This window comes from Oryctolagus cuniculus, chromosome 2 (genome assembly GCF_051225735.1).
Source record: "Oryctolagus cuniculus isolate XC-2025 breed Fujian yellow rabbit chromosome 2, ASM5122573v1, whole genome shotgun sequence".
In the NCBI taxonomy this organism is placed as follows: domain Eukaryota; kingdom Metazoa; phylum Chordata; class Mammalia; order Lagomorpha; family Leporidae; genus Oryctolagus; species Oryctolagus cuniculus.
The window spans coordinates 176,662,970-176,918,719 of record NC_142868.1 but is presented as its reverse complement, the minus strand read 5'-3'; the positions used below and the strand labels follow the sequence as shown (position 1 = coordinate 176,918,719).

The 255,750-nt window shown below is 51.5% G+C and overlaps 1 protein-coding gene, 1 long non-coding RNA gene and 1 pseudogene across 6 annotated transcripts; 2 read left to right on the top strand and 1 right to left on the bottom strand.

Moving 5' to 3' along the window:
• Window positions 1-16,012: 16,012 nt before the first annotated feature.
• Window positions 16,013-17,246, top strand: LOC100344640 (histone H3-like; annotated as a pseudogene).
• A 30,396-nt stretch (window positions 17,247-47,642) lies between these two features.
• GALNT14 (polypeptide N-acetylgalactosaminyltransferase 14) lies at window positions 47,643-251,665 on the bottom strand. 4 transcript variants are annotated; one of them, XM_070069718.2, is made up of 16 exons: window positions 251,196-251,662; window positions 246,290-246,385; window positions 122,501-122,670; window positions 95,349-95,447; window positions 88,580-88,647; window positions 86,418-86,483; window positions 86,186-86,307; window positions 78,774-78,861; window positions 77,528-77,612; window positions 76,130-76,233; window positions 64,174-64,300; window positions 62,338-62,430; window positions 58,666-58,749; window positions 58,233-58,377; window positions 49,060-49,179; window positions 47,643-48,189 (listed from the first exon to the last, which is right to left on the bottom strand). In XM_070069718.2, exons 1-16 carry the CDS (start codon window positions 251,319-251,321, stop codon window positions 48,031-48,033), a joined length of 1,752 nt encoding a protein of 583 aa, XP_069925819.1. In that variant the 5' UTR covers window positions 251,322-251,662; the 3' UTR covers window positions 47,643-48,030. The 4 variants fall into 4 exon arrangements, with proteins under 4 accessions (XP_069925819.1, XP_002709979.1, XP_089183905.1 ...); XM_002709933.6 differs by lacking the exon at window positions 246,290-246,385 and having other exon boundaries at window positions 251,196-251,661; XM_089327778.1 differs by lacking the exons at window positions 47,643-48,189; window positions 49,060-49,179 and adding an exon at window positions 52,548-54,455 and having other exon boundaries at window positions 251,196-251,665.
• On the top strand, window positions 89,730-97,436 carry LOC149128155 (uncharacterized). Of its 2 annotated transcripts, none has more exons than XR_016230502.1 (3): window positions 89,730-90,434; window positions 91,107-91,321; window positions 96,220-97,436. It is a non-coding gene; the product is annotated as an uncharacterized LOC149128155 (long non-coding RNA). The 2 variants fall into 2 exon arrangements; XR_016230501.1 differs by lacking the exon at window positions 89,730-90,434 and adding an exon at window positions 90,585-90,684.
• Window positions 251,666-255,750: the final 4,085 nt, after the last annotated feature.

Sequence of the window (255,750 nt, the reverse complement as noted above, 5' to 3'; positions counted from 1 at the left end):
CAATTGCCCCGTAGTTTTTCATAGCTAGACTACAACTCCATTTCAAAATGATCTGTAAATTTTTCTTGGCCAGCTGAAGCTCTGTTTTCTCTTTCTGATATTACAGCGCGTGGATGTATGTGTGTATGTGTGTGTGTGTGCAGAGTGTAAGTGGTGATTTTCTGTTTCCATTTAGCTTAAGTCATCAGTGATAACTTTAACTTGGCAGTTTCATCAGGGCTCTTTCTAAATGTGCTGACATTTCAATTAAATGTCAGTGGCATCATTCTGTTTACCAGCTGGAAGATTTGTAATGGGGAATGTTGGTAGTGCCAGAGACTTGAGAGTTCCATTTGGTAAAATGCCAGCCAGCGTTGTTTGTCTGTAACACACCCTGAGGGTCCTGTGCCTGGGAATTCTGACAGACTGATTGGCTCTTCAAGATGTCCCTGCTTTTCTAGGTGTGGGATTTTCAAATAGCCCTCTGTACTCAAATGCAGGTGCTTTGAAGGTTAGGCTATTTCTTTAATTCTTTGGTTTAGAACTTGGACTAAGGCTTTTCTGTCCTCACAGTGTGTGTATGCGTTAGATTTTTAATTGGGAGCAGACAAAGAAAGTAGCTATTCATATCATAGACTGTGAAGCTGAACTGCCTAGGATTGAACCCCCGCTCTGCTACTCACTAGTCTGCTGTGAGACTTTGGGGCACCTATCTGGGTCTCTGGGCCTCCAATTCTTCACCCAGGAATAATATCTCATTGAGTTCCAATGCTTAAATGAGTCAATATGTTTAAAGCAGTGCTAAAATATTATTGTCCAATATTAAGATAATACAACCAAAACAGCGATAGGTCAGATGCTGAAGCTGCCACAAAAAATGCAACTGTCATCCATGCCACTGACTCCATCTTTTTGTCAAAAGTCTCATTTGTGTCATTGATAGAGACTATAAAATTTCCTACGCATTAGAAATTACTTCTAGAAATACATCAAAAGTACCATGCATCTGTTTATTATACATTGAGGGCCAACTGAACTTTTATTTAAGGGCAAAATATTCTGCTGCTTAAAAATGTTGAAAACCACTGTTCAAAGATACTTCCCCTAATTCTCAGGAGCTTAAAAGCCAGCTCCCAGCTGTGGTGTCCCTGGAGGACAAATTCTGGGTCGAGTGTTTAACCAGAGAGCTCAAGTCACTCTACCCTGGTTTTATTAGAGGTCCAGTCGAATCCAACAACTGAGAAAGGATTGGGTGACAATAATCTCCTGTGGAAGTAGGAGCTGTCTTGTTTCTTGACCAGGGCTGGAAATCATCTTCTCAATGGTTGCTCGAAGCACAGTTAACTCCCCAGATATAGATGCTATCATGGTCATTGCTGCTAGTCCCAGTTTTATTCTTCTTCTTCTTTATTCTCTGGCAGAAGCCAGAGATACACCAGGACTCCAGGAGAAGCCCATGGCAGGCTCCTGCCTCTCCACTCCTGCCACCTTGTGGACACCTTGCTGCAAATCAGTTTGATTCAAGTTAAGGACTGGGCTGATGGGCAGCAAGTGCAAACAGAGCACTGGTCCACCTGGTCTACCAGTTTGCCATAGTGATGCTTCCCTTACTCTCCTATGTTTGCAAGGAAGCACTAAGAGGTGTGTTCCCTCAACCAAGAAGCATTGGGAAGACACGATACTGGGGATGCTACCAGCTACCAATTGTCTCCCACATAGCACTACCCAGTAAATAGAATCCTCCCCATTTCACAGATGGGCACAGCAAAGTCCCAGTGACTCAGCTGGGCTTCACATGAACACTTTCTGCCTGCAAATCTGTTATTTTTTTTATTCCACCAACTACCATTAGAGACTGCTTCAAGGCAGGGAGGGTAAATACTAGAAACTTTGCTTTATAAACTAATGCAAAGCCTAATGAATCTGCAGCATCATGAGCTTGCCCGGGAAGCCTCAGGGAGAGGGAGTCAGTTCTCCTTCAGCTAGTCCCACTGTGGGGAGACAAATGGCCCCGCGTCATGGGGTCCTGCTTTCACTGTAGTGGCTTCAGATGAATCCACAGAAGTGTTTTATTCCTCTCATTTCAGCTACAGCTGACCACGGAAGTTGCTTGCCAGTTTTCAAGACAGGTATATTTCTGTAATAAACTTCTTTGTGTTTAATGCCAAAGTATCTTTGCTGGTATACAGGGACATTGTGTTTTATCACGGAAAGAATAAAACGCTCATGTCTGAAAAATACAGAAGGAAGACCACACGTTGGAGTCCTCAGAAACCCTCCTTAACTGAGTGGTTGTTGGGGGTGGGGCTGGGGCTCAGGGAAGGTTGGCACCAACTGTGGACAGACATGAATTTCAAGTGAAGACATTTTTCTGTTTTCCTGTTGTTTAAACAGGATGGGAAGGTGGGCTCTGCACGCCGGGTGTGGGATTGCAGATGTAAGAGCAGAGCACAGAACTGAGTGAAGCAGAGACACGAGGCAGCTGCTGCAGGGTCTGCGGACCTCCAGGTCTCCTTTTCATTGTCCATGAAGTAAATTTACTCTGAGTGCAGAAGAAGAGCCCCAGCTTCAGAGCCCGAGAGACCTTGGGGTAAATTCTAACTCAGCTACTTCTCCATCTGTAAAATGGATTTCACCTGCCCCTCGGAGGATGGTGGGGACTGCAACTGTGGACAGACGAAGCTCCGAGGGTTGGCACAGCGTGGATATGCAGTACCCATCGATTTTATGGCCCAGAGACTGACTAAGCTCGCTTCCAGCTCAGAGGCGCCATGCTTCTCTTATGTGATGGGAAAACAGTTTGGAAAAATGAGAGCCTACAAATTAAATCACTGGTTAATGGATTAATGGTTTAATCTATTAAAAGAAACTCTCCTGGCAAGAACACAAAGGAAAATAATAGTTATTAAAGATCCGAACATTTCACCAAGAAAAATGATGCTGACTAGAAAGGTGGTTTTCTTTTCTATTTCTATTTTTGGGTTTTTTTCCGATTTAATTCACATCACTCTGTGCTCTCCAGGCCTTATGGGTCAGTTTCTCCCAGTTCCCAGGGGAGGAATGGAATGACATGAGAAATATACCTTGAAATTCCTGGATGATAAAAAAGGATTAAAAATCAATAGTCTTTCTGCTTCAACTCTTTCAATTTGATTTTCATCTCCTTTGTAGAAAGCAGCACAGCAACTGAGGGCTGAGGATGCATTCGGGGGACCCAGTGTGTTTGGCCAAGGGATATGAGAAAGTATGTCCACTATCATCTCTGACCACAAACTTCCTCTGCATTGATGTGTTGTCAGAGGCCTTGGGAAATGGACAATGTTAGAGCTAGGCTCTCCAATATGGCAGCCACTAGCCACAAGAATGCAAACTGTAGCTTTTCAGGGCCGCTGTTGTACTGCCGTATTAAGCTGCCTCCTGCAATGCCAGCATCCCATATTGGAGTACTGGTTCCAGACCAGGCTGCTCTGCTTTTGGTCCAGCTCCCTGCCAATGCACCTGGGGAAGAAGCAGAAGATGGCCCAAGTGCTTGTGCCCCTACTACACAGGTGGGAGACGAGGATGGAGCTTTGGGCTCCTGGCTTTGGCCTGGCCCAGCCCCAGCTGCTGCAGCCTTTGGGGAGTGAATCAGTAGATGAAATATCTCTCTCTCTCATTCTCGCTCTCTCCACTCCCCCACCTCTCTCTTTGTCACTTGGTTTTTCAGATAAATTTTACAAGTCTTTAGCACCTCATTCACACTGGCCCCAGTGGTTTTGGAGGTTTTGGAGACCTTCATCATTGCAGATAGTTCTCTGGGACAGCTCCATGCTAGCAATTAATTTCCTGGCCTAGAATTTGAGTCTCCAAGGATTGGTGAGCACAGAGGGATACTAAAGGCTTGTCCCCAAACCATACTGGGAAGCACGAGATAGCCCCAAGTCTGCCAGAACTCCTGTGTACCTTTGTCCATCAACTAAGGTTCGGAGGCCTTGGTTTCCTCATCTTTACGAGCATTCAGTCTTTCAGCTCATTAGTTTTGCATGTCTGCTGAGCTTAGGCTTGCTACACTGCAAGCAACACAGACAGGTTCTGCCAGCATCACACAGCAGGGATTGGAACACACCAGTGTGTCACAGAGCTGCCAGCAAGACCCACCCAGACACACACAGTGAGTGCGGTCCACCAGGCCTTGCACACAGAAGGTGCTAAATGTGTTCACCGAGCTGTCAGAGGCTGCAGGAGCTAAGGAGCTGCTTCCAGGGGCCTCTCGGGATCCCCTTCACACTTTGCTGGGCCTTTCTATGTCTTCACAAGATGAAATGGCTTAGAGGGAAAACAGAGCATGGGTACGGAGACTGTGTGTCCAGGTACTGAGCTGGAAGCATACCCGGGAGATGTGACCCTAACCCCAGGCCTTCTCCTGCTTTCCCACCCCTGTCTAGGGAGGAGGAAGCAGATGAAGGAACCAATGGAGAGAAGCATCCACAAGTGCTTCCACTCAGCTCACTTGAGCCTGGAGTGTCTGTTCTGGAAGGAGGAGCTGGACCAACTGCCTCTACCTTTTGTCATGACCCTACAGCATCTTAACCACACTATCATTGTCTTCCTGGAGGATGTAGGGCAGGAGGTAGCCGTAGCAGGTGAAACTGAGGCAGCATGGAAAACCCACCCAAAGTCAGAGTCCTTGGGCCACCTGCAAGGGTCAGCATGGCCCATGAGGACCACACTTTAGATGCTGGGGCCAGTCGGGCTTTTCTTGCCCATATTCATGCTATTTCTGTCTTGATTAGTTGTACATCCACATGAGGACAAAGGCTTGCAACCCTGTGCTTCTAGAGCAGGATTCTAGCAAGAGCAGGACTCTGGCTAGAGCAGAGGAGCCTGGGCTCTCATGTCAGCCTTCCATCATCTAAGCTATGAGATCTCAGGCAAGAAAGCCAACCTCTAGGTTCATACATCAATAGACAGCCATGGTCCCTATCTTGTGTCTGTGCCTTTCAACAAGCATCAAAATTGGAAAGCTAAAGTCAAAGTGCTTGCACAGATTGAAGCCCAGGAGAAAGCACTGATGTTCTGTGGTGAACAGGCTTGCTCTAGACAAAGGAGATAAACTCAGGCAACATCCGAGAAGGAATCTATGGTTTCAGCACCACAGAGAAGAAGCAAAGTGCCAGGACAGGTTCTCAAGCCCTTTCTCTCTTGCTAATCCAAGGCCTGCTCCCGTGCCCTGGCTTCCTTCCCAAACCTTCTGTAACCACAAAATCTCAGGAACAGTCAGGCCTCCACCTCCACCTGCAACTGAATCCCTCAAGGCAGCCTCTCTGTGCATAGAATTCATAGCTTGTCTGTGGACACCACTGAAGGTCAAGTGCCCACTAGGCCCTAAGTCTACCCATTCTATCTTTGGGCAATTCTAGTCATTATCACAGAAGGAGGCAAAGGTTTCTTTTTGAGTCCTATTGTTCCTGACTGCATGGAAGACTGGGGTAAGGAGGATTCTGAGGCTGGGCCCAGGTTCAGTCAAGATTGATTGACAGCCATGCCTGCTGTGGGTATCCAAAGGAGCAGCTATAGAATGAGTACAGCATTGTCTGCCCTCTGAAAACTCTTGCTTCCCTGAATCAAATCTGCTCCCACCTGTTGGTCCTTGTGTTTCCCTGTATTGAACTTGGATGTTGGTCTTGCCAAGTGTGGACACTGTTTTCTTCCTCCCTGACAGAGCTCATGCTGCTCTGGAGTCCTCTACCATTGTTCCTTGTGAAATTTTAGCAGGAGCTGATCTACACCACTTCCAGATTGGGTTAGCGTAAGTCTCAATCGCCATAGCAATCCCAGCTTCTTTTTCTTCTCTTTCTTTTTTGACAGGCAGAGTTAGACAGTGAGAGAGAGAGACAGAGAGAAAGGTCTTCCTTCCGTTGGTTCACCCCCCAAATGGCTGCTAGGGCTGGTGCTATGCCGATCCGAAGCCAGGAGCCAGGTGCTTCCTCCTGGTCTCCCATGTGGGTGCAGGGGCCCAAGCACTTGGGCCATCCTCCACTGGCTTCCCGGGCCACAGCAGAGAGCTGGACTGGAAGAGGAGCAACCAGGACTAGAACCTGGTGCCCATATGGGATGCCAGCACCGCAGGTGGAGGATTAATCAAGTGAGCCACAGCGCCGGCCCCTAGAGTAACCAATTTAGAATAAAGTCAATGCTATGCATAGCAGAGTGGAAGAACAGAAAGAGTCTAAAGTAGATCACTGGGCCACTGATTCATCCATCTATCTCTGGGCCTCCGGTTATAAAAGTAGCCAAGTGCCCCAGCTATTTAAAGCAACCAGCATAGAGTTTTCTGTTGTCTGCACTAACTGATTCATTCCCCTTGAGCCGTGCTGATGTCCAAACAGATAAATCATCTGGACCACCCTCTGCTCTGATGTTTTCCGTCCTCCAGATTCAACTTCTTTGCTTCCTCTAACCATTTCTCATAGGAAATGGCAGGCAGAAATCCAATACTTTGGAGACTAATTTTGAGTACATTTAGGCTTACTTTAAATTATTTCATAACACTGATAATAGTCTCTTTTCCACATCTGGACATCTGGTGTAGTCAGTAGAAAAGTCAGCATCAAATGCAACCTCTGCCCCCCTGGCCTCCTGCCATTGCTCCAGGGACACTGCAGGCATCCGCTGTTTGCTTGGGGCTTCTCTTTCTCAGCTTAGTGGAAGCAGCTTCGGCCCAGCTGCCTCTTTTTCTAGCTTCTGGGTAAATAACTCATGTTCTCGTCACTGCGCGTCACAGATAGAGAGTTTTCAGTGGGGTTCAATGTAATTGCTATCATCTATCACTTTAATAGCCTAATGAAGGTGAGATGTAATTAGAAAAGGGTGTCAGTGGAATATGGAGTTTGTTTTACAATTATCTATACAGCCGGGGAGACCATCAGCACAGAACATTGCCTTTTAAAAGCCCAGAAACACGTGGCATAAATGTTCAGCACTGAGTTAAAGGACCGTCGTCAAATTCCACTCTGCTTCCTTTTTGCTCCCTTGAATATTGACGCATGTTTGTTCGCATTGGGCAATAGTTGGGCTCCAAAAAACGCTGCAGGAAAACCATGTTTTATCAGTCCAATGCTCATTTCCTATTGTCTTACAGTAACACTGCAGACGTCTCTTGATGTCACTTGAGTGTTTCTGGCTGTCCCCTTCTTTGATGAATGGTTCCTGATGTCTGAACAAACATGATAACCACCCCAGAGTTGCTAGTGAAAGGATCCTTTTGGTGGGCCACCATTCCTTGTTTTCAAGTGAAGAATTTTTCCTTGAGGCTTGTAATTCTATTTTTATTGTTTTGAGAGGCAGAGAGAGAAAGCACACCAATCTGCTAGTTCACCCCTCAAATGACAGCAATGGCTAGGGCTCAGCCAGCCCAAAGCCAGGAGCCAGGACCTCAATCCAGGTGTCCTATACAAGTGGCAGGAACTCAATTACTGGGGCGGTCACTTCAGCCTCCCAGGGTCTGCACTAACAGGAAGTTACGGTCAGGAGTTAGAACCCAAGTGCTTGGATATGGGATGTGGTGCCCCTAATGGCATCTTACCTGCTAGGCCAAATGCCTGACCCAGTTGTTTTTAAAATTGTAGCAAACCATGTATAGTACAAAATTAATCAGTTTAACCATGCAATTCAGTAGCATTCAGTACAATAATAATGTTCTGTAACCACCCCTACCATTCATTTCTAGAACTTTCTATCATGCCAAAGCAGTATCTAGGAACTAAACAGCAATTTTCAGCTCTTCCCCTCATGCTCTGAAGCTCCATTCTACATTCTGTGTCTGTGAATTTGGCTGCTCTAGGTGGTAGTCTTCACATAAGTGGAATCAGACAATATTTGTCCTTTGTGTCTGGTATACTTCATATAATGTCTTCAAGATTCATCCATGCTATAGCATAAGTCAGAACTTCCCTCCTTTTCAAGGCTGAATAATATTCCATCATATGTATTCACTACTTTTTATTTATCTGCTCATCCATTGGTAAACACTTGGATTGCTCCTCCCTTTTTATTGTGAATAATGCTGCTATGAACATGGGCATACAGATAACTGCTTGAGTCCCTTGTTTTATCCTTTTGCAGAGGCAGAATAATTGGATCATACAGTGACTCTGTAGGGAAATTTTTAAGGAACCCCAAACCTTTACACAGGGCAGTGCCACTGTAGATGCTTACCAGCAGGGCCTGCCACCTCTAGTTTCTCCACACCCTTCAGAAACACCTGTTAATTTCCAGGTTTTTTTACAACAGCCATCCTAGGGAAAATGAAACTGCATTTCACTGTGGTTGTGATTGGCATGTCCCCCTGGGTTTTAAGTACCCAAGACCCCAGCTAGAGAGCTCCTGTTCCAGTATCCCGTGGTAGCAAGGGCTATAGGAACAGGCCTGAATCTGGTGGGTAGGAGCACCCTAGAGCCTCAGCCACCCCTGCTGTGAGTCAGGGATCGTCACTTCTAGGTAAGTGACAAGTTAAAGGAGCAGACTGTACTCTAGTTTAGACAGGATTAGAGGGTCTTAAACTTGGGAATAAACGGACGTAGCCTTCATCACTATCTTGCAATATTGGGTCAATAATTTAGTCTCAGCACATTTCAGGATTTTTTTAAAAAAAGATTTGTTTACTTATTTGAGAGGCAGAGTCACATACAGAGAGGGAGAGACAGAGAGATAGGTTTTCTATCTGCTGGTTCACTCCCCAAGTGGCCGCAATGGCTGGAGGTGGGTGGATCTGTTGCTAGGAGCCAGGAGCTTCCTCTGAGTCTCCTGTGTGAGTTCAGGGGCCCAACCACCTGGGCCAACTTCCACTGCTTTCCCAGGCCATTAGCAGGTAGCTGGATTGGAAGTGCAGCAGCTGGGACTTGAACCAGCATTCCATTGCAGACAGAGGCTCAACCTACTAAGCCACAGTGCCAGCCCCAGATTTCAGTTTTTTCTTCTATAAAATGGGTACATGCGCTGTTGAGGATTTTATGAAGTTTTAAAAACACACCCTTGAGAAAAGACACTTCCTTTAATAAATGGTGCTGGGAAAACTGGATCTGAATATTAAATGATTGAATTAAGGAGCTCCCACCCAATACAAAAACCACCTCAAAATGGATCAAAGATCTAAATGGAAGATCTGAAACCATGAAATTGTTAGAAGAAAACACAGGAGAAATACTTCAAGCATTGGCATAAGCAACAACTTTTTTGGATAAGGCCAAAAATGCATAAGCAACAAAAGCAAAAATAGACAAGTGGGATTGCATCAAATTAAGAAGCTTCTGCACAGTAAGGAATCAACAGAGCAAAGAGACAACCAACCGAATGGAAGAAAATATTTGCAAGTTACACAACTGACCAAGGGTTAATTCTCAGAATATATCAGAAACTCAGAAAATTCCAAAACAAAATAACAATGAATCCAGTTAAGAAATAGGCAAAGGATCTGAATAGACATTTCTCAGAAAAGAAATACAAATGGCCAAGTAATACTTGAAAAAGTGTTCAGTATCATTAGCCGTCAGTAAATAAAAATCCAAACCAAAGTAAGATAAGATCTCACTCCAGTTAGAATGGCTATTTTCAAAAAGACAAAAAAAGAGAAGCCCACAAAAAATAAAAAACCAATACTGGCAAGGGTGTGGAGAAAAAGGAAACCTTATTCACTGTTGAAGGGAATGCAAATTAGTACAGCCATTATGCAGCACAGTATAGAAGTTCCTCAAAACACTCAAACTAGACCTACCACATGACCCAGCTATCTCACCTCTGGGCATATATTCCAGGGAAATTAAAGGAGCATGTGAAAGAGATACCTGCAGTCCATGTTGACTGCAGCATTATTCACAATAGCCAACACATGGAATCAACCTAGGTCTCCATAGCTGGCTGAATGGATACAGAAAATGTAAATATACACAATGGAAGATTGCTGAACCATAAACAGGAGTGGGTAGAACTGGAGATCATTATGTTAAATGACATAAGACAAATACCACATGATCTCTCTCATACGTTTGGTTGAAACATAAAATAATGATTTATTTTATGGGCCAGGAAGGGAGGCTAGAGAAGTTGAGGGGTTTAATAACGTTCCCCAGAACACAGTATAGTGAAGGCAACGGGTCCTGCTGCTGCACAGCACGGAGAGGTGACTATAGCTCATGATGATGAGTTACAGTCTGCAGAGAAACTGGAACAGGGGAGCTGGTAGGCTCCAGAAACATAATAAAGACAAAAAACAGAAAGGCTGGATGTCTGGTATGGTCAGTTTAAGCTATGTATGTATTGAAATTTTGCATTGCACCTCTTAAAAGTGTGCATGTGTTACATGTTAATCCAAAGTTAACAGCATATAGTAATAATAGGATGATGATATGGAGGCACCTGGCCAAGTTCACACTTCAGACCCTCGATAAGTAGGAGCTAAATACAGAGTTGCTCATGATTGCAACTTGGCTTCTCTTGGCTCAGATTGTCCAACCGTGAACCTCGTAAACTCCTGGAGGAGTAGTAAAGTCATATGTTCCTCTTGAGTCCTCAGAACCTCATACAGCCTTGGCCATAGAGGACTCTCTACTATTGAATAGACTGTGCTTTACAATCCAGAATCTGAAGAAGTAAAGCAACAGAAAGAAGGCCAGACTCTAGTCAGGAAGACTGAGGGGAGATCCATGAGGCAGACAGCCTAAACCACACCAACAAAGTCCCCAAGACCTAAACACAAGCAGCAACAACGTACGAGTATGGAGAACTCCACGGTCCACACAGCATCTTGTTACACACAGCTGATCATTTCTAATCATTCCCAAACATCCAAAATCCCAAATACTCCAAAATCGGAAACTTTCTGAGCCCAAACATGATGCTGTATATAGAAAATCCAGCACAGTGAAACTTGGTTTCCTACACAAACCTACTTAAAATATTACCTTCAGGCTATTTGTATAAGGAACATATGAAACAAATGAAGTTGTGCTTAGGCTTGGGTCGCCTTCCCAAGGTATCTCGTTATGTCTGTGCAAATATTTCTAAATCTGGAAACACTTCTGGTGCCCCAAACAATTCAGCAAAGGGATATTGTGCCTGCATTATCTCCAGCAACTCTGTGAGAAAGGCACCAGTATCATTCTGATTTGCAAGAGCAAATCGAGGCTTAGGGAGGTCTGAGAAATTGCCTGGGGTCCAGAATTCAGGGAGCTGAGGCCTGGACTTGAACCTGGGTCTTCTGTTGCCAGGTCCTGGGCTACTCTGCGGACAGCTCACTCTAAGCTCTCTGACTCAAACTCATTCCAGATTCTGGTCTGCGGAATTCTAGTCTATGGGGAGGATGACAAGCATTGGAGACCAAGAGGTACATTAGTCTTTTTTTTTATCCCTCATTAACACCCGGAACTTCACTTTCATTAATGCATGAAGGTCTGCTGACATGGAAATGTGGCTCCTCCCTGGTGTCCTATCCTCCACTCTCACCCATTCATTCAACACACAATTGTCAGAAGGAAAGTTTGGGCCAGTTTCTCTGGCTCTTCTCTGGAACAAGCACCTTGCATAGTCACCTTCTCTTATCTGCAAGGCCTCCCCCACTGACTTGGGTTGGAAGTGGTTTATCCCACAGGAAGAAATCAACAGCCGGCAGCCCGCTGGATGGCTGACCTTATTTAGGAGATATTGTCAGTGGGAAGAACACTGCCACCAGATAACGATCACTTGCTGCTAGATAAATGCCAGGGCTCGTCTCCTGATGCATGTTGTGCAGAAAATAACAATTATTCACTGTAGTTTTGTTGGACTGCTGTGGCTGCTCACGCTGGCTGAGAGGCATGGGCACTCTTTTGGGATCTGAGTTGCTGAGGACTGGGAGCACCCTCAGTGTAACACTAAGTGCCCAGAGCCAGGGGCAGGAGATGCTAAGTAGGCATGGATGAGCGAAAGAAGAGGCACTGTCTCCCAATCTGCTGTGGGACTCTGGGGTGCCTTCTTAACTGGACAGCACTTGCACTATTACAGTTGTCACCTGCAATGGCAATCAGTTTAAGAGTTTGGAAAATACTTGAAGCCGACAACAAGAGGTCAAATGGGATTTCCACACTAGGAAAGAGCCTACAGCAGTTCTGTTTTCCGGGCAAGGCTGGCAGCAGGAGCAGGAGAATCAGAAGAGGGATTGGGGCTGAGGCCAGAGTTCCCCAGGTGTGCGATACTGCCAACAACGTAACCCTCATGGTAAGTCTGAGCCAGTTTTCCTTTCTGAGCAAAGCTGGATTGGGAGTCCTGTGGCTCTAGATTCAAATGCCAGCTTGGGTGCTTAGTAGCTGGGATAGCAGAATAATCCTGTTGAGTTTCAATGTGCTGGTTGGGGGACATATGATAGTCTATGGACATATGACTCTGTCCACACTGGGGTGCCAGCAATGTCCTCTAGCTGGCTTCCTGCTAGCGCTGTGTCTCCAGTCACAGCCACAGAAGGCTGCTAAAACACCAGTCAGATTATGACACCTGGGTGCTTCAATCAACCACGGCTCGCATTTCCTGGAGAGTAAAAGTCAAAGTTGACCACAGGCTACAGGTCCTACCCGGGCCAGGTGCCCAGTCCCCTCTCTGACCTCCTCTCCTCCTACTCTGCTTACTCCACTTGGCCTCCGGCCTGCCCAGCCCTGGCTAAGCGTCTTTGCACAGGCTGTTCCCTCCGCCTGGCTCCCTCTCTGCCCACATATTTGACCAACCCCTCACTCATCTCCCTCCAGTGTTTGCTCAACTGTTTCCTTCTTCACAGAGTCAACCCTCACCATCCTTGTGCAAATTGCAGGCTGAAGCCCCTCTGGCCCTCCCAACTCCCCCTACATCACTGCTTTCCTTAGCACATACTGCCCTCACTGTACTGGAGACCAGCTCTTCCCAACTTACAGTGCATGTACCGCCTGTGTTCCCTCAGCTGATGCCACCAGGGCAGGAACTTTGTCAGTTTCAGTCAATTCTGACTGAATTGATTTGGATACAATTCTGTATCCCAAGCCCCTAGCAAACTGCATGGTACACATTTTGGGAGCCCACATTCAAAAAAATAAAGCTCTCTTTGGAAAATAAGAGAAAAAAAAAAGAAAACTCACTTATAATATTGCTTTACAATATAACTACCCAAGTTTAGGTATAGTCCAAAATTTGGTATGAATCCTTTAGGCTCTATCTATCTATTCACTCCCCATATGGTTGCAATGTCCAGGGCTGGGCCAGACTGAAGCAGCCTGAGAACTTTTGCCATCTTCTGCTGTTTTCACAGGTACATTAGAAGGGGGCTGGACCCAAAGTGGAGCAGCCAGGACTTGAACCGGCACCCATATGGGATGTCAGTGTCACAGGTGGTAGTTTCACCCACTGCACCATGACACGGACCCCAGATCATTAATTTTAAACCTATATTCTTTTCTGCAGCAAATACTTCTGGCAATAGTTTCCTTCTAACTACTGCTTTAGTCACATCACATAAATTGTCATACATTGTAGTTTTATTCTTATTTTTTGAAAGATTTTCTAATTTTCCTTGTAATTTCTTCATTGACCCATAACTTTAGAAATATATTGTTTCATTTATAAATATTTAAAGCTTTCTTGCATATCATAATGAATCTCTGACTTAATTCTATCGTTATCAGAGAATATACCCTGAAAACGTACCATCTTTCAAAATGTATTGGCTTTTATTTTGTGGCCCAGCAAGTTTTATCTGGGTGACTATCCTGTATACACTTGAAGAGAATATATATTTTGTGGTTGTTGAGTGCGATGTTCTATAAATGTCAATTAGAACAATGTGGCTGATAGTGCTGTTTATCTGTTCTGTCTTCTTGCTGATCTTTGTCTCAGTATCTATCACTTACTAAAAGGGGTTCAATTGAATTTTTCATTTCTCCCTTTAATTTTGAACTGCTATATTGTTGCCTCATATACTTTGAAGGTCAGTACTTAGATACATACATATTTAAGGTTGTTACATCTTCCTGATCAATCCTTTTATCATTATGAAATGTAATATTCTTTATTCTAAACTCTACTTTGTGTAGTTGTATAGGGCCACTTCAACTTTTCTTGATTATTGTTTACATACTGTATTCTTTCCTGGACTCTCACTTTCAAGTTGTCTGTTTCTTTATGTTTAAAATATGTCTTTTGGTGAGTTGCATGTAATTGGGTATTGGTTTTTTTTTTTTAATCAACTCTTAAAACTTCTTCCTTTTAATTTCAGTGTTAAACCATACAACTTTAATCATTAATCTTACTGAATACTACCATATTAGTATTTACCTACTGTTGAGTCAATCTGTGTTTTTTAAAAATTTCTTCTTTTGAGTTGGTTAAATATTTCTTGCTATTTCATTTTAATTTCTCTGTTGATTTTCAGTTTTGTCCCATATTAATTTTTTAGAGATTACAATATGAATCCTTGATTTACCAGAGATATTACAGTAAATATCATGCCATTTTCACTAGAACATAAGAACTTTGCAACAATGGTTTCACCGAGTCCTCTTTCTCATCCTCTGGCTACAATCATCACATGGTATCCTTGTGCTAATAAAACCCTTGGATTGTATCTTCTTTGCCTTAATTAGTTACATGTCTTTTAGAAGCAACAAGAAAGAAAAAGTCATTGCGCATCAATTAGCTTCGAATCTCTGGGCTCTCTCCTTTCTGCAGTCAAGTTTCCCTCCGGAGGCAGCTTCCTTTAGCCCCTGCTTTCCCCTTTCTTACATGGAATGGTGGTTAATGATCCATCCCCAGTTCCACTGGCCTGAAACCAGCTTTAACTCTCCTTAATTTTGATGGCTATTTCTCCTGGTGGGGAATTTGGGTTTGATATTTTACCTTGCAGCACTTTATCTTCTGGGCTCCATCCTAATATTGTTTCCTTTATGGAATATCTTTCTGCTCTGATTGCTTTCAGGTTTTTTTTTTTAAGTTTTCAGCAATTTTATTATAATATGATTAGATGTATTTCTTTTTTTCTCCTCTATATTTAGTCTGCTTGAGATTTACTGAGCAGTGTGGATCTGTAAATTTGTTTTAATCAAATTTGGGAAATACTCAGCTGTTATTTGATAAAATAGATCTTTGTGCACCATTCTATTTCTGCGCTCTGTTTTCACAGATTACGTTCTATATATTTCAATGCTTGATACTGTCCTATAGATTTCTTTTTTTAAGAAAATGTTACTTGGGGACTGGTGCTGTGGTATAGTGGGTAAAGTTGCTGCCTGTGGCACTGGCATTATGTATGGGCGTGAGTTCAAGTCCCAGCTGCTCCACTTCTGATCCAGCTCCCTACTAAGGAGCCTGGGAAAGCAGCAGAAGCCTGGGCCCTGCACCCACCTGGGAGACCCAGAAGAAGCTCCCGGTTCCTGGTTTAGGATTGGCAAAGCTCCTGCCCTTGAGGCCAATTTGGAGAGTGAACTGGTGGATCATCTCTATCTCTATATATATAACTCTGCCTTTCAAATAAATAAATCTTTAAGAATATATTACTTGAAAGAGAGTCAAAGAGAGAGATACAGAGATACAGCAGTACAGAGAGATCTCACATCTGCTGATTCACCCCTCCAATGCCTCCATGAGCTGGGCCTGGGTCAGGCTGAAGGCAGAAGCTGGAAACTCAAGCCAGGTCTCCCACATGAGTGAAAGGGACTGAACTACTTCAGCCATCAGCTGTGGGTTATGCATCAGCAAGAAGCTGGAATTAGGAGCAGAGGCAGGACTTGAATCCAGACCCTCTGATCTAGTACACGTGTACATTTAATCTTTTTTTTTGTCATCTCCAACTTTCTATTAAGCCCAGCCAATGAGTTTTTGACTTTAATAATTATGTTTCTTCATTTTGGATATTCCATGTACTTCTTTCTTCCATGCTCTTATAATCTCTGCTGAAGTTACCAACCTTTTCATTTATTATCTGTATATTTTCTTTTATGACCTTGTATAGATGTCTAAGAACTTATCAGTTCTCTTTCCACTCTTCTAACAGTTGGGATCAGTTTCTGTTGGCCGCTTTTTCTATTGACCATACGTCACAATTCCTGTTTCTTCACCTGTAATACTCTGGTTGTATACCAGATATTGTGGATGACATGTTGTAGAAAGTCTAATTTGTTGTCTTGCATTCTAGATTATTGAATTTTGCTACAGCAGTTAACTAGGCTAGATTCAAATGTCAATCTCTGTCTTTCCAGAAGTGGATATCAGCACTTTTTAAACCACGGAATATGCTCCACATGTGTACAATTCAGGGATAATTAAAAATGTACAGGAGACAGTGTCGGCGCGCCAGTGAGCGAGGTCGCAGGTGAGGGAGCATGGCCCGCAAGAAGCAGACCACGCGCAAGTCGACGGGCGGCAAGGCGCTCCGCAAGCAGCTGGCCACCAAGGCAGCCCGCAAGAGCGCGCCGGCCTCGGGAGGCGTCAAGATGCCGCACCGCTACTGGCTGGGCACCGTGGCGCGGCGCGAGATCCGGTGCTACCAGAAGTCGACTGAGCTGCTGATCTGCAAGCTGCCGTTCCAGCGGCTGTGCACGAGATCGCGCAGGACTTCAAGACGGACCTGCGCTTCTAGAGCTCGGCCGTCATGGCGTTGCAGGAGGCGAGCGAGGCCTACCTGGTGGGCCTGTTCGAGGACACGAACCTGTGCGCCATCCTCGCCAAGCGCGTCACCATCATGCCCAAGGACATCCAGCTGGGCCGCCGCATCCGCGGAGAGCGGGCTTAAGCAGCGCACTCTCGTCTCCGGTTTCCATCCTGGGCACAAAGGCTCTTTTCAGAGCCAAGACAAAAAAAATGTACAAGGATTTGTTGGGTCTCCACCCCTTGCTGCATCCCCCTTTCCAGGATTTCGCTCCTTGACTTCCATCTGATTTGGAAGGTCTAGAATCTGATGTTTGACCCCACAAGCTTGGGCGGGTTGTGGCCGGCTGAGTGACAGCCTCCTGTATTTTGTAGATCCAGTTAGGTGTGCTGTGGAGATGCTACTGGTGAAAAGCAGTATACATGGGGTGGTGCCAGTTCGAGTCCCGGCTGCTCCACTTCTGATCCAGCTCTCTGCTGTGGCCTGGGAAAGCAGTAGAGGATGGCCCAAGCCCTCGGGCCCCTGCACCCACGTGGGAGACACGGAGCAATTTCCTGGCTTTGGATCAGCTCAGCTCCAGCCGTTGTGGCCATCTGGGGAGTGAACCAGAGGATGGAAGACTTCTGTCTCTCTCTCTCTCTCTCTCTCTCTCTCTCTCTCTGCCTCTGCCTTCCTGTAACTGTAACTCTGCCTTTCAAATAAATAAATAAATCTTAAAAAAAAGAAAAGCAATATACATGGGAATCTCATCAGCACTATTTTCTTCTCCCAAAGATTAGTTCCTCCAGTTTCCAGCTGCTTCTAATCACTTTCAGTGCCTTAAAGTGTTTTTTTTTTTTTTGTTAGTTTCACCAGCATTTACCATTCTCCCTGCAGAATGGTTGTCTATAACAAGCTACCCAACCACTACTGCAAGCAAATAACATGGACATTTTTTTTCTCTTGTCAATGGCCTGTTGCAACTCCTCCACTCTTTGTCTATGCTTTTTGCATATGCATCTCTTCTTGTGAACTGACAAACTGTCCCATTTCTACATCTGCTCTGATCATGACCTATCTGAAACAGCTGATGACATATTTCTACTTCACACTTGAAACAAGGGGCAGTTCAAGAGAACATTTACAAATGGAACAGGGACAAATGTTTACACGGAGTTCAAGGTCACTTTCAGGTGCTATCCACCTACACAGCATTGTGTGAGCCTCTGGATTTTGAACTCAAAGCATCCTCACTGCTGGCTACACATAACCCAGCTAGCTCTGTTCCCAGGCCAATTTACCTAGGCTATTTTTCCTACTGCAATGTTCTACTCATAGTTTTAGCCCGAAAAGACTTTACTCACCACGGTGCATCCAGAGCACAGACCACCTAGCAGGGGGTCAGGAGGCCAGGTTTTAACCCAGGCTCCTCCACATCAGAGTTTCTCCAGCTTTAGAGCAGGCACAAGGAAAACATTGCCTGGCTAGGATGACGGAAGTGAAAATGCCTAGCGCAGTAGGTGGCACACAGGAAAGATCTCAACAAAATGGATTTTTTTTAAGGTTTTTCTTGAATTTCAATGAATCCTGAAGTGGAGACCAGAGGTAAAAGATGCTTGGCTGCAGCCCCTGCAGATGGTACTGGGAGAAGCAAAGGGAGGGAGGGGGCATTTGCTGTCCTGCTCAGACACTTAGCCGAGCAAAGGGAGTGGGGCACTTGGGAGTGGCTGCCTCTGGCCACTAGGGTTGCTATTGTTCTCCTTAGCACTAAGAAGTAGTTACTGCATCAACCAACATTTGCTTCTAAACTTCAAGCACCCTGTCGTGCAGAAACACTCTGGAAGCGGAAAGCAAATACGCGCGAGCTGTGTAGCGCAACACAACCAGTAAGGGAGGACTTGGGTTCGACCTCTCGCCCGTCCCACCCCTGATCCACAGCACTTTCATGCACACAGATGTACCTAAGAGAAAACGTGGTTTGCAAGAAGAGCTCGAGAAATGCCGACACCTGACTCTGAAGCTAGCTTTCTTTACAGGTACCTTCCGATGGGCCACGCCGCGACGGAACACAGCACTCCGGAGGGCAATCTTAGCCACGAGGCTGCTGGGCTTCTCTGTGCCCAGGTTGTGTTGTTGCAGGTGGGGCTGGTGCCCGGGGTGCTGGGAAGTAATTCCACAGAGGCCCACAACCCAGTGCATCTGCCCCCCTTCCCACCTTCCCCAGCTGTCTGACCTGTACGGCTCTGAAGAAGGCTGTGTGGGACGGGGTAAGTCAGAGCCGGGAAACAACTGGTGGTGGTGAGGTCAGAGTGGGCACAGAGCACCAAAGAGCACAGCAAATCCGGCGCCCCGGGGAACGTGGCAGCCTGGCGTGCACAGGTGTCCTGCCCTGGGCTAGTCCACGTGCCATGGGGATTGGATGGGCTCCAAGATACCACCTATTCCTCTTGAGTGGAGATCAGATAGTGCTGCTTCATGGACCAGAAGGAGCCCACAAACACGTGTTTGCTCAGGTAAAGAAAAACAAGTTACGGGCCAGCAGTGGGGCGCAGCGGGTTAAGCTGCTGCTTGCATCCCATATCAGAGTTCTGATCCGAGTCCCAGCTGCTCTGCTTCTGATCCAGCTCCTTGCTAATGCACCTAGGAAAGCAGCAGAAGATGGCCCAAATGTTTGGACCTCTGCGACCCATGTCGGAGGCCTGGATGGAGTTTCAGGCTCCTGGCTTCAGTCTAACCCAGACCTGGCTGTTGGAGTCACTTGGAGAGACCCCCAGCAGATAGAGGACCTTGTTCCCTGCCCCCCCCTCTCCCCCGCTCCCCATCAAATAAATAAATAGTCTTTTTTACATAGAAAAAAACAAGTTGGAGCCAGAGATCACACTGAGAATTTTCCCAAACACTCAAAGTGGGTAATGACCGTGTCCCTGGGGTCTAATGACAGCCTGTACATTAGGACACATTACATCTGAAATCTCTGAAGGACACAAAAACAGGCGCAAGACAAACCTGACCTGCTGACCAAAATTGAAAATGAAAAACCCACAGATGAGGAAGGGAGTAATTCTCTCTCTTTCTCTCTCCAGCAATATTCTCCACTGGGTTCCATTAAGCATGAGCTTCCCTATTGCCATTAAAATATTATTTGATTTGCAAAATTTTAATTAGATCTAACTTTTGCAGAACACATCTAATGAGAACCCGGCTCTGCCGGTTGGATGTCAGTTTCAATTTTGCCCATGTATGCGAGCATTCATGTTAGCCAGGCATCATGCTGGGTGCAAGGAGGTAGAGACTAAGACTCGGGCCTGAGCCCAGGAGGCCGAGGGCACCGCTACCCAAAACACGTAACACAGATGCACACACACACACACAGCACTCCAAGGAGGCCCAGAACAGAGCCGTGAGTCCCCTGGTGGCGACGGTGAGCCTGTGAATCCTTCCTGGAAGAGGTGACCCCTGTGCAGGAGTTCCATGCCATCATTCCATCACAGCTACACATGGGCACATTCCACATGTCAAACACTGAGTTAGGGTCTGCAGAACCATGAGGTGACAGGCAAGGGCCCTGCCCCCAGGGGCTTTCATCCCAGCCGGAGAGATAACAAGCATACAAGACAGCCCCGTGAGATGTGTTGTGGAAGATCCCAGAGGGCGGAGTGGCTGCCAGCCTATGGGAAGACCTGTCTGAAATCCAGTAGGGGGGTGCGGGGAGTGTCCTGGGAAGGCGCATTCAGGATGAGACTTGAACAGTGAGAAAAATCTCTTAGGAAACCCTCTGCTGGAAGCTCCAGAAAGGAGAGCAGTGTGGCTGGAGGGGGCTGGGCAACAGGAGAGGCTGCCTTTGTGTGGGGAAGGAGGAGTTTCCGCCCTGGAAGGGTTTTAGGCTTAGAGAGAGGTGCAGGCCCTCGAACAAGCTCAGCCCTTCCCATGCCATCAGGGGCAACTCTTGTGATCTGCCTCCCCTGAAAACCATGACATTTTGTTCATGAGCTTTTGCGTTAGTGTGAATTTTTCACAGTAGTGCATCGAAGTATATTTCTCTGTGTTACCGAGTCCTTTGGCACCTCTAATATTTTGAGCCTGACGCAAGCGCTTCCACTGCTGCCCCCACACCCTCACCCCAGCTCTGCCTGGCAGGCCCTGCCCCTCTCCCTCCAGCACTTGCTTCCAGGGTAGGGACTGCAGGTCCAGGACTTGAAGCATCTCCCCTGCACCCCTAACCCTGTGCCTGGTGTCTCGTCACATGGCTCTGCCCGGCCGTCTTTATGCCTCATGGCTACAGAGCAGCAGGGATCCACAGCCGTCTCCAGAGATCGGTGACCACGGAGGGCTCAGAGCAGAGTGAGCACACAGACTCTCAAGAGCTCTGGCGCCAAGCCCTGCTCTGTGGCCACACACATTCTGGCTGAAATGCCCCTGGTTCCCACCAGGGGGCAGCAGTCTTAAAGCTGGCTTTGCTCTCCACCTGCAAGAGACCAAGAAAGGGCAGAGAACCACGCCACATTCAAATAAAGCTGACTTCGATGGCTTCCTGCAAAATAACTGGCCTTCTCCTGATGCTGGGCTGAGGACGAAGTTGCTATGATCCAGGAGCCTCTGTGGACGGGTCAGGTGCAGCAGCCCAGGCCTCGTGGGAGGAGCCCCTGGCTGGGTTGGGGCACTTGGGGTCTCTGTCTAGCCTCCAGGGAGCCATTTACCACCTCTGAGCCTCTTTGATAAAATGCCCCTAGATGCTTCCTAATTCTCCAGCTCAACATGCTGGCACATAGTACACCTTGGTACATCTTGGTCAAACAAGGAGCCAGAGTTCTAAAAGGCAGCAGTGGTGAAGTGAAGCCCTCTGCCAAGGGCGGGGGGGCAGCCACACTTTGGGGGCTCCTTAAATCGCCCTTCACTAATCAATCCTTGCCTTCCAGCCCCTGCCTTCTCAACTGGATTTATTCTAGTGAATAAACTCTCCCTGCCATCAGAGGCTGCATCTGAGAGTTGCTCATTGTTCTTGAGCATCTTTGAATAATGTTTCAAATCTATTCAATGCACTGGAGGGAAAGCAGAATTTACAGAAGATGGATTCCACGCACAACAGAGCTATGCCTGGGACTGCTTGCGGTTTTAAACAATGGCTTCTTAAGTACTATCTCATCTTCGAGTGCAAAGGATGCGTGTTTGCTCAGACCCTTCAAGCTCTTGCTATGTTGGCAGATGACCCCTCGGCAGGGAGTTTCACGCCCTCCTCCTGTCCCCGTCCCGTCTGCACGACGACGTGGCACCACGAAGGCCTCTCCTGCAGTTTGCTCCTGCCCAGCTGCTGCGGTTATTCCTCGGAGTCTCCTTCTTTCCACCCAGGCTGCTCCGCGTTTTTCCCATCTCAGTTTCTTTTCTGTGCCCATGTCCTCTCCTTGTCCCCTACACACCATGGTTCCCCAGATACCTTCCCTCTTCCAGGATGCACCGGCTGGATGCTGTCCTTCCCAGCTTTCCTCTCCAGCTCTCACCTCTTTCTCAGGCTCCATGTTCAACGTCCCAAGCTGCCCACCCACTCAGCTCTCACACGCCCGTGAACTTGCACTCTGTGGCTTGGGGCTGCTTCTCGGCTGCGCCACCTCCCCATCCCCCATCCGAATGCACGCCCTCCTCTGGGGAGGCGTCTCCCCACACGCCCACTGCACCTCACACTGCCTAGGCAGGGGGCGTGCGATTAGAGCCACCATCCAGGTCCAGGGGTGGCAGGAGGTGACAAGAAACCCTGCCTTAGTTTTTCATCTACCACTCAGTTGGAAGCAGAAAGCGAGTTTTTAGATCCAGTTTCAGAATTAATTAATTAATTAATTAAAAATGTTTTACTCAGGGAAATGTCAGATATGCAGAGCACAGTCCCACGTCACTTAATGGTAGCAGTACACTCCAAGGAACGCTCAGCTCACAATCTGGTCCTTGTGCCAACATCATAGAGGGCCCTCACACAGACAGTGACAACACAGGGCACCAGAATCCCACGGGATCCCCCGCCACACGGATGAACCATCTGCACTGACCATGCCGTCACTGTGCAGGGCGCGTCTGACGACCCCCAGGGACTCCTCCCCCGCTCCAGCAGTTCCTAACCACTGCCAGTCTTCTTTCCTGCTCTACGCCATGCAATGCCCCTCTCGCACCTGGGTTACTCTGAAGCTAATTGAAACAGAGACCTTGGGTTTTTAGTGAGTGGAAGGCCTGAGACACAGCCCTCTGTGGAGTCCAGCCTCCGGGCTGAGCTCTGTCTCTCCCCACTCTGCTCTTTCTGGCAGCCCTTGGGGTGGGCTCCATAAGGGACCTCAGCCAGTGGCTGAATGGGGCTCCAGAGCCTGCCTCTCCAACGGGGCCAGGTTCCCATCTCCGCCCTCACCCCACCTCTGCACACCCTAAATCATCCTCCACCGGGAGGAGCTGGGGCAGTTGGCAAAGCTCCGCCCACCAAAGCACTCCCCAAAACAGACCGCCTCCCCATCTGGGTGCCCAATCAGAGGACCCAGTGGAACAAGAAGCCACAGCATAGCAAAAGGCAGGAAGACCCAACCTTGAGAGTTAAAGTTGCAAACACACAGCACACCCAGGGGCCTGCTGGAGGAGTCCAGCAGTGCAGTCTGGGGCAGCCACAAGAGCACCTGGCCACAGGTGCAGAGCGAGGGCGCCTTGCTGTGTCCCAGGCTGCAGCTGGGCTCAAGATGGGTGTCAGGCCAGAAACTGCAGGGAGCCGTGCATCCATGTAGGGCCTCCGTGTAGCCTCTCCTTGTAATCATACACACTGGCAGGGCTCTGGGCCCAAGATGCAAATTTGCATATTGCTTTACATAAGTCAGCATATGGAGTTCGCTCACCCCTAACACCAAGAAAGGGAAATTGAATTCAATTAGATTAATTAGTGCAACTGATTGCAAATTGTTTTCCCACCTAATATTTAGGGTGCTGCACGCAGGAAATACCAAATAGATTTTGTAATTGGAGACGGGGGAAGATGGGAGTGAGGTGGGGGGTGGGCAGTCCAACCAGGTTTCCTGGAGAGGAATCCGGGGGGGACAGAGGGAGTGGAGGAGGGCGCTCACGCATTTCCATGAGACCTGTTAGTCTCTCTTCCCAAAGCCACATCCCAGGAAATCCTGGACAGAAGCTGGTCTACCTGGAAGGTTCTTAGATACAGGACCATCCTCTGGCCTGGGTCTCTTCCAAGGCTCCATATTCAATTTTGCAAGGCCAGCATTGTAGCACAGCAAGTAAAGCCATTGCCAGGACACCAGCATCCCATATAGGCACTGGTTCAGGTCCCGGCTGTTCCACTTCCTATCCAGCTCCCTGCTAATATGCCTGGGAAAAAGCAGCAGAAGATGGCTCAAGTGCTGGGGCCCCCTACCACCCATGTGGGAGACCTGGATGAAGCTCCTGGCTCCTGGCTTTGGGCTGGCCCAGCCCTGGGTGTTGCAGCCATTTGGGGAGTGAACTAGCAGATGGAAGATCTCTCCTTCCCTCTCCCTCTCCCTCTCTTTCTCTCCCTCTCTTTCTCTCTCTTTCTCTCTCTCTCTCTCTCTCTCTCTCTTTCTCTTTCTCTCTGTCTCTCCCTCTATATATGATTCTTTCAAATAAATATTTTAAAAAATTAAAATTCTCAATTTTGCATTGACAATTTCTAATTATATCTAAATAATTTCTAACTTCTGCCTAAGATTCTGGGCCTGTCGCTCCCATCACTCCCTCTTCACACTGACCCTCCTTCTTTCCTCCCTTGCTTTGTCTCTGAGAATTCAGGCTTGGAGAAAAAGGGCTGAGAGGTCCAGGGGCAGGTGCTGAGGGCAGCTCTGCCTTCATTAGCTCTGCAGGTCCCAGGAGCACAGGCCTGGTCGTGTCCCAGCTGAGCAGCCCTGATGCCAGTCAGGTGCACATTAGAAGCCTGGAGCTTAGATGCCATGGTCAGGAGTTCACAACTGTCACTGGTCACGGCTCTGCCCTGGGCCAGAGTCTCCCTGATAAGCTGCGAGTCCCGGCCCCACCCCCTGGTCCTGCAGTCTCACCTAGTGTCCTTTGCTGACCTAACATGACAGCCGCCTGTCCTTGTCCCAGCCTGGCCCTGGTTCTCCACCCTTCCTGGGTGGCTCATGTCCTAGAAGTCCCTGCAGGCCCAAGACTGCAGAGGATGAGGGTGCTCCCAAGTTGGGTAGGGGGCCTAGGCCTCCACCCCGCTTCTCTCACCCGCTTTCTGCACTGCACGGGCTTTTTGCGGGATGGCCCACAGCTGATGGCCCGGGGACTCCCGCTGGCTCTGCAGGATCCTAAAGACTCTCCTGCCTGCTGGAAGCAGCCATTCACTCCTCTGCCTCTTCACTCAGCAAGCACATGTCAGGCCGGGGCTGCTGTGAGATGATTCAGAGCTGGGCCCTCGGAGCCGAGGCAGGGAGCTCAGACAGGTCCAGTGACAACCGTCACCCAGACAGAATACAGGAGCTCTCCAGAGAGGCCCACACAGGACCTGGGTGCTTCAGGGGAGACTTGGAGGAGGAGGGGCCAGCTGGCCCATTCCAGACAGGGGGAGAGGGCAGCAGGCAGGGAGGGGCCAGGGGTGAGAGCAGAAACATGGGGTGGGGGCAGTCCAAGGCCTCTGGTTTCTTTTCATAGATTCCTCTCCTGCCCTGCCTTACTCCCAGGTGATGGGGAACAGAGCAGTGGGACAACCACAGCTCGCTGGCCCCCAAGGTTGCTTCTGTCCACCTGGGCTGAGGCTAGGCGGGTTGCAGGCTCAACCCCTAGACCTTGCTGGCATCTGGGGTTCCCCTCACTCGGGCCTTCCTTGGGCTTTCTGAATTGCCTCCCTGGACTCGCTCAGGCAAAGGCCTGCTCCACATAATGATCAGCACAGGCCTGACATTGCTAAACGACCGCCTCCTTCTAATAAGCCCCATGCTGGGGGGTGCAGCTGGAGACACAATAATCGCTCTTCCCCGGCTTGCTCAAACCCTAGTCAGGATTCTAAAAGACACATGAATCAGAGATGGCAGCCTGTAACAAAAGCTTTACCTCCAGCTGTTTTGCTCATTTTCTAAACAACAACAGAACGTTCCCTCCTTCTCTGCCCCTCCCACGTATTCCTCCGTGTTTGAGATTCATTATCAGCCAAATGCATTGGTCTAAGTCTCCAGGCTAACATAACGACTTGAGAGAAGGAGGCCAGAATGGCCAGAACCACAGGCAGCCACGCTGGGTTTCAGGACCCACGGAAGCCATGCGGGGGTCTCAGGACCCACAGAAGCCATGCGGGGTCTCAGGATCAACAGATGTCACCCTGAGTCTCAGGACCCACGGAAGCCACATGGGGGTCTCAGGACCCATGGAAACCACATGGGGGTCTCAGGATCAACAGATGTCACCCTGAGTCTCAGGACCCACGGAAGCCACGCTGGGTCTCAGGACCCACAGAAGCCACATGGGGGTCTCAGGACCCACGGAAGCCACGCTGGGTCTCAGACAGAAGCCATGCTGGGTCTCAGGATCACTTGCTTTTCCTTCTCCTTGACCTCACATGCAGCAGCTTCTGGTAACTTCCCCACTGGAAAAGGGGTCCCAGGCTCCTCTCTGCCCAGCTGGGCACAGTCTGCCTCCTGTGCAGGCTCCGACTCTGCCCTCTTCAGGAACCCCAGCCCTTCACGCTGCAGTAGCCCCTGATCCCTCTTCTGCTGAGCAGCCGTGCTGCTGCCCTGTCCCATAGACTCAGTCCCACATCATCCACGCCTCTGTGAAGCAGCTGCCTCAGTCCCTACCTGATGCCTTGGTTACCCTCAAGTTCTTTTCAGTTTTTAGACTGAAGTGAAATTCACATAACACAAAATCCCCCACTGTAAGGGGAATAATTTAGTGGCCCCTATGACATTCGTCACATCGTCCAGCCACCACCTCCATCTCATTCCCACACATGTCATCACTACAAAACACAGCTCAGTCCTTTCCACCTCCCCTCCTCCCCGGCCCTGGCACTCACCCATCTGCTCTCTTCTCCATGGATTTGCCTGCTCCAGGTATTTCCCAGCATTGCAATCACACATTTTGTGAGCAGCTGCTTCTGCTTATCACAGGCTCCTTCTTTACGTCTAAATAGTATTCCAGCGTATGGACGTACCACATCTGCTCTCCTGTTCATCCATGGGTAGAGGTGGGGGCTGCTTCCACTTTGGGCTACTGTGAATTGCAATGCTGTGAATACGCATGTGCATGTACGTAGGTTTAACTTACTCTCTTTAATTCTTTTGTGTCTATTCCTTGGAGTGGAATTACTGAGTCAAATGATAACACGAAGCTCCGCTTTCTGAGAAACCACCAACGTGTTTCCCATGGCAGCTGAACAATTCAACATGCCTCTAATTCCTCAACATTGTAGCTCCCACTTCTTTTTTTCAGCTAGAATTCGGCTTACCAATGTTCTGGTGAGCGGTATCTCACTACAGTTCTCACGTGTGTCCTCTAGTGGCTAAAGATGCTGAGCATCTTTCCATGTGCTTCTTGACCATTAGCATAGCTTCTTTGCAGAAACATCTATTTCATTCTGCCTGTTTTAAAATTGGATTGTCTGTCATTGAGTTGTGAGAGTTCTTTATATATTCTGGATACTATCAGATAGATGATTTGCAAATATTTTCTCCCATTCTGCCTTTTCAGTTTCTTGACAGTGTCCTTTGCTGCAGGCAAGTTTTTCTAACTTTGTTAAGTCCAGTTCCTCTCTTTCTTTCTTGTTGCCCATGCATGTGGTGTGTAAGGCACCTCAGCTGTAGGTCCAGCCTGGGCCCTGCAGCCTGCTGGCTCCTCCTCCGACGCTGGCCCTGCTGAGTGTTTCTTGTGCTTCATGGCCTTTTGGTGTGGGACACCTTTCCACCCTGTGTCAGCCACACAATGGCTCCATGACTTGTCTGGATCCTTCTTGCCCTGGATTGGGAACCACTGGAAAGCACCTCCTCTCTTCATCCAGCTCCAGCCCTATCCCTGCTATATTTTAACCAAAGATTTCTCTCTCCCAAGATTCGAGGTATCCTGCTACTGTACCAGGCCATTCCACGAGTATCTTATGGCAAAAACACAGGGTCATCCAGAAGTACAGGTGCTATGGACTTGGCCTTTGTAACTGGAGACCAAATCCCTGCTCTGCCACTTATCATGTGGGTGGCCGCGGGGAGCTGTTTACCATTTTGTGCCTCAGTTTCCTCATCTGTGAAAGAGGGATAATCATCGTATCTACTTAACAGGGTTGAAATGGCAATGAAGTGAGTAAGCATGCAGAAAGGGTTAAGAAGAATGGACAATACATGGTAAAAGCTCCCTGAATGCTCTTACTAACAACATCTAAAAATACCACCGACCCCTGGGAAGGGTGTTACAACCAAAACAAGTTTAGCATGGATGAGCTCATTTTCCTAGGTCCAGGCTTGGAAGTGGGGGTGGTGATGGTGGTGTTACACACTACACAAACGGAGAGCAATAAACCTGCTCTTGCTGATAGCTATAGGCAAGAAAATGGGCTCAAGAGAGGAGAGGAAGAGGAGGGTGCAGGGCCCAAAACCAACTGTGCTGGTTGCAAAGTCCTGTTGGTGCCTCCCAGGTTAGATAATACACAACAAATTTAGTTGCATGATCCCTGTGACCCAATGAAAGAGGCAGAACATAGGAATCTTATTTTGCTGAATTGTCCTGAGGTTTTTTTTTTTTTTTTTTTTTTTTTTTGACAGGCAGAGTGGACAGTGAGAGAGAGAGACAGAGAGAAAGGTCTTCCTTTGTCGTTGGTTCACCCTCCAATGGCCGCCGTGGCCGGCGCACTGTGCCTATCAAAAGGCAGGAGCCAGGTGCTTCTCCTGGTCTCCCATGGGGTGCAGAGCCCAAGCACTTGGGCCATCCTCCACTGCACTCCCTGGCCACAGCAGAGAGCTGGCCTGGAAGAGTGGCAACCAGGACAGAATCCGGTGCCCCGACTGGGACTAGACCCTGGTGTGCCGGCACCGCAAAGCAGAGGATTAGCCTACTGAGCCACAGCGCCAGCCTTTGTTTTGTTTTTCACCCTTGGTTTGCATGCTGTTGACTTCTGGGAGAATGCTGCTATCTCCTGATATCATCACTTACAGATTTGTGTCCTGGGGCCAGAATCCTGAAGACCCCTCAGAGTGGACTGCACAGAAGCCTATCCGGAGGATCCTTCCCTGTCCCTGTATCCCCTCCCACCTCGGTCCCTGCCTCTGTCCTTTTCAGAGTTGCAGATGATTCATTCCCAGGAGGGCGGCTGGCCACCAGGATTTATTGTCTGTCTGAATAGGCTCTGTGCAGCACGACCCAAATAAAGGGGAAAAATAGAGCTGTCTCAGCAAAATGCGCTGAATCAGAATTAACAAGAAAATCATGTAACTAATGATCAGAAATTAAAATGTACTCAGGAGCTGTGGTGTTTAACTGAACAGCAGGGCTGCAGGGTGTTACTGCGCAGGATAATGGAACTGGGAATAGTTCATCTTCCAATTGCCATGGGGACCAAGAAGACAGTTCACAAGCTGGACGAGGTGGGAGGTGGCCCCCCAGGCTTCTTTCTGCACCCCAGATCCTGCTTCTCTCATCAGAATGTCTTCCCTTTCCGTAGTACCTGAGGCTAACAATGCACGTCTCATTAGATTCTCACCACAGGTGAAACAGCTCCACCCCACTTCTCTCCATTTTACACAGAAGAATACTAAGGTGCAGGGAGATTAAGAGCTACCGTGAATGAAACATTTACCATATCTGGCCACTCTTCTTAACCCTTTCTGCATGTTAACCCACTTCCTTGCCATTTCAGCCCTACAAAGTAGATATGATAATTATCCCCCTTTTACAGGGGAAGAAACTGAGGCAGGAAGAGGTTCAACCTAAGTGGCAGAATGGAAATTGGGTCTCTAGTTCCCAAGTCCATCCAAAGTGGTAGCTCTTGATCTGGGATGCAGGTATCTGACTCATTGGAATTTCTACACAGTCGTCTTTGTAAATAATAATCTGCAATTTAATTTTTCTGTAAACCCAAATTTTGCTGCACTGTGGACTTACAGGGCCGTGCACAGCAACAAGCTGGCAAATGCTGAAGACTGAAGTGCAGAAAATGGTTGCTTTCCATATTTTAAATGTTAAAAATAGCTTTCATTAGAACAAAAGTCAAATATTTTCTTGCTTGCCTAACTGTAAAAGCACTTAACAAGTTCTACAAAATAATTCAGATCTGGGGCTGCATCGAACCATAAGTATTTTTAGTCTCGTAGCAAACGTCTCAGAAAGCATTGGCGAATCAAAAGCAAGGTGTGGAAGCAAAAGAGCCAGCAGCCCGGCCATGCCACCTTGCCTCTCAGCCGGCTCTCCTGGGCACCACATCATCAATATCACGACTGGCTACACTTCACCTACCAGAGTGACACCGCCAGCCAGGAAGGAGCCTGCCCGTCTCTATGCAGAGGGGGAGACACAGGATGATTCGATCTGAGTTTCATTTGCAGATGTCTCCCTGGGAAGACAGCGAGAAAACGAGGGGGCGGCCCTCCCAGGGGGGAGAGCTGCATTCCTCACTTTCAGGGAAGCAGTGGGAATGAGCAGACAGGAGGAAAACGAAACCTGCCAGCAGACTGTTGGGGGGGGGGGGGTGCTTCCTTAGTCCTTGCTCATCTTGAGATCTTGCAAACACCCATTCTCCTCTGCACCTCATTCCCCACATCTCTAAAACGGGGATAAGCATGCCTCCTTGGGAGGGTTGTTGAAAAGCCTTAAATAAATATACGGACATGAACACATGCTATGCTTATCCTATCATAGTGATGCAATGGTTAGATATCTGATTATTAGTAGGACTAGTAATAGCAGTAGCTTTATAGTAATAGCAGGAAGCATTTGGTAAGCAGTTCCTACATTTGACTTGCCGTCCTCTATGAATATGCAACAATACTCTTCCACTAAAACCCGACTGAAATCCTATGTCACTGAAATCCCCCTGAGATGCCAGTCTGCAGTGTCCGCTTCCCCCACACTGCTCCTTGTCGGTATCTCTTGCGGGACCGAATGTTGTTCCACCTGCCAGCATCTTTTCTGCTTATTGGACAGACCTAGGATACAGGCAGCACCAGGATGCTCCCAACAGAGTGGGGGTCAAATATCAAAACTCGAGAGCATGGTGGAGGGGGTCCAGGTATGATAAGCCTTGCTAAGGGCAGGTAAGCCCCCCCAAGTCAGACAGAGACAGGAGCCAGTGTGAGGATGGGAAAGATCAGGCTGGGAGCACCATGAACAGCGACAAGTTCAAGGTCTGGGGTTTGGGCTCCACCCAGCCAGGGCAATGGGTTGGCAGAGGTCCAAATGGGCAGGTACTTGGCACCAGGAGCATGTGGCCTAGGATATCAGAGACCCAAATACAGGCACTAGGCACGGGAGGCCTAGGTAGGTCATCAGAATTAGTTAGAGGATTTCCTCAAATGCATATTCCCAGGTTCCAGCCACTGAGTTTCTGCGAGGGAGGCGAGGTCGTGGGGTCTCCTGCTCTGTGAGTGCATGCACTTGCTGGCGATGGCTGAAGAAGGCCCTGGGATAGCAGCAGCCTTGAAACTCTGAGACCCCCTGAGGACTGGCCATGAGGCAGGAGGCCTTCAAGGCACACCAACCAGAGGCTCCGGAAGTGAATGCAAGATAAGCAGCACGGCGTGAAGACACATTTTAAACAGAAAGGCAAGCAACACCTTTCTTCAGGCTCAAGAAACCAAGGTCAGCTTAGATTAAAAAAAAAAAAAAAAACTCCCTGAAGAAAAGGGCTCATAAGACCCCAGCTTTGTCCTCAGATCTGATCTCAGAGAGCCACAGAGAACAGCAATGTCCTAGTGAGACAGCCCAGCTCGTGTGACCCGTAAGGATTTGACATTTCCAGGTGACTTCCCCCTATGCTGAAAGAGGAGCCAGAGCCTCAACCTAAGACGCCCTCCCCCACACGCCCCCCGAGAGACTGGGCTGAGAGCAGCCCACTGTGAGGACGGCAGGGCGGAGGACTTCCATGTATCAAGTGGATTTATTTCTTCTCCTTCACCAAAATGTGCTTGCTGAAATGTGGTCACTTCAGCTCTCTCCCCCAGCCCTACGCCCAGAAAGTCAAACCTGGCGTAAATCTCCCAGGAGACCAAGAGACTCTTCTGGAGAGAAACAAGGGAAATAGGGAGCAAGCCCCTGTGAGGCTGCACTGTTGGGATCCCCCGACCTAAAGGCCAGGTCACCTCTGATCACCCTGAGGTTCAGCTCACCAGATGCATGCCCTGTCCAGCCGGGCAGAATTTGCAGCTGTCTCAGAGTCATTTTTTTTTTTTTTTTGGACAGGCAGAGTTAGACAGTGAGAGAGAGAGACAGAGAGAAAGGTCTTCCTTTTCTGTTGGTTCACCCCCAAATGGCCGCTACGGCAGGCGCGCTGCGCTGATCCGAAGCCAGGAGCCAGGTGCCTCCTCCTGGTCTCCCATGCAGGTGCAGGGCCCAAGCACTTGGGCCATCCTCCACTGCACTCCCTGGGCCACAGCAGAGAGCTGGACTGGAAGAGGGGCAACCGGGACAGAATCCGGTGCCGCAACTGGGACTAGAACCTGGGGTGCCGGCACTGCAGGCGAAGGATTAGCCAAGTGAGCTGCGGCGCTGGCCTCAGAGTCTCACTCTTAAATAGACATTTGCAGCCATACGCGACTAGAAATTTGAGGAAAGCTTTCAACTCAAAAGAGAACAAAGCAGACAAACACGTTGAGAGAGAGCGAGCGCCTACTGGAAAGGTTTGACACAGCAGTTCAGCTGCTGTTAGGAACACCTGCATCTCATGTATTAGAGTGCCTGAGTGTGAGTCCCAGCTCCACTTCCAATTCCAGCTTCATACTAATGGGCACCATAAGAGGTGGAAGTAGGTGATGGCCAAAGTATTTGGGTCCCTGTAGGAGACCTGTGTGGGAGAAGACAGAATTGCAATTGTTTGTCTATAGCCTCAGATGACTTCCTTACTTGTACATAGGAGGCATTCACTAAGTGTTGATTTGAGCAAATATAGAAGGATTTGGAAAGATGTTTTACAATGGAAGCAAGAACGTCTGTGATTTGGGTACTCAGCATTCTAGACTTTTCTACCATTCCATCATTGAAATGCAGAATTCAAAGCAGTACAGTTGGGCTTCTGAAATTAGAAAGTTGATGGAGACGAGGCAGACATCATTAAACTTCTTCACACAGGCGTGGCTGGTTTGTAAGGCAGAACTCCCAGCAGATTCAGGGACTGCATCTTCAAGTCATGCTCTCAAAATTGTTGCTTCCAATCTAGAATCTGCACTGCTTCCTGTGGGTGGAACGCACGCCTGAGTCCACCTCGCTGGCTGTTATTCTGAAGCTGTCATGGGCTTATTGTCCCAAACCCACCTGTGCAGGGGAAGGTGGTCAGTGGCCGTCACTGTGCACTCTTGGCCCACCTCCTGACCATTCAGCTCTGCTCAGAGAGGTGGCTAACCCTGAGTGCAGTGGGGAACTTCCTGCTGACTGCTCCCTCCAGGTAGCTTCTGAATGCCCTAAGGTTCCTGTTGCACTTGTACTGTAAAAGTCCCCAGGGCAGCAGCTTAGAAGCACCTGATTGTCCATTAACAAAGGCTAAATGTGAGAGCTTTTCATCTTGCTTCATTATCCCACAGGAAGAATTCTTGGCAGTTAAAATGAACTACAGCCTCTCCCTCCCCAGGTCAGTGCTCACTGGTGCAGGCTCTAGACCTTCCCCGGCATCATGCAGAGACCTGCACCCCAGAGACACAGACTTGTGTCAGTCTGCACCATTGTCAGCCTCACACAGGCCTAGTGTGCACCTCCAACGCTGCGCAGGGCCTTGTGCTAGAAGCCCCTGGTGTGTTCCAGCTTAGTGTCAACCTGGGATGCCGAGGACCTTCCTCTACCATCCCTCCATCCCTCTCCCAACCTTAGGCAGACAACAGAAGCTAAGATTTCAGCTGCAGGGGAGTAGGGTGGGGAATGAGCTCAGGGCTTTGCCTTGAAGCTCAGTGCCAGCCTTGCTAATGTGAGATTGAGCACGGTTAGAGACCAAGGTCACTATCCCCAGGCCCATCCTTGCATACATTGCCTTGAGACCTGCTTTGGAATCAGGTGGAGACCTCCACCCTGGTAGGACAAGTGAGTGCTTTGGCCTGCACCGCCCCTAGTCAAGTGCAAGCTTTGCACACACCCGCAGGGCACCATGGCTGCCAGACTCAGGTGCAACCCAGCTTAGTGTCAGTTTGGGTAGCCAAGCAACTGCCTTCACCACTCTTCCCCTACCATGCACAGACAGCAAGGAACAAGAGTCCAGCAACTGGGGAGCAGGACACCAAAGCATATGCGACTGTGTTTCTAAACCTGTAAAACCACCCCTGGGCTGATATTAACAGGCCCTGTCCCCCAGCTAATGCCTGCAAACAGCACCTCTAGACCTGTCCCGGTACTAAGTGGAGACCCACAGCCGCAATCAAGCAGACTTATATCCTGGCTAGCAACACTGTGCTTGGCTCTACTGCCCTTGGGCTACAAATCTACCTTGTAGCAGGCATCCCATAGAAAAACGGGCCTTGGCCATACCCTGCACTGGACTGGTCTAGATGGGCTCTCCTATGATCTAGCATCACAGCACAGGGGGCTATAGGACCATCCACTCCATTCATCTCCTAATAATGCCAGGCAGCATCACAGAAGGAGAGTACTTGTCTACTTGGGCTGGAGGGAGTCAAGGTGGTAGCCAAGGCAGTGCACAGAAACCTGGGGCTGGCTCCGTGGAAACCTGCACATCCCTGCTGACCTTTGGGCAGCACCGCTGGGATCCCAGTCACATCCCTGGCACTGCAAGTATCTGAGACTCTGGGCTGGTGTTCCCACAGTCCCATGCACAGTGGACTGAGGGCTGCCAACGCTGCAGCACCAGACTCCGTTCTGCAGGCTTTTGCTAACATCACACAACCCTGCTAGGACTGCAAGGAACACCCCTACCCACACTGACACAGATGGCCGTGGAAGCACAGCGAGACTACATGACAGCATTCAATGGCAACTACAGCTGAAATAGCCCACCGCACTAACACCCAAGTGGAAGACCTGGAAGAAGCTCCTGACTCCTGGCTTCTGATTAGCTCAGCTCGGACCATTGCAGCCATTTGGAGAGTGAACCAGTGGATGGAAGAGTTTCTCTGTGTCTCTCCCTCTCTCATTCTGCAACTCTACCTCTCAAATAAATAAATAATTTAAAAAAAAAAACAAAGAGTATTCAATATAAACAGAAGATATTTTTAATGTTAAAACTAAATGATTATGGAAGCCTTTTGAGTTCACAGCCTCCAATCTTATTTAGACAAGGTCATAGTCAAAGGGGAAGTTCTCTCCTCCCTTCAGAGAAAGGTACCTCCTTCTTGATGGTTCTCACTCGCAGAGATCTTTCATTTAGTTTTTTTTTTTTTTTTTTTTTTTGCACGAGTGTCTTGGCTTTCCAGAGCCTAGGGTGATTACTGATGCCATAAACAAGAGTGTCAATTTGTTAAATCAACAACAGGAGTCACTGTGCACTTACTCCTCATGTAGGATCTCTGCCCTTAATGTGTTGCACAATGTGAATTAATGCTATAACTAGTACTCAAACAGTATTTTACACTTTGTGTTTCTGTGTGGGTGCAAACTGTTGAAATCTTTACTTAATATATACTAAATTGATCTTCTGTATATAAAGATAATTGAAAATGAATCTTGATGTGAATGGAATGGGAGAGGGAGCGGGAGATGGGAGGGTTGTAGGTTGGAGGGAAGTTATAGGGGGAAAAAGCCACTGTAATCCATAAGCTGTACTTTGTAAATTTATATTTATTAAATAAAAGTTTAAAAAAACTAAATGACTACTTACCAATAATAACCTTGAAAATAAATTAACTAAATTCTCAAGTTAAAATGTACAGACTGGTTGAATGGATAAAAACCAAGATCCAATGATATGCTGCCTACAAGAAACTCACTTCACCTATAAAAACTCATACAGAAGGAAAGTCAATGTATATTTCTTCTATATCTAGTTTGTTTAGGGTTTTTACTATGAAGGGATACTTAGTAATGAGACTGAACTGGTAATAAAATGTTTCCCAATAAAGAAACACTCAGGATCAGGTGGCTTCACTGTTGAATTTTACCAAACGTTTAAGAACTAACATCAATTCTTCTCACACTATTCCATAAAATTCAAAGGGAGGGAATCCTGCCAAACTCATTTTTTACAAAGCTAACATTACCTTAATTCCAAAACGAAACAAGGACAAAACAACAAAGAAAACCATATACCAATATCCCTGTTGAACACCAATACAAAGATTTTTAACAAAATACTAGTGAATCAAATCCAACAACATATCAAGGAGCATATTCACCATAACCAAGTGAATTTATCCAAGGGATACCAGCATCGATGAACACATGCAAATCAATAAATGTAATGTATGACATAAACAGAATGAAGGATGAAGATCACACAATCTCTATTTATTCATTCATTTATTTATTATTATTTTGACAGGTAGAGTTATAGACAGAGAGAAAGGTCTTCCTTCTGCTGGTTCATTCCCCCAAATGGCCGCTATGGCCAGTGCTGCGCCGATCCAAAGCCAGGAGCCAGGTGCTTCTTCCTGGCCTCCCGTGTGGGTGCAGGGGCCCAAGAACTTGGGCCATCCTCCACTGCCCTCCTGGGCCACAGCAGAGAGCTGGACTGGAAGAGGAGCAGCCAGGACTAGAACCCGGTGCACATCTGGGATGCTGGCACCATAGGCGGAGGATTAACCAAGTGAGCCATGGCACTGGCCCCACAATCTCTCTTTAGATGCAGAACATTCAATAAAACTCAACACCCTTACTCAACACAGTAGATGACAAGGATGTGAAAGACTCAAAAATTACAAAACACCAATGAAAGAAATTGAAGAAGAGACCAAAAAAAAATGGAAAGACTTCCCATGTTCGCGGACTGAAAGAATTAATATCACTATAATGTCCATACTACCCCAAATTACAGATTCAACACATCCACATTAAAATACCAATGCCAGTCTTCAAAGAACTAGGAAAAACAACCCTAAAATTCAGATGGAAACACACAAGCACCTAAGTAGCCAAAGCGATCTTGAACAAGAAGGAAGAAACTGAAGACATCACAATACCTGATTTCAAGACACATTACAGAGCTATTGTCACCAAAACATGGTACAGACATAAAAAATGGCACAGACCAGTGGAACAGAATAGAAACACACGAAATTAATCCTTGCCTCTACAGCCAACTTATTCTTAACAAAGTTGCCAAAAACATACACTGCAGAGAGGGTAGTCTCTTCAATACATGATGCTGGGAAAACTGGATATCCTTATGCAGGAGACAGACACAAGATCCTCCCCTAATCTCTTACTCTATATAAAAATCAACTCAAAATTGAGCAAAGATCTAAATGTAAGAACTAAAAATACAAAAATACTAGAAGAAAACTTGGGCAAAATACTTCAAGACATCATCAGGATGAGTAGGGGTTATTTGGATGAGACTCCAAAAGCACAGACAGCAAAAACAAAAAAATAAGTGCATGGGATCATGTAAAACTAAGAGGCTTCTTCACAGTAAAGGAAACCTCAACAGTGGGAAGAGGCAACTGCGGAATGGGAGAAAATATTTACAAACTATCCATCTAACAAAGGATTAATATCCAGAATATGCAAGGAACTAAAAAAACTCAAAACCAAAATAACAACCAATCCACTTAAGAAATGGACAAAGGATCTTAGAAGAAATACACATGACCCACAGATACTTGAAAAAAACCGCTCAATGTAACTAACCTTCAGGGAAACTGTAAAGTTGCATCACCTCAGTCAAGTCAGAACAACAGCTATCAAAAAGACAAGACATCACAAATGATGGCAAGGATGTGGAAAAAGGGAGCCATCATGCATGGATGGTGGGAATGCAGGTACAGCCATCATGGAGAACAGTACAGAGACTTCTCAGAAAACTCAACACAGATCCACCACACAGGAAATGAAGTTACCATAAGAGATGTCTGCACTCTCATCCTGACCAGTGTGTTCACTGAAACATACTCACAAGAGCCAACACATGGAATCAACCGAAGTGTCCACAGATGGATGAGAACATAAAGAAAACGCAGCATATGCACACACAATGGAATATTATTCAGCAAGAAAAGGAATGAAATAGTGACATATGCAACCACATTGGTGGAACTGGAGGGCATCGTGTTAAGTGAAATAAGCCACACACAGAAAGACAAATACCACCTGCTCTGTCTCATATGTGGAGGCTTAAACAAACAGTCCATCTGAACTTGGTGATTCCCAGAGGCTGGTAAGGGTGGGGAGAAAGGGGAGAGAAGGAGGTTGGATAATGGGCATTAAAACAGAGTCAGGTGGCAGACACAGATTCTAGCATTCTCTAGCACAGTGAGGTGACTGTAGTTCACAAAAATGTGTTATATACTGTACAAAGAACTGGGAGAGAAAACCTAGTAGGCTCCAGACAGGCAGCAAAGGAAATGGGGAAGAAAAAGAAGCGATGGCCTCTTTGTGTCATTCAATTTATAAGGACTTATATTGGATGGAGAAATTCTTTTGGTCCAGCTGGTTAGACATGGGAGCATATTCATGACCAGCTTAATGTGGGAAATCTGGTTTGGTCCCTTGTGGTGGTTCATTGCCACAGGCACCCTTTGAGAGCCAGACCCTAGCAGATACCATGTGGCTTCTATCCTTTGAGGAGTGCCCATGCACAGGTGGGTTGGAACAGAGGCAGAGGGAGTACAGGTAATGAGGGCTGAGACAGGTTATGCCAAGGGTGCTGTGAGGACACAGAAGGATGTGGAGACATAGGACACCAAGAGGACCTGGACGGGACCCCAAAATCTCTGCACCCCTCCTGCTGGGGGCCAGAAAGCACTTCCTTGAGGAGAGCTCAGCCTTCCTTTAGTCCCCTGTTCTTCTCCATCCTCAAAACAAATAGACTGAGGTTCATCAAGAAAATGCCTCCTGATATTACAGCGAGGACTAAAGATAGCACATGGGGAGAAGCACCCAGGGGTCCCTGGCTCTGGAATTCTGCTCTCTCTCCCTGTGGTCCTCTCAACCTCACACTCAGCCACCCTCTTGTCTACAACTCTCCCTTTTCTATGTCCCTATACTCACAAGACCCCATAATGACAGTGAGGCCACCAAACCCACTTGCCTTCCCTCTTTCCCTTGCTTCTCTTGAAAATGCAACCCTGTTCTCTCCTGTGCTTGTTGCCCTTGAAAGCAAGGACAGGTAGCCAGCTCCTGGCATCCTGCCTTCCATCTAACAGGTGCCTAGTAAATATTTATTGCTTGGCGATTTCCGTATCCATTTGGGGGGCTGAGTTGCCATGCACTTTGGGAGGCTCGGCCACTGAGAAGAGGCACACTGCTCTGCTATTTTTCACTTGGGCAACCTTGACCAGCTATTTAACTTCTCTGAGGCTCAAGTTCCTCATCTGGAAAATCACGGTGCTAATGTCTACCCCAGAGGAATGTTGTTTGAATTAAATGAAATAGTCAGCCAGGAGCCCAGTTGTACAGCTTGGCGCCTTCAGAAACACTCACTGGATATTACCTCCTTTCTCCCTTCCCTGCTAACCAATGGCCTACTGGTGGACCCATCTGAGGAGGGTCATAGCTAACCAGTAGCTAAAGATGTAGAACGACTTGATTTCTAAAGTCAGATTCAATTTCTAAGTTTTCTACCAAGGACTTGACTTTGCAGCATTTTGTCTCTGCTGAGAACATGAGATTTCATGTAAGAAGCCATGGAGCCTCGTGGTTATGAATCCAGAAGTCGGAAGAAAGGCTGCCTGCACTTGAATCTCACTTCCACTACAAGCTGTATGACTTCGGGCAAGTTGCTTCACCTTGACCCTCAGTGTGCTCATTTGTAAGATGGAGATAACAAGAGGAGTTGTAGCATCTACTTCCTCTTTCCAGGAGAATTGGCTCAATTCTTTGCAGCTCTTACAACGTGCTGGTCATGGACACTGTTACATGTAAGTGGTTGCTGTTCTGTTATTCCTCTCCTGTGTGTCCATCATGTTTAATAATTACAAAGTTAAGCCTCTAATCAGATATACAAACGCATGGTGCTGTACAGGCATTCACTCAGCGAGCCCAGGAGGGGCAACGTGGCAGGAAGGCCATTCTCCTGCCCACCCCAGCTTCTCTCCCTGTCTTCTCCTGCACCACCCACACTCACAACCACCATGCTCTGAACCTCTCCATTCTGATACAGTTCAGACTCTAACAAACTCTGCCTTAGTCCCTGCTCCCCAGTCTTCCTGCTCTCACACTCCGGTCAATACCACTCCTTTGCTCTTCATCCTGCAGTGGCTCACAACTCCTCATCCAATTACGTTCAGAATGCTCTACCTGGTATTCAAGGGCCCCTTTCTGTCCTCTCATGACCTTTGCCCTCATCCACACCTCTGACATCGAAGCCTGGCCAGCCCGACAAAGGCTTGTCCCTTCAACTTCCGAGCCGTTCCCCAAGCTAGACCCATGTAGGATAGGTCCCTGCCTTCGTTTGTGTGAAACGTCACTCACGGGTCAAGTTCATCCCACATGGTCTCCTTCCTTCCTTGACCCCCAGATGCTTTCTAGGGACTCTTTGCTGACCCAGGGTTTTGTCTGAGCCCTCAGGGTTCTTCGCATCCTCTCCCCTTGCTCAGGACAAGAGCCCTGTGAAGTGCTCAGCCAACCCAGGGCTCCTACCCCCAATTTGGTGAGATAGGTCAGACCCCAGGCCTTGGGCAGGTTACCCCGCAGGGAAAGCAGGTGTACCCAAGCTGGACACAGTGCTCCAGCAGCATCCAGGGGTAGCTGGCAAGGTGCAAGGGGCAGAAAAAAGAGGCAGAATTCAGGCACAAAAGCCAAACTCATGTGTCAGCCCAGAAGTCTCCCATGGCGGGTAGGCAGCAGAGCTGGAGATACTGCTAGGGTGCTGGGGAAAGCAGGAGGGAGCCTGGGGGTGTGGGCCTGGTTTACCACGTGCCTCAGAGCCCCTTCCTCGCTCATCTCCATTCTCTCCTGCGGCACCTCTCATGCCATGCATACCTTCACTTCCCCACGGGGCTCAGCATAAAGGAAGCAGAGGCCTCATTCAGAGAAACAGGTGGGGAAGGGACCCGAAGAGTGTAGGGGGAGGCACCAGGTAGGGAAGAGACAGAGGAATGTGTGCCACCACAGGCCACTGCCACCAGGGGCCCAATTCCCTAACCCCACTGCTCTCTGCCGTTAACTCCCTCCTGGGATCCGAGCCTCCTCCATGCCCCATGTTCTGGGCAACCCCACACAGGAGCTGCAGGCCCCCATCTGACCTTTAAGAGCCCTCTCAGGATTGAGGGGTATGTGCTGTGTCCCCCGAGACTCATATGGAGAAATCCTAGGCCCGCGCCGCGGCTCACTAGGCTAATCCTCCGCCTTGCGGCGCCGGCACACCGGGTTCTAGTCCCGGTCAGGGAGCCGGATTCTGTCCCGGCTGCCCCTCTTCCAGGCCAGCTCTCTGCTGTGGCCAGGGAGTGCAGTGGAGGATGGCCCCAATACTTGGGCCCTGCACCCCATGGGAGACCAGGAGAAGCACCTGGCTCCTGCCTTCGGATCAGCGAGGTGCACCGGCCGCAGCGCGCTGGCCACGGCGGCCATTGGAGGGTGAACCAACGGCAAAGGAAGACCTTTCTCTCTGTGTCTCTCTCTCACCGTCCACTCTGCCTGTCAAAAAAAAAAAAAAAAAAAGAAATCCTGCACCCCAATGTGAGGTCGTTTGAGACTGAGGGCGGGACACTCAGGAGTGTGATTGGCATCCTTCTAAAAGGCACCCTGTGTGCTCTGTCACCCTGGTCCTGCCAGGCGAGCACACAGGGAGAAGGTGGCCACCTGGGTCCTCACCAGGCGCAAACATGTGGGTGCTTTGATCTTGGACTTCTCAGCCCTCCGCAATGTGAGACAAACATTCTTTAAGCCACCCAGTCTGTGGCATGCTTGTTACAGCATCCCAGACAGACTAGGACCAGAATCAGCCCTCAACACTCACAGGCCCTGGCCTCTGCCCTGAGACTTGAGGTTTAATCCCCACAGCAGACGAGAAGGACGGCAAATGTTCTGGAGGACAGAACACACACCTGGCCTCGCTGCGAAGTTCACACAAATGATGCCATTTAATCTCACAATGAAATGATGAGGCAGACATGAGGGTTGGTCTCCCTTTACAGAGGAGAAAATTGAGTTCAGAGAGGTTAAGTAATTTGCCCCTAGTCACCCAGCTAAGAACCGAAGAACCAGGACTTGTGCCTACATCATCGGCTGGCAGAGTCCATGGGACGGACTTCTGTGTTTCAGGGGAGCATGCTGGTCAGAGCTGGAGGGGAGGTCAGGCTCATGGGCAGGGGCAGGGCTTTCCTTTAGGTCAGGGTAGGAGAGCTGTGGATGCTACCAGATGAGGGGGAGGGGCTGGCAGAGGAGGCAGCATGATGGCAGAGGTGGCAGGTAGCCATGGAGGGACTCCTGGGAGAGAAAGAGATCACTCCAGATGGCTTCAAACTCCTCCACTGTTAGTAATGAGGTCTTCAAAAAGCTCATGGAAAATGCATATCGTGCAAAATTCTTCTGCATAAAAATAATCCTTTAATTCCATTTTCCCTGAATGCTTTGAAGTCCCCTTATTTTTTCAGTAAAAGGTAGGGGAGGGATTTGGGCCCTGGAGGAAAGGAAGAGTTGGCTTTGCTGTGGGGACAGGCTCCAGTTATCTATTGAAGTTGCAGGGCAGAAATAAAGGGCCCCACTGAAGTCATCAATAAGAATAGATTCTGTCTCTCAGTTGACTCCTATTTAGCCCATGGGCACAGCTCACCCACACTCATGGCTAAAGGCCCCTCCAGGACAGATGAAGGCAGGGACCCACTTCCTTCCTTTCCTCTGTCCCAGGGACAAGTGTTGCCTCCCCAGCAGGGCTACTTTGTCTTCCTGGGAAGGAAGGTACAGCACTTCTGCACCTCATCAGCTTGCCCCGCACAACCCAGCACAGCCCTTCACCGTGGCATCGTGGGTGGCCAGGTGGGCTGTGCTCTCAGACGCTGGACTTTTCAGAGAACCATCCCCAGAGGCGCTGCCCACTCCATGCTGTGTCTGGACAGTGAGTTACTGCAGCCTCTTATCTTCAGCAGCAGGTGGAGGTGTCCTGGCTCCTGGGCTGCTCCTTCCTGCAGAGCGAAGCCAGGTAATATTTACTGGCTCAAATGAATAAGGTAACCAGTCCTGTCACAGCACAGAGGATGCGTCTCTCACCCGAGCTTTTTTCTTTCTTTCTTCATTATGTTTGTAATTTTGTTTTATTATTTCCCATTGGAAAGCTGTGAAATGAAAATGATGCAATCTACTGCTGTGAAATAATGTCGTGCTCGAGTCCTTTTCCAATAAGCCCTGAGGTTTGCACTGTGACGGCTTCATTAAATTAGGCGGCTCCATGGCAAATGGAAAAGCGCTCAGAGCTTTGGAGTTGGCTAATCCGAGTTGGGCTGCCAGAGAGCATTGGCCAGGAGGGAGCTCAGACGGTTGGCTCTGCAGGGGGTTGGGGGAAGAGGCTTCTGTCTACCTTGAGGGACCTGCCAGAGGCTCTCCATCTGGGCAGTTGCCAGATCTCTCATAGAACACACATACACCTTTACAGGGTCATCAGGCGCTGTCCATGGTGCTAACAGAATGGACGTATTGAGGCAGGATGGCAGCTCAGCATGTGGAAACAGGGGAAGCAAGGCACTTCATCCCACCTTGGGTGAGCTACAGTGGTGGGTGGCTACAACTTGAACTCTGCTCCTGAAGTTAAACTGCCAAGCGCAGCAGTATCAAGGTGAAACTGTCCTTGAAAGCCAGCAGCACTCGGGTCACCAGATGCTAGGGAACATGCCTGAGACTTCTGCAGAAGAGATACACGGGTCCACACCCTCTGATCTATCACCACCCACCCCAGAGTTTATGAGAACAGATTCTGTCTTGCCAGGCTTCACTGCAGTATTAAAGATTTCCATTGCTGATAGCTCTTTCCAGTTAGCATTTTCAGTATTAAACTTTGTCATTATCACGTAAAATATTCATGATCCCTAAATCGATGTGTGTTGTAACGAGATTTTATTGTTATAAGTTTGTCTTCTCAGTCTTCCGTTTCTGTCTTAGCTGTCTTTTTAAAACTCTAATGTCTGATAACTAGCCAGGAGGTAATTAGGAAGTGGTACCATAGAATCACAGGCTTATTCTCGCACTCATTCACAGAAATTTATTGAGTGTCTACAATAAGATACGGTCCAATGGCCAGTGGGAAAGACAGTGGTGACAGCTAATTACAGCACTAAGGAATTTTGTCTGAGCTGACAGAGGAAGCCCCCTCCCCTGCACATATATAAATATTAGATAAGGCAATTTGACATCATGCCTATATTTGAAAGCAATGGGGGATGGTTTCCAAATTTCAAAGATAGGTGGGAATTCAAAGCCAGAGTAGGGAGAAAGAGATGAAGGGTGCATGAACAGTCCAGTTAAACTCCATGCACCACCATCTGGGAAGCAGTGATGGCATGAAAACTACTAAAATTTGAGGTGGAAATAAGCAATTGGTGAAAGATCAAAATCTGAGCTTATGCCAAGAATGGAGATGGCGGGTCCACAGTCTCATCTCTGTGTGAAAACCACCTACAGAGAGATCAATGTAGAAACTGGCTTGCAATCAATGCAATTCCAAAGAACCCTAGCAGAGCAAATGAAAACTGAAGGATGCCTCCACAACAGTGTATTGGAGAAACCCAGAGGAAAAATCTTCTACTCAAGTTGAACTCATGGGGAGAAATCACTAAGCATGTCAGGGAAAAAAATGCCAAGAGAGTAAGTCTCAGACTGAACACAGCACTGGGCTTGACATCAGGCCAAGCTCAGATTCACCCAGAAGCTCCTACTCTTCCCCATTCTTCCAAAACTATTTCACCTCCAACCCTAACCCAGACACCAGCTAGGCAGAAGCTCCTGCCTCACTCTTGATCCACATGGGATTGGGTCTAGGACACAGTCTTTCCCTCTCCCCACTGCAGACACCCGAACCCACAGGTGCTTGGGTTCCTTATATAAAACAGCACAGTAGGGGCCAGCGTGGTGCAGTGGGTTAAGCAGTAGCCTGCATTGCCGGCATCGCGTGTAAGGGCCAGTTTGAGTTCCAGTTGCTTCACTTCCAATCCAGTACCCTGTGAAGTATGTGGGAAGGCAGCAGATGATGGCCCAAGTACTTGTGTCCCTTGCCACCATGTGGGAAACCTGAGCAGAATCCTATGTTCCTGGATTTGACCTGGTAGTGCCCAATTGTCATGGCCACTGGGGAGTGAGTCAGTGGATGGAAGCTCTCTCTCTGGTGTGTGTGTTTGTGTGTGTGTGTGAACATTGAACACACATACCACACCATTGAGATACTCAGAACTCTGTGTTATTTGCACCAGCCAGGTGAGAGGATTCTGTCACTCTAGGCCAACTCCTTACTTCGTGGTATGATAGGAGACTGTGTTAGGAAGAGATTTTCCAAGCATGATTTGAGGTCTGAATCTTGTGAGTCCTTAAGATCATCAGAATAGGTCTCTCTCTCTCTCTCTCTTTCTCTCTCTCTGTGTGTGTGTGCGTCTCGGTTCTCATAGGCTGGTGTCATGGGGCAAACTTTCACTTTCACTCACAGCTACCAATGACCGACTAAGTGAGCTATTCCAGGATACTAAAATTTGGCCCTCAGACTCAATGATCAGAGTTGACTGAGGACTCTAATTCAGTATCCACCAAAAGACCTGACAGTCAGCCGGGGCCTGGCCATACCAGTTCTGCCATGCAGGTGCAGATATTGGGTCCCCTGGACTACAATGGGTCACTGTCAGCTTTGTCTTGAATTGGTGGAGGTTGGAATTGCTTCTATGCTTGCTTTTCAATCACCAGTTCCTCTTACCTCGGCTGCATCATCACCAGGATCATGGATAGAGGTGGCCACGTGGGTACAGTGACCCTTATTTGCATCATCAGTTTCCCACTAAGGGGGCCTCAAGACATCTGCTGTGAGCTCACCTGAGAGCCACCCACCTCTCTACTGGCAGACTCCCCTCCATGCTCCTCTTCATTATTATCCCAAGCTCTTCTGCTGATCTCAGGAAGGTCAGTGGGAGAGTTAAGCATCAGCTTTCTGCCACATCAAAGGAGGTTGAGATAAGACCAGGGGTGGGGAGCAGAGGCCTTCATTCCTGTTTGCCATTCCCTTGGGTGTCTGAGCCAGCTCCCAAGGCCCCCTGCTGGCCATGACCTCATAGGGATAGTAAAATCTGCATACGTTGCTTCACCTTGGGCAAGAAATTATTCTCCCATCATCCATTCAGACAAACCTCCACTGAGAACCTGGTGTGCCCAGCTAAGTGCTGGGGCTAAAGAAAGGCAAGAGACACCTTTCTTGTCCCAGGGAACTCAACTACAGAGGGTAACAAGCAGACAGGTAAGGACGACACCAGGCTCCGCTTTCACCGATCCCAGCACAGCTCCTGCTCCACCTGCTTAGGGGAACAGTTTCTGGCAAAAGCTCCTATTCTCTTTCTTCCCTGCCAAGTTGGTTTGAACCCCGTGCACATAGAGCCCAAGGAGCCACCAGTATGTCTTCTACTGATGGCTTGATCTGGCCTTGTCTCCTTTTCCCAGTGCAGAGTGAAGTGAACCTGATAAAACAGCCAAGTCCCAGGTACCAGGAGCAAATCAACAAGCACACACAGCCCCCAGCGGAGATTCTGAGTCTGTCTACACTCGGCTCTTTACTCCCTGAATCTACAGTGGTCAGTAGTCAAGGGGTTTACACCAATGAGCTTGAACCTCTTCCCATCACTGAAGGACTTTCAGGATGAGGGGACAGACACTTGCTTAGAATGCAGAAGTTACAATGGAGGGTGGATTCTAAGATGGCTCCCACTGAGCCCTGCCTCCTGGCGCGTGCTCTTTCACTCTCCCTCATAGAAGCCTCTTCCAAGTCTGAGCTGGACCTGGTGACAGTTCCTGCCAAACAGAATTGGCGGAAGTGCTGCCAAATGAGATTCAGTTGTCAAAGAGTGGGGCTTTCATCCTGCTGATAGCGCTTGCCTTCTTGGCTTGCTCTGCTGGAGACGCCACGTGGCCAGGGCCTGAGGGCATCTCTGGCCAATAGCTCCTGCCAGCAGCACTGGCTGAGTGCGGAAGAGACCCACATCCCCGGCAGCACCTTGACTGGTCCTGGTAAGGTGCCCCGAGCAGAGGACCCAGCCAGGCCTGACCCACAGAGGCTGTGAGCTAAGAAAGCCGTGTTGCTTCAAGCTGCCAAGTGTTGGCCTAATTCATTATGTAGCAATAAATATGGAAGAGTGAACTTACCTTGGTAGAGAACATGTGGGCTTACCTGGGAACTTCTCCATGACATATGTGGTTTCTTCTAGGAGATGGGCAACCACCCTAACCAATTCCCAGAGCACATCCATAAATGGGGACTTGTGAGCCTAAGAAACTCACATGCTAACGGCCACAGGGCACAGGCCCATAAGGGCCCACTGAGGCCGTCTAGGGTTGCTTTAACCCAGAAGGGGCATTGGAACCAGCTGAGGAGCCCAGACCCTCCCTGGATCCTCTGTCTCAGATCTCCACTGAGGAACTTGGAAAGAATTTCCCCGAGTGAGAAGTGTCTTGTCTGTAAAAACCACTGATCTGGTCCTATGTTGACACAACAGGAAAAGGTGCACCACAGAACGTATGAGTCTTCCCGAGCTCACCCAGCTAGGCTGTGGCAGCCACAACAGGGGCACAGGACACCCACCTCGCTGTCCTCAAGGCACCCCACCCCTACCCCGACCCTACCACAATGGCGAAGCTGCTTAGCCCCCAGCCAGGGGCAGAACACACAGCCTAAGAGACACCCAGAGACAACTTCGAAAAGTAACTTTATTTGTTTTGAAAACAACCTCCAGCTCAGTCCTTGCCTGGTGACAGGGAAGGCTTTCTCTCTTTTGGAAGAAAGGGAGCCATGAACACTTCCCATTGCATCCGTCTCCAGGGACCAGGCAGAGGAACACGGGGCCAGGAACTCCATGCCCCCGGGAATGTATGAGATTGTCTTGGAGCCCCCTGGCCTCCGAGCTCCTCCTCCATCCTCCCTGAGACAGCCGCACCTGTCCTGGGGGGCTCTGCCTCCGCCTCCCAGTCCAGGGCGTGGGCAGCAGTCAGGGGCTGCCTGCAGCCTGGTTTCCAGTTTGCTGTGGCCAGGGGAAAGTGCCAACCTCACAGGCCACGCTGGCCCCGGGCAAGGGAGCTCAAGAGCTCACTATGTCCCAGTGCTGGCTCATGAGTGAAGATTCACACGGGTTGATGACAACCTCTGTGCCGGCCTCCGTGCTGTCCCCAAACATGTCCGTGTCGAGGCAGAGGTGGGACGCCATGTGCTCGATGTGGGAGCCTGACTTGGTCCATTGCTGAGGAGACAGAGAGGGGAAGGGATGAGCCAGGGGGGCCTGGGCTGGGGCCATGCGGGGTCCTATCTGTAACGTTGGGAGTGGTAGTGCCATCAGAAAGCTGGACAGTGACTCAAGTTCAAGGTCTCAGGAGGGAAAAAAGGGAACGAGGGTGCAGCTAACTGCTCTGCCAGGGACTGCACTTGTTTAATTGGGTTAAAAAAAACTTAAAAGTAAAATAAGGGCTTGCTAGGAAATCTTATGCGGCAATGGCTTTGCAAGTCACGGGCCAGACAATGTGAAGCGAGACAGTCGCAGGTGCATGCAGGGAGGGGCCACGCTCTGCAAGGTTATAGAGGGCAGGGGCAGGGGAGCGATGGCAGGCGGGGCCTCACGCACTGTTTCCCACACTTCATCTCACACGACAAGGACAGAGCAGACAGAAGTGCATGGAGAACCACCCCAACCACGTGCTGAGCTGTCTCAGTCCATCACTCTCAACAGCTACCTCATGCCCTAAGCATCACCAACCGCGTTTCAGAGGGGAAGAAAAGGAAAGTCAGAGAGGTCCAGGAACCTGCCGTGGGGCACACAACCAGTGGGTCACGAAACAGGCATCTGAGTTTCAGTCCCTGACCCCAGCATACAGCGGGCAGGACACCATGTGCAGCCAGCTCTGGGCTGCTGGAGAAATCGGGCACACCGGCATCTGAGCACAAGGAACCTGGGGCCACACTGCCAGTGGCTGCTCTCTCCTCCCTCTCCTGACTGTGAGGCCCTCTGTCTTCTGGTCCCTTCCTCCTCTAATGGCTTTTCGCTTTTCTTGCACCTGAGATGTGACCTACCACAGGTACTTGTGTCCCAAGCCCCGGGGACCTACTGAGCACTCACCTGTTTCTCATCCCCATTCTTGCAAACGGCAAGGATTACAGGGGCGCCAGGGAACAGAGTGACGACTGACAGGCACAGCTCCTCCTGGATGATCTGCTGTGTGTAGGTAAAGGCCCAGACCTGGGGAGAGAGTGGGGAGGTGAGATCCACAGCCTGGGATGGGAGGAACAGGCAGGTGCACCCTGGCTCCAGGAACCCCCACCTGCAGGCTGCCGCTCAGTCTAGGTGTGATGATCAGTGTGGCTTGGTGAAAAGCACTGGGGCCCTAGCAGGCATGGACCAGTAACACAGTCACCATGGGAAATGCCACTCAAGCGCCTGAGACCCAGAGGTCATAGCCCACCAGGTGTGCCAGGCTTTGGTCACAAAGGCGGCTCCTGATCTGGGCTTTGGGAGGAGCCTCATCATCAGGCCAGCCAAGCACATGGGCCCCAGCATGTGTCTGTCTGTCCCCACACTTGATGCTGCAAGCTGCTACCTGGCATCTCCTCCCCAGCTGTCTTCAGAGCATTCCCTCTTCTTTCAAACCAAATCAAAGTCAGAGTCATGAGAACACAAGTGTGATGACAAGAGCAGGATGGAGGCAGGGTCCTGAGGGCAAAGATGGAGGAACAGTAGATGGGGGGAACGTGGCCACGAGAAAGCAAATGATTCCCAGAGTGCGCTTGCCTTCCCCAGGCCCCTGATCTCCCACGGGGAGAGAAGCCGAGAAACCAGATGGAGGGGCCAAGCTCTGATGATGGAAAAGGGGCGTCGGGAGAGTCCTCGCCAGCACGGGGGTGCAGGTGCATCGCCTCCACCCCCGGCCCCAGTACCAGGGTTCCCAGCACAGCCTCTGCTCACCAGGCCTGAGTGCTCCTCACTTCTCAAGTGAGTGCCAGCCTAACAGCTGTTAACAACAAACCACAGAGAGCCTTGTTCCCAGTAATAAAGTTGGGGACATATACCTTTGGCCTTCATTGGGGGCCAATGACAATTCCCACACTGAGGCCCCTGTCATAGGACCAAGAGTCCCCAAAACAAGACATGGGGTGCCTCGGCCCTGGGGTCCCACCTTGACCTCCACGATCAGCTGAGCGCCGTTCACGCCTCTCTGATTCTTCTTCCCCTCCTGCCCACTGGCTCAGGTCCTCTGCTGCCCTGACTGCCTGGCTTACCCAAGCTGGCCTGGCCTGCTGGACAACAATCCCAGTTCAGGCCCTTCCTCTGCCCGGCTCCCTTGCATGGGGCCACCAGCCCAGTAGGAGTGCTGGCCCCTAAGGATGGCTCAAGCCCCAGGGTTTTCCTGTCCCTTTTCAAACTGCTGGTGTTGGGGGAAGACCCAGAGCAGAAAAGTCTCCCTGGGGAGTCTCCGGGGAAGGAGACAAAGATGGATCAAGTCTGACCACCACTGAGTTCCTGCAGCCAGAAGAAGGGTCCGTGGACGTTCTTTCCACTATTTTACTTCTACACTGGCCTTGTGAGCATCACTCCACACAGACCTTTCACCTTCCCAGGATAAGAGAGGGGAAGCCGTCTGCACCCCCAGGGCTGACGCGGTAACCATGACACTGTACTAACAGCTAACACCTGCCCTGACAGGTCTAGGCAGATGAATGTGATCTTCTTACAAATCCCACCAAGCAGGTATCAGCATTACCTCCTTTTTACAGACCATGACACTGAGGCTCAAAGAGGTTACCCAAGGTCATGTACCAGCAGGTACCACACCAACTCTCTCCAGCAGTTCTGCTACTGCTGGGGGTGGCAGGGTCCCCGCTGCTTCCGGGGCTTCTTTCAGCAAGGGTAATCACAGGAGAAGATGCCTGGCCCTGAGGGTCCTCTTGAAGGTTGTAAATATTAAAACTATGCATCAGCTCGGCTGCAACAGGACAGGACAGGGCCTCTGAGACAGTCTCCTTCATGGGCAGTTTGCAAAAGAAAAGGCATGCAAAGGCCATAGTCACCCTCAACTTACCCTTTGTCAGGGTCTGGGTGGGACAGGCCACTCTCTGGCCTGCCTGGGAACGTTACCAGATGTCACTCTCTGACATCTCTGGAAATTGGGCTATGAGTGTGAGTGGAGGCCCCCATACCAAGGGTTCCACGTCAGGCCACAGGGTCACACCCAACAATGCTGGCTTCTGTGTGATCCCTGGAAACCCCAGCCTGCATAGCCAGGCTCAGTCATGCCCCTCTAAATGGTCCCCCTGGGACCCAGGGGTGTGTACTAGGGACTCAGTCTACTCAGGGAGGATAGAACCAGGGATGAGATTGACACAGGCCCTGAAGTGAGGCCCTAGCTATCTGGGTGTGATATAGAAGAGGGACTGGGCCCTGGGTATGGCTCCATGGTACTCCTAGAGCTGAGAGGGGCAGGAGGAGAGGAAGGGAGAGAGGGGAAGGGGAGGGGGAGACAGAGTGAAAGGGAGTGGGGGGAAGGGATAATGGGGAGGGGGAGTCGGCCCAAGGTCAAGTCCAAGGGCAAGCCTGGCAGAGACATTCTTGCAGGCCCATGGCATAAAAAGTGACCCCAAATGAGGGAAGACAACACAGTTCATCTTTCCCGTGCCCTTACGTGACCACACAGCCTGCAGGGAACCACACATGAGCATCAAGAAAGTAAGTTTGCCTTTGCCACGACACCGTGAGTTGTGTTTGCTGAGTTAAAAGCATGGCTTGAGCACAGTTTCTGAAAGCCCATTTTGGCATTTCATCTTTTTTATTAATATCCAAGGGGCCTCCGAAACTGGCAGTGGGGGATGGGAGGAATGCCTCCTGGAAGGAGCCCCTGAGGCTCCCTGCTGTGCTGGGGGTGGGGGGCTGGGGTTGGAGGGATCCTTGGGGCTGAGCCTCACTGTTTCTCAGAGAAGGCTGCTTTATGGCCACCTCTGCAGAGAAGAGGGAGGGGGAGCAGCAGCAGACAGGGGCCAGTGGAGGGGGAGACAAACAAGCAGCAGTGTCCTAAGTCCTATCCTGCCCCCGTCAGAACTCCCACAACAGCCCACAATGAAGAGATTTATTAGACGACTCAGAAATCAGGAACCGACAGGCAGAACCGGCCTGACCAGTGAATGCTGGGCCCTCTCCTGACCACTCCATCTGGGGAACTGGCCACAGCATAGCCCATGACGGATGTCCCTCCCCACCCCCAAGTGACACTCACAGGGGTCCCTGTGGAAGGTAACCCAGGGTCTGGTAGGGCAGAGGAAGGTCCCTGATGAGTAAACCCAGGCAGGGCAGCCCCAAGGCCACCTGTACTAGGGGATGCCCCTGGAGAAGGCCAGTGCTGCTGGGCCAGGAGTGTCCTTCTCCCCAGCCACTGCCCATGTGGCCTTGGATGCAGAAACAGAGAGGAAAGCCGCGCCAAAGGGAACAGAAAGAGGCAGGCGTGAGGATGAGTCAGGGGCCCAGGCAGGGCTACTGGCCTTGCAATGGCCCAGCCCCCTCCACTGATAAGCAGGAAGAAATCTCAGCTGGGCTGACTTCGCCTTCAGCCAGCCCGTTACATCGGGGTGTGGAGGTGTGACTGGCACCTAGAAGGTGGGGCCGGGGAGGCTGCCAAGCATCCTATGACACACAGGATGGGCCCCACCACGAAGGAGGGTCTGGTCCTAAATCCAACAGTGTCAGGTGAGAAGCCCCAGCTGTGTCCTAGAGCTCTGGAGTTGGTGGATGTGCACCTGAGCCCTGCCCTGGCATCTCTCGGGCTCGACCTGGGTGGAGTCCTGGTAAGACCTGCTCTGTCCAGTGGCAGGGGGATAACAGACAGTTAGTCCAGAGCCTGGCCCTGGCTCAGACTGAAGCGCTCCATGTACTTCTAGGACACGTGGCAAGGAGAAGCGGTTGGGCAGAGCGAGAGAAATGTCAGCCCGTGGAGAGAAGTTGGGTGCTGTGTTTTCAGCAAGCCAGAGGCTGTGTCATGTGCTGATGCTGCCAGGTTTCAGGCTCAAAGATTCTTCTGTGTGGGGGAACAGTGAGTGAAGGTGACAAGGCAGCAGCGCTGGTATTGTGTTAGTTAGGGACTCTAGCAAGCATCGGGCCTGGTTCCAGGTGCCTCAAATCCACTGTCCACTTAATGCTCATGGCAACCCTGGGAGGAGGGTACTGTTCCATGGAAGCAGGGGGTCCCAGGTCAATGGCAGCACTGGGCAAAGCCAGGAACAAACCCCAGCAAGATGGGACTCGAGTCGAGAGCACTCAGGGCCAATAGTTGGCCCCAGAACTCTTCTGCTCATCCATGGAGCAAGCCACAGAGCTGTCGGGAGGGAACGAGCCTGGGTTCAACCAAACCATCTGCCCACCACCCTCTGACACATCTATGTCATTGAAGGATCAACCTCATGATGGTCTTAGACCCTGACCACAACCCAGCTGCATCGAGTGGCTGTGCGGGTGCTGCCTCAGCAGCTGTGTGGATCCAGACCTCAGCCTCTCCCCGCTGGACGCCTCTGAGCAGAGGTGGCTGGGTGGCCTGCCAGGCCCCAAGGTTGGGACCTTCACTGCACTCACTTTTGGGGTCTTTATTTCTGGCTGCTCCTGTCCTTTCCTCTCACATTGCGAGAGTTCAGTAACCTATGTTGGGATGGAAACCCCACACCCGATACATTCTTTGTGGGTCATGCAATGGGGCTCTGGGGTGACGGCCAGGGTGGGTCTGAAACCCTGGCTCACTTGCTTATCAATGTCGGGAACTTGGGTAGGTGACCCAAGCCTCTGCATCTCAGCTCCCCCAGGTGCAAAATGGAGATACTATGGGTGCCAACCTCACAGGGTCACTGACAGGAATAAATGGGCCGACACACATGTGCCAAGACTGGGCCTCTGTTTAGCAAACACCAATGACTGAGGATGGCGACTGGGGGCAGCCACCAAGGTGCAAGACAGTAGCCCTTCAGACCTTCCTTGGGCAAACCGCCTAGGAGTGTCCATTGTGAGGGTTCCATGCCCAGGCTGTGCCGAGAAGGCACAGGGAGGAAGGTGCTACCAGGCTGGCAGCCTGTCCCTCTGCAGACTCAGATCACACAGCCAGTGGAGGAGGTGCGAGTGAGAGTCCAGGGTTGGGGAAGAATTGTCATTGTCATTCCACCTTCCGGGGCCAGGCTGTTGCCTGCACTCCTGCCCCATGAGCCAGCAGCCTAAACTGCTGGGGACACGACACAGCGGAGGCACACAAGAAGATTCTTGTAGTCAGTGCTCTCCCTCCACACCCCTGCCCGTTCCTTATATCGGGTGGAACTAAATTGTTGCACCGGCCTTCCCTTGACCTCTCACAAATATTTTCCTAGAGAATCCAATAACGTGAAGAGGAAACTTGTTGATCTGGTGACTTCTTGGGCTTCACATGTGTACAAAAGGATGCTGCATTTCTCCCGGGTTTCACCCCGAGCATCAGTTGGCTGACATCAGTGTCAGAGCTGGGGAACGAAACAACCTCCTTATAACAATGAGCACAGCAGTGCCTCAGGCTCACACCTACAGAGGGAGCGGCCAGCTGGAGGCAGGGCGCATGCTCCAGGTCCCATCTCCCAGGCCCAGCACCCTACGAGCCCCGTGCGGATGGTCATCTCCCCTGGATCCAGCACCCTACGAGCCCCGTGCTGATGGTCATCTCTCCCGGGTCCAGCACCCTACGAGCACCGCGCTGATTTTTCATTTCTCCTGGGTCCAGCACCCTACAAGCCCCGTGCCAATGGTCATCTCTCCTGGATCCAGCACCCTACGAGCTCCGGGCCGATGGTCACTTCGGGCCTGTGTGGATCTCATCTCTAGACCATCTAGAGGGGCGTGACTACACTTGGATGTACAGGCTGGGGGTTCGTGGTGTGGGGCAGAGCTGCTTGCAGGCACAGGCGGGAGGCCAGCGCTGCCGTGTGTGTCCCTGTGGCCCGGGGCAGAGTCCATGGCACGTGGGCTGGAGTATGGGATGATCAGTGGGAACTGCTGCCACAGCCTAAGCCAACGGTGCCCAACACGGAGGTCTTGGCCCCAGAGGGAGTGTTGGGAGACATCTTTGGTTGTATGAGGTGTGGGAGGAGGCGGCAGGTGCTCCAGGTGTCCTCACATTCTTCCACCAATGCCCACAGATGTCAGGAGGGGATGGACTACCCTCCGGCCTGCCCGACCCTAGACCCTGACACAGGCGCTGCCTCTGGGAGCTGCCCACGCAGGACCCGGTCTCATCGGCTCTCTCCCGTCAAGATGGAGCTGAGCTATGCCCCTAATATTTGCAACCTCAAAGGGAAATCTCGGGGACAGGGGTCTTCTCCCATGATTCCACCTAAGAGAGCCCCAGAACCAGCCAGCATCCTGCAAGCATCCGCAACAGCAGAGTGTATCCAAGGGCGGGCAGGCTTTCCAAACTTGTCTTCATCACTTACAGGTAAGTGAAACCTCTTTGAGCCTTGGTTTCACCACCTGTAAGATGGGCGTGATAGTACTACCTGCCTCATGGGGCTCTGCTGTCACTTCCCTGATAGGACCTTCAAGACAGAACAGGGGCAGAGGGCTGCATGGTGTTGTGTGTGTGTATGGGGGGTGGATGTGACTCCCTCTGGCCCAGCCAGGAGGCAGGTGGAACAGAGAGGACACAGTGGGGAGGTGGTGAGTGGAGCAGGGTTAAGAGGAGAGACCTCTGTCATCACCTACTGTTAGCCAAAGCTGTGGGGAGGCAGATAGACATGGACGAAGGCAGAGGGGACACTGGAAGAAGGGGGTGCGCGAGGCAGTGCTGCAGGGGGCGTCCCACACACACACGACTCGGAGACCACTAGAGCCCAAGGCTCCTTCCTCCCACTTCCTCAGGCAGCCAAAGACAGCAAGAGCCTGAAAAGCCCACGCATCGCTGGGCACAGGCCACGCCGACTCCTGTCCCAGGAAAGCAGGGAGACAGCACATGGCTGTTGGGATCCCCACGGGCACTGTTCACACATGGACTCAGAAAGCAGGATGAGAGTCATCAACCACAACACTTCACAAAACGCCACTCGAGCCAGGTGCACCTGGGACAAAATCCACACCTGGGCTACCTTCCCTTTTCCCTGGCCTGCTACAGCCCAGAGAGGATTCCTGGAAAGCTACAGCAAGCCAGAGCCAGGCGGCCTGGATTGTGGTGGTGGACAATGGGGAGCCATGGAAGGTTGGGAGCAGTGCTTTGGAGATGACATGCAAAACAGAGGCTGAGAGGCGGGGGCTGAGAGGCAGGGGCTGGAGCATGGGAGGATCAGCTGGGAACTGCTGCCACAGCCTAAGCCAATGGTGCCCAACACAGAGGTCCTGGCCCCAGAAGGAGCGTTGGGAGACATCTTTGGTTGTACGAGGTGTGGGAGGAGGCGGCAGGTGCTCCAGGTGTCCATGGGCAGAGGCCACGGTGCTGCTGGACAGCCCACAAGATGCAGGGCAGCCCCACAGCAAAGAAGCACCTGGCCCCACGTGCCCTCAGTGCTGAAGCTGAGGAACACGGATCAGACAAGAGGCGAACACAGCCAGGGCCTGCAAACAGCTCTTTCGAGGACGGATGAGACGGGACTTGCAAAGATGGGAGCGCAAGCCTAGAGGAGGTGGTCACATGGAGGGAACAGGTGGGCTGTTGGGGGGTGAGGGGTTCGCTGCTGTCCAACCGGCACCCGCAGCCATCTGTGCAGGTGAACCACGGAGAGTCTGCCTGAGAGAGTGCCCAGGTGGGCAACGCGGCTGCACACCAGGGACCACCCAGCTCTGTCAGGGAAGGAAGACTTCCCTGTTCCTCGTGTGTGAGCCGATGCCATCTAGGGGTGCTCCAGCAGCACCCCAGAGGAAGCTCCGCCCAGGACTGAGCTGCCATCACTGTGTCACTCACTCATTTGCACCTGCCTCAGGCCCAGTGAGGCCTGCTGCCTAGCCTTTCATCTCCAATCCGCACAGCTGGCAGAGAAGTGTTTGTTGAATGACTGACTGACTGAGTTGTGGATGGATGAAGATACAAAGTTGATGAATCAATGAACAGAGGAGGGGCCGTCGTTGTGGCACAGCAGGTCAAGACGCAACCTCTGATGCTAGCATCCCATCTGGGTGCCGGTTCAAGTCCCAGCTGCTCCACTTCTAATCCTGCTCCGTGTTAATGTACCTGGGAAGGCAACAGAAGATGGCCCAAGTACGTGGGCCCTGCCAGCCACGTGGGAGACCTGAATGGAGTTCTAGGCTCCTGGCTTCATCCTGGGCCAGCCCTGGCAGTTGTGGCCACCTGGGGAATGAACCAAAGGATGGAAGCTCTCTCCTCTGTGTCTGTCTCTCTCCCTTCCTCCTTCTCTCTCTCCCTTTCTCCCACTTCCCTCCCTCCCTCCTCCCCTTCCTTCCTCTCTCTGGCTCTCTGTAACTTTGCTTTTCAAATAAATAAAATAAATCTTAAAAAGAAAGAGATTATCAAAGCGAGAAGCATGGAGAAAGTCTCCAGGAGACCGTTCACAGGGAAAAGAACTGCAAACCGAGGACCTTGGCAAGCAGCCACCACAGGGGACGAGAGTGACGGAAAGAACCAGAATGCAGGGGAATGGGGGCCAGGGAGCCACGGGAGCCAGGAGGAGATCACACGATGGACGTGCTGCAGTGCGTTCAGCAGGCCAAGGCTCCAGAGGTGGAGGCGAGCTGTGAATTTGTCAGTGACCTTGGCAAGAGCAGTTCTGGCCTCAAACCAGAGAGCACGTGGTGGGGGGTGGAGTGGGGGGAGCCCCTGTGGGTGGGTCCAGGAGAGTCTTCTGAGAAGGTTCACAATGGTGCTGTGGACTTGGGGGAAGCAGGAGAGGTCTAGGCAGAGCCAGGGACCTCTGGGGGAGGGGGCATGGGGCGGCACGATGACCCTGCCCTGAGCTGGGGCTGCAGATGCTGGTGGTCTGGTCGGCCCTGGGAGGCCCACAGGGTAGGCCTTTGGACCCCGGGGCAGTACTGCCCAGCGCAGGCATCTCTTCCCTTGCACGTCACGCTGGTGGGAGGTGGCTGTGCCACCAGCCCTGCCTGACCCAGCCCACACTGTTACTGCCACCAAGGACAGCTCATTCCCCTGCTGCTGACTGAATGCACAGTTCTTATGCCCCCCTTTGGAGGAATTCTGAGAACGCAGAAGCCTAGGCGCAGGTGGGCTCCCTCCTGCTGACCTGGGGTCATGAGGCACGTGAGGGCACATAGAGCAGGCGACACAGACGGGCTCACGGCTACAGTACCTGGGCCTTGCTTTCCTCGCCTTTAAACTTGACACAGGGCCTCAGCTTCAAGTTTGGGCTCCCTTGGTTGTTCTGCTTCTGAGACGCCAAGCACTTGTGCCTCTGCCGGATACTGCCCTTCAGGATGGAGGAATCCTTGGGGATCCTGGAGGGAAGGGGCGGGCGGTGCTGTGTGAATGGCAGGGCCCAGGGTCCACGGGGGTGGGCAGAGCCAGGGGTCAGTGAGCCTATGCTTTTGGGCTGCAACCTGGGGCTCAGACCTGGTAGCTGAGAAACCACCACCAGCTACATGCCACCCATCCTGTCCCGGCTTCAGTACAATCCATCCTGTCTGGCATCAGGGATGAGGAGGCCTCCGCAGACTGCCATGCAAAGCCTTCTCCCTGTGCCACGCTGTCCTTGCAGCCAGCAGAGGCTCCAGCAGGGGGCGTACCTGAGCTCCGGGTAGACATTCTCCAGGTACCACTTGAAGTCCTGGCATTGCAGGTTGGCCCTCAGCATCACTCTGCTCCGTATGCTGGGGGGGAGGGAAGGGAGACAAAGCAAGGCTGTCAGAGGCTGGGGAGAGAGAACACAAGGCACCACCCACACCCACACGTCTCCTCCATGTCTCTCCAGCGGGTGCTGGGAAAACGGACCAGGAGGAGATTCCCATGGCTCCAGGCAGAGCTACGGAAACCCTCAGTGGAACCTCACAGCACTATAGCAAAGACATCAAGGGCTGAAAATGGACTTTGGGAGTGTTTTTAACTTTTCATTAAAAGCAAAGTGGCGAGAACACTTGCTGTGTGGTTAATAATTCACCATCGGGGCTCTGGGTGGGCCTCCTCCCAGTCTCTCTGCAGCTGATAAACTGTGGCCCAGGCCCCAGCCTCAGAGCGCTCTTCTTCAGCTGGCTGGGGGCATGGGTGGGATTTGTTCTGCAAAGATCATCCCCAGGACAGCTGGCATGTGTCAGGCCGTGTGCCCTGGATGGGAGGCGCTGCAAAGCTTCCAGACGGTGGGAGAAGGCAATGGAACAAACCATCCCAGCCCCCCTGGGCCACAGAGGGGTCCATGTGGGCTGTGGGACACCGGGGGGGGGGTGTCCTTGCATGTTGGGAGCAGGGCGCTTCACATGGTAATGGTCACACTGGCATCTGGAAGGAGGGGCACACATCAATCTTGACAAACCAGGGGGCAGGCGGGGCAGGGGCACAGGGGAGCAAACCAAGATCAGCAGGAAATGAGAGAAGTTGTGCCTGGAGAGCTGCACTTGGAATCCCACAGTAGATGTGGTGGGCAGGGGTAGGGGAGAGGGGAAAGGGCCTGGCAGAGCAGGGACACAGACTGTACAGACCCTCAGGGGTCCCGAGGCACAGTGATGGAATGGATGTGTTCTGAGCAGAGCGCCACCTAGTGGGAATGGTGGGATGGGTCAGAGCTGGGCTCAGGGGGCAGGGCCCTGTGGCTGTGGAAACCCCAGTGCTGCTCAAACGGGGAAGTGGGAGTAGGAAAAGACCCTGTCATGCTCTCCACGTCCCACCACCTGTACCTAAGCAACAGCGCCCACCTTGCCATTCCCAGGCAGGCAGAGGGAACTGGCCCTGCCTCCTCTCCCCCAGTCTCACTTCCTCCTGCCAGGGTGCCCCTCCCTCAGCCCCACCCCCAGGGTGGCTCCAGGGCTTGCAGCCAGCACCAGCCACACCCCCTCAGACTATGTGCTCCCCAGGGCCAGGGAGGAGGGCAGCTTTCTACGAGGCCAAATGGTCAGCATCAGGATGCTTGGTGCACGGTGAGTCGGTGTCACAGGACAGTGACTGCACGGGGCAGGGAGAGGAGAGTGAGCAGGAGGAGTCAAGCTGACATCCAGTTTCTGACCTGGGCAATGGGGTGCAAGGTGGTGGGGAATGTGGGATAAGAAGCAGGGTTAGGAGCAGGCTCCATGAGTTCTGTTTGGGACTCGTTGAGATGGAAGCTCCTGGAGGACATCCAGGTGGGGGTGGTCAGCTGATTCCTGAACATAAGTCCTGGAACTCAGAGGAAGAGGTCCAGGTTAGAAACTGAGATGTTTCTATGCCAGCAGCACAGAGGTGGCCTCGAGTGCTGGGGAGGACATGTGGTGAGCAGAGGGCCTCTAACAGACCACCCTGTGAGGACTGGAAGAGGAGACCGAGCCCCCAGACAGGACCCCAAAGGTGGAGCCTGGCAGGGGAAGGAAAGCCAGGGGCAGGGGCTCAGCAGAAAGGAAAAGTGAGGGAGGCATCACCTCTTCATGCTCATGGGGACAGCTGGGGGTGCCAGGGAGTCATAGCTGGGCCAGGCTGGGGCAGTTGCTGCTCACAGAATGATGCAGCAGACAAGAGATGGGGTCGGGGGGGGGGGTACCTGGGGGACTACGTGCTCATGCTCCTCTGCACAAGACAATCACCAGGGCGAGGGTCTCTTACAAATTCTACAGCCCCAGCCAGTGCCCGGAGCAGGTCAGTGAACTCCCTGGGGGAAGGGCGAGGACGCTCCCCCAGAGGTTCTAGAAGCTGACCAGCCGGGGGACCTTCTCGCACCAGCGTCACATCACCTGGGAGCTTATTAGCAACACAGACCTCTGGAGTCAGAGTCTGCATTTTGACAGGATCCCCGGGAGAGCCGTGTGTACATTAAAGTTTGAGAAGCCCCGCGCCAGGAGGAGATGAATCCAGGCAGCAGGAACTCAATAAAATGCTGATTTATGAATGAGCGCAGGATTGAATGGCGCATCTGGAGTACAGGTGGAGGGCTGGCCTGGCACACAGCAAGCACAGCCTGTCCTGGGAGACCAGGGACCAAGAAGGATGGCGCAGATGCAGCAGTGGACCTACCGGGCAGGTTGGCGCCTGCTTCATCGGAAGGCTGGGGCTGGGGTGGACTGGGGTGGGTAGCAAGGCCAGGGGGTGCCCCGAGGAGGCTGATGGCCACGGGGCACTGGAAGTGGCACTACCTGGTATTTCCAGTACTGAACAGCAGCCTGCGTGCAGGAGAGGAAGAGGTGCAAAGTCAGGTTTGTCCAGGGCTGAGAAGCCTTTGTGGGGAGAGGAGAGGGTGTTAATAGATGGAAAAAGAGGTGGAGGATCTGGAGAGAGCTCTGCTTTCAAGCAAGAGAGTGGGATCCCAGCTGGAGAGGGACAAGGGGGATGGAAGGAGGGAAGGGGTTTGGGGTGGGCCTGGCCAGTGGGCCAGAGGATCTGACTGACAAGGGATGAGAGGCAAGGCCCCGAGTGGGGCTGCAGGGATGGGGTGGGCTTAGGCTCTCCAAGGTGAAATCATTTTGGTTCTAATTTAAGCCTCCCACACAGGGATGGCCTCAACCTATGACGCTTAAGCTGCAAAAAAAATTTTTTAAAAATCTGCTCAACAGCCTCTGTATCACAAGCAGTGAGCGACATTGGTATGACAGAAAGCCCCCCAAAGAAACATAAATGATCCTGCACCTGCAAACTCAACCTCTATTTTTTATTAACTCCAAACAGCTCTAGGGTATGGAGTGCCAGGTCATCTAGTTTAGGAATCAAAAAGGTACGGTTTGAGTGTGCACCTGCCTCTTGCAAAACTGTGCAATCTGGGGCAAGGACCTCTACCTGTAGACGCCTCAGCCTCCTTATCAAACAGGGGGAATTGGTCCCATTTCTGAGTCTGAGGAGGAGGAATGAGGTGCCTTCTGCAAAGGTATCTCCTTCTCAGTAATCACTCCTCTCCCCATCTTCTTACCCCCGGAAACCCAAGCAGAGCCATCCTGGGGAGAACCACAGGAGGAGGGGGCTTGGGCAGGGGTGACTGAGAGCAGGGGAAGGGACCCTGCACCGAGGGGCTCAGGCTGCCTCACTCACACCCCATCTTTCTGTACGAAGCTGGAAAGTGAGTACACTGGACACAGCACAGCTCAGAGTGCCTACAGAGCTGGCAGCCCCTGTTGCCAGAAATTTCTACAAGAGTGGCAAGAAGACCTGCACACAGAAGTGGGCTGGAGTGCTAAGGGGCTCAGAAGAAGAAGAGATGGCCGTAGCTCAGGGCCAGTAGCTCAGACCCTCAGCCTACAGCCTGGGTGCCTTTCAGTCTCCCCGCCCCACTGAACCCCAGGACGGACACTCACTTGCCAAAGGGCCTCTCCAGGGCGAAGGGCCGGGCGGCATAGTAGTACTGTTTGTAGTCATCCATCCACACTTCCGCCGTCCGCTTGGTGTTCCTGGGCGAGGCAGACGAAGGAGCTGTCGGCAAGGAACCGTGGCCCTTCCAGCTCCAACACACACGACTGCTTTGGGCCAGTGACACCACTGCTCCAAGGATGCCGAGTGCAGCCAGGACCCACTCTGGCTTCCAAACGGGCTTTCTCCCCCGAGACACAGGATGCTTTGAATAACAAACCTTTCCCCAGAAGGCACAGACAAGAGAAATCACGCCAGAAACTGGCAGGAGATAAGAACCAGGTGAGGTGGGCACATCCCTTGGCTGCCAGCAACCCTGCGTGCAAGGCAGCGCCTGTGCGACCACCTGCTTTTCACCCCGCTGGGGCTCCTGCCCTGTCTTCTCAGGCGCTAAGGTTCCAGCTCTCCAGGTGGAAAATCAGCACACGCATGGTCTCCCCGCAGGCTGTGCAATTAGCTCGGCACAGGTGTACAGGATTAAGTAATCAAGCCATCTCTTCCAGACCTTTGGCCAGCTCTGAGTTGTTTTAATCAAGCATTGGCTCTGAGTCTGACCCCAAAGGTTAAAGAAAAGGAGACAGACACTGAGAATGTCATCCTTGAGCAGTCAGGGGCTCAGAGGTGCTGGGAAGGGCCCCTGAGCAATGAGAAAAGGTACTGGAACACAAGCAGGGGGTTGGGGCCCCAGCAGCAGCAGCACCTGGAAGGCCCATGGACGTGCACTTGGGCTCTAACTACAAGGGGCTGCTCTTGCAGATTCTAGATCTGTTTTGGAGCAGGGGTGTTCCCTGGAGCTGTGTGGTGAGCCCTCCCAAGCAGCAGGGCTGAAATGACAGAGGCACAGGCAGCCTGGTTTGTGGGCAGGGGAGGCAGCTCACAGGGCCTCACACTGATCTCACCATCAGCAAACTGGATCCCGCTGAGCGGATCTGGGCCACGTCTCTCTACCCACCAAAGGTCCATGAGTGGCAGTCTCCAAGATCACAAGTGTCTGGAGCCCCAGGCAGGCACGCGGCTCCAGCACAGCCACTGCCCCCAGCTTACCTTTACTTTCTGAAACCCGGGGAGCTAAGGCAGCCCTGCTTTGTTTCCCCACGGCTCCCTGCCCTGCTGATTTTCGGACCACACAGCAGAGGAAAAAGGCAGAGGTGAGGGGCCAGGAGGAGGAGGAGCGAGCTATCAGACAATGAGAGGATCAGGGAGAGGGAGAGGAGCTGCGGGGAAAGGAGATGCAAAGGAGAAAGGGATGGGCATGAATGGTTTTGGAAGGAGAAGAGAAAAAGTGGAGAGAGCTCAAGGGAAGGAGAAAGGGACACAAAGGGCGGGAGGGGACAGGCAGTTGCATGCCCTTGGTCACTGAGTCCTGGCTATCTGGGGCTATCTGCAGGTAGGAGAGCAGACCAAGGCCTCAGCACCTGTCCTGGCCTGCATCCCTCTGGGGCACTGGGCACTTGGGTAAAAACGACCACTCCTCCCCAACTTTCACAGCTGCTGGAGCCCGGCCCTGCAGGATGGCATCTACCAGGAACTCCATACACCCTTGGTCAGTGTGGAACCCCCTGAGGCCTCGGGGTGGGGGGCACTGAGGAAGCCTTGGCCTTAGCCCTAATGCTGGGCACGTCAACATGGACTCCCCGACCCAGGCAGAGTCTAGTGAGCAGAAGCGCAGCTCCCGTGCATCCAAACACTTGGGCCACCTCACTGAGCACCAGGGATGGCTGTGAGCCCGGGCCATGGCCACCTTGCTGCAGTCCACGCAGGCCGAGCCCCTGGCGTGCACTTACTTTATGTACGTGTTGGTGTTTCCATTGGGGAACGCATACGGGTGCTTCTTCCGGAAGACATGCCCCACTCGGCTGCACGGGATGATCTCCAGGCTGCCCCTGCACATCCACACTCGGAAGGAGATTTCTGCAAGACAGCCACGCCCCTGCTGTTACTTCCCACTCCTGCCCCACCTGCTTGGAGGCACCAGGCGCCAGGGAGCCCCTTGCTCCAGGCCCAGGGTGCACTGGCTGAGATGTCACATAGACAGAATGTGGGTGCCAAGGCTGGATGGCCTCAGTGTCTCTGTAAGTAAAATGGGCCGTTCCTAACACCTTGGAGGGTAATGTAGGCAGGGGGTGGGGGCCAGGAGAGGCAGTGTCCTGGGATGATCTGGCCTGGAAAAGGGAAGCCTTGGGGGCAAGAAGAGAGTTGCTTGTGAACATGCTGAAAATTCCAGCGTGGAAGATGGATTAGACACATTCCCTACAACCCCAGAGGGTTAGAACCAGGACGGATGAGGAAGGAATTTCATCTGACAGCAGAAGAAAACTTTCAAAACTGTCTGGGCCCAGATGCTGGTCCTACACCATGCGACAGGCTAGCAAACTACATGGCGAGGATGCAACCATGGCCAGCCAAGGGGGACGTGTCGCTCCCCCTCTTCGTGGAGGAACGACACAGGACCCTGCGCTGTTCTTTTGTCTGCTCGGCCCTCCCCGGGTTTGCTGCTGGTTCTTCCCAGGTTGGCTACCAACCCTTCCACCTCCGTGGAAGGGCGGTTCCCCCTGGCCACTTTCCCCACTTCCGCAGGGGAGCGGCACACCGCCGGCTGGCTCTCTCGGGGGCTGCACAGGTGTTCCTTCAGATAGATGTTCCTGGTGCATGTCATCTCTCTCCTCCTTTATAGTCCTCTTCCACCAATCCCAACTCTGCTACCCACACGCCGAGTACGCTGCTCTCCTCCAATCAGGAGCAGGTCCTGCAGTTTATTGGTTGAACTGGAGGCAGCTGTGTAGAAGCTGTTTCCTCCTCTCCCAGCGCCATATTGTGGGAGAGCAGATGCATAGAATAAGTCTTAATTCCAGTAACAGTCTAGTCCGAGTTGCTCCCCACAGGATGGGGGAGAACTCACCACTGTTCAGAACTGCCTGCACCTGGCGTTATTACAAAGCAGAATGACTTCAGACCATTTTCTTACAGCTTTTAAATTCCCTACAGATGATGTACCGCCCTCCTGACTGCACCAAGGTGCACACCCCCTCCCTTCCCTCTCCCTCCTGGGTGGACCACTGGTGGGAAAGGCAGCTTCCGACCTGTGGGTGTCCCTGCCTGGCCCATGCCTGTCAAGGCAAGTGCAAGCATGAAGACAGCTGGCGCATGCGAAGTCACAGGGGTGGTGGCCTCCGTGCGGGCATGTGGAGGCAGAGCAGGTGTCCACGGGCAGATGAGGAGGATGTGGGTACTCCAGGGCCTGCCCTACACCTGTCAGCACTCATCTGCTGTCCCTTCCACCTCCTGCTCTCCCTCTCCAAGCTCCAAGCCTGTGCCTAGGCTCGGCTTCTTCAGAGCGACCCTCAGCTACTCTCACTCACCTGTCCTCAGCCACCCTTGCCCTCCCCCTCTGCCCCTTTCCCTGTCTCCCTGCAAAAGCTGCTCAGTCGCTGGCCTGGGCTCTTTCTCCCCCCACTCCCCTCACTCCATCACTCCCATGCACCTGCTGCAGGTCCTTCCCAGCAAGCTCAGGTTCCCCTCAGAGTGGGGGCCTCGGGGACTGGAGCAGGAAGAAAGGACTTCTCTCACAGCGGCAGCAAAATGATGGCCAGAAGGGAAAGAAAAGAGAAGGGCCTGGCTTTGGGCTCAATAGGCCGGAGTCTGCAGTGACCTATTGGCTGCAGCCCTGGAAACCCGCTTCAGCTCCTTGAGGCTCGATGCCCCGTATGTCAAACACAGATCATAAAAATACACCACAGGACTGCTGTCAGCACCAAACGCCATGGACTTTTGAGAAAGATGGTGCAAGCCCTAAGTGGGAAGGGAATCCGAAGCGGGCATCGAGACACACTCTGCAGCCAGTGTACAACCACGGACCCCAGAGTGCAGCCCCCTCCGTGCCCTGGTGACTTCTTAACAATCCACAGCTCCTTTCTTCCCATCGTCTGCTCTACCTCCGGAGACACTTGGAATCTGTGGATGTAACATTTGAGACTCTAACTCTGTAAGGTCCCTGGAGTGGAGGGAATAGGCCCTCAGTCATGTGTTTGCATGAGTCACTGAGCAAGGAGTGGTTCGGCCAACTCCCCCCCTACACACTCACTCTCTCTCTCTCTCTCAGCAGTCAGCACCTGGCACCCCTCCCCACCAACACACACACCACTCCCAGCAGTGAGCACCTAGAGAGAGACCTGAGGGGAGGGACTTGGAAGAGGGCCCTCTGCAGGGACTGCAAACAGGATCCATTCTCCCACCCAAAAGGGAGCACCCTCACCCCCCGACACCGGAGATGGAGGCCTTGCTTCCCAGATACAACATACAACCTGCATACTGCGGGCCAGCTTCTTTCCAAAGACATGCCTGCCTTTCAGCCACAGTCTTTTTCTTTCCAGGTATTCAAAGGAGACACAGCTTCACCTGCTCATTTGCAAGGCAAATTCCCCAGACCCGGGACTCCGCCCTCCTCTCCACCCTCTGCAAGCCATTTCTGTCCCTGGGCTCCCCTGGCCCAGCCATTTGCTTCTGTCTGGGTCCGTGGACCTCTCACCTCCGCCACAATCACATCCAGGACCCGACTTGCGCAGCGCCGTCCCCTGGCCCCAGTTCCCTTCGCCTTCCTTCTGCTCCTGCTTCACCCCGAGGTTCTGCCTCTGTCCTCCTGCCACGGCTTCCTCCTTAGGCCCCAGAGTTCACTCCCTGCTGAGGACTCACATCCACCCTAGCAGCCCAGCTCTCCCCAGATGTCGTCCACTCCTTTCAGCCTCAACCCACGGCCCGCGGTAGCCCTGCTGCCTCTCCTCCACTGAATCCATCCTTCCTCCTCCTCATTCTTCTGTGTCTGCTGCTTTAGCGCAGAACTTGAGACTATGGCCAGTTCTGCCAGCGTTAGGCATGGGTGGGAAGCACCCCTGCACTGACCCCCCCAGGCCCAGCATTGTTCAGTTCTTGCTCAGGTGTTAACTTATTAACCCTCCTAACTGCCCTGCTCAGGGGTTACTGAGGTTCTCCCCCGCCCACCCCGGTAGCCAGCAGCTGGGAACCCATGCTCATCTCTCCACCACAAAAGGCACGCTTTTGCTCTGACACCACCCAGCCTCAACAGCCAGCACCTCCTGCTGCCCAGCGCAGCTACAGATACCAATACAGACGTCAAGGCACTCACGGATGAACAAGAGTGACCCACTCTGCCCAGCTGTCACATTTCCACCTTGTCAACTCACTCACCCCACCCTGAAAAACACCCGTCTTAGTTCTCCTGCAGGCCACCCGCTGCAGCCCAAACACACCTGCGGCCTGTGACGAGCTGGAGGTTCCCTCCTCCGGTTCCAGATGTTCATACAGATGTTATGGAGGCACGTGGCTGGACAATGGCTGTCACACGGCTGCCAGAGCCCAGGGGGCAGGCTGGGGGCGCAGGGTAGAGTTCTCCAATTAGGGGGAAGATTCATAGGTGCTAACACCCAGGACACAGAGTACAGCCCTGACATCAGCAGAATAATCACTTTCTCCCAGGTCCGCGAGCCCAGCCTGGCGGTTCACAGGCATGTGCTAAAAGCCTGCATGGGAATCCTGATCCATGGGCTCATGCAGAAGGGGCCATTACAAGGCAGGTGGGAGGCGGCGGGCCTTCCAGGTACAGCCGGAGCCCCGCACTCCAAGGCTGCAGCCCCTGCAGAGCCATCACCTCTGCAGAGAAGGAGCTGAAGATTCTGGGTGAGGAGCCCACAGGGGGTTTCCCGCGGAGTCTGTGCCTGCACACTGTTCCTGAGGATGAACATCAGGCACACCCAAAGCCACTCTGAATTCCAGGCAGGGAGACGTGTGGGTATCCCCCTGTGGAGGCACTGCAACCTTCTTGGGATCTTCAAATTTCACATTACCATTTGAGAGCACGCAACCCTCCCACCCTCCATTCCCAGCTCTTGCCTTCCAGCTCCGCATCAGCCCACCGGTGTTTGGGACCGGCCCTCTTAAGGCCCCTGCCCTTCATCAGACCTGGCAAGCCCATGGCCAGTGCACAGCAACTCAGGCCTAGGGGCAGCCTTTTCCTTGGGAAGCAAACCACAGCAACTCCTATACCACTACTCTTCCCTGATGGCAAAGGCTCCAGCTCCACCTGACAGCCTGGTGCCTGAACAAAGGCAGAGGGCCACATTCCACATGCGGACTGCTCTGTGCCCTGGACTCTGCTTCGGATGCAGCTTCCAAAGAGGGGACTTCAAAAAATTCAATAAGAAAAACAGAATTAGGGGCTGGCACTGTAGCACAGCAGGTAAAGGCATCACCTACAGTGCCGGCATCCCATATGGGCTGCTCTACTTCCTATCCAGCTCTCTGCTGTGGCCTGGGAAAGCAGAAGAAGTTGGCCCAATTCCTTGGGCCCCTGCACCCACATGAGAGACCAGGAAGAAGCTCCTGGCTCCTGGCTTTGGATCAGCATAGCTGCAGCCATTGCAGCCATTTAGAGGAATGAACCAGCAGAAGGAAGACCTCTTTCTTTCTCTGTAACTCTGTCTTTCAAATAAATAAATAAATAAATCTTTAAAAAATGAAATTAAAACGTAAGTTCATTTGGGAGCAAAACCGTATTGTGAAATTCATGCACAGTTTTTTCCTCTAGATACATGTTCCATGAACCTTCTGCAGCTCCCTCAGGCCTGGTATGTGGCATGTGTATTGTACATGCAGCAGTGTTATCCATTCTATCTCTGGCCAAGTTCAAGCTATTGAGAACAGAGGACAGAGGACGGTGGTGGGCAACAAGTCATAGACACTCACCTGGCTGCTGCCTGCTGTCATTCCTAGGTCCTCACATACGTACGTGCAACAAGGATTTTACCTTCCCCTTCCTAGTTCCCACTGGGCCTGTGTGCAAACTCTGTTACTATTCTTTCCTAGGTGCATAAACCTGAGTAGCGATTATCTTATCGGCCTAACAGAGTCAGTCTTGAAGTTGTGAGTGACGCTGTGTCGCGCCAACATCTGGAACACTCCAGGCTGGGTCTGTTGACAAGCCTTAGCCATAGGCATGGCCTGGTCACCAGTGGACACATGACTTCAAGTGCAGGGTGGCAGTTAGATGCCCTGTGAGAAATGAGCAGCCAATGTCCAGTGGGACTCAGCTGAGTCGGGGAGCTTGGGGCGGCTGGAAAGGATGACCTCGAGGTGTGGGGAGCAACTCGGACTAGACTAAGTTACTGGAATTAAGACTTATTCTATGCATCTGCTCTCCCACAATATGGCGCTGGGAGAGGAGAAAACAGCTTCTACCCAGCTGCCTCTCACCAACTTGACAAACTGTAGGACCTGCTCCTGATTGGAGGAGAGCAGCGTACTCGGCGTGTGGGCAGCCGAGTTGGGATTGGCGGAAGAGGACTATAAAGGAGGAGAGAGACAACATGCACCAGGAACATCTAAGGGGAACATCTATCTGAAGGAACACCTGTGCAGCCCCCGAGAGAGCCGGCCGGCGGTGTGCCGCTCCCCCGTGGAAGTGGGGAATGTGGCAGGGGGAACCGCCCTTCCACGGAGGTGGAAGGGACGGCAGCCAACCCGGGAAGAACCAGCAGCAAACCTGGGGAGGGCCGAGCAGACCAAAGAACAGCGCAGGGTCCTGTGTCGTTCCTCCGCGAAGAGGGGGAGCGACATCGAGGGACCTTGCCTGGGCTTGGAGGCTGTGCAGAGGGGCTCAGATGAGGCCCAGAGCTGTGGGCGGCTTCAGCTTATTCTCCTCCATCTGGGGAAGGGAAGACTTTTTGGCAGACTTGGCTGCTTCTAGGATGGGGCCATCTCCCTAACGCTGAGCCCCTAAGCACGGACGGGGTGAGGCCAAATGAGAAAGTGTGGGGGCTAAGCTATCCCAGCAGGTCAGACACAGTTGTCCTTGTACAAATGCTGCTCACATGTTGCCTAAAGGAGAAGGCAGCCAGCTCTGGTGCATCATCTAACTGATAGATACAACTGTCCTGTGACATGTATGAATCAGTGGTGGGTGGGTGTGGGTAGGGGTGGGTGGTCCCACCCTTCAGGGCTGAAATCCAAGGGCAGCAGGCTTGGGTTGCTTTCTGGAGGCTCTGAGGAAGAATCCATTTTCAGGCTTTGGCAGAACTCGGTTCCTTGGGGTTACTGGACTGAGGCTCCCTCCTCTTTGCTGGCTGTTGGCCTGGGGCCTCTCAGCTGCCTCCATGCCGCTCCCTCCACCTCCAAAACAGCAAAGGCTCAGGCTTCCCAACCTTCTGACTTCCCCTTCCTTCTGCCTCTGGCTGAGAAAGCTCACTGGCTGTAAGGGCTTGCTTGACTATGCTGGATGGGCTTGGCTAATTCTGTGTAGTCTTTTAACTTCAAATCACATCTGCAAAGTCCCTCCTACCACACACACACACCCCTCAAGCCTGGCCTAGCCTGGTGCCCCAGACTGCACGCTGCGGGTGGTGGGTGGTTGTGATTTCTCTCTGAGCCCCACCTCATCTCTCTCCTTCCATCACTGTCTGTGCACCTGCTGTGCATTGGAAATCCCCCATGCTAAATTCAGGAATCCCATATTCTCCTTTCCTGCATGTGCCAAGGCCTCCATGCATCCTCATATCCCCACCACCTACACACACACACACACACACACACACGTACACACTTCTTACTGGGTAACAGAATCCTTCTCTCTCTAAAGACCAAAAGCTAAAACTGAGATGCAGTTCAAAGTAAGTAGCTAGATTACATGTATCCGGTGTTAGGTAAATTGGAGTTTAAGCATCCAATTTTAATGCAAATTAACTTCTGAAAAAAAATAGTCTAAGAGAAGAGCCATGTTTCTCTACAGCCTGCTCACACGCTGAACTGTGGATGTAATTAGCACCACTACTGAGCTCATCTTAGAAATACTATAAGGAAATGATCTCACCAGGGTCAGGGGTGTGAGTGTGTGAGTGTGTGTGAGTGTGTGTGTGCGTGTGTGTCTATTAAGGCCTGGCATGGCTTTCACATGACCACTGCAGCCAATCCTTCAGCAGCTGCTTCTAACAAATAAACAAGAAGGGGCAGGGCGAGGGCAGCATGGGACTGAGCCTGGTATGGTTGCCCTGGCCAACAATCTTGTGTACTGTGTTTTTGTTTAAGAGACAGACAGGGAAAGAGGGGAGAAGAAAGAGGGGAGACGGAGGTCCTTTCACCCTATCTACTGGTTCGCTTTCCAAAGGCTAGGGCTGGGCTAGTCTGGAGCCAAGAACCAGGAACTCAGTCTGGGTTTCCACATGAGTGGCAGGGACCCAACTACTTGAGGCATCACTTGCTGCCTCCCAGTGTCTGTATCAGCAGGAATTTGGGCCCAGGAGTGGAGAAGAACTGGAATAGGAGCCCAGGCACTTCGACCTAAGGTATGGGAATCCCATCTGGCCTCTTAGCCACTAGGGCAAGCACCTGTGTGTAAAAATACACACACGTCTAGAACACCCAGAAATTGTACCTCTCAGGAAGGGAATGATGCCTCCACCTGCTGTTACTATTATTAATCTCAAGTTTAATGGGAACCCTTAAACGTGGTCCCATTTAATGCAATGGCACCTGCTGTAAACAGAGCCTCACATAAGGTTGGTCCTCCGTACCCATGGATTCTGCATCCTGGGAGTCAACCAAGTTTGCATGGAAATAATACCCCATTCATGTAGCACTTAGATAGTATCGTAAGTAATCTAGTGATGATTTAGAGGACACGGGAGGATGCAAATGCTACACCATCTCACATAAGGGACTGGAACAGCTGCAGCGTTGCTCTATGTGGGGGTCCTGGACCCGATCCTCTGTGTATAGCAACAGCCTGACTTCCCAGCCTGACTCCCTTTCCTGTTCAGTCTCTTGCTTTTGGAACAGGCGTTTGGCAAGCAGTTTCTCCTGTTCTGGGCCCCCAAGAATAAGACATTGCCTGACTGCAGTGCCTCTAAGGAGCAGGAGGTAGGGCAGGCCAGCAGGCACTGACAGGTTACAAATACAGAAGAGGGCTCAGTGCAATGTGGGAGAAGGGGCACAGAGCGAGGGAGAGGCGGGCAGGTGGGAGACTAGAAGGCGTCCCAGTCCCAGAGCTGCCCTCGCCCTGGGATCAGCACAAGGCATGGAAGTGGGGTGCAGCCTTGCTGAGGGTGGGCACATCTGGGAAGGGTGGCAGGCCCCGTCAGTACACCTGCACTGAAGGCTAGAGGCAGGACCCCAGGAAGCAGGAAGGGGGGACCCAGCTGAGGACTGGGCCTCCTGCCTAGGACAGGAGGGGGGCACTGTGGACCCAGGCTGAGGAGGGGTGGGGAGGCGGTGTTTCAGGTGGGCCTCTTGGGCAGCAATAGCAGTGGGGGTGGCAGCCTTGATGGGGTAGACTGCTTAGGAGGGAGTTGGAGGGGACGGAGAAAAGGTGATGGGTGTGAGTGACAGCAAGGGGACATCTTCAGGACTTCGTGATGTAAGGGGCAGCGAGACCCCACTGTTGCACCCCAGGACCTGGATTTCTGCACCAACAGGCAGCTTCCTTCACTGCTCAGCACTGTCTGTCCCTTGCAGTTGAAACGTCGCTCACATACCCCCAGCACACCCGTGATCATCACAAGGGACTTCTTTCCAATTCCCCCCTTCACCTGCTCAGGAGCCCCAGGGTCCATCCCAACCCACAGAGGAGACGCTGTCCGTGGGACAGATGCATCCACCGCGGGAAAGCCACTGAATCTTCTGGTATGAACAACGCTTAAGAAACGCAAATTCGGAAACAGCTTTGTAAGGGCTGTGTCGTGGCTATAACGCCACAGGAGGCTGGGATGGGAGAAAAGGGAGCGCTCCCTGGGAGAGCTGCCTACCAGGCTTCCTCGTGGTTTGAAACACTTTGGGGGCCGGCGCCATGGCTCAATAGGCTAATCCTCCACCTGCGGTGCCAGCACACCGGGTTCTAGTCCTGGTAAGGGCTCTGTATTCTGTCTTGGTTGCCCCTCTTCCAGGCCAGCTCTCTGCTGTGGCTCAGGAGTGCAGTGGAGGATGGCCCAAGTGCTTGGGCCCTGCACCCCATGGGAGACCAGGAGGAAGCACCTGGCTCCTGGCTTCGGATCAGCGCAGTACGCCGGCCACAGTGGCCATTGGAGGGTGAACCAATGGTAAAGGAAGACCTTTCTCTCTGTCTCTCTCTCTCTCACTGTCCACTCTGCCTGTCAAAAAAAAAAAAAAAAAAACTTTGGGATGGACCGTGAGATGTCCTTCCCGTCCTGCCCCAGCACCTAGTCCCAGCTTTTCTGTTCAAATCAGCGCTTGTCCCAGCAAAGGACTTGGAAGCACCAGAGGCAGGATAGCTACTTGACGTGAGCAGCTGTGTGTGACCCCCGCTCTAAGGGAAAGCTACTGGTGGGCCGGGCCAGAGAGCTCCGTGGTTGCGGCTAACACGCTGCCTTGGCTCAAATGGGATCACTACGTGGAGGCACGAGCAGGCAGAATGAGCCCCGACTGACGGACGCTGCAGGAAGTCAGCCTTTAACTTAAAGAATGCCCTAACAATTCCACAAAAATGCTCTCAATGGCTAAAGTTTAAAAATAAAAATAAGAATAAATTTTAAAAATGGCTGTGTGTGTCAGTATTGCTGCAAACACAGTTTTGTCAAACTTTGTTTCGTCTTTGTCCAACCAATGGTTAAGAATGATATACTACCCTAGTTTTCTTGATCAGCGATTATTTTAAAATTTACATATGAGTAAAATGCACATCTTTTCATTTGATTATTGTTTATAGCCCTTGCCTATATTCCTGCTGAACTACGGTCTTTTTCCTTTTTACTGGTTGAATTCTTTATTTAGTGGACCATTGAGCCTTTGACTATAATGTAAATTAAAAATATTATCTCAAAAACTAAAAAGAGAGAGACACAAAAGGAGGGAGGGAAGCATCATTATATTCTTAGAATCTTGTCTATGAACCACATTCAATCTGTTCTCTGTATTATTTTATATCACATTAGCATGAAAATTGTGTTATAGTAACTAACACACATTTGCTGTGACCCTTAGAATCTAATGTATTAATACATTCCTTCAAACTTTTTTTTTTTAAATACACACACAAAAATACATTATCTCTCACACACACACAAGTTCTCAACAGGTGCATTGCTGAACTGTGAAATGGTGAGTGCATTTATCTGGGCATGGACTGGATGACAGCTGTCCATCAAAAGTGCTGCACAGAGGATCCAGCAGCTGGCCCAGAGACAGCCTGGGACTCGCTACTGGCCAGGGGGTGCCGTGATCACCAGGGCATATGTGGGCTCTGTCCAGCAAGAGAACTCCTTGTCCCATGGAGACTGCAAAGGTTTATCTGGCTCTGGGTCTAGCTGTGCTGGTGCAGGCAGACACAGGCTGGAACCCCACACCAAGGGCCTCTGTCATGTCCAGTGAGGCCCCTGGGGACGGACTCCTGGGGCAGGAACTTGGTGTGACGAGTGGGTGCTGGGGTTTCTGTTTGGTTTGCTGAACTTCCAGTCTGGGCAGAACTTTTCTGATGAATTTCTCTACAAGGCCCACTTTGGGTGAACAGATGCTGTGGGTCAGGCCAGAAGTCATAAATTTCCAGGAAATAATTCTTAGTGATTGAGGAAGAAGCCATAAAGCACGCTGGAGACAGGGAGAGGAGGAAATGCTGGCAGCGCCAGTGCCCAGGACCACAGCCCAGTGCCCATAGGAGCCCTGAGCGTCACTGTGTTGGCCCATCCAGGGTGCAGGGAGCCCACTTTGCACACGTTCCCTGGTGCCCGGGGAAGGGGAGTCCTTGGCACCACAGGACCCTCCCTCTTACTCCACTGTGATCTATTCACTCCAAAACGCACTACTATGGGTCTCCCACATGGCAGTCACTACACGTGCAAAGCCCTGAGGACAGCCAAGAACAACACAGACCACGCTCTCTGCCCTAGTGCAGCCTACACTCTGGGGCTCTCTGAGGTCCCCCTGCCGACAGGAGACCAGGCCTGACCACGCCCAGCACGCAGGGTCAGGCTTTTATGTACTCACTTCAATAGACTCACACGGCAACCCCCAGGAGGAGGGTTACCATTCCAAAGTGACACTTTCCCACATAAAGGGGAGGAGGGTCACTTAGTGTCACCAGCTTTCCGATGCTGCTGTTTGACCTCAGCCCTTTGCCATGGTGGCCAGACTCAGCCACCTGCTGACCTGGCTGGGGCCCCAGGAAGCAGCCTCTCTGCCTCACTGGAAGAAAAGGGCAAGATCCACCAGGGTTTCCGCAGCAATTAACCCAGACTCTGCTCGCTACCCCAGGGCTCGCTGTGCTGCCTATGGCAACCCAGGGATGCCAGTGCAGGTTACAGCTGCCTCTCACCTTCCCCTGCCTCAGTCTCTCTGCAGCCTCCTTCCAGACCCAAACCTCAAAGTCTGATACTCCTGGTTCAATCACACCTGCTCCAGCCCCCCAGGTTTGGAGCTCCTCCTTGGTCTCCCTGGCTTCTGCAGCTGGCCCCAACCCCCTGCCCTGCCCCTAACAGTGTGTCTGGGCACACTCCCCAGGGCCTCAGCCCCATGCAGCCCCATGCAGAAGCTGCCTTGGCTAACCCCAGCAACAACTGCCACTGCTCGGGAGCCCCACCCAACCCTCCCCCAAAGGAGTGACTCACTCACCCCCTCCCAGGCACCTGTGACTCTCCAGCAGCTCTCTATGGGGGCCAAGGACACAGCCCTTCCCTGGCCTGCAGGGCACATCAAGAGGTCTAGGCCAGGACACACAGGACTGGGACTCACCGAAGTTCTCACCACCCCAGATGTCCATGTCTGTGTCGTACTTCCCCAGGTAATCGAACCAGGCTTTGTCGATCACAAAGAGCCCTCCAGCTATGACCGGGGTCCTTGCATTTGGAAGGAAGGGAGGGAAGGAGGGAAGAGAGAGTGAGAGGAAGGGAGGGAGCAATGGATCCATTAGAGGAGGGAGACCACTCTGAAACCCCACTGCCCTGGAACCCAGACCTCAGGGTCATTTCCCTCCTGTTTCTGCCCCTCTTCAGAGAGGCCAGCACACTTTATAGCGACCTAAGACAAAACCCTGCTCCAGGGTGTTTGCTTTGATTATAAACCTCACCTTGCAGATGGGCAAACTCACTCACCATCACACCTCCCATGGGGGCCGAGACTTGCTCAGAACCCACTTGTTCTTGGGGCCTGCAGAGTCTCCCCAGCCCCCAGCCCCACCAGCCTCTGCCCTGGGTCCTGTCATAGCCCCTCTGGATCTCACTCTGACTTAAGGGAGTTCAACAATGATGGAGCATGCTCTCCATGGCAGGCACCAGAGACAAGGATGCCCTTGAACCATTATGGGCATCCCAGAGTCCCAGGACAGATACAGCTCGGGCCAGCGGCCTTCTCATCTAGGTTTCTAGGGTACTTTTCATCTTCCTGCCACTCCTCCCTCAGCCCCACCCCCATCCCTGGAGGAAAGACGCGCTTTAGCTTGGAGATTCCCAAGGGGCCTGGGGTGTTCACCTCCCAGCTTGAGATAGGACATCTCCCCACTGAGGACCACTATGCTCTCTATGCTACACCAGGCCTCAGTTGGGCCTGGACCCAGGCCACAGCTCGCTGTCACACACTGTGAGTCACAGTGAGAGAGTGGATGAGGACAAGGCCATCCAGAGCACGATGGCCCAGGGTTCATGCCACAGGCATGTTCTCCCACAGAGGACAGCAGATGTGCTTAATACATAGCAGTGGCCATGCCTGCGACAGCACCGGCAGTGTCCACTCAACCTTTCTGGGCTGAATCCTGCCAGCCAAGACCCAGGGGCTCCTGGCCCCAAAGGACTGTCATTTCCTTCACCAGAGGCCCAAAGGGGACCCTCTTGGACGTCCAGCATTAGCAGGAAGCACAAGAACATCATGGAATGTTGTGACAGCAGACAAGTTGGGTTGTCTACGCCTCAGCTCAAGTCTCTACTAGGCCCCCAGCCACTTAGACAAAAGTCTCCAAGAGGGCAGAAACCTCCTAAGATAAGAGCAGGAGTGGAGATGACCTAGCACAGGGCTCTGTTCCTCTCTGCCCGATCCGTGGAGCTCCAAATGTGAGATGCGTCCTGTGCCACGTGACGGCAGGGAGCATCAAGGGACGCACCTGCCCACCTCACCCGTGTTCCGGCCCCTCCTCCTTACCGAATGGGCTCAGTGGGGTCCAGGCGCCGCGCCTTCTGCTCTGGGGACAGCTGCTCCCAGTGGAAGTGGAGGCTCCAGTCAAATCCTGTAACACAGCATCCCGGTTGATTTGCTTTCTCAAAGTGCCCATAAAACTTGCTCCTTCTGCACCTTTTCTAGAACCAGGTCCTGGGAAAGCTGCCTCCCCAGGGACTGCAGGTGACCCCTGGGCTGATAGCAGCAGGGAGCAGAAGTTCCCTTCTTCAGCTTCCTTCTCTTTCCCTGCTGCCTCCTTGCTGGGTGGCCTTTGAGAATGAGAGGCAAAGGGTGCGGGACCCCGACACAGCGGCTGGACAATTATGGAGCGGCCCCTGGCCCTAAGCCCCAGGAAGGCATAAGCAGGAGGGCTGGGATAGGCCTCCAGTTTACCTGCCTCTCCAAGGGGCCTGGGGGAGCAACACTGGGCCCTGAGCAGAGAGCTGTGGTTGATCTCCATGGGAGGATGGAGCCCGATGCCGAGGGGGCAGAAACAGTTGGCCCCACATAACCAGGGGAATCCTTATTTGTATTACATTCTCAGGCCTTGGTGAGCCCAATCTAGAACTGGAGCTTCGAGAGCTGCCCTTGGAGCGGGGAGGGGTATGCTCAACCCCTCACTCATGTCCACTGGCAAGGGCCAAGCTGGAGTGAATTACGTAACAGGTGAGTGGTGTGACATCGGCACCTCCAGCAGAACAAGACATTTTGCAAAAGCTTAGATTTCTTCTGCCTGCAGGTGTGAGAACCTTAACTTGGCCCTTGGACTGGGTCACCACTGCAGCCTGGTGCTTGGGCCATGGACGATTCACATGCCCCAAACAACAAACACAAGACGCCACTGCTGATCCATCCTCTTTATGAGGACTTCACCGACCTCACGACCTTTGAGTTAAATTAGCCAGGGAAGCCCTCCCACCTCCTACCTCCTCCTAAACTTTGGTTGGCCTGGAGTTGGGGGGTGGGTGTGGTTCACAGCTACAGGGGTTTCCCATCAGTCCCAAATGAGGCTCAGGTCCCAGAAAAGCCCAGAACCCTTTGGAGCCAAGCAGAGATCTGCCTAAGAATGGGCAGCTTTCTCCCCGTAATGGCAAATATGGCCCCAAGAAAACACAGGGCTGGAAGTTCCAGAAAAAGCACTCAGAGTTTTTCTCACTCCCCTCCCTCCCCAGTGACTAAGAGGGAGAGCAAGTGCTTCCTGGGAAGAAGAGGGGGTGTGAGCCCCACTCACCGCCTCTGAGCTCCGAGGCCGACTCGATGTAGTTGAAGGTGTCCAGGTTGATGATGTCGATCACGGGGCACACCACCCGCGTGTAGTCCTGGAACAGAGTGGGCCCTGGCTCAGCTGGGATGCGGAGCCTGCAGGGGACCCAGGGAGCATGCCAGGGCCTTGTCCTGGAGGTGCAGAGATGGCCTCTGTGGCCCTGACCAGGCCCCTTCATCTCTGGCTCTGAATGCTGTCACTGCTAACAGGGGCATGTGGTGCTGGGACTTCTCGGGTTCCAGTGTCCCAGGTGCTAGCGGCCTGGCCTGGCCTGCTGGGGGCAACTCAGCACCGTGGCCATCCAACAGTTGGTGGGGTTACAGTGGCCACAGGTGGGGGCTGTTGCACACCCAGGAAGGGGAATAGAGGAGAGGGTTCAGACACCAGTGGGGCTCCAGGAGGCCGAGGAGGCTGTCAGCTGGGATGGTGACCCCAGCCTGCAGGCCCAGAAGCACAGCCACACACCCACAGTGGGAACCTCTGAGAGCATCCAGACCCACGGTTCCTGCGCAAGCTGACAAGGGGCAGCTCTGGAGAGCTCTAACGTCAGCTGCCCGCTGTGGACAGATGCACCGGTACCTCCAGCCCGACATCCTTCCTCACTTCCAACTTCGGATCCAACACGCCATTTGCCAACTCCTCGTGGATTTCACTCAGCCCTACAAATGGTGGCTGCATCATCTTCTCCCCAAATACGCTCCTTCCCCTGAGTTCCTTATTTAACAGCTCACCACATGCCCCCCCACCCCCCATCAAGCCCCAGCATTAAATTCAGAAACTCCACCCTGCCCATCAAACGGATCTGGCTCTGCTGGTTCCAACTCTAAGAGCCCTTTCCAATCCATCCTGCCTCTTCTGGGGCACTGCAATGGATCCATCAAACCCACCCCATCCTCTTCTCTTTTCATCCGACATGGAGCTGCCACAGCTGTCTTTCCAACACCTCAAAATGGCCCTGCCACTCAGCTGCTAAAAACTCCAACTGCCTCTAAGAAAAGGAACAAATAAACTTGGCACAGCAGCCCCAAACCTTCAGAAACAGGCTCGTTCCACACAGGAGTGAGAACATGCAGTCTCTGTTCCAGCAGAGCAGCCAGTCCCAGAGGCTGGGATAGCAAGAGGGGAGGGAGGACAGAGCGAGGTTGGATAGCGGGTCCCAGAATAGCTAGAACGGATGAATGCGCCCAAGCCTTCCACGGCTCACACAGTAGGCCGCACGCAGTCCCCAACACTCTATTATATGTTTCCAAATAGCTAGAAGAGAGGATTGCGAATGCACCCAACACAAAGACATGACAAATGCTTCAGATGATGGATGTGCTAATTGCCCCGACTTGATCATTACACATTGTATGCCTGTATTGAAAGATCACACAATACCCACCAATATGCACAATCACCACACGCCGATTAAAAAAGCCAGCCCCAAACAGGCCTGCATGTACCTTTTCCAACACTTGCTGCTTCCTCCAGGCCACCCTGGCTAAATCAAAATCATCCAGGGAACATTCTCAAAATATGTAAACCAGTCACCAGTTCTTGGGGGCCAGCAAGCAATTGCACAACCCCCCCCCCTTCTTTTTTCAAATTTTCTAACCCTGGGTGAGCACCTTGCACTTGGCATGTGATAGAGAAAATCTGGCTGCCCCTGGTACTACTAATGAAATGGGAACCCAGAGACTCTTCGAGAGCCCCGTGGGAGTCCAGCAGCCAGGCCAGATGGCTCTTCTGTCCTCGGCACCAACCACCTGCTGGCCACATGGGCAGGCACCTCTGCTTCTCCTTGAAGCCACTCCATTTCCTGCTTCAGTCTCTCCCCCTAAATGAGGCTGCCTTCTTCTTGTAAGCTCGATTCACCGTGTGCTGATTTTTAGTTCACAGACGTACTGTGGCCCTCAGCCTCCCACATGTGACTCATTCTGACAGTCACAGTGCCTCTGAAGACCAACCGAGCCGCAAGGAAAGCAATGCTCATTTCCAATGCATCGCTCCTGCCGCCGAGACGTCACAGATGCTTCATTCGCTGTCAGCCCTGCACCTGCCCAGCTGCCGCAGCTCCTCTGAGGGTCCTCCCGGGCTGCTGTCATGGTGTGTCTGTGCGTAGATACACACTGCAGGCACACACACACACACACAAACCCAGGACTGTTCTCGTCCCTTGAATTATGATTTGTCCTCAGAAACTCAGAGGCCTCTTCTTCGGGGAGACTTGTGGTCTTTGCTTTGCCCTCGTGTGCTGAGCCGGGGGCTCCTGTGGTGGCACCAGGTCCTTTGTGGACCCTGCACAGCTGCTGGGAGGTAATCCATAGGCCCTTGGAAGGCCTGAAAGTGTCCTTGCTTACGTGGGAGCCTTGGCCTTCACTGGAGGGTGGAGTCAACTCAACTTGACCTCTAGAGGGCCATGGAGACCATGAGGGTGGTCAGCCCTGTCCGTGCGACCAGCCTCCAATAACTGGTGATACCACCGTGTGCTGCTGTATACACACCCTTGCTACAAGCAAGCGCTATTCACACCACACCACCGAGAGAGACAGAGGGAGAGGGAGAGAGAGAGAGAAGGAGAGACTGCCAACTGGCGCCCATGACTCTCCGCAGGCTCCCTTCCCACTGCAGACTTGCATCTGCATCCTCCCTCTGTACTAACTGTAACCACGCCTGTAACAGCTGGGCTGCAGTCAGAGCTTCAGCAAATGACTGAACCTGGGGGTGGGCTCAGGGACGCAATCCCCCCCCCCTTTTTTTTTTTAATCTTTCCTCCATTTAAAAACTGAAAAACAAAATAACCTGCTGACCGTTTACCTCAGTGCAGACTTCCCCAGAGAGCACCCACAGGCACTGCCCCCAGGGCTATTGTCCTTCTGCTAGTCCTGTCACAACTTAGTGGTGGCATCTGCCCAGCTGGGAGTCACGGACACCAGACAATCGGCGAGGGCCCTTTGGGGTTAAGTGCTGTGTGGCACCTTGACCTTGAAAGGGAGATACAGGAGAGTTTATGCATGAGCCATTGAAGCCAGGACAGGACCTCTCTGAGCCACCTGGGGGTTGGTTTTTGTTCCATTTTGTATCCCCCAGTCTCGCCCAGCAGGCTTTAATCCGGCATTGGGTAAAATAGAACATCTGTTAACTCGCTCTGAGGATGCTGTGTTGACGCTGGCAACAGACACGAGAGTCAACTGTGGCTGAACTGGAGACTCAGGCACTGAGGGACTCCCAGTCCTGCACTGCAGCACTCCCAGCACCTGCCTGCAGGTATTGAAGGATGCATCTTTACCGCCAGCGCCACACTTAGGCTCAAGGAGCAGCAGGTGGCGCTCTGTTAGGGTCTCCCACATACATGGGTGGCAGGGGCTCAGATACTTGGGCCATCCTCCTCTGCTGCTCCTCCCAGGTCATAAGCAGGGAGCCGGATGAGAAGTGGAGCTCTTGAACCAGAGCTCTGACAAGGGCTTGCCAGTGTTGCTGTGGCTTAACCCCTGCGCCGCAGCGCTGGCCTCAGATCTGCCTTTTGAGTGGGGCTCCTGTGAGGAACAAGGACAGCAGGTACGTAGGTAGGTAGGCATTGAAGAATATGTAAGCTATTATTTTTACAAATTTACTAAAAGCTACAGGGATTGAGATTTCCAAACTCTTTTTCTTACTAGAGAAATATATAGATGCGGAAGGGAAAAAAAAGAGAAACCTATGTTGAAAAAAATGGCAATGCTTGTTTCAAGTATCATCCTGTAACTGGAGGAAGAGAAGACAAATCGGGGAAGCTTTCAACGTGGGAAACACCAGCTGAGGACAGCTCATGACGGCTCAAGCCCGGCCTCTCTTATCTCTTGCTATTTCTGAAAATCCCCAATTCCAATTACAGCTTAACATTTCCATTTCCACTCACAAGATCACATCATGCCGGACTCGGAGACAAGACATGTACAAAGACATGCAGAAACACAAGCTGGCACGTGCTCACGGTCCCCACCCCAAGAGGCTTGTGTCCCTGAGCGACCAGCCCACATCAGCCCAAGAGTTGGGGTCTCCATACAGGCCTCTGCAGCCCTGGGGTAAGTCTGAATAATCTCTGTGCTATGGAGTCTCTGGCTCAGACAGTGGTGAGGACCGAGGAGCTAAGCGTAGGAGGCTGAGCTCTGTCTTGGGGCCAAACGACTCCCAGAAGAGGAGCTCACACGAGGAAGGCAGACAGGTGTGGGCAGACTTGCACTGGGGACGGAGGAGATGAAGGCTTCACCTCACCAGCAGGCCAGGCTGGCTATGGATGCAGAAATGACAGCCTTTTTCAGGAGACTGAGATGGACGAGGAGTGACTGGGAAGGAAGCGGCTTTGCAGGTTCATTAAGGCTGTCTAAAGAGCCAGGCTCACTCAGCACACCTCCCAGGAATCAACTCTGTTTCTCTGTGGGGGGGGGGGGTCCCCAACATGATGAACATGAATGGCCATATGACCTGGCAACAACACTGCTTGATGCACACACCAAAGTTTGCGAAGCAGATACTCAAACTGGAACTTGTACATGAATCCCTATAGCAGGGTTGTCACAATAGCAAAAAAAGGGAAACCTGTAGGGACAACCTACATGTCCATCAATGGATAGATAAGTAAACCAAACAGGAACGTTGTTTGGCCAAGAAAAGGAATACTAATACCTGCCATGCTGTAGATGAAGCTAAAAAAAGTATGCCAAGTGAAGGAAGCCAGGGTCAGAGGCCACATGTCAGACCATTTCTACAAAACACAGAGAAGAGGCAAATCTGTGTCACAGGAGCAGATGAGCGGCTGCCGGCGAGGGAACAGGAAGGGGAATGAGAGACGGCTGCTAACGGGTACGGGGGCTCCTCTTGGGGAAAAGAACTGTTTCACGAGGAGACTGTGGTGAGGGTTACGCAGCCCTGTGCACAGATGAAAGTCTTTGGATTGCCCCCTCAGATGGCTCCAATGGCACACCGGGTTAAGTTCCTTTTATAATACACATACACACGAAGTTAGTCTAAGGGCCGGCACTGCTGGGGCTGAGTGCACTGCCCCGGTGGTTGCCCCCAGAGAGGCCTGGTGTGGTCATGGGGTCAGATCTGAGCTCTGGCCGCCCCCTGGCCTGGCAGCCCCCAACATCACGAACCTCAGCTCCTGGTGCCTGGCCAGCAACCTGGGGGCCTGGAGGTGGGGTGGGCACTGAACTGTGCCTGGGACAGTGGGAGAAGAGCTGCCTGTCCATCAGGGTACACAGCAACACACCTGCCATTGTGGTCCTGGGGCAAATTGCCCTGGAAACACGGCTCAGCAAATGTCCACGACAATGACATAAAAAGGCATTTTTTGCAAAGAGCAAAAGAGCCGCAGTGGTAAGGTGTGTGGACGGAGCGCATCTTCCCACCGCAGCATGCTGGCACTGTTTGCATTCCACTCCTCTGTGTTTTCCACCATGTCTGCGATGGCCTTGCCTCCACAGTCAGGGACGACTTCAGTGACAGAGAAGACAGGGCCCAGCCTCCTCTGTCCCCTGCACCCCCACCAAAAGGTCTGCCATCACACCCATCCGTGATCCCAGCGAGCAGGGAGCACCTTGTCTCTTCTGTGTAAGGTCCTGGCTGCCTCCAATGCCGCCGCCCTCTGCCCAGCTAAAGATTCCCGCTTCTTTCATATGGCTTCTGATTCTGCCACCTCCTCCACCTCTCGCTGCTGTCTGCCCCCTCCCCCCACCACCACCTAGGATTTCTGTTTAATCCAGGCAGGGTGGTGGCTGCACATCTGCTGGCACTGGGGCAGTCCCGACTCGCGGGACTGCTCAGCCGAGGTGTTCAGTGAATGCCTGAGAGTGAACGGTGGGGCAGGGAGGGAACCTACTTTCCTCCCTGTTCCAGCTTTATCGCCTTCCCGTTGCAAATGGTTGCTTCTGGTTATTTATAAACACTGAGCACCTACTCTTTATCAGGCAGAGTGGCCACCTGTTAGAGGACATAAAGAACCAAACCTGGAGGGGAAAATGGGAAGCCAAGAGAGCAATTACCAATGGGAGTGATCCTAGCTGGCCGTGCAGTCAGGAAAGGCTTCCTGGAGGAGGGGAGACTTGGGAGATGCCCTAAAGAGGAGGGGCTTTGTGGAGAGGAGGGGAGAGCATCAGGGGCAGGAAGGGCCTGGCGGGGCATGTACAGGGGTAAGGCGCAGCCAGCTTTGTTAGAGTGTTGGGTTAGGGAGCCAGCCGGGGCTGTGGCCCTGAGCACAGTGGGAGGGCACAACAGAAGTTCCGTTGGCAATGGGCGCAGCCCTTCCACTGATGGTCTGCTCAGAACTGTTTCTCCAGGCATCTGCCAGCCAGGACCTCCTTAGAGATGGGGGTTTCCTAAACAATGAAAAGTGAGTGAGCCCCCTCTCCCCTACCTTGGGGAAAATGGTCACTGCCGGGCTCCCATGTCTCGGCCCCCATGTAAGCACCCTGTGAACGCACCCATCCTGGAAGGAGCTCCCAGTGGCCTTCCAAGCCGCTCACGCACTGGGTTCTCTCGTGCTCCCGAGCTGTCACCGTCACACAGGAAGGGAAACTACCATGAGGAGTGAGCAGGAAATAATAACCCCAGCTCCAGGAAGATGCCGTGGTGGCGAGGCCTAACGAATATCAGACCAAGTTCAAGAATTCTCTGGAGACTGCTGTGAAATGGGCATGTTAGAAACACCTGACTCCTACTTCCCAGACCCGTGTAGAAGTCCCCAGCTCGGGAAGACTGGCTGGCAGAGCAAGTGCTAGTCGCTGGCGCTGGCATCTGCAACCTGCTGTCACTCTACAGATCAGAAAGGGAGCAGCTGCGGAATATACAGTGGTAGTGAGAAAGTTGAATGATTTGTCCCTTTCCAGGGGAGACACCGTGACACGCAGAGAAGTGATGTGCAGAATTCCAGAGTAACTTCAGGGTAAACAGAGGCTCGCGCTCTGGGTCTCTCAGCACCCACCCTGCCTGCTTAGCCTGGGGGCTTTTGGGTGAGTCACGTGTGGGTGGAAGACATAGGCACACAGGAACTGGGTGATGAAGCCTGGTTAATCCCACAGCCTCCTTCCTGTCAAAGACACTCGTGAGGATCCCCTTTCTGGAACCTTCTGCTGCCCGGTGGAAACAGACCCGAGCAGCTCTTGCTTGTCACTTGCAGGCCTGCTGTGGGTGACAGCTGAGGTTCAACAGACACTTGCAGGCGCTGCTCCACCACTGACTGCCCGCTGACCATGGGCAGGCCTCAGCACCTTAGCTCCTTCATCTACAAAATGGGCACAGTAATCTGTCCCACCCACCCCCTCCAAAGACTTGGGGGAGCGTATGTCATGTCAGGAGTGTGAGAGGCTTGGAAGAAAGTGGGGGTAGGAAGTCCTGTTCTGCTCCTCGGCCTCACTCACCTCTTTGACCCTGTGCAACAGGGGCTGGAGCCAGTCCTTGTTCACCTCACAGTGGCTGTCCAGGAAAGTCAGGGTGGCACCCTGGGCGATATCAGCGCCCCGGATCCGGGACCGGACCAGACCTGCAGCCAGGGGCAGGTGACCAAGCAAGTCACGATGCAACGAGGCCGCCCAGCACCACCCCTTACCCCCTGCTGGCCCCAAGCCCCCGGACACCCACAGCCAGGCTCACCTTGCCGCTCATTGTTGCGTAAGCATTTCACCTTGGGCAACTTGATGAGCTGGTTGCAGTCATCAGCTGTGAAGACAGGGGGTGACAGCTCAGTGCGCTGCGGGGACGCGACTGTGGCGTGCTGCGTGGTCAGAAGGCAGCCCTGCCCCAGCTCCCCATGTCCAACAACCAAGCCCGGGCCCCACACCTAGGTGTTCCTGGGCTGTGGATGGAGCTGACGGGTCCCTGCTATTGCCACACATGGCAACCCCGTTAGGCAGGATGGCCTCAACCAGGCTTCTTCAGCGGAACGGGACAGTACGCAGTGGGACTTGAATATTGTCTGAAACCATTCTGGGTGGGAAATCTTGGTTTGGTTACCTGGGGACACTTCTCCTTGGCTGTGGGCCATTAAAAGCATGAGACCAGAGTCCAGTTCCCCTGGGTGGGATGGTGACCAGTGCTGGGAGGCCAGGAACAGATGAGATGGACTTTGGACTTTGTGAAGTGACCTGCCCAGGATGTCTTCATTACACAGGCAGGGTCAGCCTCTACCCTTTGGGGCGAGAGACCCCGGCTGGGCACTTGCTCTGCGTGTTGTGTCCCCCAGGCTGCCTGTTGCTGCATCGCTTCTTGAGCCAGCCAGGACCTTGGGCCTGGTCTGGCCTCTACCTGGGCCTCCACTTTGGTTTCACTTTCTTTAGTCTGTCAACCTTCTCGGCTTGGCTCTGGACTCCTGAGAGGAACAGAAGAGACGCATGCAGGCTTCCTTGAGGCATGCACTGTTCTAAGTGCTCCTGATGTGTTAACACAGCTAATCCTTACGTAAGTCATATAGATATTAGCATCTCCACTTGAGAGACAAGGATTTGCTCAGGGCACGCAGCCAGGATGGAAGCCTTAAGTCTAGGATTTGAACCTTAGTAGACTGGCCCCTGAGTCTACACTCTAACCACTAGGCTTTTCTGCTTCTCCGGGAGTCCAGTTGCAGTCCCTGCTGCCTTGATGTCAGGCTACCCAAGCTAGTGTCTCCCTACCGCCCAGACCTTCCTTGCTGGGGAAGGGAGAGTAGAGTATCGAGTCCTAGAACTCAGGGTCGGCTCTGACTACCTAGGGCCTCATGCACAACCCCCCGGTTCTGAGGATGCACGTTACACTTGAGACATGAGTGTGCTAGTGAGAATGGCCTCTGGTCTCCCAAGACTTTGTGCTGTCCCTGGTGGCTACCCTGTTTCTCCAGGTACAACACCCAGAGATGTGATTCCACCAGGATGTGGTTCCCGGCATGCAGCTGCACTCAGGCTCTCAGAGGAGGAGGTGGGACACCACCAACACTTGGACCCTGACAGTGCCACTGTTGAGTGCCGTGCCTTTCAGACTCAACACACGGACATCTGGACACCTCCCTGTGCTTTCTATGGGGAAAGCGGATCTGGGGTGTGGATATGACTGGCACCCAGGTGCTTTGCCAGTCCAGGGGCATGTGAAGTAGGAAATGGTGATGAACAGTGGGTGTGAAGGTTGGGGGCTGCTCGCTGTGTCATGGTCAGGTAATAAGATGTCCCATGGGAGATTCCCCAAGACAAGGCCTGCCCAGGTCTCCCAGGGGAATAACAGGGAGCGGGCACAGCAGCCTCAGTTCAGACTGGCAGAGAAACGCAGCACGCAAACCACAAGTGTCTAGTGATGGGCATTGCTTCTGGGCTTGGGGCCCAGCGTTGATTCATTGAAGGGCTGGTGTCTCTTCTCATGTCTAGGAATCAAGTTAAAGGACAGGAACACAAGGTATGCAGCCACACAAGAATGCACACATGTTCACACATATGATGTTTACATGCACGCATGCATGTATGTACAGACATGCGTACATACCCACAACATCCCCATGTGAATACACTGTCATCAACATGCAAATACACATGCACTCCCATGTGGACATGTGCTTGCACACACGTGCTTGCACTCCCTGACATACACTCACATCAACCCAAAACAAACAAAATCTACTAAATGTAGCTGGTTCGGTCCTCAAAGGCTCACAGCTGGAGGAGCCTCAAGTGTAAGGTCGTCCTCCTTCCTGAGGCCTAGCGTGAACGCTCACGGTCCTCCACACCCAGGGGACCAGCGGCGTCCCCTCTGCCTGTTCCCCAGGGCCTCGGGAGCCAGTGGGAGATGTTACTCACGGTCACTGCTGAAGTCATCCACTAGAATGATCTCCTGGATCAGGTGCATAGGGGTGCGGTTCAATATGCTGCAAGAAGGAGAGAGTCATTATGACTCCTCACGGCAAAATGCACAAATTAGCCCGAGGCTTAAATACACCTCGTTGCATCTGAGAAATGAAAACTCACAGCCACCCAGGGGCTGGTGCAGTCACACTGCTGGTCTGTCTTGTGTGTCTTAGACAATGCCACCCTCCTCCGCTCATCCACCTAGACAGAAGTCCAGGGGACACCTTCCACACCCCGTCCGTCTCCCAGAAACCCCGCATCTAATCAGCAAAAAGATGGGCTGGCTCTGTTAGACAATGTTGCTCCAAGCACTCTGGCCCTTTGTGCCTCCCACCCAGCTGAGCCTCTTCTTTCTGGCTCACGGCAGCAGCCCCGAACAGGTCTAGCATCCGGACCTTTGCAGTCTGGCTCCTGAGTCCATGCCGTAAGCACCAGGCTCTTCTGTGTCGACCCGAGCCCAGGAGCATTCCCTCTGCCTCAGTGCCAGGCCACCCCTCAGCAAGGCCTGGGCCCAGGCTGTCTTCCTTGTGGCCTCCAGGCTTTGGTTTCTGATACACAGATCTGAAAGTGTGACTCTCCTCACTAGCGCAGACAGACAAACGGACACACGTCCCACGGCAGCTGCTTACTCTCTGTACCCCAAGTCAGCTGCATGCCACTGGAGTCACCGCCTCCCATGCCTGCTGCTATTATCTGAGCCTTTTCTGCTACTGCTTGCAGTGCCCACAAGGACCAGTTCCAACGGCCCTTCTCTCCAACAGCGCCCCATCTACTTCGTGGCAATTGCTGCCTTCTCTGGGACCCTCAGGCACTTTGCCTCCTACACTTCCTAGACTTCTCTCGCTTCCAGACCCGGTTGTCCCCTCCACATGGCAATGTCCAGAACTCAGTATTCCCTGGAGGGACACTGGGTGCACAGCTACTCTGTGCTCAGCAGCTACTTACTTCTAGCTCTGTAATCGCAGGCAAGTTCCTTTACTGCTTGGTGCAGCAATCTGTCCTCATCTAGAAAATGTGGATAACAGCATCACCCTCTTCCCGGGGCTGAGAGAATTAACGGAGGAAACGCACCCGAAGCATTCTGCACAGCACATGGCAGCGACTGCAATGATTCTGTGCATTACAGGTGATTTTTAAAATTGGACTTTACTGACCCCAGTGCCGTGGATCCCTGGCCAAAGGGCATGAGCTGGGGTCCAGGATCCCAGATCACATGTCTCATAAACACCCCCCAAACTCAGGAGCTGTTCAGAAACATTTCCAGGTCACCCCAACCACAGTGGGACACCAAGAGCCCGGCCAGTGTGGGAGAGGGGGTTCAGAAGAGGTGCAGGTAGGAGCACGGGGACACCCTTCTGAGCCCTGTGTCCTCCTAACCCTCTCTTTCCAAGCGGGTTACAACTCTCCTGGAAGAGCACTTTGCCTGGAGCTACCTTTATTTAGGAAGCCTTAATTCTCACCATGGCAACTGGTATAAGGTGGAGGGAGGAACCCCAGCCAAGAGCCCGGAGCCACTGCCACTGCCTGTGGGGAGCTGGGGGACCAAGAGGGCACAGAGGCTGCAGCCTCCACCAGACCAAGGTGGGAGGAGATGACTCATATGACTGTCCCAAAGAAAACAGCAAACCCAGGCACCAGCCCTCCAACCAGGGAGGGCGGGGGGAGGAGGAGGCAGGAGAGAAGGAAAGCCTGCGGGAAGAATAACCTCTAATGAGGTTTGATTACACCCGAGCTTCTGCATTCGATCCCCCCCAAATCCCCGCCGGCTCTTTGAAATTCAAGAGTTCTCTTCTGTGAACATCAAAAGGTAAATCGTGCGCAGCTCTGCGCTGGCTGAACTGAGAGATGATTAGCGAATAAAAAATGTCCAGGATTTAAAGCAGAAAGAAAGAAAGAAAAAAATCGTCAGCAGTAAGTGCTAATTAGACCATTTCCTGGTAACACCTGGCTTGTTTTTGCTCCTCTAATCAGAGCAATTGAGGCGATGGCAGGGTCTCCTCGACAGTGGCTTGGGGCTGGGTGTGCGCTCTGGGCTGCCGGGGTGACCCAAGAAGATGGTGAGGCACCTGCCCCGCCCAGGAGGTCCTCCAGGGCCCTCCCTGTGCACTCCCACTCTCATTCCCACCACCTGAACCCGGCTGCTCCAGCCCTTGTTTGCTCCCCTCCACCTGGGATCCAGCACTCGCTCCCCTGGCACAGGAGGACCACACTCTGCCAGGAGTCATTTCACAGCTGAGTCTCCTGCACACAGCCCACCTTCCCCGCCAGAGGGGCAGTCGCACCTGCCAGCAGAGCTGCCACCTTCTGCCTTCTCACTGTGGGGTCTGCACGGAGCCCCCAGGAGAGGCAGCAGGGCCCCACCACGGAGGAGCCTTGGGATCCTGCGGGAGGCCCCGCTCTGCTCCCAGCCTCCCTTTCCTTCTGTAATTACATTTTCCTCGTAAAGGCGGGCGATATTAATACTTGACCTACTTCACAGGCTTTTGTGTGGATGAAATGAGGAAATGTGTTTGAAATTGCTTTGTGAACTCTGCGGCGCTATAGGCAGGCCGGTTGTATCAACGCTCCAAAAATACCTGCTAAATGAAGACCTGAGGCCACCTGACAGCTGAGCGTCGCTGCTCTGGAGTGCCACCGACTTGGGTTCAAGTGCAGCACCTGCGCAGCCGCCATGCCCCGGCTGGGAGAACCTTGGTGAGCATTCAACCTCCGGCACCATGGCTCCCTTGGCTGCGTGCAAGGAGCTCAGCACTGTGCCTGGCGCACAGCAGCAGCACTGTGGGCGTGGGCGTGGGCATGACTCGTATGTTGAACAGCAACAGGCATGCGCTTCCAGCGCTGTGTCTCAGAGTGAGGCCCCAGAGCTGGCAGCCCCTGGCAGTGCTACCTGAGGACCTGGCAGAGAACAAGTTCCTGCACCTGCTGCGGACTTCGGAGTTAGAATCCCTGGGGAAGGGGCTCAAGAAACCGTGTCCTAACAAACCCTCCGGGAGAGTCTGGTACCTGCTCTCGCTGGAGAGCCAGTGTTTAAGACGATGCTGTCTGCTCTCACTGGAGAGCCAGTGTCTTAGATGCCGCTGTTTGTCAGGGCTGAAGGCTCTTGGATACAGCTGAGGTCACCCAGGCAGGTGCCCAGCGCTGAGGGAAGCCCCAAGAGCAAGGCGACTGCCCTGGCTCCCTGTACACAGCACTCGCAGTAATGCCGGCCAACACGGGCCTGTCTTCCAGGCCCAAATTCATCAGGGTTTCGCTCTCTCTGTCCTTCCCTCCACCACCCACCCCATCAAGACTTTGTCTGGCTTGGACGGCCATACCCAAGCCTTCCCAGGCCCTTGCTCCCTGGTTCCCTCAAGAGCTTTGGGGGCCAGAGAGGTGGGGGGAGCCTTCCATTGCCAGCTCAGCTCCCCCAGCATCTCTCCCTGACAAGAGCCTGGTGGCAAAGCAACCCACCGTTCAGGGAGTTTCTGAAGACAGGTGCCATAGAGACCCTGTCCTCTATGATAGAAAGACCTGAAGTGTGTCTCCCACCTTCCCCTCTCACTGGCTACTGATGTGTTGTAGGGCAGGTTAGGGAGGGACTGGAGTTAGAGAGTCTTAAGGTATGGAAATTTCTAGAAGTTTCTTCCCTGCCTTCCTCCCCAGGTCACCTCTACCCAGCCTCCTGATGATGTTAGCACCTGCTTGTTCACAGTTCCTGCAAGGCGGGACCCAAGGGCACTGGCTCTCTGGGCTAAGTGGTGTGGCCCTCCATGGGTCTTAGGGTGCCAGGGGAATGAGGGGCGAAGAGACCTCAGGGACAGCCCTCCACCAGGCCAGTGGACAGAGGGGCTGTGGCTGGACCCCAGGGATGTCAGGAGAACTCCAAGGCCAGGCTCCTCTGTTCCCCACACGCACTCCCCACCTGCCAGGTTCAGATGAAGTGAGAGAAGGTGTGTGTTCTGTGGGCCATAAAACCATGGTAAGGGGGCGTCTTAGTGTTACTAAGTGCACTAGTACATTGTAAGTGTACTCATTACCCCGTGTACGGAGATGGAGGAGCAGCAGGGAGAGAAGGAGAAGTATGTCCGAGGCACCATTAGGCTCAGTGTTGGGAGGCTTGGGGGTGTGGGAGCCCCCGTATTATAGTCTCATGCCCCTAGAAGGCCCACCACACCCCTTAGCAAAAAGTCTACTGTGGAAAATGTTGACAGAACTTAAAAACACAAAAGGTATTCTTGTCACTGTTTCTGTAGATATGGCCAGTCACCTGCCCAAGGTCACACAGTTAGGAAGTGGCAGGGCAGGGACTGGACCCAGGCCCTTTGATTGCAATAGCAGTGTCTGCTGTACCCTACGGCCTCACTTCACCAGCAGTGCAGACACAGAGATGGTGGCCATCAACCAGTGCTTTCTCTGGACCAGGCACAGTTTGTGGTCCGTTAGCTAAATTAACCCCTAGCAAGCCTATCCCTAAGTTTGATTAGCATGCCCATGACCTTGATTAAGAAACTGAGCCATGGGGAGGCTAGTAAGAGGGGAATCAGATTAAAGGCAGCCCAGTGAAGAATGCATCTGGGGAAAATGCATCAAGGGCTATAGTGGGGATGTGCAGAGGGGGGCCCTGAGGAAGCCCCTGTAGGCTCAGTGTGTGCATGCACGCATGTGCATGTGTGCTTGTGTGCATTTCTACATGTATGCATGCATGTGTGTGCCTGTATGTGCAGATGCATGTGTGCATACATGTGTGTGAATGTGCGTGTGTGCATGTGTTATCTGTTTGTGTGTTGGGAGTGCAGGCGCCTGGCATCAGAGAACTTCTTGAAGGACCAGGAGAGGCCAGCCTGGAACGTAAGGAGCCCGTCTCAGACACGAATGGTGTCCTCATAGAAACACTGGGTGGACATGTGCAGATGTGACCTGTGGGGCAGCACACTACCACGGGGAAGACAGTCTGTGGCTTTTGTTGCTCCATCCATCCACCCTGGTGCCCAAGCAGACGCTGAAGGTGCCAGGGCTGAGGCCTGACACCTCAGAACCAGACACTTGCTATGCCGCGTGCCTGCTCAGCCCACAAACTCCGTCCTCCCCGCCCTGCCCTGCTCCAGAGGAGCCTCAGGTAGACCAAAACCTCTCCTTCTCCCTGCTCCCACACCAGACGCAGGCTGGCTCACAGACCAGCAAGTCCCACAGTGACACCTGACAGCGACTTGGCTCATTTTCTTGTCAAGGGTTGCTGCCTTGTCAGGAAATCAGACGAGCCAGGCGGCCCATGGGTGAATGCAGAGGCCAGGGTGGGGCCGGTGGCTGGTGGTGGGAGCCAGTGCATCAGTCGCCAAGGGCATCTGGGCGGCATTCACAGCTGCCTCCTGGGACAGGCGGCAGCACCAGGCTGCCACCCAAGGGTCAGGGCAGGTCCCTGTGTCACTCAGAGCCATGCTCACCCTGCTTTGTACACCAGCACCAATAGTGCTGGGTGGAGCTGAGGCTCCGGTGCCTTCTCTCAGGGAGGGTCTACTGCTGCACTGAACTCCTGGCACCTGGAACTTTCCACAGCCCCGCCCGTGCAGGGGTGCGAAGGCGGGGGTGGCAGTGTGGCTGGCTTGATGGAAATGACAAGGGGTTTGGCCAGGCTTGGGACACTCACTTTGGCCCTTGTTTAACTGACTTTCGCTCTGTGGTGCAGGGGGGCCTGGCAGATTGGGATGGGCACTTAACCAGGCTGTGAGTCACAGGGACACAAGGGGGCTGTGGTTCCTTCCCTGACTCTGCTGGAGGGCATGGCTTTGTGCACGTCTGGCTCTAACACCTTCTCTGGGATGTTGGCCCTGGTCCTGCCCTGCACAGGCTGCTGAGAAGGAGGGGCTCTAAGGTCAGAGGCCAAGGGTCAGCACCCTGCTTCTCTACCACCAGCCACAGGGCTGCATGGTTTAGTGTCTCCCAAGTCTTGGTTTCCCCAGCAATGGCCTTCCCCCTTCTGCAGCTGCACACAGGGCACACAAGCAGGCAGGGCTCTTGCTGGCTGTGCCTGCTGCCCTCCACTACACAGATGCTGCCGGAGATGTGACAAGGGCCAGGAAGCTGGCATGGACGCAGGGAGAGGAAGGGGCACAGCATGGGCGGAGGGGAGACCAAATGACCAGGACCCACGGAGAGGCTGGGCTGAGCCCCTGTGTCCTGGGGGCACCTCTGCTGGTGACAGGTGACTGTGTGAATCAAAAACTGCCATGCAGACCACAAGCCACACAGAGCAAGGATACAGCCCAGACCAGGCGCTGAGGCTGTGCAGGCTGGAAGCCAAATGGTAGTGAGCACCCTGGGCCGCTGCAGTCTCTATTACCATCGTCCATGGCAGGTGCAGAGGAAGGTGCCAGGCCCGAGTTGGAATCCCAGCATCATGCCGCCATGAGGTGGCTTCCCTGTCACCTGTGACAAGGAGCACACGGGCGCCAGAGGCAGCTGAGCACCGTGGCAGAGGGCAAGGGCTCAGGGCCAGTCCTCTGTTCACACTCTGTGCACTTCCACAAGTTACTGCAAACACTGGCCCCTGTCTTCCTCCCTGTAAAACAGGGCCATAGCCTCTCTCGCATGAATGCAAAGGGTGGCCAAGTGGACACATGTGCTGTGTTCAATGGTGCCCAGCACACGGCAGAAGTGTCTGTGACATTCTGATGGCCGGGCCTGGCGCCCGGTGAGCATACCCCGCACTGAGCCCTGGGCTCGGCTAGCGAGGACCCTGCCTTACCTGCGGACGGTCCTGAGCAGGGTGGAGCGGGCCTCGTTGTGAAAGGTGATGATGATGCTGGTGGGTGGGAGGTCCTTGCAATACACCAGCAGTGCGCATCTGTGGGAGGAGAGGCAGAAGGCCAGTGAGACCTCGGCAGGCAGAACGGCTCTAAAAGGCTGGCTCCACGGCCATCCTGGTGGCCCCCAGCGTGGACAGATGCTTAGCACTGGGCAAGACTCGGGCCCCCCTCACTCTGAGAGGGGCTGGGAGCTCCATGAATAACTGAAGCTGAATTTTTCACCACTTTGGGGGAACACGGGCTCGGAGGCACGTTAAGTTGATAAACAGACTGAATGTGGCGTTTATCGCCTGAGTGCAAAGTGGCTTCTGGGAGCTGCATAAACCCAGCACCACGTCTTGGGCTGTGCCCCCTGGTCTGAGCCCTTCTAGCCCCTCTGCCCATGCCACAGTTCAGGGGAAGCTCCCAGCCGGCAGGGGCCTCATCCTGAGTGCAATGACCCCCAGCCCCTGGCCACATACACACACACACACCCACACCCAAAGACACGAGAACCCGAATGCCTCAGTGGAAGCAATCAAACCCCCGTCTTGAAAAACCATTCATTTCCAACGTGTCCAGGATCACTTTGCATGACAATTACATCTGGGGTAATTTCAATTTAATACCTCGCTGCAAGTGAAAATTGTAGCCTGCAGCCCCCAAATTACTATAATAATGGAAATGAACCCGCCGAGCGAGGCTGGCGCCACCAGGGGCGATCGCTGGGTAAATGCTTCCTCCTGTTCCTTGCTGTTCCGGGGCTTGTCCAATTACGCAGGGAGGGCAACATTAAAAGAGGAAGTAAATAACAGATGGTTGGGGGGGCAGACATTGGCTCCCCCCTCCCATTTCTTTCCAGGCCTGGAGCTTTTCATTTGGGGTCCAGAGACCCAGCGTCCCCCTGGGAGAGTGGTTCAGAGCCATCACTGGATCCTCAGACAAGTGTGGGGCCCTCAGTCGGAGGCCGAAGTCCTGACATCCCTCCCGGGTAACCTGACCCCCGTTTCTAGGAGCAGACACTGCTGGCACCTGGGACAGGAGCCAAGGAGAGGAGACGGCGGACAAGAGAAGTCCTGACCCGCAGGCCTGCCCGTCCTCAGCCCAGCCACCTAGCCCGCCCTCCCCTGCCCTGTCCCTGTGGCCTGGGTCAGGTGGTCCTCCTCCGGCCTCAGGGTTGCTTCACCGGCCTCCTGCCTTTCCTGCTGCCGGTCCTGTCCTGCCCACCACACAGCTCTGCTAAGTCTTCCTCTGACTTGAAGGCCTCCCTCCAGTGGTTCCTGATGCACGAAGTTCAAAGCCCCTGCCACAGCCATTGCAACTTTTCACAACCAGTCTCACATGCGGCCCCAACTCAGCCAATGCTCACACCATCCCCTCTGCTTGACCCATGTCCTTCCTCCTTCTCCACTTGAGGAGCTCCTCTACATACCTCAAAACCCAGAGCAAATGACCCCTCTGCCCAGAAGGTGTTGGTCTGCCCTTTGTGCTCCCGTAATTCTGCACACATCTCTTTTCTAGCACATCCTGTGACAGTGTCTCCCCACTTGACTGTGAGATCCTCTAGGGAAGGGCCCAAGGCTTTGTCCATCTCTGCATCCCTAAGTCAGGATTTAAGTGTAGTTGATACCCCTTGAAAAGCAGTAAGAGAATCAGGAAATGCAATTCCAGGGCAGCCAAAGACGTAGCCTGTCCTGGTTCCTGGGGGGATGGCAGCCACCCTCCCATGTGACTTCCAAGGACTCCCACGGATAGGTCCTCCTGTCTTCTCTCGTCCCCTCCCTTGCGGATCAGGGCAGCCAGGCCCTCAACAGCACCCAGAGACCGCAGCTTCCAGGTGAAGTCACAAAAGTACCGGGGGCTCAGTTGGCCGCCATGCCGGGGGGCCACTCGTGTAGCACTTGAGTGGACAGGCATCTTCGTGGAAAGGAACCGTGGCCACAGTCCCACGGCCAGCACCAGCTCCCCAGCCACAGAAATGAGCCAGCTCAGAAGTGGGTGTAGCAGACCCAGCCAGGCTGTGGCAGCCATCCAACGGCTGCTCAGCGAGGGACCCTAAGTCCAAACCTCCAGCCCCGGCAGCCCCTGCGCCCCGGCTTGCTGAGCCACAGTGACTCCTACTGTTGGGAGCCACTCTGTTCAATTGTGGGTGACCCGTCATGCGTTAGGTGATGGTTCTACAGAGGGAAGGAAAGTGCCGTGAAACCATCTCCGGGGAGAGGGACCTCGGGCTTGCTTCTCTCTGGACACAGCCCTGAGTTCAGAGCTGTGGCGGGGAGGAAAGCAGGGGGCGGGTGGAAGGGAGACTGGGGGCCCTTGGTTGGCAGGTTTGCAGGGCTCCTGACATCATGAGAACGGACATGGGGTGGCCCAAGAGAGAGGGAGGCAGTGGGAGGATTGTCAGTGCCACGAAGAATGGGCTGGCTGTTGGGGAGCCCGTGGGTACCCACACGCCTCTTTCAGAGGAAGTTAAGATGCCAGGGAGCTCAGTAGAATGTTCTGGTCTCCTGCAGAGCCAGGGCAGAAGACCGTCCGTGCACAGCCACACAGAAGGCACCCCTGCTAGGACTGGGATGCATCCAGGGGCTGGGTGCTAGCTTCTCCCAGCTGCCACGGGCCCTGGCCTCCTGGGCTCAGGTTCTGGGCACTGCCTTGGAGCTAACTTCCCTCCCCACTTTCCAGAAGGCAGTGGGACGACCCCAAAGCCCAGCATTGCTGATGTAAGTTGTCCATAGACAAGGAGTTGTTTTCTGCTTACACAGCCTTTCCTGTCTTAAAGGATGCCAGCCAGGGAGGCAGGTGAACGGACACACAATGACACAGCAGCACATGTGTGCACACACACAGAGTTTAGTAGGGCCATTACTCTGCCCGGAGTGGTGCAAGAGGCTTCCTGGAGGAGGTGGGGCTGGAACTCATGGGTGAGGTGGAGACAGGGACACAGAGGATGGGTACAGAAGCCCACAGGGCCTGGCCTGGGAGTTCTGGACACCTCCCATCAGGGTGAGACCTCGGGCAGGTCACTTGTGTGTCCAGGCTGCTGCGTGCTGGTCTGTGAAATGGGGGACAGAGCCCCCGGCTCTCCTGCTACCAGCTCCCGAGCAGCGGGATGGGCAGGCGGCATTCAGCCGGCCCAGGCAATTTGAACAGAATGCGGTCAGTGCCCATTCGCTGCTGGGGCTCAGCTCCATCACTGGGCCTCTGACTTGACTGTGTCCAGCCTTGTTTTCTCTCCTGCAAAAGCGAGCTAACAGAAGGGGAAAGTGCTTTTCCTAGATCATCACTACGTTAGGCAAGAGCAGCTGCTTGACCGACCATATTAGGATTGTCCACATCGGTCTAAATCTGCAGAGGACTCTGCCGGATGGGGGGAGCCTGGTCTGGCATGGGCTGGAAAGGGGTCTTTGGGGAGGAATAGTTCATCCCTGCGCCACCAGGGGGCAAGGGGCAATGGGAGCCCGGGGGAGGGGAGAGGTCAGAGGATGCAGCGGTGCAAGGGAAGGGAAGCTGGGCTCTGATGCTGTGTGCCCTTAGGCATGTGGCTTACCTTCTCTGAGCCTTCCTCCCAAGCTTGTGACACCACAGATAATGCACACAGCACACCCAGGGCTTAAACGGCAGCTGGAATCACTGGCACGACTGGAGAGCACTCGTCCCTAGAATCACAAGCTCCCAGTTTAGGGAAGGAAGGGACCTTGGAGATGAGCCTGTTCAACCCCCTGCACTGGGCAGGCGTGGGTTGTTTTGTCCCTGGTCTCTGAGCTCCTCCAGCCCCCTAGGACTGGACTGGCAGGAAGCTGTGAGCTCCTCCAGTGTGTACAAGCCAGGGGAGGGATAGGGTTGGGTGCCACCAACCTCACCAGCTCACAGGACTTCACGGGGCCTTCCTCCACAGAGAGCCAGGACTGACCCCCTGTCTCCTTCAGCTCTCTCAACAGCCAATGAGAACCCCCACTCCACAGATGAGGGAAACTGAGGCTCAGAATCGTGCTGAGTGGGATGAGGGGAACCTGTGTCCTGTGACTCCTAACCCAGTGCTTGTCCCTGTCATCCCTGCAGTCAATTCGCTGTGGCTTCAGGCACCCAGACCTCTGAACCCAGGGCAACAGTCGCCTGCCCTCCAAGCCCCAGGAAAGGCCAATGGGCAGAAGGCCTTCGAAAAGTCCTCACCACCGGCTGCTGAGAGGCGTGTGGGCTCCGACAGTGGCTGTCTGTGAAAGCCACAGGGACGAGACCCTGCAGGGGCATGAGGGCTGGCACCGGTGGGCAGATGGGAAACCTCATTGATAATTTATTAAAAATGCAGAGGTTTGACTGGTGGGGAGAGCCGGCAAGCAGCAGAGCGTGGTGCAGGGGTGGGGATGTGAGAGCCTCCAGGGGAGCAGCAGGGAGGGCAGGGCCTTGGCCACGTGGGGAATCAGTCTCGGGCAGGCCGGTGGCTGCTGTCCCAGGGCTGCAGCATTTCCTGGCTTCTGACCCTCCTGTCTCTTCCTTTTCTTTTTTCAAAGACAGGCTCAACCTAGACTTTGGGTTTCTCCCAGGGAGGGTGGAGCTCATAGCAAGCTTTGGGAACAATCAACCCCTCAGGGGTTCAGGGTCACTTCCAGGCCAGGGAGGTATGCAGAGAGGTGGAGCAGACCTTCTTCCCTCCCCTCACAGGCAGCCTCCTGCCCAGCCCTTGGCCCTGAATGTGGACGGCACAGGCACATCAGAAACCCGCTCAGTGACAGGGCTGTCAGCTATCGCAGGTCGCAGGGATGGGCGCCATGCTTCCTGCATCATCCCTCAGCGCATCCGACACTGCAGCGGCCTGGAAAAGGGCAGGGTGGGGAGCATCATGGTTGCCCCCAGGGAGCATCACGGTCACCCCCAGGTTTTCAAAGAGCTATAGGGGCCTGATGGGGCCAGGGCCAGGGCCCTCCAACTCACTCTGGGCACAAGGCATCCCCCTTGCAGCATGGAAAAAAAGACAGTGGTCGTAACTGCTGGATGTTCAGGGTTTTGCATTCTGTAGTCTAAAACTGGAAGGGAGAGATGCCCAGAGGGAAGCGCACTTGTTCGCAGGATGTTGGTGTAAAGGGAAGCCGCCCCAGCCCCTCCACAGCTGGCCATGGCTCCCAGTCTTGAATGGCAGGGACGGGGAAAAGTCATGCAAATGTGCAGCCTGATGCAGCGGACATCAGACAGGCCTGGTGTGGGATGCTGCGGGTGGACCCCAGGTTGCTAGGGAGCGTGGCAGTCACCCCCCTGCTGCCCTGGTTTGTGGTGCTGACACTACCCACCCCATGGAACATGTTGCATCTACTGTCTAGGGGACCCTTGGTGCCAGGTGCAGTACAGAGCACCCCCCCCCCCAACATACACACATTTAAATTTCATTTCATTTGAAAGACAGAAATAGAGAGAGATTATCCGGTGGCTGGTTCACTCCCCAGATGCCTGCAAGAGCTAGGCCGGGGCCAGGCTGAAGCCAGGAGCCCAGAGGTCAATCCTGGTCTCCCACATGGCGGGCAGGGATGCTGAGTAGCTGAGCCACCTGCTGCTACCTCTCGGGATGCACATTAGCAGGAAGCTGCCCGTAGAGCAAGGGTGGGAAGCAGGCACTCTGATGCGGAACGTGGCATCTTAACCCCTGTGCCCAAGGCCTGCCCTGCACCTCACCTATTAAATACTCACAGTCACCCTGCGAGGTGGCTGCTATTTGATGGATCTATTAATGAGGAGATTGAGGATGGAGGCGCAGAAAGGCTAAGTAGCTCACTCCAGCTAGCAAAGGGGATCTGAGCCCAGAGACGCTGGCTGCCAGAGTCCTGTCACGTGCTGTCCCCATGCCAGGCTCTTGCCCTGGTTCCTCAGGTCTCTCCTGTACCCTGGCACAGGGAGCACACCCAGGTACCCACCCTCGAATTGCCACCCCAAGAAGCAGTTTCTGCTGAGTGCTCAAAACCAGTCCTCACAGCGACTGCCAGGGTGGGCGGGACAGGCTGTACTCTTGGGTGAACGCAGGAGGAAGTGAGACCGCTGGCTGGGCTGCAGGGGCTCCCACATTGCTGTCCATCGAGCAAGAGAGAGTGGGTGCACCTGCGACCTCCAAAGGCCCTGGCGGGTGGGGCGGGGGATCAGGAACTGCTGTTCCTGAACAGAAAGCTATGCTGCGCTCCTTCCAGTTCCTGCAGTTCCCATGCACACTGTGGAGGTCAGGCCCAGGCAGAAAAAGCAATGGGTTGTCTTCTCCCACGTTCCACTGCCTCAAACTCCATGGCCACAAAGGCCAAGGGAAATACAGGCTTAAGACAGAAAGGGGGAGTGGGACTGACTTCCTGGAGAGAGCGCTCTGTCCCTAAGAAAGTGGCAACATGTGGGTCCAGAGTGCAGGTGCACACCCTTCTCCATCCCTGTCACTCATTCTTGCTATGCCCTATAGCCCCAGTGAGACTTCAGGAGCAATACTGTCATCTCACCTCCCTTCCTCACCACCAACACCGCACAAAACTGACATGTGTGACAAAGAAAGGATGAGCGTGGAAAAGTCTTTGCCCAGGGACTTTTCCAGAACGTTGGCTCTTTCAGGACAGGGGGCAGTGAACGTGCTACATACAGGCTTTTAGAACCATCAATTTTGTTTTTGGAGATGAGATCATGAAATGCATCCCCAAGTCTGCTCAAGGTAAGGAAGCCTTCCCTCAGCTGGGAGGAAAGGAAAGATCAACAAACAAAATCGTGCAATGCCACAGCTGTGGCTGGCCCCTGGGTTCAAGATCAACTCTCCAGAAGAGAAAGACACAAGCAATATAAAATGCACAACAACTGTAAAATCAGACACTCCTTTTAATCTCATTTCATGGGAGACACTGGCACACTGGAAGGCATGAAATTTTTATTTCATGTCAATTTCACTGTGATTTCACATGCAGATTAATTTGTCCATCCACATCAACACGCACTGCTCCCAGTTCTGGCCTCGACAGCCACCCTTGGTCGGTGTTTATAGAAACCCTGCATCTCACAAAACACACTTAAAATAATGGTGAGATCTGCTGTTCGATTGCACTGCCACATTTTGAATTGTTGAACGTGGTATTAAATTCCAGTATCCTAGAGAGAGGAGAGGGCTGGAGCAGAGAGGTGAAGTGATTAGAAGCTTGGCCAGCTTGGTGGGCAGCTTCAGAGAGGGACCCCACCCCTGCTCCCTGTATAACCTTCTTCAGTGTGGGCTGGACCTGATGACCAGCATCTAAACAGCAGAATCCAGCTAACACAATGGGCTGTCACTTGTGCCTGGGCTACCAGATACTGCGACTCCTGACCACTGGGCCTGCAGGCATTGGTGGAGCCGGCTGCCACGCTGGAAAGCCTATGTATCAGGAGACCGAATCCCGCCTGCCAGGCACCACGTGAGCAACCCCAGAGGTGGCTGCAGCCTCAGCTGATGCATTGAGAGCTGCCTGTCAGGGACCCTGAGGTGCAGGACCCCCCCCCCCCAAGCCACACCAGGACTCCTGACCCACAGAGGTCGTGAGATGATAAATGCTGTTTTCCCCTGGGGTGGCTTGCTCTATAACAACGGCAGATACCCTTGGCTGCTCCAAACTACACAGGTCCACCGGGGCTTCTCATTCCTCTGGGTCAAAGGCAAATCCCCTTGGGTATGTGGTGGAAAAACCAAGCAAGCCGCTCCCGATTCCTCCCAGGCAGTGGCCCAGAGTTCCCCCTGGGACCCTTGTTCAGGATGCTAGGCAAGGGGGTGCCAACATCCACAGGGACATTCTTCTGTAGCGCCTTCGGGGCTGTCCCATTTGCTACAAGTGCAACTCCTTTAAGGGTTCTCAGCACGAAGCACAGTACACAGGAAACTGCTTGGGTGACGATTCTCTCACTTCTCCCAGGGATGGCACACACCCTTCCACGTGCATAGGACAGCAGTTCATGCACTGCACACAATGGATGCCTTGGCCTTTAGGGAATCATTCTCCTGCAGAAGCCCAGTTAAGAAAAGCTGTCGGGGCTGGCGCTGTGGTGTAGTTGCCTAAGTCTCCACCTGCGGCACCGGCATCCCATATGGGCACTGGTTCATATCCCGGCTGCTCCTCTTCCAATCCGGCTCTCTGCTATGGCCTAGGAAAGCAGTGGAAGATAGCCCAAGTGCTTGGGTTGCTGCACCCATGTGGGAGACCAGAAGAAGCTCCTGGCTCCTGGCTTCCTATCAGCCCAGCTCTGGCCATTGCGGTCATTTATGGAGTGAATCAGCAGACGGAAGACATTTCTCTCTGTCTCTCCCTCTCTCTATAACTGTACTTCTCCAATAAATAAAGAAAATCTTAAAACAAACAAAAAGGCTGTCCTGGACTGTCACTCAGACAACCCTCCATTCCATAAGCACACAGCCATTTTGCCAGGGGACTTGGTCTCTGGTGAGCCTGTTTAGGGCAACACATGCATGCCCTTGTGCAGACACACTGCCTTATTCTTGACTGAGCCTCTCCATCAGGGTCTGTGGTCTTCTTGCTCCTTGGAGGATCTTCCTGGATTTCTTAACCATCTGCTTCCAGCAGCACCAGTTTCTAGGAAAACCTCCACCTTGAGAATTCTAGGGCACTTCCTCTGTCTGATTAATTGCAGACTGCAGATGGGAATGACAGTCCCAAAAATCAGTTCGGCAGGTGCACTCTGGGCAATGTCAGAAAGCCCCACAAGGTCCTTCCTGAAAAACTGGGAGGCAGGGACTCTTTGGTATAAGAGGCCGTGTTGTTTGCACTTCCCTCAAGGCTCAGTCTCTGTCTCTGCTTTGAGGTACCAGCCGCTCAAAGTGCTTTCTCTCTTCTGCTCTAAGCCAATTCCTCGTAGTTGCAATGCCAGATGGGAAGGCTAAAGACTGCCTAGTGAAGTCCCTGTGAGTCCCTGGACAGCATTTCCAGGAGGTGTCCATGCATGCTCCCTGAATGTAGTATTCCAGGGTCAAAGAAGTTTGGCAAATGAGAAATATTAGATCAGCACTGGGTTACCTTTTACTGGTGATTCACCATTACCCAGGAACATGAGAAAGTTCTGAGAGTTGCACCAGCCTACTGTTTGCCCAACTTCAACCTCAAAACCCGCCCCATCCCCACTCTTGTAATTTTCTCCTTTTTCCTATCACACAATGCTTCACACATAACAAGAATGCAAATGTTTTCTAGATAAAACCATGCATACTTCTATTGTAATATGCTTTGTTCATGAACTTTGTGAAGATTCCTAGCGGGCATGAATTTCAAAAAATGCTCACACCAAAATAAGTGTATCTTTGAACTCCATTTCCATGACTGTTATGAAGCATCCTTGTATTTAGCAAAGCATGCCACATAATGCCCTACCAGGAGAGATTTTCTGGGACACTGTTTCAGAAGACACTGCCTCAAGCCTTCCTTTGAGGCCCAGACAGAGAACAGGCCTGCCCAAGGTCACTCTCTAGTGCAGTGCTAAGACCTCCCAAACCTGCTCAGCTTCCTTCAGGCACCCAGGCTTGGCAGGCCCCCACGACGTGGCACAGAGAGGCCCAGGCCCCCCAGTCCACAAGGGTTATTGGTCACCTCTGCCTTCAAGTGCTATTTTCTCACTATCTTCCCCAGAAGCCTTCCCCCGAGGTCCCCATTACTTCTCTATGCTGCTGAACTGAACCTAATGGAAATGTTTTGGTCTGTATCTCACTCGTCACCGAGAGTCACACATGTCATAAGTGCTCGGTCCTCTGCCCTGGGCTTTGGTGAGGTGACCCTGGCTTGGCTGTCCTCTGTGTAAGCTGTTTCCTCTTGGCTTTTCTTTGCCATCTCACATCTTCAATTCTGTTGTTCCCCCCAATTTCTCTCCTAGGCCTTTCTCTTCTCAGTGTTCCTTCTCTTTGGATTATCTCACTTTCTCCAAGAGCACAGTGCCCTGTGGGTTTGCTAATGACTCCAGCCCTAATCCCCATGGATTTCTTCTCTTGGATGGGACATGAATAACTTCACCCCCCTCTGCCTCCCACAGCTCGGCCAAGCCTGCTGACCCTTCTGTATTCTCCACTGGCCATGAACCCCGGCCCAGGAGACTCTAATCCCTCCTCCCACTCCTTCACACCCAATCTAATTCAACCTGCTCCCGTCAGCGCGCCTTCCTTATCACTGCATCTGGCTGTTTCTCCCCGTTCCTGTGGTGCCTTTTCTAAATGACTGCAGCAACTTCCTAGCTGGCTTTATCCCTTTCCAATCTATTCTGTATGCTGCAGATAGGATGATCTTCCCAAAACTGCATTTTTTTAAGACTTCTTTATCTGAAAGTCAGAATAACCGGGGGAGGAGGGGCGGAGAGACGGAGATCTTCTCCCACGGCTTCACGCCTCAGATGACTGCAAGAGCCAGGGCTTGGTGAGGCTGAAGCCAAGAGTCAGGAACTTCATCTTGCTCTCCCACATGGGTGGTGGGGGCCCAAGCATTTTGGGCTGTTCTCTGATGCCTTGTCAGGTGCATTAGCAGGAAGCTGGACTGGAAGCAGAGCAGCCAGGACTTGAACTAGCACTCTGCTATGGGATCCTAGTATCACAGAAACAGTGCAACTTGCTGTGCCACAATGCCAACTCATCTCCAAACTGCATCTCTAACACCTTCCGGTGTTGCCTAACTACCAGAGAGTCAAGCTGATGCTTCTCAGGTGGCTCACATGCTCAGTGGCCTGGGCTTAGCGATCCTCCTGACCCCGGCCTGCTGCACCGCCAAAGTTCCAGTCACCTGCTGCCTGACCTGCTCGTTGTCCCCTCTGCACCTCTGTGAATGCCACCGCTCTTCTGCTTGTCTCAAAGGCCCTTTCCTCTCTTCCAAGGCGTGGCTATTTTACCCTCTTCCAATCTGTGCTTGGGAGTTGCTGCCCCTGGGAAGTACCCATTTCCTGAGGCTTTTCCAATGTGCCTCCCTAGGGCGTTGTGCTCACCCCATCACTGTAATTAATAAGAATCATAGAATGCTGGTGCCATGGCTCACTAGGCTAATCCTCTGCCTTGCGGCGCCAGCACACCGGGTTCTAGTCCCGGTCGGGGTGCCGAATTCTGTCCTGGTTGCCCCTCTTCCAGGCCAGCTCTCTGCTGTGGCCCGGGAGTGCAGTGGAGGATGGCCCAAGTGCTTGGGCCCTGCACCCCATGGGAGACCAGGATAAGTACCTGGCTCCTGCCATTGGATCAGCGCGGTGCACTGGCCGCAGTGCGCCAGCCGCGGCGGCCATTGGAGGGTGAACCAACAGCAAAGGAAGACCTTTCTCTCTGTCTCTCTCTCTCACTGTCCACTCAGCCTGTCAAAAAAAAAAAAAAAAAAAAACAGAAGAATCATAGAATTAACTTTTCTGTCTCCTCCAGTGACTGCTGCTGCAAGGAAGGCAGGGACTTACTGGCAGCCCTTATGTTAGTACCTATGGTGACCATACGGAGCAGACATAGAGCAAGTGTCTGAAAAGTGTGTGGATGGACAGAGCATGAGTGGACTAAGAAGCTGGGAGGCATCCGTGGGGATCAAGGGCAGAGTAGAAAATGTCCTTTGCCAAACTAGGGGTGACACCAGCACAGGAGAGCTGCACAGCAGTAAGCTGAGCCAGGGTCAAGGTCAAGAATGCAAAGAAGAGCAAACATACTTGTCAGCAAAACCAAGAAGAGACCGGAAGCAGGCAAAACAGGGACACCAGGGCTCAGATGGACCTGCAAGAACATCTGCAATGGCCTCTGGTGTCTCTGGACAGCTCTGAAGCTTCTTGTGTTGCACTGGAAACAGTCAGCAGTGTTCAAAAGGCCAGGATGCTGTTCTTGTTCATCTAAATTCCAGGAACGATAAGTGAGGTTCCATCCCATGAGAGGGGAGAGACTGAACCCTGTGACAGACCAGGACGGCACCACGCTTCCCTCCGACAGGCCCTGTCTGGTCTGGGGGCCCCCGGCCACGCGCAGCTATTGAGCACTGGATATGTGTCTAGCCTGAATGCAGAAGTGCAGTGAATATAAAACACGCGCAAGATTTCAGAGACTTCTTACGAAATGCTCCTTTGTTTTGACATTGATTAGATGTCGAGATGAAAATATTTGGATGTACTAGAGTAAATAAAATTTATTAGTAAAGTTCATTTCACTTGCTTTTTATTTTTTTTTAAGTGACTCCTAGAAAATTTTAAATTCTATACGGGACTCACATCTGTTTCTCTTGGACATTTTGTCCTACATTATTCCCGAACTTTAATTTGTAGAGAACCCAATTTAAAACGTCAACATGCGTGCCAGATAATTAGTCTCCAGATGATGACTCTTCTGGATGAGCAAAATAAAATGAAAACCTATGGAGACCATTATTAAGCTCACAACATTTTATTTTGGGGGAAGGAATGTATTTTTTTAAATTCCATTATGTGCTATCATCATTTCAAAAAAGAAAGCAGAAAAGGCCAGAATAATTAATAGCCATTTATATGTAAAATTCAGCATTAACGAGATCTCCCTCACCATCTACCCCAGCTTCATGGAGCAGCCCTGCACTGGCATCTGGAAGCACAGTAAAAGTTTGCTCCACTAAGTTCGGACGAGCCTGTGTCTGGTCGTCATCGGCAGACAACATGAATTACCCATCACGGAAGTCAAGACAGTTCCTGTTCTGTGTTCTGGAACCAGCAGAAACACCTCTGTTCTTGGGGCTGCAGATGCCAATGGGTCAGGATGTTTTTCCACTCTCTGGCCCTAATTCCTCACCTGGGGCGCCTATGCTGCCCGTGCAGATGGGTGCAATCTAGACCTGGAACACCCCTCTGCTGTGGAGAATGCTGACGCTGCCAGCTGCATTTGGACCTCCTAGAAATGACCACTAATGTGCCGTCTTCCAGACTCCCTTTGCTTTGCCAAGCATCTAATGTTGGTCTCCTATGTTGACCAGCTCCATCCAAGCGGGTGGGAGGCCGAGGCTCCGCAGAAAGCATGGGAAACGAGCTCCGTTGCAGGGAGCACTCTGGAGGCTGCAAAGAGGCTCCTGTTAGGATGTTGCCAGGACCTGTGTTAACTGGTCTGACAGCACGGGGATGGCAGGCGTGTGTGTGTGTGTGTGTGTGCGCATGTGTGTGCATGTATACGTGTGCAAAGGGAGCATTCTCAATGAGCAAATGCAGACTCTCCCCGGGACTGAAAAGTGTGGGGGAGAGCCAAGAACGAACTCTGCAATTGTTTGCTGAAAACGATTCTTCTGTGTCTGGCACCAGCGCTCCTTTGTGTCTTATTTTAGCCCTGCTTGAATCACATTATACAACAGCAGTAACGGAGAATACTTATTGAATCCTCACTGTCTCAGGTATTCTTCCCAGAGCTTTAAGTCTGCACAATAACTCTTGCAGGTCCGTGCTCCGGTTCCTCTTCTTCCATTGTAGTCGGCGGCGCCTGCACAGTCATAGTCAGTGAGCAGCCGACACGAAGCCTGACTGTCTGGCTCCTGGTTCTGTGCTTGCACCAGCCCCTCTGAATCGTCTGGACACACTGCTCCTTCAGCCTCATTTCTCCCCATCTTCTATCTTGAAGGCTATGTGCTGGAAGGTTCTGGAAAGTTCTGGAAAGCTGGAGATCACAGGCCTGGGCTGCTCTTCATCTGCTGAGGAATGGCGTTTCCTCTTGATAGTTCCTGGCACCTTTGCATTCAACTTCTCGGATTTTCCTGCTAAAGGCTAAGAGGAGAGTTATTCCCTCCTTTTATCTAAGGAGGGAGACTTCCTCGATCCACGCAGCTGTAGGGAGACCTGCAGTCCAGTGTGTCCAGTGTTGAGTGCCCTCCACACACTGGGCCTGGGAATGGGCTGCTCGGGTGCCCCGTGCCCAACACTTGTCTCCAGGAATGCACAATGGTGTGACCCGTGGAGTGTCAGAGGGGAGAAGTAAACAGCCAAGGCTTTGCACCTGCCAGCACTTCCACACCCAGTCAGTCCTGCCTCCAAATCTGCCTCTCTCGCCTTCTTTTGCTTTCACGAAATCTGACCCTCGCCCAGGGTCTGCCATGCTACAACAGCTTCCTGATGGTACTTCCTGCCTTCCAACAAACATCCCCTTTCCAAGCTCTTCCCACCACACTGCTTTACCCAGATACTCCCGAAGGTGAGGCAGCCCACGTCATATTAACTCTGCAGGCTAGCCTGCCGCCTCACTGCCCTTCCAGGAGGCCCCTGACCTGTGGCGCTCAGTCCATTGCCCTCCTTGGCCATGCCCTGTGTCATGACCTCCACATACCTCGCCACACTGCCGCCCTGCCTTCTGGGGTTGCCTAACTTGTAACTGCTGTGCAGGGCATGAGCTCCAGTCTCTCCCTGCACTACACATCCTGGGAGCCGCCTGGGGCTGCCGCTCCCCCTCGACACAGCTGTCCATCCTCCCAGCTTGCCTGCTGGTTTCTAGCACCCAGGGCCGCCTTCCTACTTCTTTCTATTCCTGTGGGCAAGTTACTCAGCCTGCTCGAGTCAATTTCCCCATCTGTAAAAGCAGGATAACAGGAAAGTTGCGAGCTTAACCGAGTGTACATATTTAAGGTGCCTACCACGGCAGGGGAATGGCATGATCAATACGTGTTTGCCGATTACAGTACCGATTTATGAGCCAACACGAGAAGTCTTTGTGGAGTGAAGGTGGTTTTAGATTTTCTGGGATTTGATTTCCTCCCTCTCTTCTGAGGATTCATTCCTGCTCCCGCACTCCCGGACTCTGACGTTCTCAGTAGGTTGTTCAAGGATGAATCTGACGAGGTGCTCTTTGGTCCAGGGTCGCTCAACTGAGTCTGATGAACAGTCTGGGACTCTGATACTGGGCTCAGGAGGGAGACGGGATGGAAGTTGATGCTTGTAACTTGGGCGGCAGGTGCTGCTCGGAGCTGGTAGTGTGTGCAGCAGGTGCCAACCTCAGCCCTGGGGGCAGGACAGCTCCCAGGGAGCAGCCTCCCCACCCAGATTCCTGAAGGGTGGAAAAAGCACCCAGAGCAGAGCCGAGCAGCGGCGATGAGCAGGCACCAACCCTCCCGGCACAGTGGGGAACGAGCCCTGGCTGCCTGGGGGAGCAGTGGGAGGCCAGAAGGGGCTGTGAGCCGCAGCACGTGGAGCGTGTCAGACTTGGGAAGCTCTCCATGGTGGAGGCGTGGGTTTGGAGGTGGTATGGGCCAGAGCCAGACAGGAGGGCATCCGGGCTGCTGTAGTCACTCGGAACAGAAGGGACAGCAGCGGGGCTTGGCAACAAACATGGGGAGGGGGGAAGATTTCTAGGAAGCAGGCTCCACCAAATGGAGAGAGAGTAAAAGAGGGGAGGGGAGGGGAGAGGAGGGGAAGGGAGGGGAAGGGAGAGGAGGGGAGGGGAGGGGAGAGGACTCCACAGGAGCTCAGCCTAAGGGTGGGACCTGGCCAAGGAAGCAGCAGATGAGAGCAAGAGGGGCCCCACTATCTTGAGGGAGGCTCAGTGACATCAGAGAGGAATAAACAGGGTGTCCTGCGATGGTTTGAGGACAGGGAAGGAGGGGAACAGATCCATTGATTGCAGCTGGGGGGCTGTTGTGAGGGCCAGACAAAGGTGGGAGCAGGGAGGCTATGATAAAGCTGCAATCACGGTAAGAGCCTCCTGGCATGGCCCCGGGAGGGTTGGACAGAGAGATCTCAGCCCTGGTCAGTGCGGGGACACCCACACTGCTGAGCCATCCCAGCTCCTGGCAGAGCCCTGCCTCCATCACATCACACACACTCACACACCACACACACACACACACACACACACACCCTTGGCTGGCTTTCCAGCTGCCTGGGGCCTCACGCGGCTCCGCTGTGCCAACCCACTGTCTGTCACCACGGGGTCCCTTGCCACAGCTTCTCCCACCCACAGCTGTCATCTCCTCTCCTGCTCTTTTCATCTCCCGTCAAACACATCTTGTGCTTGCTGGCCCCCAGCCCTGCATCACTCCCTCGTGCTGGCCTTGGCCTCTCTCCGCGGTATCTTTCAAGTACAAATCTCAGCAGACACGGCGTCGCGATTGCCTCATTGCTCATTTTGCTTTCCGGTTTTGACGTCCAGGCAAGTAGAACACTCAGTGCAGGGAGCCAAGGTGGAAGCTGGGAGCTAGCTAAGGGCCGTGCTGCTTCTCAGCTCAGCTACATGGCACCCTGGCTCACAGGTGGGGCATGGCCGCCGAGCCAGGACCTCCACCCTCATCCAGGTCACCCTCTTCTCCACCTCTGGACTTGTCCCACCCTGCCCTGCCTTCTGGACCTGCTTTTGCCCATAGCCATGGAGCAGTAGGGAGATCCTAGGGCTTGCAGTGACTGCTGGCCCTGATGCTGGTGCTCAATCGACCACTCCCAGCCACAGTGGACAAGCAGTCCCTAGGTGTTCCCTAAAGCCTCGGCTCTTGGTGTGAATTACCTCACCCCATTCTGGGTACCATCATCGCTTCCATTTTACAGATGAAGAAGCTGAGTCTCGGCGAGTTGCAGTAACTACTCCAAGAACCAGCTAGTAAGAGGAGGAGCTATTTCATCTCAAAGCCCAGAGGTCTGGGAGACCTAGCCCTGCCACTCAGTCCACCAACTTACCTTTCTTGGGCTTCCTTCTCTGTTCAAATTGGCAATGACCCCACCACCCACAGAGCTATAGAGGATGCAAGAAGAAAGATGGGGAAAGCACTCAGTGAAGTTTTGTGTAAACACAAGGCATGAACGGTCTTAGGCTAAGGACCTACTGCACAGCTCATCCCTGTACTTGGGAATCGCCTCAGGTCCCCGGCCCCTGCCCTGAGCATCCTCACAGTTCCCAAGCCAGTTCCACCAGCCCTGTTTTCTCTGGCATGAGAGAGAAATGTGCATGACATCATGGGAGCCAGTGGTTCTTGGGAGGGCTGGGAGCAGATGGCTATGAAACATGACAGCATCCTGGGTTTCAAAGGGAAGGCGTCTGCAAAGTCCACTTCACTATCCTAGGCAGGGCCCACTGGCTGCAGACAGGCTGCCGTGGGCATGAGGTGTCAACTCCAGGAGCAAGCAGCTCTGTGCCTGTGTTAGAGTCAGTTGGCCAGATCCCTGGGGCTTTCAGGTAAGTGGAGTCATGTCAGACAGGCCTGCACTTGTGTCTCGAGTTGGGAGGGGTCCAGGGACCTCCACCACGGAAGGCACGGGGGAGGGAGGAGAAGGCATGTGCGGGGCCATGATACAAAGGTCAGCTCTAATGGCTCTGCAGGGCCCTGGAGTCTCGTTACAGAGGGAAGTGTGTGAGGGTCTGGGGGCTGGAGAAGAGACTACAGAGGAGGGGATGGCATTTCTGCAAATAGCTCCCGCCTGATTCCCCTCCACATCCGCGCCTGCAGTTCTCACTGGCAGAGGTCTTTTCAAACCGGCAGACAGCGCTAGACGTGACCCTAACCGTCTCTGACTTCCTGCCCTCATCCGACAGACTCCATGAACTCAAGGGACGGCAGGGCAGCATCTGAGAAAGGGCCCAGATCTCCTCAAGCTCAGCCCGGTGATTTTTTTCCCTCTTTTTTTTTTTTTTTTTTTTTTTTTATTACAGAGCCTCAGAATGTTGGGCAGAATGCCAAAAAGCAAAGTCAAGGAAGATGCAGGTGGCCAAGGAGGGTCTAAGAACCAGGCTCTGCGCTTAGTTTGGGCAAAGGCCATAAACAGATGAAGAGAGAAAGGGCAAAATGGAGACCAAATTGGGCAATGAGACAGCCAAAGGTCCTCAAGTTCATTGATTAGCAGGAAGAAGTGCAACTACATCACAGTCATATATCACTGTTCAGCCTCCACAGAGGCCAGCAGGTGACTGACCATGAAGACAGAGCAGCTGGAACTCTCATGTGCTGCGGGCGGGACTGGAGTGGACAGTTCTACAACCACCTTGACCGCATCTCCCAGAGCAGCTCGGGACAGACCTTCCCGAAACATAGATACATCCACCAAAAGGCAAGTATGAGATGAACCCTAAAAACTCTATTCATAGGAGCCCCCAAACTGGGAGAGCCCCAAATGAGCAATGAACAGAACAGATACAAGCAGACTCCAAAATGTTCATGGAAAAATGGAATTTTAGTGCAAACCACTTCAAAAATTCATGCATAGTTTGGTTCCGTGACATATTTTCCATTAACTTTTAGAAGATCTCTTATGGACACACTGTAATATATTCATGCAAAGGAAAGTTATACAGAAATTAGAATAAGTAAACTATCTCACAAATGTGGTTGAATTTCACACGCCTGATTTTAAGGGAAACCAGGCAAAGAGGACACAGTGTGTAATTTCATTTATATCAAATTCAGAAATAAGCAACATTAATCCATGGCAATTGAAGCCAGGATAGCAGTACTCATGAGGAGGTGTCAACTGCGTAGAGCCTAAGGTAGCTTCTGGAAAACTGATAATGTACTTTTTAAGTATATATTCATCTACTTATTTGCTTGTTTTTATCTGAAAGACAGAGAGAGAGAGAGAGAGAGAGAGAGAGAGAGATCAAGTGAGAGCTATCTTCCATTTGCTAGTTCACTCTCCAAATGCCAGCAACAGCTGTGGCTGGGCCAGGCCAAAGACAGGAGCCCAGAGCTCAATCCTGGTCTCCATGGGTGGAAGGACCCCAGGCACGGGGGAGATCATCTGCTGCCTCCCAGGATGTGTGTTAGCAGGAAGCCAGGATCAGAAGTGGAGCCTGAACTCTAACCCAAGGGCTCTGCAGTGGATGCAGGCATCCCAGGTGGCACCCTAACCCCTGTGCGATGCCCAACCCTTCTCTCCTAATCCAGGTGTTTGATATGTGAACGTGGGTGTGTTCCTTTTTGAAAAACCCTTCAAGCTATACACGCAGCAAGCATGTACTTCTCTGTATGTGTGTTACACTTCAATAAACTGCATTAAGAGAAGATAAAGAGATTTTTGTCTTGGGGCAGATTTTGGTCTTGTGGGAAGAATTCAAAAGCCACCAGACTCAGGGCCAAAGTTGTGGCATGGTGGGTTGAGCTGCTGCCTGCAGCATCAACATTCCATAGGGTGCCGGTTGGAGTCCTAGCTGCCTGCTAATGTGTCTGGAAAAGCAGTGGAAGATGGCCCAAGGATTTGGGCCCCTACACCCATGTGGGAGACCTGGGAGAAGCTCCTGGCTCCTGACTTCAGTCCAGCCCAACTGGGGAGTGAACCAGTGGATGGAAGATCTCTCTCTCTCTCTATTCTCTTTCTCTCTTCCTCCTTCCCTCCCTCTTCTCTCTCTCTGTAACTCTGCCTTTTGATATAAAATAAATAAATCTTAAAAAAAAAAAGCTACCAGACTGGAGGAACTTAATACAGTCCATGAGATAAGCAAGAGACACAGCCAAACTCAGCAATGCTGTCTTCTCCACCCGACACGTGTTTCCCCTGGCCTACAGAAAACTGGCCAGAATGCACAGTGAGAAACCAGGGACTCCTCAGTCCCTATCCTCTGTCCTTTAAAAGGGCATCCCTTAAACCGATTAAAAAATAAGTCAGAGGAGAGAACCGATACCACACTCTGCTCGTTGTCACTGAGACCCTGGGCCTACAGGCCCAGGCTCCTGTGTAAGGCTGGCTTCAGGGAACGTGCCCCTCGGGCAGGGACCCACAGGGACAGATGCATCAGAGAACTTCAGAGAGGGCATCGGAAAAAGAAAAGATATTCTTTAATTTGATGCAAAAAACTTCAAAATCCCCACATAGCTTTTCTCAAGATGCATTTCCCATGGGTGTTTTGAAGGCCTAAGGATGGGTGTTTCCTTCTGTTCCACCTTCAACTTGGAACGTCTGCCATCTGTGGATCACAAAATCCTAAGTGTGGCTCCCAACTGCAACCCAAATGCCATTGCCTCCAAAGAGCCTCCGCCTCCCAGCATGTGTAAATTCCCTCTCCTGCACAGGCCAGCCTGAAGCTGTTCTATCTTTCTCACAGAACAGCTCCAACTTCTGAGCTTTGCTATGAGACTAGGTCAGGAACAGCCACACCCAACCCAGGGACAGGCCAGGAGAAGGGCAGACAAGGGCAGACAGTCTGTGCATGGGATCCAGAGCTGAGGTGATGGCATGAGTGCAATCTACTCTGGAGCACTGGGAATCTGTCCAATGTCCATCTCACCCACTAGACCATGTCGGGTATTGGGGAGTAGGGACTAATTCCTCTCTCAGAATCCAGCGTGTGCTAAATGCGTAATAGATGTGTTGTGTGAATGGGTGAGCAAGGGAATGAGCGAATGAGATGCACAGTGCAAGGTCAAGGTTGGTGGCGATTCACCAGCAAACAAAGCCTGAGCAGAGTAGCAAAGGCAGCATGTCCAGGTGAATCCTCGGCGGCGGCAGCCACAGTTGTTGACAGGCTCCCGTTTGAGGGTGAACGAGAGACCTCCTCGAAACTCAAAGGAAGAGCCTACAGCCTCAGTTTTCAAGGAGCCAGAGCACTAGAAATACAGAGGATCCTGGCCCACAGGCACCTGCTGGTCCAGCCCCCGTGGCCTTTCTCCTCTTCTCACCTGGCAAAAACCCACCCATCCCAAGGCCTGGTAGATAGAACTACAGACTGCTGCCCAAGGGTCATGGACACAGTTCTGCCACTTCTAGGATGTTCTGAAACTCTCCCTGCTGCTCTCTTCCTCCCCCAGGGCCCCCCTGAAATTCCGAGACACTCCAGAGTGAAGCACAGTCAGAGCCACTGTCAACACACTTGCTCCCTGTGTTGAACAACGGTGCACAGGAGAGACCTGGGTATACCGGATGGAGACAGCTTCATTGCCAAAGCTAAGTGTCCGTGATAGGTTTCTCCCTCCCCTCCCCTTGGCCTTGATGTGGAATTGCTAATGCTGTGTTGAGCTGATGGAATAGCCTTGACTCCGAGGGAATATGAACATTTTTTTGTGCTTCGCCGTTCCAGCAGTAAAGATTTTTATCCTATTACTGCTAAGTGATGAGTACAAGGAGAGAAATGATGATGGTCTTTGGCAGCCATTCCAACCGAGTAAATACACAGAGGAAGAGACGCGTGCAGAGACTGGGCCGCTGCCCCTTCATTTCCCAGGATGAAAAGCAGCAGAGGAAAAATGGCTTCCTGGTGAGATGTGTCCAAGTGTGGAATTCTCCCTCCAGGCAGGCGATGGACGCCCCACTGTGAACCAGTTAGCACCGCACTGGACAAAGGCCGGGACAGTGTGCCAAGGGAAGCAATCAGAGCCAGCCAGGCCAGGGGCAGGTGACCTAATGAGGCTTCCCCAGCCCTCATTCCTCGCTGCCCACAGCCCACGGGCTCAGTCCACCTGGCCACCTGCTCCCCAGCAATCAAAGCAACCCCATAAGAGGTATTGCTAGGCAACAGCAAAAACATACACTGGCTTTATCAAAGTACCTCCCTCCCACCCCCAGCTTGAGGGCTAGGTCTTCATTTGATGGCCTCTGGTCTGCCAAAGGTTCTGTGTGCAACTTGGATGATGGCGGATCCAGCTGCTGTCCCCAGAACGTGGTGTGGGATGACTGAGAAATGAGCTCCAGGACAGCTTCTCAGACCCGCCCCAGCTGCAGGCCACCTCGGCCTCCCACTGAAGGCGTCATGGATGGCACACACCTCTCCACCCCTGATGCATGGAGCCTTGCGACCACACAGGACCTTGGCAGCAACCTGGAAAGGGAGGCGCTTGTGCTGCTAACAGAGCCATCGGCCACAGCGGGGTAAGTGGGACCCAGGATGCCCCACTGTTTTGTTGAACTGAGTAGGGATGGGGGCAGGTGCACACACACCTGTGTATGTATCTGGAAGCCCAGGCAAATGCACGGTTCTACAGTTGTATGGCCACTCATAGGACCATAGGGCTCCCAGCTTACCTAGTTCGACCCCCATATTTTAGAGGTGAGGAGAAATGGGTAGGATGTGCCAGAGGTCACTGCTGGTCCCCCCCACCCCACTCCTCTCTTCTTGGCCTGTGCTGGGGACGAGGGACTGCACCACAGCAGCAGACACAGGCACACCTGAAAGCCCAAAGAAGCCGCCTTCAACCTCAAGATGCTGAAAATCTCATCAAGTAGCTCTAAGGGGTAGGGTGAGCCTGCCAGGGTTGGCAGTCCCACAGTGTGGCCAATCGGGTATCCACTGGAAGCAAAGAAACATATATAGCAAACCCAGCTGGGTGTAGCCTCACTCTCGCAGACCCGGCTCAGGCTATTCCCCTGCTCCAGACTAACTGGACTGCCTCCCAAGGACTGTGGACTCCCTGGAGCAAAGACCAAGAGAGAAACAGTCCCCCTGCTCTATTCCACATAGCAGGCTCTCCGCCTTCCTTAACCACCTCTCGCCACACTGTGACACGCGTGGAAGGGGCTCCCATGGCCAGCCTCTTGGCGATTCTGTCGGCACAGCAGCCACTGCTGAAAACTTCCACATCCTCTTCTGTCTCCCCCCTCCACTGCCTCCCCCAGCCCATCATGTGGCGCCTTCAGATTCCTAAGCCGCTCACCCCAACACCCCCTCTCCGCGGCACTTGCTCTAATGCTCAGCTAATAGTTCCCTGTTTCAGACGCTGTCCAAACGCATCCTATAAATCAGAATCCAATTACCGTGGTAAGAAAATTGGAAGCAAATTTAATAAGCTCAGGCCCCTCCTACATGCTGTTCCCTCACTCTTCTCTTTCCAGTAATGAGAACTCTTTAAGGGAAAAAGCCCTTTTCCGTGAACTCTGAGTCTGTTTCTAAGTCCTCACACAAGTCCCCTGGGGACTGAATGGTGAGAGAAGGGGGCTTCTTTTAGCTCCTCTTTCTCTGCCTACAGGAAGGGCTGGCAATGGAGAGTGGCCAAGCATCTTCCCAGTCATACTCTCCCTTTCATGGGTTCAACCAACAGTTACTGGCTTCCTGTCTCCCACCAAGCACTGCAGTAGGTGCTCAAATGCTACTCACCCTGGAGGGCAATGACATCCTAACGAGTAGAACCTAAGCTGCAAGGCATGATGGGAACACAAAGGTGACCTAGAGGGAACAAAGCCTATATCACTCAGGTTGGGTGCCACAAAGGAGCCAGGAGTCCCGGGTGAGCCAGCGACTTTGGGGTCAGGAGTGGCTTTTTGGTAGAAGTGGTGCTGATAGCCAGAAAGATGTCAGGACACGGATCCTGTAACTGAAGCAACTGGGAGAAGAGGGAGGGAACTGGTGTGGGGGTGGGGGACCAAAATCCCCACAGGGCCTGAGATAGGAGCCATGTCAAAGGGACAGAGAGAGGGCTGCAGCATGTGGGCAGGATTGTGGCCTTACCTCAGAGCCTCCAAGTCTCTACTCATACCCTGAGCCTTTTGGATGGGACAACCCATGGACTTCATCCGGTCCACAAGGGCCAGCTGACCACTGTGGTTGCCAAACTTGAGCCAGGGTCAGAACCCTGTGTTGTGCTTACTGAGACCTGGACTGCTAGGCTCTACCCTCCAGAGTTTCTGAGGCATTGGTTCTGCAGGAGACCCACGAATCTGTGTTTCTGGCAAATTCCCCCAGTGATGCTGAGGCTGCTGGCTGCTGCTTTGGGAAACTACACTCTGAGCACCATTCTTCTAAGCTGAACCACAGATCCATGGCATCTGCAGTGCCTAGGAGCTTATCAGAAATGCAGAATCTCAGGCTCCATCCCAAACCTACTGAACTGGTTCATCACAAGACCCTCAGATGACCCTGTTCGCTTGCCTAGAAAGTGTGAGAAGCATTTACATAGAGCAGTGTCCTCAGCCCTAGTTGCTCATTCGAATTGCTTGAAGGGTTTGGCAAAGAGATGCTTCAGGGAGCAGGAGTGAGGGCACTAGGAAGCTTTTTTTTTTTTTTTTTTTTTTTTTTAAGATCCCCAAGTGATTCTTATGAAAGTCCTAGATTGACAACCACTAAGGTCAATGCTCCTAACACTCCACACTCAAAAGACTGATTCTACCTACTCCCATTTCTCTGGCCTTGAACCTGACCTTGACATTCCCCTCTGTTCTTTGAACCACCGCCTCACAGGTCCAGCAAACTTAGTGACCTTCCCTGGGACTGGGGACACCAGCGCCCCTAGCTCTGGGGCCTTGGCTGCATCTCCTGCCTGGGCATCTTCAGTTTCCCAGTAGAACCCTGAATTTCCCTCCAAGCCCCGCAGCTTCACTTTGAACTTGCCCTGTGATAACAGCACAGCTAAAATGCTTTGAAAACTTACCACAGACTAGGTAAATGGCTGTTGTGTTTAGGACTCCCCAGACTTATGCAGATGTTTAATCCCCAAGTCCTCTGTTAAAGGTTAATGGATTAACATCAGTGGATTGAGGGTGCAGACTTGGGCTTGCCCTCGGAAGGGAGTTCTTGAGCGTGACTCCCACCTCTCTCTGCTTCTTGGTTCACCATGGCACCATTTCTCCACACCCACCCACCACTGCCAGGCTCCAGCAAATGCATACCTATGTTCTGTTTGATCCTTACAGAAGCAGAATTAGGTAGGATCATGGTTATTTTTCCAAAGAGGAAACTAAGCTCCAAAGAAGCTACTAAGCAGCACATCCAGGGCTGGACACAGGGGAGTCTGACCCGAGTCCATCTGCCTCTGCTGCACTCTGTTGATGCAGAAGGCTGGGCCCTGTCCTGCAGCCAGTGAAGGGGTTGATAAAGTGTGCTTACATTCTGCTTTTGAGAATGTAGGTAAAAAGCAGGGCTGGGGTTACAGCAGTGGCCCCAACTGCAATTTTATCCCTCAGAGGACATCGAGCAGTGGCTAGGGACATTTTTGGTTGTCTCAATTTTGTGGAGGTACTTTGGAAAATAGAGGCTAGAGATGTGGCTAAGCATCCTACAATGCACTTGACACCTGCAACCAAAATTCTAGAATGTCGGTTGCTGCTGATGATACTCCCAGAGCTACTGGAGGTCACCCAGTAGAGTAGCCTCAGCTGATCAGAGCAGAGGCAAGTGTCACAGTAGGATGAAGTTGGGATACAGCAGGGAGACTATGGGGCTTGGCTGGTGACCCCCAACATCACAGCCATGGTCTCGCTAAGAAGCAAGAGCAGGAAGTAGGAGATTGTACAGGCAGAAGGTCACCACCCAGTGGGGCCAGCTGATGAGCAGACAAATGGCTTTGCTGGCAGTGTCACGGCAGGGGTGACCCTGGCAAGGGCTCAGCACTCCACTCACAGTGCCAGACTGTGGGCTTTGTGTACTCTGGGTGTTCAACACCCTGAAGACAGCTGCTGGTCCCATGCAATTACCCTTATTCAGTCCCTGGCCTGCCCTACTGCTGCTTGTTCAGCGTAAGCTCCATTCATTCTGAAATTCTCTGAGGAACACACTCCCAGCCCTGCAGGGCCAGGTGGGGAGACACACTCTCCCTTTCTGTCTTCCCAAAGGGTGTCCACAGTCCCTCAAAATCATCTCTTCCCTTCTTGCTGCAAGCAAGCAGATCACACTCCTCTAACAGAAGGTACCCACTGGGTCAGAAGTGGAGCCGGGACCTGGGCTCCTGGGGGGACAGGCTCAGTTCCTCATCTGCTCCCAGCACACATGCCCAGCCCTTGCAAAACATTTGTTCCTGCCTCTCAGATCACCGAAGAGCAGGAGTGCCGGTGCCAGTGCCTGCTCAGGGCACTCCTTGGTGCCTGCTTCCTGCAGGTGGGGGCGGTCACAGGTGCCTCTCTGAGGGCTCCACCAAGAGGCACCAGCAACCTCCCTTTGACCCTCAGGAGGCCCTTGGCACCTGGACTCAGACCAGGGGAGGGACCACCTGTCCGAGACTCACGGGGCTACTAAGCCTCCTGTTGCCTCACTCTTCCTCATTCTCCTATATGTAGTTTCTGCCCAGGGAAATACAATAGCCTAATATTTAAATGCAATTCTGTCAGTTGCCAAGGAGCAAGATAAGTGCTGAGGAATTAAAATAGGAATAACACAAGACTAAGGCTTTAGGAAGCTTTGGGGTCAGCAGAAAGGAGGAGGATTGGTCCATGTCCTGAGTCCCCAGATGCAGGGAGCAGCAGCAGCTGCTGCTAAGAAAATATTTCCTGGGTCCCTCCAGAGGAAGAAGCAAAATAGCCCCCAGTTCACCCTCCTTGATGGAAGGAGGGGAAATCAAGACGGCAGCTCCGTCAGGGATGCTGGTGATGACGGGCGGCCTGGGTCCCCACCTTGGGAGACACGCTGTAGAAGGCAAGGGCTCTGAGTAGTGCAAACCAGTTGGGGAAACTATGCCCACTGGCCAGCCTTCCCACGGCACTGACTTAAGAACCCTGGCGTCATCAGCCTCATAACTCATGAAAATTTGTAGTCCCCTGCCCAGAAGCCCCCGTTTCTACAAAGCAAGTGCCCACAGGCTCAGACACAGAAAGCCCAGAAGCTAAGGTATTGCCACGGCACCTTCATCAATCACTGCCCTTGAGCCCTCCTACCTCGGCACGTCTAACGGCTGCCTGGGGCCTATGCAAGGCCGATTTTCTACTGCAGACAGGAAACACTGCCACACTGGTCTTTGGCACCTTTGGGGTTTGGAGGAGCCACGGTCTGGACTGACCTGCTTATTCAGGCCTTACCAGCAAGCACAAGGGAAGGGTTCACAGTGCGGTGCAGTGTCGTCACAAGGCCTCTTTTTGCTGGGAAATATTCTCATGGGATGTGGCCTGCCCAAGGGGGTGGCAGGACAGAGTTGGAGCGAATAGGTCCCTGGGCAGGCAGATAAGCAGTGGAAGCAATGGTGAGGGAAGAGGTCCCCTGGGCTTCTCCCCTGACAAAATGCACATGGGCTGTGATAGGAAGCCTCTCTCCTGGAGTCACAGGAGACCACCAGCCTGACTTTCCTGAGGTCCGTCCATCCAGCCCTCCCTACTTGGAAGGTCAGGGCCAGCCATGGGGAACTGCTGGAGGAAAACAGGTCTTTATGATGCGAGGTCACAGCAAGGTGTCATCCAGGCTGACCGCAGGGAAAGGGGCAGGTGCAGGTGCAAGAGGCCTCTTGGGTGGGATGGGAGGAGGGACAACTGTCACATCACAATCCCTTTGTGTCCAACTGGCGCCGAGTGGCTGGCCCGCCCCAGTTCTTGGCACAGGCACAGAGCCTGCCTCTAAATCAAGCCAATCTCGGTGATAGGGGTGGTGGGGAGAAGGAGGTACCTGTTATGGCGAGTGTCCGGGACAACACGGTTGCTGGGGATCCGCTCGCTCTCCCGCTGGTTGAAAGCATGCAGCTTATAGGGGTCGTCACCAACGCGCCACTTTTTGGCATTCAGGTACCGCCGTTCATCAAACTGGTCCCACAGGTCATCCCAGTCACCATCTGAAGGCTGTGGGACATGAATGGGAAGTGTGTGAGAACGGCTCCCTGCCCTCCAGGGAGCTCCTACCAGCCCCCAGCTGCACAGACGAGTCTGGCGCTGCGAGGGACAGAGGCTGGACGTTAATAAACACCGTCAGCAACAGTAACACAGAGAAGGGCAACCATGTCGACAGGCACCCCTGACAGCACCAGGGACCAGGCTCGACTCCAGGGCCTCAGGCCATCCTCAGAGCAATGCTACAAGGAGTGCTCCTGCTCCCACCATGCAGACCAGAAAACGGCCTCAACAGGCAAGTGTCTGGCCCACAATCCCACAAGGGGGAAGCGGCAGGGCTGGGACTTGAATGCTTGCTCACCAACCCCAGATGCCACCTCTTGGAACTCCTGGTGTTAAAATGCTGGCCTGGTGGCTGGCACAGCAGGGACGCAAGGACTGTAATTGGCCTCACCTGTTGTGGGAAGGGCAGTGGCCAGGAGCAGGACGGCCGTTGGCAACAGTGCACCTGCTGCCCTTGTCCTTTCTTCCTCCTACCCAAGAACCTGCAACCATTATTAAGAAACATCACTGGGGGGCAGCCATTGTGGAGCAGCTGGTAAAGCCACTGCCTGCAGTGCTTGCATTTCATCTGGGCACCGGTTTATGTCCAGGCTGCTGCACTTCTGGTCCAGCTCCCTGCTAACGTGCCTGGTAAAGCAGTAGAGGGTGGCCCGAGTGCTTGGGCCCCTGTACCTGCATGGAAGACCTGGAGGAAGCTTCTGGCTCCTGGCTTCAGCCTGGCCCAGCCCTGGCCATGACAGCCATTTGGGGAGTGAACCAGCAGATGGAAAATCAATCTCTCTCTCTGTCTCTCCACCTCTCTCAGTAGCCCTAACTTGCAGATAAATAAATAAATCTTTTAAAAAAAAATAGCATCACTGGTGAGCCAGCAGAATCTGGGACCCCCACTGCACACAGAGATAGTGCTTGAGGATGTATAAGGTCACTTCTGTCTCCCTGCTCTTGTTTCAACCTCACCAAACCCCTCTGCACTGCATAGGGCAGAAAGGGTTCCAGAAAGGACAGTGGCTTATCTGAGGCCACACAGCTAGAAGGAGGCAGAGCGCAAAGCAAAGCTGAAAATCTCGGGCTGCCTTCCCTGCTAGAGCCCAGACTGTGCAGCCCGCCCAGCCCACAGCTGTCCTGCAGCCAACAGCGGTGCTCTGTGCGGCCAGCGGGCGGTTTGGGCTCACAGCCTGGGCAAGCTGGACGCTTACTTCCAGCAGCCACTGCCCAGTGGGTGTTAGCACTCTTCCTCCTAGGGGAAAGCTGATCTGTGTGCAAAACAGCTCAGACCTTTCAGGTCCATCTAAGACACTGCATCTCAAGGAAGAATTTGCTGATGGGGTCCCGACCTGGGACTTGAGGGCTGGTGTCCTGGGTCCGGCACTGTCACCGAGAATGGGATGCTCATTCATGTCACTGACCCCGACTGTCTCAAGTGTCTCCAGCCAGCTGGGTAAGAGGAGAGCCGAGAGCTGTCCACCCCATCACACCACATCCAAGCAGGATGCACCTTCTGTATCTAGGAGGCGCAGGGCAGGTGCAGCAGTTGGTGGTACAGGAGCTCAGGCCACGTGGCAGCAAAGAGTGGCCGAGCGGCTGACATGCTCATCTCAGGCACGGCGGCGATCTTATCCAGTAATTGATCTCTCTCTCTCTCTCTCTCTCTCTCTCTCTGTTATCTCTTTTTGAAATAGCATTCTCCTGCTAATAGCACAAAATGAAGCTTTGGGAAACAGTGATTTTTATCCAATAATTGATTTTATTAATGCTCTTGATATTGCTGCTGCTACAGATCGTGCTAGGGGGAATTAGGGTGGGGGCGTGAAACCACCAGCCTGTGCCATGCCGTGTCGCAACCTGACAGCTGTCATTTCAAGTGCAACATCACCCCAGGGCGGCCCTGGCATCCCAGCCTTGAGGGAGGGGTCGGGGAACTGTCTCCCACTGGCTCCTTTCCAATCCAGTCTATTGCAGTTCTCTAAATAAGTTGTGAGCCGCACTGAGCCCCTCCTGAGTGCTGCAGGAGAGATGTGGAGACTGAAGACCCTGCCCCTAGGGCCTGTAACAGAGCAGAGGGATTGGTGTGGGGAGGTGAGCTCCATCACACAGGCTCCACAACAGAGTTGTGACAGCACAGGAGAGAGAGGGAAAAGGGGGGCCACTGCATGGAGGAGGAGTCAAATGAGTTGATCTTGAAGGATGAGAAGGGATTTGACTTTGTCTGAGATGGGAGGTGGGGGCAAGAGTGCAGTGGAAAGCCAGAGAAAATGCAGTAATTAATCAAGGCTCTCTGGAGACACGGGATGAATGGGATGTCTGTGCATGTGTAAGTTTATATAGGAAGAAATTCATTATAAGGAAGTGCTCACATGGTGACAGAGGCTGACAGATCCCCAGATCCCAAGAGCTCATGGTTATGATGGAGACCCAGAAGAGCCGATGATTCAGTCCGAGTTCAAAGGCAGAAAAGAACCAATGTCCCAGCTCAAAGGCAGCCAGGCAGCAGTTCCCTCCTAGCTTTATGTCTCAGACTTTGATGGGATCTGGGTGGACCCACCTATGTGAGAGAGGGCAACCCTCAACACAGATCACTGAGCTCCCTGGAGTCGAATGTAAACCTTAGAAACATCTACACACACACACACACACACACACACACTCACACTGCACAATGCTTGACCAAATGAATGTTGGTGCACTCCACGACACAGTCGAGTTGATGTGTGAAATTAACCATTACAGTTAGAGAGGCCCGCAGAGAAGAGTCTATCCAGGGAATGACTAGCTCAGGAATCGGGAGCCAAAAGGTGGATGGCTAAGAAAAAAGCCATTGTAATCCATGAACTGTACTTTGAAAATTATATTTACTAAATAAAAGTTAAAAAAAAAAAGAAAACACAAGTGAAAGAAAACTCTGGAATGCAGCTGGGTCTGCATGATACAGGTCCCAGGGACTGCATCTCTGGCCACACAGGTAGGAAGGAGCAGGGGGAAGAGAATTGCCACCAAGAGAGCAGTGTGGGAAGTAACCTCAATAATCCACTCGGAGGGAAGGGAGCCTGCACTGGGCCCTGCGGGGCTCTGCAGGTTTGTTTCCATCCATCGGATGGAAAAGCAGGTGGAGAGGCAGCAGGCACCCACTACACACAGGGCTGAGGAGGGGGATGTAACCACTCTCTATCCACACCAAACAGAGGCACAGGGCCAGGTGGGTAAGAGGCCAGCACTGGCTCAGCCTGGCCATCTCCACCCCCCAGGGCAGCTCAGCATCTGCAGCGTGCTGGCAAGGCCTGCCCTCTAGGAGATGGGGCTGTGAGAGCCCAGACAGGGTCCCAGCACCCAGAATCGGGAGCAGCAGCCTGGCTGGCGACAGAAATCGGGTGAGCAGTCAGCAACAGGTGCTTCTGGGGGCGGGGCGGGGAGGGGAGGGACTGGAGGGTGTGGTAGAGCTCAGCAGAGCTCATTCAGAGTTGGCCCTCAAACAGACCAAGGCGCAGCCTGTGCTGGGAGCTGGGCTTTCCACAATGATGTACAACTGTCTGGCATAATGTGAAGGTGTGTTTACAATAACCAGTGTGCTTCCCCTTGCATGTATCCTGCTGTACAGGGGAAAATCTCTTAGGCAAGGGGCTTGCCTAGACCTCCAGCCTGTAAGTGATGAAACCATGCTGCTTTAATTCCCCCAATGCCACAGACAGACCCAGCAAGAGGCTCTCCTCTGCTGGGAGTCAGTGGGCATAGAAAGGGCTCCCTCCCCCAGGAAACCCACAGAGAACCCATGCCAGGTCGGGGAATGGGACAAGGAGCATGCCCTGTTCTGATCACAGAAAGGGCCCGGGCCTCCCAGGGCTTTCAACGTGCCACTGGCCTCATCTGGTTTTCCCGGTTGGAATCAAGAGTTGGCTTCAGAGCTGGCCAATCCTTGAGTCTGCATCTAGCCTCTGAGGCCGTGGACGGGTGGGAGGTGGGGGCTACCTGTCCTGGCCATGCAGCTGCAAGACACTGGCCTCTCCCCACGATGCTGCACAGGGTTAGGGTAGGACCTTGGCCCTGTGCTTTGGAGCCTCTGCTTCCTGAATTGCACGAATGTCCAGGCAGGCTTCTGGACATCACCCTCACCTTCACGCCCCTCCCTCTGGGAAATGACAGTGAATACCTGGGCCCCCCAAAGGCTCCACCCCCAAACTGTGCTCGCTCCTGAGCAGCCTCACCTTGGCCCCTGGCCCCTCAGGCAAGGCCCAGCTCCACTTTCTGACCATAGCTGATTCGGGAGACAGGGACCATGATTCAAAATGCAAGGTGGAAGCCACCCACAGAAACCCCAAGACGTAATCTTTTAATCAGAAAATGTCTCGTGAAGTCTGCCAACTCCCTGGCCAAGATCGTAGCTTAAATAAGCTCAACAGCACATCCCTTAAGTTGCTTCACTTCTTTCCTCCCACCCGACTGCCAGGAGAAATCGCAAATCCCTTTCTGGGCCCAGCATCGCCTATCCTCCTTTCAAGCTGGGGATTTGGCTCTGAAGTCACACCGTCCACCTCCCTTCAGTGAGCCTTGGGAGCTGCCTCCACTTGCCACTCCCGGTTTTGTCCCCCTCCCTTCTCCCCCAGCTTTGTTCTACAACTACTCTGTTATGGTCCTAATTCCCTTCTTTTTCACCTTTAGAACAGAAAGCTTGCTCTCTCTTGGCAAAGCTTCTACCCTACCCTGTCTGATCATTAATAGAACTCCCCCAACTCACCCCATAGCAAAACAGCCAACACCAAGGGGAGAGGGGTGCATCTCACATATCTACACGGAAATCTCCACAATAACAGACACTAGCAGCACCACTCTGAGTACCAGGCTCAGTGCCACACAGCTCCTACAAAAATGAAGCAGCAGGGAGAGGCCGGCACAGACATCAGCACAGGGCAGAACTTTCGCTGTACCCAGAGCACAGCTGTGAGGCTTGTAAGCCCTTCCAGGGTTTCCTTCCTTTTCCTTCCTTCTTTTCCCTTCCTTCCTTCCTTCCTTCCTTTCTTCCTTTCTTTCTCTTTCTCTCTTTCTCTCTTTCTTTCTCTTTCTTTCTTTTCTTCCTCCCCAAAGCAGGCGAGGCTCATCTGGCTGGTTGGAGGTGCATCTGTATTACTGGTGGGCGGGACCCTGTGGGGAAGGCCATGGTCTGCACAGTCCGCTGCTTTTCCCCTGCCCAGGTGGAGCAGGGTGTCCCCCTTCACTTGTGCCTGCATAGGAGGCACCTGTCAGGTGTGTCTTCTGGAAGCAAGCCTCCCATCTCAGGCAGGCGGCTATCTGGCCATGGGGATTTGGGGTTACTCCACCCTTGCCCACTAGAGGCACCCCTGAGTGTGCTGGCCCTCAATCTGGATTGAAAGTGGGGAACTTCAGCCTCAGGCAATCCAACTTTCTCCAGCTCTGCTTTTACCAAAAATCCTTGCCTTAGGGGTTAGAGGACACCTGTGTGTCACCTACAGTAATGAAATGAATTCAATTCATACGTGTTTTCCATTTGCCTGCTGCTCTCCTTTATGTCCCTGTACTGGTCTGGGTTGTCCAGGGACAACAGAACCAATTGGGGCATGTGTGTGTACACAGATGGGTGGGGAGAGGTGGGCGGAACAGAGGAGTTGATTGACTAGGGAACTGGTTCATGCATCTATGAAGGTGCAAGTCCAATATTCACAGGGTGGGCTCCAAGTTGGAGACCCTGGAAGACTTGCAATCCAGGTCCAAATGCACTCTCTGCCTGGGCCCCTGCCACCCACGCAGGAGACCCAGCCCTGGTTGTTGTGACTATCTGGGGAGTGAACAAGCAAATGGAATCTCTATTTCTGCCTCTGCCTCTGTCTCTGTCTCCCTCTCTCTCTGTAACTCTGGCTTTCAAATAAATCAACCTTTAAAAAGCATGTGTGTGGGTTGGTGCCGCGGCTCAATAGGCTAATCCTCCGCCTTGCGGCGCCGGCAGCCCAGGTTCTAGTCCCGGTCGGGGTGCCGGATTCTGTCCCGGTTGCCCCTCTTCTAGGCCAGCTCTCTGCTATGGCCCAGGAGTGCAGTGGAGGATGGTCCAAGTGCTTGGGCCCTGCACCCGCATGGGAGACCAGGAGAAGCACCTGGCTCCTGGCTTCAGATCAGCGCCATGCGCCAGCCGCAGTGCGCCGGCTGCAGCAGCCATTGGAGGGTGAACCAACAGCAAAAGGAAGACCTTTCTATCTCTCTCTCTCACACTGTCCACTCTGCCTGTCAAAAAATTTAAAAAAAAGCATGTGTGCACACACACACATACACAAAAGTATCTGCTCATGCCTATACCTTTCTATTATCCAGCCAACTCTGGGGTGACCTTATTTTTCCAAGGACCAGCCAAGAGAGGAGGTAGGGACATCACCCCATGTGACTCTACTACTACTAATAGAAGTGCTACCTACGGGAATGGGCTGAGGAAAAAAAAAAAAAAACCTCTCTTGGTAGCAGACCTGCCCACCACGTGCAGGACAAGCTCAAAGAGAGACAGACTGGCTGTTGGCCGCCTGGGCTCATGACAAAGGAAAGAACTGGAAGTTCCTTTTCCCTCACCCAGGGACAGCACATCAATTATGGATTATTAGATAAGATCTTCATTTTAATATTTCCTCCATGTATTATCACCCCTTCCTCGCACTGGGATTCTGTCTTGGGAGTTATTTAACTGATGTGCAGAAATCTAAATTTAATTTATTATGATCTAACTCACTTTAGAAGCCAAATTACCCTGCACTGGAGAAGGATCAAGTCAATATCCCACTTGGCTTTCTATTTATCTTCAGCAGAGTTTTCTCTCCTTCTCTTTAGTATTCATTTTATCTCGGGTGCTGGTAATAAATTTAAATTTTCCTCCGAATTAGGCAATTGCTCCTCCAATGTTGTAGTTTAATGGTGAGTATTAATTATAGGAGAGTCGCCTCTTAAAGGGTTTGATAGATAGAATGGACATATAATAGAGGAGGAAAGGGCTATTTCTCAGACCGAATGAGGTAGCATATAATTCAGCAGAGATAAGTTTACTCACCCCTTCACCAGCTAGGTGCCTAGAAGATGGATCTATTGGGAGCTGCTCCCAGTGGTGTGTGACTTGGAGCTCTGGGGGGCTGCCAGCTAGGACACCCAGCCCAGGCAATTTTCTAATGCCGGCCCCTTTTCCATGTGCTTCTGGTCTCCTTAATCTCTGACAACGAGAGACACCACTGTCTACTCTCCCATTCCCACACTGTCCCCGTTATGCAATCACCATCCCCACCCCAGTTATACACCACAGGCAAATACAGCTTGGGGGAGTAGCTTCCAAAGCAAGAAAACTTCCAATAATTATTATAATTGCCTGAAAATTCCAACTGTGAAATATAATATGATTAGCTGAATGGACAGAAGCCCAGTTTTTGTTTCTGAAACAGGCAAGAATAAAAAAAAAAAAACTCGCACAATTTGGACCTTATATGGAGATTAATTTGTGTGCTAATTATCATGAGAGGGAGGTGCCAATGAAACTGAAGTCAGCATAACTGGGGACAAGGCCCAGCTCCCGAGTACACGCCACAATGCCTGAGCACTTTCCTATCAGCACCCTGTAAATTCTGCCACCAAAGACCAAAGTCAGAACTCCTTAATGGAGACTGGTATCCTGAGTCACTCGCCATTGGCTGGAGGACAGTCCCCAGTTGCTAGTGCCCATGAGAGGGCTGGCCCTGTCCACTTCACTTCTGTCTACACCACCCTCTCTGTGTGTTCCAAGACTGTGGCAGCAACCCCGGCTCGGGACACAAGAAGCCTTTGTCTCTTCCAGCTCTGGTACTCAGAGAGCAGAAGGTCACGGCAGAGGAAGCCAGAAACCCACATGGGGCACAGGAGAAAAAGGCTGTGGTAGACCAGATGGCAGCGTGGGAGGCCAGCTGATACTGGAGGAGAGTGTGCATCAGGTGCAGGAATCAGCATGCAGGAGATACCAAGGGGAGTAGCTCAGGAACAGCGGCCCCGACTGGACAGAGGTGGGCACTGAAACATGCTGTCTGTGTGCAGGTCACCTCAGCAGCCTCAGGTTTGGGGGGGGTGGGGCGGTGATCCTGCAGCCACTTCCAAAGCCAGGGGTGTGTGTGTGGCTGGGCGGGGAGACAGGGGTTCGAATTCTCCCAGGATGGCCCAACCATTAGGACCGAGTGAACTCTGGCAAGACAGAGCTGGGGCCTCAACACAAGAGATGCACTCCTCTGAAAACTACTTCTCGAAGGAAAAACAATAAAAGAAAATATTTGGGTTTTGCAGTGAGAGAAGCATTCTCCATCCAGAAGTCAAGAGTACGCTCCCCTCCTTAGCTTGCTGTCCAGGGCCAGGAAACATCTGAGCCATCATCACAAAGCTCCTTAGCAGCAAGCAATAGCGAGGAGGCGAAGCAATTTTCAAGGGGGCCTATCAAGCCACCCGTATCTAGCAGGGGTCACAGATGAGCAGGGCTAGGGTCACAGAGAACAGAAACATGAGCGAGAACAGTCGCCCAGGAGGGACCGCACCACACCTGCCTGTGTGTGACACAAAACACGTCCACGAGACTGCTCGGGGGCTGCAGGCCATCACACAGTGACCCCTGAGACAGGAAGGGAATAAAAGGGAAAGAGCAAAGAAAGCCAAAGGAGAGAAAACCCAATGAATGGAAAAGTGAGCACTCGGGAGACCTCTGTCTTCCACCCAGCGGCCCCTTGTTCATTTCAGCCCGATTTCTCCAGGACACACGTGCAGCCACCACAGTGTGTGGTGGGGCGGAGGCGATGCATGGAGGCAGGCAGCTGAGCCCCAGGGTGACCTGGCCTGGCTTTCCTGCAGCGTGGCTCTGCTCAGCACATCCCTCAACCTCCATTTCTTCCTCTGTCCCAAGGGCAGTGCTAATCTCGCCCTCACCCAGTGTCTCACCCGGAATCAGATCTCAGAAATGAGCTAAGACATGAAAAATTGCTCGCAAAACATGATGCATATGTAACACACGATGATCCTCAACGTGGCTTGGCTGTCCTCACTGTGATTGTTTTGGGGGACTGCGTGCTGGCCGAGGCAAGGTGCAATTTATAGCAGGACAGTGTATGCTGGGCTGCTTCTTCCTGCCTTCCCTGGGGCATCCACGGTCCGCAGGGCATCTGACCTCACTGTCCAGCCTCAGGAAGTGGCCGTCATCCACATCCATGCCAGTGCGTCCTGGACTCCGTAGGTCTTTCCTACCCCAATGCTCCCTCTCAAGTGCGGGCGTGAATAAGCCATGCAAACGGTAAGATAAGAACAGGACTTAAAGAAGAGCAATGCACAGGTTACTATCAGCTTCAAGGGCTACAAATGAAGCTGTCTGCTAATTCCCTCTTGATGCAGGTGGAGGTGGGGCTGGGCCAGCACAGGAGCTATGCTGGATGATCCAGCGGAGAGACTCGGGCAGGATCAGGAGCTAGAACTTGCCTAAGATTCCAAGACTCCCAGGGAGCCAGAGGAACCTGGACTCAACACTACCTGTGGACTTCTGAACCCGTCTCCTCCTCCTCCTCTGGACTTATGGGTCCCAAGGGGTCGCCTCCTAGGGCTGGCGTGCCCAGTCCAAATGCTGACGTCACAGGGAATGTGCTCAGCCAGGTTTTCAGCCTTCTCCAGTCTCCCCTAGGTCTTCTCAGGTGACAACGACCTTGGGAGGAATCGAGGCGAGAAGCCGCAGTGGGAGAGCTTGCAAAGATTGCAGATTCTCACACCGTACACACGATCGCCCCCCACAGCACCAACAGCAAGCAACTGCTAATTCTGCAGCAGTTCCTGCTTGCAAGCCCTGGCCTAGAAATGGCCCTCCTTCAACCCTGAGCAAAGCTGAGGCAGCTGCTATCACTGGTCCCACTTTTTTGAACAACTAAAATGACCGGGCCAAGATCACCTCGCAAGTAAACGGAGGTGCTGGGATTACCCCAAGCAGGAGGACTCCATGCACTGCCTTGGCCTGGACCTGCCCTGGCAGGGGGCCACCCACACGGTGGCATGCCAGCCCAGTCCTTGCCTAGAGACAAAGGGAGGAAGAGTGGGGAGGCACGGAATGGAAACTTAGTTCTGTGCTCCCTGCCAAGATTATCCCTGAAACACCTCCCCTAACCCCCTGCAAAAAAGGTGCTAACCTGGAACTGGCTCGAGAGAGTTTCAGAGTCAAGTGTCCAGGAAGCACTGCCACTCATCTCCCAAAGGCGACATTAGCTAGGAGCCTCCAGCTCTCAACTGAGCAGAATTCGTTCCTCTGGCTCTGCGCCTCCCCCAGATACTGCATACAGCAAGGGCCCAGAGCTTAGCGCATTTTCTGTCTGCTCTGTAAATAAGGTGACATCCAGATACCCTCCGGCTCTCTCAAAACTAGGTCAGCCGCTGAATGTGTAGGTGTGGGTTTGCAACCAGTGACTTTGAAAGGACTCCATCTCCTGGGACTCCAGGGGGCTGCTGGCTGGAAGGGGCTATTTTTATATTAAAAGTAGCCAGGAGTTCCCAGATGTCCATGCCTGCTGAATGTGAAGGGGGCAGGGGGAGTGACACACGCCTCAACCAAGGGCAGACTTGGTGCTGCAGGTAATCGCAAGTGATAACGGCAATGGGCTGAAACACTGAGAAAGCCCATGAACCTGTCCTAGACACTGGCTACCTCCAATGCAACAGGGCCTCGCCCAGGGCCCCTTCAGGCCACTGTCCAAGAGGGATTAATGACAAACTTGCTTCTGTAAACAACAGCTGCAGGGCCACTTCCCTCCCCTTGCGAAGCACCAATAATTGCTCCCTGACATTTCCCATTCATCAGAGCCCCCTTCTGCCGGTCCCCACTGAGCATCTGAGGGGTGTTAAGTGGGAGAGTGACAGTTACAACGTCTCCCCCACCCCAGTTCAACTCCTTTTCCTCCAGTGGCCTTCTCTTTGCTTTTGCAGAATTAGGCGTACTCTTGCTTTAATCAAATCCGGGGCTTTGTGGGACCCAGATTTGCAATTCAGATGCATGGGGAAGAGATTAATCACTTCGCCTGAGCTGTTTGGGTTTATGTTTTACTTTATAAAAGTACTCACTACAACATTCCTTTCAGTAATCCATTTCCTTAGTGCATTAAAATTAGATTCCAGAGACCAAGATGTTTCAGCCTGGGAACAGCTCTTCCAGGGCAACTTTCTGGGAAATGAGGTTAAAGCCTCCAAAAGCCCTGGCACACACCACTCCTCTTAGCCCCTCTGCTCACCTGGGTCCCCACGCTGGACTCCCAGGAGCTAGGACCCAAAGCCCTGTGGCCCACAACCTCTGGGTGGGACATTTCCCTCCTGCAGCGCTGTTAGGCTGTGAGAGTGACCACTCGTCCTAGGTTCCATCTCTTCTTCCCCAGAGGAAGAAGTCAATGGCAACACAATGCCCACAGCCCTCTGGCTGTTTTCAGTATCCTTGGTTCCCTTCCATTTCCCAGGGACCAGCTTCCCTCCAAGGCGTCTCCTTGTTCTTCACTGAGTGGCTCCATGCTGGGCCCCTCCTCCAGGCAGTCCTGGGCCCTATCTAAGTGCCTCTGCCAGCACTTCATAAAGCAGTAAGGCTTTCCAGGCAGAAAAGACAGCTACATGTTCTAGTCTGCCTGGAAACAGGGGCTGGGAACACAGGCAGCCGACTGGAGGTGCGTAGAAAAAGTAGGTCATTAGTGGTAAAGACTACAATTTTCGAGTGGTTGTTAATGCTCTGTTTATATGGATTTCTTCAAATGTGACATTTTAATGGCATCATAATTGTGTGATTACAGTGCAGTCGACGCTGCTCAGGGAGGGAGAGCGACAGGGACGCCAGCCACCTGCTGGGAGAGGCAGTTCCCTGCACGAGTGGCCAAGGGGACCATTTCGGCACCAGCTCAGGCCAGGATACCTGTGCAGTGTGAGAATGGCTCGGCAGAGGGCCCTCGGCTCAACAGGGGCCATCGGCTCCCCAGCAACCTGCACCTGACCTAGCCCTGGGACAAAATCCACACCCTGGGCTGCAGGAGGGGAGGCGACGGCAGTCACACCAATAACAGCCGTGCTGTCACTCATTTCATTCCCTCCCTTCATGGGTGCCTGTGCATGTGTGTGTGCATTTGTGCATTTATTCCTTATTTCTAGAGTTCTCACTGTAGTCTGAAGGCCACAGATATTTAGGAGAAAGAGAAAAAATGCAGAAGGGGGAGGGTGACACAGGATCTCCTATTATTAGGGACCTCTAAGGCCAGCACCGAGCCATGATTTGGCCTCTTGGCAACACCAGCCCCCCTGGCGCTCTCATCTCCTCCACTGCTGGGCTTCTCCACTTATTCTGTCTCCTTTGCTGGCTCCTCCCCTCCCAGGGTTTCTGAAAGCTGGACTTGCTCCTGGAACTAACCCTGGCCTCGCCTCCAGTCTTGTCCCCAGTCAGCCAGGGGTGACATCTTCTACTACTGTGGCTGTAAAACCTTCTAAAGGTGGAGGGATCCAAGCCTGTTTTTCTAGTCCAGATCTATGTTCTGTGCTCTTGGATCTCTATTAATGCCTGCTTGACAGGCCTACGTGTGTATCTCATACGCACCTCACCTGAACGGGTTCCCCGTGGAACTCTGCCCGTCACAAGTGCACCTGCTCCAGGCTTTCCGGCCAGCCACACAGCTGTTCACACCAGGAATCAGTCACCCTTGGCACTGCTTTTGCCTTCACTCTCAACTCCTTCACCTTCACCCTGATCAACTGGGCCCTACACACACCGAACCCATCGCCACATCCTGCTGATTCCACCTCTAAAACGCCTCCATCTGACTGCTCCCCTCTTCCATCTCTGCGACCACATCCGGCCACCACAGACTTGACTCCAGAAGGCTGCGAGAGGCATCAGCCGCACCTATACTCTTGCCCCTCTAATTCATTTCCAAAGCTACTTCTTAAAATTGACAGATGAGACCCTCTCTCCCATTCTGGTTCCAAAGCCCATCAGGAGCTCCCACTGCACTCAGAATGATGTCCTTGCTCCACGCTGTGGCCCCAAGGCCCTGCCTGCCCCAGACCTACCAAGTCCTCAGCCCCTCTCCACCCTCCTAGTTCCCTCTGCTCTGGCCACACCGGCCTCTCTTCTGTGTGTAAAACAGGGCAAGCTCTGTGCCATCTTGGGCCTCCAGGCCTGCTGGGCTCTCTGCCTGAAATAACCCTCATCTGACCTGCTCCTACTCATCTGTCAGGTGTCAGACTTGGCACTACGTCTTTAAGAAGGTCTCCCGTGAATGATCCAGGCTGACTCCAGTCCCTCCTTCTGTGTACCTTCCCCAGAGGACTGGGAGTCACAGCCCATGCAGGAACTTCCCCAGCCAGGCATGGCCTCCCTGAGAGCAGTGACCACATCTGCCTCACCCACTGCCGTTAAGGTCGGCACCATTCCTGGCACCTGGCAGCCCCCAAATGTTTGTTGACAAAGTGGCCCAATAGACATTAATGTCTTTTGAAGAGTCCCAAGATTTGGATACAATCATGCCTACATCATGTACAAGCACAGAGGCTAGGAGGGGATTAGTTTAAATACCTAAACATGGCCAGCAAGGAAGTGGCAGGACAGGGGAGCAGGACTATCCACCTACAAAGAACTTGCGATGGTCCTGGCTCTCCAGCAAGGGGCTGGTCCCTTGGGGAGAGAGGAGTAGAGGGGAGGCAAGTCCTGTCCTGGGCCTACAGGGATGGAGCAGGCTAAGACAGCAGAGCACAAAGGGAGGAGGGTGGGAGAGGGACAGTGGGTGGCCTGCAGGGCTGGGGCTGAGTCTCTCTTCAAGTTGTTGCCTCTGTGACCATGGGCAGGTGATGTAACCTATCTCTTTCAATCGATAAAACCTCAGTTGTCTAGTTTGTAAAACTGCGAGACTGGTTTGCAGATCTAATGTATTCATATGAGGACAGCACTGAACACTGTGTCACACATGCCATTCCTTACAACTTAATTTGTTAACAAAGCAAAGGCACCGAGGAATGTGCACAGGGCAGGCAGGTGAGCTCCCTAGGGAGGCAGTGAGGCGTCCCAGGAGGGGCAGCAGATCTGACTCCCAGAACTAGCCCTCGCTACCCAGCTTCCTTGGCTGAGTCACTCTTGCTAACGGGGTCCCTGAATATTTTCCCTGCATATCCTGAATTCTAAGCAGTTTCAAGGCTATATGACCCCTTTTTCCAATGTGATAGAAGCCATGGTCCTTTTCCTAAAATAAACATATGTGCAGACACAGACACAAAATTCTAGCTACAGTGTCAAGGACCTAGGACCACCAAGAAGCCATGGCAGGGGGCGGGGAAGGGGTGGCACCTGGCAGTCACGTTCAGCATAGAGGAGAGGGCACCTCTCTGAGAGAGGGCATATCCACCTGGCAGCAAAGAAATCAACGCCATCCTCCCCACTGCCCCATGGAGGGGTGAAGCTGGTTCCCCGACTCTGCCAGCCTCTGTCTACGCCATGCTGAACACAGTAATGAGGCATGCTGTGTACAGGGACTCCATAATTGGTCCCAGCTCTGTTTTTTTTTTTTCTTTAAAAACCAACAACCTTGAGATGTGTTCTCTGGATGGGCTGCCCCGGGCCTGGCTGCCACCTGGGCGGCCCTAGAACACATCCAGGGGTCCACGCCCAGGGAGAAGCTGCTGCCTGCAGCCACAGGCATTTGAGATGGGGCAGCAGGGGAAGAGGGTGGTGGACATCAGCCTACACAGGAGCCTCCCTGCTCCCTGGTGCCCCAACTCCCAGGACAGAAGACGGTCCCCTTGTCCTCTTCACAGGGTTGATCAAAAGATACATGCTAGGGCCTTGTGTCCATAGCCCTGTATTTAATTTTGTGCTTTGCTGCTGGAATAACCTTTCTAAGATGCCATTGGATCTCATCCAAAAATAGAGGCCAAGTTCCTTACCAGGACCTGCAAGTCCTCCCCTGGACTTTTGGCCTTACCCCAGTTCCCACACACCAGTTCCCTTAAATGAAACTGTCACCGCCATCACTAGAGGCAAGCCAGGCAACTCTGGTCCCTACAATCACCAGGGTCCCCCCTCCCCTCCATGTCACGCACTTATCATACCTGCCTGTTGGGAGGCCGTCTTCCCCAAACCGCACATGGGAAGTGGGAGTGTGGGCTTTTGCTCTGAATCCAGAGCGCTGGGTAGAGGCTGGGCATCTTCATGAAGGGCACTCTCAGCCTCAGGCCAGCTCTCCCTCTCCATGCTCCCCCAGCCAAGAAAGTCAGGCAGATACCGAATGCCCAGCCCTCAAATTGAGCCTTGAGGAGGAAACGAGCAGGCTCAGACAAAAAACTAAAATGGAGCATGGCATGAAAACCACAAAAACACCACCACGCACAGAAATCAAATGAAAACCACAGTCTGAAAGCAAACAGCCAGAGGAACAGCAGAAACACCTGAGACAGGCTGATTCATGGGGCAGGGTAACCGAAGAACGTGAACTTCATCAAACAAGAGCTGAAGAGGAGATGACAGAGCGACGAAACAAAGAATTGCAAAGCTGAGAACCACACGGAACATTTATAGAGCCAACAGCTCAATGTAGAGAACTCCCAGAAGCAGAGCACACAGAGCAGGAAGCCTAACTACTGATACCAACCCGGCTCTGCCACTCATGAGCGGAGGGACCTTGGGCAAGTCACGTGACTGAAGAAGAGAAAGACTGAAGGCATTAGAGCAACGAGAGGAGGGAGCAGTGTCCAGAAACAGCAACGGTGACCCCACATCTGGCAAACGGCGACCCTGAAGTAGACAAACAGATGGAACAAAGTGGTATTCAGCTTACAAAATGAATGAGCAAGAACTGAAATCTGTCAGTCCAAAGAGCAAGCCACCTGCTGTGGAAAATGGATACAAAGCTATTGACGGGAGGGCAACTCCTGACGTACGAACTGAACGTCAAAATTTGAGAAAGAACTCATCAAGCACCTGGGCAGAACTAACAAGTCACAAGGGCCAAAGCCTGGCAGGCCTCAATGTCCCCCACGGCAACCTTCAGCGTTCGAGGACAAGGACGTAGTCCCCACCAGGGTTCAAGCCAAGGGTAACCCGAGAGCATTCTCCCTGGCTGGCTTCTGTCCAAACACAGATGGCGAGAGACGGGCATTCCTACCACCCAAAGCCCAGGGGTTCCAGCACCTGTGAGCCCATTCTGAAGCAATGGGCCAGCTGACAACATCTGATCAAGGAAGAGACGGTGCAGACTGAAACACCAGGAGTGGAGGATAAGAACCAGTACAGCACTCAATCTAGTTAATCATGGGAATAAAACTAAACAGCTCTGGGAGTACTCATGAAACATCATGAATACATTATGCAGTCTGACAGCCTAAAAATAATGGTTTTCAGCTTCGATCCCCCTAAGTGTTCATGAAAGCTACTACGGAGTAAAAGTGGATAAGCCTCTTTTCACAATACCTGGCCTCTGAAACCAGCCTACCACTTACTATTTATATGATTTGGAATATGCTACTTAACCTACAGAAGCCTCAGTCCCCACACCTGTAAAATGGGGAGAATCACACCTTTCCCACAGGGTTTAAGGGTTCAATGAAAACACGGCGTGTAAAAAGCAGCGGCTTGCACACAGTAACTGTGCAGGTGAAGGTGGCCAAAGGCAAGGCTGAAAATGAGGGTGGAAGTGAGTACCTCCCTGCCCCCACTGCCCAGAAGAGGCAAAGGGAGGAACACGGCTCAGGGCCTGGGTCTGGGTGCTGGTGGGAGACTCTGGGCTTCCCGAAGGGCCCTATCCCAACGATGTTCTAGGTCCGAGCATGGGGAAGCCTTTCCCACAGGGAGGCGTCGGGCCCCAGTTTCCAACCAGGCAGAGACAGCTGCAGATTGAATGGCAGGCAGACAGGACAGGGGTGGGCACCTTTCCCTGAAGGCCGGATGCAGGGTCTCTGTGGCCCCTCCTGGGACCCAGCACGTGGCCGGCAGGCTGTGTTCTAGGCCCATCTCAGACCCCTTAACGTACCCTCAGGCAAGTCACTTTCACTCTTCGTCCCTTTCCTCATCAGCAAAGTCAGACGGCCAGCAGCGTTGATCTCTGAGGCCCCTCCCACCCTGCCTTGTCTCCAGGGGACAGAGTTCTAACTTGGCTGTGCCTCAACTCAGGTCTCTGCCGCCATCATTAATTCAGCAAGCACAGCAAAGCAAAGGAGAAAGGGGACGGGGATACGAACTAGAAGTGGGAGTTAGCAGGTGAGGGGATGCGAAAAGGAGGCAGAGAAGGGAAAAAAGCTACGGCAGAGCCAACCTGTTCCGCAGCCTTGAAGGGACCTCAGTGCTCCCGCTGACCGAGACCTGAGCATCAGCTGCCTCCCACCTGTGCTGGCCACCTTAACTCAATGCCTGGTCAGAGCACTGCACGACGAAGGCATGCCACTTTCTAAAAAGGGCCCAGGCAAGGCTGAGTCTATCCATCCTGAAATCAGTGAGCCAAGATACTTAGCAAGGAGGGGTGGGGAAAGCCATGATTTTATAACAGTAGAGACGTGTGGCAGGCACTACCCTGCACAAGAGACCATGGTTAACATCACCAGTGATAAAGCACCTCGCTCTCGCATAGCCCCTGAAATGATGGCGAGAAAGGCTCAACAGCCCATCTGTAGAATTTTCACCAAAAACACATAACTTCAAAGTAACCAGGTGAAAACATCAGACAAATCCAATTGAGAGAAATTCTACAGAACTGACTGGGGCTCTTCAAAGAGTCCAGGCTGTGAAAGACATGGAAAGATGGGAAAATAGTCACAGACAGGAAGAGACCATGGCCATGTAATGTGGCACCATGGACTAGGGATCCGCCCACCACAGAAGCCACCTAGACCCGGTGCAGGTGGAGGGGCTGGGGGATCCAGAACGGGCAGTGCAGAAGGCAGCTGATGAGACTTGGCCACCACCTCAGCCACCAGCCGGGCAGCAGCAGCAGGAGTTGGTTCTACCAGCCCTCCTCTCCCAACCCACCAGGGCTACCATCACAAAATACCGGCCACCAGGGGGCTCCAACAACAGAAATTGGTTTTCTCCCAGTCCTGGAGGCTGGAAGTCCACCATCAGTGCATCAGCAGGGATGGTTTCCACTGAGGCCGCTGTCCTGGGCTCACTGTGTCCTCACGTGCCCTCTTCTCCCTCTGCAAGTCCCTGTGCTCCTTATCCCTTCTCCTTGTAAGGACTCCAATCAGATCCAGCCATATTGCTACGTACAGCCACACTAGGGGTTAGAGCTTCAATACGGATGGGGGGAGGGGTGGAGGTGGTTACAACTCAGTCCTCAACACGTTGCCTTACAGATGTTCCCAGAAACTCCACATCTGGCAGGAGAACAGACTGTTCGGGGTGGGGGGTGCACCATGGGTGCTATTGCTGCCCCACAGACCCCTCCCACTGAAGCTGACACCCACCCCTCAGCTGCTGGGAGTGTGGGCTGTTGACCTCTCACAGGGCCTCTTCCATGGACACCTGTACTGCTCTGGCCTGCACCTGCCTCTCCTGGGAGGTGACAGCCTCAAACCTACGGGTTGACCAGGGCCAACGGCTGAGCAATCTCCATTGTAGCCCTCTCCTTGGGACCTGCCCTAAGCTGATCTCCAGCCAAGGCCACATCCTTGCATAGCGTCTTCCTCTGCCCTGTCATTGCTTCCTTCTGTGCAGTTCTCCCAGGAGGACTCTCCTTAAATCGCACTCACAGGGCCCTGCAGCTATGGACTCTGACCTGAGACACACAGCACTACCTGTCGATCTTGGCACAGTGCCTGGCCTACACTAGCTGCTGGTCACGACAACGGGCCGGGCTCTGTGCTGCGTGCGCTACGCTCAGCATCCTCTGGATCCTCAGAGCAGCCCTGCGATGTGAATCCCATGATTGGAGCGAGATGTGACAGCCTTCTAATTTGAACCCCAGACTGTCTGGCCCCACACTCACTCTGTTAATGAACCAGTTCCATCCCCACATGTTCTCAAGGGCTCCTGAGACTCTAATCACCCTCCCTGCCCACGCTCTCAGCGGATGTGACCTGGCCCAGAAGGTCTGCCGCAGTGACCGCGGCTGCCCAGCCCTGCCTACCATCTCCTTTCACCCGACTCAGGGCACACACTGCCGAGCAGTGCCAGCAATCTGGATTCTCCTAACTCCTCCACTCCCTCAATGACGGTAGAATTTCCAGTAAATAATGCATGTAACACAGTATCCATTTGTATAAATATTTAAATTTCCTACGGAGAAATTCTAAGATTTTATTTTTATCTACAGGGGTCTTAGTGCTGGTATGCCAGGTGCTATTCCAAGATTTACAGGCAGTGCTGTGTGTCTCAGGGCTAAAGACTGGAATCTTCTGTCCCAGGTATTGAGCCAGAGGCGAGCGAGAGAGGACAGAGCCAATCACGCTCTCTGTGCCCTTGGAGGGGCTCATCTGGCCCACCCTGCCCAAACCTCACAGTCCATAGAGAGCAAAAGGCCTGCCCGGCCCTGCCCCTCTCACCCACGGTGCCACCGGCGTGGCTGCTCAGGGCACAATGGGACGGCTGTGGAAGAGGGCACTTGATGAAATTAAAAGGCAACCAATTTAAAAGAGATTAAGCAGGGAAAAGGGGATTTAATGATCAGCTTTTGCCACTGTGAACTAACTGAACCCACTGGCATGGAGACTAATGGCTTAATATGTTGTTCAACAAGGGGGAGCCGTCTGCGTGAGTAACAAGAGCACCCGCAGTGACAACGGCAGGGGGAGAATTACCCTCGCTGCAGGCCCGCGGCCTCGGGGGCTCCCCTCCCCCCGCAGCGCCCGACCCAGGTCAGGGTCCACACTCCACCGCCTCCCAGCCCCAGGAGGGGCCATGTCCACAAGAGGAAAGGGGTATGAGAGGAAGAACACATTGCAGGCAGGCAGATGCTGAACAGACAGAGATGGATAAACGACCATCTATGAGTCACTCCTGCTCAAGAGTCCAGAACGGGTGGGCACCTTTCTTCCCCCTCTTTTCTGTAAAGGCATTTGACAAATGACATCTGGAGCAATGGGGCTTCTGCAGGAGACGGACAGCAGTGAGTCAGTAGGGTGAAGCTTTAGGCGGAGTGGCTAAGTGGCTGCTTGGGATGCACCTGCCCCATGTCGGTGTGCCTGGGATCTGTGGCTCGAGTACTTGGGTTCCCAACACCCACTGGGGACACCCAGATGGAGTTCTAGGCTCCCAGCTTCAGCCTGGTCCAGCCCCAGCTGGTGCAGGTGATTAGGAAATTGAGAATCAGAGGATGGACGAGATCTCTCTCTCTTTCTCTATCCCTCAGCCTTTCAAATAAATAAAATACATTTTTAATAGAAGAAGGGAGCCAGCAAGGAAATTGGTGCATATCTTGGAGATGTGAGTGCACAATTCCGGGGATGGTGACGATAAAAAGGCTCAAGCACTTTTACTCAGCACACAGGCCGCATCCTCAGGAGTTCTCAGTGTGGCCTGCAGGCCCTGTGGCCCCCTGCTTAGCCCAGCCCTGTGGGGCACAAAGAGACTCCCCCGTGAGCGGATGAGCGACCCCAGGTCCCCCCAGGAAAGCCGGAAGCAGGGTCAGGCTTCTCTCGGCAGCACGTGGAATGCTTTATGGGACATCATTTCCCAACACCCCCAGAACAACTCCAAGATCTCGGAGAGATTACGTACATCTCCATGGCTTCCAATGTGGGCATCCCAAACCACCACCCTGCCTCCTAGCAGTGGGGACTGATGCCCCAAGGCCAGGGACCCACTGAGGGAGGGCAGAGCCACCAGGCCTTCACTAAGCCCTGGGCTGGAACTCCACCCCAACGTGACAAAGTAGAGACTTGGCTTACACTCCAGCTGGGGCTGCAGATGTGCTGATACCAGAGTCTGTTCTGAATAGGTTTTGCTGGAACCTTCCCTTGGAAAGACCCCTTCCTTTGGAACGGCTGAGCACCTGACATCAGCCTCCCTCATCTGTCGGGGGACCTGGGTCACTCCTGCACTCTGAGAAGCTCCCTGTGCCCTGGAGTGCCTGGGTTAGGCAGGAGGACCCGGTGCGGGGCTGAGGGTAGGGGCCCACCACTTCCCACACAGCCCAGGCCTGCTCTCAAGGAGCCTGCAGGCCACAAGGAAAGGTTACGGGGGTCCTGCCAGGGCCAGCCCAGAGGACACAGAAGTTTCTTGCAGAGGCCCTTTCCCAGGTGAGCCTGGAGCTTCCTGAGAATGGCAGCTGGGGGCAGAGGAAAGAGCACAGCGTTCCAGTCCCAGCGATCTTTCTAAAGAAGCAGGGGGGTCCTGAGCAGCCCCAGAGCCCCCCAATAAGACACTCAGACATGAAACCAGGGTTGGGCGTGGTGGAACTTCCAGGTGACCCCTGAGATCACACGAGGATGGTCTTGTCCCCCCGGGGAAGCTGCTTCATTCGGTACACTTTGGCTTTCATGCCAGGTCGTCCTGCTCTTCAGGAAGGGGGCACTTGTGCCGCTGGAGAGCAATCTACCTCCCCTCTGTCCTAGTCTACCTCTCAGATCCCGCACATCCTGTAGCTCGCAGTGAGCACCTCGGATGGGGCGGTCCCCACCTGCTACGGTGGAATCCAGCCAGCTCACCCCTGCTCTTGGTGAGCCAGCCCCAGCCGCTCTCGGGTGAATACAGCGTGCGGGAGAAATCGGCTTTCCAGCAGCTTGCACATTTCTGAAAAGCCAATTACATGCTTATTACTCTTCTCCAGGCATGAAACCCACATTGCACGTGGCCAGCCCCCATCCCCAGCACACGCTGCCTTATCTCGGCCGTGCGGTCTCTTCCACCAGCCGCTGCTGTCAGAAATGTAGAGCCAGGCTCTTAATCACCTGCCGATGGGCCTGGAGGGAAGGCAGCAGTGCAAATGGCCAGCCTAGAGCCAAGAGGGGACTCACGCACGAGCTGGAAAAGCCAGGCAGTGCTACACAGATGGGCCATTTTGGAAGCGAGGAAGGGACACTCCGAGGGTCACGTGGACCTGGGGTCACCAAGGGCAGAGAGGAGGCCTGGGGTCTTCCCCCTCACACCTGTGGGCTACATCCAGCTGGCCACCTGTCCTTATGCATCAAGTGCATGAAAACACTGCCACGCCCATTGGCTCACACACTGTATAAGCTACGTTCTCCCTACACGAGCAGAGCTGCCGAGACCATCTGGCCCAAGCTGCCTAAAACATCGACTGTCAGGACTTTCAGAAGATACGTTTGCTGACCCTGGTGTGGCAGAAAAAGCACTGGAGCTGCAGGCTGCCAGGCCGCAGGTTGGAAGTGAACGTGTTCCCCAGCCCACCTCAGCTGGGTGGCCTTGGGTAGGTGCCTTTACTTTTCCAGGAATCAGTGTTCGTCATCTGTAGAATGAGGGTCCGGTGTGTGTCTGACTGGCCTGTTGCCGTGATCTGTAACAGTGAGATGAATTGTGAGTGCAGCGAAGGCCTCAGTAAGTACACAGGCAGGAGAGTCAGCCTTTCTGCCACGGGGTCTGGAAGACATCTTTGCACCCGAGTCTTTCTTTTCTGAATGAGCAAGGACAAGCTCAGCCACACTGCAGGTGATTCACAAACATGGTGATGAACGCTCCAGTGAGGGACAGAGAGGGGAGCACAGGAAGGAGGCAGGAAGAGCTGGCCGTTGGCACCGACTTCATCTTCCAGGGGGAATATTGACAGGTAAGCGAAGCAAAGCTGCTTCCGTTTTAGGCATGGCAATACCATAGACCAGATGTAGCCATGAAGCTCCCAACGAGTCCCCTCAATAGATCGTAGATCAGTAGATCATAGATCAATACATAGTAGAATAGTGGGCCCCATCTCAATACATGGCACAGGGATCAGCCTTCCCTCGTGCTGGGTATTATGGACTCTGATCTAATACTCAGTCCTGCAAGTTGTGGAGTGAGGGCTTTTTTATTTTTTCAACACCATATCTTCCCCAGAGTCAGAACAGCATCGCACACAGGACTCCAGCTGCCATCTAATGCTTCCACAAAAGGGCGGACTTCCCACTTAGCAAACGCATATGTAGGAGCTAAGACAGTGCTTCAGGGCTCCAAGATGGCTGGGTGGAGTGCAATGCCACTGTGAGGAGCACAGAGCTTCCCGGGGGAAGAAGAGGGACAAGCAGAGCTAATGAGGATCTTTGGGGCCCCCTTAGGCAATTCTAAATTTGAAAAATATGCAACATGGAAGCACGACTTATGAGCATGCTGACATGGGTGGAGGCTTTCTATAGCCTTTCTGATGACAAAAATTTTATCAGGTAAGTTCACGAGAACTGAATTCATTCTCCCACTCCCTGTCCATGGGTGACCCTGCTCTGCTATTACCACTGGTGGGCAGAGGACTCAGGACTGATGGTCAGTGCTCAGGAGGGCCCAAACAAAGGGGGCAGCAGTCAAGAGGAGCTCCTCTGCTGTGGGGCTGCTATGCAGGGTAGGGCAGGGCAGGGCGGGGCAGGGCAAGGCAGGGCAGAGAAGCCCTGAGGAGCAGGGAACCACAGAGATGTGGGAGAATGTCTTTCAAGTTAGCTAACGGTCTGGCCAACAGAGCTACAGAGAGAAAACACCAAGGCCTATCTGAGGGAATGATGAATATTTACATTTTGTCTGGAGTAAAGGCTCTCATGCTAATAAGTTAGGTTAAACCAGAGCATGGACAGCCTGGAGTACCGATTTGCCTGTCTGGAGGTCGGTCCCTCTTGCCTCTGCACGGAATTCTTTCCTAGAGACATATCTGTCTTCTTTCTCATCTACCTTCCAGTTCCCCCTCTGCCAGATCACCCCCATTACCCCAGACCCAGTCTACTTCCCGTCTCTGAAACACTCTCCCCTGTCCCCAGACGTCTCTGATGATCATTCCCTCCCCATCCCGCCATCGGAGAAGCAGCAGCCTGTTTCCACTCTCTCCCCCTTTCCTTGCTCTGCCCCAATCCCCTGGGATCTTACTCCGATAACTCCACTGGCACCATTCTCCAGGTGGCCCTGATGCCACGTGAAGATGGCCCCTGAGGTTCCTGTGCCCATCACTGATTAGAAGCAGAGGCTGTTCCAACACTCACAATGGGGCATCATCCTCCCTCTGCCTCCAAATGACAGGGGACCACGGACCAGCCTTTTCCAACCTGCACTTCAGTTCCCTCCCAGGCCTGGCTCATCTCCAGGGTTTCTTCCATGCTGCCACAGGGGTCATCTCCAACATGCTCACACACAGAGAGAGCCTGCACAGACGTGTATATGAATGCGTGCTTGAGGACATAAGGGGCGCAGCTAGGATTCGAACCCAGGACCCAGCACTCCAAGTCTGGAGTCTTTTCTTCCCCCATCTTCTCGGGGCTGCCTGCTCTTCGAGGGTAACTCAAGGTAGCACGTGTGTACATCTCACATCTCAACCAGCACTTGACATGGCACATACACCCACAAGGGTGAAAAAGACCAACATTCTATGAAACGAAGTTTCACTTCTTACAGTGCTTTCTCCTATCCCACACCTTTAAAAGGTACAATTCACTAATGCTGCAATCCACCTGCCTGGCACTGCATCCAGGCCTGCTGAAAGACAGGATATACAGGCTGTCATCAGGGCATTAAACAGTGCCCTGGCCTCAGTAGTAGCTTCTCCTACCTTGAGAAGCCAAGGGGCCTGTCAGAGACAAAACCTTGCACCTCCAGGGTCTTAGATCCCAGTGAAGAAGACTCCTGTCTGACACCAGCCAATCTCGACAACTTTCAGAAGAGCCCTGGTATGTGGAGACCAGCGGCTTCATACCACTTGCCCTACGCACTCCTTGTGGGCTTGGTATGCAGAATCCACCAACCCATCATTTGTGTTTCCATCTGTCACCACATTTCATGGCCACACCCTACACAGTAGAAATCTGACTTAATCCACAGTCACTACAGTGGACTCATGGTGTGCTGTATATGTGCACACATGTGCACATGGGCCTGCACAGTGGGGGTTGGGAGAGGGGTGGGGCTACAGCGGCAGCAGCATCCTTATCAGGTAACAGTTGGCTTAGTCCATTGTTGATGAGCATACGCAGTGAGGTGCATGGTGCACGTTGACTATGCTCCTAAACCCCAACCCTACATTGAATGCTGAATGTTCCTGATAAAAACTCTTCAGCCTTCAGCATGGAGTGGTTCTCCCCTTCTCCCTGCTCCTCAGGGCCAGAAGCCAGACCTCCTCACCACAAGGCCTCCTGGGTGTGAGAGTAACTGACCTCTCTGAGAGGAGAAGGTTATTACCCCTTCTCTTTATCAGCCAGCATCAACCTTGCCAAGGGCTCCCTGGGCATTCCTACATCTCGATTTTCTAAGATGCTAAGGACCCTCCACCCCTGGGGCCCCACAGGCTGCAGCTGCTACCTGGCCCAGGTCTCCCTCCTCCACCCCTGGGGCCCCACAGGCTGCAGCTGCTACCTGGCCTAGATCTTCCTCCTCCACCCCCGGGGCCCCACAAGCTGCAGCTGCTACCTGGCCCAGGTCTCCCTGTTCCACCCCTGGGGCCCCACAGGCTGCAGCTGCTACCTGGCCCAGGTCTCCCCTCTCTCTTCCCCCACCCCTAAGTTCACACGGAGCCAGCTCAGTGCTCAACAAGACGGAGCCCCCCGTTCCGCCCTGCTGGGAAGACGGCATGGATGCTCAGGGCTTCCGAGCAAGTGCCCTCAGCCAGGCCTCGCTGGCAGGGCCCTCTCCATCCCATGGGACCACGGCTATCTGCCCTTCTCCACCACACGCTCCCCCACATAATAGTCTGTGTCAGAAGCACCGCGCCTTTATTATAAATATGCAAAGCTTGGGAGGCAGCAGGCCAGGGGGGAGATAAAACACCGGGGATTATTTATGACCCTCCAACTCCCACGCTGGGGCTTTATTTGCTTAATGAATGGCTGGGGCCAGCCATCAGCTCAGGGATTTATTTGTCACTGGGAGCAGAAGACACTAGGATGTGGAGATGTAAAAATGACAAATTCTCCAACTCAGCCGAGCTGCTATTTCATTGCCACATATCTCGTGGGGAAGGGAAGGTGAGGAGGGGGGAGGGATGGTGCACATGCTAAGCTACAACAGAGGGGGTAGCTCCAAGTAGAGGGATAGGGCCCGTTAAGAACCCACAACCACAGAATGCACTCTTTCCAGAATGCAAGGCCAGGGATGAGGGCTCTTAGTAGCAGGCGTTTCTCAAAAGCCATAGCCCACCCTGAGCCACAGATGATGAAAATGTCCCATTTAACACTCGACAAACAATCTCACAAGTCTGGGAAGAAGGGGGAAGGGGAGGAACAGGAGGCTTGGGTTGGAGTTTCTGCTGAAAAATTCACCAGCTGTGTGATCCCAAGCAAGTGGCTCCATGCCTCCTGAGCAGTTTTGTGAAAGCAAGGGTTAGATAAGCTCCATGGCCCTTATTCAAGGTTGAGGGGTACAAAGAACCCAAGGCAGGAATGGCCAGCCTGCCCATTCCCACGGATCCTGTGCTCCCAGGTTCACTGTCACAGACAACACTGCAACACCTGTGCAACCAGCATCATCTCCACAGCCTCCACCCCCAGCCCCCTCACACTGACTGCCTTCCCCACCTGCATCCGACCACCTGGTGCCCCCCAGAGCCAACCTCACATGAGATGCAGCAGCCCTCTATGTCCTCTCCGTGAAGCCTCCTAGACAGCGAGTGGCACTTGTCTATTTGAGTCTTTCTCTGCTTCACATCCTTTGGTAACAAAACCCTTGAGTCTTAGCTGGGCACCGCCACCCAGCACATGACTGTATTTTCCCACTGCCTTGCATGCAGATAGAACCACCTAGCTAACAGGTGAGTGGCCGTTCTGCGTCCAACACACAGGTCACAACCTTGAAGCTGAACACTGAGCTCCACTCCCTCCTTCCCCATCTCCTGGGATGCTGATGGCCGATCTCAAGCATGTAGACAAGGTCACCTCTCTAAGGCACAGAGGAACAGCAATCCCCGATTCTCTGTATGGCTTCACATTGCACAGTGCCACTCACCCTGGACCACATTTGGAGAAGTGCAGCTTCTATCTCAGTTGAATCGCTATAAACTCTGATACCTTTGTTACAACGGCTTAACCTATGTCCTAACTAATTTGCCTGCTACTGTCCTTTGGGAAAAGCAAGGCCTTCTCTGCTCTGTGCACATGGTCTCTAGGATAGCATTTGCATATTATAAGAAATGTTTGCTTATTGCTTTTACATCTTCAAGACTGTGGGAAGCTAGACAACAGAGCTTGTGTCTTCTTCACTCTGATATCCCTACAGCCTAAAGATAACGTATGTAATAGACACTCACACTCTAGTAAGTGAATGAATAAATTCCCAAACACACTCTTCCATGTCTTCTTCAGGAGTCCCCACTGTGGCAGGACTGGATCAGGAATCTCCTTTGCCTGAAACAGCCTGACCAGTTTGAGTTTTCACAACAACACAAGAGGGAGCAGTGGGGCCTCCAGTACTTAACTGACTTGTGAGGATGGAGCCAATAAGCTTTGTGGGAGCTGCTGCCATTCCTTATGTCAGAAGTACAGGCTGCCATGCAGTCTGTCCCCTCCCCTCATCTCCCAGAACCCAGGCACCAGGCTGAGCACTAGGGATGGACAGAAGAGAAAATCAAAGGATCTGTATCCAAAACCACTCTAGGTATGGTAAACAGAAGTAATTTAATAGAGGTACTTAGAGGTTATAGAGTTGTTGAACAGGGGGCCGGCACTGTGGTGTAGCGGGGTAAAGCTGCCGCCTGCAGCGCCGGCATCCCAAATGGGCGCCAGTTCGAGTCCCAATTGTTCCACTTCTGATCCAGCTCTCTGCTATGGCCTGGGAAAGCAGTAGAAGACGGCCCTAGTCCTTGGGCCCCCACACCTGAGTGGGAAGTCCTGAAAGAAACTCCTGGATCCTGGCTTTGAATCAGCCCAGCTCCAGCTGTTGGGGCCATTTGGGAAGTGAACCAACAAATGGGAGACCTCTCTCTCCACCTCTACCTCTCTGCCTCTCTGTGACTCTGTCTTTCAAATAAGTAAATAAATAGATCTTTAAAAGGCTAAAGGGACAAACGTTAAGAAAGTCACTACTAGAGTTTAGGAAGTCAGAAACTAGAGGAATTGCAAGAGATTGTCACCAATGGTCTCAGACGCCTGCAGCACAGATGTGGGGACACTTCTGTCACTGCTCACAGGATACCCAGGAGCACCAGTGAAACCTCCTGTCTGCATCTGCTGAAGCCCGTGGGCCTCACACAGAGCTGCAGGGGCAGCCATGGCTTCCACTTCCCCTGCTTGCCAGACCCCAGGCACAGGCTGCTCCCTGGTAGATCCTTAACAGCAAGGGATTCTGAGAAAGGCTTGCAGGCTTCCAGCCCCTGCAGCACAGGGGAGAGTCGGGCAGGACCGAAACGGTGCTGAGCACCAGGAATCAATCCCTGTCAAGACCTGGACTGAGGCAGCGTTTAAGGTGCAGGTCGTGGGCAACCCCTTCTCTGGAGGTACCCATTTGTGCTTTGTACTGGAGACTGAAGGAGCCTGACAACCCCACTTTGAGGCCAGAAAGCCACTAATAGTTCAGCACCATGAGAAAGCACATGTCTACACATGTGAGCATTCACACACACACACCCCCTACACCAGCTAGCCCCAACTGTACAATCCTGATATGAGAATGGAGTTTCTCGGTGCTTAGAGAATGTTTATTTTATTTATTTATTTTTAGAGGGAGAGGGAGAGATCCCAGCCAGATGCCCAACGCAGGGCTGGGCCAGGACTGAAGCTGAAGTCAGGAGCTGGGAACTCGAACCAGGTCTCCCCTTGTGGGTGGCAAGAGCCCTATCACTCAAGCTGTCACTGCTGTCTCTAGGATCTGCGTTAGCAAGAAGCAGGAGTCAGGAGCCCGAGCCGAGACCCATACCCCAGCACCCCAATATGGGATGCCCATGTCTTAACAAACATCTAAACCTCCAGTTAACATCTGTCCTATGTGCTCAGAGAATTTAACATCATACTGTAAGTTTTCTCCTCTACACTGCAGACACCATGAGCTCACTTAAGGCTGGGTCTCTGCACAGCCGTAGGGATCTCGTCAGCTGAGCCTAGCATATAGGCAGCCTCAGGGACTGAAGAGCAAGCCTCGTTTCCCTCTGCCTTAACATGGCTTCTAGCGGGTGCTGAAAAACCTGAGTTATGAAAGCACATGAATTAGGTGCATTTTAGAGGTCCCTGCACCATCATTTTCAGACAATCACTATTAGATAGGAATCTAACATCACAGATTGGCCAGCAGGAAGCGAGACTCAGTGCAGTGGTTAAAGCACAGTCTGGGTCTAGTTGACCTTTGTATTAGCCAGCAAACTCTTTGGTCCTGTTAGCTCAGGATCTATCTCACCACCATAAGTAAGAGGGGGAGAAACAAAGGGCCTTGAACGCTTCACCTAAGCCTTCAGAAGAGCTACCCCGCCCTGAGAATTGGAATGTGGCTCCAATGCAGGGGCTTGGCTCAGCATTCTGACTTTGAGGGAGAGGGCGATGTCAGGGTGGTGGGGCGGGGAGGGGGGACAGAGGCTTGCACTTCCTCCTCCATGGTGGAAGGATGGACACGCACGGCCTGGACACGTGCCTCTCTCTATTAAAAGTCTCCCTGGGTTGCCCCTCAGGCACTCAGCTGGGCTACGCCCTGCTCCCTCCTGCTGCCCCTCTGGGACTCCTTGTGGCTGCCACATTGACCCGCAGGGACCTTCCTTCACATGGAGAGAGGTCTATTTGTCCTGATCGAAGGCAATGATGAACCTGCCACGGGGTGTTGAGAGGAATTCCCCAGGGCAGACTCTCCTGGGGACAGAAGGAGTGCTTGAGGCCTATGGTGGTGAAACCAGCTCTCAGAGGTGGAGGACCACTGGGGATTCCAGGCCAAAGTGCTATCCTGCAAACAAGTGATTTTTCTCAGAAAGCCCTCTGTGGCCACGGTGCCTGGGGAACCAGAGTGGGGGCTGGTTGAACACTCAGTTGCTCAAAGACACGGACTTCTCAGAATGCCCATCCCTACCTGATCCCAAGGTTGGAAAGGAGAACGATGAGGGGGGTTGGGGGATGGGGCAGGAGGAATCTGTGGCCCAAGCTGGGGACTCCAACTGTGGCTGAACCACAACAGAGGCAGCACAACTTTCATTTCCAGGCTGCAAGAAACAGATGAAGAAACAGGGTAGGTGGCCTCCACTTCTGCTGCTTTTACTTTCCCATCCAAGGTCAGCCATTCTAAGAAGCGTCCTGAGGCTGAGACGTGACTAAAGCAGCCCAGAGGACGCGCCCACGAACAAGTGCACCAGTGCCTCTGTTCCCTTCCTGCAGGGGGTGCTGCTGAGAACATTCCTTCACACCCATCCCCCCTTTCTCTGCCCAGGAAGCCCTCGTCAGGACAGCTGGTGGCACCGGCCTGTGATCAAGGCCGACCTGGCAGAGGGGTATGAGGAGGGGAAGATGCGTCATGCCCTTGGGAGAAACAGTGGAACTGTGGGGAAGGAGCTGGGAAGGCTGCGTCCCCTTGCGCTGAGCCTGGGGAATGCCCAGATCAGTCAGCTCCCAGTGCATGTCTGAGCTGGGAGGGAGCCGGACTCATACCCCAGCACTAGCTCAGAGCCATGCTGTGACCCGTGAACACTCTAGGGACAGGAGACATACGGGGCTACTCTGCACCCACCATGCCGAGAAGGTGAGACAGCCGTCGAAGAATCAGGTCTCCCAAATGATGTCAGCAGGCTCCAGCTGGCCACTGCTCCGAATGCCCAGGCTCCAGTTACCCAGAAACAACCGAGCCCTTAAAGCTTTGCAGTACTTGTAATTGGCCAAATGTCTCCCTCCCACCTCCCTGTCTGTGTGTTGTGATTCATCCTGGTGAGACCCAAAGCAGCAGACTCAGGAACTAGATGGCGTCACCTCTCCTCCCCGGTGGCTTCCCGCACGGTCCTAGCACATCTACCCACAGCAGGACCAAAGCAGAGTTTCTATTTAAAAGTAAGGAACCATGGACTCTCAATGCAAGACCCTGAAACTTGTCCCCTGTCTGCCTTCCAGGGTCAACCGCTGGGCAGTCAACACTGTTGCCTGTTTTCACCTCCTTGTGGTTCCCCAGCTCAGTTCTCATAAGGCTGTTTTTACTTCCTTCGATTTCAAAACAAATGGCTGCAGGTTTTTTCATAGACGCCTCCTCATCCTCAGACGTTCTGTCTTCTTTCACATCTCGGCGCTGTTGGTGACCCGCAACTCCATGAACTCCCTGTCCTGGTTCCTTCCTGCCCTGCCCACCTCCGCCCCCAACCATTCTGATTACCTGATTATCTGAGTCCTTGCCCACGCCACCCCCAGGCCCTCTGCAGTCTCCTCTGCTCTCCCTGAGATCGGCAGATGACGCCCAAATGTTGGTTCTGGCACTGCTTTGACTCTAGAAATCCATCCCACATTTCCAAATGCTACCCAACATCTCCACTTGGATGTTGGCACCATGGAAAACACACATCAGAAACCGACCTCATTATCACAAGAGCGTGGGTTTGAGAGTTCACAGCTGGCGTTTATGCCTTTTTAATACACATGATTCCAGTGAAATCATAGCAAAATCCTGCAACGTAGGCCAGGCAAGCACTGCTACTCTCACTCCATCGGTGAGGGAACTTAGGGCTCAGGGGAACTGCCTAAGAGCAAAGAGCAGTAAATCATGGAGCCAGGACTAAACTGTTTTCTCCTTTCCTACTTCTCAGACCAAGATCCAACCATCAGCTCCCGGGACACATGCTTTCTTTTCTCATCCCTTAGAGACCGATCCTGACCAGCTACTGACACCACACTGCTCTGGGCTCTGTCCCTAGGTGCCTGGATTCTCAGGGTGACCTCTTGTATCATTTCACTGACTTTATTCTTTAGCCATGTATTACGTATCTGGAACACGGTCACCAAAGCAAGCCTTTAAAATACTTGTTGTATTTGGTTATTCCTCCAGGAGAAAGTTTCAACACCTGCTCCCAGCCCATACTTTGAAGCAAAATGAAGCCCAGCCTGAGAGCCCTTCGCAGAACGGTGCCGCTCACTCTCCCTTGCAGCTTTGCCGCCAGTCCTCCTGCGCTGATTGTGGTTATTCCCGTCATTGACTTTGGACCTCTTCCAGTCTTTTGATTGGCTTTTATTTTGTGCTCGATTTCCTTCTGCTATAATCTTTCTTAATTTCCTTCTTTCTAAATTTTTTGAGGTTTATTTTGCTTGTCATCTTCTAATTTCTTAGGTGGAAATTTAGATTATTAAGATCTGTGTTTTTGGACTAATGCACACACAGCCATAAATTTCCCTTTAAGCAACACTTTAGCTGCATCTCGTAAGTTTTGGTATGTGGTGTTTTCACTTTTATTCATCTCCAAGTACTTATTCCCCTTGTGATTTCTTCTTTAACTCATTAGTCAGGTGTGTGTTCTTTAATTTCTACATATTTGTGTATTTCCCAAAAATCCTTTGTTACTGATTTCTAATTTCACTCCATTGTGGTTGAAGAATCTACTCTGTATTATTTCCATTTTCTTAAATGTGTTAAGATTGTACAGTGGCTTGATATCTGGCCTATCCTGGAGAATGCTCCCTGTGCACTTAAGAAGATGTGCATTCTTGGTTTTGCTCTTGGTTTCTATATGCACTTGTCAGGTAGGTTGTTCTATAAGGCATCTATTAGGCCGAGTTAGTTTATAGAGTTGTTTACTCTTCCATCTCCTTGTTCATTTTCTACCTAGTTCTGTACAGTATTGAACGTGGGGTATTAAGGTCAGTTTCCTGGGACCAGTGCTGTGGCATAGCGGGTAAAGCCGCCACCTGGGATGCTGGCATCCCACATGGGGTCTGGTTTGTGTCCCAGCTGCTCCACTTCAGATCCAGCTAATGGCCTGGGAACAGTAGCAGAGGACGGCCCAAATAAATAAAATAAGCAAAATAAAGCAATGAGTCAAAATAGACAGACAAAATGGGCTCTTTACACCGTCTCATGGGAGATGAAGAATCTCCTGGCTTCTATCTGACCCAGCCCTGGCCATTGCAGTCATTTGGGGAATGAACCAGTGGATGGAAGTTCTCTTTCTCTGTCTCTCCCTCTCTCTTTGTAACTCTTTCAAATAAATAAATCTTTTTTAAAAGATTTTATTTATTTATTTGAGTGGTAGAGTTACAGACAGTGAGAGGGAGAGACAGAGAGAAAGGTCTCCCTTCTATTGGTTCACTCCCCAAATGGCCACAACGGCTGGAGCTGGGCCGATCCAAAGCCAGGAGCTTCTTCCTGGTCTCTCATGCGGGTACAGGGGCCCAAGTACTTGGGCCATCTTCTATTGTTTTCCCAGGCCATAGTAAAGAGCTGGATTGGAAGTGAAGCAGCCAGGACTAGAACCGGCGCCCATATGGGATGCCGGGCCACAGGCGGAGGATTAACCTACTGCGCCATGGTGCTGGCCCCTCAAATAAATAAACCTTAAAAGTCAGTATCTCTTACTATCGAGTTGTCTGGATTTTCCCCCTGTGATTTTTCTGTCTTTTGGCTTCACATATTCTGTTGCTATGTTATACTTGTTGTGTCTTCCTGGAAGACTGGCCTTTTAACCATTATAAAATTTTACTCTTTAGATCTAATCAAAATTTTGAATTAAAATCTATTTTGTTTGATATTAGTATAGCTCTCTTTTAGTATGTACATGGTATACATTTAAGCAAACTTTTCTCCCAATCCATTTGTGTTTTGATCTAAATTGTGCCTCTTGTAGAGAGCATAGAGTTAGATATTTTTTAAATCCATTTTGCCAGTCTCTGATTCTTTATTGGTTATTTAGTCCATTTATATTTATACAATTAGTGGTGAGGTAGGGTTTATGTCTTCTCTTTTGCTCTTGGTTTCTATATATTTTATGGTTTATATATGCTATTCTCATTACTGACTTCTGCTAAATTAATGTTTTCTGGTGTACCGTTTTTATTCCTTTGTTGTTATTTTTGAGTTACTGTTTTAGTAGTTTTGCTGAATATTACAATTAATGTCTTAATTCCTAACATTCTAGTCTGGATTAATAGCAGATTTCTTTCTATAGTATACAAAAACTGTACTCTAATATGTCTCTGTTCTCTTCCCCCTACTTGGTGTAGGGAATTGATATACAAATTATATTTTAATGCATTTTAAACTTATCAACACAATTTTATAACTTTTGCTTTACATAAATCAGACAGCAAAAGAACAAAATTACAAACAAAATATATTTATATTATCTTTTATGCTTTTTACTGCTTCACATAGATTTGAATTATTGGCTAGTGTTCTTTCATTCCTACTTACAAAACTCTCTTTAGTATCTCTTGGAGGGCAGGTCTTCTAAAACAATTTCTTTGAGTTCTCATATATCTGAGGACGTTTTTGAAGGACAGTTTTTATTAAATATAAAATTCTTCATTAACAATCCTTTTCCTTCCACACTTTAAATATAATATAATACTACTGGTCTCCAAAGTTTCCAACGAGAAGACAGAGATTAATCTTGTTGAGAATCTCTTGTATGTGATATAGCTCTCTTTTTTAAGGATTTATTTATTTATTTGAAAAGCAGCATTACAGAGAAAGGGGGAGACAGAACTATAGAGAGATATTCCATCCGCTGGTTCACTTCCCAAATTGCCACAACGGCCAGGGATGGGCCAGGCTGAAGCCAGGAGCCTGGAACTCCAGTCGGGTCTCCCACCTAGGTAGCAGGGGCCTAACCACTTGTGCCATCTTCCACTGCTTCCCCAGGTGCATTTTCAGGGAGCTGGATCAGAAGTGGAGCAGCTGGGATTTGAACCTATACTCATACGGGATACCAGTGTCTCAGGTGGTGGCTTAACCTGCTGTGCCACAAAGCCAGCCCCTGTGATTAAAATCTCTTGCTGCTTGCAAGATTCTCTTTGTCTCTGCCTTTAGACCGTTTGACCACGATGTGTCTAGGTGCAGTGCTCTGAGTTTATCCTGCTTAGTGTCTGTTGGGCTTCTTGAGTGTGTAGGTTATTGTTTTGCATATATTTAGGAGTGTTGGAATAGTTTTCGTTCTTCAACCTCTTTCTCCTCTTCTTTGGCTCCCATTACGCCTCTGCTGGTTCACGTTATGGAACCCACAGGTTTCTGCTCTATTTTGACTCATTGCTTTATTCATCATGTTCCTGAGACGGAACAATTGCAGTTGACCTATTTTTGAATCTCAAATCTGGACTTCTTTACGAACAATCTCTGTTGACTCCATTTTTTTTTTCTTTTACCACCTTTGGGACTTTAAAATATTCACAGAAAATGAAACTAAAAGTTTATTTGGTGTAAAATATTTTTTAAATCCATGCATACATTGGATTTTCAAAAAATTCACAGAAAGTGTATATTATTGAAAAATCACACATAGATTTCAAAAAGTTTTGCTCTAAGATAAATTCACCTTTGAATTCCAATTTTCCACAAACAAGCTAAAATACCCTTAGGACACATTTTACTGTGCATTTGCATTTCTCATGAGCTTTTCTGTTGCTGTTGCAAACTGAATATCTGATTTATTTTAAAAGATTTATTTTATTTATTTGAAAAGCAGAGGGAGGGAGGGAGAGAGATTGTCCATTTACTGGTTCACTACCTAAACAGTAAGAGTGGCCAGGGCTGGGCCAGGTTGAAATCAGAAACCAGGAACTCCATCCAGGTCTGTCATGTGAGTGACAGGGACCCAAGTACTTGGCTACCCTCCACTGCCTCCCCAGGTGCACTAGCAGGAGCTGGATTGGAGGCAGAGCAGCCAGGACTGCAATAGGCACTTCTACGGGATGCTGGTGGCACTGTAAGCAGCAGTTTAACCCACAGCACCACCACACTGGCCCCAGTGAACATTGTAAATAATATAGTACAGAACATCATAAATAAAATAGTATGGAAACCTTCCCCAGGGTTGTTGCTACCTCTGTTTATACCCTAATGACTTTTCTTGGACTAACGCTATGGAATTTGTATTCTTCACCAATGCAGCCAGTAAAGTCTTGACTGAACAGAGATTTTTACTTGAATGCTTTGATCCGTTAAGTCTCCCAGCCTCTGCTGATGGGCTGTGTGTGTGTCAGGACAGGCCTCGGACAGTCCCACTGCTTAGAACTCTGCCTCATTCTTCATTTCTTGTTTGCATAGAGCCAAGAAGGCAGCAGATATGAGAGACGGGGGCCTTCTCAGGTCTTTCCTGGGTACACACACAGGCCCGCACGTGTGCATGGCTCTGTAGATTCTTGAGAATATTCCAGAGTGTTTCAAAGCTCCCAAGAACACCTCCTCCAGGTTTTCCCTTGTAATAGTCCGGTCAATCTCTTATTTGTCCCAACTGGTATCACTGCCTCATGCAGCAGTGATGTTAAACACTCACCATGAATTGTTTTGGGTAAAGGCCATGGTTGCAGGGGTCTCTGCACTGAATCTGGTCAAATAAAGAGAAGCCCTGAGAATGGGCATTTCCTGGGTGTTGCTTGACAGGCCACATGGTGATAAGTCTCTGGACTTGGCATTTTGTGGAGGGGAAGGGGCTGGGGGGTGGGGGGCTTCAGCTTTAATCTGCTTTTTCTAGGGGCCAGCAGACTGCTGACTTTCATGACTACTATGGTTGTAAGGCTGTTGGTTTTCCAGAATGCTACAGAGCTGGAGACAGTTCATGGGAATGGATGGGGCCAGTTAAAATGTCACAAAGCTCACTTCTTCCTAAGACTCAGCCACTTTTCTTCTCAGATTGTGTCAAGTCTTTTGTTAATTTTGAGAGTTTTCAAAAAGTTGATTTTGACTTTTTTTTTGAAACCAGTGTTCTCATTGTGTTCATGGAGTAGTGGCTTTCTTACAGGGAACACCTCCAAGGTGTTGTTGGCCACTCTCCACTGCTTCCCCAGGTGCACTAGCAGGGAGCTGGATTGGAGGCAGAGCAGCCAGGACTGCAATAGGCACTCCTACGGGATGCTGGTGGCACTGTAAGCAGCAGTTTAACCCACAGCACCACCACACTGGCCCCAGTGAACATTGTAAATAACATAGTACGGAACTAGTCCGCCAAGGTGACGGACTTCTGAATACGCTCTGCTGTTTGTGACGACAGCAGTCTCTGGGTGGACTTTCCCTCCCCAGACTGCTTCTCCCCAGCTGCTAGGACCTGTGACAGCAAAGCTCAATGCCGCATGTCCTGAGCTCTCTCGGTCTGCAGCAAGCCACACACGAGTACCACTGAGGGACATACACCCTCATCCTACACAGTAAAGGACTTGCCCAAGCTCTCACAGCCAGAAAAGACTCCTCCAGGACATGAATCCCCCTTCCACTTCCCAATCCCCACACATACTCCTCTACACCACACAACCTCCTGTGGCCCCTCAGTAACCACCCACAGTCCTGTATCCTCACCGGGAGCACAACACGCTCTTCCTCACATGTCCCCTAAACCACGGACAGAACCTCGGGCTCACTTTCCTACACCTGTCATCTGTAGAGGGGAAGCGAGGGGCTGGCACTGTGGCACAGGGTATAAAACTGCCACCTGCGATGCCAGCATCCCATATGGGCGCCAGTTCGAGTCCCGGCTGCTCCACTTCCAAACCAGCTCTCTGCTAATCTGCCTGAGAAAGCAGTGGGAAATTCTGCCCAAGTACCTGGGCTCCTGTCACCCATGTGGAGACCCAGAAGAAGCTCCTGGCTTCCTCCTGACCCAGCTTTGGTCATTGTAACCATTTGAAGAAAAAATCAGCAGAAGAAAGATCTCTCTCTCTCTTTCCCACTCTCCCTCTTCCTCCCGCCCTCCTTCTCTGTGTGTGTGTGTGTGTGTGTGTGTATGTGTAACTCTGCCTTTCAAATAAATAAGTACAATCTTTAAAAAGAGGAGGAAATAGAGGGATCCCCTTAGACTCTTTTCTCATGTATCTCAACATGATTCCTGAAACATAGGAGAGCAACTTCAAAGATAAGGTTATAGATATGAAAATTTTAAATATAAACATGTTAATTTCACAGTGATTACTTTTGTATCTGTTAAATGACACGGACCATGCATGGCACTGGTGATTCGATAAAGAATGTGGAGTCCCTGTGCCCAGCTGGAGTTCAGTAGGAGTAGACAATGACCAAGGCCATCAACAGTCCCCTGAGGATCAGAGCCCACTAGCCCAGCCTGGCTGTGCACTTCTGTCACTGAGGTTATGATCTTGAGTAGATGTTTACTTCAGGCTTTGTTCTGCTTAGGCTATGGTGCAGCAGTGGTTATCAGCAAAGTCTGGCCACATTTAGATGTTTTGAACGGGTAATAAAATGTAGTACAAGGAGGGGCCAATGTCTGTGGCCACAGCTTCTATGTGCATGTGCACAAACAACCTGCATAAGAGGTCATCAGTGGTGTAGCAGGTAAAGCTACCACCTGTAGTGCCAGTACCCCATATGGGCACTGGTTCAAGTCCCAGCTGCTCTACTTCTGATCCAGCTCCCTGCTATGGATTGGGAAAGCAGAAGGTGGCCCAAGTCTTTGGGCCCCTGCACCTGTGTGGGAGACCTGAAGGAAGCTCCTGGTTCCTGGCTTCAGATCAGCTCAGCTTGGGCCATGTGGCCACTTGGGGAGTGAACCAGCAGAAGGAAGACACACACACTCTCTCTCTCTCTCTCTCTCTCTCTCTCTCTCTGCCTCTCTGTAACTCAGCCTTTCAAATAAATAAATAAATCTTAAAAAAAAAAAAAGAAAAGGTCATCAAGAGGCACAAGCTACAAGAAGCAGAGAGCTGATACAATGCTCTTAGGGGTTTTGTAAAAGATGCATTGCTCCATATCCATTGTATAACGACTCATATGAGAAGTTTATTTCAGAACCGAGTAATAGAACAAATTCTGATTCCCTTGAGAAGTGGGTCAAAGAGTTATAAAGCAGGGCCAGTGTCTGGCACAGCAGCTTAAGTCTCCACCCGGGACGCCTACATCCTGTATCCAGATGTATGGTTCAAATCCCAGGCTCTCCACTTCTGATCCAGTTTCTTGCTAAGGTACAGCTTGGAAGGCAGCAGATGATGGCTCAAGTACTCGAATCTCTGCCACCCATACGGGAGACTTGGATGGCATTCTGGGCTCCTGGCTTTGGTCTGGCCCAGTCCTGGCTGTTGTGGGCATTTGGGAAGTGAACCATTGGGTGGAAAATCTCTCCATCTGTCTCTCTGTTTTTGAAATAAATGAAACTAAGTAAATGAAAATTCAGGCAAAAGTTATAAGAGTATACATCCCTTTCCCTTTTGGCTACCAGGAAAGCTGAGGACCAAATGTAAAACTTAACTATAACAATCATAACTATTGGAAGTTTGGGTTTTTCCCCTCCTGGTCTTGAATATCAATTTCTATATTTACTTGGTCTTACATTTATTTTTCTATCACTATACTGTCATGAATTTATGACAAGCACTTTGTTGACTTGTATGACCAAAAAAATAATCATTCAGATAGCAATGTTTTGATGTCTTTGTTTTGGTAATACTTCCTGGTCTCACCTTGAGATCCTTGTGTCTCCTTGCCTCAGAAGTGAGGACCCTTAGTAACAGCAATGGTGACAAGCCTCACTTCCTCATCACCAGTTTGTACCAGCAGGGGTAAGAAGCCCCGGTTCTGTCTGCAGAGGTCTCTCTAATGTGGCTAAAAGCAGTAGAGCCTGAACCCTCAGAAGACAGCTTCAACCAGGCCTGGAGGGACAGTGACCAACTCAGGGAGGGGAGAGGTTTGGAGAATGCTCCCTGAAACTGAGGAGGGGCTCAGGAGGTACTGCAAGAGGCAGAGGCTGGGGCTCTTCTCACAGTGCTCTGAGACTATGGGGCTATCTAAGAGGAGACCCCATGCTCCCAGCCTGAGCTCTCAAGCTCTGCTAACTCGGGAACAGGAAAGCCACTGCATACAGACCACACGGGCTAGGAGGTGACCAAACCAAAGAGCCCTTCCCTAGCTCTTCCCAGTGGGTAAGAAGCCTGAAGCTTTGGTATAATACCTGGGAGCAGGGGTGGGGGAATGGAGGGGGATGCTCTCTCCAAAGACAGATTGAATTTCCTGCCGGCTCAGCAGGTAGAAGCTTGGCACCGATTAAATTTGATTTAGAGAAAAAACGAAATGCGACATTTCTTGTGCCCACTGTTGTGGCCTGAAATTCATGCCTGCCTTGTGGGATATAAATAAATGAATGAATAAATAAGCAAAGCAGAGGCCGAGGTGGCGGGGATGAAATCCCAGTGTGCTGCGCATCCACCGGCAGGGTCCTGGCAGCTTGAACACTCGAGGCTACAGGAGAAGGCAGTATGAGCACAGTGCACGTTGTCTGCAGGGACTCTCCCTGAAAGGGGTGAGGGGAGAAAGCCCAAGGCTGCGCCACACCTCACAAGGCTTCTGCTTCGGCATCGCATGCGTCAGCAACAGGACATTAATAAGAAGGCAGCCAAACAATCACCCAGCGTATTTCTACTAGGCACTCACTACACACACTATAAAACAAAAAGATAAAGCTGAGGAATAAGACAGCACCCAACAGGCAAGAAATAAGACAGGGTGGTGAGGAGGACATGAGGGGGGAGAGGCGAAGATGCCACAGGATGTCTTGCATCTTGCATTCCAGCACGTATGGAATGAAAGGATTTGCACAAGTGTGTGACAGTCCATTTTCTGTTGCTGTAACAGAACACCTGAGCCAGGGAACAAACCTATGTAAGCTCACAGTTGTGGAGGCTGAGAAACCCAAGGGCTTGGTGCTGACCACTGCTCAGCTTCCAGGGAGGGCCTTGTGCTGATTCAACTCATGGCAGAAGCTGGAACAGCAAGCAAACCTAATCAGGTTCCATAAGAGCGAGATGTCACTACCAGAAGAATTAACCCAGCTCCTTGAGAAAGGCATTAATATCACTTTACAACCTGATTACCCCTCCAAGGCCCCATTTCCCAATACCACACCTTTGAGGAATTTGGGTTCCAACACAAACTTGCAAAGGACATACTGCAACCAGAGAGAGCAACGAGCTATGGAAGAGGTGATTTCACCCTAAAGAAACAGAAGGCGTCCAAAAGGATGGGGTGGGTGGGCTGATTGGGCTGGTGTTTGGAAGCGAGAGAGGACTTGAGCAGAAGGAGGTGATCTTAGGACCACTGCACAGCAGAAGGGATGCAGGTGTGGGCTTCCACCTGCTCACGCTCATGGCAGTTAGGGGTAAGGTTTCATCATGGATGTGCCTCCTAGGGTGAGAGGATGAACGCGTAAGTGGTGGTGAGGAGCCCAGAGATGTATGCACTGGTCACAGGCAGGGTGATGCACACCACACTCAAGCATTGCGACTGGGAGCAGGGTGATAAGGAGAAAAGAGATCTTTGGGCAGAGCCGGGTCATGGGAAGAGTGATGTTTTCCAAGGCTTCCTCGAATCACTCAGTGTGGGATGAGACCTCAGAGAAGATGGATAAAGTAATTACAGGGAGACAAATGACCTCCACTCCAATGTCCTGGGCGTGAACTGTATCAGAGGCAGAGAGTCACAGAACGAATGTGGGAGACGCGACAGAGTTCACTGATAGGAAGTAGAAAGGGGCGGAGGGAGGAGGAAGAGGACAGAGATCGCAATTCTGAGGTTTCAGGCCAGGGTGAAGCGGGAAGTAGACAAGGAAGAGGATTTAGTGGGAAGAGGATGCAGCGAGGCTGAGATCCCAGCGGGCCACTGGACAAAATGCATATCGGGTCCCCCATGCACAGACATGTATGATCTAAGTGAGCACTCTGCTTTAAACATTAAAACCCAATCCTTCAAAACAGGTAAATTAATGGCAATCCATCAGCATCTAACAAAAGGATTCGTCACCTTACAAAAGCATTAATGATAGGGTACTTAAATTGTTAGCTCCCTTGGTGAATATAAAATAGGCTTTAATATTTTTTAAAAGGTGACTTACACCTCTCTTTTCAAAAACTCATCTATTGTGTTAAGTAAAGCATAGCTATGTATGAATATGGAATGAACTGGGAGACTTGAGCCAGGTAAAATTAATCAAGGTAGATGTCATGAAGGAGGTGATGAATCTTAAACAGAATATTGAAGGGTGGTATCTGAATGGGTAAAGAAAAAATATTAAAGGCTTAAAACAGTGTGGGGTCTGTGGTCTCAGTGAGACGAGTTGCCTCCCTCTCTTCTTCCAATGCAGGCATAGAACCAGTGCAACTGGGTAGGAGGCGGGGAATCCAGCTCTACCCACAGCCTGCCCATCTCGGTTGAGATGGACCTGTCAGTTGAGATGGAAATCCTTGGGGTACCCCTTACTCCCTTCCTGTTTTCCATATTCCGTATCCAGTCCATCAAGAAAGCTCACTGACCCCTGCCTCTAAACAGCTCGTGTATCTGCCTCTCCTCACCACATCCGTTGCTGCAACTGCCTTAATCCAGGCCTGAGTTATTTTAATAGGTGCCTGATAGGTCTCCTTGCTTCCCTCTGCCATCTGTTTACAAGACAACAGCTAGAATGGCCCTCTTTAAGACAAGTAGATCATGCCATCCCTCTCCGGAAAACCCTCTGACGGTTTCCCATTTCTTTCTGGACCTAAGCCAAAGTATATTTATACAAGACCCTACTGGAGAGGGCCCTGATGGTCTGCCTCACCTCCTCTCCCACTTCTCCTCTTTACCCCCATCCCAGTCTACCCCACTGCAGCTACACCTGCCTCTGGCTATTCTTCAGGCACTCAAAGCACCCCTCCTTGGAGCCTTTGCTCTTTACTCTGCCTTCAGCACAGTTCCCCAAGTCCCTTGCCTCCTTCAAGTCTTTGCTCCAATCTCACTTTCTCATTCTCACCTCACGTAACACTAATGGGGCAACCTGCCACCTGCCCCTCCTCAACCCCCGTTCTGACTCATTTTCTTTTTTTACACAGCATTCACTTCCTTCTCACTTACTTTATCAATTATGCTTGCAATTTACTGGCTCTCTTTCCCAGCTGAAATAAAAGATAGTAGGATGGGTTCCACAATAGATGTGGGAATTAGTCAATGAATGTAGACCAAACCAAGTGAAAAACACTGGTGCTCCACTGGCATACAACGATATTAGATCACAACATCCCAATGGTGTAACCACTGTTCAGCTTATATAAGCACATGGGAGGGGAAATCACAACCCAACAACTCCAGCCAAAAATATTGCCCAGCAGACAGGAGGCAAGGCACCCAGCCCCTGCAGGAGCTATGGTCTGGGGTCTTCCACGTTACCAGGAGGAGATGGATCAGGTGATTGTGTGTGTGTGCTTTTCCATATATTACCATGTTTACACGCCATATATATGTAACAGAACACCTGAACCTAAACACATACACATTGAAAGCCTACTAGGTACTAGGTCCTGTGCATATAAAGATGTGCTCCCTCCCCCACAGTCCAGAAAAACTGATCTGCAACCACAGAATCATAACACAATACAACAGCAGCTGTCCCTACAAGGCACAATGCAACCAAGACACAGTGGCAATGAAGTCAGGGTGGGAGGGTGGTGGAGGACAAAGAGTCACAAGGAAATGGCCCTGTTTGGTTATCAGGTGCCTCCCTGATAACCAGGGAAACCAGCACCAGAGGATCCACTCTGTGTGCTACTGCCAAGTTTACTGACCGCCAACTTCCTGCACAAGTAATTGATAACAATGGGGCAAAAGACTAGCAACTTATTATTAGACTCTTTAATCATCTGAAGATCATTTTTTCCCTGTAATTGTTTCTTTATGTTCCCATTAGTAAACCTTTTAAAGCCACAAGTGGTTGTGAAAAGACAGGCTTTTTGTCCTGACACAGAGTTCCGAGAAATATTTGGAAGGACTCGGCAGTAAAATAACATACCGCTCATTTCATCCAGCTGCTATGCTTACAAACTCAAACCACAGCCCTCTTAAAACAAACACACTGGACGGAGCTTTCTCTTCCCCGAAAACCCAAGAGTTCACATTCAAAGCCAGCAACGTTTCCTCTTACACTGGCGATAAGCATCATTTACTAACAACGCCATCATCTTCATGGAGACATTGATGCATTCAGTGTTCTTCTGTGCCTAGGGTGTAACGCAGAGCAAGATAAACAGATGGGCAATCTCTCCACTCCAGGTGCTTGTACTTCAGTGCTCCACATTAGCCATGTGCAAACCAGAAATGATGATTCTAGAAACTGCAGACGGACCACACCCCATGCAAGAGCACTTGGGTAAGTCAGAAGGACAGGGCATCAGATCCGTCACTGGAAATTCAGATCAGATATGCTCACAGGAAGGCTGTGAGAAGTCTTCATGTGGGGCTTCCAGATAGAAGAGAGAGAGGCAGATGCAGGAGCCACACGTATGCTCTAAAGAGGCACGATGGTGTTGTCCAGGGACAGCGTCAGCTACAAGGTGCAAGCAAGGATGGGACTTCCGGAGGGTCCGAGCAGCAACCAGGATCTGGGTGTTCAGGAGGATGAGGAAATTGGCTCAAACCTTGCCCTTTCAAGGCTTAGCCCCGGAGAACCTGGTGTCCCTACATCAAGGGGCCAGCTGCGGTTTAACAGCACAAATGTGCCAAGCCGAGCCCAGACATGCTAACAGCAGATACACTGCTCTCCACACCCCACACACCGAGCCACACAGGGGCGCTCACATCCCATTAACCAAGGCCAAACACCTTCCCTTCTTCTTTCCTTGGACGAAGGCAAGGATGGACCCAAGGAGGAACTTCTGTGATCCCACTCCCACTGTGATAAGAGGCTTCTACCTGGCCATGTCTCTCTTTTCCCCGTGGTTATCAGGGGGCTCACACAGGATCCTTAGAGATGGGTTTATCTGCCCTTATATTCCCACCCTTCTTTCCGTAGGGCTCTCGCTCTGTAGGATCATCCTTTTATTATTGCTGCCCATGCCACTCTTATCCTTTGTAGAACAAAGAAGAGAACAATAATTACAACAAAACAAAGACAATACCAAAGTTTTATTGAGCAAGTTAACTTGTGAAAAGTCACTGGGCTAATGGTGTTTCATGGATTATCACACTTAATCCAATCAGATTCCAGTGAGGTAGGTGCTACCGTTAACCATATTTTATCCATGAAAAAGAAAAAAAATGAGAGTGAATTTGAAATAGTGTCCAAGCACCAGGAGTGTTTGGTCTAAGCACACTGACTCTGCAGCCTGTTTTCTTAGTGCCAAGACACTTACGCGTGTTCAGGCATACAATACTGCGTAGGGCATGGGTTGCAACAGTGCTGTATCATAGTTAATGAGTGAGGAGGGGAACATGTGACAGCTGTCCAGCTTCTGAACAACACTCTAGAGTACATGTGGACTTTGGTCCATGGGCAGGAGCTATCTGGGACCTCCAGACTTCATTTTCCTCTGATCAAATCTATGTCCTCTGGTTCTCTATGCCACCACCCTTCTTCCCTGCCCAGCTCACTCACTCCTTTATGTCACCCATTTCAAGCCCACAGACCTCTCTTTTCACGATATTTTCACATCCACAGCTCATTTGGTCTTTGAAATGTTTCTACAAGGGAGCCGAGAAACCAAAATCCCTGTTACAAAAGGGAGAAAGTAGGCCACCAAGAGGTTGAGCCCTTCGCCTGGACTCAGATGCCAGCAAGTGGCCGGGCTACAAAAGGAACCAGCAGTTTCTGCTCCCTCGTGTGGAGCTCAGTCTCACAGCGTGGACCACCGTCCCAGGGATGCTGAAGAACACAGGTGGCACCACGCCAGTGATGGGCTGGGACGATATGAACACCTCCAGGGAAGCAGAGCAGGGCTGACCGCAGAAGACTGGGCTGGGGAGCTGCTGAGATGGGGGCCAGGAGGCCTCCCCATGTAGCCCTCTGCACTGGCCGATCAGACCCCAGTGAGGCAAGATGGAAGCACAGTGGTAAAGCCTGACATGAGATCAGTGAGCAGGCCACATGGCAGGCCTTTCTGTGCAGCGTCACTCCCCGAAGAGATCCTCAGTCATACCCAGCCCAAGACACAGCCCTATCCTCCTCACGCTAGTCCCTGTCTTACTACTTTACTGTAGGACAAGGCACCTTGGCACCCTGGATTCCCCACCACAGCCCTTGGCTGGGCTCTGAAGAGCTTCAGAATCACGTCTTCCTGAGGACTCTGCACTCTGAGGTCTGACGGACAGTACAGGCATCATGTCCTACCTCTGTGCAACTAAAAACAGGGGCCAGGGCATGTCCAAGGTGCTCCCTACCCTCCCAAATCCAGCTGTGTGCTAAGATGATCCAAGAGAGCTTATCCTTTTCTTTCTCTCTTTTTTTAAATTAAGTTATTTATTTGAAAGGCAGAGGTGGGGAGAGAGAGAGAGAGAGGTCTTCCATCCATTGGTTCATTCCCCCAAATGACCGCAACAGCCATAGCTGGGCTAATCTGAAGCCAGGAGCCAGGAGCTTCTTCTGGGTCTCCCATGTGGGTGCAGGGACCCAAGGAGTTGGGCCATCTTCCACTGCTTTCCCAGGCATATTAGTAGGGAGCTGTACTAGAAGTGGAACAGCCGGGACTCAAACCAGAGCCCATATGGGATACGGGTGCTGCAGGCTGGAACTTTAACCCACTGTGCCACAGCACCAGCTTCCCAAGAGAACTTTTTCAAAATGCAGATACCTGGGCCATACCCCAGATGAACTGACTTACAAACTCTGCAAGCAGGCCCTGGAATCTGCATGTCCACCTGCTCTGCTGACAAGTCCCCTGCCCTCAGGGGGACAAGGCTGTGTTGGAGTCTATTTCTCAGCCATGACCAGAAAGAGGACAGCACTGCCAGAGCCAGGGCGCGCTGCCAAAGCTGCCCCCCACCTTCATCTCCAGGCTCATTTTCAGCACCAGTACCCGTCGTCTCTGGGAAATGCTGACTCACAGCCATGCGCCAGCCCCTGGGGGGCTCCAGCTTAGGTGGATTTAGAACATTTTAATCCAGAGCACACTCAAGAGCCAGCTCCCTGGGAGAAATGCTCCAGACATGAGGGCCATGACACCAGCTGTCCCAGGCCCAGAGGTGGCTGTGCACAGCCAGGACAACTTCATCACGACCAAGCAGGGGCCCAGGTGGATGTGTCGCCCACACCATGAGGAGGTGGATGGCAGGAAGCCCACTTTGGTCTTTTCTCTTGTTTTTTCTTGCTTTCTGTCAGAAATCTTAGACTTGGGGTCCTGCTGGCCCTATGGCTTTGAGCGAAGGGACATACAAATGCACCTTTTCCAACCTCTTCTTTCCATGAGGACCCTGACAGAGGAGGCTGGCAAATGGAACACAGAGATCTCTAGTGTTTTATTATCTGATGCCATAATGGGAACTCAACTGCAAACCCCAACTTGAAGGTCGAAGATTGCAGGAGACAGCTACCTGGAGGTTAAAATAGAGAGCGCCAGAGACGCCCAGGCCCCAGGACAGTCCCCAACCCCACACCTGCTTCACCTGCTTGTGGGGAGCAGCCCGGACTGGACTGAGTTACTGGAATTAAGACTTATTCTATGCATCTGCTCTCCCACAGTATGGCGCTGGGAGAGAAGTAAACAGCTTCCGCACAGCTGCCTCCAGTTCAACCAATAAACTGTAGGACTTGCTCCTGATTGGAGAGCAGTGTACTCGACATGTGGGCAGCCGAGTTAGGATTGGCGGAGGAGGACTATAAAGGAGGAGAGAGACGGCATGCACCAGGAACATCTAAGGGGAACATCTAGCTGAAGGAACACCTGTGCAGCCCCCGAGAAGAGCCGGCCGGCGGTGTGCCGCTCCCCTGCGGAAGTGGGGAATGTGGCCAGGGGGAACTGCCCTTCCACGGAGGTGGAAGGGATAGTAGCCAACCCGGGAAGAACCAGCAGCAAACCCGGGGAGGGCCGAGCAGACGAAAGAACAGCGCAGGGTCCAGTGTCGTTCCTCCACGAAGAGGGGGAGCGACACTGCTCATCTTCTGTCAGGTCTCGGGGCCTTGCCCAAAGCTTGACCTGCTCATCCCACCAGCAGCCCTTCACTGCCAAGCGGCCCCCACCTCCCCTCTGTGGCACAGCGAGCTAAGATGTCACCTGCAATGCTGGCATCCCATGTGGGAGCACTGGTTTGAGTTCCAGCTGCTCCACTTCCAATCCAGCTCCCTGCTAATGCACCTGGGAAGGCAGTGGAGAATGGTCCAAGTGCTTGGGCCCCTGCTACCCATGGAGACCTGGATGGGAGTGAACTAGCAAATGCAAGATTGATCAATCCATCTATCTATCTCTTGCTCTTCCCCCACCCAAATAAATAAATCTTACAAAAGAGTTGGTCCCCTAGGCCGTAGACCTACCTCCTTCCTCCCCTTCCTTTGTTCCTCCAATCCCTAGAGCCAAACCCCTTTTAAGAAGAAAAAAGAAATTTCCTTTTCTTTCCTTTCCAATCCTTCCAGTTCCCATAGTGTCCACTGGGCCCAGGTACTTCTTAATGGTGCAATACATATGTCCCCTTGCTTGCTTTGCAGTTCCTGTTTGCTCCGTTCTGGCTGTCTCCCACTTTAGGTCACCTGTCTTGGATCCCCTCTGCAAGGTGAGGGCTGTGCCTTCCTTCAGCTTGTGGTATGGCATCACAGGCAAACTTGCACTTATTAAATGCTCAGAGTGGGAATGACCGTTGCTCAAGACTACCCAGAATGCTGACCTGAGGCTCCTCACCCATCACTAAAGTCCAGTCAAGGGCTCCTGAAGCTCCAAGCAGGAGCTGAGTTGGCTTGGCACCTTGGTTGCTGGGTTACCAGGGGACAGGCAGGTGCACAGCTGTGGGGCCGGAATGCTGTGGAACCACTTGGGCAGCACACTCTCCAGCCCTGGAGCAAGGAGAAGCTCAGAACTCAGGATGTGTGAGAGGCTGGGGGAGAAGGGGAGACTGAGGCAGAGAAGAGGGAGAGAATCCCAGGACAGAGCAGGAAGGGGCAAAGCAGACAGTGTCCTTCTTAGAGGTGCTTAGAGCCACAGCCGGAGCTAGAAGGAGGAGACCAGGCGCCAGGCCTGGGGTCTACAAACTCCACTTCCCCTTCATTGGGGATGTGCTTCGACTGCCTGCAGTGGTCCCCTTCTGAGTCCACATCAAACTTTGCTACAATGCACAGCTCATCGATGGCAGCAAAACCATTGACAGCAGCCTTTAATGCCTTGGTTTAAATAATAAACATTTTTTTTCTTTCACTCTTCTGTGAAATGAACCATGTAGAGGAGCAAGGTATGGGAAGGTGTGGGACCCAGAGGTGGGGGAGGTGGAGCCAGAGGGGCAGGAGGCAGGTGCAGAGGGATGCAACGCGGCTGTGTGTTCCCAGACCCTCCAGCCACAGCAGCAGTCCTGTCTCACTGTCTCTGGGCCATGAATTAAGCACCAGCCTTCTCCTAAGGGTGACAGGCCGTGTTGACAGCTCACTGGGCCTCCAATAGGGAGGAGACATCACAGACCCAGGATGTGGTCCATGGCACTGAGGCGGAAACCCCCAAAGACTACAGGTAGAAAGAGGCAGGCAGAGGTTAAAAAGGCCAAGGGGAGAATTATTTGGGAATGAGAGTTGCAGGAGGACATTAAGAAGACAGCGCTAAGCAGGAACCCAGAAAGGTCCCTAGTGAGTGCGAGGCTGAGGGAACCTCGCTCCAGAAACCAGCCCACCCCAAGAAGCAGATCCCTTCTGGAATGTTCTAGATACGGGCCAGTGTTACAAGTCCTTAAGCAGAAACCATCCAAGCTCTGGGGCCTTTCCCTAAACCTGAAGAGTCAGCAAGCAGTCGGCTTGTTACTTTCCTTAACTAATGCCTTTCCATTTCCTGCCGGGTAAACAACTCAATTCCATTAGATGCTGTAAAATATTTACCAGGCGGCAGCTGCCTCCTTCCCAGCATGCAGAGGGGCTGGGCTTCCGAGCAAAGATCAGCCGCCCTCACCAGGAGTGCCCGGTCAGTGACTGTTCAACCGATGGGAGGCTTAAGGAGGGCGAGGAGGGCCAGAGAACTCAGGAGGCAAGCGAGTGGGCACAGGCGGCAGAGAGATGGAGTGTGCCTGGAGAGCCCAGGAGCGTGCTGAAGGGGACGCGGGAGCCTGGAACAGAAATGTGGCCCTGATGGGCAAAGGAGTCAAGTCCAGACAAAGCCTGGAGCCTGGTGCGCAGGGACACACCTGTGTCGGTTCCTCACCCGTGACCAGTGCCACAGAGACGGAAGGCGAAACTGCCAGGGGCCTTGAGGCCTCTCTGTATCACCTGCAACTTCTCTGTACGTCTAAAGTTGTCCTAAACTACGAAGCTCACTTTTTTATTTTTTAAATCTTTATTTATTTATTTGAAAGACAAACAAGAGAGAGAGAGAGAAGGAGAGACAGACAGAGAGAGAGAGAGAGAGAGAGAGGGATGCTTCATCTGCTGGTACACTGACCAAATAGCCACAATGGCCAGGGCGGGGCTAGGTTGAAGCTAGGGACCTGGAACTCTATCCGGATCTCCCACACAGGTAGGTGGCAGGGGACCAACATCTTGGGCCACCTTCCGCTGCCTTTCCAGGTACATGAGCTGGAAGCTGCATCAGAAACAGAGCAGCTGGGACCTGGACCAGTGTTCTGATACAGGATACTAGCATTGCAAGCAGCAACTTAACATGCTGCACCCCAACACTGGCTCCAGAAAGCTTAGTTTTTAAGTGAACAAGCAGCTTTCTGGAGGAGAGGAGCTGGGGGCAGCCCAGAGCCCAAGGGGACCCACCCTGCATGGGACCTCTCCCCAGAGGGAGCAAGCAGGCCACAGGGGAGAGGGAAAGAGGGCATCACTCCCACAGGGGTGCCAGGACATGGACAGGGCAGGGGCAAGGAGAGGCCACACAACCTTCACGACAGCGCCTTCAGGAGAGAAAGGGAAAGAGGTGAGGGAATGATGAGGACACGCTGGGTCGGGGGCGGGGCAGGGGAGACCCTTGGACCTGTCCAAGCCTCACGAGACTTCTGTCTCGGAACACACATGGTCACACTTTCCCATGGCTATCTGCTCCTCCAAGATCACAGCAGTTCCTAGCTGTCAGGGAGGAGCGGATTGTGTACAGGCAAGTGTGATGGCGAATTTAATGTGTCAGCTGGGCCAGGCTTCCGTGCTCAGTTGTCTGGGTGAATGCCCATCCAGACAGTGCTGGGAAGGTCTTTTTTAGAATAACTTAGTGTTTAAATGAAATCTGTAGACTTCTGAGTCAAGCATGTGACCTTCCGTTTGGGGGGGGGGGGGGCGTTGTCCAATCAGCTGAAGGCCTTAAGAGCAAAGACTGAGGTTCTCAGAGGAACAATTTTGCCCCACACCTGCCACATAGGAACCTGCAAGTTTCCAGCCTGCCAGGTCTACTCTGAGCTTTTCAAACTCACAGCTGCCACATCAGCCTTGACCTGAACTTCCAGCCTGCCTGCCTGCTCTCAGAACTCCCAGACCCTCCAGCCTCCACGGCTATAGGAGCCAAAGCCTTAAAAACAAATCTCTCTGGCTCTCCTACTTGTTCTGCTTCTTGGAAGAACTCTGGGTGATGCAGAGGTCAAGAAAATCAGGGGTCGGAGGGCCCCTTCTGCCTGGGCCTCCCTGTTGCCATGGCCTCTGAGGGTTTATGCACGGGGACACCGTCCACCAGCGCTGTCACCGCTTCAGCGCTCAGTCACTGAAATAGAGACTTCATATTGATTGTCTTCAGAGCATGGCTTTCCCTGTAGCTGAAAGTGACAGTAAGTGACAAAGATTTCAGAACCGCCTTCATGGACATTTGCCTCACCACTTCTCATTTCAACTCCCAAATCACAACCTGTCACCCAACTCCCCACCCCCGTCCCAGGCCCTGAGCCAACAGACTTGCCTTAGGGACGAGCACGGCTGTGCCACCTGCCAGGGGAGCTGCATGGAACACAACCACCAAACCAGAACAGGCTGCCAGCCCTGTCCTCCACACCCTTGGTGTCCAAGAAGGGACTCTGCATCCCTGACACTGTCCAGGGCCTGTGGGCTCTAAGCTGGCCCAGGAGACGGGCAACCTCAGCTGCAGCCACACACACACAGTGGCTGCTCTGCTGTGCCCCCACGAGTAGAGGCCCTTCACCAAGGGAAGCATTCGTGTCCCTTCCGACTGGATGGATGACAGCTCAGGGCTCATGTTCCAGGCTTCACTGGAAGACACTGGGGCATGAGGAGCTGGGCACTAGCCAGTGGCTGATGCCACCTGCACTGTGGACTTCATCTCCAGGCTAAGGGTTAGCCAAGAGCAGAGCTTGCATTCAGTGGAGGCCTGGTCCCTGGCAGACGTCAGGGGCTTCCTTCTCTTGCTTGGCCAAGGCACTCCCTCCTCCCACTGCGCACCAGCCCTGCCACCCCAGCTCCTGCCCCAGCTCCACTGATGGCCCAGTGGCTCAGAAGAGGCAGACAAGAGGCACCAGCCTCCATCAGCCTCCGTAGCAGAGGATGGGACACGAAGCAGATGTTTTAAAAGCTGGGGCCTGTTTGGGCGCTTCTGCCTTTTGCCTCCAAATTAGGATTGCCATATTTAGCAAAGAAAAATATACGGCACCCAATTAAATTTGAATTTCAGATCAACTACAAAGGATTTCATGCAATATTTGGGACATGTAATAAAAAAATCATTGCTTGTTTCTCTGAAATTCCTATTCAGCTGGGTGTCTTTCTGGGCCCTGGCATGCCCGCTTCAACGGAGGTGAGCTCAGAGGGCTCCAGAGGTGGGCCCTGCTACTCGCCAGCCTCAGGGCACCCAGTCCCAGGTTCCCGGAGCTAGAACCACTCACTCAGCTCAGGCCAACCCGAAATGGAGGCAGGAAGGGTTTACCCTGCTCCAGACCCACACCAAGGCAGAGCCCCTGGGCTCCCACCTGGCCCTCATTGGCCCCCAGGCCCTGATCTTGCATTCCTCTCCTTGCACCTGTTCTGGGATCCACTAGGAACCCCTTTGAGGCCCGGGGGCCTGCCTGATAATCCCAGGCCCTCTGCCTGTTCTTGCAGTCAGTGCCTACCCCTGCTCCCAGCATAATGGGCCCGGCACCCTTGGGCCCGGCACCCTGACTGCCCTGGTCACTGGTAGCTGGTCACTGCGTCTTGGGTACCACCTGCCTCTCAGGTGGATCAGCGACTCGTGATGACCAGAGCCCTGAGCCCTGCACGCGGTGCATGTACAATGCAGCTGGGTGTGCCCTCCCAGGCAGGGACACTGCTCAAACCTGTCCTTCCCCCACCCTCCCTGCCCTGCTCTCCTGTCCTGCCCGTCACCAACTCTGAGAGCCATGGGTCAGATCTTAGCCAAGTCTGGTTCCTGAGTGAGACCACCCTTCCAAACGAAGCCCACAAAAATGCTACTAGGGACCACGATGGCACACCAGAAATACCATCACTTCCCCGGAGGCATCTGGACACTTGCGACCTGTCTTTTCACTGCTGAGAAGGCATATTCTGCTTCCATTTCCAGCCTTCCCCATGGACACTGCTGCTTCCCAGTAGCTCAAAGTCCAAAAGCAATTACGCTCTGATTAGACGGGCTTCTTAACAGCCCCGGCACCTCTGCTTTCCACAAGACACACACCAGGGAATTGAAGATTTGCCGAGAACTACTTCTTCTCTTCTCACGCCGGTCCTTACAGCCCAGAGTTTAAGGAACTAACAAATCCAATCACAGCCTGGGAGACCCCTGCAGCCTTCTCTGACCCGTCCCTGACCCTCCTTTGAGCTCTGTTATTGTTTGGTAAGAACCAAACCACCGTGTGGTCATGCAAAGCCCACAACAAGTGCAGGCCAGCACCATTCATTCATTCCTCATTCACTCACTCTTCCACTCACTGAATTAGCTGCAGGCCTCCTCCAGGCCGGGTATGGCTCAGCGAGGCCCACCACGTATTAACTCTGGAAGCCGGGGACAGCCCAACAGTGCCCCTGCCTGCAAGGAGCTCAGTATTCTGGGAGAGAGACAAACTGACTGCTCCAAAGAAGTGTAACAAATGCTTCCGCCGCCCAGGGTGAGCTGCCTGCTCCACAACCATCCTGATATTCCTTAATGGCTTGGGATGAGACTGAAGTCACATTTGCATCCGGGGACCGACAGTGACCATTCTGTCAACAGCACCACAGACAACCCCAGCATGGCTGGCTCCTCGTTACAGCGTGATCTTGAATGCTGAGACGCTCTCCCCGATGGCCTGATCTGAAGCGGCCCTGTCACTCCCCAACCCGTCATCCTATTTTACTGTCATTTCGGCATCTATCAACACCAGCCCTTCCTCGTCTGTTCATCTGTCCTCTGCTTCAGGCAGATTCTTATTCGTCTCCCCCAGCGTGCACTCCAGCCCCCAGCACGGTGTCTGCCCCACCCACAAGTGAATGGGCAGGTGGAGCCACCACCTGCGGCTCCCACCTCCCCCGCCCTTGAACGTCACCACAGGGCACGGCCAGCTGCTTTCCATGCAACCCGAAGCCTAGAGCCTTCACTTGTGTGCCACCCTCGATACAGCCGCACAGCCTCATGCTGGAATGATACCAATTCAGCGCTACTGGTTCCCGTGCTGATGAAAAAATTTCCAATCAGTAAATGCAGTTTGGTTATTAAAAGTGAGAAAACAGAAGCGTCAGGACATCGGAGCTATTTACTTAGTGGATGAACGTCTTTCAAGACGGGACACTGTGGAACAAAACATGCAGCGTGAAGGAATTCCCATGGGAGACGCAAGGCTGAGCGACTGGGAATATGTACCCACTTCCTGGGAGGCTAGACTGAGGCTCGAGGCCAGACAGAGCGACAAGCAGGCAACCCGAGCCAGAGTGTAACGTACCCCACTGAATTGTCTCTGCAGGGGAAGATGAGACCGAGCTATGCAAATATTGCTCATAAAGGCAATCACACTCCGGAAATGGAGTGATTGAAATAAGAGCTGAAATTATTATTCGCAGCACAGATACCGTGTATCTTCAGGCTCGCTGCTATCAAACAGATCATCCATATAACACTGGCAACCTAATGAAAATTGGAGACGTGGAAACCTACCAGCAAGGCACCGGCATACTGCTTTATACTCAGTCTAATATTTTATATTTTATATATATATAAGTGACAGGAGGCGCTGACCTTTGAATAGCCCTTAGACTGAATGGAAGGCACTGAAGAAAATCCCAGGCTTGTCATCTTCAGTTGATCAAATGGCTGGTGTTGGGAATGCAAAACTTCAGGTCACATAGGACAGCCCAGGTCAGCTGCAGGAGGCCGAAGGGGCCATGGGACAGGCATCTGATTGCTGAGCCCTGGAGTGTCCCATGTTCCTGCAGTCACCCAAGCACAGGGCTGGGGCCTCCCGGGAGAAGAGGGCCCTGAGCAGCCTCCCTGCAAAGCCGGCAGCCCGGCCAGAACCTGGCATGGAGCACCAGAGCAGCCCCGGAGAGGGGACGGAACAGCGGGTCTGTTGCCTGCCCTGCCTCCCAGGAGAGCAGGGACGGACCCTCCTCATGGGGGCACTCTCTGCTTTGTCTTATGAGAGGCAGGCCCAATGCAGAGGGCAGCAGGAGCCACGGGCCCAGCCTGAATACAAGATTCCTAGGCACCCTGGGCGGGAGCAAGAAGAGACCTGGACTGTGTGAAAGGCAACGGCTCTCCTTGCTCACGTCCTTTCGGTCCAGCGGGAGCATGGTTTGGTTTCTAAATGAGATGCGCTATTGAAAAGCCAGCTACGGTTCTGAACGCTGGGTCCAGCTGAAAGCCCCAGGGGCACAGGCGATCTGGAGCAGGCGTGCTGCTTCTCAAACTTCAGTGCACACTCAAGTCACCGAAGCAGCTCATAAAATGCAGACTCCCAGGCCCTGCTCCCCAAATCCCAGCCTAGCTGATCTGAGGGTCTCAGTATTACTAAGCTTGCCACGTGGTCACTACACAGTCATACACTGCCATAGGCTAAGCGCTGGTTTCCATGTGTTAGAGGCACGGGCAGGCGATCTTAGGGTGGATGTTCCTGCCCAGCCTCCTCCTGGTGGCTATAGCTCCTATCAGGGCCTGGGCCAGGCCCACAGGTGGCTTCCTGTTCCAAGAGCACCATTCCCTGCCCTGCCCCAACTGATTCCTGCTGTGCTTGGTCCCTAGGGGATTCCCTTACCTATACATCTTTTTTTTTTTTAATTTATTTGAAAGTCAGAGTGGCAGAGAGAGACAGAGAGATAAAGAGATTGTCCATGTACTGCTGGTTCACTCCCCAAATGGCTGCAATGGTCAGGGCTGAGCCAGGTCAAAGCCAGGAGCCAGAAGTTTCATCCGGGTCTCCCACGTGGGTGGCCCAAGCACTTGGGCCATCTTCTGCTGCTTTTTCAGGCACATTTGCAGGGAGCTGGATCAGAAGCAGAGCTGGAACCGGTGCTCTCGGATATGGGATGCTGGTGTTACAGGTGCTGGCTTAACCATTGTACCACTATGCCCAGCCCCTGCCTGCAGATCTTCAAAAATTCCCCTCACGGTGCAGGTGTTTGGCTCAGCGTTTGAAGTGCTGGTTGGGACACCTGCATCCCATATGGCAGTCCCTGGGTTCAGGCCCTGGTTCCACTCCTGATCCCAGCTTCCTCTAAGGCAGGAAGTGATGGTTCAAATACTTGAGTCCCGGCCACCCAAATGGGGGCTCAGATTGCGTTCTGGACTCCTGGCTACAGCTCAACCCTGGCTGTGACGGGCATTTGGCGGGTAAACCAGCAGACAAAAGCTCTCTCTCCCTCCCTCCCCCCCTCCCTCCCCCCTTTCATATAAATAAATAAATATATTTTTAAAAAGCCCCTCACACAATCCTGTCCACCTCGTCCACTGCACGAGCCAGCTGTGTCGTGCCAGGGTCTGTACTTACACACCTGCTGTCTAGATATGTGACCTCTATGGGCCTCTGGCTGTGACAGTAAGCAGCACAGGGTGCTCGGCAGAGGGTGCAGCAGGGCCCTGGCCCAGGGGGCCCTCAGGGAGTCAGCTTGCAGCGCAGACCCGCAGGCTGGCTGTGGTCTGAGGGCAGCTCACACACTGCAGCTTATTCTGGATGGGCAGACCTGGTAGCTGTCCTGAGCAGGAGGGCCATGGGCACTCCAGGAGAGGCCTGCAGGTGGCGCAGAGGCCCCAGGCCCTTCCCTCTGCCAGTGGCCATGCCCCAGGAGAAAGGAACTCAGGCTGGGCCAAAGGGAGCACAGGGGAGCCGGGGGGCACATGGGGAAGTCCCCCCACTACTAAGTCCCCATTCCCACACAAGGTCCCGTTTGCTCTCCCCAGCAGTTATGATGTGGGCTTTAGGACGCTGCGTATGGTTTTGAATGAGACAATGTTCAGAAATACGAACAGACTTGTCCGAAGCCAGACACCTACAACATTACCCAATTCAGGTCTAGTTCTCAAGTTTTCTAATCAATGCCTTCAATTCTTTCCTAACAGAACAGATGCCGGCATCCCATATCAGAGCATCAGTTTTGCTTCCACTCCAGTCCCCTGCTAAATCTTTAAAACAAATTAACAGAGGGGTCAGCACTATGGTATAGCAGGTTAAGCCACCTTCAGAAGACGGCCCAAGTGCTTGGGCTCCTGCACCCACATGGGAGACCCAGATGGAGCTCCTGGCTCCTGGCTTCATCCCGGCCCAGCCCTGGCTATGTCAGCCATTTGGGGAGTAAAGCAGAGGAGGGAAGACCTTTCTCTCTCTCTCTCTCTCTCTCTCTCTCTCTCTCTCTCTCTCTCCCTCTCTTCTACTCTCTCCCTCCCTTCCTCCCTCTCTCAGTCTGTAACTTTGACTTTCAGATAAATAAATAAATAAACCTTTGGGGACACATCTTCATAACCTTGGTTTTAAACAGGAAAGCAAGGTAGCCCTGCACCTGTGTGCTCTTTACCCCTCCAGCATTTACAAAAAAGAGCAATGTTCAGTTCTCCTTGGATTGAAAATAGACATCACAGCCCATTTCTATTCTGAATACAGTCTAATGCTCCATGTAGATACCCTTAAATGTTATTTGTCCTGGATAAATACTATTACAGATTCAATTTAATCAATGATTTATTGATAACGTCTGCTGGGGCCGATGCTGTGGCAAAGCTGGTAAAGCTGCTGCCTGCAACGCCAGCATCCCAGATGGGCGCTGGTTTGAGTCCCAGCTGCTCCACTTCTGATCCAGCTCCTTACTAATGGCCTGGCAAAGGCAGCAGAGGACAGCCCAAGTGCTTGGGCCCCTGTTACCCATGTGGGAAACCTGGAAGAAGCTCTTGGCTCCTGGCTTTGGCCTGGCCCAATCCTGGCTGTTGCATCCATGTAAGGAGTTGAACCAGCAGGCAGATCATGCACTCTGTCTCTCCCTCTCCCTCTCTCCCTCTCTAACTCTATCAAATAAATAAATCTTTAAAAAAAAATAATGTCTGCTATGATCTCAATGTCTGTGCAACCTCCCAAAATTCATATGAAGAAATGCTAAAGTCCACAGTGATGGTATCAGGAGGTGTGGCCGTCGGGAGGTGATCAGGTTACATGACAGAGGCCTAAGGTCCCCAAGAGACCAGCCAGGGGGACAAGGCAGGAAGATTCTGCTTAAGAGCCAGCCAGGGTACCTCACCAGATACCAGCTCTACCTGGATCTTCACTTTCCGGTCTCCAGAGGTGTGAGAAAGAAATATCTTCGTGTCTAAGTTACACTGCTCATGGCACTTTGCTAGAACAGTCCGGAAGGGCTCTGACAAGGCTGAGCCGTCTCTCCCGGACCCTTCCCACAGGAATTCCCGACTCTCCCTGGGTGCTCAGAGCTGACCCCGTTCCGAGCCCTCCCTACCCCAGCTCTGAGAAGCTTCATGGTCATCGATTCCTGGGGGCACCCAGGAGGAAAGCAGACATCAGGCCCTGAACTTCACGAGTGAGGAGACCAGAGGCTGAAGGGCCTAACGGCTGGCCCCAGGGTGAGGAAGAAACTGCTTTCCAGCCAGGATGGAAACCAAAGAGGTCCCAGAGGGCTTTGTCTGCCAGGCTGGGCAGACCCTACCCCAACTCTCAGCTTTCCAGATAGCCTTCCTCTGCCCTCCGGGAACAGGTCACTCCAGCGCCCACTTTGCCAGCAATCCACACGACACCCCTGGGCTCCTGCCTGCTCCCCGCCCAGGGCCTCCTCCAGAGGCAGCCCTGCTCGGCCTCCACAGGGCCAGCCGACACGGGCCCCACGGGTGAAAGGCTTTCAGTGGAGAAACGGGACTGAGTCCACACTCCAGGGCTGTAACAGGGGAAAGCAAATGCATTCCATGTAAATTGAATCAGCCTCCACAGAGCACAGGGAATCTGTTCATAAACCATTTGCTGACCATTAACTACAGTCCTGCTATTAAATGCTGTTAATAGCAGCTCCTCAGAACTCGGCCTCGCCAGGCTCGCTGCACTCCTAATGGGTGAGTGGCTGTCAACGTGGCAGCCGGGGCCCAGCCACAGCATAGCCGGGGTGACATGCTTAAATCAAACAGCTCTGCCAATCAGTTCCGGTGCTTGGGGCCCAGTGGGTCACCTGTCTCCTAGGGAAGCTGGGGGGGTGGGGAGGAAGGGGGCTTGGAGACAGCCAATCCTGCCGAACCACCCGGCTCTGTTTGGCCTTGCCAGTCCTCCCTTCCCCAGGGCCAGCAGGGTGATGGGCTTCTGCTGGCACAGGACTCACGGGGGCTGCTTTGGGAACTGTAGACATTCTTCCCAGGGGGCTGGAAAGAGAAGCAGACTTCCTTGGGCTCTTCCTTCTGGATTTTTCTTCACCATCCTCCTGTGTTGATCAAGCAATCTCAGATTGCTCCTCCTCATCCACAGCCACACAGCCAGCCACACCCATGTACCAGGCCTCTGTCCTGAGCTCCAGACTCCCTGGCAGATGTCCAACTTGGGGCTCCATAGACCCTACAAGCTCATTGCATCTACAACTTCACCTCTAACCTACACCCAACACGCTTCCTCCACTGCACCCCAGTCTCAACAGTAAGCTCCCTTCCCCACCATGTTTCTCAAACTAGAAACGTAGCCTCTTCCATAATTTCTCTTCCTCAACCACCACATCCAGTGATGGGTTTATTCATTCTATTTATTTTTTTATTTTATTTTTTTATTTTTTGACAGGCAGAGTGGACAGTAAGAGAGAGAGACAGAGAGAAAGGTCTTCCTTTGCCATTGGTTCACCCTCCAATGGCCGCCGTGGCCAGCGCACTGCGCTGATCCGATGGCAGGAGCCAGGTACTTATCCTGGTCTCCCATGGGTTGCAGGGCCCAAGCACTTGGGCCACCCTCCACTGCACTCCCGGGCCACAGCAGAGAGCTGGCCTGGAAGAAGGGCAACTGGGACAGAATCCAGCGCCCCGACCAGGACTAGAGCCCGGTGTGCCAGCACCGCTAGGCGGAGGATTAGCCTAGTGAGCCGCAGCCGGCCTAGGGTTTATTCATTCTATTATTTCATTCTATTTCAAAAAATCCCCAGCATCCACCACCTCTCTCTCCCAGAGAGAGAGAGAAAGAGAGAACCCCCATCCACAGTCCACTCCCTAAATGCCACCAAGTACTTGAGCCATTGTGAGCCCCCTCCCAGATGCACATCAGCAGGAAGCTGGAATCAGAAACAGAGCAAGGATTCCAACCCCAGCACACTAACATGGGATATGAGCATCTTGACCAGCATCTAAACTGCTGTGTCCAACACCTGTCCTACCTCTCCCATTTCAAGTGAAATCTCTCATCTTGGTATAGGCGCCCATCATTACTCCTGCGAAGGTTGAGTTCCCATTCTCCCCACTCCAACATTCATTCTCTATAGGACCAGCAAGGTCATGTTCTTAAAACAAGGCAGTGACCATACGTGTCCCCTTCTGGAAACAAACTCTTCGTCCAGGAGTGGCCTTTCCCACTTGGGCCCCAAACTCTCTGGACATATCACCCCAGTTAATTTCCCCTATAAACCTGATATTCCATGAACCCCAGTCGACTGTTCAACCTTAAGAAAATAGGCAGGGGCTGGCATTGTGACATAGCAGGTTAAGTTGCCACCTGCAAGGCCAGCATCCCATATAGGTGCTGGTTCTAGTCCCAGCTGCTCCACTTCTGATCCAGCTCCCTGCTAATGCTCCTGCAAAAGCAGTGGAAGATGGCCCAAGTTCTTGAGCCCATTCACCCATACGGGAGACCTAGATGAAATTTTTGGCTCCTGCCTTTGGTCTGGTTCAGCTTCAGCCATTGCAACTATTTGAGGAGTCAGCAAATGAAAGCTCGCTCTCTCTCGCTCTCTCTCTCTCTCTCTGCCAAATAAATAAATATATTAAAAAAATAAAACAGGCACAGTAATGTCTGCAAGTGTCTGCCCATGCTATTCCTCTGTCTAGAATGTTCGTCCTTCATTCCTATCCTTTAAGACTGGTTTCCCGCCCTTTACAAAGTCAAGTCCTCATACCCTAGGCTACACCTGCCTCTTTTCTGAGTACTCTTCACTGTACCTTTTGAACCTGTCTTCTGCCCCCACAAGACAATGCTGCGATGAGTGGTCCCTGAAGACAGGGTCACAGCTTACATGCACCCATCCCCCAGCATTTGAATACAGCACCTCAAACAAATGACTTCAGTAAGTTCTTAAAAATGCATTGAATTCCTGCCTGGTGGTACAAGAAGAATGATTTTGCCTGGATGGAATAGCTTTGAGAAGGCAACGCCACAGGAGGGAACTTCCAAAACGCAGTTTTCATTCTCATTCCCTCCCTGGCGGGCAGGCTCCCCTTACGGATGGCAAGAGAGGAGGAAGATGGCAAGTTCCAGGGCAGGCTCCACGTGGACTCAGAACGGATGTCAGGAGCCGACTGCAGGTAGTGGCTCTCTCCCCCAGAAAAAAACACTTGTGGTTGATGGGAATGAAGATTGAAACTCTACTGGGTGCAATCTGCTGTTATGCTCCTACTGTGTGCAAGCACCAAATCAAATGTAATGGAAGGGATCTGCCCCTTTGGCTAGGGCTGGCTCCCTGGAGAGCCCTTGTTATGGGGACACAACAGAGAGGAGAATCGTGTAAGATGGGAAATTTCCAGAGCACTGGATCCAGATAACAACCTCTGGGGTCCATTACTCCAGGGCTTTCCATTCCAAACTTACCCAAGATGCCTGGATGCTGTGCCGATGCCCAGAGGGGACTGAAGGATAGGGTCTCTGTACTTTGACCCCATGGTGAACCCTGCCCTCCAAGTCACAGGAGCTCAATGTTTATCTGATGCACTTCTAGCAACTAAGCTGAAGTGTAAGGATTCCCCTGGGGGAAGAGGTTTGAAAATTAACATCTACTCTAATCCCCTCAGTTTATTCAATTAGCCTTTGGAATAGGAGAGAGTGAATGTTTACATGTCAAAATCTATGGCACAAAGGATGCTGATTTCTGTGTGACAGGCAGAATTGAGGGATCCTGTGGAGATATAACCACACTTGGAGTCTTTTTTTTTTTTTTAAGTTTTATTTATTTATTTATTTGACAGGTAGAGTAACAGCAAGAGAAAGAGAGAAAGGTCTTCCTTCAGTTGGTTCACCTCCCCAATGGCCGCCGCGGCCGGCACTGTGCTGATCCGAAGCCAGGAGCCAGGCACTTCCTTCTGGTCTCCCATGCGGGTGCAGGGGCCCAAGCACTTGGGCCATCCTCCACTGCCCTCCCAGGCCACAGCAGAGAGCTGGACTGGAAGAGGAGCAACCGGGACTAGAACCAGCGCCCATATGGGATGCCGGTGCCGCAGGTGGAGAATTAGCCAAGTGAGCCACAGCACCAGGCCCACACTTGGAGTCTTAAACCAGCCAGAGCTCATGTGTCCAATACAGAACCCACTAGCGCATCTCAGAAATGGCTCTGCTCTCAACATATGTGGTGTGGGAAGGTAAGGGAGACCAGGGGAAAAGCACTGAATGTATTTTTTTTTTTTTGACAGGCAGAGTGGACAGTGAGAAAGAGAGACAGGGAGAAAGGTCTTCCTTTACCGTTGGTTCACTCTCCAATGGCCGTTGCGGCCAGCACGTAGCGGCCAGCACACCACGCTGATCCGATGGCAGGAGCCAGGTGCTTCTCCTGGTTTCCCATGGGGTGCAGGGCCCAAGCACTTGGGCCATCCTCCACTGCACTCCCTGGCCACAGCAGAGAGCTGGCCTGGAAGAGGAGCAACCGGGACAGGACCGGCGCCCCAACAAGGACTAGAACCCGGGGTGCTGGCACCGCAGGTGGAGGATTAGCCTACTGAGCCACGGCGCCAGCCACTGAATGTATTTTTAAGACCACAGAGCCAGGTCCTCTCCTGGGGATAGCTTTTCCTTTGTGGGTATCAATCTCCAGAATAAACGGGGGTGAGAAGGGAGAGAGTGGTAAAAAACCATTAGTGCACCCAAAGTGATTTGTCTCCTCTTTGGCTGCAGGCTGATCAAGCACTCACACTTGCAGGCTGGCTGAGCCTCTCGTGGGGAGATGTGGAGTGGGGGAGACAGGGGAGGGCCAGGAGCAAGCCCCAGCCGGAGCGCTCCCTCCCAGAGAAGCCTGAAGACCTCCTGATGCTGAGCTCCCACGGAATATGTGGTCCACGCTCCTCCTTGATGGTCTGCTTGTCTATTTCAGCTATACGCAGATGCTTTGGGTCCTCAGGGTCTCCAGACCAGAGAAGAGGTTTGAGGATCCACACCTGCCCTTCCTCCAGGAAAGATGGGAAAAGCCTTGGTGTGGGTCAACACAAACTCCTCCCCACTGTGTGCACTTGGGCAAGTCATCAACGGTCCCTGAGCTCCATGTTCTGCCTAACGTGGAGAAGACGCTTCTCAGGACAGTGGTAAGAATTAAGGCGAATTTGATGCCATAGGTAAAACCCACAGCTCCCTGCCTGGCAGCTATGAACACACAAGGCTCAGCAGCCAGCAGCACAGTGATGGAGCAGGATTGGAAGGAAGACCCTGGGGTGAACCAAGGCTGCCAACACCTCCCAGCCCCATCACCATGACAATGGTCCCTCGGGTCTGGGATGCACATACACTGCTCACCATGGCTCACCATACCCTACTCAAAGAATCATGTGTGAGTTGATATCCAAGTGGTACCAGTGAGCTGTTGGGGAAGACCACAACACTCTGCTACAAACCCCCACTGCACGTCCAGGAGGCACAAAGAGGCAGGCAGCAGGCAGGAGGCAGACCTGGGTTTGCGTTCCAGCTTCAACACTAGCATGCCCTAGAATTTACTAAACGGACCCCACAGGCCATTGTAACATTGAGTCGGCAGGAAGGACAAGAGCACAGGCCTCCAAGTCAGGATGCAAACCCCTGTGTGACCTACAACAAGTGGCTCCAGTTCTCTGAGTTCTACCAGAGGGATGTTGCTCAGAGGACAGGTGAGATAAGAGGCAGAGTGGCCAGCCCGGGGCAGGGTGCACGCATGGCAGAGCCCAGGAGCCTGCTTCCTTTTCCAGGAGGCCCCTGGAAGGCTCCCTCCTGCACGTGCCCACTGGTGGACACTCTGCATCAGCTCAGCCATGGGAAGCCAGGGCGCCATCCTGGAGGGAGACGGAGGAAGGGTATGCAGCACACACCCTAGCTAGAAAGCACCCAGGAGCCTGTCTGAAGCCACTGGCAAGGGGCTGGGTGTTGGGGTGCGGGCCTCGCTGGCTTGTGAGAGAGAAACCAGGAGCTTCTCTGTGCTCCTGGGTGGAGCAAGCGGGAGCGGGGCATGCAGGGGAGCTGTTCGTGAGAGCTCCCGTGTGCAGAAATGCTGACAGAGTCTGCCACTACTGCATCACCCCCAGTCCCAGCGGAACGATAACCCACTGCAAATATTGGCTTCTGTGCAGAGCCGGCGCAGTGGTGTGGGGCTGTGGCAGCCAGCTCACCCTCCGCCTGTTCCCGTGGTGTCACACGGCGCCGGCCTGTCAGTCCAGGCTGCTGTCCAGGAACCAAAAAGGAGAAATTTGATCACAGCCAGCAGCTGTCTGGGCTGCGGAAGAGCCAATTCCCACACACCTGCCCACCTCACCTGCTTCACCTGTGTCCTGCCCAGCCCCTCCCCCACCTGCCAGAGTGAGTGCTCTTTCTCTTACCCCCAACAGTCCTGGATTCCCTCCATGACCTTACTGCCTGCTGTCACCTCTGCTGGTCCCTGACCCTCTCAGTCACCAGGCCTCCTGGCCTCTGTCTCCTCATTTGTCACACAGGACAGTCCCTTCAGTGCAAAGGTTTCGTGCTGAGCAGCGGCAGAGCAGCAGGACCCTCTGGCCTTCCAATCACACCGTGAGGGCAGGGGCCCTCCCTGACACCCCACAGACACCCCTGGGAAGCCAGGAGCACCAGGTAAGGGTGGAGACACAGGGATCAGTGGGAAACTGGACTGTCTTCCCCACATCCCCAGGACCCACGGACAACAAGCTTCACTGGGAGATGACTCCTCAGAGCCCGGCTGGGGACAGGCAGACCCCACGCTGGCTCAGGAAAGTAGGCATGCAGATGACTCAACATGCTGGGAAACCGGGTAGAGTCTCCAGTCTGTCACCCAGGTTGCTATCCAGTCTGAGACGGGGTACCTGGAACATAGGAGAAAGTGGGGGTCTGAGCTGGCTTGTGCAATAAGACTGTTTATGTGGGTGCACATGGGGCTCTGTCTTCACGGCCCCTAGCTCACGTAAGCTTATTAAGGCTTCATGACCACTGCACGCCTCTCCTCATCTCTCAGACAAGGACCAAGGTCCACACAGGTGCTCGGTGGCTTGTTCAGTGTCACCCAGTGGCAGAGGCAAATGAGGCCGTCTGACCACGCACAGAAGTGGCTGCAGCCATGATCCATGGCCCAGGGCAGAGGCAGGCAGGAAGACCGTGGGTGCAGCCTCACAATTCTGGAGTCAGCATCTCCTCCCTGCGTGTCCTGACTCTCTGCTCCCCCTCCAAAATGCAGCTCAGGAGCCTCCACTCTCCGCTGCCTCAAGACAGATCCTTATCTCAGCCCCAAGCCATGCCCAGAAAGGACCTCCCAGTCACGCCAGTCAGGACCCTGGGACCTGGCCCAGCAGGTGCCACGTCTGGCTGCTTCTGAGGAAAGAGGAAGCCATGCCAAGAGAAAAGGTCTGTGCCTAAGGGCAAACTCACAAAAGGCTCAGAGAGAAGACAGAGGCAATTTTCCTGAACAGAGTGGTCTTGGGAACAGCAGGCCTCCAGGTGCTGAAGATGAAGCAGGGTCATTCACGACCAAGTGAAACACCCCAGGTGTCCATCAGCTGGTGACGGGGTAACCAACATCATGGAAGTCGGTTTGCCAACAGGAAGGGTGGATGGCCGATACATGCTACAACAAGGGTGAACCTTCAACTCATTATGCCGAGTGAAGGAAGCCAGACACAACAGGGGGGCATACGGTGCGGTTATTTATAGGAAATACCCAGAATAGGCAAATTTATGGAGACATCCATAGTAAATCAGTGGTTGCCTGGAGCTGGTGGGAAGCAGGCACCAGGAGCAAGTGCTAATGGGTGTGGGGTTTCTTCAGGGGTGACGAAGCTTCCAAGATTAGATTATGGTGACAGATGCACAACCCCATGAGTACACTGAAACCACTGATCTGAACATTTTATATGCTTACTCAATTTTTCTTCTCTTTCAAAGGCAGAGAGAGAGAGAGAGAGAGAGAGAGAGAGAGAATCTTCCCTCTACTGGTTCACTTTCCAAAGGCCCACAACAGTCAGTACTGAGCCAGGCTAAAGCCAGGGCCCAGGAACTCCAGCCAAGTCTCCCAGGTAGGTGACAGGGACCCAGGAATTCGAGCCATCACCTGCTGCCTCCCAGGATGCATATTAGCAGGAAGCTGGATCAGAAGCAGACTCAAACCAGGCACTCCCATATACAAGTCATATCTCAATAAAGCTATTTAAATGGAAATAAGACCTTCATATTCCTTTTATTTTCTTCTTGGAAAGAGACATGGAGAAAGTCACTATTTCAGAAATAGCATTACAATCCGCATTGCAATTTACCACAAGGCCACACAAGGAAGGTGGCAGCACCCATGTTTATCAAGGTGTGCTTGCTACAGACAGGTTGGACTGCCTGAACCTGCCCTCCAACCATCACACTCATCATGCACTGCATCCCACTTACATACTGGGCTCTTCACTTATATTTCCCACCCACAACTCCCCCCATTTGTTTATTTCCTTGAAAGGCAAAGAGATGGAGAAAGATCTTCCATCTGCTGGTTCACTCCCCAAAGGCCCACAGCAATCAAGGCTGGGCCTGGAAGATGCCAAAGCCAGGAACTCAACCCAGGTCTTCCTCGTGGATGGTAGAGACCGAACCACTTGAGCCATCACCTGCTGCCTCCCTCAGAGTGCATCAGCAGGAAGCTGGAATTGGAAGCAAAGCCGAGACTCAAACCCAGGCACTCTGAAAGACAACGGTTGTGGGTGTTCCAAGGAGCATCTTAACTCCTGGGCCAAATGCCTGCCCCATCTCCTCATTTTACCAATGGGGAAGGGAGTCTACGAGAAGTTAAATACCTGGCCTGGGGACCGGCAGCCGGTGGGTCTGAACCCAGGTGGGCCACCTCCAAAGCCTTCCCTCATATCACTGAGCCTGACAGAGCTCACTTGAGGCCACCCAGGTTTTCATACCCCTCTCTGGAACACCAGGGCCCCCTCTGCCTGCAGACCCTGTGTACAGCGGGGAAAGCTGCATCTGCCACAGGAAGATGTCTTTTTCTTCCCGAGTGGCCTTGGCCATCGATGAGATGGATTTCCTTTTAAATGACTGTCCACTGCTGTGTGTGATAGCTCCTTGGTTTTATCTAATCCTGCTCAGTTCCTGTTACTGCTGTCATTTGTCTCCCCAACCCAGATGGGGTGACAGACTGTCTCACTCAGTGAGAAGCAGGCACCTTGACAGGAGGCAAAGAAATGCATTGAGGCTGGCTCATGCCAGGGTGACGAGAAGGAACACGGCTTCATCCACTAGCGGCAAAGCCATCATCTTCCTTCTGTCCACTGATACCACCTCTCTGTGCCTCCCTGGAGCATCCACCAAGTTCCTCTGGGTGCAAGGAGACAAAGCAGAAAGCCATCATCTGAGAGAACTCCCAGGAACCCTTGCCACCCTGTGGCAGGACGCACAGTCGAATCCCATGGCCAAGGACTTCCTCTCAGACTCACCAGCGGCTGCTCCGCCATCCACTCAGCCACCAAGGACCTGTCACAGAGCCACCAAGGACCCAGCTCTCTTGCAGCGTCTTGGAAGGAGCCCATTAACAGACCCTTGGCACCAGTTCAGATGTTGTAGAAGGGACCCTGAGGTTGCAGTGTTCCTTCTGGAAGGAACTTGGAAATGGCAACAGCACCCAGGCCTCACCCAGGTGTACCCCCCTCACTCCGTCTTCAGAAACAGAGCTGCCGACAGAGCCCCAGGAGAGTCCCAGTCCTGAGGGCCCTCTTCTCCCACCTGCTCCTCTTATACTGAACTCAGACAAGCTTGCAGTTGGGCTCTGACAGCCTTGTGACCCATCCACTTCAAACCAGCCTGAAGGCTGCTCCACTGTGGCTTCCTGGTGTGCTGGTGGGGAGGCAGCTGACAGCCGCCAGCCAGGGCAGCCAACGGGAGCCAGGGCAGCCAACGGGAGCCAGGGCACACTGTGAGTCACACCTCCCTGCTCGAATTTGAAATCCTACCTTCTGAGGTCTCAGGTGTTTGGGTTTTTCCCCAGGTGCATTCGGATTCCAGTCTGTAGGCAAATGTCCAAATCATTGAGATGGTGGCACAGCCCGAGATCCTTTGTCCAGTTGCACAACTGCAAACCTGGAAGTCTGTGGAAGGGATGCAGAGGCCTGTCCTCGGGCATGTATGCCCTGCTTGCAGGAGTGGGAAGGGTCATGCGTCTTCCTTAGCACAAAGGTATCTGGGCCTCCTTGGACTTGGACAAAATGAAAGTAGAACGAAAGTCCACCAAGGATGTGCCAATCCAGAGTCTGAGCTCTTGGGGCCGACACTGTGGAGTGGCAGGTAAATCAGCAGCCTGTGGAGCCGGCATCCCATATGGGCACTGGTTCAAGTCCCAGCTCCTCCACTTCCAATCCAGCTCCCTGCTAATGTGCCTGGGAAAGCAGAAGAAGACAGCCCAAGTGCTTGAACCCCTGCACCCTCGTGGGAGACCTGGGAGAAGCTCCTGGCTCCTGACTCAGCCTGCCCCAGCCCTGGCAGTTGTAGCATCTAGGGAATGAACCAGCAGATGGAAGATTTCTCTCTGTCTCTAGTCTCTGCCTCTCTCACTTTCTCTCTTTTTCTGCAACTCTGCCTTTCAAATAAATTTAAAAATCCATAAAAAAAAAGCAGTGTGTTCTCCCCGGCCTTGACCTTTTCAATTGTTTCATGAGCAAAGTCCCAAGGACACTGGCACATCTAGAGGACAAATGGAGAGCCAGTGGCTCTGAGGAGAGCAACTGGGAGGTGATGTCAAGGGTGGGCAGAGAGGTTCATTCAGAAGCTGATGTCAAATGACATCATCTTCAGTTCAGTCCTCCGCCCTCCTTCCTCTGCCCACCAAGGCAACCCAACCTACAGGAGGCCAGAGCCTGCCTCTCCTGTTTTACTGCATTGTCAGGCTCACCAGGCCACAGGAATCTGCCCCACACAGCTTCCAGCTGCTTCTGGCCCCTCCTCCTTGTCTGCCTTGCTCCCTCCTTGCTTCCTTTCTGAATTCTGAGCACTCTCTGTTCCTTCAGACCCTGCAGTGAGTTTCCTGGCTCTGGGCAAGACACACTACAGGATTTATGGCACCCTGTGCAAAGTGAAAAGGCAAGCTCCCTGTTGAAGCATCACTGGGCATTGCAAGAGGTGACAGCAGGGCCTGAAACCAAGAGCAGGGCCCTGTGCATCAGTGTGGCCGCACCTGGGAGGCTGCAGGTGCTGACTTCACAGCCACTGGGAGCCGGTGACCAAGGGGCATGGAGGCTACAGTGCAGGGACCACCCATGCATGGGAGAGAGGGGAGGGGGTGGGGAGGGGCCGGGAAGGGAAATGTGACAGAGCCCCATGGAAGAACACAGAGAGCCTGGGCAGACAGGAGCATGTCGGGATGGAAGAGCAAAGGTGTAGTCTCAGCGTCTGCTGTGGAGCACAAGAGGGGACACAGAGGTCTGGGGCAAGGCTCAGGCGGGAAGAGGCAAGTTCCCCTCTGTGCTGGCTCCTCCCTCCACCGGGTTTGGCTCTCACACCCACAGAAACGCACACAGAGAGGTCAAGTTCGTTCACCCTGCTGCTCCTCCCTCTTTGCTCTTTTGTGTGTGTTCCGGTGCTTCCTTCTTGGGACTTCTGGTCTCTCTGCTCCCTGTGCTCCTCTGCCCTCCTCCTAGCTTTCTCTCACGCTCTTTCCTTCTCAAACTTCTCAAAGTTAGGCAAACCTAACTTTGGTTTGCCTGGGAGACGCTGCCTTGCTGTTTCTCCCTTCCTGTACTTACAGCCTCACAAACTGAGACATGCACAAACGGGAACTGCAGGAGTACATCTGGGCCCACCTCACGTCTACACACCTGCTGTGTGCGTCACTGCAGCAGGCCCCCTATGCTCAGCAGGGAGGAGAGATATGCCTACTAGGATGCCGTGCAGAGAGGGGCCCCACTAGGGAGCCAGGCTACCAGCCGCCTGACCCTGTGCTTCTGCTGTGACCTCAAGGGACCTCTGTTTACCTGAGTCTTCTTTCAGCCCTACATTGAGGGCTTTGGCTCTCAAACAGCTGAGTGTTGGGTACACCAATGGAGATGCTTATAAGGGGAAAAAATGTTTAAGAGAAATACCAGGAGCCACATGGCACGGGCAATCTTTGGAGGCAAAACTCTGCCCCCAGTTGCTTGAGTGATGGCAGCAGGTGTTTAAGGGCCTCTGATCTGAAATCAAACAGTGCAGGCTCCAACAGTAACTGGCTGTACGATCTTGGGCAAGATAGGCAGCCACTGCATGCTCCGAGGTCCTGGGCTACAAAGCAGGACTATTAATAGGACTCACTCCATGGGGTTCTTAGCAGGTCTGCCTAATAGAAATAACTTGGCCCAGGGCCTGGCGGAGTCTATGCGTTCACAATACGTTAGTTATAAACCCAAGACTGAAATGCATATAAACGTATCTGGCATGCTGACTGCATGCAGGGATCGTTCTAAGACACAGTGGACACAAGAACAACTCTGCAGGATGTCTCCTGGGGAGACGTCTCTGGGCTCTGGGGCAGAGTGGACTCTAGAGTGTACACGGCCCTGTGCAAACTGAAAATGCAAGCCCCTCGCTCAGAAGTCATTCAGTGTTTCAAGAGGCTGTGGCAAGGCGGGAAACCAAGAGCCAGGCCCTGTGCAGATCCAGGGCCTACAGGGGAAGCGGCAGCAGCACCGGGGGAGGAGGCAGAGGAAGGTGTCTCTGAGCAGTGAAGGAAGCACCGAGCCACGCAGCTTCCGGCTGGCAAACACCTGCAGATCCGAGACAATTCATGCTCTGAGTTCAAGGACAAGCCAAGGCCAGCAGGGCTGGGGTGGATGTAGCAAAGGACGGTAGGAGGAGATAAGGTCAGGAGGGAGGGAGACGCTAGCCAGTGTGTGGTCTTAGAGGCGCTGGGGAAGACTGTGCCTTCTGTTCCGAGGTGACAAAAAGCCGCTGGGGGGTTGGGGGATTGTGTGCTGTGGTTTGATCCGACTCACATCACAACGCCTCATCAGCTCCTTTATAGGCCAGAGGACCACAGGGAGACCAGTTAGAGACCTGTGCATTATTTGTGTCCCCGTCTTTGGGTTTTATATCACTACCAGGTACCTGTGAATTCGGGACCTGGAAGAGGTCAATGTGTATAAAGAATGACCCACAGGGTGCAGGGCAGGTAGGTAACAGAGGGCTGGAGGTCCCTGCAAAGGGCAACATAGGCCGAGAGATCTGTAACTGACGGTACCAAGCTGACCGTCAGCCTGCAGGGTCAGCCCTGACGAAGCTCTGGCCGTGTGACCTTGGATACGTCACTTGACCTCCAATCCTTAGCTTCCAAATCTATAAAATGGAGCTAACAAGGGGCCAGTCACTATGAACACGAGTGCTGGTATCTTTGCAGTATCCTCCAAGGCCGCTCCCATGCAAAGATGGTTCGCACAGCTTGGAGCTCCCTGCCAACAGAAGCTGCTCCTAAAAGGCTTGTGGGCACTGGGGATGCTGGAGGGTGGGGGTAGTGGTGGTAGGCATAACCACTGGGTTGCTTTTGGAGAACCCATGTTTAGACAGAGAAGGAGCTCAGAGAAAGCCTTAGCCAGACCGGGAGACAATCTGAAACAATTTCTGGGCCCAGCAGACCCCGGGGGTTTCCTGTCTGACAGGGAGTGTGTGCCACAGCTACACAGCGCAGTGCTTCCGAGAAACAGAGAGGGCAGTCCACGCTGGCCCGTGCTCAAGCCCAGAGTGACAGCATGTTTACAAGAGCCATTAGGGGCTGCTGCTTCTCATACACTTTCAGGATGATTTACTCCACCAGGACTGGCAGGCTGCTCCTTTGCCTTTCACTGTTGAATTGATTATTGAATCACAAATATTCCATTTGAATAACATGATTTCACTTCAAGGCAGGCAGGAAGTTCAGAGCTCTGGGTAAGGAGAGCCCTCCCCTGCCCCGCTGGGTTCTGCCACTCGGGCAGGTTCTACAGGCACATTCTTGTGTTATACAGAGAAATCTCTCTGAAGCAGCCTGCAAACAACTCCTAACACCAAGAGAGCTGCAAACACAGATCTTCTTCTGAGTTCTGGGCCAGGAATTCCTCGAGCCTAACACAGTGCCTCACACTCATGTCAATACACGACTCTGAATGAATGAATGAATGAATGAATCCACCAATGCATCTGGTTGGCCGGAAGCCGTCTTAACTCAAACAGACTCAGCTCTGGAATCCATCGTGTACAAAGGAGAGCTGGAAGAACTGGAGAAGAGAGTTGAGTGTGGGGAGGCAGGGGCCTGATGCTGCTGCCCACAGATAATTACTGAGTGCTCGCTGCGGCTCAGTCCTGTGCAGGAAGGAAGGGAACACTTTCCTCTACCCTCTAAGGCCTCAGTAACTAAGTCTGTGAAGTAAACAGACAGTAGACAGATTAGCAGGAGGAAAAAATACACGAATGGATTACGTGCACAGGTGCATCATGGGTAAGAAAAGCAAAGATGCACCAACCCAGTGAGATCCAGAACCTCAGTACCCTCTTCAGGTGAGAGCAGGGGAGATGCACGTGGTGGAGAGGGAGTGAATTGGTGGTAGCCTGAGTTGGCTTGCAGAAGGAGAGGGGTATTCTGGGACAAAGCCTGTCTGGGTGTGGCATCAGCCTCCAGTGCCCTGTCCTGTGATTCTGTTCATCTTTCCTGGCTGATGATGTGGGCACTGAGGATGCTGGAGGGTGGGGGTAGTGGTGGTAGGCATAACCACTGGGTTGCTTTTGGAGAACCCATGTTTAGACAGAGAAGGAGCTCAGAGAAAGCCTTAGCCAGAACATCCACTATTAAAGTAATCAGAGTGCAAAAGCATCAGGCTTTGGAGCAGCTCCTCCCAAACTCCTTCAGTGCAGAGCAACCCCTCCACCAAGCCTCCGAGGCCTATTTTCTTAAGCACATTTTCTATATGAGAAAAACGGACTGGGAGAAGCTCAAAGATTGCTCCGAAGCATGCAACTCCCAAGGGAAAGGCCAGGAGGCAAAGCCACACCCCGTGCACAGCTCTGCACTCCACAGCCAACTTTGCTTTTGTGAATGACCTGTCTCCGCTTCTCCTCTGGAGAGCCCCTTCCTGCAAGAGGCCCAGGAATCAGCAACAGGAGCAGAGGAGATGACCTCTGTAGGATGAGGTCCCTGACTTCTCTGTGGAATGAAGACTAAACATGGCTGCAAACACAGCAGGAGGGCTACATGGGGATGTGTGTCTCATACACACATACACAGCCTCCAAAAAACGTACCATCTATTTGGGAAAAGAGGAAAATATGCATGATGCAATAATACTGTCTTACTTACTGAGACAGTGAAAACATATAGATAGGGAACTATGTAATTTGTCACACGAAGAGGCAACACCTGCTCTGGGACAGGTGTGAATGAACTCTAGCAAAGATGAATTCGATGCATGGTCACCGTGGCCAGTCACGAGCCCCAAGGTTACGTGTACTCAGCTTTCAAGTGTCCGATGTCAGGACTGACAGCAGAGGCTCTGGGGAGAGATCACGGAGCACTGTTGCCACTTGAATCAGTACAGGGTGAGCAGCCCCGATGGGAAACTTGAGATCAGAAATGCTCCTAAATCTAGAACATTCTGTGCACTGATGTGACGTCACAGTGACAAATCTCACACCACAAAACACTGCTTCACGTGCACAGTTATGGAAACTGTTGCACAAAATTCCTTCGGTTCATGTGCATAAGGCATATATGAAGTGTAAATGAGTTCTGTGTTCAGATTTGGGTCTGATCTCCAAACCTCACAATGTATAAGAAAATATTCTAAAAGCTGAGAAGACCAGAAATGTAAAAACTGCATATGGAAAACTCAAGCTTGCGCGGTCACAGTCCTAATAATGACTACAGCTTCTGTGCATCAGATACCACAGAAAACGTGCAAAGCTGTTCCAAACGTCATCTCACTGGAGCTCTCAATGCTACCAGGTGGGCATTATTAGACCCATTGTACAGATGAGTAAAGCAGGTACCAAGAGTTTAGGGGCTAAGTGACAATCTCAAGGCCACAAAAAGCTGTCTCCCTATTCAAGCTCTGCCCTTCGCTCCCCTTCAGTTATCTCTGCGATTATTCTCTCCTCTCTCTAAATATGTCTTTCCCCATCTCTATTCCCATTACAAACCTCCAAAGATGCTAACCTTGTCTGGTAAGAGTTCCCTTGCAAGGCAAATGAAAGCCCATGTTGCCAAATGAGACTTAAAATAAGACTGAAACAGTTATGCCATCAAGAATGAGTTTGAAAATACCCACGAAATCCCCTCTCCGAGTGCCCAGAATTCTTCACTTCTCCTTTATCAGCCTGGAACTAAACTGCCTTGTCCCTGAGCTCCCCCAAAATACATACCTTTCTCACTCAATTCATCACTTCTGCATTTTGTGCCCTGCTTAGCAAAGCAGTTGCATCTCTTCTGTTTTTCCATCAGACCCCATACCAGGGTACTTCAAACAGTTCATGGAAAAATGAAATTAAAAGATAACTTCATTCTGGTGCCAAAAACGTTGAAATTTATGCACAACACATTCTCCATGAACTCTGTGAAGACCCCTCGCATAACTTCTCTGGTGCAGTCCAGGTGAACAGGCTCTCTTGGGCCAGCCAACTGCACCTGCTCCCAACTGCACCAGACTGGCTCCACGGGGTGACGTGTCCAGGGTTATAAATGGAGGTGAGGAGACCAATCCCAAGGAAGGGAGACACCAGGGCAGGCCCTGGGGCTGGAACAGCTTGAAGAAAACAGCTCAATGTGGGAGTCAAGGCCACTGCCATTTGCCAGAGGTGAAAATGCAGGAGAAAAATGCAGGAGGCAGCAGTGGCATGGAGGAGAGGCTGGCACCAGGGGAGACGGGGCTGGAGAACAGCCCAGGACCAATTAGGCTGGCTAGTCCGCAGGGGCAGCAGCTGAAGTCACTGGGCTCAGCGCCGACAGTGAGAGTTCAGCTCATTAGGAGGAGAAAGAGGGAATGGCAATGGTCCTCCTGGGCCACTTTCAGAGTCAAGGCAAGGCTTTGAAAACGTTAGGCAGGCTTGGTAACCTGAGACCATCATGAGTTCACCTGGTCAGGCCACCCCATCCTCATCAGCCCTTCCCCTTAATAAAGGAACACAGGGAGGCCAGTGTCATGGCTCACTTGGTTAATCCTCAGCCTACAGCACGAGCATCCCATATGAGCACCGGGTTCTAGTCCCAGTTGCTCCTCTTCCAGTCCAGCTCTCTGCTGTGGCCTGGGAGTGCAGTGGAGGATGGCCCAGGTGCTTGGGGCCCTGCACCCGTGTGGGAGACCAGGAAGAACCACCTGGCTCCTGACTTCAGATCAGCGCAATGCTGGCCGTGGTGTCCATTAGGGGAGTGAACCAATGGAAGGAAGACCTTTTTCTCTGTCCCTCTCTCTCACTGTCTATAACTCTACCTGTCAAATAAAAAAAAAAAAAAAGAACACATTTTGATAAGAAAATCCCACCATCTGAAAGGTTACCAGAAATTTGCATCCCCAGTTAACACCCAGTAAGTGGCTCTAGAATAAAGACTGAATCTCTCACCAAAGCCATCCTGGGTGGAGTCCGCCCACTAAGGGTTCCTCTTCCCCACCTGCCAGACCCCAGTCTATCAGTCCCAGTCACACCACACTGAGCCAGGCTGACGGACACCATCCCAAGGCTAGTCCCATGAGATTGCAGGACACAGGCGACTCCTGGGTCCTGGGGTCAGACAGCCCTCTCAGGACACAGCAGGGCAGATGCTCAGAAGCTGGACAGTGCTGTGAGACCCCAGGCTGGAAAGCAGACAAGCAGCCAGCATCAGGGACCCGTACCTGCAGGTGAGACAGAAGCGAGGGGGCAGACCTGGGGCCGGCAGCTCCCAGGCACTGGAGGGCAGGGCCAAGCAGGGGCTACAAAGTCAGGGCCCTTGGAAAGCCCCTCGGATGTGCCTCATCTCAGGCACTGTCATTCCATGGCTTTGGGGGAAGGGCAGGGAGCTACAACAGGGCAGTAGAATGGAGTTCAGAGTAGAACGGGTGAGCCCAGAGGCCAGCTGTGGACTATCTACAATTCTAGAAAACGTAAAGAAATAAGCCATGATATTTGGATCAGGTGACCACACCTTTGGGATGCTAGCTTGTCTGAACCAAGTGCCAGAGCCCAGATTCAATGACGGGATGAAGGAATACCAAGAGATCCTCCTCCATCTAAGAGGCTATGCATCTGGAGATAAAGGCTTTGGGGTGAGGTTCCCATGGGCCAGTAAAGTAGTCATGGAGGGGCCCCCAGCATCAAACAGGTCCCCTATTCTGGGCACTGAGGAATTCATATCCCTCAGCCCACATCACAGCTACTCCCTCTGGTGGTCACCCCAGAGACCGGGCACCCCTGGTGCTCCCAGGGAAGACCTGCGCTGGCCTCCAGCAGCCCTGGGTTTGGCCTAGACACGTGTCAGGATGCCCACTCAAAGGAACACAGTGACACAAGATAACACAGTGCACGGGCATAATCAGAGTGGACTTTTTAACTTAACTTTTTTTAATGGAACAGGATACGGAAAACAAAATACGCAGTGAAAACATTAACTCGATTCTGACCAGTCACTTAAGAAGTGGACTGTATTCCTCCACACTTAAGGATCAACATGGGAAACCGAAGAAAATGCTTTGTCTTGAAGACCAGGGAGGGGCCGGCACCGCGGCTCACTAGGCTAATCTTCCACCTGCGGTGCCGGCACACCGGGTTCTAGTCCTGGTCGGAGCGCAGGATTCTGTCCCGGTTGCCCCTCTTCCAGTCCAGCTCTCTGCTGTGGCCAGGGAGTGCAGTGGAGGATGGCCCAAGTCCCTGGGCCCTGCACCCACATGGGAGACCAAGAGAAGCACCTGGCTCCTGCCATCGGATCAGTGCGGTGCGCCGGCTGCGTGCGCTGGCCGTGGCAGCCATTGGAGGGTGAACCAACGGCAAAGGAAGACCTTTCTCTCTGGAGAACAGGTAACCAGGTCTCCTGTGTTTTATGTTTGAATTTCAAGTAGACAATTTTTTTAGTATAAGTATGTCCCAAAAGGCACAGGGGATATACTTATACTACAAAGATACTATTCAAATGTAACTGGCATCCCTGCCAAAGAACCATGCTGAGTCTAACGCAGCTCCGTAACAGTCCCACCAAGTTGAGCTGCAGATGAACCATGGTCAGCTGCTTATAACTGGAGAACAGTTTCAAGAGCTGATTACTTCGTAGAGAGGAAGATGAAGTGGAGAAATTACCCAAATACAGGAATGATTTATTGCAGAAACACCCAGTTCTGAGGGTCCTAGAGGATGGAGTTTGGGTTTCTCATCCCAAGCTTTGGGACCTATGCAAGTCACTTGATTTTTGCATTAAAGATGTGTTCTTTCCTATCATTATGATTCTATTCGGTTAGAATTACACGAAGAAGGTGAAACAATGGAATTTATGTCCAAGTCCTAGGGGAAAAAAATAACTAGGGAGCACCTGTTTCTGCTTGAAAGATGCAAGTCCTCGATTTTTTTTTTTTTTTTTTTTTTTTTTGGCAGAGACTACAGGAGGGTACTTCAAAAAGTTGTGGAAAATGGAATGAAAAATAAAATGCATTTTATTGCAAAAATTTTGGAATCCATGCGTAATTGTTTCATACTATGCATTTCCCATGAAACTGCTTTAAAGATTTATTTATTTGAGAGGCAGAGTTGCAGACAGACAGAGAGAGAGAGAAAGAGAGAGATCTTCCATCTGCCGGGTCACTCCTCAAATGGCTGTAACAGCCAGGTCAGATGGGCTGATCCAAAGCCAGGATCTTCTTCCAGGTCTCCCACATGGGGGCGGGGACTCGAGCACTTCAGTCATCTTCCACTACCTTCTCAAGTACATTAGTAGTAGAGAGTTGGATCAGAAGAGGAGCAGCCGGGAGATACCGGCACCGCAGGCGGGGGCTTAACCTGCTACACCACAGTGCCAGCACTCCCATGAAATTTTTTGAAAGCCCCCTGTGCATGTTCTAAAAGATAAAATCATATGGATGAAGCCAGAAGCAGGCTCAGGAAAACCAGCGAGAAATCCACAAACTCAAATACGTACTTTGGGCCTCTCGAGATACAAGAGGTCCCGCCCAAGTATGCTGAGGTTGATCTGGTGGGAGAGAAGCCTGGCTTCCCATAACTTAGCTGTATCTAAGGCTAGATCAGATTCTAAAGGTTTTGTTGTGAAAATACTCTCTGAAAATAAAATCCCAGCGCGGAGAATTTGTCTCCGATATGGTAAAGTGCAATTAATCACAGAAGATGCTGATAAGGCTTCATGAAGGTCACATCAATAGCTGGCAGGAAGTCAAGTACAAGGATTCGCAACAATGATGAAGACAAAGATCAAGTTTGCAATTACAGCTATTTCTTCTCCACACACAGCTAGAGTGTTTTCCAGGCAAGAGTAATTTGGTCTAAACTTAAAACTCACTGGGGAACCGTAAAAGTAGTTTCTACTTCCTACAAGAGTAGAAAAGCTTGTCTTCCTTTTCTAACATGTAAATAAGCAGAGAACAAAGGTAAAGACTGGGTTAATTCCCAAATAGAATCTTGACAAGTGTTTTGGGTTGGATCTGCCTGAAACAGTTTAATTTATCTCAGCAAAAACACATTTTTACATTTACAGCAAAAAATAGTTAAACATTCAAAAAGTGCACATGCTTATTTTGTTGGGAAAATTATACACATTTGTTTGATTAGCTTTGGTAAATAAAATAACCAAGTCATCACTCAAGACTCAGACGTGGCTGCAAAAACTGATTCAATGAAATGTCAAAATAAATCACCGCTTAAAAATGCATGGTATGTAACTTCTAAAAATGAAAACCACATCTATCTCTGTCAGAGTTGTGAAGGCTGTGCATTAAAATTATATCAAAAATGAATGCATTTTTGAAGAGAAAGTATTGATTTAATCGACTCTTCCTGACTAGTGATTCAAATCATGATCTGAATCGATTTGGTTTTAATCAAGCCCACCCTACCCAAAACTCATTTACACGTTGCCTTTGGACTGCAAGATGGTTTTCTCAGTGGACTGTCTGTCTTCCTCGTTATAGGATGCTCAGTCTGATGTGGAGAGCCAGGTCCCCAGTGTCACATCCACAGGATAGAAAGTAAAAGCTCCTACAAACTTAGACCACTTGCAGTAACCCCTGTCAGGCCAACCAGGCACCGACTACGATTAACAAGAGGCTGAGCAAAGGTCCCAGGGAAGCCAGGACCTGGGATCAGGTGCTGTACTAGACGGTCAGGAGACTGCCAACCAGCTGGGCAGCAGAGAAGAGAAGCTTCCCACTGACGGATAAAGCCCAACAAAGGGAGCACTAGGCCCCAGGCAGCAGGCAGGGGTCAGGGCAGCCTCTTGGGATTCAGAGAGCTGAGCCTCACTGGAAGGAGTTCAAGGGCAACCCTCCAGGCTCTTGCAGAATTCTGAGCTGGAAGAGGTCGGCAACAAGGCTGGCCTCAGTCGCCAGGGGCTGTGACAGTCAGCAGGTCTCAGTCATAGGAGTGGATGAAAGTCAAGGACCGGGATGAGACAGAGCTTTGGAGGAGATCGGTTTCTGGAACCAAAGAATTAGCGTAGAACCAACAGGAGGCTGACCTGAGGCTGAAAACATGAGTTAAGAGTTCAGGGAAATAAGAGAGTACTTAAAAAGTACTTGGAAAAGCACAATCAAAAGCTAAGTCTATTTTGATGCAAACAATTGAATTCCCTGCATAGGGTTTTTTTTTTTTTCATACATTTTTCTCCATGTAAATCCCCTGTAGAATTATTTGAGGGCTGGATCAAGTGAACTAAGGTAACCTCTAAATCTCAGCTTCCTAAAGGGTCTCAGCTGTCTCACAAGGATTTTAAGTGGGTGGCATAAGCTTTGGCATACAGAAAGTGTTCAATATTAGCTATTGGTGATGAGGAGGGAGGAGAGGAAGAGGAAGGAGAAGAATTAATGATCACGACACCCCCTGCTAGGGTAACCAATTGTGCAGTCTCCCAAGGATGGAAAGGTTTCCCATGATGTGAGATACTCAGTGCTACAACCACAAAGATCCAGGATAACTGACTGTTCTGTCCCTACCTTGTGCCCACAAAGCATGATCACAAAGCATGGGGCAGGAAGAACCTTCAGGGATTTAAATGCCTTTCACTCTGGAGATCAGACACAGGGAGGGGCTGAGAGTCAAGAACCACATCTCCTTGAGGGTAAAGCTGATTTTTCTCATCATGGTCTGGCTTTACCCTTCAAGGCACCTGGGGAAGAGAAGGCAGGGAATCAATGATCATTAACAAGCTGCCTGGTCTAATCATTTCCTCCCGTCAGTTTCAGTTAAGTACAACAGAGCAGAGTGGGTGCTGTGGGGTACAGGGTAAAGTTGCCGCCTGCAGTGCTGGCATCCCATAGAGGCTGAATCCCGGCTGCTCCACTTCTGATCCAGCTCCCTGCTGTTGTGCCTGGGAAGGCAGCAGAGGACAGCCCAAGTGCTTGGGTCCCTGCACCCATGTGGGAAACCCGGATGAAGCTCCTGGCTTTGGCCTAACCCAGCCCTGGCTATTGCGGCCATTTGGGGAGGGAGTGAACCAGTGGATGTCAGAGATCTATCTCTTTGCCTCTGCTTCTCTCTCTCTCTCTCTCTCTCTCTCTCTCTCTGTAACTTTGCCTTTCAAATAAATATTTCTTAAAAATAAAAATAAAAATTTTAAAAAATAGTTACAGTTAAAAAAATAACAAAAAGACAACAGAACAAGGGCTCAGGGAAAGGTGGCGAGGAAGCAGTGTGCCCTTCCTGGGATTGCTGAGTTCCAAACAATGTCCCCGGACTTCAGCCAGTACCCCACTGCCCAATTCCACCAACATCGTACCTCAACAAGTCGGGAGGTGGGGCTGGGTTGAACCTACCACCCCCTGGCCATGTCTCCACGGGCAGGCCTGGGTGCCTCGCTAGGCATTGCCATCAGAGAGCCATGACTGAGTGGGCAGGCCCTGCTCCCCTCAAACCCAGGGTAACAATTCCACAGCTGGAGGTTGGCAAACAGCAGACTAGATGATGTCCATGGGCCTTTGCAAAGATTTACCAAGCACCTGCTAGGAAGGGCACATTCTAGTTAACGAAACAGATAAAATCCAAGAGAACAAACAAAAGAATGACTAGTTACAGTAACTGGTAAAAACCAAAGACTGACATAGACAATGAGGCAGCCTGGGGAATGCAGTCCCTCTTAGAGAGAATGGTCCAGGAGACTTCTCTGGGGTGGTGACATTTGGCCACATGACCTGGAAGACGATAAGGGACCTGTCATGAGAAGGGGGTGGGTAGGGAGAAGAGGGCAAAAAGCCTCCCAGGCTGAAGAAGCCATGTTCACAATGGCTGGAAGGCAGGTGCCAGGGTGGTCTGTGCAAGGATGTTGAAGGCTGAGGATGAAGACACAGAGGGAACAGACCACAGAGGGGGAGACAGCAATTCCCTCTGAATGCATCTCATTTGCAGAGCATGTGTGACATCCAAATGACCCAGCTGAATGTTAGAGGAGGCTAAAATTCAGAGTAACGGTTCCAGACATGCACACTTAGGAGTCACCGATAGAGAGGAGATTTCTCAGACTCTTTGAAAGCAAGGGCATCTGGAGGCAGGAGAGCAGAGAAGAGGATCTCTGCACCAAGTCCTCAGAAACATGACTCCTGGGGCATTCTGCTAGAGTGGCCCAAATACAGAACTGCTGGGACAGAAGCCAATGGAGTGAGAAGAAGAGATGGGGGGAGAAACTGGGGCATGATGTGTAGGAAACCCCTTCTAGAAGTCTGGCTGCCCCAAGAAAGAAAAAAAAAGCGAGAGCTGAAGATGGAAATACATAGGTTATTGTTCAGCACATGCTCACTCTCTCCCTCAACTCCACAGGAAAAGTGTATTTCCCACCCACTGAAGGTGAGCTGGGCCGGGTGACTTGCTTTGGTTCATGGAATGGTCCTGCCTTTCTTTACGAGAAGAACACATCTTAGGTAGCTTCTGGGTGAAGGAGGATAAGTGAAAAATGGCCCACGGCCAGAACATAACCCACAGCCTGAAGACCAGCTTAGATCTGTGGCACCCCAGCCAGTTCTCATGCATGTGAGCAAAAACCAAACGCTTGGGGCAGGCATTTGGTAAAGCAGTTAAGACATCACTTAGGACACCCACATCCCATATCCAAGTGCCTGGGTTGGAGCCCCAGCTCTGTTTGCAATTCCAACTTCTGGTAATGTGTATCCTGGGAGGCAACAAGTAATGGCTCAAGTACATGGGTCCCTACCATCCCGGCTTCTGAGTTCCCGGCTTCTGGCCCAGGCCTGACTGTTGCTGACATTTGGGGATCAAACTAGTGAACAGAAGATATTCTCTCTCTCTCTCTCTCTCTCTCTCTCTCTCCCTCCCTCCCTCCCTCTCTGCCTTTCAAACAAAATAAACAAGCGGTTGTTTTATGCCATTGAGATGCTGTGGTTATTACGCAGCATTACTGGGATTAGTGACTGATACAAGGGGAAATACATAGTCAGGATTATTTTCAGGACAGGGGAGGTAGCTTTGGAAGGACCACAGCCCTGAGAAGAGCAAGAGAAGATAAAATTCCAAGGACAAGGAAGGGGCTGACTTTAGATCAGAGGGAAGGTGTGACCTTCTTCCTGATCCCTAGGAAAAGGCAGGCGCAGATGCAGAAGGTTTAAAGGTTTCATAGGGAAAAGAACAGAGCTCAGGTGAGGACTCAGATTTCTCAAAGAAGAAGCAAGACAGCTCATCAATGAAGAGTGTGTCTTAGTACGGTGGGGAGCTAACTCGCTGCCTGCTGCTTGCCTTCCCTTAAGTGTCTAATTTTCTCTGCTGATTTAAATTCTAGGCCCCCCTCTCCCTGAAAGTCTCTGCTAACTTCCTGACCTACCAAGACCTCCTTTTCCCATAGCATTTATCATCTCTTCCCCGGTGCAACACCTGCTTAGCACTTACCACTGCCTAACCCAGGAGTGAAGTATCCTGTCCTTTCTCTGGGCCTTAGTTTGATGAGACACGGGGGGCTGGTCCTTGGCTTCTTTTGATTGCCCCACTATACCAGTGGCAGTAATGGTCACACTGGGGAGGCTTAACAATCACTTGTTAACTGGCTTAAGAAGAAAATAGATTTTTCTGCCACTATTTCCTCTTATAGAATAGGTGACCTGGGCCAAAACAAACCATGCTGGACCAGCTGTTATGAGTTAGCCACCAGAACTGCTGCTTTGGGAGAAAGACATGCTTTCTGGGTTGAGATAACTTTCCTTTCTTCATTCCTTACACCGACTCTGCTGAACCCTGATCAATTTTCTTTTCTTAACTGCTTCAAAAATTCTTTCATCCACCCTGTCTTGGACACACTGACATCTTCCCTGGCAAAGCACAGGGTTATTTTCCAGATGTTCTTTTATGTTATTGCTCAAAGGGTTTTCTGTTTTATTTTTAATGAAACAAAAAGTGCCCGGACTGACAGGTTATGCTGGGGAGCCTGTATTTCATGCAACGGATCCCAGAAATAACAAGCAGGCTGCACGCTCGCTCCATCCCCACTACACAGATCTTATTTATGTCTATGAGAATGCAGCAGATGCATGCTCCCAAGGGCCTTGCTAGCTGGAGTCAGCATGGCTGACTGGACCATGGAGACTCAGGGTGACCGTTTCAGAAGGTCCTGTGCCACCGTCTTCAGTACCCACCAAAGTTCTACATAGAAGAAACAGAACTGGTCCAGAGACCCTGTTGCCTGGCAACAGGGCAGCCCCAGGCAAACTAGTGAGGTAGGTGAAGGCAGCTGCTACGCCATCCCCTCAAGCACTCTGACCCCGTCTCCCAAGTTCCCATCATTTCCAGACACCAAAACCATCAAGCTAGCCCACCCCCTCTCCTCTGATGGAGCAAAACGTCCCTCGAGAAGTCCCCAGACACAGCCAGGCTGGGTAAAGTCCCCACTTTCGAGCTGCCAGGAGCATTCTACTCTGACCTCCAGCCAAGCACAGCGACAACAGGCATTTCCCTCAGTGGACTCTGAGCTGCCTGGGACTGTGGCTGGATCTGATTTACCTGCATTTCCTTCTCTATAGTGGGTCAGGCACAAGCAGATGCCCCGTAAGTGATGTGTTAGACTCCAGAGCAGACAGGCAGAGTGTTTGACCCAGCTGGGATGAGCCCCAACTCTGCCTAGGCTTGGGAGCTTGGGGCAGTCCCTTCATCTTTCAGGGACTTTGTCTTCATCTGGGATGAGAATATCAATACACTTACGAACCAAGTGCTGTGAGGCTGGGCTTGTTTAAATTTAAGTTTTAAAACCTGGCAAGTGTTTTACAAGGGTACATCAGTGCCAATTCATATGTAACATTTAAGGGCTGTAGGACCTCTCCCAAAAGTATTTTTCACACTTTAAACAGATCCTCAGACCCACCCCTTCCCTCTGCCATGGAGGCCAATGTCGTCCTCCTCCAACTGTAGAGGTGATTCAGGCACAGGCAAAAGAATTTGCTTGTTTTGACTGCGGAAGGTGCTCAGGGCTGTCACCATAGAAGACTGACCAGGAGCTCAGCAAACTATGGCTTCAGCCCAAATCACTAACACCACCCATGTGGGTTGATAGGTAAGCTAGGAATGAGCTTTCCATTTGTAAATGGCTGGGAAAAAAATCAAAAAACGAATATTTTACAACACATGAAAATTATAAGCTATTCAAATAACAGTTCCCATGAATAAAGTTTTATTGGAACACAGCCATGCTCTGTTACTTATACACGCTGGCTGCATTTTGTGCTAAACCAGCAGAACGGAGTAATTGAGAGACCACATTGGCTATAAAGCCAAAAATATTTACTAAATGGTTCTTGCATGAAAAAGCGTGACAATCTCTGATACAGACCCTCTCTCTCTACCTGTCCTGGGAAAAAAATCTGGTCTGAGTCAGGATTTGATACTGGGAGTCCTTTGAGAGGGGACCTTCATCCATGAAGGATGCTGTTACAAACTATCACAGACTGGGAGGCTTACAAAGAGCAGCGATGTGTTTCCTGCGTGCTGGAGGAAGGGAAGTCCAAGGCGCAAGCACCAAAATGCTGGGCATCTGGTGAGGGCCCACTTCCAGGTTCATGTCTTCTCGCTGTAGCCTCACATGACAGAGGGGCTCTCTGGGCTCTCTCTTAGAAGGGCACAAATCCCACTCATGAGTGCTCCTTCCTTGTGACCTAACCTCCTAAAGCTCCCACCTCACCGTGCTGTCCCACTGGTCAGTGTCGTGGGTGCCTTTGAGAAGACTACTCTTCATGCAGAGGCCTCCTTGACCACAGCACAGGCATCCACAGTGGGTAGGGTCCTGTTGGCCATGATTCAACCACAGGTTATTGGGCCAGGAATGGTTCCTGTCTGACACTGGGTCCAGTGAGGTCCCTTGTCTAAGAGCTTGAGAGCAGGTCAGGGTGAGAATGAGGGAGAGAACAAGGGTGCTCCATGTGAGGCTGGAAGTGTATTTAATCTCTTTTCCTTTGCAAGGATTTTTATTTGAAAGGCAGAGTGACAGAGATGGAGGAAGAGAAATCTTACATACACTGGTTCACTCCCCAGATGGCCTCAATGGCTGGGGCTGGGCCAAGCTGAAGACATGAGCCAGGAACTCTAACTAGGTCTTCCATGTGGGTGGCAGGGGCCCAAATACTTGGACCATCTTCTGTTGCTTCCCTAGGCAGGGAGCTGGATCAGAAGTGGAGTAGCCAGGACTCCAACCAGCACTCGGGATGCTAGTGGCAACTTAACTGGGTATAGAGCAATGCAAGCCTTGGAGAGTGACATTTCTTCACACCACTGGGCTAAAGAGCAGAGAAGACTGATCTCCTTGGAAGGAACAAAACAGACATGTGTAGACAAGGAGATGGACTAGATGGAGAAAGTTCTTCCTGGGCTCCCAACAGCCTTGCAATCAGTCCCTGCCTCCAGGGCCTTGGTGAGGCCAGGGCACCATGCCCACACTTCTGGGTTACTCTGAAATAATCCTGATTTACAGGTGCTCATTTTTTTTGACAGGCAGAGTGGACAAAGAGAGAAACAGAGAGAAAGGTCTTCCTTTTGCCATTGGTTCACCCTCCAATGGCCGCCGTGGCTGGTGCGCTGCAGCCGGCGCACCGCACTGATCCGATGGCAGGAGCCAGGTACTTATCCTGGTCTCCCATGGGGTGCAGGGCCCAAGTACTCGGGCCATCCTCCACTGCACTCCCTGGGCACAGCAGAGAGCTGGCCTGGAAGAGGGGCAACCGGGACAGAATCCGGCGCCCTGACCAGGACTAGAACCCAGTGTGCCAGCGCCGCTAGGTGGAGGATTAGCCTAGTGAGCCGCGGCACCTGCCAACAGGTGCTCATTTGAGATGGACGCTCCTATCTCCAGCTCAGAGAACTTACAGCAATGCCATCCAAAGGGCAACCTGCAGTGGAGGCCACAGCCTCTAGAGGCAGTGTCTGGGGTGTGGGGGGCTGCCTGTGCTGGCCAGCGACCACGTGGTAGGTCAGTTAGCACATGCCAAGTCTGTTTCTCTCCTCTTTAGGAAGAGAATAATGAAAACCCATCACCCTGTGCTGTAGTGAAGAATAATGAATAGCACCATTAACAAATGACAAGTGCTACATTTCTTATTATTATCTATCATGTATACATCACTTTATTTCTGTAGCATCCAGCAGGTGTGGAATGCAAATAAACTCAGAGATGCCTCTGCAGACTTCCAGCCACCTATGAAGACAAACACTCCTAAGCAGAGAACAACATAGCTGCCAGGTTCTTCCAAGGCCTAGAATCACTGCCTTGAGCAGGATTTGAGGGGCCCATCTCGAGCAGGCCGATGGGTTGGAAAGCCTTTGGATGCAGGTCATTCACATTTGTTCCAGTGCAATAAGATCTACCCCAGCTGCAGGCTTTGACCTGGCCCCATGTGGCAGCCACAGCTGTGCTGATGATCAGAGAGCCACAGACACTGGATGAGAGTAATATGTGGCCAGATGCTCTCCATCACTCTCTGCTCTGGCAATAGGATGGCCTTTGGCCTCCCTCGATCCATTCATTCCACACGCCAGACTGCACTATTTGCCAGATGTCTCTCAGCTTCTTCTTTGCGCTCTTCATTTTGCATATGGAGAATTAAAATGCATCACTGAATAATTTTCCCAAAGAAAGGGAGGTTGATCTTGAGGCTGGAAGGTAGAGGCAGTTTCTGGTCCAGCAGTTATATTCCTACAGAGACTCACTGTAGGGGAAAGACCAGATGGAGGAAAGGGAATAGAGCAGGTAGCCTGGGCTCTGATCCCCCATTGCTGCCCCTATGATACTTGGACCCAAGTACATCATCTCCCCTCTCTAACCACAGTGACTCCTCCATCCAGTGAGCAGACTGGACCAGGAGCCAGGTCAGAGCCACAAGGTAGGAGCATCAAGATCAAAGTGAGTCAGGAAGAGTCTAGGAGTTGACACCAAAGAAGCACCAGGCAAGTGTCAAGTCTGCAGTGCAATCAAGGAATGGCCGGTATTCTAGGTGTCACTAAGAGGGCAAATAATGAGCTGAGGGAAAGAGCTACTGTTAGGGGTGGAGCATGAGTTGGCACCCCACATTCATGCAGACATTTAAGCCCTGAAGGGCTAGGTAATGGTTAATGGATTAACATTGGATTACAGGTGAGGGTTTGATCCAATGATGGCATCTCAAAAGTGGGTCTAGTCATTGGGGGCTTGCCCTCAGAAGGTAGTTCTCACAGGAAAGTTGGTTATATAAGCTTAGCATTCTCTCATTCTCTCTCTCTCTCTCTCTCTCTCTCTCTCTCTGTGTGTGTGTGTGTGTGTGTGTGTGTGCTTCTTAGTTCATCATGTGATCCAGACTTACACGGCTCCCTGATCTTTACCTTCTTCCTTCCTAGGGAGCTCCCATCAGGTCTCTGTTGTGACAAAAACTGACTGACGCTACCAAAAAACAGAGTTGATTTGTAGAAGCAACAACAGAAGTGGAAAAATTAAGAAAGGTGGCAAAAATCCAGGGAAAACAACAGAGATGAGCCCACCTTTACACAGACTTGCTGTGGGATATCAGCTCTCAGGGTCTATGAATTTCAACCTTCTTCCAGCCATGCTAATAAATCTGCATCAGCCCTCACCACAGAACAACTACAAACCATGCATCTCACACAGCACAGGTTCTGCATTAAGCCACTCATTTCTGACCTAGTACTAACTGGGACACAGAGGAAATCAGCCCCAAAAGACAGCATATACCAAAGTCTCCCATTCTGTGTCTTTAAAAAGTGATCTCTGCCTTGACTCCCTACCTCTTCCTCCTCCTGGAATGTCCCTCCATCCTGCAACATTCCTCAGGACAAGTAATGATTATAGCAGGCCACTGAGAAAGACATTTGAGGGCTCTTGGCATTCCATGGGTGTCGCTCCCCCTCTTCGTGGAGGAACGACACTGGACCCTGCGCTGTTCTTTCGTCTGCTCGGCCCTCCCCGGGTTTGCTGCTGGTTCTTCCCGGGTTGGCTACTATCCCTTCCACCTCCGTGGAAGGGCAGTTCCCCCTGGCCACATTCCCCACTTCCGCAGGGGAGCGGCACACCGCCGGCCGGCTTTCTGGGGGCTGCACAGGCGTTCCTTCAGATGTTCCCCATAGATGTTCCCCTTAGATGTTCCCCGTGCATGCCGTCTCTCTCCTCCTTTATAGTCCTCCTCCGCCAATCCCAACTCGGCTGCCCACACGCCGAGTACGCTGCTCTCCTCCAATCAGGAGCAAGTCCTACAGTTTATTAGCTGAACTGGAGGCAGCTGTGCGGAAGCTGTTTACTTCTCTCCCAGCGCCATATTGTGGGAGAGCAGATGCATAGAATAAGTCTTAATTCCAGTAACTCAGTCCAGTCCGGGCTGCTCCCCACACATGGGGAGAGGGCTGTGGGCTGGCTAAAAAAGACAGGACCATGTGTTTCAAGACCAAATATTTCATATCCTAATCTCTCCCAGACTATCTCCCAGAACAGTCACTGAACCTACTCATCACATCAGTTCCTTTCCTTGGAAGAAAAAAAAAAAAAAGTTCTCAGAGGAGCTGTGAGACTCGCAACTTAGGAAAAATCTGTCTGCCTAGTATTACCATACGTAAAATGGGGAAAATGGCATCTGTATTCGTTTCCTATCACAGCTACGACAAAAATCACAAACTTAGGATCTTAAAACAATGCAGATCTGTTACGGCATAGTTCTGTAGGTCACAAGTCCAACTTGAGTCTCAAGGCGCTAAAATCAAGGGAAGTGTTCATTCCTTCTGGAAGCTCCAACACAGAGGCTGCTCCATTCACTTCTCCAGCCTCTAGAAAGTCCCCACATTCCTTGGCTCCTGGCCTCTTTCTTCCACTATCAAAGCCAGCACCAACCGAGGGGGTCCTTCTCAGACTGAGGCACCCTTCTAGCTTCATCTGCTTCTAAGGGCTCCTGTTGGTTACACTGGATTCATCTGAGAAATCCAGAATAAGCTGCTGAGAGCCAGATGATTAGCAACTTGATTTCCCATTGCCATGTAACCTGACATCTTCACAACTTGCAGGAATCAGGATGTGGACATCTGTTGAGAGGAGCATCACTCTGCCTGTAAAAGTGCCTGCCTCAGCATGGCTGGGAAAGAGTCTCATCTACTAATTAAACCATACATCCTTGGCCAAGTCTCTTGTTACTTTGGTTTCCTACTCTGAAATCAAGGGCTATTGTCTAATAAGATCTTTAAATCTATAACTTTGTGGGGATAAAACAGAGACATAGAAACATCAGTTTCTGTTGTATGCGATTCAATCTCCAAAGCACTAATTCCTACATTGTCTTCTTGAAGTCTCACAATCAACCTTGAAAGATACAAAGAAAAGATCTACCATTTAACTCCACTTTATAGAACTGTAACCCAAAAATAAGAACTAAAACAATTTGTCCTGGATCACACAATCAGCACATGACAGCCTTGAATCTAAATTAAGAGTCCCATGATAAAACATGCCCTACCTTAAAAACCTTGTCTTAGGCTGGCGCCGTGGCTCACTAGGCTAATCCTCTGCCTGCGGCACCGGTACCCCAGGTTCTATTCCCGGTTTGGGCACTGGTTCTGCCCCGGTTGCTCCTCTTCCAGTCCAGCTCTCTGCTGTGGCCTGCGGAAGGCAGTGGAGGATGGCCCAAGTACTTGGGCCCTGTACCCGCATGGGAGACCAGGAGGAAGCACCTGGTTCCTGGCTTCGGATAGGCACAGCGCTGGACATGGTGGCCATTTGGGGGGGTGAATCAACGGAAGGAAGACCTTTCTCTTTGTCTCTCTCTAACTCTGCCTGTCCAAAAAAACAAATAATAAAAAAAAAACCTTCTCTTAATATCACAGAACTGTACACACAGGGGAATTTAAAGACCACACACCACCATCACTCAGCCAAATCGCTCATCCCTGAAGATAAGTCAGGATGCTGGGGTCCCTCACTTTGGATTCTTGCCCTCTGTCTGGCTGTGTCCCATTGAAAGCATCCTTCTAATACTGTATTCCTCCTTCCTTGCTGTAAGACTATCACCATCAGCACAGTCCTGGTGCTAAGCCAAGGAGAAACATAAGCCTGCAGCCAGGGACAGCAGGGGAGTCTCCTGTACTCTGTGCAGTGCCAGCTGATCCCAAGCTCTCCTGCTTGTATGAGACACGACAACCAATCACAGTCATGGAAGTTTCTTCTCATCCTTCTGAGTCAAATCCAGTGGAAGAGACAATACTTTCTAGGAAACAGGAAGAAGAAGATGCGTAGAAAAGATTACTTGAAAGTCTTTGAGGTGCGGTGGACATCAGTCCTCCTTTTGACCCTGAAGTCCGTCCTCATATAGCGACCAAATTGAACGAGATACTTCTCAAGAGTTTTGTGGACTACAAGAAAATAAATCTGGGGTTCTGATACAAAGAGGGAGCAAGGATGTCATTGGAACTTGCAGTTACATTGGCCAATTCTTCTACTATTTAAACCTGTTTGGAGCAGGTGTCTTGCTGTTTGCACTCAACATGTTGCTTATCTTCATCTCCTGACATAGGTGGCCTCCACTCCCCTGAAGCTGAGCCTCCCTAGGACTGCATTGCCCTTAGGGTAATCTGGACTGACTGGGCCAAGACCTTGGCATCACGGGAAATGAAAGATGGGAAAACCCAGAGCTGGTTCTCAGAACCCCAGCTTGTGGTTCTAGCTCAATGCTAGCAAGCCGGGTCCCTTCCACTTGTCTGTCATGCTTCCTCAGAGGTGACATGAGAGAGTTTCACAAGTTCATTTCCGTGATCTCTTCCACCTCCAGCATTTTCTATCTTATGCTGCATCTGATCACAGCCTCTCGGGGTTACATTATAATTGGAAACTGAGTGATCTCAAGTTGATATCAATCACACCATACGCCTCAATTAAAAAGCTGCAAAACAAGCAGCCAACACTTGATCCAGATCCACACCATATCCTCTGGGGAGAGGCAAGTCGCACACTCAGCAAATGCACTGCATTCTGCAAATAAACACTCCAGTGCCTCATAAAAGTTAGTGATTCGAGATGAGGCTGATTGCACCTGAGAAATTCACAGTGGACTCTCAGGAGCTCTGCTTTTCTCCTTCATGGCTTATTAGCAAGGGGAAGGAGCAGGCAAATTACATCCGGCTGGGGTAGAAATGTTTACACACTTTATATAGATGAGGGCAAGAGGGTGTGCACCATCTTGTCATGTAAATGTATATAAAAATATCAGTGGATATGTCAGAACCCTGTAAGGATGATAATCCCTTTTAAAAATAAATACACCACGTGATTTTAAACTAAAGCATATGACAAAAAGTTTCCCCTCTACTCTTGCCCACCTCCAGTTCACATCACCATCCCTAAAGGAAAACCACTGTTAGTTTATTGTATATTTCTCTTAAGTTTCTTATGCACATAAATGGAAATACAAATACTTATCTAATTCTATCACCTTCCACACCTCCACCCATAATGGATATACAAGGTTAGTAAAACACACACTTTAAAGAACATTTATTTGTAAGGTAGTATTATAAAGAGATATGGAGAGACAGAGAGAAATCTTCTATCCACAGGTTCGCTCCCCAAATGATCACAATAGCCAGGGCTAGGCTAGGCCAGGTCAGAAGCCAGGAACCTGAAATTCCATCTCAGTGTCCCATATGGGAGCAGTGGCACAAATTTATCTTCTGCTGCTTTCCCAGGTGCATTAGCCGGGAACTGGATTGGAAGTGGAGAAGCTGAGACTTGATGGGATTCTGGTTCAACCCACTGCACCACGACACCAACTGCTGCATTTACTTTCATTTTTTTCTTTGTCAATCTGATAGATAAGGCACCCTGTTTCTGTATACTTTGGATTTTTAAAAGTAAGAGTCAGTACATCATTTTACAACTTCAGAACTACTCTCTTTCTATGGATTTCCTGGTTACACCCTCTGCCGGTATTTTCCCATTGGATGGACATTCTTTTTCTTATTGACTCTTTGAAGGTTTTCACCTATTAAGTGTGGGGAGCAACTGAGACTAGACTAAGTTACTGGAATTAAGACTTATTCTATGCATCTGCTCTCCCACAATACGGCGCTGGGGAAGAGTAAACTTCTACGCAGCTGCCTCTCGCCAATTTGACTGATAAGCTGCAGGAGCTGATCCTGCTCCTGATTGGAGGAGAGCAGCGTGCTCGGCATGTGGACAGCAGAGTTGGGATTGGTGGAAGAGGACTATAAAGGAGGAGAGAGACAACATGCACTGGGAACATCTGAAGGAACACCTGAGCAGCCCCCAAGAGAGTCGGCCGGTGGTGTGCCGCTCCTCTGCGGAAGCGGGGAAAGTGGCAGGGGGAGCCGCCCCTCCACGGAGGTGGAGGGACGGCAGCCAACCCGGGAAGGACCAGCAGCTAACCCGGGAAGAGCCGAGCAGACAAAAGAACAGCGCAGGGTCCTGTGTCGTTCCTCCGCGAATGGGGAAGCGACATTAAGATGATTAGTCTGCTGTCATCTGTCTTTTCAGTTTTGCTACATAGATTATTCTTGTCACTCATGACTTCCCCCTATTTTTACATAAGCAAATATACCAGATGTGTATTTAATGGCTTGGTTAGAAAGGCCTCCTCCATTTATAGCTTTGGGTTTACACTGCAGCTTCATTTTCATTTTAAATTTTATTCTGGTGTATATAGGGTAGGAGGTAGGGATCTAATATTTTTCCCCACAGGGCTACCAGTAATTCCAAGAGCATAGATTTAATCTTTTCACATGATTTCAGATGCTGCCTTTACCAAACACTAAGCAATCACAGTGTCTATGGACTATCCACTCTGGTCCCACTATCTGTGTGTGTTCCTGTTGCAAACAGTTTACATAAATGAGGCACTATAATAACTTCTATCATCTAGTAGGACCAGTTTCTTCACATTTTTTTCCAGAATTATCCTGTTTTCTTCTTTTATCTTAAACTTGCATAGCTTTTTTTTTCTAAAAGACCTACTGGTACTTTTATTTAGATTGTATTATATTTATCAATAAAGAGATTGACAGCCAATGGTTTTCCCACCCACGATCATGATATATCTTTGCACCTATGCTTGGCTCTTCACATGGTATTTTGTAATACTCAGGGAGCTCCTGTGTACTGTCACCAACTTTATTACTAGCTGCTCTGCATTTGTTGTTATGTAGCTGACAGCTCTCCCTCATACAGCACCTTCCATTGGATGACTGCATAGATGAGAGGTATCAATTTCTTACTCTGTGGAGTTGCATTACTGTTTGAAAGCTCTTCAGTGAATTTCTTGTTTCCCAGCCATGCAACCACAGCACCTGCAAATGGCAGCCATTGCCTTCTCCTCACTTCTCTCTTCTAATTGTTTTCCCCTATCTAATTGCATTGGGAGGTATCACCAATACAAAGATAGCAAGTGGTACGAACAATGTGGATCCTTGTTCTTTAGTGAGAAGTCCCACGGTTAAGCATGAAGCTGGCTTTCAGCCCAAGATAGACATAATTTAGCATTCTAAAGAAAGTTCTGGTGCCAGCGTTGTGGTGTACCTCTGCCTGCAACGCCAGCATCCCTTATGGGTGCAGATTCATGTCCCAGCTGTTCCACTCCTGATCCAGCTCCTTGTTTATGCACCTTGGAAAGCAGCAGAAGAAGGCCCAAGTGCTTAGGTCCCTGCACTCATGTGGGAGACCCAGATGAAGTTTTTAGATTTTGGCTCCTGGCTCCAGCCTGGCCCAGCCCTAGCTGTTGCTTTTGTGGCCATTTGGGAAATGGATCAGCAGATGGCAGGTTTTTCTCTCTCTCTCTCTCTCTCTCTCTCTCCCCCTCCCTCCCTCCGTGTATGTGTGTGTGTGTCTGTAACTCTGCTTTTCAAATACATAATATTAAAAAGAGAAAGCTCCATAACCTGATGTTAGTTATTCCTTTTTCCTTGAGCGTCATGTGTAATGGAGCTTTTTCAGTATCTATCACCTCCACCCCCACGTGCACCAATGTGGAACAACATCCATACCAGCCTTCCAGTGTTCTGCTGAAATTGTTTTGATAGCTTGTGATTTTTAATTGCTATTGATCAGCAACATCAGGCTTTGTTTTTCTACTTGTGGCTACTTGGTCAGATTTTAGGAAATCTTTTCTTTTCCTGCATTCTAGGATATATTAGAATCTTGCATTACTTGAGGTTTGGCAGAGCTTTCCTTGTAAAACCATCTGGGAACAGGCATTCGTCCCAGTGGTTAAGCTGCCATTGTGGTGCCCACATGTCATTTCACAGTGTCTGAGTCTGAGTCCTGGTTCCACTCCCAATCCCAGCTTCCTACTAATGTGAACCCTGGGAGACAGTGTGTGATGGCTCAAGTGTTTGGGTTCAGCTCACCCACATGGGAGACTCGGGCTGAGCTGCAGACTTCAGCCTGGCCTATCCCTGGCTGTTGTGGGCATTTGTGGGGTGAACCACCAAATGGGAACATATTCTCTCTCTCTCTCTGCCTTTCAAATAATATAATAAACTAAAAATCATTTTAACTATTTGAACTTGCATTTTTTTTTCTTTTGGAGCCAGGAATACCTATTCAAAAAATGATTTTTTGATTTTCCACCTTGGAAATTTTGGATTCTCTTCTAGGATCATTTGAACAAGTTTTATCTTCTTGAAAAATCATTCATTTCATCTGGTTTTTGAATGTATGTGCATAGAATTGAGTGAAGTAGTCTCATGATTCCTTTAATTTCTTATATATGACCTTGTTCCTCACATGCCATTTCTTATTTTATATATTTGCACTTGTTCCCCCATTTTGATTATGTTACTTACTTTATTTATTCATTGCTTATTTTCATCAAAAAAATTTGAAATTTATTTCAACTGGTTTTTTTCTCTGACTCATTAATTTCTATTTTATTCTGTTTCTTCCTTGTGCCTTCCCTCCACTACATCCTGTTTTATTCTATTAGAATGCCTTGACTTAGATGATTAATTCATGTTTTAGCATTCCTTCATGTAAATATTTAAAGCCAGTCATTTTCCTCTGAGTACTGCTTTAGTTATATCACATCTGTTCTGGTATTTAGTGCTTTCATTAATTGTTGTTTTCCAGAAAATCTACAATTTCAGGTTTTATTTTCCTCTTCGAGCCATGCATTGATGATTTTTGTTTTGTTTTGACTTTCAGTCAAATAGTCTTTGGGTTTTCTGACATAGTATTAATTTCTAGTTTCATTGCACTGTAATCAGAGACTGTTGCTTGCAATATGTTTTCTCTCTTCTGAGATTTATTCAAGCTATCTTTGTTGCCTAATAGATGGTCAATATTTGTGGATGTTTCATGGGCTCCGGAAAGAGATCTCTTCTTTATCTAGTCTACAGAGTTTGATATTTATCAATCACATCTCCTTTATTGATTATGCTTAATTAGGTTCTCAGTATTGACTTTTATTTTTGCTCTGTTATCTGGAGACAGGGGCATGTAAATTAAAGTGATTTGTTACTGGTGTATTCTTGTCTACTTCTCGAATGTCCTGAATGTCTGTGCAATACTGCTGCTATGGTTTTGTTTCACTGTGAAATGTACCCTGTAGCATGATGGAGTGCCTTTCTTTGTCTTATTTAAGACATTTTAAGTTGAATTCCACTTTGTCGGATGCAAGCTCATGAGCACTACTTTTTATGGCTGTATTTATTTTTTATTAATCTTTTTAAGCATTCCTTTCCTCATCCTTTATTTCCAACCTTGCTGTATCACTTTCCTTTAGGGGCAGCTCTATAAACAACATAGAATTGGGTTTTGATTTGTGAGCCAATCCGAAAATCTTTGTAAAAGGTAAGTGAAACTCATTTATATTTAGCAGTATGACAAATAGCCTTGTTCCTGGCTCTCGTCTAATGTCTTCTGGGTTTTAGGGCATTATTTTTAGTCTTCCTATGATTATTCTCCCCATGTGGTTCTTCTGGGGAGGTTTATGTTTTCATTCTGTTGACTACATTCATAGCTACATGTTACATAGCAATGTTGACCTTAACTCTCACCTGGAAATCTTTATGCGTGGCTTATTAATTCTATTGTACAAGCAAAGAGAAAACTGGTGTATCTTCTTTTCCTCTCTTTTCACCCTACAGAGTCAGAATGCAGGAGAGAGAGCAGGGGCCAGAGAGACACAAACATCCCTGGGTGCCAGTTACGAACGTGCACAGAGACATCAAGGCAACAGTAGCTGCATGCAGGGAGGGAGACCACAGGCAACCTGCACAGCCTGTGGCCACTGCGGACGCTGGCTCTCCTACTGTCTCTCTTGTACCACCCAATAGAACTCAGTAACATCTAAGTGTTTACCATTTATTGTTCCATGTAATTATGCTTCGATGACTTTGTTTGTCAGCCCTCATTTACAGCCTTTGACTCCCTGTGGCTATAGAACAGGCATTCCGAGAACTTCCTATTTGGCCCCTGCCCCTGGTGGCATTTGTTGGTGGTGCCATTGCCTCATCATCAGGGCATGGAACATTTGCATTCTCCTGTCATGCCAAACCTCCTATTTGTCTTAGTCTTACTTTGAGGTTAGTTTTACAGTTGAAAACATTCAGCGCTCCCCCTCCCTTTCCTCTTTGTTGGTTGAAGTTCATCCTCCACTTGCCTGCTCAGGAGGGCTCGCGGGAACAATACTCCCTGACTTACTGCGTGCTCAAAATTGTCTTTATAGTTAAAACATGGGCGAGGTGGACGTACATCAGCGGCTCGCACTTTCCTTCCTTCCTTATCTTATCAGTGTTGTTTTGCTGTCTTCAGGGGCACTGAACATTGCTGCAGAGAAATCTGAGGCCAAGCTGGCATTTTTCTCCTCGTAACTGACTTGATTTCTTTGCCTGGGTTCCCAACGGATTCTTTCTTCCCTTTTATGTATTGTTCTTTTTCACCATCCTTTTGTGAATCTCAAGCCTAAAGAAAAGTTGCAAGAACAGTACACACTTCTATACCCCTCCACACAGTTTCCTTATGTTGTGATATTCTATGATATTTTTGAAGATGAACACAGATACTGAATTTTCCTTTGCATGATGCCCATCACCTCTAAACACACCAGTGCACACTTCCCAAACAAGGACCTTTCTGTTGTATATTCACCATGCAACCCTCCCAGTCACAAACTCAACACTGATCATCCAGCACTGACCTGACCCACACCAGAAAGTCTCCAACTACTCCAGCAATGCCTCTCTTCCTGCTGCTACTCTGGATGCCTAGGCACCAACATACACTGCAGTGAGCTGTCGTGTGCCATTGGCCCCTCCAGCATGGAACAGACCCTCACTCTCTCTCTCCGATTCCCATAGCTTTCAAAGTCTCAGAGTGCAGGTCTTTTGCTCTGTAGGGCCATCATGTTTCCTAGTGACAAGACACGAGCTATGCACGCTTGGCAGGAACACGACAGAAACAAGGCTGTGTCCTCCATGCATCAGCCTGTCCTAGCATCAGTGATCATCTGGTTAAGCTGGGGTCTGTCCAGTTTTGCTGCCAGCAGGTCACCATGTTGCCACTGTATTTCATGACAACTTTGTGGGAAGCTGTTCTAATATCATGCCTGTGTGCTCCCCCTTGTGAAACCTCCACCCACAAGACGGCATCCATTGGAAACTCCTGCCCACATCTCTTACCACTTCGGAGGTTGCCAAGCGGTGAAGATATATTTCCACCACTCCTAAAATACTTCTCAGTTGGCACCACACCGTCAGGAAGCTCCTGCTTCCCCTTCACGTATTGACTTCCTTATCTGCATGTGTGTGTGTGTGTGTGTGTGTGAGTGAGTGTGTGTGTGTGTGTGTGTGGTGTAATATATATATATTATATACACATTCAGTCATTCAAAACAGTATAGATTCATGGATTCCTATTTTATTTAGTAAGTTAGAATCTAATACTCATTGTTTCTTTATATAAATAATACTTATTATTTCTTTGATGATCAAATTACCCTCAATTTGGCCAATGCAAATGCCTTTAAACTGACCCCTATGTCCTTTCGACACATCCCTACCTTTTCTTGAGCATTTTCTAACTCTGTGACTTAAACAAGGTATTCATGCTCATTTTACACCTTTTCTGTTCTTCCCCTTAAACCAGCCATTTCTCAAGGCTCCCTGGTACTTTGGGTTTAAAACAGTATTTAGGCACCAGGATTTCAGCACTTAGCATATACTTACCTCCACTAGGGCTCACTCATCCCCTGTCATCTACCTACACACCCATTCTTCTAACCTACTTCCTGGGGAAACAGAGGGAGGGGAAGGAGGAGGATGTGGCTAAAATGGTTGACAGACTGGTTACAGAGGGCAAATTAGGTAATTTATTGTAGCAAGGAAATAAATAGGGGATAGTAGGAACTATGCTTTTCATGGAGTAGTCAGGGATTATTCCCTACACTAAATATCTAAAACTTTACAAGGCCACACTTGTACATTGTGTTAACTGTTCTAGGTAATTTTCTTAACACCCAAATTCATGCTGTATTAACATTTAAATTTAAGTCTTTTTTATATCACAAACACTTTCCTAAGGCTTATTTTAAGTATTTATTTTATTTCATTATTTTGTGTTTCCCTTCAGGGGCTGAAACTGTGCCTATGCTGGCTGTCGCCTGCCTGTCTTCTATATCGCTCATTTTCTCTCTAATATTCATTAGTCCTTCCATTACGTCAACTGCATTTATTCACCTTTCTCATTTCTATCATTGTTGCTCTGCATTGAATTTTCCACTGTGTCAATTTTTCCTTGAGATCGTCCCACTTCATCTTCATTTCTGAGACAGATTTGCTTTTTTCCTCCTATTTTCTCCTTGAGTTCTGCCAGCTCACATTTTAACACCTCTCACCATCTTGTCATCCCTTCCAGAATTCGTGTTTCTGCTTTGTGGTCTGTCTTCATAGAAACGATTGCTTCACTGAGTTCTTTAAATTCACTGTGAGATCCTTGATTATAATTTTCATCTGTTCCCTAAGAACACTTTCCTGGGAATGTCCTTTATCTGGGGGTAATTTTCATGGCTCTTATTGGCGTTTTTTTCTCTAATACATTTGCTTCTATTCTCCTGATAGTCTCAACTTCTTTTTCTGCTGTGTATTATTATGTGAAGTGGCTTTCTTAGACCACCATTTTGCAGGAAGGAGGAGGGACTGGATACACTTTTATCATTTTCTGAAGATTTCTTTGTATGGAAAGGCCAACGAGTAGAAGGAGCCACAGGGAGACTTCTAGGGTGCTGAAAATGTTCTACGCCTTCATCTGGATGGTGGCTGGAGAGTAAACATCTGTAAAAGCTTGCCAAACTGTGTGTATGCTATACTTCAACAAACATGTTTGGGAAGGAAGAAGGGGAGGAGAAAGGATGGATGGAGAGAAGGAGGGGTTGGGGGAAGGGAAACCCTTTGAATGCTGCCACAGGCATTACTTCCTGTAGACAGGGTCCTTCTGGATGCCCTTCAAACGAACAACACTTGGCTGCTCTAATCAAAACAGTTTCAGGAGGAAACTTCCTTCAGTTCTGTTCACCCCAGCTCATGTGCACTGCTAACAAATAAGGGATACAGCCCTGGCTCTTCAGGATGTTACCCACACCTCCAGAATGTGCATGTCCTGGTACTCTCTGACCTCAGCTGCCCCTACACCCTCCAGCCCCTCTCTTAAACATTTGCACTCCCTGTTCATGGGCTTTCCCAAACCCAGCTGATCAGGAAGCCCCTCACACGTATTTCAGATTCTAAGACACTAGATCTCTCCTCTAATTTCCCTACAAATGACATCGGGGGGAGGGGGGTTGCTATTATTCTCCTTGTCCATGCAACAGTGACCAGGAGGAGAGAGCAAAAGAGATGTCTCACACCAGCAGCCACATTGCACTGTTGGTTCTGTTTGCCTGTTCTACTGACACCATGATGTCTCAGACCTGTCACCTCTGGAGCCCAGCTCTCCATCAACAGAATGGAGAACGGCTGTCCATTTCATTAGGTCCTTGTGAACATCATCAAAGGCTGGTAGGGGAGGCGCAGGAAGGAGCCACCAAGAAGCATTGGTGCTGTCCGTGGTGCTGATCACTTTACCTCTCCTATTTCTCCCTCAGCTTGTCCCTAGAGTTCTTCCATAGACCACAAGCCAGGAAACAGCTGCTTCTTTAGGACTATGATCTTACCCCCCCACACTCCAGACTCTCACCACCTCCTCAACAACACACATACTCACACTCAAAGACATAGCAGATTCTTCAAAATACCAATTTGCTAGCTGCCCTGTCTCATTTCTCTTGCTGGCTGCAAAAGTAGCAGTAGGAACATGCCACTGCTTGGCACCATCTGCCTGGCTGTGAGCAAACACAGTCTCCCTCAGCCAGGCAGTGTGATTCAGGAAATACCAAGCCCAGACTCCTGCCTCTGACCCCATGTGAACCCTGAAGTTTCTGGCTGAAGTTGGACCACATCAAATCAACACGGCCCCAGGACTCCGCCATCACTACGTAAGTCCCAAACATCACCCCTACTAATAGAGTGGCAGATGGGAACATAAATTCTTCAAAAGCAATTCGCTTGCCAAGGACTAAGGAACATATGAATGAAGCGTGAACAGTAAGTTTATCCAAGTTTGGGAGGCTGGACACGTCACCTGCTCAACCACACAGATGGGCTCTAGAAGACCTACCCCCATTTTCCATCAGGCTTGAAACATTTCTGACTTCGAGGCAAACATAAAGGATTATTCTCTCTTTCCTAAGCTACCTCTTCAAGGAAGGCCTGGAATGACACAAGCAAAATACAAGAAAGGCAACAACACTAGTAGGAGCATTGGGCACTCAGTTTTTCCAAAAGAACAAGGATAAAAACAACCCTTTGATAGCACAGTCCTTTGAAATCACATGTCCCTTTTCAGAAGCCGCTGCAGCATGGCAATAGTGTCCCTGGGGAATGTAGACTCTATAAGTGTCAATCATTTGTATGCTCTTGTAACGGCTGTCATGGCTGGAGGATCCAGCAGGCACCCAGCCTTCCGGCTGGCAGCTCCCTGCATCCTACCATGCTTTGCAATTTACAGAGGCAACCACAGTGCAGCAGACAGACTGCCAAGAGCTTGGACTAGGAACCAAGAGGCCAGGTTCTAGAGAAGTTCTGCTATTAACCAGCCAAGTACTCTTGAGAAAGCAACTTCTCAGCATCAACTATGGAGACAGCAAGTGGATCTGATAAACTCAGAAGCTCCCAACCTCCACAAGTGAGAATGCTGGTTTACCCGCCTGAGCCCAGCTGTTATCTCATTCCCAGACTCCATACACCTAACAGCATAACAGAAGGCTTTGCACTTGGTGAATCAGCTGCTGCTTCGCCCAGGCCTGGAACGCAACTGTTACAGTGGCAAAATGCAGTCATTACTTCAAAACCAACAGCAATGGCAAATGGCAGCAAAAATAAAATTCAGCAAATTCTCACTGCAGCACAAGGCCAGCAGATGAAAGAATAGAGGAAGTGACTGCCTCTGTAACATTTCTCTAAATTGCCCACCTTTCGCCTCTCCACCAGAAACAGATAACAGAAGGAAGCCACCCATTGAGTCGGAAAATGCATCACTCCTTGTTCTCAGATGAATTCAGGCTGCTAATAGTACTGAGACTTTTAGAAAACCAAAGACAAGAGCCTCCAGCTTAAAAAGGAGGCTGTCAGAATGTGAAATGATGCTCCTTTTCTTTCCTGAGAGTCTAAACCGGCTTGGCTCAAATTATTGTCTAATTATGGTGCAGTGAAAATGAAATACACATAAACACACATCCACAGAGGTACACACACAGACACTGGCCCCTCCATCCTATGGCAGTGCGGACAGATTGTAATGGACGCGATGTGGTACAATCATTAAACGTCTCTCCAGCTTATTTGCTTGCAGTGTGTCTCAATAATGTGTTATGAGGTGTGTTTGTAATTGGCTACTGCTGATAGTGGTCCTTGAAGGGGAAATGGAGTGTGTCTAAATGCAGACAAAGCTACTTAGCGCGCCAGGACAAGATAAGATGCCCCTCACAAGGTCCAAATGGGATACTCAGGGCTTCTTCTACCCATGGCTTGGGAGAGAGAAAAAGGAATAATCTGTCTCAATTTTCTCAGCTCTAGAAACAATATTTATAAAATAGAAGGTGATTTCAGAGCTCATTTATTTTCCTGGTTCACAGTCCCCACTCTCTGCTGACATCATTTTCTAACCAATTTTATTTCCAACAATCGCAGGAACAGCCTCAATTCTACTTGAAATCGTTAAAAACAAATCCATTCTTTCCTTGTCTTGAGCTCCATCTTTCAAAAACTGGTTTAATTTCGGCACTGCCTCTCTTTGAAACATTATTCCAGGCTCTGAATCGCCACGCCTCATCCTTCCCTCTCCCTTTTTTGCTTCCTACATTCCTCCATTCATTGTGACAGCAGGAGGCACACACAGGCTCATTCCCAGCCCAGGTGCAAGGCACCCTATTCACTGAGCAAGCAAGTCAAAGAGGTCCTGGAAGGGACTTGTCTTCCAACAGCAGGCACCTTAGAAAGGGAAGAGGCCCAGGATTTTCAAAGTCACAGGAAGTGGGTGGGCATTTGGCTCAGCAGTTCCAATTCCTCTTGGCCTGCCCGCACCCCATTTCAGAGTGCCCCGAGTGGCAGTCCCACCTCCATTTCCAATCCAGCTTCCTGCAAATGTGCACTCTGAGAGGCAGCAGGTGCTGACTCAAGTCCTTGAGTCTCTGCCACCTTCATGGGAGACTCAGATTGAGCTCCCAGCTACTGCAGGTATTTGGAGAGTGAACCAGCAAGTGGCTCACTCTGTCTCTCACTGCCTTTCACATAAAGTGAAAATAGGTTTAAAAAGGGCAGGGGGGAAGGATCACATAGAGAATAAACCATCTCTCTTATCCAGAAAGCTATGTCCGGTGAGCCACACAAAGCACGCTGCAGATACCAAGCAAGATGCTGGCTTCCAGGAAGATGGTGGGCCCATCCTGCCACCGGGGCCACCTGGAGTCCTGGCGAGTGGGTAGCAGAACACAGCTAAGGTGTTGGCGGCCCCTTGCTGTGTCCTTTCCCTGACCTCTCAGTGGCATAGCCACAGGAAGAACTGAGATCCACAAAGCATGCCTGGTTCTTCCAGGAGCCAGGATATCCCTGTGGCAACTTCCACATTTGTTTCTAAGTGCTCAAAAAAGCATCTGCTCCAAAATTGGGGGAATTAATGTCGAGCTGATTGGTCTGTTCCTCTGAGCTAGAGAAACAGACTCTGGGAAACTATGAGTCTCCACATAGCTACTAGATTCATGTGAAAAAAAATTCTTAAAAGATTTTCAAGGGTATCTCTCACCCTGAGTCTGGTGGTTAAGGAGGAAGGTGGGCACTTGAACCACATCCCTAAGTCCCTGAATGATTGGGGGTCTAGCGTGTGGTCTTCCCTGGCTTGAGTATGCCATTTCTAACATCCAGCTAGAAAAACTGCTCCGCACCCCTAAGGCTTCAGCAGGCACTGGAGACAACTCAAAGACAGCACGCTGGATTGAAGCAACAACAGCAGACGTGGTCTCTTGGTTTCTGCTCTGAAGCCCCAGGGTACTACCCAGCATGTGGGGACAGGGAGTGCCACCAGGTGGAGCTTCCCAGGGTGCAGCATGCAAGCCAGCATGCAACAAGCATGAAGGATTCTTCACAAGCAAGGCCCAAGGACATCAGGACTGGGACCTCCTCAGGAAGCTGCCCCACGGGAATACCTAAGTCTGCAGGGCTCACAATTTACTCCCATTCTGCTGAGCATGGCACAGGACACACAGTGGATGTTTGCTAAACACTGGTAAAATTTAATCTGTTCACTGAATTGAAAGCAGGAAAGCCAAAACACATGAACAGGAAGGACTCACTGTTCCTCAGGCTGGCTTGCTGGGGACCCCTTTCTTCTAAGCCCTGTGTGGCAGCCTCAAGTTGCAACCCATCAAACCAAAAATAAATAATAATAAACACTACCACAACACATAAAGAAGGTCAGCCCTGAACTCAGCCCTCTGGGGAATCCTCATCGTGACTATGGTCTGATGCGTATCCCACAGGCTTTTCCTATTTCAAAAAGAAATGAGATGATGCAGGTAAATAGACATTTACATCAAACTTTTCATTTCAAGTCTCTCTCTCATGTTAGTTATTTTCTTCTACACAAGATGAGTTTCAACTTAATCTTAGCCTGCATTGACTACATCTATGTTGCTTCTCTCTCGTTTTTATTTGCCTTTTGATTTTTTAAAATAGGTCAGCACCTGTTCCATCACCAACAAAACATTCTCACAAAAAAAGCCATCGCCACCAGTGACCAAGCCAGATGCCTTCTCCCCCACTACTCTGGCGATTTGCCTTTTCTCTTTCTTGGTATCCAGAGAGGACCCTCTCATATCTGGGCACCAACTCCCATTTCAGTCAACTGTGCCACAAAAGACTGGCCTCCAGAAGGCCAGCAGTCACTGTCCTGCCCTCTCGCTCCTGCCCATGTGACAAAAGTGCCCACTGAAACCCAAATGCCCCCACCAACACACACACACAAATACAAGCACATACACAGCCCAGAGGGCAATAAGCCCAGGTCAAGGGCACAGGACAGACTGCTGTTGCTTTGACCTAAGTGCCTGACCTCAGCACTGTGTGAGCAAGTCCTGGACACAACCTGTGCTTCTCAACAGTGCTGTCACTTCTGAATCAAGCCTCCTGAACAGCTCGTAAGAAGGTCCATGCACTTTTACTGGCACATGACCTTGAATAAATCCTTTAGCTGCCCAGAATGCCTTTCTTGTGGAAAAACTGTGCAAAGCACCACTTAACGCAGAGTACTGGGTGAAGGTTGTAGTAGAGGGATGGGGCAGAACACAAAGCACAGTGCTTATTAGGGAACAGGTTCTCACATTATTTAAGTTTTTATTTTTATTTATTTGAAAGGCAGAGAGAGAGAGAGATTGATTTTCTATGTGCTAGTTCCCTCCCCAAATGCCTATAGCAGCTGAAGTTGGGCCAGGCTGAAACCAAGAACTCCATCTGGGTCTCCCACATGGGTGCTAGGGACCCCAGCAGGTGAGCCACCATCTGCTGCTTCCTAGGGTGTGCATCAGTAGGAGGCTGGGCCGGAAGCAGAGGCAAGACTCAAACTCTTATATGGGATGCAGGCATCCCAAGCAGCAGCTTAGCTCTCCCAACCCAAGGTGCTTAATTTTTTAAAAAAGATGAGAATCTTTTGACTTATTCCTCATGAGTCTATCATTGCTTCATATCATGGTCATCAAAGAAGGTCAATATTAATAGTCTACATGGCGTTCCATCTTAGCCAACTATTCCCCAGCAGATCAAAGCCTACACGGCACCCTGTGACCAGCACAGCATCCCCTCTATGGGGCAAGATCCTGTATTAGTCTTATTGGCCTTGATTTTACTTAAAACTTCCTCCTTCTTCATGCATCTCCAAATTCTTCTCTTTTATCTTTTTGCTGGTCATGGAATGCATTAGCATGTGCCTCTAGAATTCCTACTCTTTGAAGAATTAAAGCTAAATGTGTCCAAATGACCCCATAAGGAAATAACTCCAGCATGGATGAATTAGGCCTATCACGTGGTATCAGACTACACAGTTACTGCAAAGTTACAGAAACATTTCCCAAAGAATAAGAGTCCTTTCAAAACTAAATTGCAACCCCCCTCACCCTCTCTTAGAACATGGCAAGATATAAACATAAAGGCTTGTTTTCTATCACAGAAGTTAACCACCTTACAAAAACCCTTAAATTTGAAAAGAATATTTGCTTGAAAGTTTCTGAAAATTCACTGTTGAAATTTGAGAAATCAATGAAGCAATTCTGGACAGTGGTGGCCTGACTGTGGACAACTGGAGCACTTACGCTCTCTTGCTTGCTCACTCTCTCTCTCTCTCTCTCTCTCTCAGCTTGAACCCAAATGGCCAGTTTCTCTCCTGAGTCTGGGAGCCACTGAGGCCAACATGCAATCACAGTGTGGAGGCTGTGGACCTCCCTCAGGTTCCACGGGGCTGGATGGAGCTGCCTACTGTAGGATTGAGAGAGAGCCTGAGAACAGCAGCAGAGGACAGATGCAGGAACAGGATCTGAGATCCCTGAATTCTGGGGACAGCTTGACCCGGAGTGGGAAAGACCCCTGGAAGGAGGAACAGCTGCAATTAGCATGAGTGTCCCAAAATGACATCCTGTCTATGTGGCCAGAGGAAGGGCTTGGAAGCTGAACAGCTCTGTCCACCCAGACTAGAGCAAGGGTGGCTCAAGGGGTTCATTCTGGGACACAGAGGTCGGACACCCTCCAAAACGGTACCGCTCTCCAAGGTCCGAGAGCCGAATCTAAAACGCCATCACCACTCTGCTGACCTCACCTGAAGAAAGCCCAACAGCTGATCCTAAGCCTCACTGAGGAGACAAAGAGAAAAGTCAGCCACAGAGCAGAGCAGAAGTCAGAAAGATGGGTGAGCAAAACACTCAGCAGAAGGAGCTGCTGATGAAACAGAGCTTCAAAAGGAGGCCAAGGGCAACTCCAACAAACAATAACAACAGCACTTAATGACCTTCAATTACAGCACAAAGAAGGCTTTCTGGCACTAAAAAGTTGTGATTTTCAAACTAAAAAGCTCATCAGATGAGTTGATGAAAAGGATGGTTGCTTTAGAGACCTAAATTAGTGGCTAAGAAGATTGAGCAGAAACATAAAGAAATGAAAACGAGGGGCAAAAAGATACTCAGTCAACAGATTCCAAAGACCTCACTTGTGAATAACAGTAACCTGAGAAGGAGACAAAGGAATTGAAGACAGAAGAGAATTAAACAAATGGGAGCAGGAGGCATCCCTGAGTTGAAGAAAAATCTTGAGTTTGCAAAAGGAACTGAGCTCTGTCCAGGAGCCATGAGGAAGGACGCACACTCAGGTGTGTGCCTGGGTGCCCAGGATAAGCAGAAAGTCTCACAAGTACCAAAAGGAAAGGACAGGTAACTTACAAAGGAAAGAAGTTAGACTTCATGCTCACCTGCCATTGGCAAAACCGGAATCCAGAAGACAATGGGAAAACCATCCACAGGCTAGCATACATCCAAGTCAGACATTATCCACTCATCTGACTTAGAGGATACTTGTGGATATGCAAGTGTCCACATACACAAAGGCAATAACCCCATCTAAGAAAAATACTTTGAGCAAAAAAGGGATGAATTCAAAGAGAAATCTTGAGATAGGGGAGATGAAAAGAGGAAAGCAGTGGCGGGATGGATCTGGAACTCGCATAGTTACACCTACTCAGGAAGTATTGAAGTGGCTGGTAACAGGTAATGTACCTGACAAACAAGAGGGATTCCATAAAGAAAAACTTAGCACTTAGCTCTAGACCTGTTCAACTGTCTCGGCAAAACCTAGGTGGTAAATGCCAAGTGAGTAGAAGCCTGGTAATGTCTACCTGCTTCCTGGTAAGAAGGCGTAGGGAAGGAAAAGCACCCTGAAAAGGCTCGATTCATCAAGATGAGCACAGACGAGCAACTAAGCATGGTGGGCGAGGCGGGGAGGGGGTCATCGTTGATGTCTTGTCTGCATAAAAACATGTATTTGAATGTCTTGAAAAGAAAGGTAATAGTCAGGATAGATGGGGTACAAAGATGTCCACATCGACAAAGCAAAGACAGCAGGTTTAGCAGAGCAGCAAGTGGTCCCGAGCCTGCCTCCTACACCACATTACCTAACTGCCATTCTCAGCTCTGGCTCCCGACTCCAGCATTTCTGCTGGTGCGGATTCTGGGAGGCAGTGGTGATGGCTGAAATAACTGGGTTATTGTCATCACACGAGAGACCTGGATTTGGCCCATCCCAGTCCAGGCATCCATCTGAACGGATGGATCCAGTGGAACGGATCTCTCTCTTTCTCTCTCTCTCTCTTTCTCCTGCTAAAATAAATAAATAAAAAATTAAAATAGAAAAGTTGAAATATCAATTGGCAAACCAGTGAAGATAATACAATTGGAAAAAGATAAAAATAAATGAAATAATAAATATTCAATTATATGTTATTAAATTCAATTATATCAGCTGAACATTCCTATTATACAAATATTTACCAGGCTGGAATGAAAAATAAAGATAGGTGTTCAGATCTGCATGGAGCTATGAACAATTTATAATATTTTATGTCACAAAAAAAGATTGAAAACAGGCAAATGCAATGAAAACAACATCAATATCAGATAAGGTGAAATAAGGCACAACTCATTATAATGCAAATTATTCATTTCTAAGATCCAACTGAAATAGCACTATCATATAGTGATGACAGGAGACGTCAATTAAAATTAGTGTATGATATCAAAGTTGAACAGACCTAGGAGAACAAGACAAGATGTAAACAAATAACGACAATGATAGATAGAATCCAGAATATGTATCTAATATGTATGCAGAAAGAGAACTTTATAACCATCAAATAAAGACATTCAGGAACTTTTCCCATATGTTCAGAAAATACTTCAATAGCTGTTTATATAATTAGCCATTAATTAATATCCAAGGGGCCGGCATTGTGATACAAGGGATGTCAGCATCCCATATCAGAGCAGCAGTGCAAGTTCTGGCTGCTTCTCTTCTGATCCAGCACCCTGTGAATGCCCGTGGGAAGGCAGTAGAGGAGGATCCAAGTGCTTGGGTTCCTGCCACCCCTGTGGGACACCAGGGTGGGGTTCCTAAAGGCTGGCTTCAGCCTGGCCCAGCCCTACCTGTAGTGGCCATTTGGGGAGTGAACAACAGTTGGAAGATCTCTGTCTCTGTCCCTCTGCTCTTCAAATAAATAAATAAAAACTTTTCTTAAAAGTTAATAAATTTGAAAAGTAGGGATTTAATAAGCCATATTCTCTTTTCATAATTCAACAAAAAATCAAAATAAATAAAAGTTGAACGTATTAAAAAATCCCAAAACTTTGGAAATTAAGAAATACACTCCTGGGTAGCTCTTCAAACAGAAAATCAAAACTAAAAATATAAACCATATAGTAAGAATTGAAAAAGAAGACTTACCAAAATCTATGGTACAGAGCAAATGTGGCGTGTATGAGCGATGTATATGTTATATGTATATGCCTTAATGGCTAAGAAGAGAAGAGCATTCAAAAACAGAGAGAATTACTAGCAAATCCATTAAAGCTCATTAATAAAAGGAAAGAAATGAAAATCTAGCAGGCAGAAACATAAATCCTTCGCAAACACCTACACGACATATAAGCCCTCCCAAGGCGGCCTGCAGACCGGTCCAATGCGCCTGATTAGAAACACGAGTGGGGTGCCCCCACAGGCGTTAGGTAGAGAATTAAAAGAGAAACGGCAAGATGGCTACCACCCAACCTGAGCCAGGAAGCATTAGAAAACACGGAAAGGCCGGTTGCTGTGGAGCAGGCTGGCGAGCAGACAGACGGCGGCACCGTAGGACCAACGGCGGCGCTGTCTCGCAGGTGTCTGGTCAACGGGGAAGCATTCCTCCCGTCAGAACAGACCAGAGCCCCTTCCGTCATCCGGCCCCGCGACCTTCGTCTTGTCACCTGCGTTAACCTGACCGGAAGACTATGACTCTGGAAGCCTGGGAAGTTTCCACGTTCTGGCCTGGAAGCAGAACCCAAGGGTCTCGCGCCATTCTGCTGGACAGTAGTTACAGAGCACCACCTACTGCAGGAGAGCGGGAAATGCAATCTTGTTGCATGCCCAAAGGAGAGATTACAAGTTGGTACACCAGGGCAGAGGTCAGGATGGAGGTTAAGAGGATGACCACGGAAGAATTCACAGGACCAGATGCCTCCACAGCTTTGTTTTATGTGGCCACTTAAGAAAACATAGGTCAAAATTATTTAAACTATTCCTACATGTTAAAAAAAAAAAAAAAAGAACATGCCTTAATTCATTTTATGGATGCAGCATGCTGTTAAACCTAAATGCAAAGCACATACACAAAAAAAGCCCTGTAAACCAATCTAACTCATGAAGTTATATGTTAAAATTCCAACTGAATGTCCACAAATAAAACCCGGCAGCATATATACAAATAAATTACAATCAAATAGGGTTTATTCCAGGAATGCAAGGATGGTTCAAGGCAAAGAAATCAAAATAAATCAGCATGTCAATAAGAGAAAGATTACAGGATTCAATCAAAAGTTGATTAAAAATTCAGAATAAAAACTTGCAAGGAAACCAGAATGAAGTGAAACTACTAAAATATGGTAAAGAATATTTAACAAAAATGAACAGCAAGCAGTGAACACTGAAGCCGTGTGCACATGGACCTGCATCAACATCAGGAAAGCCTACACTCTCATGGTATTTCATTCTGAATGTCTTAATGGATGCCATAAAGTAACAAAATCAAGATAAATGTTCAGAAAAGAATGATAAATTTAACTCACTCTTATAATATTAGTTTATACCTATTAAGTGCAGTAGACTAATCAAGAAGAGTAAGAAGAAAATTCTGATAAAAAGCATGATATTGCCACAGTGAGAGACAAACTGGTCAGAAGAACAGAGTAGAGGTCCCAGAACTGGAAGCTGATGCTCATGGGACAATAATATGACAAAAATGGCATTTTGGTTTGTGGGGAAGTGATAGGTTATTTAATTAGTGACACTGACAAAAATGATGATCCACTTGGAGGAAACAGTTGAACCCTTGTGGCAGTACAAAGAGGAACAGCCCATGGGAGCATGAGCACAGGGTCTGAACAGACACGTCACAGGAGGGCAGGTCTTCAAGGGCAAGCAACCTGTGAGGACTCACTCATCCTCCCTGGCAGTCGGAAAAACATGAATTTACAACCAAACCCCACTCGACGCCTTCAAGATAAGCAAGATGCACATGCCGACATTCACAACAAGGAAGATGATGAGGAAAGCATTCCCTTGTACTTTGCTGGTGGAAATATGGATTAGTGCATGGTTTTATATAGCAATCTTAAAACATTCATTAACACAAAAATCGCAAACCTCTTTTGGCTTGGAATTTGCATTCCTCAATGTCCATACCGTAAGATCAAAAGCTCCAAGTAGATACTTACTGCACTGTGGGACAAGGGATGAGAGACAAGTTGGATACCCATCAAAAGGAAATAAATGGTTGAGGCCAGCACCATGGCATAGTGGGCCAACCCTCTGTCTGCAGTGCCAGCCTCCCATATGGGCGCTGGTTCTAATCCCGGCTGCTCCTCTTTGGGCTCCTGCACCCATGTGGGAGACCTAGAGGAAGCTCCTGGCTCCTGGCTTCAGTGCAGCTCCAGCAGGTGTGGCCATTTGGGGAGTGAACCAGCAGATGGAAGACCTTTCTGTCTCTCTCTCTCACTGCCTGTAACTCTACATCTCAAATAAATAAATAAAATCTTAAAAAAAAAAAAAAGAAATGGTTGATTCAAACAAGTCCTGCACACGCTAGAATATTATATAGCCATTATAAAAATAACAAGTTGTCAGCTCTCTGCTATGGCCCGGGAGTGCAGTGGAGGATAGCCCAGGTCCTTGGCCCTGCACCCCATGGGAGACCAGGAAGAAGCACCTGGCTCCTGCCTTCAGATCAGCGCGGTGTGCTGGCCACAGTGTGCCAGCCGCGGCGGCCATTGGAGGGTGAACCAACGGCAAAGGAAGACCTTTCTCTCTGTCTCTCTCTCACTGTCCACTCTGCCTGTAAAAAAAAAAAAAAAAAAAAAAAAGCTGGCTGACTTGGGGCGTTTCTAGCAAAGTATAGCACATAGAGCATGATCAGTCTTTCATTGTCCTGTTTAAAAATGACCAAAGCAGATCTGTAAGTGACAATACATTTTTTTTAAATTTTATTTATTGATTTGCAAGTCAGAGTTACAGAAAGGAAGGGTGACAGACAGAGAGATCTTCCACCTACCTGCTGGTTCACCCCCCAAATGGCCACAAAGGCTGGGGCTGAGCCAGGCCAAAGTCAGGCACCAGGAGCTTCTTCCGGGTCTCCCATTAGGTGCAGGGGCCCAAGAACTTGGGTCATCATCCACCGTTTTCCCAGGTGCATTAGCAGGCAGCGGGATCAGAAGTAGAGCAGCCAAGACACTGACCAGCGCCCATATGGGATGCTGGCGTCACTGGCAGCAGCTTTACCAGCTAAGCCGCAGCACCAACCTCCAACAACACACGTTTACACACTGCTTACACAGTACACCAAGAACTATGAGGAAGTTCACATGTCCAGCTTGTCATGTTTCTTAGCCAAAAGGGGATGAAGGTGAGGGTAGTTAGTGGAGGGTGTCAAAGCGAGGCTATGCAAATAAGCTGCACTGAGAGATGCAGCACACACACACAGTATCACATTTATGTAAATCATTACTCTTTGATGTTCCAGCGCTCTAAGTGTATTTCCATACATATCTTGTTTTCAACAAAATAGGATCCTACTGCGGGCATGCTTTTGAGTTTGACCTTTTCTTGATTTATTTAGTCAACCATGAGTGCATCTACTTAGACAGATAAGATGACTTCCTCATGGGGATCTTCTCTGACTGCATCCACACGAATTGAAGATGAAAATAGAAAACAAAACAAAACAAAAAGCCCAAATCAGTCTAGGTAAGAAATATAAAAGTCACACAGCAGCCCACATTGGGGCCACACTGGGGAGAGGGTGTGCAAACCAAGTTCACGGTCCACTGAATTCTCCTTTACGAGCAGTCGGCATCCCCTGAGCAGCTACAACCCTTAAACAACCCTTAAACCCAGAACACTGTACGGAACAAAGTCCCTAGGGAGCAGAAGCGAGGGATTCCAACTGGGGAAATCTGTTTACTTTCAGATACATTTCCTTTTTAGAACAAAAATAAGCAAACGGCTTTCTTTTCAAACTGTTGTACAGTCTGGCTCTGCTCTTGGTTGTCTCCCTTAAACCACAGGTGGTCGTCCCTGCTGACTCCCACGGCCTCGGCCCTGCCTGCACCCACAGGACTGCCCTTCCCCACACCTCCTCTAGAAGGGCCCTCCTGTTCTACAGGAAACTCCCCTGGGGTGAGGTCCTGTCCTACACAGCGTTGGCTGTGTCCCCCCACCCCAACCCCGTGACCACCTGGTTTGGAGGATGAAGGTGGTATGGGTTCCTTTCTGCTCTCACTGCATTCCACCTGCCCACTCCCAGCCCAGCCCTGCCCCCAACTCCTAACTTCAGCAGATAACCAGGTCCCCAAGCTTCCTCACCTCCAGGGAGGTGATATTCCCAAGCCTACAGCAGGGATACCAGGAAATGGTCCATCTGCTATCTTTTGCCAAAAGCCAGTGCTTGCCGAGAGTATAAATGGCCCAAACAGTGAAGAGAAAGAGAACAAGAAAAGGAGGAGAAAGGGAGGCAGGCAGTCCTGAGACTGAGTGATGGGCGTGCCCAAGAGACATGGGCGTGCTGTAGCCCCAGAGAGGCCTCCCGGGAGCCCACGAGTCCACGACAGCTGGGTCAGCGACGGCACAGCTGTGACCGTGATGGCTGCAAGACTATAGGTTTTTCCCACGTTACCTGGAATGGGTGAAGCCTCCTGCATCCTTGTGAAGCCACAAGCAGAGGAGAAATGCCCACGCCAATGGGAGAACAAGAACTGGGAATTGAATTTAACACAAAGAAAGCAAGAAACATGGCACTGGCTGTAGACTGCACGGGATGAAGGATGCCTCCCACCAGCACTGTGGGAGCGGGGGCATCGCCTGGCGCAGGGCTCCTCACACGCTCACTGCAGCCACAGCAGCGGGGGGCCTCGGGAAGATGCAAGTGTTCAATCAGCAGGTCTGGGACGGCCTGAGATTCTGCACTCCCTGCAAGCTTGCAGGCGGCACCAGCACCCCTGGCCCGTGACCTGCCCTTTGAAAAGCAAAGCTCTATAGGTCAGGGTTTAGCAAAGTTGGTCTATACAAAGGGACAAACAGTGAAAGCTTCAGTTTTGCAGGCTGTCGGGTCTCCACCAGGATTCTTCAATTCTGCCGTAGCAGAGCAAAAGCAGCCAAGACCATTTGCAAAGGAATGGGTGTGACTGTGCTCCCCTGAAACTGTTTATCGACACTAAGACTAGAATGTTTTGCCATTTTCATGTGTCGTGAAATACTGTTTTTCTCTGAGTGCTCCTCTTCCTAACCAATTACACATATACAAACTATCCCTAGCCAGTGGTTGAAGCGAGGGCTGGGCTGAGCTGGAGGGCTGAGCTCTGGTCTGGGCGTGCAGGACAGGACACAGCCCACACAGGCATCGCTGGCTGCGCAGGAGCAGTGGGCTGCTCAGTTAGCCTGTGCTCCATCCTGAAGAAGGTTTTCCTTTCCTGTTAGCCTTCCAACAGCGACATGCTCTTCAAACAGCAGACGCTTTGGGGACAAGTGGATCCCCGGCAAATGCTTCTTCAGAAACCACGAAAATGACTTGAAAAGACCGTCCTAAATCCTTCTCCTCCTAATAAGAGGCCCTGTGGAATAGCAGGCTCCTATTTTCGTGAAACAGCTTTAAGGAGGAGATTAAACTTCAGCCCGAGTTTCCTGAGCTAACAGGAGAGTGACGTGATCGGGAAGAAATTCAAGCTTGCAGAACCGCTCCTGGGAAAGGCAAAGGCTGCCATCTCCAACTTTACCCCCAACACACACACACACACACACACACACACACCCCGGGGCCTCCAGGGCACTTCTCTCCAGCCCCTCGGCCTCACGTGCCACTTGGACTCCAAAGAAAAAGGCCTCTGTCCATCTGGCAATCCCTCCTGCTATTAAACGGCCATCCCCAGCGACGTGGTTCTTTCTGGTAATCACTGCAACGCGTCTTCCAGTCCAAGGACACGGAGCTCTAGACAGAAGTGGCCAGTGGCCAGCAAAGAGCCACGGTTCCTTGCTCCATTGCTCCCTCAGAATCTGCCCTGGGCGCTGGGGGCAAAACTCGAGCTCCAGCAAATCCACATGGCTCCTGCACCTTGTTCAGGACACACAGCAGTGCCCTGGATGAGTTTTCCAGATGAACAAATCTGCTCCAGTGACCTGGTGCAGGTCAGCTGACACACTCCGTCTCCCCACATTTGACGGGCACTCCAAGAGGAAGATTCCTTCCAGGAGCTCACCTATCTTTCTTGCTTGCCCAACAGCCTGGACCCACCATCCTAAGGCTTGTCCTAGGAGCTATGTTGACCTGACCAAGTGCTGGACTTTTGGAAACCTTAAATTCACTTACTGGCAAAATGAGGATAATCAATACATTATCCAGGGATAACACTCAAACGAGAAAAATTAAGCCATGGGCATGGCTCAGACACTATTCAGAGAGGTACACAGTCCAGCTAAATCTCAGCCTGCCCACGTCGGGGGTGGTTGTGAAGAAGGATGTAACTCAGGGACAGCCCCTCGCATCTTTCCTACAAGTCAGCCACATGGTCCCCTCCCCTGGAAACCTCTGCTTTCTGTGTGGACTCCTGGCATTTAATGGAGGCCGCCAACAAGTTGCTCCCTTAGCACTCCACTGTGCACACACTGTGTTCCAAGGTCACGATCAGAGCTGCTCCTCACTCCTGCTGGGCCAGACTTCTCTCTCCAGACATCCTGGCAAGCTCCCAGGGGCCCCTCCAAATCAGGCTGCCCACAGAACCCAGAACCACCATGGGCAGGAAAGCAGCTGGCACATCACGCTCCTGTGGACACACAGTCAGCCTGCGTGGAGGAGGGGGAGGGCAATGCAGGCACGGGAAGTGCCCAAATGCCCATTCCCATCCTCCTTGAACCCAGGATGACCAGGATCACGTCTCAAAAGGCCACAGGCCAACCCAATGGGTCAGTTCTTTGGCAATGAACTCCAGCACCAGGTTGACAGGAACAGCCTGCGACCTCAGTCCCTCCCTTTGTGCGGGCCAGAGAGAGCTGTACCCAGCCTTTCCATAGCCCCTTCGTCTCCCCTGCGCGGACAGCCTACACCTGACACTCTGCATGTGTCAGCCCTCTCAGACCCCGTCTGAGAACAGAAAGAAACAAGAAGATTCCATTTCAGCTCAATAAACAAATATGCTTCACCTGATGGCAGAAAACGGGAGGTCTCGGCACAGAAAGGGAAGGAAGGAAATTGTACATTCCAAAAAGGGATAAATGTGAAAAGGGGAAACCATCATAAATGTAGCTGATTTGCAGTTAATAGCAGGTATTTGTTTTGGGCGCTAATAATCTAATTAGCAGTCAATCCAATGCATCCCCTGTTATCAGCTGATCCATAATTACTGCTCCACGCTGAGTATTTTCCCGGCTCCTGATAGTTTTCAACTCCTCAGCACAAACAACCACATAATCGGTGTTATTATGCTAGATACAGGACGATTCCTCTGATTCCTCTCTCTCAGGGGCAATGCTGGGGAATTTTTAGCCATAGACTACAGTGACTAATTCCTCACTGTCCTGTCTTTAATCAGGCTGAGGGATTCCTAAAAACACCTTCACACATCCTGGGGCTAGCGCTGTGGGGCAGGGTGCTAAGCCACTCCCTGCAGTACCAGCATCCCATCCGGGCACCTGTTCCAGTCAAGTCCTGGCTGCTCCACTTCCCATTCGGCTCCCTGCTAAGCGCCTGGGAAAGCAGCCGAGGATGGACCAAGCGCTTGGGCCCCTGAGCCCACATGGGGGAACTGGAAGAAGCTCCCGGCTTGAACCTGGCGCAGCCCTACAGCCCTGGTGGTTGTGGCCTCTGGGAGAATGAACCAGCAGATAGAAAATCAATATCTCTCTTGCTCTCCCCTTCCCTCTGTGTGTAAGCGCTTGGGCCCCTGAGCCCACATGGGAGAACTGGAAGAAGCTCCCAGCTTTAACCTGGCGCAGCCCTACAGCCCTGGTGGTTGTGGCCTCTGGGAGAATGAACCAGCAGATAGAAAATCAATCTCTCTCTTGCTCTCCCCTTCCCTCTGTGTGTAACTCTGCCTTTCAAATAAATTCATTTCATATATGAAAACCCCTTCATACCCTCAAGAAGGGTGTGCCCTTTGTGGGGTGTCCTCTTTTTTAAGAGGAGCAGAGACACTGCCAGCCGTCTGTAACAGGACACTGTTCACAAGGGCATGGAAGAGTTGGGAAAGCCCAATATATTTCTCCTTGAAAATGCTGTAAAGTCTCCCCCTTGAATATTCCTTTAAAATGCCTCATCCTGGAGGATGATCAGAAGCTCTGATACAAAACTACTGCATTCAACAGTTTCTGATCTAAACAAGATGTATATAATTCTGGGAAACAGAACAAACAGAGCCTCAGAAGCTGGTTGCTAAGGGGAAAACACATTCCAAGTTCTCACTTTCAGAGACCAGAGCCAATGTGACTGTGGAGGGAGGAGGCTTGGGGTGAGCATGGTGAAGTGGGGAGAAGGGGGGTGCTCTGTGATTTGGAACCTATACCTCTGCTCTCTCATGAGCCAAGCGCCCTCGGGGAAGTCACTTAACTTCCCAAGCCTGGTGATCCTCTCCTGAAAAACAAAGCTACCACTGCAGGCCCCGCAGGGATGTCAGGAAGAGGGGGTGATGGGCACAGAAAGTAGCTGGCATCTACTGGGGACTCAGACTTGCTTCTCTGGAATGCAAAAAGACCCTTAGTTTTGTATGAGCCAGTAGCTGACGCCACGGAATTCCATTCTCTGTACTTCGGCCTCTACCTCTTACCTACAAACATTGATTTCAGCCTGGATGTCCGACGAGCAACTACATCAGCCAAAGACCCACTTGCATTTTCCCAAATGCTCTCCTCTTGCACTCTCCCCAGGGAGCCCCTGTCTTCCTACAATCTGCCAACGAAAGGGCTAATGCCCAGCAACATAGCTGGCTGGCTGGCTGCTGCCTGCACCACACCGCTTGTTAAATGTCTCCTGGCTATAAAAGGGAGTAAGATTTGGGAAATTGCAAAGTCAGACCGAGGCCTTTCTCCAAAGACTCTCTTATTCAGGAAACAGAAACCAGTGGCTATAAAGAGAATGGCGATGAGCAGGCTCAGCTCCTCAATGAGGTGCTAAAAGATCAACTCACACTCCTGCCGCACACTGGGTTCAGATTTTTCTGCCTGAACTTTTTATTGACGTGGAATATGCCAAGAGAAAAAGACATACCCAGGGCACTTCACAGGGTAAATACACCTGCGTAATGAGCACCAGCTCCCCTTGCAACCTGCCAGTCACTAGCCCCCACCACGAGTGACCACAGAGCTAGGAGTTGTAGCACCGCGGGTTAGCTCTCTCTGTTCTCAGACTTTGTATGGATGAGATTTCTCAGCCCTCTGGCCAAATGTGACCTGTCACCTGCCTTAGCACACCCTGAAAAACCTGAGTGGATCTTACATTTCTAAATACTTGAGAAAAATAATTCCAGGGCCGGCTCCGCAGCTCAATAGGCTAATCCTCTGCCTGCGACACCGGCACACCGGGTTCTAGTCCCGGTCGGGGTGCTGGATTCTGTCCCAGTCACTCCTCTTCCTGTCCAGCTCTCTGCTGTGGAGTGCAGTGGAGGATGGCCCAAGTCCTTGGGCCCTGCACTCGCATGGGAGACCAGGAGAAACACCTGGCTCCTGGCTTCGGATCAGCGTGGTGCGCCGGCCGCAGTGGCCATTGGAGGGTGAACCAACGGCAAAGGAAGACCTTTCTCTCTGTCTCTCTCTCTCACTGTCCATTCTGCCTGTCAAAAAAAAAAAAAAAAAAAAGAAGAAGAAGAAGAAAGAAAAAAGAAAAAGAATTCCAGAAGAAGAAGACTACTCCATGGGATGTGTAAAATATATGAAATTTATGGTGTGGTGGCCCTAGATAAAGTTTTATGGGAACACAGCCCCAGATGCTGGTTTGCATATTGTTTTTCACACTTCACCTGCACAGTCTGGCTACAGCAGAGGCCACACAACCTAAAACAATGAAAGTATTTGTTACCTGACCATTTACCAAAAGAATAAAAATAAAAAGCTTGCCAACTCCAGTGAAGTACGAGATGTTTACTGAAATACACACGTGTTTCTGTTGGGTCTGTGTCTAGCTGGGATGCCGCAGGGTCACGGGAACACACATCTATTCAGCTTCAGTAAACACTGCCAAGACGTTTTCCAGAAAAATACTCTGTTTTAAGGGGAAAGCTACAATCTGGAGCAGAACTCATAATCTCAGGTTTAAGAGAGGCAGATAAACCTACAGAGAGTGCATCAGACCCAGAACTGAGCAAATAACAAGTAAACCATCAGGACCTCCAGGTAGAGCGGGCGCCTGTGAGCTCCCTTAGTTTACATTTATCCACATCCTTACCACCACACACAGTCTTCGAATGCAGCACCCTTCAAGGCTGTCATGTTCAGAAGAAACAGACAAGAACAAAAAAGCCATGCTCCTGCTCAGGACCCTGGCGTACGGCACCAACTTTATCATTGAGACCACGCAACAACAGCATCGCCAGGCACCCTTGGGTGGCTTACCCAAACTGCAGACACAATACCTGGAAAGACATTGGCAGCCACCCAACTTCATGCTTTCCTAAGTATGAGCATATCTGGGAGACAACCATATCACACACCAACCCCTAAACCAGCCTCCGTGTGGGCAGAACCAGCTCCCAGGTAAGATCAAGCAGCCATCCCAGGGCCTTCCAGGCTAACAGCAAGAGACACAGAAGCAGGGTGCCCTTTGCATTAATGACAGTAGGAGGATCTAATGAGATGCTGGGCATCTCGTAAAGCCACTTCCTTGAAGCCCTGCCTCCTGCACCTGCTCTGTGTTTGGTTCTTTAAAAACAATGTTTTTCCTCTCAAGAGGGAATGACTTCTCATTATGGAAGAACCGCCCTCATCACAACATGGTTTCTGTCTAACTTCCACAATCCTTGGGACCTCGGACTTGGAGCAGCCCCACGAATGATAGCGCTGGCCCATGAGGGAGGCAGCTGGGGAATGAGGACTTGCGGCATCAGAACAGACCCCGTACTCCACGTGGGGACTCGGAGGGGAATGACACGGAGGGGCCTCTCTCCACTTCTCAGGCCACCAAGTCTATGACATCAGCCCTGGCATCTTCCCACACAGAAAGGGCTGAAGGTGGGCCGACCCTAGCTCTCCTGGAGGACAGTCCGAAGTCCTCCTTGCCCTCCCCTGCTCCTAAGGGAGGCTCTGCACTTCCCTCCCTCAGCTCCCTTGCACGGGTGGGAAAGCAATGCTGGTGTTTAATCACAGGCAGGGCCACATCCCTCGACAAGAGCACTAACTTCTGTCCACAAGAAAGCACACATATGACATACACCTGTGTATTTAATGTTCCCCAGGCCGAAGAATCTAACCAGAAGTGGAGCATGGCCGTGCTAGAAACAGCAGGTGCTTCACAAAGATTGAGCTCCAGCCCACTGGTTGGTTCAGTGACCTTGCCAAAGTATCCTCCCCTTTAAACCTCCATCCATTGTACTTCAGTAAAGGAAGAAATAACATCCACCTCATGCTTGCAATACGGGTCAAATATGGCATTTGTGAATAGACGCTTTGTAAGCTGTAAACGCTACACCAAGTGGTAGAGGGAAAGAAGCCGCTCCTTGTCCTCCTGGTCCTGATTTGCCTTCTAATGAGGGGAGCCTTCCAGCAGTGCCCCCTCAGATGAAGACTGCCTGCCACCATACGGACCTCAGTCAACTCAGCACCCAGCTGGCAGCTGTCAATGGGCCATCTATTAATAGCCAATTATCTGGGTGGCTTAATTAATCCATTGCACCACATGCTCTGATCTCCCCAAGATGCTCCCCCCACCTAAAAAAAGTGGGCCTGAAATACAGAACCAGCTAATTTTTCAGTAGCCATCAAGGAATTTGGCATCCGTAGGCTTGAGTGTTGCAGCCGTGAGTGATGGGTGCATAAATATTGATTGCACCAGTCTATATGGCTGGGGGGGTGAGGGAGGGACATGAATGATTCGAGTGCTCTCAGAGGAATAAGAAAGGCTGCATAAATCTTCAGCCCAGAATGCTGGAGAAGAAAATCCTAACTTTGAAACCTTCATGAGGACAGGGACAAGGGACAGGCAGCCCCTTTGCAAAGAGCTTGTCAACGTGAAGTGGTCACACCAGCTCTCCGGAGGCTTCCTGTTCTCGTGGGTCCCGGAATGAGATACAAATTGGATTTCAGCAGCAGGATCCTTAGGAAGAAGGCAGCTGGGTTCATGGTCTCTTCATCAGGGCATATCCCATTCCCATGGCGGGAAAATGTGAGTGTGTCCTGTTGGCCTGCACTTGCTGTGAAAGATCTCTGTAGCACTTATGGTGGAGAATTTAATTGTTTTTTTTAAGTGCCTAATCTTGTCTCCAGGAAATGGCATGCAGGAGAGGCCCTGTGCTTGCTGTCAACCTTGTGCACGAGGCCCCTTACTCCATGCCTTGGGGGCTCATGCTGATAAAAAGTGCCCAAGCAACACGCTCAGAGTGCCCGGACAGCAATTTTCTGCCTTGACAAAGAACTGCCTTTGTGTCCAGACCATCATCCTGCATCTCCAGCAACCAGCGAGGCAGGTTGCTCCTGACCTTGGAGCCTGCAGGGACCTGCTGGGCTCCTGCAGAGCAGAGGACAGGCCACTGGCTGCTGCTGGCCCCCAGACTTCTCCCTAGGGCTCCTGACCCGGGACCCTGCAGCTCTTTGCTCATTAATACATTAGCTTTCCAAGAGGCTTGAATAAAAGAGGGAGAAGGAAGAATGGGGAGAAGGGAGAAGGCAGACAGAACAGCAGGCGAGGACTCCCCAGAGAGTGCAGACTGTCTCACCCCACAGAGACCTCTTCCTCCCTGTCCCCCAGCAGTCTCCCAGTGCTTGGTACTCCTGTAAGGGCAGCAGCTGCCCCGAGAGTCAGATCAGGTCCTTGTCCTTGAAATACCAAATTATCCAAGCCTGCAAACTCCCAGAGCTCCTGCAGAACTCCCCCAGGGTACCAGAGCGTGAGTGTGTGCCTGTGCGAATGTGTACGTGTGCAAATGCAAATGCGTGCAGGGGTGCACATGTGGGTTTGTGAGTGCACGTGTGCAAGGGTGTGCTCCTGCAAGTGTGTATTTCCTTTCTTACTTCCCATTTCAGGCCTCGGAGACTCACTTATTTTTCAGTTAATCTAGCGTTTCTAGTAGAATAATGAAGAGATAAGTAACAGACACAGGGTAATGGAGGCAGAATTACCGAGAGCCATACCGTCTTCCTCGGAGATGCTCTAAGCCAACCCGGAACAGCTGAGGCTGCAGGCTGGCAGGTGGGAGACGGGCCCTGCAGTTCCCATTGCACAGAAGGCTGTGGCAGGAGAAGAGGGGTCCCAGTCAGCTCCAGACAGAAAGGCATCCCCCGGCTGCAGTGTTTGTAAGAAATGCTCCAGGAAAACATGCCTGGGAGCTCCAGGCAGAGGACCCGACTCTGTGACCTGACTCCAGGCACAGCGAGCATCCCTGCGGGCCACGCGAGAAGGATGCTTGCCACCCAGCTTGGGGCAACTCCAGCCAGTGGGAAGAGCCCACAGCCAGCTGCGGAGGGCACGGGGCACGGCCAGACCCACTGCTCCACACAGATGGCGGCACTGTCACTCAGGCTCTAGGGGCTGGGTGTACAAAAGCCACCGCAGGGTTCAGGTTCCCCAGTGAGAGAGGCGCTGGGGCTGCATCCCGGCTTTCTAATGCAGATTATTCTCCAAAAATGTGCCAAGGATGCTGAGATGCTCCGGAAAGGCCACAAAACCATGAACACCAGCAATCAAACAAGGGCACGCGCCTTCAAAACTGGCTCTGGGAGCCTGAGCAGACCCCTTGGGAAATTGAGGGAGGGGGCGATGTGGATGTGGGGTGCAGGCCAAGGAGGAGAATCAAAGCCAGGAACATTGGGCTGGGAAGAACTCCTTGCTCCGGCATCAGACACCGGCGGCTGCTTCTGCCCCGAATGACCTTTGATGAGTGGAAGTTGGCACTGTTAACACTACCAACAGACGAACAGCCCTGGAAAGGGCCAGGTTCCTGGATTTGAGCAGCGGTTTCTAAGATTTGTTTCCGAAAACCCCAGGCCATGTACAGGAATAAGAAGGAAGGAGAAAGGGCTGACTCCAGGAGAATCCCCCAGAACTGAGACCCCAGCTGCACCTGCTAGGGCAGCACTCGTGAGCTGGGCCGTGGGCAGTCCCGTCATCTACTGGGTATTGAGCACCACAGTCCAGATTCTGTGTAAGTCCTTGGGCCTCCAGCCAAGCCAGGGTGGGCCAAAAATGACCCAGGATGAATTTCCTACCAGCCTGCTGGGGTAGAAGCTCAGGATTGAAATTTTAAAAACTTTGTTGAGGGGTCGGTGCTAAGGCACAATGGGTTAAGCTGTGGCCTGCAGTGCCGGCATCCCATATGGGTGAGAGTTCATGTCCCAGTTACTCCACTTCTGATCCAGCTCTCTATTAATGTGCCTGGGAAAGCAGTGGAAGATTACCCAAGAGCTTGGGCCCCTGCACCCATGTGGGAGACCTAGAAGAAGCTCCTGGCTCCTGGCTTCAGCTTGGCCCAGCTCCAGCCATTGCAGCCATTTAAGGAGTGAACAAGTGGATGAAAGATATGGAAGATATCTCCCCCAACCTCTCACCCCATAACTCTTCCTTTCAAATAAGAAAATCTAAAAAACAAACAAAAATTTTGCTGATACCTAGAAAGCGAAGACATGCGATTTCTTGAAGATCTGAGATTTCCACCTGCAGCTTCCATACGTCTCTGCCCCTCCCAGGAACTGCTGCAGGAGCAAAGCAACACTCTGGGCCCCCAGGTACCACCACCCACAATGTCTGCTCCATGGAACAGCCTTAGAGTGAAAACCAGCACAGCACCTGGCACCGGCCAGCATCTGGAAGGATGGGCATACATCTGGTAATGGGCTGCCCATATGGGTTGTGCCAGGATCAAAAGTCCCCGGATGGAGGGAGCCCAGTATGCACACACCGAGCATCAGTAGATTAAGGGTCGCTCTCGAAAATTCCTGACTATTTTAAATGGGAGAAATTATCTACTAAACGGGGAACAAAATAGCAGTGTTATATACTTTGGTGGTATGCAAATCTTACAGAAAGACAAGTTATTTACTAATCGTGTTTGCTATATTCCTGGTACAATACTGGCACATTTATATGGGCCTGAGGCACTTTATTCAAAGCCTTTCCATTTCCAATCCTTTCCCCCAAAATTACCCTCAGGCCTAAATTTCTTTTGCTTTTACTAAGCTCTGAGCCCCTGGATTAAATTTGATTTCTTGGAAATAAGACAAATATGCTGTTGCTTTTAAAAAAATCTATAACTAATTGTATAATTCTGCCAATGATAAACAACTGATTGGGGAGAAAGGAAGCAACATTTTTTTCAAGGCCTTTTTTAGTAGTGTTTATCATTAAAACACAGTTTGAATTAGAACATCAAATGCGTAACATGATTTTCAATTAGAAACTACAGTTTTGCGGAATAATTTGTGGGGAGGGGGGAAAGAACCAAATCAATACTAAAAAGTCAAATTTAAAGAAATCTTTACTTGATCTATTAATAGAATCAACCCTTCTTGAAACTAAGGGGGGAAAAATCCGGTGGAATTTGCAAGACCTGGAATGCAAAGGCCTTCCCTCTCACACCTGGATTGCAACCCAGCAGGCATGGGTTCCATTGGATCAGGCCCGCTTTGGAGATGCCCACAGAATTGCAACCCCTGCAATGAAGCCACGATGGAGGTTCTGCGAGCCGTCCAAGTGCCGGCCACAGGCAGTCAGGTTTGCGAACCACTGTGATCCTTCGGACATGCCCTGCAAATATCCTACACTCCTCAGTCCCGGGGAACAACACTATTCTGGTGCTAAGAAGGAATCCCTCCACCTCTCTCCTCAGATACACACACACTAAGGCACAGAGGAGCATTCAGCTACCGTACACAAACGCAGTCACCAAGACACGCAATACCAGTAGGCAGATACGGGTGACAGACACGAAGGAGGAAACGCCAACAAAAACAAGGGCACCTCAACACGAGAGGCATTAAGAGCTTCAAGTCCATGGACTTCGTGGTTATGGAAGGAGTCGGGAAAAGGAAATCGAAATGACTAAGTGTGACGACAGAGCAAGTGGCCCGCCCTGGCTCCAGGCCCCTGACATGAGACCACCGCCCCAGCCTCCAGAATCACTCACGTGCTCACAGTCCCGCCCCTGTGCCCCCTGCTCCAGCCAAAGGCACGGCCACCACACTCAGACCTCACACGGAGCCTGGCGCACAGCTGCCCATGCCCAGAGGGATGAGCTGCAGGGACAGAAGCAGCAGGAAGGAACGGCTCTCCTGTCCAGATCCCAGGTGTAGAGCGAGAATAAGTGAGCTTAAGGCAATGAAGTTCAACGCAAAACAGAGAAAGTTCATGTCCCTGCAGCACCATTAACTGCTTCACAAGGAGCAGAACCACCCAGGGGAAGGGAAACGCTCTCCCCGTCTGTGGGCCAGGATGCGGTGATTGGGGCACTGATCAGGTGCTGTAGAGCCTGACCTCACCCCCTCCCTGCTCAATGCCACCTGGCTTGACCTGCACACACCTCCCAGCCCCATCCCTGCAGCCTGCCCATGCTGTGTGCTCCGACTGTGCCAAACTCACACAACGTGCTGTGTCATTCCTCTGAGCCCACAGCTAACCTCTACCCGGGAGGCCCCCTGACCCAACAAACCTGTTCCTACTCATCTCAGTTCTGCTACCTCCTCCTCCCCCTACTCCCCACGAAGCACCCCAGCTCCCACCACACCCAGGGCACTGAACCATCTTGGTCCACAGATGAGCAAATCCTCTTCCCCCCAAGACAGCAAGCTCTGCATCCCTGGCACCATAGCACCTGGTACACAGAAGGTGCTAAATAAGTGCTGGTTGCAATCAACTGAACCTTGGTGATATTCCAAAACACAAGTGCCAGAGGACAGAGAAGAGGATCTTGAGAGACGACTTGATGCGGTGGACAGATCCCAAGTGCAGAGGTCTGAGTGACCTGTGTCCTAGTCTGGACACAGGAACTAAGGAACTCATGTGGCCATGAGGAAGAAAGCACCTACTGGGTGCTGGCATGTGGCGGGCCCTCTGTGCTGCACTGACTGGCGACCACACACACACACACACACACACACGGGTGCGCATGTACCCACGTGTTTGTCGTGGGCCCCTCCAGGGCCTTGTCCCAGCCCCTCCAGAACCTCTCTGGAACACTATCCATTGTCCAACGGGCCAGCAAATAACACCCTCTCCCCCACCACCAGGCCTCCTTCTGTGCCTCCCCCCCCCCCCCACAAAGTCTGTTCCAGGAGGGGGCAGAGGAGCGGGGCTCTGAGTGAGAAAGCAAGGGTGACCTGAAGGGGGCAGTTTCTGGTTGCAGCAGATGAACCAGGGGGCAGGACTCCAAAAAGCCACTTGGATTCCCAGTTCCCCAACTACCCACCAGGGCCCAGGCGTCTCTCTGGAGGGGCTCCTAACTGGCGTTCCGGGAACATTCAACTTCCAGTGCAGCTTGAGAGGTCGGCTACAGACCCCCTGGGCCGAGGCGCTGGGGGCTACTTGGCACTCGCCGGCGCCACTCACGGCGCTCGCGGCGCACCTCCCACCCCACACCCCGCCCCTGGAGCTCCGGCCTGCCCTGGTCCGGCCTGGCAGCTGCGGGAAGGAGGTCACGGCCGCCAGACTTCGCTCTCGCGCGCGCGGGCATCTGCACCGGCCCGCCGGGCCACCCGCCCCAACCGCCGGCGACTCTCTGGCGGCGTCCGCGCACCGCCAGCCCCCGGGAGGCTCGCCAACAGCGCCCCTTCCGCCCCGGGACCCGCAGCGCGCCGCTCAAGTTGGGAGCCCCGCTCCGCCCGCACCCACCGCCCACCCCAACGGCCACTCCGGCTCGGGCTCGCGGCGGGCCCGCAGACGCCCCCGAGCTTCCTACAGCCCAGGCACGCCGCCTCCGCGCCTGCTACCTGCTCGCAGCACCCGGACCCCCGCCCTGGTGTCCTGGAAGCCCGCACTCCTGGCGCGCACGCTGCACGCCCTGCCCGCTAAGCCACTGCCCCGCGCCCGGCGCGTAGCCAAACCGCGTACCTTGGGGGTCTGCACTTCAGTTCCCGGAGGTGCCTCCAACTTCCTCTGGGTGACCCAGAACAGCAGCACGGTGATCCAGAACACCCCGAAGATCGGCAGCGCCAGGCGGCGAGTCAGGCGCCGCATGGTCCCCTTCGCCGGCTCCTCTCCGCCGCGCTACGTCCCTGGGGCACCCCCAGGCGGTCAGGGGCGGCGGGGCAGGAGTCCGGCAGAGCGCCCCGCGCTGGGGGAGCGCTGGCGACCGCAACTGGCGGAGAGCGGCGGGATCCCGCAAGGCGCCCTCCCCCGCCCTCTTCGGAGAAAGGCGAGCCGGTGCTGGGGGCTCGGGGCGGCCCCGAGACGCGGCAGGAGAGGGCCGGGGGCCAGCCGAGCCGGGCACCCTCTCCAGCCAGCTGGAGGAGCCCGGCGGCCGCCGAGATGCTCCGCACGCAGCCGCCGCCGAGAGGGAAACGGACTCGAGCAGCGGGGAGGGCGGGATCCGAGGCTGTGCCCGGCACCCCGGGAGCTGCACGAGGGAGGAGGGAGCGAGGGGGAGGGCGGGCCCGACAGACACACCGACTCGGAGGGAGCCGGGCGGCGGCGAGCCGGGCTCTGCGAGGGGGCGCTACTGCCGCCCGCCGACCGCGGCGCCGAGCCCGGAGCGCAGCTCCCAGGCCGTCCCGTGTTGGGGCGAGCAGGGCACAGCGCACCTGGGTTGGCCGCTTACCCCCTGCAACCCGCCGGCACTCAGGCGGGCGCGGCTCTTCCTGGGGGCACTTTTCTCACCCATAGCGGGGTGGGGGCTGCACGTGGGGCGCACACCCGGCTCCCGTCCTCTTCCCGGAGCCAGGCTGGGACGGTGGGGCGCTGGCAGGGCTGCTGCCTGAGTCAGGTTCCAGCCAACTCTCCAGGGCGTTTTTCTGTCTGCCTGCAGGTGCCTGGCAACTTTTTCTGCTTAATGGGTGGCTGAGTTGGTCTACATTTAACTTTAGAGCTGTCCTTTAAGAAATTAAGGCGCCGTCATCTCCCTTAAGGGGACCCCTCTCCCTGGAAGCATCAGAACACTGTACTTCCCGGAAAGGAGGTCCAAAGGTGAGCCAGCCACAGAGGGCTCTTGGAGAGCGACCCTGGGCAGAGGGGGGACCCGGTACAGAGGGCTGGTCTCCAAAGGCCCCTTTCTCCAAATGCCTCTGGGAACTGCACCCTCCTCTCACTTGCTGATGAAAAACACCCGGGGCTCAAGGCAGCACCGACTGGAATCCAATTGCCATAGGGGCTAAGCAAGGCTGGCATACTGGCACTTTCCCTGGACTAGAGCCTCCTAACACAGCCCTGCCACTCTGGCTCTATGCATCTTGGGTGAGTGGTTCGCCTTCCCTAAGCCTTAGATGCCTCTTCTGATAACCCTGCCTCTGACTAGTGAGCAGATGTTGTGAAACTTGAATGCAAAGTGCTGATGTCATCTGAGCACTCAAAGGGACTGGGGGGAGGGGCGAGAGAACGTAGTACTATGGCTCCGTCTAGGGGGCTGTGGCCACTGGGGCTGTGTCCTTTAGTTAGGGGAACGTTTTGACTCTCAGTCTTGGGTGGCTGAGAGGGATGCAGCCCCTCCTGTAGCCACTGTCCTCAGTGCCTCTGCTTACAGAGCTCAATTATAGGGGACACAGGTTTAAATTGCGGCTCCAGAGGTCCTTCCCCAATAAGATGGAGCCCCACCCCCACCCCCTACCTGGCCCCCAGGTACTCAGAAGCCTTCCAGCCACAGGCAGTCTGGCTTCACAACCCCAAAGCATTCTTAATGTTTTCAATCTACTTATTTGAGAGGGAGACAGCAAACTCCCATTCACTCGTTCACTCCCCCAAATGCCAGCAATGGCTAGGGCAGGGCCCAGGCCAAAGTCAGGGGCCAGCAATGCAATCCTGGTCTCCCACATGGGTGGCAGGGAGCCAATCACTTGAGCCATTACTGCCACGTTGCAGGATCTGCACTATCAGGAAATGGGAGGTGGGTACTGAACCCAAGCGCAGTGATATTGGAGGCAGGCATCTTAACCAGAGTCAACCCCTAGGCTACGTGCCCTTCCCTTCAGAGTCCCTGACCAGGCTAGGGATAAGGAGTTCTTGCTTGGGAACAGAAGCAGAATCAAACAACCTGGAAAAGCTGAGCACTCTTGCCAGCCTAACTCAAGACAGCTCTCTGATCACACAGCACCCCGGGGAGGGTCCAACCTTTGCCTTTCTTAAAACCCTATTTACTGAAGGCTCAGGGCAAGCTCCCCAGCCACAGGTTTGGGCAGGCAAAGGTTCAGGGAGCTCAGGATCATGGGAGGGGGGCAGGCAAGCAGCAAGAGGACCCACCACTGCAGCCTCCACAGCTCCCCGGAGCCTCACCTTGGACCTGCAAAGTATCTGCGGCAGACTCTGCAGGGGACCCCCAGGCAAGCTGCCGAGCTGCTGTCGGCTCCAGGCAGGAGCTGCAGCACCAGAGTCCACTGCTCAGCGCTTTGTGACTCTGCTACTGAAGAACAGATGGCAGACAGTTACACAACACTACCGCCAAGCCTCCGGGATGGTGCAGCACCACACTGCCTGCTGCTGAGGTGCCTTGTTCTGACTGCCGGGCCTATGGGCAAACCAAGGCCCTGGGGTGAAGCCGCTCTAGGCAGGGCCTGGGGACTTCTTCCCAGGTGTTTGTGTCATGAATCATTGGTCTGTCCCTCACTCAGTGGGGGAAGAGGCGCTGCTGGGTCTATGGATGCTGTCCGGGGTCTCCAGGAGTGCCAAGTGTCATGGCCTGACCCAGGCACAGGTTGTGTTAGTTTGGGTTGCCAAACGGGAAATGTCATGAACACTGAAATCAGTTCCAGGTAGGAATGCAAACATCTGGAAGCCAGATGAGTCTCCACGCAGAGCCCAGCTGTGTCAGTCTCTCCGGGGACCCAGTGTGTCCAGAGTACCCACACCAGGCCCAGAAGGACACTGAACACTTTCATAACCAGCTTACACAGCACAGCACAGCTGACCTCAGGGAGGGATTAGCCCTCACTGGCCATTAATCCAAGTTGATTTTTTCTCATCACAGCCTCTACAGGGAAGAAAAGCCCCTAGCAAAAGATTCAACGTGGCAGGAAACGAAGAAAATTAGTGTACCCTGAACTAGGGCCATGCTGGTGACCAGAAATGGATCTGCCTCCACGGTCTTGGGACAAGCTCCTTGTTTCTCTGGGCCTCAGTTTCCCCACCTGACACTCTCCAGTTCCCACAAAGTCCCTCCCAGCTCACCAAGCAGGGTTCTAACCTTCCTTGTCCCTGGATTAAAACACATTTTTTTTGTCACTCCTGACATTGGCAAGCTCAGTATAAGCTGTGTTCTGTCTTCACTGCTGAAGACATTAGGGAGCAAATTGGGTACTGGAGCAGATGTGAGTCATTCATGTTCATATAAAAACTATGGAATAAAACCCATTATGGCCCCAGAAAGCTGCGTAAAGCAGCATATGGAGCAAATGTGCGCTGGAAACAGGAGGAAGCCACAAAGTCCGATGCATATGCTCTCGGGCGGCGTTTGCTGTGGGCTCCTCTGCTAGCTTTGTGTCCTCATGTCCTTCCTGCTCAGCTCACTACAGAGCCCGCTGCCTTTGTTCCTTTCAGATGAGATGCCCCAAGTCTCTCCTCTCTGCCCACTGTGTGCTATCAGGGAGAGTGTGTACGTACATCTTGCCATCTTCACGCTTATGTAGTCTTGTAACAACCAATGGGATGCTCTCTGTGCCAGTGCAGTGCCATTTCCCCCACGGTGGCTGGGCAGCCTTCTCTGGAGGTCTGTACTCCATCTGGGCCATGGAGGATGATATGCAGTTGCAGGGCAGCTTGCAAGCACGGTGAGGAGAGGGGATGTGTACATGCCACTGCAGCCCTGGCAGGATGTCCCAGCTGCCAAAAGCATGGCGGTGAGGGCCCAGAGATGCTTGGCTTCCTTCCACAGTCGCACAGACCCAAGTCTTTGGGCCAAGTCCTGCAGTTGGCTCCATGCAAGTTCTCCCACTGTAAATAATGCATCAGACCCCTTTCCCTCTGTGTTTCTCCATTGCCATGGTGGACGCACATCATGGGGCTCCTGCTAGGCCTTTTTATAAAGTGAGTAATGGGGTAGTTTAGGCCAACTGGTAAATGGAAGTAGGCTATGACCAACATTTACTCCCCTTTCTGCCACCTTGGAGCATCTGTGTCAAAAGAACAAAGCAGGTCGGCTCTTCTTCTCATCTTTCACGAGTACATTGGTGGCTTTATCTAAGGGATCTGACAGTCACCTTTCTGGATCTTTCTCTATCCATTACACAACTCTTTTCACCCCCCTACCATCCTCAATCACCCCCCAACCTTTTTTTCTTATATATCACTGTATAATTTGCCTCCTTGAAAGGGATTTATATCTTTGCATTTCAAAAGCCTGCTTCTTTCATTATTTTGAAATGCTCCCAAACTTTCTTTGTTCCTCACCCAACTGCCAAACTTGCTACTGCTATAATGATATATCTTTGCTGCTGGTAGAAACTGTTTGATCTTCAGTGATGGT

Coding starts and splice junctions, on each gene's coding strand:
- GALNT14 (XM_070069718.2), bottom strand. CDS start 251,321: ATGCGGCGCCTGACTCGCCGCCTGGCGCTGCCGATCTTCGGGGTGTTC. Junction 86,484..88,579: donor GGATGACTTCAGCAGTGACC/GTGAGTAACATC, acceptor CTGTCTTCACAG/CTGATGACTGCAACCAGCTC. Junction 62,431..64,173: donor AACACCAACACGTACATAAA/GTAAGTGCACGC, acceptor TGCCTCGCCCAG/GAACACCAAGCGGACGGCGG.